Here is a 284,560-nt window from a genome sequence, read left to right as displayed (position 1 = left end):
CTTGGAAGGAAATTTATGACCAACCTAGATAGCATATTCAAAAGCAGAGACATTACTTTGCCAACAAAGGTCCGTCTAGTCAAGGCTATGGTTTTTCCTGTGGTCATGTATGGATGTGAGAGTTGGACTGTGAAGAAGGCTGAGCGCCGAAGAATTGATGCTTTTGAACTGTGGTGTTGGAGAAGACTCTTGAGAGTCCCTTGGACTGCGAGGAGATCCAACCAGTCCATTCTGAAGGAGATCAGCCCTGGGATTTCTTTGGAAGGAATGATGCTAAAGCTGAAACTCCAGTACTTTGGCCACCTCATGCGAAGAGTTGACTCATTGGAAAAGACTCTGATGCTGGGAGGGATTGGGGGCAGGAGGAGAAGGGAATGACAGAGGATGAGATGGCTGGATGGCATCACTGACTCAATGGATGTGAGTCTGAGTGAACTCCGGGAGTTGGTGATGGACAGGGAGGCCTGGTGTGCTGCGATTCATGGGGTCAAAAAGAGTCGGACATGACTGAGCAACTGATCTGATCTGATCTTCCCTTCTTCTCTTGATCATTTCCAGTTTCTCTCTATAGTCAGACTTTTAAAACACCAGCGAAGGACCACTTTGCCCATTTCTGAAATAGTTTTTACTCATCTTTGCTATTAATGATTTCTAGCTTGGATTTCTTACCAGTGTTTCAGGATGGATTTTTGCAAACAGTGTGAACCTGCTGTTGCCCACCTTTATGCCTGTGTTTTGGGTTCTGTCTTCCTCTCCAATTGAGCAGGTTTTCTGAGGTTACCAAAACTAATATCCTTTTAACAGTTTGCACCCCTCTAAAATTTTTTGTTCGTTCACCATCCTTTCCTCCTGTGTTTTTATATTTTATACTGTTTCTCCTCATAGTTCTGACCTACCATTCCATCTTCTCCCCCATCTATTTCCTTATTCTTATCTATTCCCTTTTACCTCCCCTTCCCTTTCCCTCATTTTTTGAAAGTGAAAGTCGCTCAGTCGTGTCCGACTCTTTGCAACCCCATGGACTATACAGTCCATGGAATTCTCCAGGCCAGAATACTGAAGTGGGTAGCCGTTCCCTTCTCCAGGGGATCTTCCCAACCCAGGGATCTAAGCCAGGTCTCCCGCATTGCAGGCAGATTCTTTACAGCTGAGCCACAAGGGAAGCCCTCATAGGCAACCGTTAAATGAATTCAGAATGTATTATTTTGTGTTCTTGAAAGATATATATATATATTTAAATTAAAGTATATTTACCATGTGTTAGTTTCTGGTATACAGCAAAGTGATTCAGTTGTACGTATACATTTACTCATTTTCATATTCTTTTCCATCACAGGTTATTACAAGCTCTTTATTTATTTGTCTTAGTTGTGGCATGAAGGATCTTTTTAGCTGGGGCATGGAAATGTTTAGTTGCAGCATGTAGGATCTTGTTCCCCGACCAGGAATGGAACCCAGGCCCCCTCATTGGAAGCTCAGAATCTCAATCACTGGACCATCAGGAAAGTCCCTACAAGATATTGAATATAGTCACCTGTGCTGTCCCTTAGAACCTTGTTGTCTATTTTATATATAGTAGTTTGCATCTGCCATTCCCAAACTCCTAATTTTCCCTCCCCTACCTTCCTCTTTAGTAACTATAAGTTTGTTTTCTGTAAGACATGTCTTTTTAATGCACATTTGCTTTTTCCATTGCAAACAATGTTTCATTGTGGACATTTTCAAAAAGGCACAAATAGAGAATATTATGAAATCTCCTGGGCCCCTTACTCAGCTTTGACAATTATCAACATTTGCTCATCTGATTTCATGCAGCCCCTTTGCTTTGTGTGTGTGTGTTGGGGGTGGGTGGGCTAGAGTTTTTTTTAAGGCAAATTCCAGTCGTAATGTCATTTCACCTATAAGTTTTTCACTAACTGCCTCTAAAAAATCAGCTCTAATTTTTTACGCTAATATCATCTGATATTTATATTTAAATTTCTTTTTTTTTTAATATATTTAAATTTCTACTGGATTGTCCCAAGTATCTGTTTTTACATCTGGTTTCTCCTGATATGGATCTAAACAAAGTCCACCCTTGTTCATTTGGGTAAATTTTATTTGGGTAAATTAATTTATGCAGTTGCTGCTACTGCTGCTGCTAAGTCACGTCAGTCGTGTCCGACTCTGTGCGACCCCATAGACGGCAGCCCACCAGGCTCCTCTGTCCCTGGGATTCTCCAGGCAAGAACACTGGAGTGGGTTGCCATTGCCTTCTCCAATGCATGAAAGTGAAAAGTGAAAGTGAAGTCACTCAGTCATGTCCGACTCTTAGCGACCCCATGGACTGTAGTCCACCAAGGTCCTCTGTACATGGGATTTTCCAGGCAAGAATACTGGAGCAGGTTACCACTTCCTTCTCCAAGGGGATCTTCCCAACCGAGGGATCAAACCCACATCTCCGTCATTGGCAGGCAGATTGTTTACCACTGAGCCACCAGGGAAGCCCTATATTATTGTGTGGTATCTAACTACTGAGCAATACTCCACAGTGTGCAGCTACCATATTTTATCTGTCTATCTCCCAGCATAGGACACTCACGTTGCCTCTAAATCCTTATTCTTGATATAAATAAGCTTGCAGTTGACATCCTTATGTTAATTATGTGTACCCTAATAGATTGGTGTGAAAATTTGAGGGGAGTTAGGACTGGGATGGAATTTCTGGGTTGCTGAGTCATTGGGTATACATTAAACTGTTACCAACCAGGGTTCTTGGTTTTCTCCGATTAATAGAAATTGATCAGAGGTCAGACAAGAAATTCAGGCAAGACTTTACTGGGGCCCCTGTTGCAGCAGGGGGAAGTGAGAACAAACAGGTCCCCTTGCTGGCTTGCTCCCCAGGGAGGCGCAAGCTTGTTCTTTATATGGGGTGCGGGTAGGAGTGTGTCCAGGGGTTGGGTTGGAGGGATGGCTTAGGTGTTTTGCCCCCTCCTTAGGTGGTGCAATGGCACCCCACTCCAGTACTCTTGCCTGGAAAATCCCATGGATGGAGGAGCCTGCAGTCCATGGGGTCGCTGGGAGTCGGACACGACTGAGCGACTTCACTTTCACTTTTCACTTTCCTGCATTGGAGAAGGAAATGGCAACCCACTCCAGTGTTCTTGAATCCCAGGGACGGCGGAGCCTGGTGGGCTGCCTTCTATGGGGTCACACAGAGTCGGACACAACTGAAGCAACTTAGCAGTAGGTGGTGTTGAGTGCAGGGAGCATGCGCAGTATCCTGCTTTTGCTTTTTGCTTCAGGCACCTCAAAAGTGGCAGTTGGGTTTTTTGGTCTCTTTGTATCTTTTTGGTCCAGAATTTGCCCAAATTGCGGCTGCAGGCAGTTATTTTTCGCGTCATCTGAGGAGAGTTGTGTCCAGGCACAAGCACTGGAGCACTGCAGCAAAAGGCCCCGGACCCCAGGACTGTCTCAGAACTGACTCGAGCAAGTAGTGCCAGCTTGTCCTCTGGAAACCAGTCCACCTCCCACCCGAGGGATCCTGCATCTCAGTGTCTCTGCCAGTGTTGGACATGATCCAGTTTTCTAATTTTTGCCAGGTATAAAATGCTATATCATTGTTGCTTTAATTTGCATTTCTCTCATTACTAATGATCCTAAACATCTCTTGTTTCTCTTAAGTTTGGGAGGTTTACTCTTCTGTAACTTTCCTGTTTATATCTTTTCCCCATGTTTCTTGTCAGGTTACAGTCTCTTTTTTGTTGCTGATTTGCAGGATTTTCTTGTCTATTCTAGATATTACTCTCTCATTGGTTTTGAGGCAGGAGGTAGATGGATTTCTCCGTAGTAAAGTGATAGGGGATTCATTCCCTGTGGACTGAAACTCCAAGACAAGACTAGCAGGACAATTAAGGGAGAAGGCTGGGCCCTGTGCAGAACACATGTTTCTCATTCTCGAAGACAGGAGACCTCTATGACCACACACACACAGAAAGGCTCCTTGGAGGTCAAAGGGGAGTGATGTCAAGGGATGCTCTACCCACAGGCCTTTGCGGTAGAATCCATGGGAGGATCCTGAGATGCACAAAATATGGACTGTGAACCAGGCAAATCAGAATGATTGGCCAAAGGAAATCTGAAGGAAATGTCCCATAAAAGTAATTCAAACTGCCACAAGGATGCGACTCAGCAACATGGTCTCTGAGTCCACCTGTGTGTCCATTGTCAGTCAGTTCAGGCGCTCAGTTGTGTCCGATTCTTTGCGACTCCATGGACTGCAGCACACCAGGCTTCCCTGTCCGTCACCAACTTACTCAAGTTAGGGTTACTGAGTTATGGAGCTTACTCAAACTCATGTCCATTGAGTCGGTGATGCCATCCAACCATCTCACCCTCTGTTGTCCCTCTCCTCCCACCTTCAATCTTTCCCAGCATCAGGGTCTTTTCCAATGAGTCAGTTCTTCACACCAGGTGGCCAAGGTATTGGAGCTTCAGCTTCAGCTTCAGCATCAGTCCTTCCAATGAATATTCAGAACTTATTTCCTTTAGGATGGACTGATTGGATCTCCTTGCAGTCCAAGGGACTCTCAAGAGTCTTCTCCAACACCACAGTTCAAAAGCATCGATTCTTTGGCGCTCAGCTTTCTTTATAGTCCAACTCTCACATCCATACATGACTACTGGACAAACCATAGCTTTGACTAGACAGACCTTTGTTGGCAAAGTAATGTCTCTGCTTTTTAGTATGCTGTCTAGGTTGGTCATAGCTTTTCTTCCAAGGAGCAAGCGTCTTTTAATTTTATGGCTGAAGTCATCATCTGCAGTGGTTTTGGAGCCCAAGAAAATAAAGTCTATCACTTTCCATTGTTTCCTCATCTATTTGCCATGAAGTGATGGGACTGGATACCATGATCTTCGTTATTTGAATATTGAGTTTTAAGCCAACTTTTTCACTCTCCTCTTTCACTTTCATCAAGAGGCTCTTTAGTTCTTCGCTTTCTGCCATGTGTTGTACCCCTTTTCCTCCTAATAGAAACACGTCACCTTTTTCATTACTTACTGTCTTTGTGGGAATTCTTTTCTGCAAAGCTGAAGGGCCAGGGCCCTTGTCACTGACCATTGGTCTAGTGGCTAGGATTTGGTGCTCTCACCGCTGCGATCCAGCCTCAGTCTCTGGCTGGAAACCCAAGCCCCACTCCAAGCTGCTGCAGGCTGAGGTCACCAGAGGTCAGTTTCAAGTATCTTCTCTCATCGTATCTAATTATTAATTTTGTCCATGGAGTCCTTCATTGAACAGAAATCCTTAATTTGTTTATGTGATTGACAATCAATTTTTGCCTTAAAGTGTGTGCTTTTGCAGTTTTGTACAGAATGGCCTTTTCTGTCCCCTTGGGTCATAAGTATATTCTCCTACATTTTCTTCTATTAACATTAATGTTTTTACCTTTCACATTCAGGGCTGTATGTAGTCCATTTAGAGCAGTGCTACCCAAATAGAAATATAATGTGAGAAACATATACAAAATTTTCTAGTAAACACATTTAAGAAACAAAAGGAAACAGTTGAAATTGACTTTAATATTTTTGAGATCCAATATAGCTCAAATATTGCAACGTATCATCAAATACAAATTATTGAGATGTTTTAAATTCTTTTTTCCTTTTCAGTCTTCAAAATCCAGAAAGCATTCTACACTTAGAGCACACCTCAGTCGGACTAGCCAGACTTCACACGCTCAGTGGCTGCACGTGACTCGTGCCTGCCACACTGGTCAGCACAGATCTCGAGTTTGCCCTTGGAAGTGGGGTTAGGTAAGAATGCAAACATTTTCCTCTAAATAATTAATCCATTTTCATCTGTCCCTATTTCCCCATTGATTCATGGAGCCTGCGTTATTGTATTTTTGTGCTCTAATCTGCCTCCTATCCATCACTGCTCCATTCCATTCTCTCATCCTTCCTGGAACTTTCGTCCACTCGTTTCCGAAGGTGTCTCCCTTACGAGACTTAACTTCCTGACTTTATCCTCTTCTACGTCCTGTCCTTAAGGATTCATGGACTCAGGTAGCTTCTTCTACCGTGTGTATGTAAATGCTCAAACCATATTTTTATTACATCTCCACTCACTGTGTCTGACTGCATTCTGCAGGACTGCTTCATTTGGCTGCCCTGTTTATGAGTTAAAACGCTAATTTCTCCACTGTTTTCTCACCCTAATACACATTTTTTTCCTTCTAAAATCTCCAATTATTGCTTTCTCTCCCAATGCCCAGGCTTGCCACCAAGGAATGCATCCACCCAGCCTCCCCGAGCACCCCACAATGTGTGACTTTCTCTTCCTACAATGGAGATCTGTTATACCTGGAGAACAAAAGAAGGTATCCATGTAGTGCTGATGTCTCACGACAGAGTGTTCCAGTTATGTTATCACATGTCTGCTTTTAAGTACTGAGTCTGCTCTTCTTGAGAGAAAGTGGTAATTATTCTGTGAGCTGTCTAATCTACTACAGCTCATGTTTGGGAACTTTCTGGGCCTGCACACACCTGACCCTGTCTTTATCATGGCTGATGGGAGGGTCTGCTCAGCTGGGGCCCTTGGCCTACTATGCTAATGATGGAGCTTGCTTTCCTGGAAAGATCTCTGAGCCCCGAAAATGGTTGTTTGTGTATGGATGGGAAACAATGAAAGAGCAAAGCTTTTCCTATAGGAGGCCACCAAGGCAAATACTATTGCCCTGAAACCTTCAGTGGCCGAGCCAGAGACCACGGGGAAAGTCATCGACTTTAATACCTCACTGGATCTAGAATACACTTTCCTGCGTGTTTGTTTTGTACTTAGGACGTGCCTCATGGCTTCCCAGGGTGATACCATTCTATTGGTCAGTGGACTGAGAACCTGAACTCCCTTGACCCCTTATTGGGGTCCTCTCCATGGAGACAGAAGGCGGGGCCAGTAATCACTGCCTGTATCCACTTTCCACCATCAGGCGGAGCCGTGGCTGATACTAGGTGTGACAGGGCTCTACTGCCTTCCTTTTTTTTTTTTTCAATATTTACTTATTTGGCTGTGCTAGGTCTTAGTTGTGACACATGGGATATTCAATCTTTGTTGCAGCATATGGGATCTAGTTCCCTGACCAGGGATCAAACCCAGGCCCCATGCATCAGGAGCATGGCACCTTCACTACTGACCCACTAGGGGAGTCCGCTGCCTTCCATTTTTGAAAACAGTTGGGAGAATCATGAGTGAAGAAAGTTGTGCACCACGGCAGCGGTCCTTCACTGCCTTCTAACATGAATACTGCTTGCTAACGTCATGGAGAACTTCTCTGGTCTAAAAAGAGGCTTGACACAGGTCAACCCAGCAAAGTGGCGGTCATTACCATGGGGAAATGAGACCATGGTAGGGAGGCTTACAGAATAATATGGTTCTTGGTGGGCTTGGATGCTGGTGGACACCTGACACACAGGAGATCCGGGCCAGAGGGAAGAACTTGGGCACGGCTAGAGAGGTCTGTGGTCAGGAAATCAAAGACACCCAGAGGCAGTAAGAGAAGCTGAGCTGTTTAATCACCTCCTTGGCCAGACTCAAGGCTGTGGTTGGCCCCAAACAACTCACACTTGGAAGCTGTCGAGAGTTGCTGGAGATGGAGGGGCTGCTTGAGTCAGAGGACGAGGGAGGATGGGAAGGGGCAGCTTCCGAGTTTCTGACCCGTCATCTGGCAATCTAGCCCCCAGGTCCTGCTTCCGCTCTGAGAGGTTCCTGGCTGGTCCCCAGGGGCGAGGACTGGATGGCATGCCCTAGCTGTGGTGGGAGAAGGACCCTGGGCAGGGGAGCCATTCCCCACATGGCCTCGTAGAGGGTGTGGCGCTGCCTGCGCCCGTGGTGGGGACAGAGTCGTAAGGCCGGGGAAAGAGGGGAGGGGGAGGAGTGGAATTGGGGGTTGCCTGCGCCCCACCACCAGTCTAGAATTAAATAGCAGAAAAGAAGGGTTGCCTTTGGGAACACTGACTTGTCCCCAGAGACAGTTCCTGGTGATGGGTTGACCTTGGCAACAGACCCTAGCAGCAGGCAGTTGTCCTGACAAGAGGGTGATCCTTGTCCACGGTCCCTGGCAGTTTCCTGGACAGAGGGAGGCAGTTGGCCTGGGAGTCTCGCCCCCAACTACTTGTTCTTCTTGAAGAAGCTGAAGCGCTTTTCTCGCTCTCGTTCTCTGCCATCCTTGCTGCGAAGCACGACAGGTCCCTCAGCCCCGGCCGGTGACACCGGGGGCATGGTCATAGCCCGGGTCATGCCCCGCGTGGCACTGGGCACCGCTGGCTCTTCAGGCTCTCCGGAGGCGGAGGACGCGGTGGCAATGGCTGCATTCACCACCCTCAGCCACGAGCTCATCTCTGCCTGCAAGGGGCGCGGAAAGACACCCGGTCAGCTTAGAGGCTGCGCTACCGGCGGCTGTGGCTCGCACTCAGTGGGGAGGGGAGAGGAGGCAGAGGTGCCTGCCCCATCTCTCTGCGGAAAAAGACCCCTTTAAGGGAGGGAACGTGTTTTGGTGCAGCCTTCACAAACATCCAGTTGGCACAATGTGGGTTGTCCGGCATCAAAGAAGGAAACACTTCAGACAGGCAAAACGAGAGAGAGGTGAGGAAATAAAGAGTACATCTGAAGGGCTCCAAGGCAGCACGGAGGGAAGGGGACAGCTCACCTCATCCTTGGCCTGGAACAGATATTCCTTCCCATCTTGTAAGCTGTTGGGAAAGAGAGAAAACTCAGGGCAGAGCTGAGACTCTGACCGGCCAGCTCAGGGCTGGCAACACAGCCTTATCCTCCAGAGACCAGACGGGAGAACAGCCCCCGATGCTCAGAGCCAACTCGTCTAGACCCTTTCTGCACCTTCTTCCGAGTCTCAGGACCGGGGGTGGGGCCAAAGCAGCTCCTTCCTGATTGGCTGCCGAGGACGAGGGCACGCTCACTTCTGCCCCCGGCGAATGGCAGGCAGGGGCAGGCCCGCGGGGGCCTCAGAGACAGGGCAGTGCCCGCATCCTGCTGACAACTCTCCCCTGCAGGATATTGCTCAGCTTGACAGGCCTGCGCCGTGGTGCTCCCGCTACCCTGCGTGTGAGCACAACCAGAGACCCCGCCTCTCCCTCGTCGATGTTGCTGTTCCCAAACGCCTGGCCCAGTGCCCTCGCGGCTGTATCACTGGGAGCCTCCCTCCTGTCCATTCCTACCCCAGCTTGAAGACATGCTTGCGCTTTCGATAATCAAAGGCCACGCTGCCCTGGGCCCTGGCCAGGCTGACAGGCACTTCTCCATGGTACGGCACTCCCGCACTGGCTGCCTTCGCATCCTTGTAAAAGCCAAGGCTCCCGCGCCGCAGGACACAGTACACGTTCTGCCACGACCTGGGGGTGGGGGGTGGGGAACGTAGTGCAGGTGAGGAGGAAACACAGGTGCCTGGCTGGCCTTTGAGGGGCCAGCCACCCTGGGAACAGCCTGGTGGTCCCAGGACTCCCAGGGCCACTCCTGTCATTGCTAAGTTGCTTCAGTCGTGTCTGACTCTTTGCAACCCTATGGACTGTAGCCCACCAGGCTCCTATGTCCAAGGGGATTCTCCAGGCAAGAATACTGGAGTGGGTTGCCATGCCTTCCTCCAGGGGATCTTCCTGACCCAGGGATCGAACCCACCTCTCTTATGTCTCCTGCATTGGCAGGCAGGTTCTTTAACACCAGTGCCACCTTAGGCCCATCTTGTTTATAGTTTCCCGGCCCTCCCGCCCCCACCGAGGCCCCACATGGCTCCTGAGTCCTACCCCTTCCCCCAATCTAGGAAGAGGTTCTGGGCAAGCCTGTCTAGAACCAGGAGCTGAAAGGGCCTCTGCACGGTGTGGCCAGACCCAGTACCTGTTGGCGGCCTTCTTGCCAAAGGCCTCCATCTCCTGTTTGCGGCACAGCAAGCCCTCCATCTGTTCCTGGGCGGAGAGCTCCGGGCCTCGAGTGGGCAAGGTGGCGACCCGGGCGGACTCGGATGACCTGCTCTGGGGCATTATCGGAGGGGTCGGGCCCTGTGTCCGGGCCTGCTTCTCTCCCCGTGGCCCGTTGGCCTCATCCCCGGCACCGGACCCCTGTGAAAACAGTGGGGCCTGTGTCACAAAAGGTGAGGCGGGGGACATCCGGCCTGAAGGGCGTGAAGCTCCAAGTCCAGGAGCGGGTCTTCCCACCCCCATGTTTCCTGGGAGTCTCTGCCTTCTCCTGACCCCAGTGTCCCCACCGCCCGGCTCACACCCCTTTGTGTCCCTTATCTCCTAGTTATCAACACCCACACCCCCAGGAGTAACTCACAGGCCCTTCTGGGAGGCCGCCCTGCTCAAGTCTCTGCTGTTCCATCAGGGGCTGCAAGGACAAGATGCTGTTAAGCAGATGCAAGAGGGGGAGGGGCTAAGATTCTGACAGGGTGCTCGGATGGGAGGACTCACCTGGGGGCCCTCTGCATCTGTGCAGACGCCGTTCACACTGGCCGGCAGGCGGGGGTGCACTCTAGAACGGCAGGGGCGACAGAGAACGCTAAGTGGTGGGGTGGCTCTGGCTCAGCCTCCTTTTCCTCCCCCAGGTGTCCCAGCTCTCACCCGTCCCGGGCAGTGGCAGGGGCCGTGTGGCTGTCCACCAGGTGCCCTTCGGGAGGACTGGCCGGGGGTTCTGGAGGAGGGGGCAGCTTCCTCCGTTCCTCTTCCTCCCTCTTTCTTTTCCGCTCCTTCTCCTGTTCCTCCAGCTGCCAAGAAATTCTGAGGTCAGAGCATAGAAGGTCTGGGGTGCTGGGGAAAGCTGAAGTGTCTCAGCTCTGGTCTGACGAAACAGGAAGGATGAGAAGAGAAAACCAGAAGAAGGTGGGGATGAGGAGCCATGGGGGAGATGCTGTCTCTTAGCGCCACCCAGGGAAAATGATGGCTCCCAGAGGTGAGGTGACCACAGGGTACCTTTGGCTCACATCTAGGAGAGCCTGGAGCAATGGGAAGAGGAGAAATGTCCTCTTCATGCAGGAGAGTGTGCGGAGCCTGGGGCAGAGGGAGGGGGCCAGTGCTTCTGGGGTCCTGGTTGCCCTCACCGCCGTGAGCTTCTCCAGCGCGCTGAACCGCTCCTCCCAGGCCACTGCGGACTTCTGAAAGGCCTCGTGCCGCTTGATGAGGCTCTCAACTTCATCCACTGTGCAGCCCAGCTCAGCGCTTCGCACCAGCGGTTCCTGACTACACAGCCAAGCCTCCGCCACACCTGCATCTCTCCCGAACACCAGCACCTCCAAAACTGCAGGGGGGGGCAGGTTGCAGAGAGGTGGCAAGTCAGAGTGGGCAACGGCAGGGCACTATGGCCACTTTGGGAACAGGGACACCGAGAAGGACACCGCCCCAGAGCAGGAGCTCAGGGCAGAGCCAGGCAGCCCGGGGCAGAGGTCTTGGGTTCCACACCCAGGATTCCTGGTCTCACCTACTCTGGAAACTACAGGGTACAAGGCCCCCGGTGTACCCCCCAGGGCCCGGAGCCCCTGGTGGTTTTTCTACAGCGGCTCACCAAGCTGCAGCCAGTCCATCTTCTCCTGCCACTTGTCAGCTGTCTCTTGGCGCCGTGCCTGAAGCTGAGACAGCTTCTCTGAGATCTGGGGAGGCAGAGATGCGAATTAGCACTCAGCAGGGCCTTTCCGGGGGGTCTTACTAATGATATCTTTTTTTTTTAACTGTTTATTTTGTATTGGGGTATAGCTGATGAACGGCGTTGTGACAACTTCGGGTGAACAGCGAAGGGACTCAGCCATGCATACTCAGGTATCCATTCTCCCCCAACCCCGCTCCCATCCCGGCCACCACACAACATTGACCAGAATTCCATGTGCCGTATAGTAAGTCCTCACTGGTGGTTTTTTTATTTCAAGAGGCAGACAGAAAAATCAAATGGGGAAATCCCTAAACAACCCTGAGGGGACGGTGAAAGGTTTCAGCACAGAAAGAATGAGAAGAAGCAGGAAGACTCCGAGGGGAACCCAGCATTCAGGCCTCCCCAGTGAGGGTGACCGGCTCTGCCCAGGCCTCACCCACCTCCTCTGCCGCGTAGTGGCTCCTGGCCAGCAGCCCCTGCCCCATGTCGACACAGGAGGAGAAGCGGTCAGCCCTGGCCTCAATCTCGGCCTTGATGCCTTGGTGGTTCTTGATGACCAGGTCTGCGGAAGACACGTCCCTGGGGGCACAGAAACCGCATCACCCGCTGCCCATCACCCTCTCCCAGCCACGAACCCGTAGCCCTTGGAGGCCACCAGACACTGTGGGTCTCACCGGGGCCGCTCCTGGGCGTCCATCTGCAGGTTCACCCCGTCCATCCACAGCATCAGCTCCCGGACGGCCTTGAAGAAGCGGAACTTGTCCGTGGTGTCCAGCAGCAGCTGGCGGCGGGCAGCAGAGCTCCCCTGAAGCTGCGCCCAGGCCTCGGCCACGGCCTGCATATGGCGGCCGATCTCCTCAGCCTTGTCACCGGCGTAGGCCTTCTGGAGCCGGTGGCCGTCGTCCTGCACCTGCTGGACCTGCAGGGGCCCGGGTCAAAGTTAAGGCGAGCCAGGAGACTGCGAGGGGCTGCAGCCTCCCTCAGTCCTGGCCCCTGCTCTTCACCTCCTGCCCAGTTCACCAGCTGGGGAAGCAGGGGGAGAAGTGGGGTGGGGGTGAGGGGGCCACTGGGAAAGATGGGGGCTGGTACTCAGAGTCAGCCCTGTCACACGCTGCCCTGTGGAGCCCTACTGGGGGGCCTGGGCTTAGCCTGGGGGTCAATGCTTTAAAAGGGCCACTAGCTGGCTGAGCTTTCAGAAGCCTGTCCAGCACGTGGAGGACCTCAGAGATTGTTAGAAGGAGATTTTTAGCCTGAAGAAGGGACTAGGGTGGGGGGGCCCTCCTGGGTTAAATGGCTGGAGGAAGGAACTATGCTTATTTTTTGTAGGGCTAATGTCTGAGTGGGAGCAACAGATGGATTTTAGTACAAAGGGAAGAATCTTCTAGCTCCCGGAACCATTTGAAAATGTCATGGGGCCGGACTTCCCTGGTGGTTAAGAATCCACCTGCCAATGCAGGGGACCTGGGTTCCACCCCTGGTCTGGGAAGGTCCCACATGCTGTGCTCTGCAACGAAGAGCAGCCCCCATTTGCCACAACTAGAGAAAGCCCGCACGGAGCAACCAAGACCCAGTGCAGCCCAAAATAAAAATCAATTTAAAAAAAGAAAATGTCACGGGCCCTCAAAGAGCCTTGTCATTCCGGGTGTGGACACAGTGGCTAGATGTCCCCTGGCCAGAGATGGTTCCCTGGAAGCGTTCTAAGCTCATGCTTATGTGGCCCTGCAGGGCATGCCCACCCTCCAGTCCCCCCACTGCATTCCCCACTGAGTGTCCTCAGACACCGTCGCCCCCACCCACGCTTGGGTCAGACCTGGGCGCTGAGGGCCTGGATGTCGTGCTCGAAGGCACAGTGTCGACGCTGCAGGGCCTCGGCGGCGTTGAGGTCCCGGCCGGTCCCGTCGGGAAGCTGCTGCTGCTTGTGCTGCACGCGCGCCAGTGCTTGGCGCGCCCCGTGCAGGAAGCGCTGCAGCTCGTGTGCGGCCGCCAGCACCTGGCCCCGCGTGTCCAGCAGCTCCAGCAGGTCAGCCCAGGCCTCGTTGAGGCTGTCCTTCCACTCGGCCACCGTGGCCCGGGCGGCGTGGCCCCCAGCGATGAGCCCGTTGGCCAGGGCATTGGCACCATCCACGCGCTCCTGGCCGATGGTGCTCGTGTCCCGCGAGAACTCTCGGAATTTGTCCCGGAGCATCTGGTGGAGGAAGCCATTGCCCGGACAGTGCTGTGAGGCTGGAGAGTGTGGTACCTACCTCAGGGGCGGCGGGGGGCAAGTCCTTTCACACTGAGAACCCATTTCTGGCCCTGGGCCACTTCAGCAGGGCCAAGTTGGTGAACAAAAGCAACTGGTTCCCACTGACCCTGCCTTTGACACACCCCAAGCTTCCAGCCCCCAGTAAAGCGGTGCTCGGAACCTTTAGTCTTCTGACAAGGGTACCCTAAGTACGGTCTATATTTCTGCACCAGTGAGGGTCCAAACCCCCACCCCCAAACCACAGAGGGGAACCTCATGCCCCCTATACTGCTGAGTTCTGTTGGAAAAGAGTGACTGGTCACTCTTCTCTTGCCCATGTCTATGTGCAGTCCTGCCTCCTCCTCTCTGCACAATTCTTTCAACAAAACACCTCAAAACTCAACGAACAGCATCTGCAGCCCCTGGTCTTGCGCCCCTTCCCCTTGGGGCTCCACTCAGGATGAGGCGCTAGCCCTCCCCCCAGAAGCCCACGTGTGGCCGCCGTCCTCCCCGCACTCACGGTCACGTGCTCATAGTCCTGGCCCAGCTCGTGCGAGGCGGCCACCACCTCACGCTCCTGGATCCACTGCTCCAGGTCGTCCAGCTCCCGGCGCAGCTGGCACAGCCGGAGGTGCTCTTGCAGACGCTCCCGCCGCTCGCCCGCCAGCTCCTTCAGGCCGGCATACAGCTTGTCCACCTGGGCTTGGCGGATCGACAGCCGGGTGCTGCGGGGAGTGGAGAGGACGCACCGCTCTGACCCCTGGCCTAGGCCGAGGAGTCCTGGCCCTCTTGGCCCCTCAATGACTTGCCCCGTCCCCGCTTCCCCAGCTTTCTAGATGGTTCTGTACACACACAGGTCAGAAGGCTCTGCAGTCTCCTGGCCTTCCTGAACCTGGCTGCCCCCCCCTCCCCCTACTCCCCACCCCTCTCCCCTGCAGCCCCCGGGACTGGCCCCCTTGCTGCCTGCTGGACTCACCTCTCTGGATGCTCGTGGTCAATCATGTCTTGGCTGCTGGCTGCCAGCTGGTGGATGGTCTGGGCATAGTCGGCCAGGGCTTGTTCCAATACCTGATGCTTCTTCACCTCCGCCTGGGCGCTCAGCTCGTCCTGGGGAAGGGGACAGGGGCAGTAGGGGGTAAGGGTCAGGGGGCGGGGGGAAGACGCAGCCTGAGCTCTGCCCTGGCTCTCACCTTGGCCTTCTCCTGGCCCATCATGTGTAACTCCTGCTCGCCCATCCAGGCCTCAGCCTCTGCGGCATCGCGATAGAACTGTTGGGCCCGCAGGGCCTCCTCCAGTCGCTTCCCTCGCAGCTCCAGCTCGTGGCGCAGGCGCTTCCACATGTCCTGGAGCTCCGCCAGCTCGGGGCCTGCTGATGCCACACCCAGAGCGCGCTGCCGCCCCGTCAGGTCCGCAATCCGGGGCTCGTGACCCTGGATCTCCTTCTGCAGCGTCTGTCCGCAGCAACAGGGGAGATGCTGAAAGGCTTGCTGAGGGAACCCCCTCACCCTACACTTACTCCACACAAGCCCCCCTTCACACTTCTGCTTCTCGTCCTCCCTGAGTCCTCTTCACTTCCCCTCTTTTCTGGCCCAAGGCTGTGACGAAGGTGCCCCTTCAATCCTCAGGGTCTACTACTAGGGGAACCCACCCTCCTGAGGCGAGGAAAGGAGACCCACTGAAGTCTCGGATTATGCCCAGCATCAGGGGCAGCCAGGGAAACTCCAGGTCTCAAGAAAACAAACTTTTCGGACTTCCCTGGTGGTCCAGTGGCTAAGCCTCAGTGCTCCTAACGCAGGGCGCCTGGGTTCAATCCCTGGTCAGGGAACTAGATCCCACATACTGCAACTAAGAGTTAAAAGATCCCTCGTGCCGCAACTAAGATCCCAGGGCAGCCAAACAAACAAACATTCAAGTCTGGGGAGGCTCTTGGGACCCCTTCTTTTGCCTTTAGGCTCTGCCTCACCTGGTTCTTCTTCATGAGGAGCTGGACACTGGGCAGGTCCTTGCCATGTTCCATGGAGCTAGCCATGGGTAGCCGCTCTGTCACCCACAACTGGATGAGAAAGAGGAGGAGTCCGGAGGGCAAAGTAAGAGCCAGGGGTTGGCTGGGAAGGGGTTCCCGGTGGAAGGTTTTCCAGGGCTCTGGTTCTGGGGGCAAGGGGCCTAGAGGGTATCCCTGGGTGTTGCCAGAGGGTTGACTTCCAATGCCCAAGGGAAGAGACAACAGAGCCCTGCTGGCATCCACCCCCAGCACCCAGGAAGGAGACAGAAAGCCAAAGGCAGGGGGCCGTTTACCCCGATGCAGACTCTAACCCTGTCCCAGGTCCCGGAGACTCACGATCTCATCCTCCACGTCCCGGTGGAACTGGTGCTGCTCGCGGGAGGCCTGCAGGCGCCGGCAGCGCTCCTCCATGGGCTGGCACAAAGCCCTGAACTTCTCCTCCACTGCCCTCGAGGTCCTCTCCACCTCCCCCGCACCCTGGTCTTCCTGGGCCAGCGCTTTTGCCTGCGCCTGGATCGCCTCCACCTCCTTCTCTCGCACAGCCATCTCCCTTTCCAGCATCTGCCAACCGGAAGAGGAAGCAGATGTTAGCACCGTGCTTCCACCTTCAAAGTCAGCAGAGACACTAGTCTATATCAAGCTGATCATGAATTCTTATCCATACAGCTCAACCCAGGGAGAATATCTCTTCCTCGCCTACATCAATGGATTTCAAACTTCAATATATCTAAGAATCCAGGGGGTGTGCTATCTGTGCCAGTAATCAACTTATGGTCTCTTGGTCTTCTCCAATCCATCTCAGTTTCAAGTACACCTTTGCCCATTTTGAGTCTTGGAACCTAACCCTGTAAAGATTTTTCCTTGGTCCACTGGTGCAATACTAGGACTTGTCCATAGAGGGCGCTGGAGGGACACCACTATGAAAAGGCGAGGCATGGGCTTCTATTTATGGTTCCAGCCTGTTTTTCTTCTAGCTCCTACAGGAGACCTGGTGGCTCTTATCCTACACCAAGTTTTGCTGGCATCCCAGTGCCATGCCGTCCAGCCTTGGCCTGCCAGCTTCAGACCTCTCTGGTTTGTGATACCCCAGCAAATTTCTACGCCATCCAGCAGACCTGTGCCTTCTCCAACAAGGTCTGAAACTCAGCCTTGGGGTAGGGGGAGGGCATCTCAGTCCTTCCTGGGGACCCCCTCCCCAGTCCTAGGGACATAACTCTTCCCTACATTTGCTATTCCTGTATTCATTAGAGCAGGGGTCAGCAAACCCTGTCCCCTGCCTGTTTTTGTCAATAAAGTTTTATTGCCACACACCACACTATTCTTTTTTACACATCACCTGTGGCTGCTTTTACCCTACAAGGACAGAGTTGAACAGTTACGACAGGGACTGTTGCTGTTGTTCAATCACTAAGTCATGTCTGACTCTTTGCAACCCCATGGACTGCAGCACGCCAGGCTTCCCTGTCCTTCACCATCTCCAGGGTTTGCTCAAGTTCATGTCCACTGAGTCGGTGATGCCATCTAACCATCTCATCCGACAGAGACTGTATGACCCTTAAAACTCAAAATACTGGATTTGTTAGGATTTTTCCACATCTTAGAGAAAGCGGGATGAACTTTTTGGCCAACCCAATATCATTTGGCCATTTACAGAAAAGTTTTTTTCTGACCCTTGCTTTGGAGTACTTTTTACCCCATTGGGAGGTAACCGCCTTTTTATTAATTAAGAGTTCTTTCCCCTAAAATTTCCTTGTTCAAGTTAGAATGTGCTGTCCATCTCCCAACTTTACTCTGACTGACACACATTCCTAGAGATTCCAACACTGGTGAGCCATGGAAATTGCTTTGAGAGATGCCAGTTAAGACGTCTGTGAGGCCTGGGCACGGCCTCGTGAATCTCAGAGCTGCTGACTCCCATCTCCTCATTTCCCGCTCACCAGCCCCACCAAAGGCCCGCGGCGTACCTGCTGCTTCTTGAGCAGGATGTTGACGCTGGTGAGGTCCTTGCCGTAGTCGTCCGAGTGCAGCTGGGCCTGCAGGCTCTCCAGCCAGCTCTCCAGGGCAGAGCAGCTCTGGGCAAACAGCTCAGCTCGGTTGGCATCAAAGAGGCTGCGGGCTTTGGCCTGGGTGGTGGTCTCCAGCTCGTCCCAGCGCCGGTGCAGGTCCTCCAGCTTCTCCCACACCAGAGCCTTCAGCTCCGGCTTTTCCAGAGTCAGCTCCCGCCCTTCCTGGGTGTGCGACAAGGAAGGGGTCAGTGTCAGAATTAGATGCCACTGAACTTCACGGGCCAGTAGCAGAACGAGATCCAAAGGACAGCAGACACCTGAAGTGAGGGCAACCACACCAAGTTCTCGGGTGTTCTCCAAGCTTCCTGAACTTCCCTACCCTCGCTGCTGAGTAAACCCTCCGGGCTTCTTCAAGGCCAGAACTTATCTTGGTTCAGAGGCCATTGCACTCTCTCCTAATTGTGAGTTCCGGTGTCTCGTGGTGCTTGTGGTCCCCAGGGGCACACTGCACATGGTCGCGTGTCACTGGCCATCATTTCACGTTTCTCAGCTCATCACCCTTCACCGAGCGAGTCTCGCCTGGTTTCCCCACTCCCATCCTTTCTGCGTGGGGACTTTGGTTTCTGGGAAGGTGAGGCCAGCATGGTGTGGTCTGCATGCCAGGTGGCCTGGATGTGCCAAGGAGTTACTGCCCCCCAAAGCGGCCCTCAACCCGTGACAGGAAATTGGATGAATACCGGGCGTGCTTGCTTTGGCTGGGATAACTATGTCTGTTCCACATGGTCTCCCAGGTGTCCCATGAGGACTGAGCGCCAGGTGCCCCCTGGGGTCACCAGCATGGTAGTGGACCCTTTGCTGACCGCCTTCCCTTCTCCACCTCATCTCCCCACCCCCTACTGGCTTCCCTGGATCACCTCCCATGGAAGTGGCTTGCGCTGGAAGCCTTGCTACTAGGTAAACAGAACCGAGACACTGCCTTCAGGCCGTTTTCCATATGCTGCCAGGATGAAGAGCGCCAGAGCCAAGCTCAGCTGGGTAACTTCACACACCCTCAGCACAATGCTCTTGTGCAGTCCTTATGTGGTGATCTGGGTTTTTCATGTCCCAGCCCACTTTCACCCCCATAGCCCCTTCACACAGCCTGTGCTCCTGCCAAAAGGACTTGCATCTTTGCCCCCATATAGGTGCCCCATGTCCACATCCCTGGTTTCCGGTTTCTCTACCAAGAAACATCTTTCCCCCAACATCTCTGCCTGTACAAATTCTACCCATCCTTCATGAACTTCCCTGCAGGCTCCTGCTTCCAGGATTCCCACATCTCCTCTCTCCTTAGCTTATTGGGCTCTCTCTGATTACATTCCTCATGTTCTGCTTTGGGCTGAATTTAGCAGTTTATGTACATGTCTCAGATCCTGGCTCCAGCGTCATCCCTTGAGGGTGGAGCATGCAGTGGAATCACCTTTGTTCCCCATTCAGCGGCGAACAGCAGGCCTTGCACCAGGCCTAGCACCGAGTAAATATTTGCTGAACAAATGAAGAAACCAGATCCACACTGGTCTCTTCCTCTTCCCAACCGTCACGCCCTTGAGGGAAGGAAAGAGTCTTTTTATGTACCTTGCAGTACTTAGCAGAGCGCTGAGCACACAGGATGTTGTCCAGGAATACTCACTGAGTGGAAATTAAGTTTTACCTGTGCTCAGCTCTTGAAGAAGAGCTGGGTGTGGAGACCAAGTGCCAGGAAAGCAAGACTCTAAAGCACTGTTGACAAACTGTGGCCCAAGGGCCAAATCTGGCCCACCATTTGTCTTTATAAATAAAGTTTTATTGGAACTCAGCCACGCTCATTCATCTATGTATTCTCTTTGGCTGCTTTGTGACACTGGCAGAGTCAAGTAGTTGCAGCAGAAACTGTGTGGCCCATACAACCTAAAATATTTACTGCCTGCCCCTTTTACAGAAGTTTGCTGACCCTGTTGAAGAGTATCATCCTCTTCTGGACCAAGAATAGATATCATGCTGACCCAAACCTGCAGGCTGCGTGTGTGCTAAGTTGCATAGTAGTGTCTGACTCTTTGTGATCCTATGGACCACAGGCCATCCACTGTCCATGGGATTCTCCAGGCAAGACTACTGGAGGGGGTTGCTGTGCCCTCCTCCAGGGGATCTTCCTGACCCAGGGATGGAACCTGTGTCTCTCACGTCTCTTGCACTGGCAGGCGGATTCTTTATTACTAGTGCCACCTGGGAAGCCCGAGCTGCAGGCTGGCTCCCTGCTGATTTGTCCTTTTTCAAAGTTTTGGAGTCACTGGCCCATAGGCCTAAGACATTTGTCCTCTAGACCTTGGAGGTTTGGCTTCTAGGGCTCCACGATCTCTAAGCCCGATCCTGAAGCCAGGACCCTCCCCTGCACAGAGGCTGGGATGCTGACGGGAGGAGGCCCCGGACGCTCCCTTCTTGCTGCTGCCGTCCCCTCGCTCACCTTGTCCACCTTGTCCAGCCAGTCTTTGTTGGCGGCCAGCTCGGCCATGAACGCCTGGTGCTTCTGCCACTTGGTGTGCAGGTTGCGGGCCTCGTCGTAGGACACGTCCTGCGCTGTCAGCATCTTCTCATCAATCCAGAGCTTCAGCTGGACAGGGCAGCGAGCAGGGATGGAGGAGGGCGGAGAGCATTTCAGAGGGAGGGTAGTGTGAGGCTGGAAGGGGCGAGGGTGCATCGGGGGAGCTGGGGGACGTGGGGAGAAGCCAGGCAGGGGTTCACTTGCTCAGCTGACACTGCAGGGGCCTTATTCTAGGCTCAGAGAGCGAGAGTGCTGTGGGAAAGGGGTGGCCAGGCAGTGTCAGAGGTGACGCGGGGGCAGGGAGCTTCACCTCGTGACAGTCTTGTAAGAAGTGCTGCTGCTCTCGGTTGTCCCGAAGACGGCCCAAAAGCTGCTGCACTGCTTCTTGATTCTTCTTGTGTCTGTAATGACAGGCCTTTGTGGAGCCCTTGAACGTGCTCTGAAAGGGTTATGACCCTCTAATTCAGCAGTCCCCAACCTTTTTTGGCACCAGGGATTGTTTTTGTGAAAGACAATTTTTTTTCCATGGACCAGGGTGGGGGCGGGGGATGGTTTGGGAATGATTTAAACACGTTACATTTACTCTGCACTTTATTTCTATTATTAGTGCATTGCTGCACCTCAGATCATCAGGCATTAGATCCTGGAGGTTGGAAACCCCTGTTCTATCTAACCTAGATGCTTTTGGTCCTCCTCCTATGGGGACAATACCTTCCAGGAGAACCACGTGACAACCCAGGAATCCTGAGGTCCGGTATCTAGCTACCTTAGGGGCTTCATTTCACCCCAGTGTCGGGGAGGCAGAACTTCTCCACCCAGAAGCTCTGCAACCACTTGGTTCCTCCTTCTCTAGGTTTGGTCAGCTCCTGACCCCCGTCTGTGGGTCTGAGCGCCGTGTTCATCCTGTTTTCACTGGGTTCCCTTTAGGGCCCCCCACCTGCCCACCGTCCTCATGGTACCTCCTCTCCACCGAGTCTGCCTTCTCCTGGATCTTCTCGGCATGGACGTTGCCTTCCGACACCAGCTGGCGTCCAGCTTCCAGAAGACCACGGATCCGCTCACCGTTGGCCTCCATGGTGCTCATGAAGTCTTCCAGTTTTTTAATGGTGGCATCGGCGGCCTGGAGGGTCCCTGGCATCTCCGTGTGAGACAAGACATATTCCTGTGGGAGGGGAGACACTGAGCTCACTACCCAGCTTCCCAGAAGGAACCTTCGAAGGGCGGCCATCTGAGACACGGACGCCGCCCGGGGTGGGGCAGGAGACTCTGGCTCAGAGACAGAGGGATGGTGCTGATTATGTGGAAATCTCAGGTTAAAAGGGAGCTGGGCTGGAGTGCCTTCAATGCTCCAAATCCTGCCCCATCTTATTTATAGCTGCTGTTTACATTTCCTTAATAGTTATGACAAGCTAGGTTTTCTATTTCTTCTTATGTCAGTTTGGTCAAGTTACATTTACATCTCTCTCTTTTTTTTTTTCATTCCTTTTTTTTGGGGGGGGCCACACCTCATGGCATGTGGAACTTTCCTGACCAAGGATCAAACCTGTGCCCCTTGCAGCAAAAGTGCAGAGTCTTAACCACTGAACTGCCAGGGAAGTCCCTCACCCTTTTGGCCGTGTTCCCCCTGCTCATCCTGTTTGCTCAGCTATTCCACCTGCTGCCATTTCTCTCCCCATCCATCAGTCCTTCACATTCCCCTGACCCACTTCTTCCTGGTTGGGACGTTGCCCCCCGGTCTCTTACCTGACTGCTGAGAACGCCTTCGGCCTGGCGAGCATCCCGCAAGAAGCCCTGGAAACCATGGGCCTGGGCCAGGCGGCCTTGCCGGCTCTCCCACATGCGGCCCAGCTCCTCCCAGCCAGTTCCCAGTGCTTCCAGTCGCTGCCGCAGGAAGAGGCACTGGGGATCAGCCTGGTCCCGGGTCACCTCCTCACCCACAGCCCGCAGCTGGCTGTACTCGCTCCGGGCCCGTTCCACCTCTCCCCGCAGGGCTGCGTGTTGGGCCAGGAGGGCCTCAGCTTCAGGCAGGGTAGCCGGTCCTTCTTCAGAGGCCACGGAGGTCTGCGTGCGGCCAAGCCAGGCCTGGAAGTCATCCAAGCTGCGCAGGAAGTCCTGCAGCCGCCGCGCCTCGCCCAGCGACTCCTCTCGCCGCCGCATGGTGGCCCTGAGGTCCTCCCAGCCGGCCTGCACCTCTCCAAGCCGGGCGTTGATGGCAGGGGCTTGGGCAGGGTGGCCAGCAGCCAGGGCATTTGCCTCTCGGGTCAGTTCGCCCACCCGGGAGGCGATGGCCTCCAGGTCCCGCTCAGTGCCAGCCAGCTTGCGCTGCAGCGCCAGCACGCCAGCCAGGTCGTTACCCAGGCCCTGGGTGGACTCGATGACCTTGGTCTTTTCTCTCATCCAAGCTTGTGTCTCCGTGCACTCTAAGTGGTAGTTCTGGATGCTCAGGGCTGACGTCAGGGCTGCCTTCTTGCCGTCCGCCAGAGACCGAAACTGCTGCCACCTGAGGGCCGAGGGGGTGTCTGGAGTTGCTCAGCTTCCCTGCCCTTTCCAGGTATATTCTGCAGCCTCTTCCTGCTTCTCTCTCCCTTGATTTATGCTACCACCTGCTGTTTGCAAAGGCTGCTCCCCACTCGTCTGCCCTCAACTCCTTGTCTGCCCCCAGCCCAGGCCCAAGCCTCTTCAAACGACCTTTTTTTGGTGTTGCTGTTTAATCGCTGTCATGTCTGGCTCTTTGCGACGCTATGGACTGTAGCCTGCCAGGCTCCCCAGCCCATGGGACTTCCCAGGAAAGAATACCAGAGTGGGTTGCCATTTCCTTCTCCAGGGGATCTTCCTGACCCAGGGATCGAACCTGCATCTCCTGTATTGGCAGGTGAATTCTTTACCACTGAGCTGCCAGGGAAGCCCCAGGCAACCTTTAACCCATTTCCATCTCTTTCATCACCAGCCCCCTTCCCCTGGACTTCCAGATGGCTTTCTCTCCTCGTCTTTAGCCTCCATCTCATCCCTACCGACTCCCTTCCGGCTGCCATCCTGTCTGCTGCGTGTTTTCTCACCCCACCTGTGGTTGAGCTGCTTCTGGGTGTTGACAATGCTGTCCTTCCCTGGCGGGTTGGCCTTCAGCAACTGTTCTGCGATGTCATTCACGGCAGTAATTCGCGCAGCAAGTGCATTCATTTCGGGCTCCAGGGTCTCAAACCTGATGGGTGGAAGAGCTGGAGGTGAGCGGCAGGAGGCAGTGGTGCATTGGGCCACCTCCCTTAGGTGCCCAAGAGAACTCCTTTCTGTCAACATGAGGCTTATTTATAGGGGACTCTGCATCTCTTCCCTACATGGTTCACAGCATCTGTGGATCAGGGGGAGCCCCCACTCCCGCTAATCAACTAGAAAAACTGTCACCTCTAGAGCTGCTCAAAAACGTGGTGAAAATTAAAGGTCAGGAACAGCTGGACAACAAGTCAAACTAATCCCTAGCAGCAGACCTCACCCTTCAGCACAAGCTCCCTTATTCCTCCTGGGACTTACCCCTTAGCTGCCTACCTGGGTCCCACCTTACTAATATGTGTTTAAAGATGAACTGATCATGGCATCCGGTCCCATCACTTCATGGGACATAGATGGGGAAACAGTGGAAACAGTGTCAGACTTTATTTTGGGGGGCTCCAAAATCACTGCAGATGGTGACTGCAGCCATGAAATTAAAAGATGCTTACTCCTTGGAAGGAAAGTTATGACCAACCTAGATAGCATATTCAAAAGCAGAGACATTACTTTTCCAACAAAGGTCCGTCTAATCAAGGCTATGGTTTTTCCAGTGGTCATGTATGGATGTGAGAGTTGGACTGTGAAGAAAGCTGAGCACCTAAGAATTGATGCTTTTGAACTGTGGTGTTGGAGAAGACTCTTGAGAGTCCCTTGGACTGCAAGGAGATCCAACCAGTCCATTCTGAAGGAGATCAGCCCTGGGATTTCTTTGGAAGGAATGATGCTAAAGCTGAAACTCCAGTACTTTGGCCACCTCATGCGAAGAGTTGACTCATTGGAAAATACTCTGATGCTGGGAGGGATTGGGGGCAGGAGGAGAAGCGGACGACAGAGGATGAGATGGCTGGATGGCATCACTAACTCGTTGGGACGTGAGTCTGGGTGAACTCCGGGAGTTGGTGATGGACAGGGAGGCCTGGCGTTCTGCGATTCATGGGGTCGCAAAGAGTTGGACATGACTGAGCGACTGAACCGAACTGAACCGAGGACTAAAAAAAATTTAAGTGATAAATAAGTGAAGCATATCTTTTCCCAGAAACATTTCATATTTTCCTAGAGCAGATTCTGCAAATGGGTCAGACAGTAAATATTTTGGGGCTTTCCTGGTGGCTCAGATGGTAAGGAATCTGCCTGCAATGCGAGAGACCCAGCTTTGATCCCTGGGTCAGGAAGTAAATATTTTAGGTTTGGTGAACCATTTGATCTTTCTCACATGTATTCAGCCAGGCTGTTTTAATGCTAAGGCATCCTTAATGCATCCTTTAATGCTAAAGGATGATATGTAAATGAATGGGTATAGCCATGTTCCGATAAAGCTTTATTTACAAAAACAAGCAGAGGCTCGATTTGACACAGGGGTGGTACTTTCCTGACTCCTGTCATGGGATATCTTGAAAACAACAAGAAAAAAATATCTTTCATTATATTTTAAAAACCACCAGAAAATCTGACTACAGTTTGAGTAGTAGATGACATCAAGGAATTCCTAATTTTGTTTTATCTGATATGGTATTGTGGGTGGTTCTATGAGAAAAACATGCTTTCTAAATTTTAAGATTTCTTATTCTGTAAATAAAGCTACTTTATGAGAGATTAATCCGTGTCTCTGTCTAAAAGGCTTATAACTTCAAAGCCTTAGCTATTTTTAAGTCTCCACAGACAGTGATAAAACAATTTACTCATATCACAAACTTCTACGTTCCTGGAAAGTACAGAGGTGAAACATTCCCATTGGGGATTTGCTTTTGAAAAGGAAAATCAGTCTAACAGAGCATGATGCTGATGATTATTGAATCTGGCTGAGTCTGTTGAATAAGGTTTCTATTTCTGAGTATGTTTAACATTTTTCATTAAAACCAAAAACAGACGCCTGCTAAGACTCAAAGTGGGGTAGCAGGAGCAGGCGGGTTATGGCCGGACGTCACCCCACACGCTGGCTCCCAGTTCACAAGGCCAGTCTGGAGGCGGGGGTGGGGGGCAGGGGGCAGGGGGCAGGGCGCCTACCTCTGCTGCACGACCTCCAGGTCCTCCAGGCGCTCGGGCAGGGCGAGCCCGTTGAGCCACTGCTCCTTCTCCTCCACCCAGAGCCCGCAGGCCCCGGCCTCGCTGAGCATGGTGTAGAGGGCCAGGGCGGCCTCCAGGGCACGGGCACGCTCGCCCGCCCGGGCCCGCAGCTCCTCGTAGTGCCGCTGCAGGGCGGGCACGCGGCCCTGCACCTCGGGCGCGCGGCACAGCGCGAGCGGCAGGGCGACCGCCTGCTCCCTCAGTGCATCCAGCGTGGGCCGGTGGCCCCGGATCTCCTCCTCCAGGGCCCGGTGCTGCCGGGCCAGGGCCTGCGTGGAGAACTCGTCGTGCCCCAGCTCAGGGCTGGACACCAGGCGTAGCGCGTCCACCAGCCAGGCCTCCATGTCGTTGGCGTCCGCCTGGAACTGGTAGAGGCTGGCGGCCTGGGCGAGCCGCTGGGCCCGCTCCTCCGCCAGGGCTTCCAGCCGCTCCCACTGGGCTTGGAGCTCAGCGGTGCGGGCTGCTGCCTGGCCGGCCCCAGGGTGGCCCTCGGCCACTAACTTCTGGCCCTGCTCCAGGGTGAGCTTCAGGGGCCCCAGGCGGCCACTCATCTCGCCCCGCAGGGCGGTGTGCTTGTTGAGCAGGCGGAGGACGCCGGTCAGGTCCCGGCCGGTTTCTGCCGAGGCCAGGAGGTGCTGCTGTTCCCGCACCCAGGCCTCAGCCTCGCCCACCTCCCAGAGGAAGCGCCAGAGCCGCCGGGACTCTTCCAGCCGGGCCCTGCGAGCCGCTGCCAGTTCGCACAGCGACTCATAGCTCTTCTCCAGGGCAGCCACCCGCTCCGACACCAGCTGGGGGTCACAGGGTTTGTACTCTGCAAAGGTCACACCAGAGGGCCAAGAGCTGTGGCCCAGCCCTCCGCCTCCTGTGTGTGCCCCCCCAGTTCCAACCCCCCCACCCCACACTTCTCACTCTGCCACCCACCAACCACCCATCGCCTTTCCTGTCCCCAGGTTCTTCCCATCTTGCTGCTTTGGCTCTTACTGTCCTCCTTCCAGCCCCTCCCTTTCCCAGTCCCTTCCCCCGCTGTCACCTTTCCCGGGGTCGCAGAAGCGCAGTGCAGAGGCACTGACTGCCCGCACCCTCTCCGCCTGCACGGCGATGTCGGCTTCCACCAGCTCGTGCAGCTGCAGCAGGTCCTCCACTCCCGTCAGGTGTTTGCCCAGGTCCTGGGACTGCAGCCGGCCCTGTGGGGCACGCCGGGCATGTCGATGCCCGTCTGAGAGCTGCACAGTTCCCTGTGAGCCGAGGCTCTTGCCCTGCCCCACGCACGCACGCGCACACGCACACACACACACACACACACACACCCCTCGCCCTGTCTTCCAAGGATCAACCACACAACCTGACTCTTTGGGCAGCTCCACTTGATCGCACCCACGTGAGCAAGCCTGCTTCCGTCCGTCCGTCAGCCCTCACTCACACACATAGGGACCCCTGAGCTCTGTCCTGGCACCCTGGCCTCTGCACTCAACTCCCCTCCTGCGGAACGACTTTCTTACTAAATCCTGCTCCAGGAATCTCTGTGCTGACTCATTTTCTCAGCCCCAGAATTATCCCCACCCTCCTATGGTCGCGGCTCCATCCCCGGCCCCCCAGAAATCGTCATTGTCTCTCCTGGCCTATCCGCATCCCCATCTCTCGCCTGGATCACTGCAACAGCCTCGGACTGGTCTCTCAGCTCCCACTCTGGCTGCCCACAGCCCTTCTTCAAATAGCAGCCAAAGTGACATTTTAAAAAAATGTGAAAATGCAGAATCATGTCTCTCCCCCTTTTCAAAACCTTCTAAGCACCTTCAGTGCTCCACATTACTCTGAGTAACATCCAAACTCCTTGACCAGGCCTGTGTGCCTTAAGTGAGCTGGCTACTTCCTCTCTGACCTTATCCCCTGTGCCCCAGACCCCCGGCCCCTGTTCTTACTGTACCCGCGGTCCTCCCTTCTCATTGGAACGTGCCACGCATGAGCAGGCCCAGGGCCTTTCTGTTCCTTTGGCCTGGAACATTCTTTCCTCAGAGCTCCACTCTGCTCTCAGCTTAAAAGGCATTTTTCAGGGAGGCCTTCCTGGACCACTCCATCACATGGCCTGTTGCTGTTTCCTCATAGGTTTCACACCCAGCTGCTATATTGTTTACGGACGGGCCAAGGGTTTTATCATCAGTCTCCTCCCCCTGGAACGTGAGCCCCACGAGGACAGGGAGCAGTCTGCTTATCTGAACCGAGGACAGGGCCCCAAACTGGTGTACACTCTGCAAAGACCTGGCTGAGTAGCTGAGGGAACCTGCTCATCGCCATCCCCCCAGCACGGTCCTGACCATCTCTGCCCGACCGCAGCATCTGCGGGTACCTTCATCTCTTCCATCCAGTCCATGAGGTAGAGCAGGTCCTGGAACACCTTCTGCAGCTCCAAGTTGAGGAGAAGCCGCTCCCGCCGGGCGGCCACCATCTGCCGCAGGAAGTCCCAGAGCCGCGCTACGTTGTGCTGCCGCGCGGCGATGCGCTTGATGTCGTGGTAGCGCTCAGCGGCCAGCTCTGCGGCCACAGCGTCCACTGCCTGCACCCGGCCACTGTAGGCCACGATGTCCGTCTCGATGGCTTCGTGCTTCCGCACCGCTGCCTCCACGGCGGCCAGCTCCAGGCCGAAGTTGTCCTGGGGCAGGGCAGGGAGGGAGGTCTGGGGGCTGGGGGCCACCGCTCTGCTCACCCCTTGCCCGCCCTAGAGCACTTCTGCTGCACGACGCCAGCTCCAGGGGGTGGTTCTAGGCGTCCCATCTGTCCCACCCCATCCTGGCTCATCAGCCCTATTCCCGTTCAAGCCTCCAGTTCCCGGGTTCTTGGTCTGCTCATCTGAGTCATGGAGTTCTTGTTTCATTAGCTCCCCACACGGCAGGGCTCCTTATCCACCTCTGTCTCTCTAACTCCCCGTGTCTCCAGACCTGCCTGGGTGGGCCAGGAGCCCCCTGCGTCCTACCTGGGACACCAAACGCTGGTTCTCACTGAGCCAGGTCTCCCGCATGGCGGCCTTGCGGTCGAAGCGGGCGGCCAGCTGCTCCAGCTTCTCCTGGCGGATGAGCTCTGTGCGCAGGGCCAGCTCGCGCTCATGCTCGGCTTTCTCGAGCCGCTCCCAGGCCTGCGAGGTGGAGACCGTGGAGACCAGGTTAGCGCCCAGGGGCCAGGGCTCAGGAAGTGAGGGTGGGGAGGGCTGAGGGGGGTTGGGGGGGGCGCAGGGTGGGTCCCAGGGCAGCTCGGTCTAGTGGGTCTGTGGAATGCGATCAGATGCCTGTGCAGGGAAGTGTGAGGAGCCGGGCAGGTGGCCGCTGTGCCACAGAACCACGTGAGAAACACGTCTGCTGGGGACAGAGACGGGAGGGGCATGGGGACGAGTGGAAATCGCTGGGCTTGTCTGCGGTGGTGGGACTGGGGGGTGAAGCCTGTTAATCTTATGTTGTTTGTGAAAAAAAAAAAAAAAGAAATAAAAGTAGGGCCAGAGATCTGGGGACATGCTGAGCAAGATAAGGGACTGGGATCTAATTTGCGTAGAGAGACAGACAGAGGCAGAGGGGAGGATGTGCGGGACCGGGAGAGGTCATGGGAGTCCATGACCACGGGAGTTCCATGGGGGGCAGCCAGGCTGAGGGTTCAGGCACGGACAGGAGGGGCTGCGGCTGAGGGTGGGTCAACTGGGACACAGAAGGGAGGCTGTGGACCTTGTTGATGTCGGAGATGAGCCGGCCCTCGCGGGGCGTGTAGACCTTCTGGTTGTTGGCCCGCAGCTTGCTCTGGATGGTGAAGAGCAGCACTTCCAAGTTCCCTTTCTCGGTGAACCTGAGGCAGGAGGCCGAGTCGGGTCAGAGGCAAAGCCCTTGAGGGACCCGGGGTCTCTTTATGGTTCAAAATGAAGTGTCTCATGTTGCTTTTCTTCTCGGAAAAGCTTTGTGGGAAAGCGGGGAAGCCAGAAAATCCTGGCAAAATCCTCGTTTAAAAAGAACCTAATTTTATTTATTATTTTTTAAGGATTTACTTTAATTAATTTATTGGGCCATGCTGGACTCAGTTCTTTAGCTGTGGTGTTCGAACCCTTAGTTGTGGCATCTGGGATCCAGTTCCCTGACCAGGGATAGAACCAGGCCCCCAGCATTGGGACCACGAAGTCCTAGGACCACCAGGGAAGTCCCAAGAACCTAATTTTAAAACAAATGAAAACTACAGAGACGCAAGCACTGTCACCCTTGGGCAGGCAAGTCTGCAGATGGGATCATATGAGAACCATGACTAACATTTGTTGAGGACTCGCTGACCCTGCTTGTTGAGGCCCCGCTTTCAGGGCTTTGCACACATTAACTCTTAGTTCTCACTACATGCTCCCATAACCCTCATTTTCCCAATGAGAAAACCGAGGCACAGGCAGGCTAAATAAGATGCCCAATGCTCACCAGGGCTAGATGGCAGAGCTAAGATTTGAACTCAGGTACTCTGAACTTTGGTCGCTTAACCCTTTGCTCTCTGCTGTCTTCTATTATGTTCCATGGACGTCTTTTCAGGTCAATAAATACGTTTCTTCAATATTGTTTTCAGTGGCTGTCCCATGACTTATTTTTCTTTTACAAAGGTCACCTTCGTGAAAATCCTTGAAGCTACATTTTTGTTTAATGCCCAGAAGAGGACTTTCTGGGTCAAAGGGCACACCTCAAATCATTCCCCAGAAAGCACAGAAAGGGGTGTTTCTGGAATAATACTAGTTTTGGAGCCAAAACACGTTAACTCCGAAAGAGGTCACAAATAAAAAATCGAAGTTTTAGCATGTTCTGTGTAGAACTGCCCAACAGTCAAGCCACACTACAATAGTCAACTGCTAAAATACATAAATGATAAGAAGCTGTGCAGCGCGGAAGTGACAAGCCACACACCTGTGTTGCCAGCAATGACTGCCTGTCAGGTCCAATGCCCCATCCTTAAACTAGGATTGGGTTGTTGCAACACCCAGAGCAGTCTTATCTGAGCGGACTGCACCAGCGCCATGTACTATAGCAATCATTTCCATAGCATGATTTTGTGTAATGGATAATTTTTTTTTTTTTTAATTGCTTTGGTGCTGCTCCTGGCACTCTGAGCTGGGGGAATGAGCATCCACTGAATTTCTGTGCTGCCAAATTTCTGTCCCAAAAGGCCCCCCTAATTTAGGCTTCCTGTGTGTGAGCACAGCTCAGGGCAGGCCAGCCGAGGCTGGGTGAGGCCCAGGGACACCTACTTGGGTGGCTTTTCCACGGTGCGGTAGGAATTGAAGGACTGGAGCTGGTTCTGGACTCCGCTCAGGGAGTTGGCCAGCTGCCGGTCATTGAGGGTCACAATGGTCTGTTCGATCCACTGGAGCAGCTCAGAGGCCAGGGATTCATACTTCTCCACCAGGCGCTCTGCCTCCATGGCGTGGTCCAGCACCTGTGAGACCGTGATGTGGGGTCACCGGCCCAGTCCTCCCCTGCTCCTGCTTCAGGGGAACAGGACCCCAGGTCAGGCCTCCTCTGGACTGTATGCCCATCAACCCCATGCTGGAGTGTACCTTGCCAATTCTTTTGCCTTCCACGGCCAGGGCTTTCATCTTGGAGAAGTAGTGGTAGTAAGTAGCCACATAGGTAATAATTGATTTCTCATCTGGTTGGTCCACATTCACATCTGAGAAAAAGGATCACTCAGGTCAGACAAAGATTAGAATCCTGCCTCCCAGAAGTAGGCCCACAATCTGAATCACTTACTCCAGTCCCAATCCCAATCACTTACTCCCCTCCCAGCCCCACGAGGTTATCTCTCCAGCTCCCTTCAGAGGAAAAATGACAGATTAACCATTTAGACTAAAAGGGCATGAAAAGCTAACTTTTTTCCTCTAAGAAACAAGCAGAGAATAAAACCCAGATGCCCAAAGAGGCTTTTACCCAGTTTTCCCAATGGGGAGACCAAAAGGAGTTGCTTGGAGGAAGAGAGACAAGAAACAGCATTCCTACTTGGGGATGGATTGTGGGCTTGTGGGCTGGAAAAATGTCCAAGAAGTCATCCAGTTTAGGGGCACCAAGACAGAAGGCACGAATGAAGCCTGGGATGTCCAGAGGGATGGACCCAGGGAGCCCTGGGAGCAGGGACAGAGGCCAGTTCTCAGGGCCATCTCAGGACACAGGCATGGCTATTTCTTCTTTTTTAATTAAAAAAAATTATTTTTGGCTGCACCTCACAGCATGCGGAGCTTCCCTGATCAGGGGTCGAACCCTCACCCTCTGCAATAGAAGAAGAACCTTAACCACTGGACCACCAGGAAAGCCCCCAGCATGGCTATTTCTGACCCCACTCTCAAAGGTCAGTTGTGGGCCCAGGACGTGAGTGTCCTTCAAGCCACACTAGCGTCTACCTCGAGGACACCAAGGCTGACTATGACTTGAAATCCCCAGGTTCTCTTAATTAGGCCAGATTGTATCCTACCTCCAGGGAAGACTATGAGACTAGAAGCCCTCCTGACCACCTTGGCCAACCCACAGACAGGTGGGAGCTGTGGAAATCACCTCAGAAAGTTACAGGGCACTAAGTTTTACCTCCACGTTCTTTATCATCACTATGCTTCTCAAATGCTCTCCAAGGAACCTTGTGTTTGGCCTGCTTCGATCATTGTTAAGCTGATATTTGTCATTTTGGACTAAGAGGGCATGGGAAAAGGGGCTACTGGTGGGATGGAAAACAGGGAGAAAACAACCAAGTCCCAAATTTGCCCAGGGAACCTCAGAAGGAGCATTTCCAGCAAGGAAATACTGGAAATTTCCTTGGCCCTTCTGTCCTGCTCTTTTCTGTACCATGACTGTTCTCCGCTCTCCCAGGGAGGCAGCTCAGGAAACAGGCTCTAGAGCTAGGCTGCCTGAATTCAAATCTCAGCTCCTTCAGCAGTGTGACCTTGGGGGAGTCACATAACCTTTACAGAACCCTGTCTTTTCTTCCATAAATGGTGTAATGATGAAACTGATTCCAAAGAGGGGTGTTGTGAGAATTCAGTTAGTTAAAGCATGTCAAGTAGGTTGTACTAGTGGTAAAGAACACGCCTGCAGATGGAGGAGATTTAAGAGAGGTGGGTTTGATCCCTGGGTCAGGAAGATCCCCTGGAGGAGGAAATGGCAACCCACTCCAGTATTCTTGCCTGGAGAATCCCCATGGACAGAAGAGCCTGGTGGGCTACAGTCCATAGGGTCGCAAAGAGTCGGACACGACTGAAGTGGCTTAGCACGCAAGCGCAATGTCAGGTACAGAACAAAGCCCCGTGGCCATTCCCAGTCTCATGGGCATTAGGTCAGAACCATAGGGACCAACCAGCAAGGTCAACTGACCATAATATCAGTGCTTGGTGAGATCTCAAGGTCACAGAGCTTAATTTAGAACCCTAGAATTTTGGGGCCCTTAGAGACCTTGTAGACTAAGATTAATGTTTTGGCCACCCCATGCGGCATTGCAGGATCTTAATTCTTCATGCCCCTTGCGTTGGGAGTGTGGAGTCTTAACTGCTGGACTGCCAGGAAAGTCCTTCTTTTATTTTTTTTTTTTAATATTCTCATTTTAGAGGTGAGGAAACTGAGCCACAGAGAGGCCAAGCAACCAGCTCTGTGTTACAGAGCTGCTTCATGGAGGGCTGGGATAGAACCAAACCCCACACAGGGCTGCCTTTCTTCCTACACTGAAATAGAATTTTTATGCCATAAAATTCACCGTTTTAAAGTATACCATTCTGTGGATTTTTGTATATTCACAAGGTTGTGCAACCATCACCGTGATCTAATTCCAGATCATTTCCATCACCCCCCTCAAAGAAACCAGGTAAACCACCAGCAGGGACTTCCGTTCTCCCCGCCCTCAGCTCTTGGCATCCGTCATCCACCTTCTGTCTCTAGCCCACAGCCGCTCTTTCACATAGCTCTGTCCCACCTTCAGGATCCAGCAGCTTCGTAAGTCCCAGCTCCTTCTCAGCCAGATTGAAGGCATTCTGCAGATTGTAGTGTGCATTACACTTCTTCAGGGACTCGAAATCCAGCAGGTCTGGCCTGGGTGGGGAGGGAATAGAGAAGGAATCAAGGGCACATGAGAGCCTAAAGGGGAAAAGGAAAGCCACCCCATCTTGATCCCTAAGTTCCCAAGCCCCCCACGCCCACTGCACCTCCCCGCCTCGACTTCCCATCGCAAGACCTCTGTGCAGGAAGCGCCCCCACATTCTGGGCTCTTCTCTGAACATTCACGCCTCCTGACTGCCGTGGAGCTCAGCTTGTCTCACTGCTTTGTCTACGTGTGTGTGCGGGCCCCTGGGTCATCAACCCATCCAGCAGCTCAGACAGGATGGCCGACCCCCTTCTTCTCACCGGTGTTTATGCACGATGGCGTTGAAGGCCAGCCCATCTCTCCAGCTGGTGGTGAAGTTGTTCACGTTGACATTGGGGTACCTATAAACAGAGGCCGGGATAGACAGTGAGTAGGCCTCCAGGATGGATCCGCAGCTCATAGTTCCTGGGCCCCCATCCTTCCTTCCTACGGCACAGCCTTGGTGCGTCCAGCCCTCCAAGGCCATGTTCTCTGGCAGCCTCACCCAGCAGTCTTCATCTGGCACCAGAGTAGCAAGGCATCCTTGGCTGACTTCTTCTCCTTGTTGTCTTCTGTTTCCACACTTATGTCTTGGATCTAAGAGGGAAGGAAGAAAGGAAGGCCCTCACTTCCTGAACAGCTTCCTTTCTGATAGCTCCTGGAGTTATCAGAGATGCTCAGTTATCAGAGATGTCCTGGAGTTATCAGAGATGCTCAGAAGCTCCTTAGACTCCTCAATTAGGGGCCTAGGGATACAGCCTAGGGCCTTTCTTCTCGGACTAATGACCACAGAACTCCAGGTCAAAAGGATTTGAGGCAGCAGAAAGGGGTGGGAATTCAGAAGAGAAAGTGCCTTGAAGGCAAAGATGCTGGTTCTTGCTGAGGGGAAAACTACAGGTGGAGAAGTGAACATTTCCTGAGAGCTGGGCTTCAAAGGTGAAGCTGACGGAGCTCTGCTTAGGGCTGGAAGGAGCAGGGAGTTACACTCAGGGTGTAAGCAGGTGATCAGGAGAGCTGTGATGGCATTAGGACCCTGGACTGGCGATGCTCAGAGCATAAGGAGGAGCTGGGTGGCTATTCTTTTGAGGGAGGCGAGCAGAGTTTGAGGTAGAGGAGTGGACTGGTAACCAGACCCTAAATGCAGTTCTAACACTCTCTGTGGTTTTTTGTGCCCCCAAATGTGGTCCTCTAGTGGACCAGGCAATGGCACCCCACTCCAGTCCTCTTGCCTGGGAAATCCCCTGGGCGGACGAGCCTGGTAGGCTGCAGTCCATGGGGTCGCTAAGAGTCGGACACGACTGAGTGACTTCACTTTTACTTTTCACTTCACGCATTGGAGAAGAAAATGGCAACCCACTCCAGTGTTCTTGCCTGGAGAATCCCAGGGACGGGGGAGCCTGGTGGGCTGCCATCTATGGGGTCGCAGAGTCGGACACGACTGAAGCGACTTAGCAGCAGCAGCAGCAGCAGCAGCGGACCAGGCCACAGGGAATTTGCCATAGCAGTTTGAAAACATCCACGCTGGCCTCTGTCCTGTTTAATGATGAGGGTCCCCTGCCCCAGTGTGTGAGGTTCTGGGCCCCCCATGTGTGCAGTGACCATGGGAGATGCTGCACTGGTGTGCAGGGCACACGCCAGTTGACACCATGCGGGTACCTGGAATCGAAGGATGATGGTCCACACCAGCCCAAGGGTCAGGCGGTGGTTCCCGTCCACGATGTCATGTGAGCCCATGTTTTCCAAATGCACTTTTTGCTCCTTCAGGAACTGCAGCGCCTTGTCCACATTCTCCAGGCAGTGGATCCGCATGCGGCCCTTCGTGGGCTTTGGCTATGGAGGGAGGGGACACAAAGCCGTGGGCCTGTGGGCCTCCTCCTCCTCCTTCCCTCCTAGCTTTCCCGGGGCCCTGCTTCCTACGGCTTCCCCATGACCTCCCTCAGGAACACAGCCATTGCCCGGGGAAGCTAAAGCTGGTTGCAGATGAGGCTTGGAGCAGATTAAGATTCCCAAGGGAATTAATTGCACCCAGAGTGAGTGGGGAAAAAAATGTTTTCAATGGGGCCACTGTTCCTGTCTCCATGAAGCAATGTTCCTGGTTTAATCCACACAGCAAAGCCTCTCAAACTGAAACCATCCTCTGAGCAGAAGGCAGCCACTGCTTTCTGCTCCGTGGTGTCACTCTTCTCGCTCAGGGCCACCCCCAGGGCTTGTCCCCCTGGCCACTGTCTCTCAGGCCACCTCCTCCCTGGCGACCCCAGCTCACCAGCGTCTCCCCTGAGAGCACCTCGAGGAGCCTCAGGAGGTTCCGTCCATCCCTGAGGTCGCTGTACAGGTCTCCCACCCGGCACGTCACGCGGGCCAGGTGCGAGTTGACCCACTTGGTGAAGGTTTTCTTCTGCACAGCTTCTCGCTCATCTATGGCGGCAACATGGGGTCATTTCTGCCCTTCAAGAACCGGGTGCCTGCTTCTAAACATCAGTTGGTGGGGTTGGGGAAGTGAAGTCTGGGGAGGAGGAAGGGAAGGAATATGGCCGAGGGGAAAACCCATAACTCGAAAAGTTGGGAAATAAATTGGAATGAGTTCACGAGCAGGGTCAAGAACAAAAATGAGAGACAGAGAGACAGAAAACAGGCTTTGAGAAGGAAGGATGAAAGAAATTACAGCAGGGGACATGCAGGGAAGGTCTGGGATCACTGCTCTGCTATGTATCAGTGGTGAAATCCTGTTGTTTCATCCATTAAGGCCTCACTTTCCTCATCTGTAAAATGGGCACATTACTTTCTCTTTCAACAAGTCATGGTGTTGACTGAGACACTGCGTGTAAGATGCTGCACGAAATGTCTCCTGGATGAGTTACTGTTATTCAGGCATGATCTAACCCGAAGGAAAGAGTAAGAGTTGCTCTGGTCGGTCCAGCAGGAGCTATGGCTGTTCCCATTTGGTAGTGGGCAAAGGAGAGGGTATGGACTTCAATTACAGCAGCAGCTCTTCCAAGTGGTCATTAGAAGGATGTGACACTATAGAGCCTGCGGGTCTCCTGAGTCAGCTTGCCCTCCTTGGATAATTTAAAGAAAAGACAGGCTCCTCTATTTCTGGGCTGGTTCATTCAACTGGTTGCAAGAGGATCCTGTCCCAGGACACCAACATTCCAAAGTCAAGAGTGAATACATCATCGTGGAAGTTGGAAACAGGTAAAAAGTGAACCCGGGAAACACAGGGTGGGGCAGGGGAAAGCCAGGCAGAGTTCAGTGCCAATCTCACAAAAAGTGATGAGATGCCCACTGCCTGTCCACAGGGGGAGCTGCTGCTGAGAGACGGGATGCTGTTACATTTCCCAGAAAAACAAAAACTGAAATTATTATAAATGACATAGAGAATACCACTGACCCTGACACATTGGAGATGTTTACAAAGGTTTGTTGAATTGGACAGGAGCGTTAAGCCTTGGACCTGACATTTTTGTAGTCTGGGTTTCAGTATATGAGGACATTCTACTCTTGCCTCATTATTTATGGTAATATCCATGACTGATAAATTAATTTCTTCCAGTAAAAAAAAAAGAAAAAATACAAATGACAAAGTGAGGGAAGAGGCTCAGTCCATTGGAAGTTGCTCTGGCCACTGGGATTTCCTCATGTTCCCCCTGGAGAGGCCCAGTGCAAGGACCCAACCCAAGTGGCCAGGGCTGAAGAGTCACTTGTCTTTTCTTAGCACCAGCATCTCAGAAACCGAAAAGACTCACCCCTTAATCTTACATTCCTATGCACCTCACCCATAAAACACAGCGACACACCCATGTCTGTTCCTGTCTTTCTTACCTCCAACAGGGGACCTGGGACAACCTCAGGGTCCTACCAAGTGCTCAGAGGGCCTGATGCCCTGTGGGCCTCCTCTTAGGATCCACAGGCCCTGTGGGAGCCAGGGACCACCTGATCACCAGCCATGACTGGATCCAGGGAGTCTGCCCTCATGCCAGACACACGAGGCTGAGGCCATTTTGGCTCACAGGCAGCATAAAAGGGGGAAGATGTGGAAACAGGGGGCAGCTAGGAAAAAAAAAATGTGCAAAGCCGACCACCAGAGACAGAGCGTAACTTTACCAGGTGTTCAAAACATCTGCAGGCACACAGACACCGCGGGCCCCAGGAGAAACACACCGGCCTATGCGTGTTAGAGTGAACACAGCCGCCTCAGATCCATACTTGAGCCCGTCTGCACCAGATCCCTTTGACACACTCCCCGGTTTCTACACACTCAAACACCCATTCAGAAATCCAGGGCAGCAAAACGCCCTGGGCCCCTCCCCCGTTGGTTCAGTCCCCTGCCTCCTTCCCGGACCACCCCGGCAGGCGCGTCCTCCCCAACCCCCGAGAGTCTCAGGGAGACCGGACCGCGCCTCCGCGCTCCGCGCCCCCGAAGACACACGCCCAGCGGGGCACCGCCGCCACGCCAGAGGGTCCAAGCCTCTCCGGCTCTGTCAGCGTCCGCAGATTTCCCGGCCACTTGTAATTATTCCCCCGGCACTTTGTCTCCCAACACAAACCGTCTGAATCACAGAAGATGCTCCCCCCACCCCGGGGGCCTGGCTCCGGCTCCTCTCCCACGCCCCCAGCCGCTCTCTCCGCAGGGGCCCCCTCTCCGGGCGGCTCCAGCCGTGGCCCCCGCCCCCCGAGCCCTCCTCTCGGAGCCCACCACCCCACCCCCGGAGCCCACCTTGAAGCTGCTTGAAGCGTCCCTCCAGCACGCTGGCGTACTGAGCCGGGTTGATGAAGGCAGCGGGCGAGAGCAGGAGCCCCCCGGGGTTCTGAGCCCCCTCCACCGCCTCACAGTAAAACTCGCCGGCCCCGTTCAGGCCGTACCCGGGCGCCCTGCCCACCCCGTGCCCATTCATGGTGCCGCTGCCTCTCGATCGCCCGCGGCCCAGAGTCCATGCTCTGCCCGCGCCGGGGCGGGGCGTCGAGGATCCGCTTCCCCGCGAACCGGGGGTCCCGGCTAGCAGGACGTGTGGCCCGAGGGCGGTGGAAGTTTCGAGGAGTTGGGTGAAAAAGGAGCGGCGGGAGGTCCGAGCCCCCGAGCGCTCCGGCACCCGTCGGCAGAGCGCACCTGGTGCGGCGAGAGGAGACGGAGGCAGCTCCAGACAAACAGGTCGGACAGTGACGGGGGAGGGGCGGGGCGGAGCCGGCCGGCTGGGGCAGGGCCGGGCCCCCGGGCCGGAGGAGGGAACCGCCAGCGCACTGGAGACCTGCCGGTCTGGCCTGGAGTTGCCTCGGAGTGCACCAGACCCGAGAGGGCCGGTCCCCCCCGCATCCCTCGCCTCCCCCGCGCCCCAGGTCAAGTCCTGCTTCCGAAGGTTTGCAGGTGTGTTGAGGATGCCCCCTGGCTGTGACTCTGGGAGGTCCCGCTCAGGACGTGGGCTTTGATCCCCAGCTCCGAGAGCCCCGAGAAAGAGAAATCCTGGGAAGGGCCAAGCCAGCTCAGTACTAGCCAGGCACGGGGCTATACTAGTTGCTCACATTCCTTCATTTGTGAAATAGATGGTGTTATCTTCCTCCCTTGTTTGTCATTCTCACCTCCAGTTCCAGATCCTTCCCTGCCCTGGGGCCCATCAGGCCCCCAGTACACCCACAGCTGGGCACATCTACCTGACTCCCTTCCCACTTAAATATATATATATAGCGACCCCATGGACTGCAGCTTACCAGGCTTCTCTGTCCATGGGATTTTCCAGGCAAGGGTACTGGAGTGGGGTGCCATTGCCTTCTTTCTCTCTCTCTCTCTCTCTCTCTCTCTCTATATATATATATATATATATATATTTGGCTGCTCTGGGTCTTAGTTACTGCAGTGGGATCTTGAGTTGTGGCATGGGGATCTTGTTCCCTGATGAGGGATTGAACCCAGGCCCCCCGACTCTTCCTTGGGAGAGCCAGGTTCTCCCTGGTTCTCCCCCTTGGGAGAGCAGAGTCTTAGCCACTGGACCACCAGGGAAGCCTTCCCGTCCCACCTTTCTATGGGCTTCAGCCCTTATCACTTACAGCGCACTCCTGTCCCCTCCCATCCTCCTTCATTCAGTATTTTCTGGCACCTGCTGGTGCAAGGTGCAGGGCTGGGTAAAGCCCATACAGCAAGGCCTCCTCAGAAGAGCCCAGTTTAGTGGTACAGATAAACGACTACCGTCACCCTGGGTTGGCATGCGTTGAGCACACATCGAAATAGTCCTGGGTATCACACTCATGTGCACACAGCTGTCATGACATTCTAGAGGCTACTCCTACCCAAAATCAGGGTACCAAGGTACCCCAAAGACTTAGTATTCTCTATGACCCACGTCTTCTGCCTTCGCTCAGCGATAGAAACAGTGATATGAGTGTTTCACAAGCCTGAGTGTAGCCCTAACCAGAAGGACAGGGGAGCACAGGAGAAAATGATGAGGGATTCCCAGAAGTAATGGCCACCACGTAGGGGCTCCTCAGACTCATGTTGGGCTGGCTGAAAAGAATTACCCGAAGAGCTTGAAACCCAGATTTCTGGACCATAGGTCCAAAGACTCTAATTCATTGTTTCCAGAAAGAGGTTTGAGAACCTGTATTTGTGAAAATATCCCTGAGTGATCCTGTCAAAAGTGCAGCCAAGGTTGGGAACCTGCCCCCCCCGCAGTGTCTCCCTTCATCCAGGAGGCCACCCCAACCACGCTGGGAGCACTGCCTCTCGGGGAGGAGTAGCTGTGACCTCTTCCACTGCACTGGGCTGGGAGGCCAGCAGGTCAGTGGAAAAGATGAGGGTGGCGTGGAGGAGGGAAACCATACAGGGTGGGTGGCCTTGGGGTGTGTGGGTGACTCAGCCCCACGCCAGCCGCCGCTGGTGTCAGCTGGCAGCTGCACTCTTGTTGCCATGGCAACTCCTCCCCAGAACGCAGGGAGGCCGTCGAACGGGTTTGCTGGTGCTCAGAGGAGCTTGAAGGGGAGAACCCAGGCCATAGGGGAAGGCAGGGGCTGAGGTGGGTGGAGAGCAACCCAGGAGGATGGGCGGTAGAAACCAGCGGTGGGTGGAAGGAACCTGCTTCAGGGAACGGGTAGATGAACTAAGGGGAGGAACAGGCGGCAGGCAGGTGGAAGGAACAGGTGGGGAGGGAGAGGAGCGGCTACTGAACAGGGAGGGGGAACAGGTGTGAGAGATGACAGTGAGAATCAAGGAAGACAGGAGAGGATGAAAGGGAGGGAGAGGTGGGTGGAAATAGAACAGCAAGACTAAGAATGCAAAAGAATTAAGGAACGTGACCCAGGACCAGGGGCCAGGCAGTCAGCTGAGCGCAGAGCGGAGCATGGCTGAGTCTCAGCATCAGCACAGCTTCTTCCTGCTGGGGGGAAGGAAGCTGGGGCACTTTGTGGATTGCATGTGATTTGTTCTTGAGGCTGGCATTGCGGACTAGGGCTTGGTAGAGTGATCTGGATTTCCCACTCTAGTGCAGTAGCTTAGAAAGAGCGTCGGTCTTCCCATGAAGTCGAAGGACTCTTCAAGACAAGCTTCCCTCCCCGGCATCCTCAACATTTCCCCCGGCCCTCCCCTGACCTCACCTGCCAGGGCCTTAATTCGGGACCTCTCAAAGAGGCGGGCCGAGCTGCTGTCATTGTCCCAGTCCGAGTCCGGCAGGTCCCAGCGGTTGTTGATGTCACTGTACTGGCCCTGGATCTCCAAGCTGTCAAAGTCTGTGGGCGACAGGGTGCTGCTCATGGTGGTGGGTGGCCTCCTGCTCCTGCAAGGGGAAATGGGGCCGGTAAGGGGCATCTCGAAGCCACTGAGCCCACAACTCAACATGTCTTCCTCTCCTCCTGCCCTAGATCTGCTCCACTCTACTGATGACCAAAGACTGTGGTTGCTTTCTTTGCCAGTGGAAATCATCCCCCGGTGGGAGAGGAGAAGCCATGGTGGAGAAGCTGAGAGACAGGAACACAACAGACACATATGGAGTGAGGTCGGAAGGCGGCGGTGTCTCAGAGTGACATAGTGGAGACAAAGGGCTCCGGAGCCTCAGGCCAGAGACGGGCAGGAGGCAGGGAGCTGAAGGTGGCGATGGCCATCGGGGTGGCTCTGGACAGCAGTGTGTAAACTCCAGGGCAATGCGAGAAGCAGGCCTGGGACCCCATGGGCAATAGTGAGTACAAGCCAGAGTCCTTTCATTCCTGGTTCCACAAACTGTTCAGAGCCCTGCACCTCCCCTACTGCCTCCCACAAGGTGGCTTCCTGTACCCTGGAACCGATTTAAGATGGAAAGACCCAGATCCTGCTCTCAGGCCAAGATGCGTCTATGACACACCAGGAAGCCTGATGCGCTGCTAGCAAGTATGGATACAGAGCCCAGGAGTTTGACGGAGGACACAGTATGGTTCTCTCGCCCGGTTTCTTTCTTTTGTTTGGGACAGAGAATACTTAATAGGTGCTCGATGAATATCAGTTGTGATATGTGTCCTCGTCACTTACATGCATCACCTCACTGCAACCCTCTGTGGGGCAAGGGAGCACTATCATCCCTATTTCATAGATGAGGAGGTTGCTCCGTAAAAGTTAAACCAGGGTTCAAGGTCACTGGAAGGAGTAGAGTTAGGTTTTGAAGCAGGATTCTTTCTGACACTGGAGGACAAGATTTTTTTTTTTTTGTCTCCCTGGGCAGCATGTGGGATGATCCTAGTTCCCCAACTAGGGATCAAACCTGCGCATCCCAGCATTGGAAGTGCAGAGTCTTAACCGCTGGACCACCAAGGAAGTCCCTGGAGGACAAGCTGTTAATCACAATATTTACATGTTCCTCGAACTTCCTGGAGCCCTCAGAGCTCCCTGAGAGAGATCAACAGCCATCGCTCCCTTCCAGGGCTCAGGCTGGGGAAACTGGGACCATGGATGCTCGCCAGCACAACGCACGGCTCTGTGTTACACAAACAACCCTGTCCTTCTCAAAACTAACAAATGAGCTTCAGATTAGTTTCTAGGGATTTTTTAAAAAAAAAAAACAAAACTCTACAGTTCAAAGTTCTCAAGTAATTCAGCACTCATTCAAGAGCATGGAGGGGGCTGGCTCTGTAACTGAACCCCAAATTCTGCATTTCTCATTTTCCTAGTGCCTCTCAAATACAAAGATATTTTAATCCTTAGTGCCACTTCCGAGGGTTGAGGCTATGACCTTGGCAGTCTCTTGTTCTGGAAAGGAAGTACCTTACCTCCTGTGTGGTTTGGGGGGACAGAAGAAAGAATGGGTGGTGAGATGTGGGTGGGGAGGGAGATGTGTTCCCATGGGCGCACAGGGCAGAACTTGGCTTGTCATTAAGTGGTTCCACGAAGCGGAACCTGAGGCACCTGAAGGCCAGGACTGCCTACCCCTCCCCGTTCTCCCAAAGAGAAAACAGCAAGGGTTTCCCTGGGAGCTCAGGTCTCAGGTTCCTAGATTTGGGCTTTTCATTCCCTGTAATAGGAAAGAGGGGCTTCCCTCATAGCTCAGTCGCTAAAGAATCCGCCTGCAATGCAGGAGACCCCAGTTCAATTCCTGCGTTAGGAAGATCCCCTGGAGAAGGAACTAGCAACCCACTCCAGTATTCTTGCCTGGAGAATCCCATGGACAGAGGAGCCTGGCAGGCTACAGTCCATGGGGTCACAAGAGTCAGACACGACTTAGCAACTAGACCACCACCAGTAGGAAAGAGAGCTTCATTTCCACTAAGCTTACGACTCCTTTCTCATTTAAAATCCATCCTTTCCCCTAATCCCCAGCAGAGTCTTTCAATTTGCTCTGTAAATATTTATATAAAAATAAATTCTAGGGCAGAGTCAGGGCATCCTGAGGAGAGAATGCTGCAGGCAAGGTGCGACCTGAGCTAGAGTCCCCTAACACTCTCAACCACCGGACAGGGAAGCAGTCCAAAGCCCAGGACCAATTCGAATTCCGTTTCTCTGGGCCCCTCAGCTTAGGACTTCCCCACCAGCAGTCATGCAAACACTTAGCTCTGGGATGGACATTCCCAGCACTCCCGCTCTCTCTGCATAGTGTGTGTGGCCATGCTCTTTGAGACCATTGGACTGCAGCCCACCAGACTCCTCTGTCCATGGGATTCTCCAGGCAAGAATACTGGAGTGGGTTGCCATGCTCTCCTCTAGGGGATCTTCCCTTCCCAGGGATCGAACCCTAGTCTCTAATGGCTCCTGCATTGGCAGGCAGGTTCTTTACCACCAGTGCCTCCTGGGAAGCCCCACCGTGCATAGACCTGCCTGAAAAAATCCCTATATACCAGAAGTCCCCAACCTTTTAGGCACCAGGGACCAGTTTTGTGGAAGACAATTTTTCCATGGACTGGGGGTGGAGGGGATAGTTTGGGGATGATTCAAGCATTTATGATACACTTTATTTCTATTATTATTACATCAATTCCACCTCAGATCATCAGGTATAAGATCCTGAAAGTTGGGGACCCCTGCCATATATGATGATGCTCCCCTTCTATTCTGTGACCCTTTTTTTCTTTTATCAGAAATCACAAACCTCCTAAAACCAGTCTCCAGGGGTATGGCCAATGAGCTGTTGTAAAAGAACTAATTTGGGGGAGCTCCCTGGTGGCCTAGCAGTTAGGATTCTGGGCTTTCACTGCCATGACCCAGGTTCAATCCCTGGTGGGGGTAAGTTCATGCAAGCCGTGTGGTGCAACCAAAAAAACACACAAAAAACCCACTTATTTGGGATTCTTCAGGTGGGCCTATGCTTGCCATTTCTCTCCAGACCCCGCCACTCCCTGTTGGCTCCTTCCCAGCCTCATCACACATTTTTATTACCTACTTGGTCCCTGAAGGCCTCTGAGGTTTTCAAACCCTGCTTTGTCTTTGTACTCCACAGAAAGCAGAAACGCAAAGCAGCAGAGTGTGACCCCCGTTTCCAAACTGTGTGTCCCCAGGACCCCTGGAAGCTGCACAAAACCAAACATGTTTTGGCTTCTATTTGCTAATCCAACTTGGTCCCCCTGATGGGACTGAGGCGTGGGATCCAGACCTCTCAGTGAGGTCCAGCTGTTAGAGCCGCTCCTATAACTTGGGGGAGAAAATATGAAGCTGGAGCCTCCCCTTCTCCCAGATAAAATGGCCCTCTGGCCAAATCCAATTTGAGCCATACATGCTTTTCATCCCTGAGTTTCCAGGGATGCCTGCCATTGTGTGGATAAGGAACCAAGATGGCACTGGTGTCCTTAGGTCACAGGTCCCCATAGGGCCACCATGTTGGGATTCCAAGGGGTTTATTCCCATAGTGAGTCATGCTTTCTGGTGTCCTTAAGCACAGCAGTTCTGAGGGCCTCTGAGTTTTGGTTTCCAAGCATTTGGGCTCTGGAGCCCCCTGGCCTTTTGGAAAATATGCTGTGTTCCCTGCTACCATCTTCGGAGTCCTATAGATTTCTGTTTCTTTAGATAGATCCCACCCTGGTTTCTTTTCTCTGATTTATCATTCCTTGCTTGTGATCTGGGTCTCCGTACTATTTCCTTAGCCAGCCTGTACCCCTAGCCTCATGCTCACCTACGTCTCTTTCTTTGCTGGAGAATCATCTACCTGATTGTTCTCCATGGATTCCTGGACTCTGGCAAGAGGACAGTACAGCAGCTAATCCAGATTACAGTTTCACCAACGCCTTATTCTTAGCCACTGACCTGGAGGCCAGACCTGAGTAGCTTACATTGTTCATGCTACGAGAAAGCCAACTCTCGCCAGCTGCAAGCTTGGGGTCCTGCTAGGTTCTCCGCCCAAGCACTGCTGGATGTGGACTCTGCTCAGCCTAGTGCCGATCTTCCAGGGCAGCTGCCCCCGCTCCCCTTTCCTCCGTTTTGCTGGCATGTAAAGCTAGAAATCCAATCCCTCCGGCTAGAGTCTGTCTTGTACCCTAATTCCCTCTCTCGCCACATCCTCCTCCTGATTAATTCTCTACCTCCCTCAGAGACAGTTGATTCATTCCCTCCTCTGTGCTCCCACAGCACTTCAGGATGCTGCTATTATTACGCTTATCACATTGTATTACAGTTAGTTGTTTATGTGTCTCTCTGCCTGCTCCCCTTTTAACCCATTGAGGACAAGGGTTGGGTCTTACTCACCTTTGTATTTTCCTAGTATGATAGCTAGTCAATAAAGAGATATTGAATGAATGGGCTAGCATTCCTCCCCACTCTCATCAAATGCATATCTTTTTTTTTTAGGTCTAGAGAAAAAACACAAGGAAAGAATGAAAATGGCATCAGAGAAGAGCCTCTGCTCCTCATCTCTAAAGTTCAGGATTATTCTCAAACTTGCATGAATAACAGTTACTTGGAGGGCTATTAAAACACAGACCAGTGGGCCCTGTTCCCCAGAGCTTCTGATGCAAGAGATCCGGGGGTGGGGCCTGGGAATCTGCATTTCTAAACTGTTCCCAGGGGACACTAAATCTACTGGTCTAGAGACCACATTTTGAGGACCACTGCTGTCCAAAGATGAGGAGCAGTTAGAATTAGAAAAGCTACAAGAGCAGAGAAGACACAAAGTTTTAGGGGTGAGTGTGACCTGAAGTTAGCTTCTGGGTCTGTTTAGGCTCTATCCCATGCTAAACTCAAATACAACTTCCCCGGAGAAATCCCAAGACGCACAAAGAGCAGGAAGCCTCAGGCAAGGAGAGAGGAAAATGAAGATGGAGTGGGTTTGAGATCTAATGAGACAAATAGAGCTGATGGCCAGACACAGGAGAATCAGAGGCCCGGAAGGAGGGCGATATGGCTGGAGACGGGGCTGGGAGGCGGAGTTGAACCAATGACAGCAGGAGGGATAACAGATGAGAAGGAGTGGGGACTTTGGCAAAGTAAAAATCTTTTGGGACTCAAAGTATGAATGGACGTGCAAAGAGATAAAAGGAGAAAGAAATCACAAACTCAGGGCTGCTAGGATAGCAAAAGGAAGATGCACACAGGGAGACAAGACAAGCAAGAGACAAACCCCCAGCCTATTCCCTCAAGGCTGTGTTCTTGATAAAGCACCGGGAACTCTCCTGCAAGGAACTTAAGAGTTGGGCTGGAGAGTGGGAATGGATTTTTGCTTCATCTTGTCCTTCAGAATCCTCCACTCAGGGCAGAATTATTCAGACTACTTTTCAGTCCCTTGCTACGCCCCTCCCCCAAGTCTGTAACCCATGGGTTACATCAGTTTCTCTAAGGAACAAATGTAAGATCCCTATTAGCTTTTTCCTCCTTACTCCTTTGCTCTTCTGAATATGCCAAGAGGTTGCCCCGCATCTCAAGCTGAGACACAGATTTGGGACTCACTCTGCCCCCTTCACCCTCAAGGAAAACTGGTTTGTAGATACCCTGCCGGTGCCTGAACCGACTAGCGCTGGAATTGTAGCTGCCCTCGGAGGGGAGGAGGGCCGCTGAGAAACAACCCATGGAGACAGCATGTAGCAGGTTAGGACCGGGGCAAGCCTGCAGCTCAGACAAGCATGCAATGCCACGGGGTTAATGGGCTGAAGTCGTTCCGAGCCAGAAGGGATGGCAAAGGCCCGATTGTGGCGCTGGCGCTGGAACACCCCAGAAGGAGGCCTTGCCCGCTAGCTCTGCGCCCACGGACTCCAAGTCGACCGCACACATCTTGGCCACAGGGACACCTTTCGCTGCCTCTTCCCCGCCACCCGCAGGGGTTTCATTCTCCCTTCTTTCTCTGGCAGCGTTCCGCTCACCACGGCCAACCGTGTCCCCTTCTCTCACACACTGTGGGGGAGCATAAAGGAGAGCGTGGAGCTAGCTACCAAAGAGGCGAGGAGAAGCCCACCCGGCTCCCCAGGGAGCCCCCCGGTCGGCTAGCGAGAGGGAGTCGGGCGCTCGCAGCCTCGGGGCAGGGACCGCCGAGCGCGCCCGCAGCGCCTGGACCGGCGCCGGCCGGCCCGCCTCCGCGACGCGAACAGCTGGCGCTGTCACACACGCGCAGAGCCCGGCGACCCGCTCCCCTAACGCGTTTGTCAGCCCCAACTCTTCCAGACTCTTCTCTGGGCTCCGGAAAGGCCCGCGTCCCGCACGCCTCGATCCCCACCGGCCGCACACGGGTACCTGGTTGGCTGGCGCTTGGCTCTCCATCCAGTCCCCGGGACCCAGAGGGTGCGAGCACCCGGGGCCGCATCCTCCCGCCCCGGCTCCCCCGACCCGTCCCGACCCCGACCCCGACCCCGACCCCGCCGCCCGCGCGCGTCTGCACAAAGCGCACCGCCCAGCCGGCCAGGACAAAGCGCGCCCCGGCGCCGGCACCTACCTCGGTGCGGAGCGCTGGCCCGACAGGCGGGAGGGCGGCGGGCGGGGGCGCACCGGGAGTCGCCGCGCCCGCAGCCCGGCCGCGTGGGGCGGTTGCGGGCGGCGGCTGGGCGCACGGCAGGCGGCGGGCGGGCGCTGTCACGGGGCGCGAGCCGCACGGGGGGCGCGCGGGGCCGGCGGCGGTGGGGCGCGTGGAGGTGCGCGGGCGCGAGCGGCGGGACTGCGGCGCCGCGGAAGGAGGACAATAGCCTCCCCCTGCCGCAGGCCGCCGGCTCCCGCGGGAGGCCGGGGACCATCTGGAGCCGGCGGCCCCGCGGGGCTCGAGGCGGGGCACGAGTCACCCCCTCCCCGCCCGGCGCCATGGCAACCACGGCCCCTCTCAGGTCTCTGCTTAGCTCCCCGGTCCGGGGTCGCTGACCTTCCCCGGGGCGAACGCGGCGTCGGCTCCTCCGCCGGCTCCCGACCCCCCACCGCCTACCCCGTGAGTGCCCCCAGAGCCCCGCCTTCCGTTCCTCGCCGGCCCTGGTCACCCTCGGGCCGTCTGGGTACCCCCCACCGCTTGCAGGGCTGTCTCTGCTGTTTGAGTACCCCACCTTTGTCCCTGCTCCGCTTTTCGCGCAAAATCTACATCCCCGGAACATGCGATCTTTGCTTTAACGACACTCACCGCCCAGAAGGTTTCCCAGTATTCAGCCTCTTTTCCGTCCCGATTTTTTCCTCTTTGGGCACCTCCGGTCAGTCCATCTCCCTTTAAGCATTTCTTTCATCCATCCCTTCCTTCTCTGGTCCTCCTTCGGTCAGGGAGGCCGGCTCTCTTTCCCAAAGCATCTCCATGGTACCATGTGGTGGAGATTCGTCTCCTCGCAGATCAGATTCTCAGAACAGTCATCACTGCAGCTCCTCTCAGCTCCTTCTCAGCTCCTCTCATTTATCAACCAGAATTCCGGCCTACTCACTGTCTTAAAAGGGAATGGGGGTGGGGACGGACATGTCTAGGCCTGGCACAGCTGGGTTTCTCCTTGGTTTAGTGGCATCCGAGTGGTCTAATGGCCTGAGGTCATTAACCAAGGTGAACTGCTATCTCCTTAAGAGAGAAAAGAATTATACCCAAATAGTAAAGAGTGCCAGGTAAGTGCTAAAAGTGAATTTTCTCGGGTGATTCCCTCCCCAACTGCCACCCCCTCCCCAGCTCTGAGAGGTAGGTACAATTCTTTCTGACTTGAAATCTAAGCTCAGAGATAAACTAATAACTGTCAGTTGAACTTTGCACAGAGCAGTCTGGATCTAACTATTCAATTTTATTGCCCCTGAACATGTGGCCCTGTCTCTACCTGGGATATGCCTGAAATGGCCAAATAAGGGCAATGTGAAGAATGGGCTTTGTGTGAATTATTGGTTTAAGGCTTTGTTTATTTATGGGTAATGGCATTTTAGGATTTTGCTCCTTTAGGTAAAGGTATACATAGTGAAACAAATGTGTAAGTAATTGAAGTACTTTCCAGATAAGATTTTGGTAAAGTGAAATCGTTTGTGTTAAACCCACTTAAAAACAATTTCAAGGTTTAAAAAAAAAAGTCCTGCTACTAATCCAAACTAGTTGTGTCATCTCACCTGCTTGGCCTCAGTCTTCCTAGACTATCAAATGGGTTGGGAGAGGGCTTGGTGTGTGAGTTGCACTAAAAAAAGAGCTTGAATTTCTCTCCCAGCTCGGATAGTCAGATTCCATCAGTAAACTGGAATCAGTATTCTACCACCAAACTGTAACTTGGCCTTCTGGGGTATACTTCACCATTAGCTGTAATTTCAGGCTTTTATTTTATTTTTTTAATTTGACTGTGTCGGTCTTAGCTGTGGCTAAGTCAAGTTCGACTCTTTGCGACCCCACAGACTGTACAGTCCATGCAATTCTCCAGGCCAGAAGACTGGAGTGGGTAGCCTTCCCTTCTCCAGGGGATCTTCTCAACCCAGGGATCGAACCCAGGTCTCCCACATTGCAGGCAGATTCTTTACGAGCGGAGCCACAAGGGGAAGCCCAAGAATACTGGACTGGGTAGCCTATCCTTTCTCCAGCCAATCTTCCCCACCCAGGAATCGAACCAATAAGCAAGACAATAATATCTTGTATATAGTGATTTGGGTTTCCCAGGTGGTGCTAGTGGTAAAGAACTTGCCTGCTAATGTGGGCGACAGAATGAGATGCAGGCTTGATCCCTGGGTCGGGAAGATCTCCTGGAGAAGGAAATGGCAACCAGTAACTCCAGTATTCTTGCCTGGAGAATCCCATGGACAGAGAAGAGAGTCAGAAATGAATGAAGCGACTTAGCATGCACGCATATAGTGATTTTCCCTTTTCAACATTTCATCATTCTTTTAAAAGCCTCATAAGTGAACATTCTCATTCTCATTTTATTGATGAACAAACTGATGTTTAGACACCTAAGTGAAAGCCAGGCACATAGAGTCAGTTCATGATAGAGGCACCAAGTCTTCTGATTCCGTGTATGTTCTTTCCCTTCTGTTAGAGCAGGAGTCGCACAGAGTCGGACACGACTGAAGCGACTTAGCAGCAGCAGCAGCAGCAGTGAAGGAGTATAGAAGAGTGGTTTAAAAGCATCAGTTTGAGGGGACTTCCCTGGTGGTCCAGTGGTTAAGATTTCACTTTCCAATCCAGAGGGTACTGGTTTGATCCCTGGTCGGGCAGCTAAGATCTCACAGGCTTGGGGCCAAAAAACCAAACCAAAATATGAAACAGAAGCAGTGCTGTAACAAGTTCAATAAAGACTTTTTTTTTAAAGTTTGGGATTAATAGATACAAAATATTATATGTAGAATGGATAAACAACAAGGTCCTACTATATAACACAGAGAACTATATTTAATATCCTGTAATAAACCGTAATGGAAAGGAAAATGAGAAAGAATATATAACTGAATCACTTTTCTGCACCTCAGAACTTAACACAACATTGAAAATCAACTATACGTCAATAAAATATATATGTATCTTTAAAAAGCATCAGTTTTGGAGTCAGACTTCTGGGTTTAAAATCTACTTTGGCCATCTCTGCCTTGGGCAAACTACTTAACCTCCCTGGAATTCAGCTCCCTATCTTAAAATATATCATAATGTGGGGATCAAATGAGTTATTGCAGATGAAGTACTAGAACAGTGCCCCGTGCATAGTAAGCACTCAGTGCCAGCTATTATTTTACTGTATTGTCATTTTTACCATACTGTTTCCCAATTTGGGGAGGAAGCATGTTCAATAAAGAGAACACTGAGATCGCTGGTCTCAGCTCTGTTACTGAGTTGCTTTGGAAACTTGCTATTTTGCTCTGCAGTGCGTCAGTACAGTCAGTGATGAAGAAAATGCCTGCTTCCTTTTTACATGAGTGGTGAAAGTGAATGGAATGATGTCTGCCATATACGCTGAGCTTCTTGGAGAATCCAGATTTGCGACTTAATGTTACCAAGCTTCCTGAAAGGTCTTGGTATGACTTCCTGCCACCAAACATACAAACATGACTGAAGTCTCAGCTTTCGTTCCTGTGCCATTGAAAACGTCCCTCCTCTGAGACTGATTCTTCTGGCACCTGCCCCAAGTCCCATTCCCTCCTGCACGCAGCCCCATGACTCTCATTCCTTCTGGTGAGTTCCCTCTCTTCTGGCTCCTTCCCATCAACATTTAAACATGCTCAAGTATCTGCCAGCTTAAAAAAACAAGTGAGAAATCTGGATCCTCCTCCATGTCTTGCCCTTAATCTTTACAATGACAATCTTCTTGAGTCATCGGAGCTCATTGGCTCCACTTCTCTGCCTCTTTTTCAATCAAACATTCATTCAAAACCAACCTGGTTTATATGCCAGGCACCATGCTGGGATCTGGGGATCTCTAATCACGAGTAGAATGAACACTATCTCTGTCCTCTTGGAGCTTACAGGCTGGTGGCGTTGACAGACATTAATAAAATAACCCTCAGATATATAATCACAAAGAACTGTAGAATGAATGAAAAGTTCAGGATGCTCTGTGAGAATTTAAGAGTCATAGCCTGCTCAGGGAGTTGGGGGTGGGTGGGGGTTCAAGGGAGATGTCCCTCAAATAATTTGAGCTGAAATCTGAAATATGAGAAACGTTAACCAGGTAGAGAATGGGGAATAATATTAACAGTTACCAATGTTAACTGGGGACTATATTTCTATATTCATTTATTTGGCCGTGCCAAAGTGGTTTGCTTGTGGGATCTTAGTTCCCTGACCAGGTATCAAACCTGGGGCTCTGACAGTGAAGGGGTAGAGTCCTAACCACTGGACCGCCAGGGAGTTCCCTGTTTGTATTCTTTATGCATAACATTTCATTTAATTCTGTATCAAATCTGGAGGTATGTATTAACCCCAGTTTACAGAAGTGGAAATGGAAGCGTTGAGAGATGCAGTGCCTTGCCCAAGGTCTTGGCAGACAGCAAGCCTGATGCTGCAGGCTGCATGTGAGAAACAGAAGTCCAGTGGAGGGAAAACAGAGGAAACATGTGGTGCATTGTGACTGGGAGAGAGGCAATGGTTAAACCATACACGGCTTATGAGGTCATTGAAAGAATTTTGGTTTCTACCTTTAGAATCCTGGCAGCTACTGAAGGATTTGAAACAAGGAAGTGAAGTGATCAACTTTGTATTTTTAACAGATTACTCCAGTGGACTTTTCTGGTGATCCAGTGGCCAAGACTCTGCACTCCCAGTGTGGGGGGCCCAGGTTCAATCCCTGGTCAGGGAACTAGATCCCACATGCCACATCAAAGATCAAAGATCCCGGGTGCTCCAACTAAGACACGGCAGCTTTAAATTACTTTTTTTAAAAGATTATTCCAGCTGCTGTGTGGGGAACATGTTGGAGGGGGTATTCAGTTTGATGTGAGAACCAGTTAGAAGCCTACCACCATGGTTCAGTTGAGAGAGAAGATGGTAGCCTGAACTGGGCAATGGAGACAGAGGAACACACAGGGACAAAGGACTGACAAGATGTGGTGATGGGTTAGATCTAGGGGCAGTGGTGAGGAAAAAGGGTTTGCTATGGATGGACTGTGCAACTGGAGGAAGGGAGGGAGGTACCATTTGCTGAGATGAGGTTTGGGTGAAGAGAGTGCTGGTCTTGGAGATATTGAGTCATCAACTGTATCTGGGTGTGGAGCTCAAAGAGAAGGTCTAGACTGAAGACATGCATTTGGAAGAAATTAGTGTAGGGACAGACAGTAAGTGCAGGGGATAGATAAGCATTGGTGCAACTGATTTAATATAAACATAACTTCTGCTCCTCTAAAGCTGCTTTCAACCGGGTTGTCAATAATCCTACTGTTAAATACAGTGTCAACTTCCAATTGCTATCTTATTTCTCTTGGCAGCACTGGACTCTAATTGTACCTGCTTCTTGAAGTGTTCTTCCTTTGGTTTAGGGCTGCCACCCTCTCCTGCTTTTCCTTCAACCCTTGCGGTCCCTCCTTTGTTTCTTTTGTGAGTTCCTTTCTGTTTGTCAGGTAATTTTGTTGTTATTGTTGGTGATGGTGTTCTGTTCTGGGCCCTTCCCTCATTCTTCCTGAGCCATTTTATCTACCATGCTGCAGCTGACATGGTCTTTTTATTTTCTCCCCTTACTTATTTATTTTTGGCTCTGCTGGGTCTTCTTGGCTGCCTGCGTGCTTTTCTCTAGTTGCAGAGAACAGGGGCTACTCTCTGGCTGTGATGTGCAAGCTTCTCATTGCAGTGGCTTCTCTTGCTGCTGAGCATGGGCTCTGGGGCCCAAGGGCTTCAGTAGCTGCAGCTCCCGTGCTCTAGGGTACAGACTTAATAGTTATGGTGTGGCGGTTTTGTTGCTCTGTGGCATGTGGGATCTTCCTGGACCAGGGATAGAACTCATGTCTCCTACATTGGCAGGCAGATTCTTCACCACTGAGGCACCAGAGAAATTCCCTAGAGTGTTTTTTTTTTTTTTTAAACACAACAATCTGACAGATCACTTTGCTGAAAACCGTTCAATGGCTCCCCAACATCTCTGGGATAAAGCCTAAACTTCCTGCTGTTCTTCCTACACAAAGCCTTCCCTGGGTTCCAAATCTGGTGCAGGGACCTTCTGGCATCACTGGACTGTCACTGATATACTGGACTGTCACTGCCCATAGTTTGTGGTGGCATGCGGGATCTTAGTTCCCTGACCAGGGATTGAACCCACACCTTTTGTAGTAGAAGCATGGAGTCTTAACCACTGGAAGTCCAGTTCATAGTTGTATCCCCAGCAGAGCAGACATGTAGATATCTGTGCAATAAATTAGTGAATAACAGAAAAGATCTTGAGGGAGAAGGTGATTCTTTGTTGTAAACAGAAGCAACTAAGATGTTTTCATACCAAACAATGTGTTTTAAATTTCTTTTACCCCTGATCTATCTCCCATCACTTAAGCAACAGCAAGTGCTTTCTGGATACTGTCCTCTGCAGAAGAATGATACAGAAGATGAAAGTCTTGGTTTTTGACTCTTAATTAGATCTTTTCAAATCTGTTGCAGAGAAGATGTTTTTGAAAGCTGCAGTCTTTTAAAAACATTGTGAGAGCCAGATTCTTGACAGGGATTTCTTTTTTCTTTTTTAGTTTTTTTTTCTTTCCCTTAAATCTCAAGAGACAGAACCCAGTGAACCTAGAGTTTGGAGTTTATGCCATCAACTGTCTAATTGGAAAGCATACATGAATTTTCCTTCCACACAGAAGATATAATCCTTTTTGAGCTTGGAGCAAAATTGAAACAGATTGGGAAAGGAGAGCAAGAGAGTTCAGATGCAACTGTGGGACTTCGTTTTCTGTTCCCACCACCAAACAATAGGGGACGGAAGAGGCTCATAATCCACTACATTACTGGAACTCTGAGAAGACACAGCCTTTCAAAGCACCCTGTGCTGGGGCTTCCCTGGTGGCTCAGTGGTCAAGAATCTACCTGCCAATGCAAGAGACATGGGCTTGATCCCTGACTGGGGAAGATCCCACATGCCTTGGGCGACTAAGCCCGATTGCTGCAACTATTGAGCCTGTGCTCTAGAGCCTAGGAGCCGCAACTCAGCCCACATGCTGCAATTTACTGAAGCCCTCGCACTCCAGAGCCCGTGCTCTGCAACAAGAGAAGCCACTGCAATGAGAAGCCCAAGCATCGCAACTAGAGAGTGGCCCCCGCTCGGCGCAACTAGAGAAAAGCCCTTCGCAGCAACCAAGACCTAGCATGGCCCAGAACACATAAAACTGAAGTCCCCTGTGCTAACAAGAGCAACTGGCACAGCAGAAGTGGTACCTGTGTAGGTAAAGTAGGCCTCACATAGACTTCATCTCCTCACCACTCCCAGCCTTCTCATCCCCTAAGTCCAAGTCTTCTTGGCGCCTTGACCTTTGGAGGGACTCGGGAAAGTTCCCTGGTGCCCAGCCCCTGAGACGAGTGTGGGAGCGAGCTGAGAACTGGGTGATTTGGGGGACTGCTGTGGGGTGGGGGGTGGTAAGAACCCCACGGTAGAGGCTGAGGAGTCTGTGACCCAAGTCAGGGACCCACTGGGGGCTCAGTATACCAGGAAGAGCTGAAGTGGGAGCCACTGAGCTTCCTATGAAGCAATCACTGCTGTCGGTTTATACCAAGACCACAGCTTCCACCCACCAGAGAACAGCGACTGCCGTAGCTGCGGTGCCCAATGGCTAAAACCAGGTTGGCAGTTAGGCAAGAGACAGAAGATGACACTCGACCTTGAAGCCCCTGCCCTGGTATCCGAATAATACATAAACCTCAACACAGAACACCGCGAGAAGAAGACTGGGAGGAGAGTCCTAAGAGAGTGAGTTTAAAACTGGAAATGATTGCCTTGTCGTGAATTGGCATGGTTTATTATTTATCTGCCAGTAGTAGAAATGGAGGCCGAAGAACCAGGTTGAGAAATAAAGAAAATAATGTACTTCCTCACCTAAGTCTGTGGCCTGAGGTTGTAAACAAGCCTGCTGTACAAGGAAAGGTCAGAACGGTGGGCTTATGAGGGGAGCTCCAGCACCTTGCAAGGAATGACCTGATTTCTCGAGAGTGAGTTGGAGGCCAACTCAGAGTTGTAACACCAACTCAGACATAATTTGCAAAGATCATGTAGTTGAAAGCAAAGGTCTGCCAATGAGCCAAGATAAAGTCAAATAGGGCATCTGATGGCTGTGGGTAGAGGAGGGGTGTGGAGGAGGGAGGAGCCTTACCTGGAGCTCCCTTCTACAGTGTGGAAGAGTCTGGGGTTCTAGGAGCCTCGCAGGATGTGTTCTGAGCTGAGCAATGCCCTACGTGCGTGCTGACTAAACTGGAGAAACTGGAACTGATTTGAGGACATAGAAGTATTACATCCATTTATCTTTGTCCAGTTTGGATTCAAAACAGTACTTATTTATGGACCATCCGTCCCAAACTATTTTTAACTTGCAAACCTAAGCACCATTAAAAACTGGGCCTAAAAACACATTTGAATGATTCCACCTCACCTAGGAACAGGCTGGGATCAACCATGATTCTCAATATTTTTGATCTTACCCGTCAATATGTATGGTGCGTGAGTGCCCAGTCATGTCTGACTCTTTGCAACCCCACGAACTGTAGCCTGCCAGGCTCCTCTGTCCATGGGATCTTCCAAGCAAGAATACCGGAGCAGGGATTTCTTCCAGGGAATCTTCCTCCTCCAGGGAATCTTTCTGACCCAGGGATTGAACTCCTGTGTTTCCTGCACTGCCAGGCAGATTCTTCATCACCGAGCCACCTGGGAAACACTTACTTGTCAATAATGAACTACCTTTTTCTTCTAAGAAGCTTATGCCACAAACTCCTGGGAATAGGCTGTGAAAAAAATGTCTCATGATGCCCATATACCTGAAATAAAATTTGCAGCATGTGCTTAGAGCTAATAACTGAAGGGATATCTTTGGGGCTCCTTGATCAAATTGCACTGGAAAATGTGAGTTGTGTGGGGAAACCGACAGTGCCAGAATTCAAAAAGGGTAGATTCTGCATCCATCTCTGAAGTTATAGATCTCAGGTCAGTTTTCTCTGTTGGAGCCTGATTTACCTGTGCTGTGACACATGGCTAGGAGCTAGTCATTTCAATTAGTATTGGCAATCTGAGACTTTCTGGTGATCAGGACCCAAGGTCCTGGAGTCTTGTGACCTTGTTGAAATTCTAGGCCATCGCTTTCTAATTGTGTGACCTTGGACAAGTTATTTAATTTCTCTAAGCCTAGATTCCCCTGAAAATAGGGGATACCTTTAAGTGAAGTTGTGATGAGAAATGAAACAATGCATGTCAGGTTTGTGACAGCTGGTGCCGGATAAGGACTTAATAAATGTTAGCTACTGCTGCAATCATTATTTTACTTGTTTTGTATGTAGGCAAATCTTGCCTTAAGTAAAACATAATGTGTGAAAATCTAGATTTGCAAAAAAGGTTAAATGGGGGTTGTTGGCGTTACAAAAGGATTCTTCAGTTAATGAAAGAACTAATAACAGGATTTCTTTCAGGCAGTCCATTTCCCAGTATGTTTATCTTTTTAACTTTTAAAAATAATTTTTATCTATTTTTTATTGGAGTATAATTGCTTTACAATGTTATGTTAGTTTCTGCTGTACAACAAAGTCAATCAGCTATACGTACACACATATCCTTTCCCTCTTGAGCCTCCCTCCCACCCCTCCTCATGCCATTCACTAGGTCATCGCAGAGCACTGAGCTGAGTCCCCTGTGCTATACAGCAGGTACCCACTAACGATCCATTTTACACATGGTGGTGTGTATATGTCAGTCTGACTCTCTCAGTTCCTCCCCCCACCTTGTGCCAGTATGTTTAAAATGATTTGATTCACACAAAACAGGGTTTATACATTTGAGGAACATAGTATATAAGGCAAAGGACATCTGTAATATACAATCACTCAGGACAGGTCTGAACCACTATGTCAAGTTAACAGTAACAGCCGTGGGTATGTCCCTCTACCCCTTATAAAAGGATTAGATGAATTCTCAGTGATTTCAAAGGGCAAAGCTGGGAACAATGGGTCGAAGACACAGCAGGGCAGGTTTCGGTTCAATATATAGGAACAGTACCAAACTACTGCTGTCCAAAACCTGAATGGACTGTCTCTAAGGTGGCATATTTCCAACAATTCATGCAAATTCATCTGTTCAAGTAAATTCAACATTTCAAGTAAAAACTAGATATTAACTTGTCAGGACAGTTGGAATGACTATTTCATGATATTAGGGAGGTGTTTCCTAATCCTAAACACTCAAAATATGCAACTATTAATAGATTGACTCTCTGCCTTGAATACCAGGAATAGGTTGAGGAAGGAGGTAGAGAGAGGCTGTTTGGGAGGAGGGGTGGAGATAAAGGAAATGAGCTGGAAAAAATATTGCTCCTCTGGTTTGGAAGCACTAGATTAAATGACTTGTAAGATTTCTTCTAACTTAAAGATTTTGAAACTCTCAAATTATTTCACCGCTGTTTACTGTTCGGTCACTCAGTCATGTCTGATTCTCTGTGGCCCTATGGACTGTAACCTGCCAGGCTTCTTTGTCCATGGAATTTTCCAGTCAAGAATACTGGAGTAGGTTGCCATTTCCTACTCCAGGGGATCTTCCTGACCCAGGGATTGAACCCAAGTCTCTCACTGGCAGGTGGATTCTGTACCACTGGCGCCACCTGGGAAGCCCCCAAATTGTTTCACAGATGCTATTTTAACCATATTCCTGGGAGAATTTTCCTATTTTAGTCGTGGAAAACTAGAACATAACACCTAAAGTAAGTGGTAAAATGGGAAAAGAATTAAGATATCTCGATCTTTTTGATTTTTGATCTCACAGCTTTTTCTCAGCTATGAGAATGACAGTTGGGTAAACAGAAGATAAAAGTAGTCTTAAAGCTAGAAAGGGTGAAAATCAAGTCAACTTGGAGCACAGTGAAAAATAAGCTCAATCAAGTTTCCATATTACTAGCTTTAAAGGTATAGCACCATTCCTGGAAAAATACTTCAGAGTACTGTAATCAGCCTTCTTAAGTGAACAATGCAAAGAAATAGAGGAAAACAATAGAATGGTAAAGACTAGAGATTTCCTCAAGAAAACTGGGGATACCAAGAGAACATTTGATGCAAAAATATGCACAACAAAGGACAGAAATGGCAAGCACCTAACAGAAGCAGAAGAGATTAAGAAGTGGCAAGAATACACAGAAGAACTGTACAAAAAAGTCTTAATGACCTGGATAAACATGTTGGTGTAATCACTCATCTAGAGCCAGACATCCTGGAGTGTGAAGTCAAGAGGGCCTTAAGCATTGTTGTTGTTCAGTTGCTAAGTCGTGTCCGACTCTTTGTGATCCCCATAGGACTGTAGCCCGCCAGGCTCCTCTGTCCACGGGATTTCCCAGGCAAGAATACCGGAGTGGGTTGCCATTTCCTTCTCCAGGAGATCTTCCTGACCCAGGGGTTGAACCCGTGTCTCTTGCATTGGCAGGTGAATGCTTTACCAACTGAACCACCTGGGAACAAAACTAGTAGAGGTGATGTAATTCCAGCTGAGCTATTTCAAATCCTAAAAAATTATGATGTTAAAGTGCTGCATTCAATAGGTCAACAAATTTGCAAAACTCAGCAGTGGTCACAGGACTAGAAAAGGTCAGTTTTCGTTCCAATACCCAAGAAAGGCAACGCCAAAAAATGTTCAAACTACTGGATAATCGTACTCATTTCACATGCTAGCAAGGTAATGCTCAAAAGCCTTCAAGCTAGGCTTCAGCAGTATGTGAACTGAGTGTGTCCAGATGTACAAGCTGAGCTTGGAAAAGGCAGAGGAACCAGAGATCAAATTGCCAACATCTGTTGGATCATAGAAAAAGAAAGAGAATTTCAGAAAAGCATCTACTTCTGTTTCATTGACTATGCCAAAGCCTTTGACTGTGTGGATCACAACAAACAGTGAAAAATTCTTAAAGAGATGGGAATACCAGGCCATCTTACCTGCCTCTTGAGAAATCTGTATGCAGGTCAAGAAGCAACAGGTAGAACTAGACATGAAACAATGTACGGGTTCAAAATCAGAAAAGGAGTATATCAAGGCTGTATATTGTCACCCTGTTTATTTAACTTATATACAGAGAACATCATGTGGAATGCTGGGCTGAATGAAGCACAAGCTGGAACCAAGGTTGGCAGAAGAAATAGCAATAACCTCAGGTATGCAGATGATACCACCCTTATGGCAGAAAGTGAAGAGGAACTAAAGAGCCTCTTGATGAAGGTGAATGAGGAGAGTGAAAAAGCTGGCTGAAAACTCAACATTCAAAAAACTAAGATCATGGCATCTGGTCCCATCACTTCGTGGCAACATATGGGGAAAAAATGGAAACAGCGACAGACTTTATTTTCTTGGGCTCCAAACTCACTGCAGATGGGGATTGCAGCCATGAAATTAAAAGATGTTTGCTCCTTGGAAGGAAAGCTATGACCAACCTAGACAGCATATTAAAAAGCAGAGATGTCACTTGCTGACAAAGGGCCATATAGTCAAAGCCGTAGTTTCTGCAGCAGTCATGTACAGATGTGCAGTCCATGGGGTCACAGAGTCGAACATGACCGAGCGACTGAACGACGTCTGTAATCATACAACTAAACCAAGACTGAACGTATGGAATCAGTGTCCTCTTTTAATGGAGCGCCTAGAAGAAGAATCTTTGACCTGGTCAACCTACGTGTCTTTCAAATAAAGCTGATCATCTGGCCTTTGAACCAATAAGTTTACTTTGGCCATACGTGACCAGATCACACGGCTGTTTCCATTCCCAAGTCTTCTGTTATACAAAGACTACTTCCCTTGCGGTGGACACCAGCTGGCAGGACAAAGGCAGCCCTGCCTAGAGAGAAAGTAAAAAGCCAGTTATGAGAGGAGAACTACTTTGTGACATAGATTTCATTGGTTACCTAGGAAGTGGAGAAACTGGACACTAACAGGAATGGAATGCTACCTCCTGGGCTGGCCACAGAACCTGCTACTAGTAGATGAGAAATCAGTGCAAAGGGTGATTGTCAGCCAGGAAAAGCAGGAAGCTACCTAGTGTCACAGTCAGTCATTCTAAGAAGGAGAGGAAGAAAACATGGGGGTGGGGGTGAAGAAATACTCTAGTTATACAAACACTGATATTGTCTTGGGGGGAGAATCTTTCCTTTGCTGTAGTCCAAGAATTGGCACAAAAGGCAGCATGCCTATGGCCTCCAGTGCCCTCCATAACCTAACCTGCCTCTGCAAGAACATCCCTGTGTGACCCCTCAGAGGGAAGCAGAGGGAGGTGAGTCGTGAAGCTGCCCCAGATTCTGTGCTCCGGGTGGAGAAGGCCTCAAGAAGGTGAAGGGATGAGCTAATCTGAGCTTTCTGGCCCCATTTCCAAGGAAGTGATTAGTGGAGAGGCACCTGGGACCTGCTCCATTTCAGGAAACCCGGTTATGGGAACTGGTGGGACACAGACTTGACTCAGGACCCGAGAGAAGCAGTTAACCCTTCTCTATTGCCTGCATGAGAAATAGGCTCTCTTAACTGTTTCCCTGGGGGAAAGAAACTGCTCAAGGGGGGTTAGTTTTGCAACAGCCTGAGAAAGAGGATATTTTGCACTTAAGCGCCCAGGGTCATTCCTGCAGGGCCTTTGAATGCTCTAGCGGAGCCTGGGAACAAGGTGGTTGCTGTTCAGTCCATAAGTCATGTCTGATTCTTTGCGACCCCATGGACTTCAGCACTCGAGCCTTCCCCGTCCTTTGCTATCTCCTGGAGTTTGCTCTAACTCATGTCCATTGAGTTGGTGATGCTATTCAAGAGGGTGGGAACAAGTTAGTTCCTAAGTATCCAGGAATGATATACCCAGAGAGGGCACACTCAAAAGGGAAAGGCAGTTCCACAGTTCCTGAAATATCACTGTCCACCTGGTAGCATTTCCTTGGGTGTTCTGGTTCTACTCAAACCCTTGGGTTTGGGTCAGAATCAATCCGGGGCTCTTCAGATAGGGTCTCTTTGGCCAGACTGGGGATTTCTTCTCAGAATAAACAGCATGTGTAAAGTGGGGATGCAGTGCCCAAACAGTGACCCAAATCCTGAGGTAAGTAGATGAATGCAAGCAGTCAATATGCCACTAAGTCTAAGGACTGGTTGTTGCTGGACCATAAAGAAGACTGAGTGCTGAAGAATCAATGCTTTCAAATTGTGGTGCTGACGAAGACTCTTGAGAGTCCCTTGAACTGCAAGGAGATCCAATCAGTCAATCCTAAAGGAAATCAATCCTGAATATTCATTAAAAGGACTGATGCTGAAGCTGAAGCTCCAATACTTTGGTCATCTGATTCAAAGAGCTGACTCACTGGAAAAGACCCTGACACTGGGAAAGATTGAAGGCAAAAGGAGAAGAGGGGTGGGCCGAAGATGAGATGGTTGGATGGCATCACCTACTCAATGGACATGAATTTGAGCAAACTCCAGGAGATAGTGAAGGACAGAGGAGCTTGGTGTGCTGCAGGCCATGGGGTTGCAAAGAGTTGGACACGACGTAGCCACTTAAAGACAACAACAACTAAAGACTGGGGAGAACTGGCCCCCTGAAGACACTGCTCATAAGACTGAACATGTTCGGAGCAGCATCCAAAAGCTCCTTCATTGACCTGGTTGACTAAAATGAACTTAACCTCACATAGATCATTTCATTTCTTTGGGCCTCAATTTTTTCATCTATTGGGTATCACTGATAACCTCTACAATCCTTTTTGTCTCTAACACTCCACTAGTTTGAGGATGGGCTCTGAGTAAATACAGTTTTAATAATGGGGAGTCAGTCCAATAGTATATAAGGTTCTAGACCCCAAACAGAATGGGGGCACACACTGATAGGTGAAATAAGGGTGGGAACTGTGGCTCATTCAAGCCTTAGTTTGTAGGGAGATGAATGTATCTGAGGTCATTGCCCCAGCTTTTGCACGGACGGGTTGGCTTCTCCTGGTCATGTTGATGTCCCTATACTGCAGAATCCTGAGACAAGCAGTTAGGCAGGTCACAACCATGTGAGAGATGCACTGCATAGCTGTATGGAAGTGGAAGGAGTGGTTAAGAGATTTTTATTTCAGGGGCTTCTCCAGTGGTCCAGTGGTTAAAAATCAACACAAAAATAAACTCAAAATGGATTAAAGATCTCAACGTAAGACCAGAAACTATAAAACTCCTAGAGGAGAACATAGGCAAAACACTCTCTGACATACATCACAGCAGGATCCTCTATGACCCACCTCCCAGAATATTGGAAATAAAAGCAAAAATAAACAAATGGGGCCTAATTAACCTTAAAACCTTCTGCACATCAAAGGAAACTATTAGCAAGGTGAAAAGACAGCCTTCAGAATGGCAGAAGATAATAGCAAATGAAGCAACTGACAAACAACTAATCTCAAGAATATACAAGCAACTCCTACAGCTCAACTCCAGAAAAATAAATGACCCAATCAAAAAATGGGCCAAAGAACTAAATAGACATTTCTCCAAAGAAGACATACAGATGGCTAACAAACACATGAAAAGATGCTCAACATCACTCATTATCAGAGAAATGCAAATCAAAACCACTATGAGCTACCATTTCACACCAGTCAGAATGGCTGCGATCCAAAAGTCTACAAGTAATAAATGCTGGAGAGGGTGTGGAGAAAAGGGAACCCTCTTACACTGTTGGTGGGAATGCAAACTAGTACAGCCACTATGGAGAACAGTGTGGAGATTCCTTAAAAAACTGGAAATAGAACTGCCTTATGATCCAGCAATCCCACTGCTGGGCATACACACTGAGGAAACCAGAAGGGAAAGAGACACGTGTACCCCAATGTTCATCGCAGCACTGTTTATAATAGCCAGGACATGGAAGCAACCTAGATGTCCATCAGCAGATGAATGGATAAGAAAGCTGTGGTACATATACACAATGGAGTATTACTCAGCCATTAAAAAGAATACATTTGAATCAGTTCTAATGAGGTGGATGAAACTGGAGCCTTTATACAGAGTGAAGTAAGCCAGAAAGAAAAACACCAATACAGTGTACTAACGCATATATATGGAATTTAGAAAGATGGTAACAATAACCCTGTGTACGAGACAGCAAAAGAGACACTGATGTATAGAACAGACTCTGTGGGAGAGGAAGAGGGTGGGAAGATTTGGGAGAATGGCATTGAAACATGTAAAATATCATATATGAAACAAGTTGCCAGTCCAGGTACGATGCACGATACTGGATGCTTGGGGCTGGTGGTGCACTGGGACCACCCAGAGGGATGGAATGGGGAGGGAGGAGGGAGGAGGGTTCAGGATGGGGAACACATGTATACCTGTGGCAGATTCATTTTGATATTTGGCAAAACTAATACAATTATGTAAAGTTTAAAAATAAAATAAAATTTAAAAAAAAATCTGCTTTGCAATGTAGGGGATGCAGGTGCAACCCCTGGTTGAGGAACTAAGAGTCCACATGCCATGGATGATGCAACTAAGACCTAATGCAGCAAATAAAGAGTTTATTATTTCATATTCTGGCTCTGCCATTTAAAAACTCAGTGTCATACAACCTCCTCTTTGGACCTCAGTTTCATCATTTGTAAAACAACTACAACAATACCTCCCTTATAAGGTTGGGAGGACTACTTAAGATAAATGAAAGGTGAAGGCCAATTAGCACAGCAAGTCCCCATCAAACTCTGCTGACTACAGTGGTTTATATGGCGGCAATCCCGATGGCAGGCCCTCAGGTCACAGGCTCCCTTCCTCACTTGTGCCTGTGTCTGGTCCCTGGCTACCTCTGTTAGGCATTCGTTAACTCTAGGATGATGCTCGATGTTCCAGTGCCTGTTCAGCCCTGAAGTTCACTCCAAGGACAAGGGCTTGAAGACCAGCTCATCTGAAGTACTTCTACACTGGCACTGGTTCTCCACCCTTCCTGAGAATCCCAGTGTCATTCTCAAGGTGGGGCATTTTCTGCTGAGCCAACACTTGCCATAGGGAATATTTTAAGCAGCCATCTTGCCATAGGAAATATTTTAAATAGCCATCTTCAGTATCTTGGTTTCTCACCCATCAAATAGTGAAGATAACAACGATCTCACAAGGTACTTGCGAGAGTAAAATAAAAATTATGTAAAGAGCCAGTGTTATCTGACAACAGGCTGTCAGTCATTCAATCTTAGCTCCCTTCCCCTTGCAATCACCTTCCTGAAGGGGACACTTGAGAGAGAAGAGAGTGAGGGAGAGGAAGGCACCAATGATTTCCCAAATGTCAGCTCTCTTAGCAAGTCCCAGATGGTATTATGATGAACTTACCATAAATATAATAAAAGCCGTTTTTCTCTACTAGGTCTACCTGTGAGCAACAGAGGTGGGGAGGGTGGTCCACAGCACTGAACAAAGAGGAAGAAGGCTATGACCCAGGTCTCAGTAGACATATACTCTGGAGCAGGACCAAAGCTGTGTATGGGACAGGCACTCTGCCAGCTCCCCTGCCTGTTTTGCCCAGTCCTGGCTTCTTGGAGCTGGGGTGGAAGAATTTTCCCTGAAGGAAAGCAGCCAACACCCTGCCCCACCCTCCTCCTTGGGTGGAGGACTCTGCCAGGCAGGACTCTCTCTCACTAGTTTTCTTTTGGATGTCTGAGGAACCAGCTGCCAAACTGTCAGTTTGGGCTCAAGCCCCTCTTACCTGCCCCTCCCTGACCAGCCCTGAGCTCACCGGCCAGAGTCTGGAGGACTACCTTTTTTTCCATCAGCTGGGAATGCTCTCCCGAAGCTTCTCCTGTGAGCTAGAGACTAAGAAACCCTGGTCCTGTCATTGGCATATTTAATGCGCAAACGTGGGGGGCTTGTTCCTTTCCAGATCCTGACTATCGCTGGCTGGCACCCCGGGATTAAGCTGGGGACCTGCTCGGGACAGGTTGCCAGACAAAATACAAGTCTTGAATTTCAAAAGTCCAGTTTTGAATTTCAGACTGTAGCCTGCCAGCCTCCTCCCTCCATGGGATTCTCCAGGCAAGAGTACTGGAGTGGGTTGCCATCTCCTTCTCCAGGGGATCTTCCCGACCCAGGGATCGAACCCAGGTCTCCCGCATTCCAGGCAGACGCTTTAACCTCTGAGCCACCAGGGAAGCCCTTTTTAGTACATATATGTCCCAAATGTTGCATAGGATACAGGTATGATTAAAATATGTTTAAAACCTGAAATTAACACGTAACTCCTTTTTATTTGCCAAAGTCTGGGAACCAGAGGCTGGCTTGGGGCACCTGGAGCAGCCCCACCAGAAGGTGAGACTGTTTGTTCGGAGGTCAGGCACCGGCTTGGGTATTCCGCATCCGGCACTTCAGCCCCTCTCCAGGCGGAGGCAAAGGGCTGAGGGCTGCACCTCGCGGCGGGACCGTGGGAAAGTTCTTTCGGGAGGAAGGAGGAGTCGTGGCCTGGCCTCATTCCTGCTCGCCCACAGCCTCGGCTGCCACCCGCGGGCTCTCCCCATCGCCGCCGCGCGCCCAGCCATCCGCCCACGGACCGCCGCCGCCACTGCGGGGCCCTCCCCGCCGCGCCAGGCAGGTCCCGGCTGCGCTCCGTGTCTGGGGGGAGGGGGGCCGAGTGCGCAGGCGCAGCGGGCCGGTGGGCGGGGCGCGCGCGCTGGGGCGGGGGAAGGGGAAGGGACGGCGTAGGGCGGCCCGACGAGGGCGTGGGCGTGGGCGCAGGCGGAGGTCGTAGCCCCAGCGGGCGCCCGGCCACTGGGCGTGGTTGCTGCTCCCGGTGCGGAATGGAGGGGCCGGCCGTGGCAGTTTGCGAGGTGATGCCGGAAAGGGAGAGAAAGCAGAGGAGGACACTCTGAGGAGACGGGTCTTGTGAGGAGGCCGAGAAGTTTGGGCAGAGGGGTCTGGCGTTGCCTGAGGGAGAAGGAAGGTTCGGGAATGGTAGGATTCGGTTCAAGTCAGCCTGATCCTCGCGGGGTTGTGAGGTGCAGATGAGACGCGAGGCGTGGGAGCGCCTGGGCAGTCAAACCTGGGGGGCGCTCAGAAGTAGTCAGTGTGTGGGGGGAGGGGCATGGCCGTCCGCTGAGCGCGGGTGTCGCCCCCATCTGACGCCTAAGAAAGCTGCTAAGGAAGCTCCAGGGTTTGCCACACCTCAGAGGACGCTAGGGTTCGAGCTCGGGTGGCAGCCCGTGCCGGGAGAGCGCGCGGACAGCAGGGATGGGCGCGCTGGGCGGGGGGAGTCGAGGCCAACTTGTGCTCAAGTAGGGGCGAGGGAAAGCCGGGTCAGGCCCGCGGGTCACCAGAGGTGTGAAGGGGATTCCTGGGCCAGGGCCCAGAGCAGCGGGGTGATGAGAACCTGCGGTTCGGACGCCTCAGTAACCCAGTTCAGGCCACCGTGGACCCGAGGTGCTCTGGAGGGCGGGACTGAACACCTCGCACAGAGTGGCCGCTTTCGTTCATTCGTGACCGAGTTTTCACAGCCTTACCTGATTGAATTCTTAACTACTGACCTCGTAGTTAACTGTAAACCGTAGACGGATTAATTACTAGGCATTCAGTTCGGTCGCTCAGTCGTGTCCGACTCTGCGACCCATGGACTGCAGAACGCCAGGCCTCCCTGTCCACCGCCAAGTCCCGGAGCTTGCTGAAACTCACGTCCATCGAGTCGGTGATGCCATCCAACCATCTCATCCTCTGTCGTCCCCTTCTCCTCCTGCCTTGGCTCTTTCCCAGCATCAGGGTCTTATTCCAATGAGTCAGTTCTTCATAGAAGCAGAACCCATAAGCTGTGGGTTCTATCCTAGATTCTGTCATCTGTAAAATCTAAACCTCCAACTTTCTTTGACAACAAAGAATCCAGGAAGATTGGGAAAACTACTGCTAGCTAGTACTTAATTACTTGTTTGTTGTTTAATCACTGAGTCATGTCGGACTCTCTTGCGACGCTATGGACTGTGGCCGGCCAGGCTCCTCTGTCCATGGAATTTCCCAGGCAAGAATACTGAAGTGGGTTGCCATGTCTTCCTTCAGGGGATCTTCCTGACCCATGGGTGGAACCCAGGTCTCCTGCATTGGCAGGCAGACTCTTTACCACAGAGACAGATCAAATAGAACCATAGGCTACAAGAAGTTGACCTGAAGGCACCTCGAGTTTTCCCAATTTTCCTGCCTTTGTTGTCAAAGAAAGTTGGAGGTTTAGATTTTACAGATGACAGAACCTAGGATAGAACCCAGAGCTTCTGACTCACAGGCTAGTGTTCTTTTCCCTACTGCTCTCTCATTATGGATAAAGAAACTGCAGGAAAATCTGAACAGAGGGAGCACAGTAAGTCGGAGGATGTGTGAGGGAAAGTGTTACTGTAGAAAAGCCTGAAAACCATCCTTACAAACTGGTACAAATTAGGATCTTAGTTCCCATGTTCTCATGCTGAGTTCTTTGTGCCTTTAAAAAAATGGGGGTTAATAATTTTTGCTACAGGTACCTCAGTGTGGAAGTGACAGTCTATTTTCATAAATAATCATGGAAATTAAATACAATATATTTTATTTTAAAATTATCAAGATTGAATGTTTTACCAAGATATCTTGGAGACCTGTTCAACTTACAATATTGTGTGCAGATGACTTTATTAGAAATAATAGCTAATATTTTTTTAAGCATTTACTATCTGCCAGGCACTGTGTTAAACATTTTGAACGTATTGTTTTGCTTACCTTCGGCAGCCATCACATGTGGTAGATTTGCCCTCACTTTTATTAGTGAGGAAGCAGTGCTACAGAGAAGTTAAGCGACTTGCACAGGGTCACGTGCTAGTGTTTGACTCATCAGGGTTTCAAACCCAGGTATCTGCTTCCAAAGTCAGTGCTCTTAACTAGTATTCTGACCCTGGGAAATGTTGATACAATGAAAAGTAAAGATTCACAAGCAGATGCCATGATTATTCATAATCTTCATGTTGACTTATGTTTGGAAAGGAAAAAGAAACAGGAAAAACAAACTCCCACTTAATTTTTCCAACTTATTATTTCCAGATGAATTTATCCTTTGAATAAAGCAATTTGTTGTCTTCATTTCCTGTTTTGGACATTGTTTTGAATTTCACTGTCTCCTTTTTATGTCACTCACCTAGCTATGTCTTCTGTTTAGACACAATGCTTTGTTCTTAACAAATGTAAATCTGACATTTTGCAAGCAAGAATATTATTTTTTGGAAATGAGAATTATTAACTGTCTCATACAAGTTTATTATTACCATGATTTTTAAAGACAATTGTGGTTTCTTTGAATTGTGCCCTTTCCAGATTTTGAAATATTTAATAATTTATCGGAGGTGTGAAACAGCAGGAGTATCAAAGGGAGCATTGCTAGAAGGACAGCTAGTGATTTCCATAGAAGCATTAAATTCTAAGCACCAAGCAAATACTCTTCACTGTGTAACAACTAGTAAGTGGAGGAAGAAAAAATATTAATTTCAATCTGTTTTGTCATGTTTTATGTTATATTTTATTTAAAAGTTTCAATTAGTGTTTTATCATCTTCAGAATTGTTCCATAATTAAACTTAAATTGTTCCATAATTAAACTTAAATGATTATGAAATAAGTATCTGGTGATAGATTTATAAATCTGTCATACAGGAAAGGTGAGTAGAATGACTTATCAGAAGATTATTTATTTTACTGGTTTAAATTCCGATTACTCAGAAACCATCTAACTTTTGCTCTTGGTTTTAACTTCCTTTTTCACAGCTAAATTACATTACTTTGAATTTTATCTCTTTTATACCCAGCCTTTGGTAGTTGGAAAAGAGCCAAAAAATGAAAAGAAATGAAATGATGAATGGTGCATACTTTGATGATTAATTTGAAAATATATGTTTCTTCCATTTGGCTCTTATTATTTTGTCATTTAATTTGCAGTTAATTTGAAAATACATGTTTCTTCCATTTGGCTCTTGTTATTTTGTCATTTTTTGCCTGTATTCTTGGAAAGCTGATGCATTGAGTGGCCCTGATAACTAATTTTCTTGAATTTGTGAAGTGAAAACTTTTTTGTCTTGCTTTTTTGGTGTGTGTGTATAAGTTTATTGAAGGATATTTTGGAGTGAAGTTGTCCTGTTAGCCTTAGAGGACTCTCAACTGAGTCCCAGTTGAGACCGGATAGTAGGTTAGGCTCTACAAGACATTTCACACTTGAACTGAATGACCTGTCTTCTCTTTGTGTACCTAGCAGTAAACATCTTCAAGAGGGTGTGATAGTTTGGTTTGCTGTTAACTCTGTGTGAACTCCCTTCTGACTGGACAGAGTTCCCACCATTCCTGAGAGAGGTAGTTAGCTACACGGCGAGAGTGATGTTTTTCTGCATATGGTTGTATTAGCTTGTGCACTGATCATGATCCAATAAACTGTGGTCAGAGTGGCAGGGTGATTTCACTCCAAGCAAAGGACTTGAGCCACACAGCTTTTGGCAAGAAACTGAATTACGTAGACATTTTGAGCCTAATGGACCGCTTCAGTCCATCTAGTATAAGGAGCATTTCTCTTCTGTTTATTCTCTCTGATCTTTATATTTTTATTCTTTTTGGCAGGAAGAAAGGTGATATGTGCTTGTCATGAAACATTATAACATTTTAGAAACGTATACTATGGATGGGGGCTTCCCTCATAGCTCAGTTGGTAGAGAATCCACCTGCAATGCAGGAGACTCCAGTTCGATTCCTGGGTTGGGAAGATCCACTGGAGAAGGGATAGGCTACCCACGCCAGTACTCTTGGGCTCTCCTTGTGGTTCAGCTGGTAAAGAATCTGCCCGAAGTACGGGAGACCTGGGTTTGATCCCTGGGTTGGGAAGATTCCCTGAAGAACGGAAAGGCTACTCACTCCAGTAGTCTGGCCTGGAGAATTCCATGGAATATATAGTCCATGGGATCGCAAAGAGTCAGACATGACTGAATGACTTTCACTTCACTTCACTTTGTATTATGGAAAGTGAGACTCTTCAGTAATCTTACCGCATGAGATAATGATTAACATGCAGTATGTATTCTTCTAGATTTTTATATGCATATGTTCAGAGTCTCTCACCAAGCGGATAAAAAACCAGATTGCCAGCATTCTGGAATTTGAGAGATCGGGGGTGGGAGGTTGTATCTTAGCATTCAGTGTTTATGTTCACTCAGTCCATTTGTTTTTATTTTTTTTTAATGGAATTTAATTTTATTTTATTTTTAAACTTTACATAACTGTATTAGTTTTGCCAGATATCAAAATGAATCTGCCAAGTCCATTTGTTTTTAATGTACAACTTAAGTTCCCAGCCCAGAGACCCGTGTTTCTATCTTTTCGCAGAATAACTTCTCCCCAACCCCTTACCAAATTTAGGAGGGACCAGTCCTTAGAAGGCTGAGTGGAGAAGGGAATTTAAAGATTTTCCTACTTCTTAAATTCATTTTTTCACCTGACTCCTTATTTTGGATCCCACCTCTACTTCCAGAGTTTCCTGATACTGCCAGTTTTGAGTTTGGGGGGATTTTTTTGTATATTTGGTATTGTTTCTTTACCTTTGCCTTTTTTGGCTTATAAGTCAGTTTTTTGGTTCTTGAGACCTGAATCCTTTCCCACTAGTTCTCTGGCTTTTCTGTTTCTATTTGGTTGGTGCAAATCTAATTGCAGTTTTGGACCATGAATTTTAAATCCTTACAACTAGGCTCAAACACATCTTTATTAATCGAAATCGGAACCATTACAATCAACAGATTTCTGCCAAATGAGAAATAAGTTTGTTTATTCCTATAGTGTAAAAATCTGTGCTTCAGGCTTCGATGAACTCTTGGAAAGCATTTTCTTCCTCCTGCTGGTTGTGGAGGCATTTTCCCTGCAAAAACTTGTCAAGATGCTTGAAGAAGTGGTAGTTGATTGGCAAGAGGTCAGGTGAATATGGCAGCCCACTCCAGTACTCTTGCCTGGAGAATCCCAGGGATGGCGGGGCCTGGTGGGCTGCGGTCTATGGGATCGCACAGAGTTGGACATGATTGGAGCGACTTAGCAGCATCAGGTGAATATGGTGGATGAGGCAAAATGTGGTCCAGTCATTCAGTCATTCACCTTTTGAAGCATTTGTTGTGAGACATACAGTCGGGCATTGTCGTGGAGAAGAATTGGGCCCTTTTTGTTGACCAACTCGGACTGCAGGTGTTGCAGTTTTCCGTGCATCTCATCGATTTGCTGAGCGTACTTCTCAGATGTAATGGTTTTTGCTGTGGTTCAGAAGGGATTGTCCCAACCCAGGGATCAAACCAATGTCTCTTAACATCTCCTTCATTGGCAGGCGGATTCTTTCCCACTAGCACCACCTGGGAAGCCCCAAGAAAGCTGCAGTGGATCAAATCGGCAGCAGACCACCAGTGACCGAGACCTCTTTTTGTTGCAAGTTTAGCTTTGGGAAGTGCTTTGGAGCTTCTCAGTTCAGACACTGAGCTGGTTGTCATATAAAATCCAGTTTTCATTGCACATCACAATCTGATCGAGAAATGATTCATTGTTGCATAGAATAAGAGAAGACGACCCTTCAAAATGACAATTTTTTTGATTTTTGGTCAGCTCATGAAGCATCCACTTATCAAGCTGCTTCTTTGTTCCAGTTTGCTTCAGATGCCAAGCAATCATAGAATGGATGACATTGAGTTCTTTGGCAACTTCTGTAGTTGTAAGAGGATCAGCTTTGATGATGACTCTCAATTGGTTGTTGTCAACTTCTGAAGGCCGGCCACTATAGTCCTTTTCTTCAAGGCTCTTGTCTCCTTTGCAAAACTTCTTGAACCATCACTGCACAGTCCGTTCGTTTGCAGTTCCTGCGCCACATGCATTGTTGATGTCGTGAGTTGTCTTCATTGCTTTACGATCCATTTTGAACTCAAGAAAATTGCTTGAATTTGCTTTTTGTCTAACATCATTTCCATAGTCTCAAATAAATATAAAATAAACAGCAAGTAATGTCATTAGGAAAAAAACCAAACCAAGAAATGAGCATTAAAGCAATGTATAACATAACTTCATTTATTTAAAAATGTATCCCAATATCAGATGGTAAAGAATCTGCCTGCAGTGCAGAAGACTCAGGTTGATTCCTGGGTCCAGAAGATTCCCTGGAGAAGGGAATGGCTACCAATCCAGTATTCTTGCCTGGAAAATTCTATGGACAGAGAAGCCTGGTGGGCTACATCTGTGGGGTCGCAAAGGGTTGTTGGATATGACTGAGCGACTAACATTTTCACTTTTTTTTACTTTCCAATATCGAATGGCAACAATGCAAACCTGCAGTAGCTTTTGCACCAACCTAAAACAATTTTATTAAAGTCCTCTCTCTTATTCTGTATCTTTGTGGGTTTATTACTTCTAAAAATATTCCTTTTCTATTGTTTTATTGAGATTTCAGGAGGGAGTGAAAGTAGATATGTATGTTCAATCTGCCATCTTTATCTGAAAGTGAGTGATGTCATTGGCCTGAAATCTCTGATGATGAAGAATGACATTCATTACCTAGTGTTGCTGTAACAAAGTACCACAAACTGGGTGGTTTCAAGTAAATTTATTCTCTTACAGTTATGAAGGCCAGAAGTCCACAGTCAAGATATCAGTAGGTTTGGTTCCTTCTGGAGGCTCTGAGGGAGAAATCGATTCCTTAGCTCCCTCCTACCTTCTTGTAGTTGCCAGCAAGGCCTTGGTGTTCCTTGACTTGCAGATATATTGCTCCAGCCTCCGTCTCTGTCTTCATATAATGTTCTCCCTTGTGTATATCTGTGTCTTCACATGGCCTTCTTATAAGGACACCAGTTGGATTTAGAGCCACCTTAATCCAGTATGACTTCATCTTAACTTGATAACGTCTATGAAGATCTTCACCCCACTCCAGTACTCTTGCCTGGAGAATCCCATGGGCAGAGGAGCCTGGAAGGCTGCAGTCCACGGGGTCGCTAAGAGTTGGATACGACTGAGCGACTTCACTTTCACTTTTCACTTTCATGCATTGGAGAAGGAAATGGAAACCCACTCCAGTGTTCTTGCCTGGAGAATCCCAGGGACGGGGGAGCCTGGTGGGCTGCCGTCTATGGTGTCGCAGAGAGTCAGACATGACTGAAGTGACTTAGCAGCAGCATGAAGACCCTATTTCCAAATAAGGTCATATTCACAAGTGTTGGGTCTTAGGTCTTCACAGTCTCTTTCAGAGGTACATAATGCAACTCACAACAAATCAGAAAATTTTATTGCTGGAATGATCCATCTGTGAGAAGCTGAGAAATGACTATATATAATTTTTCCTATCATTGTTGAAGGCTGTAACAATTGCAGTGTTTTCCAAAATGTGTGTTACAGGATGTTTATATGAATTTTGAGAAAGGAGTTATGCAGTCATCTAAACTTGGGGGTTGCTGGTTAAAATCAAATGAATTCTGTCATTTTAGATCTCAGAACTTTTAATATGCCAGAATGGACTGTGAATCTTTAAAAATGGGCTCTAGTATATAGCATTTCCCAAACATATGTAACCTTGTAGTTTTTTTTTAATTATCTTTTTTTGTTTGTTTTTATAACCTGACTTTTAAAAAAAGTTTTCTTTATTTAATTTTTGATGTTCTGGGTCTTCATTGCTGCGTGGGCTTTTCTCTAGTTGCAGAAAGCGGAGGTTACTCTCCATTTGCAGTACACAGGCTTCTCATTGCATTGGCTTCTTTTGTTGTGGAGCATGGGCTCTAGGGTGCGCAGGCGTCAGCAATGAGCTCAGTAGTTGCAGCTGCCAGGCTCTAGAGCACAGGCTCAATAGGTGTGGTGCATAGGCTTAGTTGCTCCGAGCCAGGTGGGATCTTCCCAGATCAGGGATTGAACCTGTGTGTTCTGCATTGGCAGGTGGATTCTTTACCACTGAACCACCAGGGAAGCCCGTAAGTCATCTTCTGTTCTATAAAGAGAATTTGGGGCAATGTTGTTACTTAAAAATACCTGTTCTGTCATCTTTGCATTTGAAGGATAGCACTTTATTACTTTAGTACAGAAAGATTGGAAGCATAGCTGAAAATCTGTGAAGCAGGCAGGATGATTGTTTTCCCTGCACGTGTTCACCCCAGGTGATCTATTTCCAACAATTTGTTGATAGGATACTTGTTAAAACTAAGAAAGGATGTTAGAGCAAACTGTGAGATGTGCAGTTGAGAAGCATCATGGACACACTGTGGGACACGCAGGTTGTGGTTTGTTTCTTGTAAACACTCTAGCTCCTCATTGATCTCTAGTGTCAGCCTGCCAGCAGTGTCCCAATCCCTGTCCCAGTGGCAAGTCACCTCCTCCTTTAGGTCAGAACTAGTGTATGCCTGTGAAGAACACTAAGTTTAAAAATGCTTTTTGTTAAATTAAAAAACTGTTAAATTTTTGTTAAAGGAATTTTTCATTTAACTAAATTGCAATAGCCTCATGTATTAATAGCTAGTAGCTACTGTATTGGGCTTCCCAGGTGGCGCTAGTGATAAAAAACTAGCAGGAGACTTAAACTGCTGGATTTGATCCCTGGGTTGAGAAGATCCTTTGGAGGACGGCACAGCAACCCACTCCAGTGTTCTTGCCTGGAGAATTCCATGGACAGAGCCGCCTGGCGGGCTGCAGTCCATACGGTTGCAAAGAGTTGGACATGACTGAGTGACTTAGCATGGCCGCACGCACAGCTACTGTATTGGACAGCACACATTTGGAGAATGATATTGCCTCTTACTCTAGATCTAGATTCTCAGCCTTTTTTCCCTGCCAGAAGAATACATATTTCTTGAGGTATAGACACGTTTCCATTGGTTCTTATGGCAGTGATTCTTAGATTCTTAACTATGGGGTCACATCACTCTGGGGGAAGGCACGTTCTATTTGGGGAAAAAAGCTTCCAGGTGGTTGAGATCTTCCCCACCCTCTTAGGGGCCTGTTTCCTCACTTACCCTCTAACCCTGAAGAATTATTGTTCTAGGTGTTCTAATGTTCTGATTTAGAACTCTGCGTACAGAAGATTCTTACCTGATAGTCTGGTAAGGAATAACTTTACTAAAGACTGAATTGGTTAAAAGAAAGACCAAATATGTTAATTGAATCTTATACTGGAATATGACTTATTGGCATGAGATACTCTGGTTATTAGCCACAGTTTGCAGTCTTCCTGTGATTTTTTTTCTATCAGGAATAGTAATATCCAAGAGGCAGCCCTGGTATTTAATATGGGTAAAGGAGTTGCTGTTTGGTTCTCCTCTCGATGAAGTTATTCTGCCCCTGAACAGTTGGAGCCTCCAGTACTTCTTTGGTGCTTTTTGTTAGTTGTTGTTCAATCACTAAGTCGTGGCCAACTCTTTGTGACCCCATGGACTGCAGCATGCCAGGCTTCCCTGACCTTCACTATCTCCCAAAGTTTGCTCAGATTCATCTATTGAGTCGGGGATGCCATCTAACCATCTTATCCTCGGCTGCCTCCTTCTCCTTTTGCCTTCAATCTTTCCCAGCATCAGGGTCTTTTCCAATGAGTCAGCTCTTCACCTCAGGTGACCAGAGTATTGGAGCTTCACCTTCAGCCTTTCCAATGAATATTCAGGATTGATTTCCTTTCGGATTGACTGGTTTGATTTCCTTGCAATCCTAGGGACCCTCAAGAGTCTTTTCCAGCACCACAATTTGAAAGCATCAGTTCTAAAGCATTCAGTCTTCTTTTGGTCCAACTCTCACATCCATACTTGACTACTGGAAAAACTATAGCTTTGACTATATGAACCTTTGTCGACGAAGTGATATCTTTGCTTTTTAATACACTGTCTAGGTTTGTTACAGCTTTTCTTGCAAGGAGCAAGCGTCTTTTAATTTCACAGCTGCAGTCATTGTCTGCAATGACTTTGGAGCCCAAGAAAATCTGTCACGGTTTCCACTTTTCCCCCTTCTATTTGCCATGAAATGGTGGGACCTGTAGGGAAAGAGCAAATTAGCTAAGAAAGTGATGAATTAGCCAAGAGAGCGATGGTCAAGCTCTCTCGCCCCATGGACTCTCGTGCTCTCACCCCACGTTCTGTAAATACCTGATTATGTAACAGCTCAGATCACTTGTAAGAGCTCTGTGCATGCACATCACAATGTACCGGCTTGGCCACACAGGCCACTTCTGTTCTGTAAACATATATAAGCTCCACCTGAAACACCATTGTGTCCGCATTATGGCTGTGTTGTGGCTGAGTTATGGTGTGTCCACTGGGTCAACCATGAGCGACTACAGCATGTCTGCTGTTGCTATGGCTGCTGTGCCAGTTGGGAGAGAATAAACATGTCTGCAGTTCCTCCGGCTCCTTGAGTTTTCTTGCAGCTTCCCGGCTCATGCCTCAGCGAACAGTGAGATACAGCAAGACAGGACCTGATGCCGGGATCTTAGTTTTTTGAATATTCAGTTTTAACCAGCCTTTTCACTCCTCTTTCAGCCTCATCAAGAGGCTCTTTAGTTTCTCTTCACTTCCTGCCATTAGAGTGGTATCATCTGCATATCTGAGGTTGTTGATATTTCTCCTGGCAATCTTGATTCTAGCTTGTGAGTCATCCAGGCCAGCATTTTGCATGATGTACTCTGCAAAGAAGTTAAATAAGCAGGATGACAATATACAACCTTGACGTACTCCTTTCTCAATTTTGAACCAGTCAGTTGTTCCATGTCCTGTTCTAACTGTTGCTTCTTGGCCCAAATATTAGTTTCTCAGGAGACAGATAAGGTGGTCTAATAGTCCTATGTCTATTAAGAATTTTCCACAGTTGTGATTCACACAGTTAAAGGCTTTAGTGTAGTCAGTGAAGCAGAAGTAGATGTTTTTTGGGAATTCCTTGCTTTCTCTATGATCTCTATGATGCTCATTAATAGTGACCAACTTTAAGATATTCTGTATCTATCAGCAGTGATTTCAGGCTCCCATATAATTCTTTAGATAAAATCCATTTAATTGCTTCATTTGTGATACTTTGTGTTCTGTTTCTTGCAGTTGCTGCTGCAGGAAGCATTGATGGTGGTTTGGTCCTCAAGAAGTTCCTTAAAGGTAAAGAATTATACCCAGCCTCTACAAGATTAAGTCTCTTCCAGTCAATAAATTTGGTATTTTCTGAAACAAACAATATAAACTGAAAGATAGGGTTGTCGGATACAGCAAATAAAACTGACTCCCACTTACATTGGAATTTCAGATAAATAGTAAATACCTTTTTAGTATACATATGTTTTATGCAGTAGTTTATCCTGTAGTTTATCTAGAATCCTACTGAAAGATGATCTATAAAATTGTATAGATACAGGAAAAAAAATTGTCTAGGCTAAGGCAAGATACCTAGGTCACTGTTCTCTGAATACTTTGTGTACACCCTCAAGCAAAGTTTTCCCAGATATGAAATACAATCTTAAGTATTTGTTTCCATCTATCTCAGAGGAATAGTATATAGAAAATACTTTTACTATAAATCATTTTGGCCAGTGTTAACACTGTTTTACACATGTCAAAGTTGGTATGGTTTAGGCATTTTCAGTGACCTTGATTTTAGAAGTTTTTTTTCCTTTGACTTGAGAATAATCTACAACCAAAGGACATGCATTAGTTTAAGGAGACCAGAATGAGTTGAGAACCACTGTGCTTTCCTTTTTAATCTTTTATGGCTGTGTGGTTTGTAACTATTATCCAATGGGCCTGTCTTTTCCTGAGGGCTAAATTTACAACTTTTACAAAATAATTTTTTAAAAGAAACTCTTCCCACTTAAATCTGAAGTAGATTGTAGTGTTTTTTTAAACTTATGTTGTCATTCTTTAAGAAAATATGCCATGTATTAAATGTAGAAACAACCAAAAAGCTACATTAGAAGGGTATAATGTTATAAAATAAATGTTTGTGAAATGTATCACCATTGGGCTTTTTAAAATGGCATGGTTTCTTAATGCTTTTTAAAATACAATCAATTTAAAATTTTAATTTATACGTAGATTTCCAGTAATTCAATTGCTAAAACCAAAGTATCTGCCTTTATCTTGGTCATATCAAAGAAAAAAAATATAAAGACATAAACATATAGGAATCATTCTGCCTTTTGAAATTCTTTTTTGAAGTAATTTTTAGTTTACCATGGGGATTTTAAAGTGCTCGTTTGTTAATTTAAGGGTCATCAGGTGTATTCCCATTTGCCTTTGAAATTTTCTTGGCCCTCTGAATCTATTGATATTTTCCACCTGTCTGTACCCTGGATCTCTAATAGACTTCAGCTTTTTGCTCTGTGGTTTTAACTTGTTTATATTCTGCTTGGTGTGCATACATTTAAAAGCAGTAATTATTAAGGAAATGTAATAAAACAAAAAAATAAATTGAGATTTTTGTTCTTCACTCTATAGGAGATATTCTGTGGGAGCTTGGGTAGATTTTTCTCCCTGTGGTGACAATCAAAATGATGATTTATTGAGTACTTACTGTTTACTTAGCTTTGTGCTTGACATAGAGGGGTTACACTGGTAAACATGATATATTTGGTTTCTCCCCTTAATCCCACATTTAAGATATCTTAATTATTTAATTATACTGCCTTCCAAAGCCAATGCCTGGAAGAAAGGGGATTGGCTTACTGTCCTGGAGAGTTTGCTGCAATTCTAAGACTTTTAGGAAATCTGAAGTCAACTTTAAGAATCATGAATTGACTGCCTCAAAATCATCCAGTCCATTTATCAGTCTTTTAGTTCTCTGCTTTTTTGGATTATGCCATTGAGATGATGCAAAGAGTGGAAAGATCATTCTTAATGCTGCTGCTCCATTTAAGTGTGTGAAAGTGCTTTGAAAGAAATGAAAATTCATAAAAATAAAAGAGAATATGTCATTAACACCAGAGAGGAGAAAGACTATTTCCTGCAACATAAACCTGTATGGCACAACGAGTGGTTAGATCATACATAATGTATGATCTTTGACTAATCTTTGACTAATATTTGTGAAAGTGCTTTGAAAAAAGTGAAGAGCCATCTAAGTACAAGGAAATGGTTTTATGGTAATTGTTAACACTCAGGAGAAGGTATTGAGTATAGTTTATGGAATAACCGTCTATTTATTATGCTAATATAAACTTTAGGCAGTTTGTGTCTTTTTTACTTAATTTGTTATTTTAAAAAATTTTGTGCATATTTATTTAAACTATTTTCATATCCATGTGATAAAGTTGAGGTGGCTAACGTTTGTATAAAGAGGAAGTACTGCACATCAAGTACACAATAAAAGTTGAGTCATTTGCTCACCGTCATCACATTTAGTGGCCAACTGTAGCCTGTCTTCTCTCCAGCTGTTAGGCCTCATAATATTAGCTTCCACTCGATAATGCTATTTATTCTTACTAATTAGTAACAAAAATAACTCAGTGAAGCTCACAAAGGAAATTGTCTAAGATTAAGATTTGAATCCCTTAGCTCTCTGGTTTATGTACCATTAATTATGCCTTTATTACTATTGTTATTTAACATTCCTATAACATTAGCAAACTGCTTTAAATTGGTCCTTTCACAAATCTTTTCACTATTAATTAACTTCATCAGTATGTCTCTGGTGGCTGATGGATTAACCATCAAATTTCCTGGTGATAAAGAATCACATACCTGTACAAAATTAATAGTATGCCTCTGAATTCAATTTGTTAGCTGTTAAATCCTTTTCATTGCTCAGATGATTTCTTTCAGTGTCCAAAAATAAGGTCTCCCCTCTCTCTAGGGGAACTTTTTCTCTGGCTCTTGAATACTTCAGATCAATTCCTATACAAACAGGCTCCTATTTCTGGGTGTTTTCTTTATACTGGATTAATAAACAACAGATGAGATGATTAGATAGCATCACTGACTCAATGGACATGAATTTGAGCAAGCTCCAGGAGATAGTGGAAGACAGAGGAGCCTGATGTGCTGCAATCCATGGGGTTGCAAAGAATTGGACGCAGCTTAGTGACTGAGCAACAGCAACAGCAATAAACTATGACCAAGATAATCTCCCTGGTTTCCTACCTCTCTAATAGTTTATGTTCTTTTAAAATTTTCTTTCTTCTCTGTCCCTAATGATCTGTACTTTGTCCAGTAAACCTTTATTGAATCTCTGCCTTGCCACAAGGACATTATAATAAAATACAGTGTGAAAATAAAATATTGTGTGATAAGTACTATGTAGTGCTTCTTTGGTAACACAGAGGGTATTCCCTAAAGTTCAGTCACCAATATGCCTTTTTTCCCTTTATTATTCTTCATCGTTATTCTACGTTTACTTCAGATATCTTCTACTTTTAAGGCTTTAACTGTCATTTCTGTGTTGACAAGGCTTATTTTTTCTCTCTCTCTAATGTGTTTCCAGCTTTGATTGTCAATTAAATTATTCTGTTTGAGGGTTCCTCTGAAATATCATATGCAGCGTATCTAAAACAGGGTTCATTTTGTTTCACTTGCTGTGTAATCTCCATTGATGTATCTCCAGTGATACTAACATTTTCATGATTCTCCAGGCTTAAAATTTTCAGCTTTTTGTTTTTGAGGGGAGGGGGAGGCTTCTCCTTTTCTTTTGTCCATTATCTAACATAATTGAATTTTTGGTTAGTTCTGCTTTTATAGTGTGGCATTATTTATTAAATTATATATTAATTTAAACATAGCTTTATGTCCCTCCCTTGTGCTGTTCTGTGCCCAATTGCTCAGTCAGTGTCTTGGCAATCCTTTGGACTGTAGCTTGCCAGGCTCCTCTGTCCATGGGATTTTTCAGGAAAGAATACTGGAGTGGGTAGCCATTTCCTCTTCCAGGAGATCTTCCTGACCCAGGGATCAAACCCACATCTCCTGTGTCTTCTGCATTGTAGGCAGATTCTTTACTGCTGAGCCATCAGGGAAGCCCCATGTTCCTCTCTTAATGACTCCCAATTGCTTATTAAAATAAAACACCTCAGACTCTATTTGAGGTTCTCTGTCAATTAGAATAATCTTCTGTACTTTGAAGGATGATGCTCATTAAGATAAATTCTTATGTGTTTAAAAATTCATATTCTTTCATATCAATATATGTACTACTATTCTTCATAGTTATCCATTTATGTAGAAATCATTTACATATTCCTTTATGAGTATACTTATCCATGTATGTAGAATTAATTCTATCATAAATATCTGTTTTGTGAAACATGATAGTTTTAACTTATTCTTGCCCAGATCTAGAAACTACTTCCTAACATGTCCTTAGTGAAGAAAAGAAGGAAAAGAAAGGTAGAAGAAAGTGATGAGATGGAGGAATATGAAAAAAGGCATATAAAAGGTCTTTATTTCACTCTCTTCTAAGCATATTATTTTTACTTGTTTTTTAATCTTATTTTAAATATTTCATCACTCTCATGTTTATTGACATAATTTAGCTCTTTGCTAAAATATAGTTTGGCCAGTTATTTTAAAAAAATGTTCATATATTTTTCCCAAATAAGAAAATTTAAAGCTGGTTTTTTTTTTTTTTCCTTCCCTTTCCCCTTCAGAAGACTAGATAGGAATACCAGCCCTTGAAACCAGGGAAGATGACTTTGCTGTTGATGTATGGTCATATGGTTATGATAGTTGAGCTTTTGCCTCTTTCCTGCATTCCCCCATTTGGGCATCAGGGAGAAGACTTCAGTTTTGTCTTCTTTTGTTAATTTGTTGGGAATGGAGGTGAGGAGTTGTGCTTTTCGTACATTAGAGATCTGATGTGTCCAGGCTTGCTCAGTGTTGAGTGAGAAACTCACACTGGTGAACTCTTAAATGTCTGGCTCAGTGTATATTTTTAAAATCCAAGATTCTCATATTCAAAAATTTAAAGTCTATTATAATTTTATATCTTACAAGGTCAACAGCTCTAAATCTCACTACTTATCTAACACTTTTTCTCCCACATATGTGTTCTGTAGACATGACCTCATTCTCGAGAGACAGGTCAGACATAAGTTGTCACCATTTCTATTTCAGAGATGAGGAAACTGCGACTTACCTCAGTCTCTGATATTAAGTTTAGAAGTCAGGGAAGGGTTTGTGGACTTAGGTCATTGTTTATCCTGTGAGTCCACACTTAATCTGCAAGTTTTTGATACATTCTAAATAGTCTCTTGATGCTAAATTTGCATAACACATGGCAAGATTTTATAAAGAGAAGATTGACGATCAAAAGAAGTTAGAATAAATGAATTTCTCCTGTTTCTTTAATATTTAAATATGCCCTTTAATTGGCTTGAGGAAGTTCTCTTTTAGTCCTAGCTTGCTGAGTTTTTATTAGGAATAGATGTGGGCCTTTATCAAATATTTTTTTGCATTTATTGAGAAGATCATATGATTTTTCTTCTAGAGTGTTAATATGCTGAATTACGTTGATTTTCAAATGTTAAACCAACTTTGCATTTCTGGGATACATCCCAGTTGGCCATGATGCATTATGTATCCTTTTTTTTTTTTTTTTTTTAATTTTATTTTATTTTTAAACTTTACATAATTGTATTAGTTTTGCCAAATATCAAAATGAATCCGCCACAGGTATACATGTGTTCCCCATCCTGAACCCTCCTCCCTCCTCCCTCCCCATACCATCCCTCTGGGTCGTCCCAGTGCACCAGCCCCAAGCATCCAGTATCGTGCATCAAACCATTATGTATCCTTTTTATGTATTGTTGGATTTGATTTGCTGACATTTTAAAAATAATTTTTCCATCTGTGTTCATAAGAGATACTTACAGTCTTCTTGTAATGACTTTGTCTTATTTTGGTATCAGAGTAATAATGACTTCATGGAGTCATTTGAGATTTATTCTCTGGTCTTCAATTGTCTAGAAGAATTTGTGTGGAAAGTATTATTTCTTCTTTAAATACTTGGTGCAATTCATCAAATGAAGCTATCTGAGCTTGATTTTTCATTTGTGGGAAATACTTTAACTACAAATTCAATTTCTTAGATAATTCCAGGTCTAGGGAGGTTATTTATTTATTTTGAGTCAGTGTGGGTAGTGTTTACCTTTCAAGGAATTCGCTCATTTCATCTAAGTTGTTATATTTATTGGCATAAAATTGTTCATGATATACCCTTATTATCCTTCTATCCTTCTAACACTTGTAGAATATCACCTCTCTTACTTCTGGTGTTGGTATTTTATTTTTGTTCTCTCTCTTCCTCGCTTCCTCTTTCCTTACAGCCAGTCTGGCTAGAACCATATTCTTTCTGCTCTATTTCATTGATTTTCACTCTGATCTTTTATTCTTTCCTTTCTTCTGCTTGTTTTGGATTTCTTTTGCTTTTCTGTTGATAGTTTTCTAAAGTGGAAGCTGTAATCACTGATTTGAGACAATTGCTTTTTACACTGAAGTCATGATACTCTTTTAAATAGTTCCAAAGTTTTAAAATTGTATTTTTTGTTATTATTATGATTAATCTGGAGTTTATTTTTATTTCTGATACAAGTTAGGAATCTAATTTAAATCTTTTCCTTTCCCCAATAATTTGTGTTATTTTTCTGTCATAAACCAGGGCTCTGTATATGCTTGGATTTGTTTCTGGGTGTTCTAGTGTTTATGTCTGTCCCTAGGGAGAAATATCAATAACCTCAGATATGCAGATGACACCACCCTTATGGCAGAAAGTGAAGAGGAACTAAAAAGCCTCTTGATGAAAGTGAAAGTGGAGAGTGAAAAAGTTGGCTTAAAGCTCAACATTCAGAAAACGAAGATCATGGCATCCAGTCCCATCACTTCATGGGAAATAGATGGGGAAACAGTGGAAACAGTCTCAGACTTTATTTTTCTGGGCTCCAAAATCACTGCAGATGGTGACTGCAGCCATGAAATTAAAAGACGCTTACTCCTTGGAAGGAAAGTTATGACCAACCTAGATAGCATATTCAAAAGCAGAGATATAACTTTGCCAACAAAGGTCCGTCTAGTCAAGGCTATGGTTTTTCCAGTGGTCATGTATGGATGTGAGTTGGACTGTGAGGAAAGCTGAGCACCGAAGAATTGATGCTTTTTAACTGTGGTGTTGGAGAAGACTCTTGAGAGTCCCTTGGACTGCGAGGAGATCCAACCAGTCCATCCTAAAGGAGACCAGTCCTGGGTGTTCATTGGAAGGACTGATGCTGAAGCTGAAACTCCAGTACTTTGGCCACCTCATGCAAAGAGCTGACTCATTGGAAAAGACCCTGATGCTGGGAGGGATTGGGGGCAGGAAGAGAAGGGGACGACAGAGGATGAGATGGCTGGATGACATGACTGACTCGATGCACAAGAGTTTGGGTGAACTCCGGGAGTTGGTGATGGACAGGGAGGCCTGGTGTGCTGCGATTGATGGGGTTGCAAAGAGTCAGACACGACTGAGCGACTGAACTGAACTGAGGCCAGTATCATAGAATCCTTATTTCCTAAAGCTTTAGGATTGATCTTGTTCTATGGTAGAGCAAATTCTCCCTCCTTGTTCTTTTTTTACTTCTATTCTTTTTTAAAATTTTTAATTGGACGATAATTGCTTTACAGTGTTGTGTTGGTTTCTGCCATACACTACGTGAATCAGCCATAAGTATACATGTCTCCTCCCTCTTGAACCTCCCTGCCACCCCCTCCCCATCTTGTCCCTCTAGGTTGGCACAGAGCACTGTTCTTGTTCTTTTCCAAAATTGTCTTTGTTTTTTAAAACCAGGATCTTGCCTGTGAACTTTAAAATTAATTTTTATGAAAAATCTTATTGTGATCTTGATTGTTGTTATTTTGAATTTTGGGGCTTCCCAGGTGGTGCTAATGGTAAAGAACCCCTCTGCCAATGCAGGAGAATAAGAGATGCAGGTTCAGTGACTGGGTCAGGAAGAGCCCATGGAGGAGGTCATATTAGTACTGGGTAGAAGGGCACAGGTGATATTAGGCATCTGTGTCTTGCCTTTCTTTAATGAGATTACTTAAAATTCTATTATTAAGTATGATTTTATATAGTTTCTTGGTATTTGCTCCTTGTCAGGTTAAGGAATTTGTCTTCTATTTTTAATTTGTCAATAGTGTTTGTTAGAAATGAGCATTGTATTTTTAAAGTGCTTTTTATACATCTTTTGGGATTATGATATGGTATTTTAAATCTTTAATCTACTAATTATGATTATGGTGATAGACTTTCTGATAAAAAAAGTCTTGTGGGTTGTATAACAATTTTATCATATAATTATTACATATCCTAGATTTAGCTTTTATATTTGTATTCCTGGTGAGATTGGTTTATACTGTCTTTGCCTATTTTGGTATCAAGATTATACTAACTTTGTAAAATGAGTTGGATAGATTTATCCATTTCTGTTATCAAACCTTTTGTATCTGTTTTGTGAAAATTTGGTAAAACTACCCTGTAAAAAGGAGATGATGGTGTTTCTAAAAAGGAGATGATGGTGTTTCTATTAGCAAGATAGTAATGGAAGTAATAGCACAAATGAGGAGAAGGCAGTGGGACCCCACTCCAGTACTCTTGCCTGGAGAATCCCATGGACGCAGGAGCCTGGTAGGCTGCAGTCCGTGGGGTTGCTAGGAGTCGGACATGACCGAGCGACTTCACTTTCGCTTCTCACTTTCATGCATTGGAGAAGGAAATGGCAACCCACTCCAGTGTTCTTGCCTGGAGAATTCCAGGGATGGGGGAGCCTGGTGGGCTGCCGTCTATGGGGTTGCACAGAGTTGGACACGACTGAAGCGACTTAGCAGCAGCAGCAGCACAAATGGAGTAGCTATCATGGTCAACAAAAGAGTCCGAAATGCAGTACTTGGATGCAATCTCAAAAACGACAGAATGATCTCTGTTCGTTTCCAAGGAAAACCATTCAATATCACAGTAATCCAAGTCTATGCCCCAACCAGTAATGCTGAAGAAGCTGAAGTTGAATGGTTCTATGAAGACCTACAAGACCTTTTATAACTAACACCCCAAAAAGATGTCCTTTTCATTATAGGGGACTGGAATGCAAAAGTAGGAAGTCAAGAAACACCTGGAGTAACAGGCAAATTTGGCCTTGGAATACAGAATGAAGCAGGACAAAGGCTAATAGGGTTTTGCCAAGAGAACACACTGGTCATAGCAGACACACTCTTCCAACAACATAAGAGAAGACTCTACACATGGACATCACCAGATGGTCAACACCGAAATCAGATTGATTATATTCTTTTCAGCCAAAGATGGAGAAGCTCTATACAGTCAGCAAAAACAAGACCGGGAGCTGACTGTGGCTCAGATCATGAACTCCTTATTGTCAAATTCAGACTTAAAATGGAGAAAGTGGGGAAAACCACTAGGCCATTCAGGTATGACCTAAATCAAATCCCTTATGATTATACAGTGGAAGTGAGAAATAGACTTAAGAGACTAGATCTGATAGATAGAGTGCCTGATGAACTATGGACGGAGGTTTGTAACATTGTACAGGAGACAGGGATCAAGACCATCCCCATGGAAAAGAAATGCAAAAAAGCAAAATGGCTGTCTGAGGAGGCCTTACAGATAGCTATGTAAAGAAGAGAAGCGAAAAGCAAAGGAGAAAGGGAAAGGTATAAGCATCTGAATGCAGAGTTCCAAAGAATAGCAAGGAGAGATAAGAAAACCTTCCTCAGCGATCAATGCAAAGAAATAGAGGAAAACAACAGAATGGGAAAGACTAGAGATCTCTTCAAGAAAATCAGAGATACCAAAGGAACATTTCATGCAAAGATGGGCTCTATAAAGGACAGAAATGGTATGGACCTAACAGAAGCAGAAGATATTAAGAAGAGGTGGCAAGAATACACAGAACTGTACAAAAAAGATCTTCACGACCCAGATAATCACGATGGTGTGATCACTCACCTAGAGCCAGGTATCCTGGAATGTGAAGTCAAGTGTCCTTAGAAAGCATCACTACAAACAAAGCTAGTGGAGGTGATGGAATTCCAGTTGAGCTATTTCAAATCCTGAAAGATCATGCTGTGAAAGTGCTGCACTCAATATGCCAGCAAATTTGGAAAACTCAGCAGTGGCCACAGGACTGGAAAAGGTCAGTTTTCATTCCAATCCCAAAGAAAGGCAAGGCCAAAGAATGCTCAAGCTACCGCACAATTGCACTCATCTCACACACTAGTAAAGTAATGCTCAAAATTCTCCAAGCCAGGCTTCAGCAATACGTGAACTGTGAACTTCCAGATGTTCAAGCTGGTTTTAGAAAAGGCAGAGGAACCAGAGATCAAATTGCCAACATTCGCTGGATCATCGAAAAAGCAAGAGAGTTCCAGAAAAACATCTATTTCTGCTTTATTGACTATGCCAAAGCCTTGGACTGTGTGGACCACAATAAACTGGAAAATTCTGAAAGAGATGGAAATACCAGGCCACCTGACCTGCCTCTTGAGAAACCTATATGCAGGTCAGGAAGCAACAGTTAGAACTGGACATGGAACAACAGACTGGTTCCAAATAGGAAAAGGAGTACGTCAAGGCTATATATTGTCACCCTGCTTATTTAACTTATATGCAGCATATATCATGAGAAACGCTGGGCTGGAAGAAGCACAAGCTGGAATCAAGATTGCCAAGAGAAATATCAATAACCTCAGATATACAGATGACACCACCCTTTTGGCAGAAAGTGAAGAGGAACTCAAAAGCCTCTTGAAAGTGAAAGAGAGTGAAAAAGTTAGCTTAAAGCTCAACATTCAGATAATGAAGATCACGGCACCTGGTCCCATCACTTCATGGGAAATAGATGGGGAAACAGTGGAAACAGTCTCAGACTTTATTTTTCTGGGCTCCAAAATCACTGCAGATGGTGACTGCAGCCATGAAATTAAAAGACGCTTACTCCTTGGAAGGAAAGTTATGACCAACCTAGATAGCATATTCAAAAGCAGAGATATAACTTTGCCAACAAAGGTCCGTCTAGTCAAGGCTATGGTTTTTCCAGTGGTCATGTATGGACGTGAGAGTTGGACTGTGAAGAAGGCTGAGTGCTGAAGAATTGATGCTTTTGAACTGTGGTGTTGGAGAAGACTGTTGAGAGTCCCCTGGACTTCAAGGAGATCCAACCAGTCCATTCTAAAGGAGATCAGCCCTGGGATTTCTTTGGAAGGAATGATGCTAAAGCTGAAACTCCAGTACTTTGGCCACCTCATGCAAAGAGTTGACTCATTGGAAAAGACTCTGATGCTGGGAGGGATTGGGGGCAGGAGGAGAAGGGGACGACAGAGGATGAGATGGCTGGATGGCATCACGGACTCGATGGACATGGGTTTGGGTGAACTCCGGGAGTTGGTGATGGACAGGGGGGCCTGGCATGCTGCGATTCATGGGGTCGCAAAGAGTCGGACACGACTGAGCGATTGAATTGAACTGAACCCTGTAAAAAAAAAAATTTGAACCTGGTATTTTGGGGGTGGGAAGAGGCGAAAAAGGAATTCTTTTTGATAATGAACGTGTTTTCATGTTGCTGCTAAGTTACTTCAGTCGTGTCCAACTCTGTGTGATCCGTAGACGGCAGCCCACCAGGCTGCTCCGTTACTGGGATTCTCTAGGTAACAACACTGGAGTGGGTTACCATTTCCTTCTCCAATGCGTGAAAGTGAAAGTGAAGTCGCTCAGTCATGTCCGACTCGTAGCAATCCCATGGACTGCAGCCCACCAGGCTCCTCTGTCCGTAGGATTTTCCAGGCAAGAGTACTGGAGTGGGTTGCCATTGCCTTCTCCGGTTTTCATGTAAAGTTTTCTATTTCTCCCAGAGTCAATTTTGGGTGTATCCTTGAACAACGTGGAGGTTGTGGTACCAACCCCCCACACAATTGAAAATCTTCATACTATTATCTCTGCTTCAAAAACAGATGAATGGATAAATGACTCATCCAAGGACAGGAAGCTGAAACAGTTTAGATAAAATTAGGACTCAAACCCTAGTTCTTCTGATTTCACATATTGCAATTGCTAATCAGATGTGGACTTTTCCCTACACTTAAGTAAAGACCTGTAAAATGAAAATGCAGATACTATAGTTATTGAAAAAAAATAGGTGTGTAAGTGGGCCCACACAGTTCAAATGCATGTTGTTCAATGATCAACTGTATATATATTTCTTTTTAAAAATGCATGCTTGCACACACATATTATATTTTATTCTTTTCATTCATTATTCATTCATTCATCCAGTACATATTTATTGAGCACCTGCTATATGTTAGGTATTTCATCTTAATTTTCAAATTAATTGATATTAAGTTATTTATAGTATTCCTTTTTTATTTAAAAATATATGTACTCATCTCTTTGGGGTTCTTATCTTGGTTTTTGTGGGGTTTTTGCCTTCTCTTTCTCTTGATGGTGGTAATATAACACTAGTAGCAAATATTTCAAGACCTGTTCAAAGTCACAAATCTAGTAAGTGATCGAGTGGGATATATGAGCCTAGACAGACTGGGTCCAGAGGCTTTGTCTTGGGCACTGCTCCATAGGATTCTGGTCTATTTTACAGTATACTGTTTTGCTAGAAGTTTGACTACTGTATTAGCTTTTCAGATAATCAACTCTGTTTATGCTCAACAGATGATTAGATATTAATTTCTTTTTTCCTTTGACAACTTCTCACTTCATTCTCATACCACTTGAAGAAATCTACAGCTTGGGTCATATTTGGTGGTTGAGTTTTCAAGGTTGTGTGAAGAGGCACGTGTAAGCTTGGAAGAATGATCGTGTTTTCCTCCCATTTTCAGCCTGCATCTTTTTGTCTGGAGTACTGTGAGGCTTAGGTGCATATTCCTTTGTTAGGGACTTTAGTGAGCACATCCTTGTTGACTCGTTTGCTTGCTGATGAGCCAACAGGTTATGCAGTGACAGCTCTTCATCTCTGCTTTTTGAGGGAGTTAATGAAGATTTGACACTGTTTCTGAAAGTTTGCTGATTCTCTGTTAAAATGTCCTGCTTTCTATTTCCTTCTTTAAAGCATGTCTGGAATTGTTTCCCAATGTGGAAATAATTAGCCAATTTAACTAATGACAACAAGCCACAGAGCCAACCAAAGAAATTTTCATCTTTTGGCTTAATTCACCTCATTTCTTTAAAATGCTCGGTATTACTACTTTGTTCACTGGTTAAAGGCAAGAAAACCAAATAGTTAACTTGTCTGCTGTGTCTCTTGGGAAATAACGATGATAAACAACCAAATCTTAACTTTTGCCATCATCAGAGAAATTATTTTTAAGTGGAACTTTTTGTTACAGAGCAACATAGCCCATTTTAGAAAATGAGGGGAAAATAGGGAAAAGGTAAAAACTTCTCATAAACTTCCATCGCATGCATTTTTAATATAGCTGTCATCACAATACATACACAATTTTGTCCTACTACTTTTTTCCACTTAACATGTGAGCATTTTTCATGTTATGACAGTCTCCTAGTAATTATTTTTAATGGATAAGTTGTCCATAAGAAGATAAATCATAAATTAATTAACCATTTTATATTTAAGCTTTTAGGCTTGTTCTTTCTTTTTTACCATTACTATGAATATCTGTATACTGTAGTGATTAAGAACTGATACTGTATGTCCTTGAACAAGTTATTTGATCTTTGAAAGTACCTACCTCATCAAGCTGTTTTGAGGATTACATGAGCTAATACACATAATGCATGTCGCATAGTGATTATTCTGAGTAAATAGTTTTCAATAAGTGATAATTAATGTTAATGTCCCTGGGATAAGCATCTTAATGCATACAGCTTTTTGCTTAATTGAAAAATTTAGGATTAATTTCCCGAAGTAGATTTAACTTGATCAAAGTCTGTATTTTTATGGCTCTTGAAATGGCTTTTAAAAGGGTTGCATCATGTAATAGCGTTTGTAAATGAGATACTGGGCTTCCCCAGTATCTCAGTAGTAAAGAATCTGCCTGTAATGCAGGAGACATGGGTTTGATCTCTGGGTCGGGGAGATTTCCTAGAGAAGGAACTGGCAACCCACTCCAGTATTCTTGCCTGGGAAATTCCATGGACAGAAGAGCTTCGTGGGCTACAATTCCTAGGGTCACAAAAGAGTTCAACATAAGTTAGCAATTAAACAACAGTAATATGAGATATTAACTTCCTGTACTTTGCTAGCATTAGGAATTTCAATGACTTAAAACTATTTTAGCCAGTTTACTAGTTAATGAACAAGTATATAGTTTTTGTGAAATATTTATTTGGCTGTGCCACATCTTAGTTGAGGCATGCAGGATCTTTTAGTTGGGGCATGTGGGATGTAGTTCCCTGACCAGGGATTGAACACAGGCTCCCTGCATTGGGAGTGCAGAGTCTTAGCTATTGGACCATCAGAGAAATCCCTGTAGTTTTAATTTGTATATTTTTTGAAACTTTTTATGTGTTTGCTATCTATTCTTTGTTTTTTTCTGAACTTTTCCTGTATTTTTAGGGAAAAACTTCTAGCTTAAAATAAATTTAGTCATTGTCTGTGTGCTATGGTTTGAATGTGTGTGTCCCCCTAAATTCATTTGTTGAGATCCTAATGGCCAACGTGGTGGTATTAGGAGATGGGACCTATGGGAGTAGCTTAGGTCATGAGAGTGGAGCCCTCACAAATGGGACTAGTGCGCTTAGAAAAAAGACTTGATAGAATTCCCTAGGTTCTTCTGCCATATAAGAATACAATGAGAAGTCTGCAATCCAAAAAAGAGAGCCCAGAACCTGGCCATGCTGGCTGGCACTATGATCTTGGACTTCCAGACTCCAGAACTGGGAGAAATAAATTTTTGTTGTTTATAAGCCATTCAGTCTGTGGTATTTCATTATAGCAGCACAAATGGAATAAGATACTGTGTAAGTTGTATTTTTAGGCTTGACACCATACTGTACAAATGATTCAGATTCACTGTTATAATGCCGTTTTGCACAGTTGGCTATGGAATGATAGAGCTAATGTAATGACGTCCTAAATCTCATTTTCTTCTAATACTTTACTGATACATGAATATCACTGTGGATGTTCTTGAAGAATCGGAATATTATCTAAAAATGTCCTTTAAATCAGTGGTCACCAGCCTTTTTGGCACCAGGGACTGGTTTCATGAAAGACAGTTTTTCCATGGACCAGGGGTGGGGAGATGGTTTCAGGATGATTCACATGCATTGCATTTATTATGTACTTTATTTCTCTTATTATTTTATCAGCACCACCTCAGATCATCAGACATTATTAGATCCTCGAGGTTGGGGACGCCTGCTTTAAACAACAGCTATTTGTTTGATGATGTGCTTTTCCAAATGAAAACTGTCTATACATATATACTGAATGTTTCTCTCTACATATAATATTCATAGAATTTAATTAACTCTAAATAGGCATATATAGTGATTAAAAACAAAAGCTTTAGAGTCAGCCAGCCCTAGTCTTAAATCTCAACTTTTACACACTATTTAAAATAGTTCTGTTTGTAATAGTATCAAAATACATGAAACACATAGGGATAGATTTAACATAAAAAAAATAAAAGATCTCTGCTGAGAACTGTAAAACATTGCCAAGAGAAATTAAACAGTATTTGGAGAGATATATCATGTTCATAGATTGGAAAGTTCAATATTGCTAAGATGTCAGGCAAAGGAGAAAGGGAAAGATATACCCAGTTGAATGCAAAGTTCCAAAGAATAGCAAGGAGAGATAAAACCTTCTGCCTTAAGTGAACAATGCAAAGAAATAGAGGAAAACAATAGAGTGGGACAGTCTAGAGATCTCTTCATGAAAATTAAAGATAGCAAGGGTATCTTTAATACATTTCATGCAAAGATATTCACAATAAAGGACAGAAGCATTAAGGACCTAACAGAAGCAGAGGAGATTAAGAAGAGGTGGCAAGAATACACAAAACTGTACAAAAAAGGTCTTAATGACTTGGTTAACTATGATGGTGTGGTCACTTACCTAGAGCCAGACATTCTGGAGTGTGAAGTCAAGTGGGCCTTACTACAAAAAAAGCTAATGAAGATGATGGAATTCCAGCTGAGCCATTTCAGATCCAAAAAGATGATGCTCTTAAAACTGCTCTCAATATGCTAGTGAATTTGGAAAACTCAGCAGTGGCCACAGGACTGGAAAAGGTCAGTTTTCAGTTTTTATTTCAATCCCAAAGAAGAGCAGTGCCAAAGAATGTTCAGAGTACCATACTGTTGTGCTCATTTCACATGGTAGCAAGATACTGCTCAAAATCCTTCAGACTAGGCTTCAACAGTACTTGAACTGAGAACTTCCAGATGTACAAACTGGATTTAGAAAAGGCAGAGGAACCAGAAATTAAATTGTCAGCATCCGTTGGATCATAGAAAAAGCAAGATAATTCCAGAAAAACATTTGCTTCATTGACTATGCTAAAGCCTTTGACTGTGTGGATCTCAACAAACTGGAAAATTCTTGAAGAGATGGAAGTACCAGTCCACCTTACCTGCCTCCTAAGAAACCTGTATGCGGGTCAAGAAGCAACAGTTAGAACCAGATGTGAAACACTGGACTGGTTCAAAACTGGAAGGAGTATGTCAAGGCTGTATACTGTCACTCTGCTTATTTAACTTATATGCAGAGTACATCATGCAAAATGCCAGACTGGATGAATCACAAGTGGGAATCAAGATTGCCAAGGGAAATATCAAGAACCTCAGATATGCAGATGACACCACCCTTATGGCAAAGCAAAGAGAAATTAAAGAGCTTGATAAAGGTGAAAGAGGAGAATGAAAAAACTGGCTTAAAACTCAACATTAAAAAAATGAAAATCATGGCATCTGGTCCTATCATTTTATGGAAAATGGAAAAAATGGAAATGGTGACTTGGGGAAAAAATGGAAACAGTGACAGATTTTATTTTCTTGGGCTCCAAAATCAGTGCAGACAGTGACTGCAGCCATGAAATTAAAAGATGCTTGCTCCTTGGAAGACAGATTATGACAAACCTAGACAGGGTATTAAAAGCAGAGACATCACTTTGCTGACAAATGTCCGTTCAAAGCTATGGGTTTTCCAGTAGTCATGCACAGATGTGGAGAAGGAAATGGCAACCCACTCCAGTACTCTTGCCTGGAAAATCCCATGGACGGAGGAGCCTGGTAGGCTACAGTCCCTGGGGTTGCGAAGAGTCAGACATGACTGAGCAACGTCACTTTCACTTTTCACTTTCATGCATTGGAGAAGGAAATGGCAACCCACTCCAGTGTTCTTGCCTGGAGAATCCCGGGGACAGAGGAGCTTGGTGGGCTGCTGTCTATGGGGTCGCACAGAGTTGAACACGACTGAAGTGATTTAGCAGCAGCATGCACAGATAAGAGTTGGACCATAAAGAAGGCTGAGCACTGAAGAATTGATGCTTTTGAACTGTGGTGCTGGAGAAGACTTTTGAGAGTCCCTTGCATAGTAAGGAGATCAAACCAGTCACTCCTAAAGGAAATCAACCTTGAATGTGCATTGGAAGGACTGATGTTGAAGCTGAAGCTCCAATACTTTGGCCACCTGATGTAAAGAGCCAACTCATTGGAAAAGACCCTCATGCAGGGCTTCCAGGTGGTTCAGTGGGTAAATAATCTGCCTGCCAATGCAGGACACATAAGACACATGGGTTCAATCCCTGGGTCCCAAAGATCCCCTGGAGAATAAAATGGCAACCCACTCCAGTATTCTTGCCTGGAGAATTCCATGGACAAAGGAGCCTATTGGTCTGCAGTCCACGGGGTCACAAAGAGTCAGATACAGCTGAGCAACCAAACAACAACTGATGCTGGGAAAGATTGAAGGCGAGAGAAGTGGGCAACAGAGTATGAGATGGCTGGATGGCATCATCGACTCAATGGAAATGAGTTTGAGCAAACTCTGGGAGATCTTGAAGGGCAGGGAAGCCTAATGTGCTGCAGTCCATGGGGTCACAAAGAATCGGACACAACTGAGTGAACAACTATAACAACTGGTGGCTCAGATAGTAAAGAATCCACCTGCAGTGTGGAAGACCCAGGTTCGATCCCTGGATCAGGAAGATCCCCTGGATAAGGGAATGGCTACCTACTCCAGTATTCTTGCCTGGAGAAGTCCATGGACACAGGAGCCTGGCAAGCTATATATATATATATAGTCCATGGGGTCGTGAAGAGTCAGACGTGACTGAGTGACTAACACTTAGTGTAAATAGAATTTTTATACGCGGGAAGGCAAAAAATTTATGTGACTCACTTATTGAGATTTTTTTATTGGCGTTTTCTGAAACCAAACTTGCAAAATATCCAAGGTATGCCTGTAATTCATTTCTTTTTATATCTGACTAGCATTCCATTACATGTATACACTCTTCTTATCCATTCTGTTGTTGGACATGTGGATTTTTCCAGTTTTTGTCTATTTTTAATAAAGCTGCTATGAACAGCTGTTGTAAATCTTGTTTTGGACACATACTTTCATTTCTCTTGGGTAAAATGAAATTGATGGGTCATGGCATAGGTATGACCTATGTCATGGGTTTCTTATGACAGTTTCATAAGAAGCTGTCAATTTCCAAAGTGGTTGTACCATTTTACACTCCCACCAGCATTATATCAGAGTTCTGATTGTTCTGTATCTTTGCTAACTAACATCTGGTGTTTTTTAATTTTAACTATTCTGGTGGATTGTGAATTTAATTGACATTCTCTGGTGACTGATGATGTTAAGCACTTCTTCATGTGCTTAATGGCCACTCAGATATCTTCTTTTGTGAAATATCTATTCAAGTCTTTGGCCCACTAAGAAAAAAATAGCTTTATTGAAATCTAATTCATGTTTCATACAATTTATTCATTTATAATACACAATTCAGTGGTTTGGGGGTATATTATTAGTTTTTAAGTTGTGGTAAAATACACATCTGACATAAAATTTGCCACTTTAACTGTCTTAAAGTATACAATTCAGCGTCACTAATTATACTCACAAGGTTGTACAACCAACACCATTATTTCTAAAACATCATCATTCCAAACGGAAACTCTGCAACCATTCTCTGGTAACCTCTAATCCACTTTCTGTTGCTATGAACTTGCCTAGTCTAGATAGTTCATATTTGTAGAATCCTATAATATTTGTCCTTTATATGGCATATTTCACTTAGCATAATGTTTTCAAGGTTGATCCACGTTATAACACATATCAGAACTTCATTCCTTTTCATGGCTGAATAATATTCACATACATATCACAGGCTTCCCTGGTGGCTCATCAGTAAAGAGTCCATGTATTCTTGCCTGGAAAATCCCATGGACGGAGGAGCCTGGTAGGCTGCAGTCCATGGAATTGCAAAGAGTCAGACACGACTTGAGTGACTTCACTTTCACTTTTCACTTTCATGCTTTGGAGAAGGAAATGGCAACCCACTCCAGTGTTCTTGCCTGGAGAATCCCAGGGATGGGGGAGCCTGGTGGGCTACCGTCTATGGGGTCGCACAGAGTTGGACATGACTGAAGTGATTTAGCAGCAGCAGCAGCAGCAGCTGCAATGCAGGAGATGCAAGTTTGATCCCTGGGTCAGAAATATCCCCTGGAGGAGGGCATGGTATCTCACTCTAGTATTGCCGGGAAAACCCCATGGACAGGAGCCTGGTGGGCTGCAGTCAGTCCATGGGATCACAAAGAGTTGGACATGACTGAAGCAGCTGAACAGGCATATCACAGTTTGTGTATTTATTCATAAGTTGATGGACACTGGGTTGCTTCCACCGTTGGATTACTGTGAATAATGCTGCAATGAAAATTGGTGTACAAGTATCTATTTTAAATCTCTGCTTTCAACTCCTTTAGGCATATCCACAGAAGTGAAATTGTTGTATGACAATTCTATGTTTAGCTTTTTGAGGAACTCAAACTTTTTTCCATTATTTTACATTCCCATCAACAATGTTCAAAGGTTCTAGTTTTACCACAGACTTGTCAACCTTTGCTATTTTCATTATTATTTCACTGAAGGATAGTTGACATACAGTTATTAGTTTCAGGCATACAACATAGTGATTTGAATTTATATACATTACAAATTGATCACAATAAGTCTACTAATATTCTGTTACCATAAAAAGTTATTACAGTATTTTAACTATATTTCCTATGCTGTGCATTACATTCCTGTGACTTATCTTATAAGTAAGGCTTGTATTTCTTAATCCCCTTCACTTATTCCACCCACTTCCCATCCTCCTCCCGTCACCATCATCATCATCATCACCATCCTAGTAGCTGTGTAATGTTTGGCCCTCCTTGTCTTTTTTCTAAATCAGGATGATTTTTATTATGAAGATTTAAAGCTGTTTTTATATTAAGGATGAAATCCTGTTGCCTTACATGTTTTACAAGTATTTTCTTACAGCCTGGCTAAGTTACTCATTTCTTAACAGTCTTTTGATGAGCAAAAGTTGTTTGTTTGTTTTTTTAATTTTGATGAAGTTTATAAAATTTTTTCTTTTATAGTTACTTATTTCTGTGCCCTAAGATCTTTCCCTGCTCTTAGGTTAAAGGATATTCTCCTTTGTTTTCTTCAAGAATCTTCTTAGCTTTTATTTTTAGGTCTATCTTCCATCTCTAATTTTTGTGTGGGATGTATCGGAGATGTCAAGATTCATTTTCTTCCTTTATACACATCTGGTCATTCTAGGAACATTTTTTGGAGATTTTCTTTTCCTCATTGGATTGTTTTCTTGCTTCTATTTAAAAAAAAACAAATGACCGTGTTAAGTGTGAACCTATTTCTGACTCCTCATTACCATATATTTTCCTATTTTTTGAAAAATAACCATTATTTTCTAAAGTGGTTTGAGGGGAAAGTTGAGGGGAAGTACAAAGAATTCTCATAAGCCCATATTCCCATTTTTGGACTTAAGTTTTCAATTCATTTGGGTAAATACCAAGAAGCATGATTATTGGACCATATATTTTCATATAAAAATGCAAAACTGTTTTCCATAGTGGTTGCAGCCGTGAGTGAGAGTTCCTGTTGCTCCACATCTTTGTCAGCATTTGTTGTCAATGTCATCAGTGGGTTTTGGCCATTCTGATAGATGTGCAGTGGTACCCTGTTTTAACTTGCATGTGTCTAATGACATAATAATGGGAAGCATTTTTTCATATGCTTATTTGCCCTCTGTATATCTTCTTTGGTGAGGTGCCTGTTCAAGTCTTCTACTCATTTTTTAAAAACTGGGGTGTTTTCTTATTGTTGAGTTTTAAGAGCTCTTTGTATATTTTAGATAAGTGCTTTATCAGATACATCTTTTGCAAATATTTCCACTCTGACCTACCTTGAGATTGTCTTCCATAGAGCAGAACTTTTTAATTTTAATGAGGCCCAGTTTATCAATTATTTCTTTCATGGATCATGCCTTTGATGTTGTAGCTAACATGTTATTCTGTTCCATTGATCTATTTCTCTGTTTTTTTCACCAACACCACACTGTCCTGATTACTGTAGATTTAAAAGTCTTTATGTCAAATAGTGTCGGTCTTCTGACTTTGTTCTTCTCCTTAATATGGAATTGGCTACTTTGGTTCTGCTGCTGCTCCACATAAACTTCAGAGTCAGCTGGTTGATATTCACAAAATAACTTGCTGCAATTTTTATTTGGATTGTGATCACTCACCTAGAACCAGACATCCTGGAATGTGAAGTCAGGCGTCCTTAGAAAGCATCACTACGAGCAAACCTAGTGGAGGTGATGGAATTCCAGTTGAGCTATTTCAAATCCTGAAAGATGATGCTGTGAAAGTACTGCACTCAATATGCCAGCAAATTTGGAAAACTCAGCAGTGGCCACAGGACTGGAAAAGGTCAGTTTTCATTCCAATCCCAAAGAAAGGCAATGCCAAAGAATGCTCAAGCTACCGCACAATTGCACTCATCTCACACGCTAGTAAAGTAATGCTCAAAATTCTTCAAGCCAGGCTTCAGCAATACGTGAACCATGAACTTCCAGATGTTCAAGCTGGTTTTAGAAAAGGCAGAGGAACCAGAGATCAAATTGCCAACATCCACTAGATCATGGAAAAAGCAAGAGAGTTCCAGAAAAACATCTATTTCTGCTTTATTGACTATGCCAAAGCTTTTGACTGTGTGGATCACAATAAACTGTGGAAAATTCTGAAAGAGATGGGAATACCAGATCACCTGACCTGCCTCTTGAGAAATTTGTATGCAGGTCAGGAAGCAACAGTTAGAACTGGACATGGAACAACAGACTGGTTCCAAATAGGAAAAGGAGTATGTCAAGGCTGTATATTGTCACCCTGCTTATTTAACTTACATGCTGAGTACATCATGAGAAACACTGGACTGGAAGAAACACAAGCTGGAATCAAGATTGCAGGGAGAAATATCAACAACCTCAGATATACAGATGACACCACCCTTTTGGCAGAAAGTGAAGAGGAACTCAAAAGCCTCTTGATGAAAGTGAAAGTGGAGAGTGAAAAAGTTGGCTTAAAGCTCAACATTCAGAAAACGAAGATCATAGCATCCAGTCCCATCACTTCATGGGAAATAGATGGGGAAACAGTGGAAACAGTCTCAGACTTTATTTTTCTGGGCTCCAAAATCACTGCAGATGGTGACTGCAGCCATGAAATTAAAAGACGCTTACTCCTTGGAAGGAAAGTTATGACCAACCTAGATAGCATATTCAAAAGCAGAGACATTACTTTGCCAACAAAGGTCCGTCTAGTCAAGGCTATGGTTTTTCCTGTGGTCATGTATGGATGTGAGAGTTGGACTGTGAAGAAGGCTGAGTGCCGAAGAATTGATGCTTTTGAACTGTGGTGTTGGAGAAGACTCTTGAGAGTCCCTTGGACTGCAAGGAGATCCAACCAGTCCATTCTGAAGGAGATCAGCCCTGGGATTTGTTTGGAAGGAATGATGCTAAAGCTGAAACTCCAGTACTTTGGCCACCTCATGCGAAGAGTTGACTCATTGGAAAATACTCTGATGCTGGGAGGGATTGGGGGCAGGAGGAGAAGGGGACGACAGAGGATGAGATGGCTGGATGGCATCACTGACTCGATGGACTTGAGTCTGGGTGAACTCCGGGAGATGGTGATGGACAGGGAGGCCTGGCGTGCTGCGATTCATGGGGTCTCGAAGAGTCAGACACGACTGAGCGACTGAACTGAACTGAACTGTATCTAAAGATCAAGTTGGGAAGGACTGACATCTTGACAACATTTATTTAATCTTCCTATCCATGACATGGAACATCTCTCCATTCAGTTCTACTCTCTTTCATCAGAGCTTTATAGTTTTCCTCATATAGCTCTTACACATAGGTTTTGGGTTGTTTTTTTTTTTTTTTTGCCTTATATCTAAGTATTAATATTTTGGTTTTTAACAGTGCTAATGTAAATGGTAATGTGTTTCTAATTTAAAATTCCACTTGTTCATTGCTTGCATATAGGAAACCAATTGACTTATGTGTATTAACCTTGTGTCCTGCAAGCTTGCTATAACGGCTTATTAGTTCATGTAAATTTTTTAAACCAGTTTGCTAATATCTACAAAAAGTCTCCTGATATTATGATTGTGTTGACTCCGTAAGTCAATTTAGGGAGAATGGTTTTGTTGTTGTCATTCAGTTGCTCAGTCCTGTCTGATTCTTTGTGACCCCACGGACTGCAACACACCAGGCTTTCCTGTCCTTCACTGTCTCCTGGGAGTTGCTCAAACTCATGTCCACTGATTTGGTGATGCATCCAACCATCTCATACTCTCTTGCCCCCTTCTCCTCCTGCCCTTAATCTTTCCCAACTTTTCCAGTGAATTGGCTCTTTGCATCAGGTGGCCAAAGTATTGGAGCTTCAGCTTCAACATCAGTCCTTCCAATGAATATTTAGGGCTTATTTCCTTTATGATTGACTGGTTGATCTCCTTGCTGTGCAAAGGACTGTCAAGAGTCTTCTCTAACACCACAGTTCAAAAGCATCAATTCTTTGGCACTCAACCTTCTTTATGGTCCAGCTCTCACATCCGTACACGACTACTGGAAAAACCATATCTTTGACTATACGGACCTTTGTTGGCAAAGTGATGTCTCTGCTTTTTAATACCCTGTCTGGGTTTGTCATGTATGGATGCGAGAGTTGGACTGTGAAGAAAGCTGAGTGCCGAAGAACTGATGCTTTTGAACTGTGGTGTTGGAGAAGACTCTGAGAGTCCCTTGGACTGCAAGGAGATCCAACCAGTCCATTCTGAAGGAGATCAGCCCTGGGATTTCTTTGGAAGGAATGATGCTAAAGCTGAAACTCCAGTACTTTGGCCACCTCATGTGAAGAGTTGACTCATTGGAAAAGACTCTGATTCTGGGAGGGATTGGGGGCAGGAGGAAAAGGGGATGACAGAGGATGAGATGGCTGGATGGCATCACTGACTGGATGGATGTGAGTTTGAGTGAACTCCGGGAGATGGTGATGGACAGGGAGGCCTGGCATGCTGTGATTCATGGGGTCACAAAGAGTCGGATGTGACTGAGCGACTGAACTGAACTGAACTGAACTGGGTTTGTCATAGCTTTTCTTCCAAGGAGCAAGCATCTTTTAATTTCATGGCTGCAGTCACCATCTGCAGTGATTTTAAAGCCCAAGAAAATAAAGTCTGTCACTATTTCCATCGTTTTCCCGTCTATTTGCCGTGAAGTGATGGGACCAGACACCATGATCTTAGTTTTTTGAGTGTTCAGTTTTAAGCTACCTTTTTCACTCTCCTCTTTCACTTTCATCAAGAGGCTCTTTAGTTCCTCTTCACTTTCTGCCATTAGGGTGGTGTCATCTGCATATTGATATTGTTGATATTTCTCCTGGAAATCTTGATTTCAGCTTGTGATTCATCCAGCCTGGCATTTCACATGATGTACTTTGCATATAAGTTAAATAAGCAGGGTGATAATATACAGCCTTGACATACTCTTTTCCCAATTTGAACCAGCCCGTTGTTCCGTGTCTGGTTCTAACTATTGCTTCTTGACCCAAATACAGGTTTCTCAGGAGACAGGTAAGGTGGTCTGGTATTCTCATCTCTTTAAGAATTTTCCACAGTTTGTTGTGGTCCACACAGTCAAAGGCTTTAGCATAGTCAATGAAGCAGATGTTTTTCTGGAATTCCCTTGCTTTCTCCATGATCTGGCAAATGTTGGCAATTTGATCTCTGGTTCCTCTTCCTTTTCTAAACCCAGCCTGTACATCTGCAGGTTCTCAGTTCACATATTGCTGAAGCCTAGCTTGAAGGATTTTGAGCATAACCTTGCTGACATGTGAAATGAGCACAATTGTATGGTAGTTTGAACGTTCTTTGGCATCGCCCTTCTTTGGGATTGGAATGAAAACTGACCTTTTCCAGTCCTGTGGCCACTGCTGAGTTTTCCAGATTTGCTGGCATATTGAGTGCAGCACTTTCACAGCATCATCTTTTAGGACTTGAAACAGCCCAGCTGGAATTCCATCACCTCCACTAACTTGGTTTGCAGTAATGCTTCCTAAGGCTCACGTCACACTCCAGGATGTCTGGCTGAAGGTAACTGACCATCCCAGTGTGGTCACCTGCGCATGCATAGCCCAGCCCTTGGTCAAGGGCTCATGGAGAACACAGGGAACTTCCACACCAACTTTTGGTACCCAATTCTGTGTAGCTCCTTCCTCTCCCGTGCCCTGCCTTGTAGATTTCAGGTACTCTCACAACCATGAACTCTATTCCCCGTCTCCTCAGCTTAATGAAATCACTGTGCTCTGCCTGAGCTCCAGGTCTGTCCTCCATGAGGAGGAAAATTTCCCCAGGCAGACATCCAGAGGTTCATCTCATGAGTTTCCCTTCTCTCAAGGGTCATAGTCCTGTGCTATTTATTATCTAGTGCCTAGTGTATTTCCTCCAGTTTTATAGTAGTTTTTGGTGGGAGAACTTATTTGATACTGTTATTTCATCATTGGAAGAAGTCCCAATATATGATTTTGATATGTGTTCACAGTGCCACAAGACTGAAAAATTTCTATCTACTTTAATAATTGAACAGTTGTATCAAGAGGTAGTTTGATGTTAATGATTATGTCATTCTTTCCCCCCTGTGTCCTTCCTATCTTAGCAAAGTGGTGCAAATGTAAACTCATTTTTTCAAAGGGCATGCTGGTTTATTTAGTAGTTCTTTAAGCAAAGGTTTATGCAAAGAGTCGGACATGACTGAGCAACTGAACTGAACTGATGGAATAGAAACATTTTAAGTTTCTCATTATTTAATAGTAGTTTGGCTCTCTAAAAGTCCAGATTCAAAATTAATTTCCTTCAGACGTTTGAAAATAGTACTCAGTTATCCTCTGGCATCTGGCATTGTTGATGAGAAGTCTAACTCATGTTTCTTTTGGCTAATTTGATTCTCTTTTGTAGCTTTTAGGGTTTCCTCTTTACCCGTGTTATTCTGGGTTTCATTGTGATATGTGTAGCTGTGTGGTTCAGTCATTATTCTGAAATTTTTTTAATTTTAATTTTTTTAGTGTTTCATTTGAATCAGTTCTAATGAGGTGGATGAAACTGGAGCCTATTATACAGAGTGAAGTAAGCCAGAAAGAAAAACACCAATACAGTATACTAACGCATATATATGGAATTTAGAAAGATGGTAACAATAACCCTGTGTACGAGACAGCAAAAGAGACACTGATGTATAGAACAGTCTTATGGACTCTGTGGGAGAGGGAGAGGGTGGGAAGATTTGGGAGAATGGCATTGAAACATGTAAAATATCATGTATGAAATGAGTTGCCAGTCCAGGTTCGATGCACGATACTAGATGCTTGGGGCTGGTGCACTGGGACGACCCAGAGGGATGGAATGGGGAGGGAGGAGGGAGGAGGGTTCAGGATGGGGAACACATGTATACCTGTGGCGGATTCATTTTGATATTTGGCAAAACTAATACAGTTATGTAAAGTTTAAAAATGAAATAAAAAAAAAAATAAAAATCTATTCTTAATGTCTTTTATCTTTTCCTTCTTTTAATTGATATATAATTCAGATGTCATAAAATATACCATTTTAAATTGTACAGTTCAGAGGTTTTAAGTATATGCACAAAGTTGTACAACTATCATTGCTATTCATAACATTACATTTTCATCATCCCCAAAAGAAATCCTGTACCCATTAGCAGTCATTCCTCTTACCCTTACCCCCTGTCCTTTGGCAAATACTAATCTACTTTCAGTCTTTATGGATTTGCCTATTCTAGATATTTCATATAAACAAAATAATATGATATGCGGCCTTTTGTGTCTGGCTTAATGAAGCATAATGTTTTCAAGATTCATTCATGTTAGTATGTAGCATGTAACAGTACTTCATTTCTTCCTATGGCTGAATAATATTCCATGTTTTGTTAATCTGTTCATCATTTGTTGGACATTTGGGTTGTTTCCACTTTTTCCTATTATGAGTCATGCTTCTATGAACTTTCAACTGCTGCTAAGTCACTTTAGTCGTGTCCGACTCTGTGCGACCCCATAGACGGCAGCCCACCAGGCTCCGCTGTCCCTGGGATTCTCCAGGCAAGAACACTGGAGTGGGTTGCCGTTTCCTTCTCCCTTTTAAATATGCTCTTAGAGTATCTGCCATCCATAGGGCTTTCATTTCAAACACTATCTTTAATTTCCAAGATTTCTAATAGAGTTTTTTTTTTGCCATTGCTTTCTGTTTAATCAATGGCAGTGTATTCTTATTTCATGACTTCTTTTTCTATTTGAGGATATAAAATATAGAGCAGCTATTTTTAAAAATATATATATATTTATTATTTTTGGCATGCTGGGTCTTTGTTGCTGCGCATGGACTTTCTCTGATTGTAGTGAGTGCTACTTTTCTTTTTTATTTTAATTGGAGGCTAATTACTTTACAATATTGTGGTGGTTTTTGCCATACATTCACATGAATCAGCCATGGGTATACATGTGTTCCCCATCCTGAATCCCCCTCCCACCTCTCTCCCCATCCCATCCCTCTGGGTCATCCCAGTGCACCAGCCCTGAGCACCCTACCCTGTCTCATGCATCGAACCTGGACTGGCGATCTATTTCACATACGATAATATACATGTTTCAATGCTATTCTCTCAAATCATCCCACACGAGGGCTATTTTTAACAAAAAGTCGTGGACTCTAGGGCATGAGGACTCAGTTGTTGTGGCTCATGGGCTTACTTGCTCTGCGGCAAGTGGAATCTTCTTGGACAAGGGATCAAACCTATGTCCCCTGCAATGGCAGATGAACTCCTATCCACTATACCATCAGGCAAGTCCTAGAGCACTTATTTTAAAGTTCCTTTCAGGTTGTTTTATTAATTCTGTTTCCTCTGGTATACACTCTGTCGGTTGATATGTGTCATATTTTTCATGTTATTGGTTTTGTTGGTTGGTAATTTTTAGTTAAGAGCTGATTTTCCATGATCCTTTTGTCCTGAACATATCCTACATGGCAGCCTTCCAGTAGGAGGTTCTCTGGATTGCTGAGCCCTTACTGGCAGGGCATATATCTTGGACTAAAACTTTGCTTAAGTGGCAAGATAAAAAAGCTGTTGTATCTTAATAGAATATACTGTTCTGAGTCTCATCTGCATTTACATTCCTTGGCTCTAAGGCCCTTATCCTGCATCACTGATGCTGCTGCTAGCATCACTTGACTTGTAACCAACCCTCAGGTAGACAGGTACCAAATCTTTGGCTTTTGTTCATGTTTTGTTCTCTCTATGGCCTCTGTGGCTCTTGCTTTTAAACCTGTTGTTGCAATATTGGGCCTATGTTTTTTTTTTCCAGTCCATGCCCCAAACATGGGACATCTCTTGTCCTTACTTACCACTGTGGACTCTCTCTTTTTCATTTCTGAAGATCAGGGAAGAATACAAAACGGAGTACAAAATGAAGTAGAAATGTATACCTTGGAATACAAAATGAAGCAGGGCAAAGGCTAACAGAGTTTTACGAAGAGAATACATTGGTCATAGCAAACACCCTCTTCCAGCAACATAAGAGATGACTGTACACATGGACATCACCAGATGGTCAGTACCAAAACCAGATTGATTCTATTCTTTGTAGCCAAAGATGGAGAAGCTCTATACGGTCAGCAAAAACAAGACCGGGAGCTGACTGTGGCTCAGATCATGAACTCCTTATTGCCAAATTCAGACTTAAATTGAAGAAAGTAGGGAAAACCAGTAGACCATTCAGGTATGACCTAAGTCAAATCCCTTATGATTATGCAGTGGAAATGACAAATAGATTCAAGGGATTAGATCTGATAGGCAGAGTGCCTGAAGAACTATGTATGGAGGTTTGTAACATTACACAGGAGGCAATGATCAAACCATCCCAAAGAAAAAGAAATGCAACAAGGCAAAACGGTTGTCTGAGGAGGCCTTACAAATAGCTGAGAAAAGAAGAGAAATTAAAGGCAAAGGAAAAAGGAAAGATATACCCATCTGAATGCAGCATTCCAAACAATAGCAAGGAGAGATAAGAAAGCCTTCCTAAGTGAACAATGCAGAGAAATAGAGGAAAGACAGAGATCTCTTCAAGAAAATTAAAGATACCAAGGGAACATTTCATGCAAAGATGGGCACAATTAAGGACAGAAACGGTATGGACATAATAGAAACAGAAGAGATTAAGAAGAGGTGGCAAGGATACAGAGAAGAACTATACAGAAAAGATGTTAATGACCAGATAACCACAATGATGTGATCACTCACCTAGAGCCAGATATCTTGGAGTGTGAAGTCAAGTGGGCCTTAGGAAGCATTACTACAAACAAAACAGGTGGGGGTGATGGAATTCCAGCTGAGCTATTTCAAATCCTAAAAGATGATGCTCTTAGAGTGCTGCACTCAATATACCAGCAAGTTTGGAAAACTCAGCAGTGGCCACGGGACTGGAAAAGATCAGTTTTCATTCCACTTCCAAAGAAGAACAATGCCAAAGAATGTTCAAACTGCCGTACAATTGTGCTCATTTCACATACTAACAAAGTAATGCTCAAAATTCTCCAAACCAGGCTTCAACCATATGGGAACTGAGAACTTTCAGATGTTCAAGCTGGATTTAGAAAAGGCAGAGGAACCAGAGATCAAATTGCCAACATCCGTTGGATCATAGAAAAATCAAGGGAATTCCAGAAAAACATCTGCTTCATTGACTATGCTAAAGCCTTTGACTGTGTGGACCACAACAAACTGTGGAAAATTCTTAAAGAGATGAGAATACTAGACCACCTTACCTGTCTCCTGAGAAACCTGTATTTGGGTCAAGAAGCAACAGTTAGAACCGGACATGGAACAACGGGCTGGTTCAAATTGGGAAAAGAGTATGTCAAGGCTGTATATTATCACCCTGCTTATTTAACTTATATGCAGAGTACATCATGTGAAATGCCAGGCTGGATGAATCACAAGCTGAAATCAAGATTGCCAGGAGAAATATCAATAACCTCAGATATGCGGATGATACCACCCTAATGGCAGAAAGTGAAGAGGAACTAAAGAGCCTCTTGATGAGGGTGAAAGAGGAAAGTGAAAGGCTGGCTTAAAACTCAGCATTCAAAAAACTAAGATCATGGCATCCAGTCCCATCACTTCATGGCAAATAGACGGGGAAACAATGACAGATTTTATTTTCCTGGGCTCCAAAATCACTGCAGATGGTGACTGCAGCCATGAAAATTCAGGACTGATTTCCTTGAAGATTGACTGGTTTGATTAATTAAAATTGATTTCCCCCCAAATAGCTACTCATTCTTTAAGGAAATTGTTAAGATTTCTAGAGAATTCCAATTTATTGACAAAACTTTTTCTCATGTATCTACATTTGTTTTCCCCGTTCTGTATTGTATTACTACTTTATAGGATTCAGGAAAATTTTTTCTTATTTCACAGAAAGGTAATTGAATCACAGGAAAAAATAAAAGGGGGGCATTGCCCTAGGTCAGAAAGTCAGTCAGTGGTAAAACCGAGGACTGATGCAACTCATCCTAGTTTAGTGCCAACTTCATTAAACTTCAGTGCAGCATAACCTTGCTGCCATGTTATCTTGGGCTTTCTGACTGAATTGTCCTTGAAAAACAAACTAATGGCAAGAAAAATAGTACCCATTAAGATTGGTAGCTAGAACTTGATCTTGGTAAAGTTCATACTTTCTGAGATGGTTAAAACTTTATTAGATACATAGTATGAATGCTTTAGAAAAAAGTTGTGCCATTATTATAGGATATATTTTATTATTAAAATTTTAAAGTTGAATTCTTGTGTAGTATCAACACTGTCAGCCTCATTTATAAGGTAGAACTTGTAGAGACTGATATATCTTTATTCATATTTAATTTTCCATTTAACACTATTGTAGAGGGGGACTAAGGGATAGCATTTTATAAAATGAGAAATTTGGTTTTTTTCCTTTTATAATATTACTGCCAGAGTACAGAAAGTAGGAAAGATAGTGAATACTTGGAGGTTCTGTTTGTTGACTATGATCCAGGACACACTGATACTTTGTGTAAAGAGTTCTAAATTGATGTATATAAATATACCAAGTAGTTAATTGACAAATTAGTGAGAGTTTGCTTTTCTTTGTTAAAGACTACCTCTTAAAGGACAGACCATACAGTATTAGATCAATGCCTGAGAGGGCTATTCTTGAATTTTTCTGCTTTAAGTTCTAAGTTAGCTCACTTCCTGGATTTGTATTATTAAACAGTGAAGTGAGAAATAGATTTAAGGGACTAGATCTGATAGAGTGCCTGATGAACTATGGACAGAGATTCGTGACATTGTACAGGAGACAGGGATCAAGACCATCCCCATGGAAAAGAAATGCAAAACAACATGGCTGTCTGAGGAGGCCTTACAGATAGTTGTGAAAAGAAGAGAAGCGAAAAGCAAAGGAGAAAAGAAAAGATATAAGCATCTGAATGCAGAGTTCCAAAGAATAGCAAGGAGAGATAAGAAAACCTTCTTCAGCGATCAATGCAAAGAAATAGAGGAAAACAACAGAATGGGAAAGACTAGAGATCTCTTCAAGAAAATTAGAGATAAGAAAATTAGGGAACATTTCATGCAAAGATGGGCTCGATAAGGGACAGAAATGGTACGGACCTAAAGGAAGCAGAAGATATTAAGAAGAGGTGGCAAGAATACACAGAAGAACTGTACAAAAAAGATCTTCACGACCCAGATAATCACAATGGTGTGATCACTCACCTAGAGCCAGACATCCTGGCATGTGAAGTCGAGTGGGCCTTAGAAAGCATCACTATGAACAAAGCTAGTGGAGGTGACGGAATTCCACTTGAGCTATTTCAAATCCTGAAAGATGATGCTGTGAAAGTGCTGCACTCAATATGCCAGCAAATTTGGAAAACTCAGCAGTGGCCACAGGACTGGAAAAGGTCAGTTTTCATTCCAATCCCAAAGAAAGGCAATGCCAAAGAATGCTCAAGCTACCGCACAATTGCACTCATCTCACACGCTAGTAAAGTAATGCTCAAAATTCTTCAAGCCAGGCTTCAGCAGTACGTGAACTGTGAACTTCCAGATGTTCAAGCTGGTTTTAGAAAAGGCAGAGAAACCAGAGATCAAATTGCCAACATCTGCTGGATCATCAAAAAAGCGAGAGAGTTCCAGAAAAACATCTATTTCTGCTTTGTTGACTATGCCAAAGCCTTTGACTGTGTGGACCACAATAAACTGTGGAAAATTCTGAAAGAGATGGGAATACCAGACCAACTGATCTGCCTCTTGAGAAACCTATATGCAGTTAAAACTGGACATGGAACAACAGACTGGTTCCAAATAGGAAAGGGAGTACGTCAAGGCTGTATATTGTCACCCTGCTTATTTAACTTACATGCAGCGTATATCATGAGAAACGCTGGGCTGGAAGAAGCACAAGCTGGTATCAAGATTGCCAGGAGAGATATCAATAACCTCAGATATGCAGATGACACCACCCTTTTGGCAGAAAGTGAGGAAGAACTAAAGAGCCTCTTGATGAAAGTGAAAGAGGAGAGTGAAAAAGTTGGCTTAAAGCTCAACATTCAGAAAACTAAGATTATGGCATCTGGTCCCATCACTTCATGGGACATAGATGGGGAAACAGTGGAAACGGTGTCAGACTTTATTTTTTTGGGGCTCCAAAATCATTGCAGATAGTGATTGCACCCATGAAATTAAAAGACACTTACTCCTTGGAAGGAAAGTTATGACCAACCTAGATAGCATATTCAAAAGCAGAGATATTACTTTGCCAACAAAGGTCCAGATGTCTAGTTAAGGCTATGGTTTTTCCTGTGGTCCTGTATGGATGTGAGAGTTGGACTGTGAAGAAAGCTGAGCACCGAAGAATTGATGCTTTTGAACCGTGGTGTTGGAGAAGACTCTTGAGAGTCCCTTGGACTGCAAGGAGATCCAACCAGTCCATCCTAAAGGACATCAGTCCAGGGTATTCATCGGAAGGACTGATGCTGAAGCTAAAACTCCAATACTTTGGCCACCTCATGCAAAGAGTTGATTCATTGTAAAAGACCCTGATGCTGGGAGGGATTGGGGGCAGGAGGAGAAGGGGATGACAGAGGATGAGATGGCTGGATGGCATCACTGACCCGATGGACATGAGTTTGGGTGAACTCCAGGAGTTGGTGATGGACAGGGAGGCCTGGCATGCTGCAATTTATGAGGTCGCAAAGAGTCGGACAACGACTGAGCAACTGAACTGAACTGAACTGATTTATTAAAAAGTATAAGACTATCAGTTAGAACTAGCAGCTCAGATTTCTGGCATTGGACATGACCTTGTGGAAATGAACTGAAAATACAAATTGATTTAGTGAATTTTCAATTTGTGTAAAATTGAAAACATGAGATTAAATGTCTTAACCCCATAAAGTAATTCTAAATGTTCAATCAATTTGCTGATTCATAGCCATTTCCAGTTGTATTTAAAACTCTGCAGATAATCTTTTCATCAGGGAAAAGCCTATTTGGCTCATCAGTTTAACGGACAACTCCAGAAACTCTGGTGCTTATCCAAACTGCTTGTTCTCTATTGTTGCCATTTCTTCTCATACAGATATGCAATCCGTACTGCCTGGATTCTTTGCGAACCTGAACTGGACTTCAGAGGAGGCCAGCCATTCTCAGGACACATCAGGGCTAAGACCCTTCCAGATGACTTTTGAGGCAAGTTTTGCTGTGGTTCTATAAATTAATGATGTTTTGATTCTTATTTTTCTACAAATGTAATAACAGGAAATAAAAGCATAGGTCCTTTATAGAATAAAGTTGAAATAAGGTATTGGTTCCCAGACTTCCCTGAACAGATTTTAAATCACTTGGAAGCTTTGAAAATAGTGATGTTTGTGTTTTACTCTAAGAGGTTGTCATTTAATTGGTCTTGGGTGTTGGATTAGTCTGCTTGGGCTGCCATAAAAAAAAATACCACATGTTGGGTGGATTAAACAACAGAAACTTATTTTCTCATGCTTCTTTATGAAGTTAGAAGTCCACGTTCAAGGTATCTTGTCACCATTTGCTCACATGATCTTTCCTCTGTACATATGTGGAGAGAGAGCTTTCTGGTATCTCTTCCTCTTCTTACATGGACAGTCCTATCAGATTAGAGGTCCACACTTATGACCTCATTTAACCTTATGACATCCCTAAGGCCCTGTCTCCAAATAAGTCAAAATGGTGGCTAAGGCTGCAACAGATGAATTTGGGGGAATACAATCTGGTCCGTAAGAGGTGTGGCCTGGGCTTTGGAATATTTTTAGAATCCCAGATAATTCCTAATGTGCAGGTGAATTTGAGAACCACTGAAATAAACCATTATTTGATTTTGGACCTCCTGAAGAAGAAAGCAAGAATGGATGCCCAGTGCAGATCCTATTTAAATATTTTTATTAGGTTGGTTTAAAGATTTTTATTGATTTGTTTGTAGCCCTGATTTGTGAGAGTGACAATTGAGTCCTCCATTCCCATTATCAATTCTCTGATCTTTCCTTTCTTTGAACTGGTGGAGACAAAGAATACGTTAAACACTCTCCCAAAAAGCACGTGGGAGGCTGTTCTCCATGTTGGAACAATTATATCCTTCTTCTAAAAGGAAATGAACATGGAATCAGGACAATAGATATCCCTGGCTGTGCCATATCTTGTTTAGGGGAATGAAGGGTAAACAATTTGGAGCAGTTAATGGTTAGTCAAACAGAGGCAAAAAGAGAAGGGGGCAGCAGAGAATGAGATGGTTGACTAGCATCACCGACTCAGTGGACATGTTGTTGTCCAGTCCCTCAGTCGTGTCCAACTCTTTGCAATCCCATGGACTGCAGCATTCCAGGCTTCTCTCTCCTTCACTTTCTCCTGGAGTTTGCTCAAACTCATGTCCGCTGAGTCAGTGATGCCATCCAACCATCTCATCCTTTGTCGCCCCCTTCTTCTCCTGCTTTCAGTCTTTCCCAGCATCAGGGTCTTTTTCAGTGAGTCAGTTCTTCCCATCAGGTGGCCAAAGTATTGGAGCTTCAGCATCAGTCCTTCCAATGCATATTCAGGCTTGATTTCCTTTAGGATTGACTGGCTTGATCTTGCTGTCCAAGAGACTCGCAAGAGTCTTCTCCAGCACCACAGTTCAAAAGTATCAGCTCAGCCTTTTTTATGTTCCAACTCTCACATACATACATGACTATTGGAAAAACCATTGCTTTACCTATATGGACCTTTGTTGGCAAAGTGATGTCTCTGCTTTTTAGTACACTGTATAGATTTGTCATAGCTCTTCTTCCAAGGAGCTTTTAATTTCAGGGCTGCAGTCACCATCTGCAGTGATTTTGGAGCCCAAGGAAATAAAGTCTATCACTGTTTCCATTGTTTCCTCATCTATTTGCCATGAAGTGATGGGACTGGATGCCATGATCTTCATTTTTTGAATACTGAGTTTTAAGCCACCTTTTTCACTCTCCTTTTTCACTTTCACCAAGAGGCTCTTTAGTTCCTTTTCACTTTCTGCCATTAGGGTGGTGTTATCTGCATATCTGAGGTTGTTGGTATTTCTCCTGGCAGTCTTGATTCCAGCTTGTGATTCATCCAGCCCCACATTTCATATGATATCCTCTGCATGTAAGTTAAATAAGCAGGATGACAATATACAGTCTTGACATACTCCTTTCCCAATTTGAACCAGTCCAGTGTTCCATGTCTGGTTTGAACTGTTGCTTCTTGACCCAAATACAGGTTTCTCAGGAGACAGGTAAGGTGGTCTGGTATTCCCATCTCTTTAAAAATTTTCCAGTTTGTTGTATTTAGCATAGTCAATGAAGCAGAAGTAGATGTTTTTCTGGAATTCCCTTGATTTTTCTATGATCCAACGGATGTTGGCAATTTGATCTCTGGTTCCTCTGCTTTTTCTAAATCCAGCTTGTACATCTAGAAGTTCTCAGTTCATGTACTGTTGAAGCCTAGCTTGAAGGATTTTGAGCATTACCTTGCTAGCATGTGAAATGAGCACAACTGTATGGTAGTTTAAACATTCTTGAGTTTCCCTTGTAACTCAGCTGGTGAAGAATCCACCTGCAATGAGGGAGACCTGGGTTCGATCCCTGGGTTGGGACGATCCCCTGGAGAAGGTAAAGGCTACTGCTCCAGTATTCCGGCCTGAGAATTCCATGGACTGTATAGTCCATGGGGTCGCAGAGTCAGGGACTTTCACTGTCACTTTCGCTTGAACATTCTTTGGCATTGTCCTCCTTTGGGAGTGGAATGAAAACTGACCTTTTCAGTCCAGTGGCCACTGCTTAGTTTTCCAAACTTGCTAGCATATTGAGTGTAGCACCTTAGCAGTGTCATCTTTTAGGATTTGAAATATCTCAGCTGGAATTCCATCACCTCCACTAGCTTTGTTTATAGTGATGCTTCCTAAGGCCTGCTTGACCTCACACTGCAGGTGAATGACCACACCATCGTAGTCATCCAGGTCATTAAGACCTTTTTTGTACCGTTCTTCTGTGTTTTCTTGCCACCTCTTAATATCTTCTGTTTCTGTTAGGTCCTTTATGTTCCTATCCTTTTTTGTGCCCATATTTGCATGAAATACTCCCTTGGTATCTGTAATTTTCTTGAAGAGATCTCTAGTTTTTCCCATTCTATTGTTTTCCTCTATTTCTTTGGACTCTTCACTTAAGAAGGCTTTTTATCTCTCCTTGCTATTCTTTGGAACTCTGCATTCAGATGAGTATATCTTTCCCTTTCTCCTTTGCATTTCGATTCTCTTCTTTTCTCAGCTGTTTGTAAGGCCTCCTCAGAAAACCACTTTGCCTTATTGCATTTCTTGAATCTGAGCAAATTCTGGGAGATAGTGGAGGACAGAGGAACCTGGCATGATGCAGTCCATGGGGTTGCAAAGAATCGGAGAGGACTTAGCGACTGAAGAAGAACAACAACAGTTACAAAACTATTATTGTCAGGTAGCAAAAAAAAAAAAAAAACAAAGCCACTTGATTCCAGTGAACCAAGGAAAACAGTGCTAGAAAAGGAAATCATGTGTTTTACTCAGTCTGAACAAAAAGTGATAATTCTTATACCTAGCATATGTATTATTTAAGCCTCCTGACAACTTTATGAAGTGGCTAGGACAAGAATTTCAGAGAATTTGACTGTCTTTCCCAAGGTCATTCCATAGTTAAGTGACAGAATCTGAATCAAAGTCTTACTCATATTGATCAGTGCTGTTTCAATATTTATTCATTCCGTTAGATACCTCTGTTTGTTCAGGATAGCTTCACTGTCCTAGAAAGAGTCCCAAGATGTTACTTGATCCCAAGGAACTTGCAATCTAGGAATATCAAGGAAATGACAGATAAGTAAACAAATAATTACAATACAGTGTAATAGAGATTTTTCTGGGTATAAGGAGTTCATGAAAGAATAAAAAATTATCATCAGAGTGATAAAATTTCTTTTTTTTCCCTTATTGCAAAAGCAGTGTTTCTCTCAAGAAAATCTAAGTGTACATTGAGAGCATAGATAATTTGACTTAATCAAGGTGCATGTCTGGGTTCATATCTTTTCACATAAGAGTGGGATGTTTCAGTTTAAGGTTTCCAGAACGGTACACCTCCAGTCTGGCTGTGGAAATTGGTGATTGGAAATAAGTAGAGGTCAAGGTCATTGGAGTTGAGAAGGTCAGAGAATTTTGGGACCAAGTCCTCACTTAGACTGGTCATCTGCTTGGATGTGGAAGTCAACCAAGATGATGACAGGACTTAGAGTATAGAGGACAACTGCGCTTAGTGCCAGTTAATCAGTTGGTGATAGGTGGGGAGAGGTGAGAGTGGTATAACCTCAGAGGAACAAAGATTTCTGAAAGCATTTGTTCTGTTATATCTGATGGTCTTTGATACTTAAATGAAGAGAATGGGGAGAGGAAAAGGGGAGGTTGTGAAAAGATTTCATACGTGTATACTTCAGGTGGGGAGAAGGGTCAGGTAGCAAGGTTTACAGCAAAGGCTAGTGAATGGAGACATCCGTGAAAAGGCAGTAACAAGTGATCCACTGCTTTGGGCATATGGGGAAAGCTAATTCCAGGGAAGACTGAGGGAAAACTTCATTTAAGAGAGATGCTAGTGGGACTTCCCTGGTGGTCCAGTGGTTAAAACGCTGCACTTACAGTGCTCCCACTGCAGGGGGCGTGCATTGAATCCCTGGTCTGGAAACTGAGATCCCATGTGCAGTGCCAGGTGGCCAAAAAAAAGGTTGCTGGGTTTTGTGTTTATGCTCAGTCCTGCACCTTGGAGTCCATTAGGCTGGGTGATATGTCCTTCAAAAAACAATTTGATTTTGCAAGATCTTGACAGATTTATCCATTTTTGTATTCATTTTTGTTATAATAGTAAATGATACAATGACTAGAGATATACATGTAGACATAAAAACATCTATCTCTGTGTTTCTCTTATCATCCATCATCTGGGTATTTACCTATTTAAGCAAAGAAAGAGACGCTGAAATTCTCTTACAAAGTCATATAGAGCCCGTAACGGCATAAGTTTATATTTAAAAATATAAAATCCCTCCCATAATCTATCATATGATTAGACTTGTATTTAAGGATAACGACTGAAACATATGATTCAGTGGTAATTTTTGCTGCCCAGGACTGGCAGCATATTTTTTTCCTGATACCATATAAGTTCACTGTTTCTGAAGGTACGTTAGGCCTGGGTACTGGCTGTAAAAGATTGTGTAGTGTCTCTTCCTCCCTCCCCCAATCTCTCTCTTTCTCTCAATAATTTATCAGTAGGTCTTAAAAGGAGCTATTTGTTTTGTGTTAACTATCCTCTGCTGACCTGACATTATTTCACTTTATATTCTCAGTCTGGATTAGGTGCCAATCATTCCTGTGTATTTTTTTAGCTTCTCTTATATGTTTAAATCATAAAGCTTCTTTACATTAGCATATAAATTATTTATTTCCTCTTTCTCTTCTACTTAAGTGTAACCTCTTCAAATTTAGAGATGGTTTTACTTATCTCTGTAAACCTAGGCACATAATAAACATTAAGTGTTTTATCAATGAATAAATACATATACATATTCAGTAATCATATGTAAGCATTGCCCATAAGGTTCCATAAGAAAGAATGATAGATTACATAATATCTGATTCATATAGCTATATACAGAAAATGAGCTTTCTTGGAGAGGTAGCATTGTATAGTGAAAGGTGGGCTTTGGAGTTCTCAGATCTAGGTTTGAATCCCAATTCTGCAAGCTAATTAGCTATGTGTGACCTTGGACAAATTAATTAGCTTCTTTAGTCTCATTATCCTCACCCATAAAATGGGGATATCTTCTACTTGTATGTAAACTGCTTGGCATGTAGCAGGTGTTCAGTAAATGATAGTTCCCATCATTATTAATTGTAGACCCTCCCTGGTAGCTTTTCAAGGAACTTTCACTTGTTTGGTTGCCTTACTGCTAGATATAATTAAGCCCTTTATATGATACACCCTATAATCACTAAGGTTACAGAAGTTTGAAACTGTTCCAAGAAATTGTTTTTGAAGTGTTAAGTATGGAAAATGCTTTAAAGAGACCATTGCTTTTCTGCATTTGAACATTTTATAATAAACATTTTAAAAATAAGGATATGACTGATATGTATGCTACAGTTAGTGTTTAATTACTACTACTTACACATGTTAATACTCCTAGATTTGCTTCCAAATTTTCTAATAATCCCCATCCATTTTTCTAATATTTTCAAATATTTTTATAATAGTTATTCTAATCATCCCCCCCATTGCACAGTTATTGATCTTTTTTCAGTGAACTTATAAAAAAGTATTATAATAATTTATTCTTCTTTATTAGCTATTTACATGGTTTTTCTTTATTGTGTTGAGATTTTGAGATTTGGGACCTTTTTTCTCCTTTAACATGTACCTAGTACATGAGTTTGTATTCTCTGAGCCACTAATAAAAACTTACTGATTTCTGACTCTATTTCCTCTTCATTAACTTCTCTAGTTTTTAGGAGACACCTTCTAACTATGGTTTTAAGGACATTATATTAAATGTAAAGAGCTTCCCTGATAGCTCAGTTGGTAAAGAATCCGCCTGCAATGCAGGAGACCTCAGTTCAATTCTTGGGTCAGGAAGATCTTCTGGAGAAGAGATAGGATACCCTCTCCAGTGTTCTTGGGCTTCCCTTGTGGCTCAGCTGGTAAAGAATCCACCTGCAATGTGGGAGACCTGAATTTGATCACTGGGTTGTAGTGTAGGAAAGTGGTTAAAGCTAAAGCTTTGGAGCCAGATCAGCAAGACCTTGGCAAGGTTGTTTAATCTCTTTGAACCTTTTTTTTTTTATTATGGAGGGCTTCCCTTGTGGCTCAACTGGTAAAGAATCCATCTTCTATGCGTGGGAGACCTGGGTTCAATCCCAGTTTCATTCACTTTCACAGAACACAGACTTTCTGACTTTTGAGCTTCTGCTTTACAGCTTTTCCTTAAAAATAAATGGATGAACAGATTAAGGTTTAAAAATAGGTTCTTTTTAATGTCTGCTCCTTTGACTCCATTGAGATTCTTTGGTTTTTTAAATTTTATTTATTTATTTTTGGCTGTGCTGAGTCTTCATTGCTGATATGGGCTTTTCTCTATTAGTGGCAAGCAGGGGCTACTCTCTAGTTGTGGTGTGTGGGCTAACTGCAGTGACTTCTGTTGGAGTGGAGCGCAGGCTCTGAAGCACATGAGCTTCAGTAGTGGCAGTGCCTGGGCTCTAGAGCACAGGCTCAACAGTTGTGCTGCACAGGCTTATTTGCTCCAGGGCATGTGGGATATTCCCGGATCAGGGATTGAACCCATGTCTTCTGCATTGGCAGGTGGATTCTTTACCACTGAGCCTCCAGGAAAGCCCCATTGAAATTCTTAATACAGATTGACCCTCATTAGGATAGTAGAGTTAAGCTAGGATTACTCTTCTCAGCTCCAATCTAAATTACTTTTTTCCCCCTGGATGTCTGAAAAGCTTTCTGAGGTGTAGTTATTTTTATAAGAAGAAATATCATAATTTAATTCATTTGTGCCCTTGAGTTTGTGCTTATGTGGTGGATGTTTTTGTTATAGGCTGATGTAAAGCCCAGGACTTTGACGACAGATAGTCTGGTTATAAAGAATTTTTTACGCAAAATCATCACTGTGCTCCCCAAGGTAAGCTGTTCTTTCTGCACAATAATGATTCTCTTGTTTAAGTCATGTGTTTTTAAGAGACCTCTGCTCTGTAGGGCATGGGAACATCTGATTGGTTCTCTTTCTTTTTATGACAGTGATTAAAAGTTTTAATATTGAATTGGTTTGGTTCTTGTGTCTCTAAGGCAGGCTTGGTATTGGCCATGTGACATCTTTGAGAGCCTGTGGATATAGAGAGAACTTTGTTTTAGATTCATATTTTCACTGCCTTACTGTTTTATTGTATCACTTTGAATACCTCGTTTCCCTCCTTTGTGCTTCTTTTTTCTTTTAAACCTGGATAATAAACTGCTGATTATCTCCTTTTTTTCTAAAGTGACTATAAGAGTAAATAAGGAAATTCTGACTTTAAACTCAGGAGAGCTAAAATTTTTATTATTACCTGTAGTTATAAATGTTCATAAAGTCACAGCAATAAAGTATGCTGTATAACTTTCCCGGTTTTTCTTGCAGGTTTCCTACTATTTCTGTCTTAAGCAAGATTCGGTATTTATTGTTAGCCAGTCTCTATTCCAAATGTTCACCACATATTCATTCATTCAGCTCTCCCAGTACCCCTTGTGAAGTAGGTTTTATCATCATCATCATCCCCATTTTACAGCCCAGGAAACTGTGGTGCGGAAGTTAAATAACTTGCAGAGCCACAATTTGAAAGGAGACAGTCTGGCTCTGCTGCTGCTGCTGCTAAATCACTTCAGTTGTGTCCGACTCTGTGCGACCCCATAGACGGCAGCCCACCAGGCCCCGCCATCCCTGGGATTCTCCAGGCAAGAACACTGGAGTGGGTTGCCATTGCCTTCTCCAATGCATGAAAGTGAAAAGTGAAAGTGAGGTCGCTCAGTCGTGTCCGACTCTTAGCGACCCCATGGACTGCAGGCTGCCAGGCTCCTCCGTCCATGCGATTTTCCAGGCAAGAGTAGTGGAGTGGGGTGCCATTGCCTTCTCCCACTGGAGTCTCTTATTACCCATGATATTATGTAGAAAGAAAAAGTATAGGTTGAAGGTAGAAAATAATTACAACAGTAAAGTAAACTGGAGGGAGGACATTAGAGTCCGATGGGGATAGGAGAAGAAAAAAACAAAGAAAAAAAGCTTGGAATTTCCATATATGAAAACAATGGAAGCAATAGAGAGAGAAACGGATAGTTCTTTAAGAAGGGGAGAAGAAATACATTAGGAGAACAGCAGAGAACAAAGGGTAATATTTCCTCATCAGTTGAGTTCAGTTGTTCAATTGTGCAACCCTACGGACTGCAGCACACCAGACTTCCCTGTCTATCACCAGCTCCTGGAGCTTACTCAAACTCATGTCCGTCAAGTTGGTGATGCCATCCAACCATCTCATCCTCTATCATCCCCTTCTCCTCCTGCCTTGAGTCTTTCCCAGCATCAGGGTCTTTTCAAATGAGTCAGCTCTTTGCATCAGTTGGCCAGGTGGCCAAAGTATTGGAGTTTCAGCTTCAGCATCAGTCCCTCCAATGAATATTCAGGACTGATTTCCTTTAGGATGGACTGGTTGGATTTCCTTGCAGTTCAAGGGACTCTAAAGAGTCTTCTCCAACCCCACAGTTTGAAAGCATCAGTTCTTTGGCGCTCAGCTTTCTTTATAGTCCAACTCTCACATCCATACATGACTACTGGATAAACCATAGCTTTGACTAGATGGACCTTTGTTGGCAAAGTGTTGTCTCTGCTTTTTAATACGCTGTCTAGGTTGGTCATAGCTTTTCTTCCAAGGAGCAAGCGTCTTTTAATTTCATGGCTGCAGTCACCATCTGCAGTGATTTTGGAGCCCCCCAAAATAAAGTTTCTCACTGTTGCCATTGTTTCCCCATCTCTTTGCCATAAAGTGATGGGGCTGGATGCCATGATCTTAGTTTTCTGAATGTTGAGTTTTAAGCCAACTTTTTCAGTCTCCTCTTTCACTTTCATCAAGAGGCTCTTTAGTTCTTCCTCACTTTCTGCCTTAAGGGTGGTGTCATCTGCATATCTGAGGTTATTGATATTTCTCCCAGCAGTCTTAATTCCAGCTTGTTCTTCATCCAGCCCAGCATTTTGCATGATGTACATAATCTGTGACTAATTAGAATTCTAAGGTAGAACTCAGTGTATTTAGGATTCAGAATTTGAACACAGACAGGTGTTAACTGTGTTTAGGGAAATTGCAGTGGAGGAGGGGAAGATGATATAAAGAGTATCTTCTTTAGGAATTGAGTATGGAAGCTTTTAATCTTTGTTCTGGTTCATGTTAAATATCACACCCCATTTATTTTGCAGATTAGATTTAATTTCAGTGTAAAGGTAAATGGAATCCTCTCCATGGAGATTTTTGAGTAAGTCCTTAATCCCTGACTTAAGTTTATGTAATGGTTCTACAGTTTTTCTGTTATTATTGTCCTATTTCCAGTGGGTTCACAGTTTGATTTCTTGACTCAAAGTCACTTTGAAACTTATTTTCCAAGACCCCCACATTTTCTTATTTTCTAGATTAGTTTTTTTAATGAATAAGTAGATTAAACCTTTCATGCCTTTCCCTTTCACTGGAATGAGTAAACTTAAAAATAACCATTTCCTCTTGGTTGTGTGTGCTCAGTCACTCAGTAGTGTCCAACTGTTTGTGACCTCATGGACTGTAGCCAGCCAGACTTGTTGTACATGGAATTTCCCAGGCGAGAATACTGGAGTGGGTTGCCATTTCCTATTCCAGGGGATCTTCCTGACCCAGGGATTGAACCTGTATCTCTTGAGTCTCCTGCATTGGCAGACCACTGCGCCATTCCCCTTGGTTAGTGAAGTGAAAGTCACTCAGTTGTGTCCAACTCTTTGCAACCCCATGGACTATGCAGTCCATGGAATTCTCTAGGCCAGAATACTGGAATGAACAGCCTTTCCCTTCTCCAGGGGATCTTCCCAACCCAGGGATTGAACCCAGGTCTCTCGCATTGCAGGCGGATTCTTTACCAGTTGAGCCATAAGGGAAGCCCAAGAATACTGGAGTGGGTAGCCTATCCCTCCTCCAGGGGATCTTCCTGACCCAGGAATCAAACCAGGGTCTCCTGCATTGCAGACAGATTCTTTACCAACTGAGCAATCAGGGAAGCCCCTTCCCCTTGGTTAATTGGTTACCAAATTTCAGTCATCTCTGGAATTGGTACTAATGCACCTAAATTTGTATCAGGCAGAAATTTGTCTTAGAGTCTTTAATATACGGCTTAGCTTTTCTTTACTTTGCAGGGCAGAGAATGAACCTACTTTGAACCTGTCGAATGGAATTGCTCTTGTCGTAAACTGTCAGCATTACCTGAGGTGAAGGGGAAAGCCTTGTTGTCCCACTCCATTTTTTACTATTATTATGAGTATGAATGTGGGAAGAAATTGAAAATGGTCTCAGTTGTCAATTCTTAGTGCCAAGTGTCAGAATCTCTGTAAGAAAAGTGAAAGTAAAAAAATGTAAGCCATCTGTATTGAAAACTATTATTATTCCTGGCTCCTTGAATGTATTCTTATTTACCTGAGGGCATGCATGTTCCTTCTTCTCTCTAAGCCTTAGTTTCTTCTGTGAATGAATCAAAACAAACTCTGCTAATTCCAATTCCATTTAGGCATGAGAAGAGAGAAATGACTTTAAAAGGTTACTTGCAGTCTTGGATAGAGAGATACTATGAATACAAAGGAATTCTTTGTATATTATTGTTTGTGTGTTAGCATTTTACATAGGCTTAGAAATCATCTTTCTTCCACCTCCACCTTTTTAGACTACAAAAAAAAAAAAAAAAAATCCATGGAGGAGGTGGAAAATAAATGGCATAGAACCCTGTGCTTTGCCTTCTTGTGCTATATCCAATTACTGCAGAATCCAAAGTGAACATGAATTATAGCAAGACAAAGCCTAACTTATGTTTAAGTCCAACTAATTTATTCTTTCTTCAGTAGTTTCTGCCTCTGCTTTATGCCCTGAATCAATACTGGTAGCCATAGGATCTTAAGGCTTGAAGAGGCTGCCTGTGGTTTCTCAATCTGTTTTCATACTCTTGCTCAAAATTACCTCTCCAATTAGAATATGTTTATTCCTTAATATTTGCAGGAAATAAAACCCTCATCCCATATCTTTCTTTAGTAATCTTCTAGCATCATACAATCCCTGCAGGTAGACAGCTTGCTATCATAGATTTACTGAAAGAGTTTAAGCCTCTAAGCTAGTGTTTATGGACATATTTCCCTGGGTGACCTGGTTAGAGAAAGGGGGAAAGGTTTATTAATATTTTTTTTCTGTTTATAAAAGAGCTCTCAGAAAGTAAACAAATACCAGATTTCACAAGATTCTTTCTAAGAGTGGAAGATGTTCCAGTTTTTTCTGATCACTCCTATCAAATAGTAACCTAAGACTTCTTCAGGGGAAAGTGCAGCATATGTAAAAGCAGACATCTAAGAATCACGAGGCCAGTTTTAGGCCATTTGTGATTCAGGGACCGCTGACCCATACCCCACCTCCACCATGCTGATCTTTGAATTATCTTGGAAACTTCTGCTCAGAACCACAGAGTAGTTATAGTAGAGGAAATAGACTTTTGAGAATATAAAACTGCCATTAGCGGGAGCAAAAGCAGGAGCCACGTTGCAATTCCTGAAATGCCAATTTGTCTACTTTTTCCATTGCCTGTGATTCACTGAGTGGGACACAAGTTACTTATTCCAGCAAAATTTATGTGGTGGATTATATGGTTATGCATATGCTAGAGGTTATAAAAAGAATCTTGAATTCCCTTTAAAATAATTTCTTAAGAGGGAAAAAGGCGAAATTTGTCTTACCTGCTTTTTTTTTTGACAGTACACCAAAATTTGACACAACTGAATTACCCTGCAGCAGAATCCATCCTGTGCTGGGACATCCAGTAATGCTCTTCATCCCTGATGATGTGGTGGGAATGGGCTTGTTGGGAGAGCTGACGCTGACTCCAGCCGTGGCTCTGTGTCCTTGCCCGAAGGTCTTTTCCAACCAGCTGAACAGTATCTCTTCCGTTTCCATATCCTTTTGATGACAGAGTCCATGAAAATTTTCAAATTCCTTGTCTTTGAAAATGGATTTTTATATTTCAATCCTAGGAAAGCTGCTAGCATATAAACTCTGTATGTATAAGCTGGTATGATTTGTATAAAAACAAAAATCCAATATGAAAGCTAAGCTTGCAAATTTGTTCAAGAAACTGAAAACTATAAAATATGACCCATGTGCCACCCGGTTTTCATATGGTCCAATGTGACCAGAGCAGGAGTGAATGATGCAAGTAGGAGCAGTGAGGCTGGAAAAGTAGTTTGGAGTTGAATATTTTGGATCTTGAGTGCCACACTAAGGAATGTGAATTTTATTGTGTGTATAATGGGAAACCAGTTAATGTTTTAGGAATCGCCAGCAGCCTTATACAGGGTGGGTGGGAGAGAAAAGTCAGTAATCACTAAGTACATAAGTAAGTGAACTGGGTGAGAGATATTAAGTGCATGAACTAAAGGTGTGATGAGCATGGAAAGGAGAGGTATCACTGGAAGGAATCAACAAAACCAGGTAACCAGTTCCCCGATTTGGCTAGGGAGAGATTAGGGGCAAGAAGTAGCTAAAGTTGCTGTCAACAGCCCTATATGTAGAAGATACAGGGTGGATATAGATATATGGAGATATAGATATATGGAAACAGAAAATAGATGGGGAAGGATTCTTTTGGGGGTGATAAAAAATATCCTAAAACTGATGGTGGTGATGGTTGCACAACTTTTTGAATATACTGAAACCAATTTAATTGTACACTTTAAATGGGTGATTTGTATGATATGTAAATTAAATCTCAGTAAAGCTGTTGGAAAAGATTTCCATGGATGGCTGACAGAATAATGATGCTGGCAACAAGATGAAAATTATAAATAGCAGATCTGAGAAGTAAAGAAGATTAGTTTAGCTTTACATATGTTGCATTTATGTTGCCCGCAGAACATGTTTTAAAAATAGCCATATAGAAATTTTGGTCTGGAATTTGGAAGTGGTCAGATTTTTAGAGATATAGAGCCTCAGTGTTTTTTCCATAGGTGAGTGATTATGGTATAGTATATGCTATGGCTAGAATGACACAGGAGTGAACAAGTATATTGTTTGAAGGATTCTCACACTATATGTGTGTGAACTTTAAGTGATATTTACATTTACTATGAATACTGTTATGGTTGAGTTTAAATCTGTCTCCTTACCTGTGTTCTGCTTATTCCTTGTATTTTATTTTCTTTTCCTTGAAGGCAGACTGGATAAGGTGTAGTTGTGTACTATAAAACCTAAAGCTATCCCTAAGTTAATACCACGAAGAGTTATAACTAGTAAGTCAAAAAGGGGGATAAAATGGAATTATTAAAAATACCCAATCCAAAATAGAATCCAAAAATAGAAAAGAAGAAAAAGGAAATAAAATACAAGGAACAAACAGAAAATACATAACAAGATGATAGATTTAAATGCAACCATAACAGAATTCATATTAAATGTAAATAGTTTAAACAATCCAATTAATTAAAAGACATTCACACATCCTGACTCTTCAGATGCACCACTCTTATTCTTAGTTTGCAACACTTCAAAGCTCCCTGGCTCTAAACAGCGAATGTGTTGGCCTCAGCTCGTGCGTTAACGCCTTCGTGAGTTTGTGGGAGAGTTCACTTATAGACACTGCCTCCCTTTGCTCTGTTGTGACTTTCAATAATGTCCCCGTGCCCACTGAATTTTAATCTTCACACTTACTGCCTCCTGTTTACCTTATTAAAAAGAGGATTAAAACAGAAAAATGAAAGAAAATATATATTCTGAGCTTATTAGCTTTGGTCCAGGGGGACAAAAAGAGCTTACGCAGTGGTTCTTAACTGGGTTCTTTTGCCCTCAGAGGACATCTGGCAATGTCTGGAGACATTTTGATCCTTATGACTGGAGGCAGAGGTGATACTGGCATCTAGTGGGAGTGGGTGGAAACCAGGGATGCTGCTTTAGCATCCTGTAGTGCACGGGACAGCCCCACAGTAAAGAAGCATCCGGCCCAGAGTGTCAGTGTGCCAAGGTCGAGAAACACTGGGTCATAGGGAGGGTGTGGGTGGGACTAGAAAGTCAAGGGGAGGAAACCATTTTAGAGGCCTGTCTTTCTTAGTCCTGGTTAGAGAGTAGGTTGGAGAAGGTGAAGCATTTCCTTCTCAATCTGAACATACTCGTACTCACTGGAAAATATTCTTTGGTATATGTTTTTAATTAAGGATGCATCACATGGTATTACAGTTTATTGGTTTTTATGTGTGTCTCCCATACTGTAAATCTGACTTGAAGGTAGGTATTAAATCTGTATATTCATGTTTGTATCCCCAGAATTTAGTATAGTATCGTGTTTAGCCTGTGTTATTAATACCATTCAAACCTATGATTTAAAGAGTAGGATCGATAAATAAACAAATTGTCCCCATACTGTACTGGTAGCTTACACTCGTTAAACGTGGAATAGATTTCTGAAGATTCTAGTGGTTCAATCTTTGGTGACTCACATCTATCCTTAATGTGGAAAGGGCTTAATATGTAATTGCCTAGCTTGCTAGTTTATTTCTGAGTGTGTGAACCAGGTCAGTGTTGCATTTGTTTTTTGCAAATGAATACATAATCAGAAAAAACTAACATTTTGGAGTTTTCTTTAGCCACTATACATATTTCTGTATGGACCTTCAGGTCTGCCTCTGATATTTCCAAATTCAGAGCAGCCAACTACTCCTGTCTTCAAAGACGCCTCTTATTTCATTGACTGGAAGAAATACCACTTGTGTATGGTGCCCAATTTGGATCTCAGTTTAGACAGGGGTAAATCTCTCTCTCTGTCTTTGTTTGCATAGGAATAAAGAACTCTGTAAAATATTAGAGAAATGCAAGAAAACATAAATAGCAAATATATATAAGAATAGGACCTAGTGATCTGATGGCTTAGGTTGAGGGTACAGGTAGGAGTCTGGCTAAGTCTGAGAGTCCACGTGAAGTGAGTCATACAGGTGTCAACAGGCAAAGCCCCACCAGAGCCTAACTGTTTTGGTATTACGTGTTAATGCTGGTTCCCCTCTCATTTCTACTGCCTCCTCTATTCCTGGTCTCCATGAAGTAGGCAATGGGCCTTTACTTTCTAGGGATTTGTTCAGAAGGTTTCTATTGTACCTTAATCTGTCAACTCTGGAGTTTTAAAAAGGTTATTAAAGTTGCAGTCACATCTTTGACCTATTGTGGAAGAGAAACATTTCCCAATGAAATCAGAAAAATCCATATAAAATTACTTAGAAAAAATATACTACTACATAAAGGCAAGGCAGAAGTATCAGCCATATAGTAATAAACCTGGGAAACTGACTGTGCTATTCATATAGAGCCTAACCACATTGGCTTTGGGTGAATCATGCTGAAAATTGGATGCTTAATAATTCGACCAACAAATGAAACTGAGAAATAGGAATATGCAACCATAAGCTGATGTCTAGGAGTTTTATATTCTTGAACTTGACTTTTGTTAGCCAGAATCCTTTGATATTTAAAAGATAGTCTGTTCAACTGGATCCTGAGGAATTTCACCAGTAGGGAGGAGGTATTCAGGGAGGAGTTATTCTAGAGTTATAACTGGTATGAGAAGATTGAGGCCCCCTGATACAGGGATGTATCTCTGAGAGAAAGAATCTTCATCTAGGAAGAAGGCCTCATGGTGAGGCTCTTTTCTCTTGAGTAGGTAGTTTTTCCAGAGGGTGGCATGAAAGGAGGTATCCTTGGACTCCTGTAGGTAAGTGGTTTCGTGAGGAAAGTATGTTTGGTCTTAATAAGGCTGTGGCCACAACTGTGGGCTGGCTCTTGTTTTTTATATTAAGAAAGGCCACAGACACTGAGCTAATAGTGGAGGTGAAGATTAGGTGCCCAGGCGCTGAGGAAGACATTATGTTTAACTGGCCAAGAAATGCCAACGATGGCCTCTGTCACTAGCCACTCAGACCTCTGGCAGCACTTATATAATGCCATCAGTGGGGGTGAAGGGTTTCCTCTGCTGTCTTGGTACCCGAGTCCAAATTCCATTTTCTCTTCCTGGCTTTGACCCTTGTTAGGGGGTCTTAGTAACTTGAATGGTGATTCATGTTCCTCTGAAAGTGAGGCAAGTGAATGAATGACATGTGTTATTGTCTGTTAATGTTTTTGTTTAAACTGAATTGGACCACATGGATTGTACTTTAAAAGATTAAGGTGCTAGAAAGTGACTGTAGGGATCAGATTACATGGGAATACAAATATCAGATAGCATTGTGGTTAAGAGCACAGATTTTGGGATTAGTCTAAACAGTTCCATCACCTACTGTCTCATGTCGGGCAATGTATTTAACCTATCTGTGCCTCTTTTCTTGTCCATAAAAGAACCTAAGACTAGGTCCCATACCATAGTGCGGTGAAATGTAAATGTTGAGATAGTTCACGCCAATTTCATGTGGTACATGGCATGTAGTGCTCTTTTACTAGTGATACCCACATCTTACTAGCCTCTTACTGCTGATACCTACCTTAGAAAGTAACTGGAGGAATGAATTTATTGTATAATGCTTCTCAGTTAATTCTAAGGAATGCTGTTCGGTTTGCATTTTACACACCCAGTTGTTATTTTGATGTTCTTCTTGTGAGTCACTATTATTTTCTTCCATCATGTGGGTAGAGAAACAGATTCAGGAGGAGAAGGGAGTGTTCAAATTTAGATCTATCTCAGGCCCCTCTTTGTTTGAAGCATAGGTTGTTTATTCACTTAGCTTTTTGAGGGCTTTACCTATCTTAGGATATTCTGTAATATCTCATCCTCTAGGTTCGGTGCTTCCAGATGTGAGTTATCAGGTGGAATCCAGTGAGGGAGAAGATCAGTCTCAGAATATGGGCCCCCAGGGACAAACTGTGCTGCTTTTTCTCTTTGTGGATTTCTACAGAGAATTTCCAGGCCAGAAAATGGAACTCTGGGGTAGGTATAGAAGAATGGGGCTGCCAGTTTGGATGTGCTTAAATGTTAAGAGAATAAATAAAAGAGACTTGGGGACTTCCCTGGTGGTCCAGTAGCTAAGACTCGATGCTCCTAAACTCTCCAGTGCAATCCCTGGTTAGGGAACTAGATCCCACATGTGTCAACTAAGAGTTCACATGCTACGACTAAAGATCCCACAACAAAGATCAAACATCCCATGTGCTGCAGCTAAGACCTGGTGCAGCCAAACAAATCAATAAAAATATTTTTAAAAGAAAGGAGACTTTACATGAAGCATAAATCTGAATAGATATGCTTCTGTAGAATAACACATTTCAGTGAAAAACTTAAATAAGTTAAATTATATGCTCTGTGAGAAAGATCTATATCTTGAAGCATCACCTAGATGATGACAGTCCCAGATTTGGTTGACCAGAAATCAGCAGACACTTCCTGTTGGTCCCTACAGAGTATATTACCTTAGACAGGTAGTTCTCAACCTCAGCTGCACAATATATTACCTGAGGAGCTTCTAAAAAATGCCCACGCCTCATCCCTAGAGATTTGGGTTTCCTTGGACTGAAGTGGGCTTCAGGTGTCAGTATGTTTTTAAAGCTTCTCAGGTTGGAGTACTATTCACCATCCTCCTGCTTTCCCAAGTACAATCAAGAAAAGCTATCAGTCTTGGCCTTAACACAACATCTCAAATTCAGCACAAGGAGGTGTGGGAGTGCATTGGTGTGAATGGCTTTGTGGGACTGCCACATCGACCTCTGGAATAGGACAAAGAGTCCTTGTTCAGGCATACAGATGCCTTTGGCATTTATCTAACCGATAGGTAATAACCTGCTATCAGAAGGTTCTCTCTGTTACAGCTGTGATTTACATCCTGTTTTGTGCTCCATGAAACACATGCATCAGAATCACCTGGAGTATTTGAAAATGTGCAGCTTCCTGGGCAAGGATTTACTCAGTTTTGCTAATGTAAATATCTGTATGGCTCAGGAATATGCTTTTTTTAACAAAATTCTCAGGTGATTCCTAAACATGGTACAATTTGAAAACCACTGAATATAAGAGTTGATGCTTTGATGAATTGTGGTGCTGGAGAAGACTCTTGAGAGTCCCTTGGGCTGCAAGAAGATCAAACCAGTCAATCCTAAAGGAAATCAACCCTGAATACTCATTGGAAGGACTGATGCTGAAGCTCCAGTACTTTGGCTGCCTGATGTGAAGAGCTGACTCATTGGAAAAGACCCTGATGCTGGGAAAGATTGAGGGCAGGAGGCGAAGGGGACGACAGAGTGAGATGATTGGATGGCATCAGTAACTCAGTGGACATGAGTTTGAGCAAACTCTGGGAGATAGTGAAGGACAGAGAAACCTGGCGTGCTGTAGTCCATGGGGTTGCAGAGTCGGACATGACTTAGTGACTGAACAAATAAGAGTGGCTTATGCATTTGAATCCAGTAAAGTCTGAGACATAAAGTTAAGTGTTCCTCAGTGCCCTCGGAAACTCTGAAGGAAGTAGCAAGAAGTGGAGCTTCTGAATGTCTGGGGAAATGTTCACAAGCCTCCCTTTCGGGGCTCCTGACATGTTTCTGTGTTATCCTTCCTTTGTGGGCCAGTGTTTTTTCTTAAGACTTTACTCTCTAGGCATTCCAGTGCTGTTTGGTGTGGCCCTGTTCCCACTGAGTCATAAGAAAAATGAGACAGCTTACAACCCCAGATCAAAAGAGCTGACATCGACTGGTGCCAGTTATTTGTTGAACCTGTGGGATTCTTCCTGCTGCCAAGCTTCCATGCCTCTCCTCCTTTTCCCCACCATGTAGATAATCTTTAGGAGAGAAGCACTGCTTTCCTGGGCTCCGGCTTGCAGCTCTTTGAAGAGCTAGTGTTCCCTGGTGCCCCACTGTTCCATTCATTAAGATGCTGGAATGGAAACGTAGAAGAGAGACAGTCTGTGAGGCTTCCAACTAGGAGGTCAAACGTGAAAATGCCTAGGGCTGTTTGTTACCTGCTTCTGCTCGCCTGGACAGAGGCTCTTAAAAGAAGCAGCTAAGTATGGTGGAAAGGACTTCAGGGTACAATCAAGAGACCTGGGGTTAATTTTTAGTTCTGCTATCAAATTCCTTAATGACTTTTGGGAAGCAAGTCACATGAATTATCTGATCCTTCCTTTTCATATATTTAACATGAGATTGTTGGGTGAGGTGCTATCAAAGCCCTTCCAAGTCTAAAGACCCTCTTAAGATGTAAGATCTAGTATTTTTAGGCATTTTTTTTTTTTTAGGTCTGCTATGTTCAGTCTTCCCTAGGATGATATAAAGTCTGGTACCCATCCTGAATCCTATTAAATATACTTCCTCAGAAACCAGGGTTACCTATCGTTCTTCTAGAACTGTACTAGTTTGCACACCTCTGTTTAGCTTGACTCTGAAGGCCTGCAGCATTTCAGGTAGTTGTAAGAAGTATTAGATGAAATTGAAATTCATCACTGCATCAGTAAACAGAGCAGTTATTATCTTAAAATTCCTGGGGCTTCCCTGCTGGTCCAGTGGTTCAGATGCTGTGCTTCCACTGCAGCAGATTGGGGTTCAATCCCTGGTCAGGGAAGTTCTGCATGCCATGAGGTGCAGCAAAAAATAAATTTTTAAAAATAAATAAAATTTCCTTAGACATCTGAGAGTTTAGGACTAGCTTTTGAAGAAGATGCACTGTAAGGGTAGGTAGATATAGACACATGTAGTAATTTTATAGATTATGTAGTGATTTTATTTTCTTTTCCCCCTCTTCTTTTTCATATCCTTGAAAGCTTTCTCCAGAGCTCCTTTTAGGAAACAGATTGTACAGAACTACAGTCTGTTTCCATGTGTCTTAAAAAAAATCACTGAATTGGCCTTCTGCCTACCTTGTCATGGTAACTTTTCTATGATTAACTCGTTATTTTGCCACAGTGTTAAAGGCATCTGGTGGTATAAGCAGTTTTAGGAATGAAACTATAGCTTTTCAATTAAATGACTGCTTTCAAAGGAGGTCAAACTGATTTCTTAAGGCTATTCTTAGGACCAAACTATAGAAAATAGTAATCCAAATGATATTGTCATAGCAATAGTGATATTTTCTGAGTATTGCAATGTACATCCCAAAACACTTCCTATGTATTATCCCAGTTTATCTGCACAGAATACCCATGATAGCAAGTGGTAAAAGCCACTTTCTGCAATAAAATGAGAAGCGTTTGAAGTGACGTGGTCACTATTAGTTGGTAGTAGAATCGACCGTGGAGTCTGTGTTCACTCCAGTTCCAGACCCCTTTTGAGCAGAGCACGTACTACCTTCCCCTCCAGGAAAGCATCACGGTGCCTTGTGGTAGAAAATATTCCTTCTGACTTCCATTTTAAACACAGCCCTGAGAAAAGCATGCCAGCCTTACCTTTGAGCAGACCATCCAGAGTAGAAAAGCACTGAAAAAGAAAGATTAAGAAGCATTTTCTCCAGGTACCCTGAAAAGTAAATTTGTCTTCCTCTATTATATTCTTCCTCTATATCAGGATCATCAATGCTAAAGTATTGTTTAATGATGTATTTTGCCCATCAACCTCACGTGTTAGCTTTTCTGAAGGATGCTGAGCAGTGGTGCCTGTGGTTACTTTATCAGAGATAATCCCCCATTTAAAAAGACTATACCAGAACTTCCCTGGTGGTCCAGTGGTTAAAAATCTGCCTGCCAATGCAGGGGACACAGGTTTGATCCCTGGTTGGGGAAGATCCCACTTGCTGTGGAGCAGCTGAGCCCATGCTCCACGACTACTGAGCCTGTGCCCTGGAGCCTGGGAGCCACAACTACGGAGCCCATGTGCTGCGACCACTGAAGCCTTTGCCTAGAGCTGGTGCACCGCAACGAAGAGTAGCCCCCACTCAGCACAGCTAGAGAAAAGGCAGTGCATCAGTGATGACCCAGCTCAAAACAAACAAAAATAAATAAGTAAGAAGACTACACCGGCAGTTCTCAGAGTCATCTTTGATACCCTGACAGCAACAGCGGTGCTCACCCGCAGTGACACTCCAGATAGTTAGACGTACTCTCCAGGAGGCTTTGCCTTTCCTTTCGGAGTCACTGGTGTCACTGTTTAGAGTATGGTGTATATTTCTGTTTCTGATGTGAATTAAAGAGGATCCTTCATCTGATTCTTCAAACATAATATTCTGCACTTTTAGTGAGCTTTCTGTCCTTTGTAAGTGGAAATTGGGTAGGTTTGTAAGTTTTGGGGTTTGTGTGTGTGTGTGTGTGTGTGTGTCTAAAAAAGCAATTATTTGTGGATGGGTGGAAGTGGCCTCTTCTGTCAAGAGGCCTCTTTGTCATCCTCAGCCGTGACTCAGAGCACATGAACAGCAGTCTTGAAGTGGTCATTCTCACTCAAGGTTACCAACATTCTCCCTCTCCTTAGGAGTCCACACTTTGCTCTCAACTCATCTCAGGGCCATCCTCAGGGAGAGCCACAGTGTGGTGCAAGGTTGCATCCAGGCCGCTGTGGACCAGGCCTTGGAGCAGCATCACCAGGCTGTCAAGGTAATAAGAAATTCACAGCTCCCTTTCTCCTCCTCTCTCTCAGAGAAAGACAGAGTATCTGGCAGACGGGGGCTGAGAGCCCTTCCTCCCTTAATGCTTCTTCCTCTTCTCTTTTGTCACCTGGGCTGATCTTATAAACTGCCTCTAGCCTTGGAACTCAGGCTTTAGTCTAGACGGATCACTGTAACCACTTGCTTAGTCTTACCTCCTTGTAGGTGAGTTTGAGTAAAGAGGGGCAAAATAATAGACGGGGGAAATGGCTGACGATAAACCTTTTTTTTTTTTTGAGAGCAAGTTTTATGTTCTTTTTGGAACATGTGACTGACTTCATTGTGTTTCTTCACAAGCAGAACGGGCTTGGTTCTGCCTGCCCGTCAGTTGGTTTTCAGCACTCCTATATGCCAGGGGACAGGAAAACATTTATAATGGAGGAACACTGCACACTGAACTCAGGACTCTATATTAATTCTAGGTACTTTTACACATTGAACTAACTTGTATATTAACTTATAGTGCCATTAATGTCTTCTCTCTCTCACACACTGAGGTGCTTTATTATTCTAACCATAGTGAAGTGAAAGTCACTCAGTCATGTCCAACTCTTTGTGACTCCAAGGACTGTAGCCTGCCAGGCTCCTCTGTCCATGGAATTCTCCAGGCAAGAATACTGGAGTGGGTTGCCATTTCCTTCTCCAGGGGATCTTCCCAACTCAGGGATTGAATCCAAGTCTCCTGCATTGCAGGCAGATTCTTTACTGTCTGAACTACCAGAGGGGCCCTAGAATATTTATTCTAGGTAGTTCTACACATTGAACTATCATTGTATATTAATTTATAGTGCCATTAATGTCTTCTCTCTTTCACACACCAAGGTGCTTTATTATTCTAACCATAAGTTCTAGACAAATTGATACCATATGCATGCACTTAGCCTGAAATTTAATTGAAGTATAGTTAATTGATAAGGTTGTATTACTGCTGTACAGCAGAATGATTCAGTTATACATACATGTACATGCTTTTTTAAAGAAAAATTCTATTCCATTATGGTTTATCACAGGATATTGAATATCGTTCTCTGGATTATATAGTAGGACCTCGTTATTTATTCTGTACATAAAAGTTTACATCAATGCACCTCTCTCTTATCTATATTTCCCCTGCTCACACATGCTTCTAGAGCTACTGTTTCAGTAAATCTTAAATTCTCCCTCCATTTGCTAATCCTTTATAGCATCACTTTGTCTTCATATCTGGCTTTCTGAATTCCTCCATCTTGTATACTTTTGGTAACACATTTATTACTTAACATGCCCTCCTTTTCAAGCAAAAAACAACCACACTGAGAGTAAAGCTTGAAGCATTTTATTTTTTAATGGTAAGTATATCTGCTTTATTGCCCAGTGTCTTACTGCTTGTCTTTTCTGAATATATCTATGTCAATAAGTCACCTCTGTGAAAGGAGATAACATTTTTAATGTATTTAAATTCCTTAAGTGTCCTTTATATGTCACGATCTTAGTAAGTATTGTTGGTGGAAGGGGAAGCATTATTGAAATCCTGCTCTGACTCAAATATTTGGTCCCTTTAGGATTCTCTGAACCAGCAGTTTCGGATTATTATAAACTATGGTCTCCCTCTTCCTTGTTTCATTCCCTAGGCTCATCAGAAACTACAGTCCTCACTGTCAGTGGCTGTGGATTCCATCATGAGTATTATGACTGGAAGCACAAACAGCACCTTCCGGAAGACCTGCCTCCAGATGCTTCAGGTTGGTAAGGATTAGAGATGCTTAAAGGTGTGGGGTTTTAATGACATTCTGCTGCCTCTCTTAGTAATACGTGCAGTGCTCTTAGAAACATTATTTACTTTGATCCTACTATGATTCTACCTAAGTAAGTGTTTTATGATGTGTTCATTGAATAGAGTGATGTATGTACTATTTTATAAATGAGAAAACAAGTTATTTAGGATTTCTGTTTCCTTTAGGTCATACAGATGATTACAAGCAGAGCTAGGATTAGGTCATGAGTCCCAATTTCTTACTGAAGAGTGTTCTATTACATCATGGTGACAGAATATATTGGAAATAACTGAGCAACAATAAGCATTACATATGTTTGGCAGTTTGGAATAGTGTAACAAGGTTTGGAATCAGAGGCCTGAGTTCAAATCTTGACTCATTTACTTATTAGCTATGTGGACTTAGGCCTGTACTGAGCTTTTCTGTGGTTCATCTACAAATTAGAAAAAATAGTAGTATGTCACAGGGCTATTATGAAGTTGAGGGCTAAATGTGAATATGTGTAACACATGGTAGATTCTTTAATAAATGTTGGTTTCTTTCCTCCCTTCCTCCCTTCCAATGTGTGTTGACCAACTGGTATTATCAGTGGGGTAACATTCATTCCGTGTCAGTTGCTTCATTTTGTGTACTTTTCTCTTGAGAAAATAGTGTAATATAATTAATAAAATTTATCACTTAACTTTTGCATATTTATCTCATATATATTATATAATTATAGCCAAAGTATTCTATATTAATATATAATTTGACCTTTTCCCTTGTTTCAACAGTCTTAAAATACTGGTTAACCACTATTCCACTGTGTTGGTTTAATATAACTTAATAAACCATTCCCCTACTGACAGATATTTAAGCTGTTTACATTCTTTCTGCCAATAAATAGTTCAGTTAATACCTGTATGTGATATCTTGCTTCTTTTGAACCATTTCCTAGAAAAAATTTCTATAAATGGAGTTAATGGGTCAAAGTGTGTAACACCTTTATAATCTAGTGCATCTTCTCACAGCTTCACCTTTCTGGGTCATGTGGGTAGCACAAGGTATTAAGAAGGACACTATACTGGCAATCCTAAAGTTAGCCCTAACTTTCATACTAACTGGCTGTGAGATCTTAGGTAGGTCACCTCTCCTGTTTGAATTTCAGATTTCTCATCTATAACAGTGTGTTGTATTAGGAGACTACTCAGGTCCCCTTTAATATCTTACAATTCTATACTAAAGTTGAGGCTGTTACCCATTCCTTATAGATGCAAACTACATTACTGTTCCTTTCCTCCCTGAAAGATTTATCTGGGGGAAAAAGTTCCTATATCAGCCTTCGTTGTTCAGTAGATACCTTTGTGCTCTTGGAACTTGTTTTAGAGGAAAGCAGTTTATGTAACCTCTTCACAGACAGATGGCTCTCTGGGATATATAATCTCCTACAGAGATAGGAGAACAAAGACCTTGTGTGATTGATCTCACTTAGGTAACAGAATCTGGAAGATATATAGGAGCCACAACTGCCTGTCCCATGTCAAGTATCCCCGACCTTCCTTCTGCTTACTCTGTGTCCATGGGAACTAGGGAAACTTCTAATACAACATGAAGGATGTCATTGGTTTGCCTTTCTATCTGTCTCGTCCTCTCCCCATATAAACTTCCTGTGGGTACTCACCCTTTGGTTGCCAGAACTGGAACTCAGCATGTTCTATCTCTGGCCCTTTTTAGGCAGCTGACACACAGGAATTTGGGACCAAGCTGCATAAATCATTTCATGAAGTCACCCAGCACCGATTTCTTTACCACTGCTCACAGGAGGTGAAGCAGGTAAGTGTAAAGTAATAATCAGTACTTTGGTGAAAATCTCCCATTTGATATATGAGAAACCTGAATACACAGGGATTAGGTGTACTGCTTTAGGCTGCACAATCGGAGGGTAGCCTTTCAGCAGGGAAGCCTGTGGTTTAGAAAAACTTCATAGAACATAGTATTACATAGAGGTTAAGAGCATGATTAGCAATGTCACTTGAATTCCATTTCTGCCACTACCTAGTTTGCATGGTATTATTATAGAAGCTATTTATTCCAACTCTCAGTTTCTATAGCAGTAAAATAAAAATGATGCATACCTAAAATGATTGTTGTAAGGTCTGAATAAGAGAATTATGTGAACTACCAGCACATAGCTACTTTTATGATGATGATGATATGATGGAATTCTTATGTTTAGTTTTGCCAAATAAAAAACATACTTTTATCTGTTCACCTTTTTGGATACCAGAGATATAGAATTATATTAGTTGGCGTCTCTGCCCTCAGGGGGCTCAAATAGTTACCGGCTTCTCTACTGAGTGATATTTCCTGATTCTAGGTGTAGGTAGTAATAGTGTTCAAGCTGAAGCCCACCTTTCTGACTTTCTTGGCAATAATCAGCAGTACTGACTTTTTTGGAATTGAAGTATAAGATGAGTAAATAAAAGAGATTAAGGGGGAAATTATGATGCTGTGGCGTTTGGCCAAGATAGAGTAACAGGGACCAGATTTACCCTCTTGCCTGAAACAACCAAAAATCTGGACAGTAACAAAGAGTACAACATATGAAACAATGGTTCTGAAGACATTGGACCTCAGAAAATGGATGGGATAGTCATTCTTGAGAGACGGAAAGCAAATGAATTGAGCTTTATGATTGCCCTCACACGCCACCTAGAGAAAGCACAGAGGCTGTAGAACAGGGAGAGGGAATCCAGGCAGAGCCCAGTGGTCTCCCTGAATTGAGTAGATGAAGCTGGGGATCCAGGGATGCCAGTGCAGCTCAAGTTTTCAGGGCAGAGTAGCAGAGAAGAGAGAGCTCTCTTTAGTTCCTCTCTTTAGTATTCAGTTGAATACTGGTCAGTTCATTCATGTGAAAAAACTGTCCAGGTAAAGAACCACTCAGAAGGATTAAAGGGAACAATAAGCAAAGCTTACACAGGGCCAGGAATAGTGCTTATTCCCATCAACCAGAGAGGAAAGTCTTATAATTGATAAGCACCAGGTAAGATACTGGGCTTCCCTGGTGGCTCAGTGGTAAAGAACACTGCCTGCAGTGCAGGAGACACAGAAGATGTGGGTTCTCTCACAGGAGATGGCTGGGTTGGGAAAGCCCCCTGGAGAAGGGCGTGGCGACCCACTCCAGTATTCTTGTCTGGGAAATCCGATGGACAGAGGAGCCTGGCAGGCTACAATCCATGGGGTCACAAAGAGTTGGACACAACTGAAGCAACTTAGCACACAGGTAAAATGCCAAGAATAGTCTTGCCTCAGAAATGGAGAGAAATTACATCCACAATAAGCACTCCTTGGTTCTGCTTAACAAAGCTCAAAAGCAGCAGCAAGACCTAAAAGGATAAAGTGGTTTCCAACAAATTCAGTGGCATTTCAGAGAAAAATTCAAAAATATTTATAAGGGGGACTTCCCTGGTGGTCCAGTGGTTAAGAATCTGCCTTGCCATGCAGGGACATGGGTTCAATCCCTGGTCAGGGAACTCAGAACCCTCAAGCCACAGAGCAAATAACGCCCTGCTGCAGCTGTCAAGCCCACGTGTGCTCCAGAGCCTATGCCCCGGCTAGAGAGCACAAGTGCCGCACCTGCTGAGGCCCGTGTGCGCTGGAGCCCACGCACCACAACCGCCGAGAGAGCCCATGTCCCGCGGGAAGATCCCAGGTGCCGCAACGAAGACCCCACGCAGCCAAATGAATGTATTCTTAAAGAATATAAGAATGCAAAAATATCCAGCACCCACCAAGATAATGATCATACCGCCTTGAATTTGATAAAACAATTCACAAGCATGCTATGAAGCTGGAAAATACAGCCCACATGAAGAGAAAACTCAGTGGATTGATCAGTCAGTCAAAACTGATCCAGAACTGACATGCAAGATAAAATTAGTAAAAAAACAGTTATTCTTAAAATTGTATTCCATATGTTCAGGAAGCTAGATAAAAGGTTGAACATATTAGAGATATGAATGGTATAAAAAAGGCCCCAAACAGATTCTAAAGTGAAAGCTGATGTCTCCAAGGTGAAAACTGCAGTGCGTGCAGCGCTGGCCGCAGCGGCGCCTCACCTAGGGACACAGAGCTTAAAGTAGTGATGACAGAGCGCTGAGCCTCTGCGGGCTGTAGGGTGACGCTGCATAGCCTAGCCCATGTAGAGTTAGAGAATCTGAAGAAGCAGCAGAGGCAGAAAACATGTTTGAAGAAATAATGGCGGAAGTGTTTCCAAATTCGATGGAATGTATAAATTATACAGATCAAAGAATCTTAAACCAAGCCCAAGAAACAAGGAAAACTATACCAAGGTACATCATAATTAAATTGGTTAAAACCAGTGGTAAAAAGAAAATCTTAAAAACAGAGACCAGAAAAACCCCAACAAGAACAAAACACCAAAACCCTTCTTTTGTTACAAAGATAAGGGTTACAGCAAGTTTCTCATCATAAACTGTATAAGCTAGAAGAAAATGGAGTTATAATACTGAAAAAAATAACCTGTCAACCTAGGATTCTTTATCCAACAAAAGTGTCCCAAAAATCAAATATGAAAAAAAAAAATAAGTGTCCTTAAAAACAAATAAAAACAATGACATACAGTGAAGCTTCCAACTAGAATAAGAAGAGCAAATTAAATATAAAGAGAAGTATGAAATAATAGAGTTGGAAGTCAGTAAAACAGAAAAACAATAGAGAAAAAAATCAGTGAAACAGGTGATTCATTGAGAAAGATGATTAATAAGAGAGAAGACACAAATTGCCACTAATATCGCAAATTAGAGAAGTGGCATCAAATATTAAAAGAATTATCAGGGAATATTATGAATATTGCACTAAATTTGACAATTTAGATTAAATGGAAATTTCCTTGAAAGACATAAATTACCAAAGTTCACGCAAGAAGAAAAAGCTTCTATACCTGGTAGCTTTATACTATTAAAAAAGTTGAATTTTTAGTTAAAAATCTTACCATCATATTCAGATTATTTTAAAACTCTCAAAGCTCACTAGTAAGAAAATAAACAACCCAATTTGTTTAATTGGCAAAATATTTGAACACACATTTTACAAAAGAAGATATACCACAGCAAATAAACATACAAAAATATGCTCAACATTATTAGTCATTGCTGCTGCTGCTGCTAAGTCACTTCAGTCGTGTCCGACTCTGTGCGACCCCATAGACGGCAGCCAACCAGGCTCCCCCATCCCTGGGATTCTCCAGGCAAGAACACTGGAGTGGGTTGCCATTTCCTCCTCCAATGCATGAAAGTGAAAAGTGAAAGTGAAGTCACTCAGTCGTGTCCGACTCCTAGTGACCCCATGGACTTCAGCCTACCAGGCTCCTCCGTCCATGGGATTTTCCAGGCAAGAGTACTGGAGTGGGGTGCCATTATTAGTCATTAGGGACGTGCAAATCAAATCCACAATTGAGTAACATTTCACATGTACTTAGAATAAGAAGACTAACCATACCAGGTGCTGGCAAGAATGTGCAGGAACAGGAACTGGAACTGTTATACCCTAATTGTAGGAATGAAAAATGATACCACCACTTTGAAGAACAGTTTGGCAGTTTCTTAAAAAGGTATATGTAACTTACCACACAGCCTAGCCATTCTACTGCTAGGTGTTTACCCAAGAGAAATGAAAGCGTATGTCCACACAGAAGTGTCTGCACCAGCATTTATGGCACATCTACCATTTCTGTAATAGCCCCAAACAGGGAACAACCCAGTGTCAACAGGTAAATGAATAAACAAACTGTGGCATATCCGTTCAATGGAATACTACTCAGCAATAAAAGGAATGAACTTTTGATACACAGTAGGTTGGATGAATCTCTAAACAGCCATGCTGAATGAGAAAACCTGAAAATACAAGAGTACATAGTGCTTGACTGAATTTATACACAATTCTATAAAATGCCTGTTACTGTATAGTTACAGACCAGTGGTTGTTTACAGATGGGAGGTGTAGGAGTTGGAAGGAGTGAGGAGTTATGAAGGGCAGAAGAAACTTTTCAGGGTGATGGATATGCTCATTATCTTGATATAGTGATGTTTCACATGTACTAATACCTAGAACCTATCAAGCTGTATTTTATAAAGATGCAATTTATTATTTGTATGCAAGTTATATCTCAGTAGAGTTGCTGTAAAAAAATTACAGACACTGTTTTCTGAGAGAGTAACACCTCTTCTGCTTCTCTCCCTCTCCTGTTTGCCCGATCAGATGGGGAGGTTTAGACACCGAGGCACCCAGAGACCACAGCATCTCATGGGTTTGCCCGCCCTCCTCTGCTTTGTAACAGGGAAGCCCCTCTAAGTGCCGCCTTCACCACACTGGGTTTTCTTGGCTGTACATCCCGGCTCGAAGCACCTTCCTAGGAAAGCATCAGCTGGCTCACTGCAAATACTCTTTCTGGTTTCCCTGCAACTTGGGAAACTGCTGCCCACAACCTGAGCAAATAAAGGCTATTACCCATTCTATCAGTTTCCCATGGATATTGTAACAAATTACCATAAATTTGGGAACTTAAAAACAAAAGGAATTTATTATCTCTCAGTCTGGAGTCCAGAGGTGTGAAACAAGGTGTTGGCAGGACCACGCTCCCTCCACTGGCTCAAGGGGAGAATCCTTCCTTACCCCTTCCAGCCCTGGTGGCCCCAGCTGTTCCTTGACTTGTGGTCACACAACTCCATATGGCTGTTCCCTTTTTGTCTCTCAAATATCCCTCCGCCTTTCTCTGGTAAGGACACCTGTCATTGGACTTGGGGCCCTCTGTAAATCCACAATGATCCTATCTTGAGATCCTTAATTATGTCAAAGACCCTTTTCCCAAATAAGGTCACATTCACAAGTACTGGTGGTCAAGACCTGAACATTGGGGGAGCCACTACTCAATTCACTACAGCCATCCACAGCTTCAAGTTTCTAGGCATAGATCGAGGGTGAGGTGTGTGGCATTATCACGGGACCTAGGAAACGGGCAAGATCTAGAAGTGTTCCAGCCTGGGAAGTCCTTTTGCTTGGGTCTGTCTGATAGCCCAGTGAGATCTGAAGAGGAGATGATCGGACCTCCTTTGCCCCTTTGTGTTTCTATAGTGATGGCTCACAGCCTCAGGGCCCTTTATAGCCCAGTAAGCTTGGCAGATGGCTCGTCTTCCACGGTAGTCATAGGTCATGGAAGGAGGAAACATTGAATCCCTCATCTGTGCCAAGATTTCCACCTTAGTCTCCACAAAAATCCTATGAGGTAGGTTGTAGTTTTCCCATTTTATAGATGAAAAAACTCGTTAGACAACTTCTCTAATTTGCCCAGAATCACACAGTCACTAAGTGGCAAGTCTAGGATTTATAATGAGGGCTCCTAGATCTGAAGCCTAGTAACATTTTTACCATATAGGACTGGATCACAAGCCTGGGAAGATGAACAGTGACCAAAGGCATCAAGTAGAATCCATACTACTTTACTCAAGATCATTACCTGCTCCCTCTGATAATGGCCATTTAGTGATAGCTTGTTACTGGCACACGAGTGGCACCTAGTGGCTATAGCTAAAAACTACAAGAACAATGATGCTAGGTCCAATTCTTTTACCTCTGGACCAGTCCCTCAGTTTCCACTTCTAAGCAGGCGAAATAGAATAGCTGACCTCTTGAGTAATACAGAATAAAACCATCTATGGCTATTGTATAGTTTATGGAGAAATGGAAGAAATGAAAGAATATTTAGAGTTTTATAGAAGATATTTGTGGAAAGGTCACTCCAGGAGTGGAGATTTTAAGCCTTGGTGTTGAAACAGAGGACAGTTGGCCATGAGACAAGACAGTAATCTTGGGCTAACTGTCACATTTGAGTGTGGGGACTAAAAACTTAAATCCAGAATAAGTAGGAGCAGTAGCAAGAAGAACTTTCTAAGGAAAGGTATCATTTCCTGGTGGTAGATCAGAATAATGTCTGATAGAGTGTTAAATTCAAGGAGGTCTATCCTGTGGAGAGGGCTGCCTCACCTGGGGAACTGATGATGAATGGGGGTGTACAAGATCCCCCTGGAACTCAGAGATTTATATCTGAATTTAGATATTTCTTTGGTGTGACCAGTTTCAAGATAAGGTAAAGGTTTGTCTATTACATGAGATTTTCTAGGCTGGAGTGAAGTAGAATAAGCTTTCTTTCAAAGAAGGAAAAAAATGTTTGGAAATTTTCCTAATACTATTTCTTTTTTTCAAACCTTTAAGGCCATCTTTAACTCTTCTATGTTCCTTGGAGTATAATTACTTAAAAATTAAAACTGGCTTTAGTAAACAATATATGATGGAATGCATTGAGCTATAATTCACATACTATAAAATTTACCATTTATACAAATTCAGTAGTTCAGTGGTTTTAAGTATATTCACTGTGTTTTCCAGCCATCACCACTAAATTCCAGAACATCTCCATCATACCAAAAAACAAAAACAAACAAACAAACAAACAAAAAAATATATATATATAAACTGTACCTAATTTGTAGTCAGTCTCAGTTCTCCTATCTCTTGTCCCCTGGGAACCACTAATTTACTTTTCTCTCAATGGATTTGCCTATACTGGGTATTTCATATAAATGGAATTGTACAATGAGTGGATTTTTGCGTCTGGCTTTTTTCACTTGGTGTAATGTTTTCAAGGCTCATCATCCACGGTATAACAGGTAATAGTACTTCATTCCTTTTTACAGTTGAGTAATAGTCCATTACTCATTTTAGTAATAGTCCATACCACATTTTAAAATCCATTTATCAGCTGATGGACATGTTATGTCCACTTTTTGGCTATTATGAATAATGCTGCTGTAACATTTTTTGTGTGTAGACATATGTTTATAATTGTTTAGCAGATAGCTAGTGAAAGGTTGTTGTTGAATCACGCGAATACACCGGGATTCTTGGCCCCCGGAGGAGAAGAATTCAATCCGGGGCCAGAGACAAGGCTTGATCGCTCAGAGCTTTTGTGTAATAAAGTTTTATTAAAGTATAAAGGAGATAGAGAAAGCTTCTGACATAGGCATCAGAAGGGGGCAGAAAGAGTACCCCCCTGCTAGTCTTCAGCTGGATGTTATATAGTCACTAGCAGTCTGTTAATGAAAGAAAGGAATGTCTTAAAATTCTGAATGGCACCAAATGGTTTATCCTGGGCCATAAAATGATTAACTTGAATCTTAAAGAAGGGCAGACCACCATACAAATAGTTTCATTTACATAGATTAGGGGAACAATATCTGAGTGTAACATACTGGTTTGTCGAGTAGGTTCTGGGCCAAGAGGCAGAACCGACTTGGAGGCAGAGTTTGGGGTAAAGGCATAGTACATTAGCATAGCTTAAGACAAACATTTCCATAAGAAAAAGGCATTGGTTATCTCTAGGCTCAAGAATAGCTAACTTCAGGCGAAACCAGGTGTCATTATGGCAACACAGTATTTTAAGAGAAACCTCCCTTTAAATTTGTATAGAGAAGGAAAAAAATATTGCTAGTTTGTTTCCTCCTGCCGCTTAAGAGAGATAAAAATGTCTGACACTTGCAAGCTATTTCTTCCATTTGGAGACCCCTCTCTCCTTGGGGACCCCTAGATTTCCTATCAACCTGCCTAGGAAATGACTCTCACTAGGAGGAGAATTGCCAGGTCATATGATATAACCTGGTGGTTCAGACAATAAAGAATCTACCTGCAGTGCAGGAGACGTTGGGTTTGATACCTGGGTCGGGAAGATCCCCTGGAGAAGGAAATGGCTACCCACTCCAGTATTCTTGCCTGGAGAATTCTATGGACCAAGGAGCCTGGCGGGCCACAGTTCATGCAGTTGCAAAGAGTCAAGACACGACTGAGCGACTAACACTTTTTTCACTTTTTCATAACTCAAAACTGTTTTCCAAACTGGCTGCGTTACTTTACTTTCCCACCAGCACTGTACAATGGTTCCAATTTTTCCACATCCTTATCAATAATTATTATTTATTACAATTACTACCATCACACTGGGTGTGAAGTGGTACCTCATAGTGGCTTTGATCTGCATATTCCTAAAGAACAATAATGCTGAGCATCTTTTCACGTGCTTATTGGCCATTTACCTCTCTTTGGAGAAATGTCTATTCAAATTTTGTCAAACCCATTTTTAAATCAGGTTGTTATTTTACAGTTGAACTAGGAGTTCTTTATTCTGGATACAAGTCCCTTATCAGATATGATCTTCAAATATTTTCTCCCATTCTTGTGTGTTGACTTTTCACTTCCCTTTAAGTGTCCCTTAAAGCACAAAAGTTTTTAATTTTGATGCAGAGGATACCTGTTTTTATATATTTGTATTGAAAAACAAGTAGCTCAGAGGATTGGGTTCTGACCTTTGTTTCTCTGTCCAAATTGAACCAAATAGCAGGGCTCTGAAAGGCTATGGTGGTGGTGGTGGTTTGGTCGCTAAGTCGTGTCCGACTCTTGCGACCCCGTGGACTGTAGCCTGCCAGCCTCCTCTGTCCATGGGGATTCTCTAGTCAAGAATACTGGAGTGGGTTGCCAGTTCCTTCTCCAGGGGATCTTCCCGACCCAGGAATCGAGCCCAGGTCTCCTGCATTTCAGGCTATACAAGACTATAAAATGTGCCCTGTGGTTTCCTGTGTTTGACTTCAGTCAGTCATTCGTTTAGCACTTGGCCTGTGCAAGGCACTATGCTAGCGTTAAGAGATCAGACGTGATGAAAGTGGAGTCGCGCAGTAGTGTCCGACTCTGCGACCCCATGGACTGCAGCCTACCAGGCTCCTCCGTCCATGGGATTTTCCATGCAAGAGTACTGGAGTGGGGTGCCACTTCCTTACTCTTCAAGGAATTTAAGATGTAGAAAATGGACTTAAACACGTAAAATGATGAAAGGGGGCATGCAGTGCCTATCTCAGAGCCCAAGGAGCAGAGCAGATAGTAGATGAGCGACTGGGCCTCAGGGAGGAAGGAACTGCCTGGAGTCAGCTGCAAGAGCTCGGAAGGAAGGAGGGAGCCTTGATGGCGGGAGCTGGGGAGGGGGTTCACGAGTCAGGAGGAAGAGAGGGTCCAGGTGAGGGAGGAAAGCCCCTGGGGTCCACAAAGCCACCAGGCCTCACTGGGGCTTGTTCATGCTTCTGCAGAACTCACCTAGGACTTCTAATTTTTTAAGCAGCTGCTCCCAGAGAGAAATGAGGCAGAGCAGAACACAGACGAGGCACATGAGAACAGCAGCCTGGAGCTCCTTGCAGGTAGGATTCCAGCTTTTCAGGGGAGCCCTGGATCAAAGCTGGTGAGTAAAAAACGTGACTTCAGAATTTCAGACTGTGCCTTACACCACAGCAGTGTCCTTCCAGGACATGGCTGGCTCCCATAAGTAGGGTATTCTGGGGCAGCGGCTATTGTACCGAAAGCTGGTACAACAGGTCTAGAAATTTGTTTGCACAGTTAGAGATAGCTGCACATGATGGGGTGAGGCGCTCAATGCAGTCAGTTCTTTTGTGTCTTTTCTCAGTCATTTGTGTTGACACTGTGGCTCTCCCTGGTTGGGTTACTACTCTGTTTAGGGCTATGGAATCTGCTCCTGAGTGCAGACACCCCCTCAGCCTCCATGAATGTTATGGGGGAGGTAAAAATGTGTGTGATGTAGCAGTGATTCTACTGTCTTTACCCCTCAGGGCCTGCAGCAGCAGGTGTGCGTGTGAAAAGAATCATAGACACTGGTGCCTGAACCTGTATGGTGCAGGAGCCAGGCACTAGTCTGAATTCTGAAAGTATTATATATAGTAATGCTCTTAATTCTCAGAATGATACTATGGTACTATTATTATCCTCGTTTTACAGATGAGGAAGCTGAGGCCCAGAGATGTCAGTAAACCTACCTGAGTTCGCACAGCTTGTAAATGACAGAGCCAGAACTCGAACCCAGACAGCCTAGTCTGGCTAACAGAGCCAGACCAGTGGGGATGTACTGTCAGACAAAACAGTGCCTAGGCTTGAGGGAGCTGGGCGACTGATTTCAGCATCATGCTTTTTTGGTGAAACTTTCCAGGCTAACAGCACATGCCGCATGGTGTCTATGCTAAGGTCTTAAGATGTGTTTCTGAATCATTCTATTGAATTATATTTTAAATGTGGGGGCTATTCCTCCTGAAAAGAACTGTGCAGTGAAGGCTTGTATAAATTTAGATTTGGCAATTTAAAAGAATGGAAGCGTATCACCAAACACAGTTTAGTATTCACCACACGCAATTCAGTATTTGTGCAGTGAAAAGATAAAAGAGTAAGTTTCCTTAGAAGAAAGAGGGCTTCCCTGGTGGCTCAGATGGTAAAGTATCTGCTTGCAATTTGGGAGACCCGGGTTCAATCCCTGGGTCAGGAAGATCCCAGGGAGGAGGAAATGGCAACTCACTCCAGTACTCTTGCCTGGAGAATCCCATGGACAGAGGAGCCTGGCGGGCTACAGTCCATGGGGTCGCAGAGTGGGACATGACTGAGCGACACTTTCACTTTCTTTAGAAGAAAGAAATTAACATTTAATTCAGTACCTTCTGTGCACCCAGGGAGATGCGAAGCTTTTAGTGACCAGTCTTTCACAGTGACGCTTTGCGGTGGGGAACACTGATATACTTAGCAGGAGGAAGATCTGAATTTCAGCCTGCTGCCCTTAAAGCCCATGCTTTCTCTACTGAGTATTTATGATCTGGTGGACCCGCCCAGAAGAGTGTTTGAGCTGCTCTGTCTTACAGAGCTTCAACTCTAGTTGCTGTCAGTCCTGTGTCCCATGTTGGTAGCTATGCTGAAGAAGATCAACAGTGTGTGATGCCTCAGGTCCATTCCCTGAAGAGCCTTCAGTTTGTCAGTTCTTCCCAGTCTTCCTGGCTTACTGCTCAGTGGCTACTCCATTCTTTTAAAAATCTACCCAGTCTCTACCCAACCTCCTCATTTAGCCTCCTACTTCACTTACTAATCTCTTTTTTCCATCAGATGAGATCAGTCGCTCAGTCGTGTCCAACCCTTTGCGACCCCATGAATCGCAGCATGCCAGGCCTCCCTGTCCATCACCAACTCCCGGAGTTCACTCAGACCCACGTCCATCAAGTCAGTGATGCCATCCAGCCATCTCATCCTCTGTCATCCCCTTCTCCTCTTGCCCCCAATCCCTCCCAGCATCAGAGTCTTTTCCAATGAGTCAACTCTTCGCATGAGGTGGCCAAAGTACTGGAGTTTCAGCTTTAGCATCATTCCTTCCAAACAAATCCCAGGGCTGATCTCCTTCAGAATGGACTGGTTGGATCTCCTTGCAGTCCAAGGGACTCTCAAGAGTCTTCTCCAACACCACAGTTCAAAAGCATCAATTCTTCGGCACTCAGCCTTCTTCACAGTCCAACTCTCACATCCATACATGACCACAGGAAAAACCATAACCTTGACTAGACGGACCTTTGTTGGCAAAGTAATGTCTCTGCTTTTGAATATGCTATCTAGGTTGGTCATAACTTTCCTTCCAAGGAGTAAGCATCTTTTAATTTCATGGCTGCAGTCACCATCTGCAGTGATTTTGGAGCCCAGAAAAATAAAGTCTGACACTGTTTCCCCATCTATTTCCCATGAAGTGATGGGACCGGATGCCATGATCTTAGTTTTCTGAATGTTGAGCTTTAAGCCAACTTTTTCACTCTCCACTTTCACTTTCATCAAGAGGCTTTTTAGTTCCTCTTCACTTTCTGCCATAAGGGTGGTGTCATCTGCATATCTGAGGTTATTGCTATTTCTCTCGGCAATCTTGATTCCAGCTTGTGTTTCTTCCAGTCCAGCGTTTCTCATGATGTACTCTGCATAGAAGTTAAATAAACAGGGTGACAATATACAGCCTTGACATACTCCTTTTCCTACTTGGAACCAGTCTGTTGTTCCATGTCCAGTTCTACCTGTTGCTTCGTGACCTGCATACAGATTTCTCAAGAGGCAGATCAGATGGTCTGGTATTCCCATCTCTTTCAGAATTCTCCACAGTTTATTGTGATCCACACAGTCAAAGGCTTTGGCATAGTCAATAAAGCAGAAATAGATATTTTTCTGGAACTCTCTTGCTTTTTCCATGATTCAGTGGATGTTGGCAATTTGATCTCTGGCTCCTCTGCCTTTTCGAAAACGAGCTTGAACATCTGGAAGTTCACGGTTCACGTATTGCTGAAGCCTGGCTTGGAGAATTTTGAGCATTACTTTACTAGTGTGTGAGATGAGTGCAATTGTGCGGTAGCTTGAGCATTCTTTGGCATTGCCTTTCTTTGGGATTGGAATGAAAACTGACCTTTTCCAGTCCTGTGGCCACTGCTGAGTTTTCCAAATTTGCTGGCATATTGAGTGCAGCACTTTCACAGCATCATCTTTCAGGATTTGGAATAGCTCAACTGGAATTCCATCACCACCACTAGCTTTGTTTGTAGTGATGCTTTCTGAGGCCCACTTGACTTCACATTCCAGGATGTCTGGCTCTAGGTCAGTGATCACACCATTGTGATTATCTGTGTCGTGAAGATCTTTTTTGTACAGTTCTTCTGTGTATTCTTGCCATCTCTTCTTAATATCTTCTGCTTCTGTTAGGTCCATACCATTTCTGTCCTTTATCAAGCCCATCTTTGCATGAAACTCACCCAACTTGTACTCCGCCCACTGCCAGACCCTTACCAGCATAGGGCCCACTCCTCCAGGGGGCATTACTCCTATTTTCTCGGTGCCATCAGTTATTCCTTCGGCACCTTCAGCTCCTTTTCTGAGTTCTCTCCGTCAGAAGGTCCATCTTCCGAAGGACATCGCCCTGATCTTGACCTTCTCCCACCATCTCCCTCATGCCGCAATCAGGATTCTCAAAAGAGCAAGCTGCATTCTGTTTCCGTCTCTCTCTTTTGTTCCCTCTCTAATCCAGGGCACTGCTTTTCCTGTGCCTCTGAACTGCACGGCTCTCGTTTGGGAAGGCCTCTTAATTACCAAATTGATTGTGCATTTATCTGTATCATACCTGGACTATTTGCAGCACTTGGCACTGTGAGACTGTGATGCACCAGGTTCTCCTCATTGCTTACCTTTTCTCTTTGACTAGCTTCCTCTGGCCACCCCCAAACAGTGCTCACACCGCACCCCCTCCCTAGCTGCTCTCTTCCATCCCAGGCGCTGACTGCTGCCTCTGGGAACGAGACTCATCAGTTGGTATGACGAGTCCAGGTCTCTCCTGAGCCTTAGATGGAGACCTGTCTGCTCCATATGGTGGACCCATATGGTCAACTTCCTCTCTCCTGGTATGTTGCCCTCTGCACACACACCCAAGATCAGTTCTTCTTTCTTTAGTCTGTGTCAGGATTAGTAGCACCACAGTCGACATATCTAGTTTTTCACATTAGAATCCTGAGATTCATGTGAGATGGCCCTCATTCTAATGATTCACATCCAGTCTACCACCAAGGCCTGTTGATTCAGCCTTATGAATACTTTTGACTCCTCCATCCTCACTGCCTTCACTTCTGGGGTCTTGAGGTCTTCCCTCCTCTAACTTGACTCTAAGCCACATGTTTGACAAATGATGATTCTGAAATACAAAATTAACAATGTACCTCATTTTAAAAGTCTTCACTGCCTTCCAGTTTCCTATAAATAAAAATCCATTTCTTAGCCTGCCCTGATTCCCACTGACCCATTCAGATTCATCTCCTTGAATCCCCATCTTGCATTTTATGTAGGATACTGCTTAATGCATTTGTGTGTTTGCCAAACTCTTTCAGCCAATTCCCTTCCTCGACCTGTCAGTCCAGTGTATTTCTCTTCATCCTTCAAAACCCAGCTCAGACATCTCAAGGAAACCATTCTTCACTTACAGAGATGGTTAACAGCTTCTTTCTGTTTTACCCCCTGGACTTTGTACACACTACTGCACCCTTCCTAGTACCTGTGAGCTGCACCTAGGAACAGCTTGTTGATCTACGTTCCCAGGACCTGCTCAGGAAGAAGCTATAGATCCAAACACCATAGATGTAAACTTAAAGTTTGCACTGCCAACTGAAGCCTGAGCAACAAAGGGGGAGAGAGGTGAGGCCAGGCTTTCCGGCAGGTAGGGAGGAGCTGGATGGTGCAGACTCCACGAGGAACGTGTCAAGTGACCGACTTGGCGCGAGCCCCAAGTAAGGGCTTGGTTCAATCCCAGATGTCTTTCCGGGCCCAGCTCTGTGGGGACAGGGAGACCCCAAAGCCAATGTGCAGCCTCAGCCTGATCCTGTAGACCCGGTGGTGCCGAGTTTTAATGCGGACAGGACCAGTTGAGAGGGTTCTGAGGTGGGAGAGCTAAGAGGGTCTGAATCTAACTCCTCCCTTTCTCCCAGGCTTTCCCCAAGCACAGGACAGGAGAGTGAGATTAGCGGGTTTGTTTTCTCCTAGGGACCGGAGAGCAAACAGAAAACAAGAGGCTTAAGAGAGGCAGCCAAGGCATGGAGCAGACGCGGGCCTTCCGCTCTGCTGGGGCCTTGAACCCTTCAGAGGCCGCCTCGCGCCGCGCCGAGCCCACCGCGGCCCCGCTGACCTTTAGCAGAAGCAGGACGAGCTCCGGGAGCGGCCTGGAGGTAACCGAGCTAAGGTCGAGTCGGGAGGGCGGGGACCCGGCCACGGCCGAGGGGTCCTCACCCGGGTCCCCTTTCCTCCTGCAGGACGCGCTATGGCTGCAGGAAATTTCCAATCTGTCCGAATGGCTGAGTTCTGGGCCTGGGCCCTGAACCTGCCCTCTTCCCCGCGCTTCCACGCCCACCCAGCCGCCACCCGGGTCGCCTGTTCTGTGTTTTTCAATAAACCTGCTCCGCACGTGCAGCTTCTGCTTCAGTGTGGGGGCGGAGTCGGGGGGCGGGGCCGGGGCCGCGCCGTCGGATGACGTCAGCCACGCTTCCGGCAGGCGCGGGATCGCGTCACTGCGGCGCGCCGCGGGTCCAGGCGCGATGGCGGCGCTGGGCGGGGACGGGTTTCGCCTGCTGTCGGTGTCGCGGCCAGAGCGGCAGCCCGAGTCGGCGGCTCTGGGCGGTCCAGGCCCCGGGCTGTGCTGCTGGGTGTCTGTGTTCTCTTGTCTCAGCCTCGCCTGCTCCTACGTGGGCAGCCTCTACGTCTGGAAGAGCGAGCTGCCCAGGTGCGGGGGCTGCGCGCGCTGCCGGAATCCGCGCCTCCGCGGGGCGGGGCTGTGGGCGGGACTTGGCGAACAGAGGGCGGGGCCGCGCCCTCAAGGGTGGCCGTGGGCCCCTTGAACTTACTGCCTCCTTCTTAGGGACCATCCTGCAGTAATAAAGCGGCGCTTCACCAGTGTCCTGGTGGTGTCAAGTCTCTCGCCCCTCTGCGTGCTACTCTGGAGGGAACTTACAGGCATCCAGGTGCGAAGGAGGCGGGGCAGAGGGCGGCGGGCGAGCGATCTCGGGACTCTAGGGGAGGGAGCCAGACTGATGCCCCCTTTCCTGTGGCTCAGCCAGGCACATCCCTGCTCACCCTGATGGGATTCAGGCTGGAGGGCATTTTTCCAGCAGCGCTGCTGCCCCTGCTGCTGACCATGGTGAGTGCTCCTGCTGTATCTTTCCTTCTCTGCTCTTCGTTGTTAGTGAGACCCTCCTTTTTTTCCTAATCCTGATTGTGCCCAGCTGTTGATTGATGAGAGACAAGAATTGTGAGATGGCCCAGGGCCCTCGGGTATGCATAGGTGGGAAATCCTGGCAGAAAACAGGAAGCTTGAAATCTGAGGCTGTGTCTGGACAAGGGCAGTGGATTATGAGCCTTTCCTTTGATCGCTCCTGTTTTTCTGTCCTCAGATCCTTTTCTTGGGCCCACTGATGCAGCTTTCCATGGATTGCCCCTGTGACCTGGCAGATGGCCTGAAGGTTGTCCTAGGTGAGTCCTCAGGGCCAAGGGAAAAAGTAGGCAGTCCAGGATAATGAGGAGAAGGGATCAGTGCGCTATGTTGGGACCTGAGATGTTCTGTTTCTCACCAGTAAAATGGGAACACATATCGGGTGGCCTCTAGGAGTTAGTTCCTAATGTCCAGTGAAGCCTGTAGGAACCCCTAGCAGTATTTGGGATGGACAAGAAAGCTTGTCCGTTGCTTCCCTTGACCTTGGTTTCCTAAAAGAGAGCTGGTCCTGGGCAAATTTTGATGTTTCCAGAATTTACTGTCAGGATACTTTGCCTCAGCTACTATTGCATTTCCCTTTCATTTTCCTTGAGATATTGTTTTATACTAGGTCTGATAAAGTTTGAATTTTAATCTGTTCTCCCAAGTATTTATGGCCAGGGAAGGTTGTGGGAGAGGGGCCCTTGAGGCCTCTGGGTCACTTTGTTCAACAGCTAGTCTCTCATGGCTTGTCCTGAATCCCCTCCCTAGCCCCTCGCTCCTGGGCCCGCTGCCTCACAGACATGCGTTGGCTGCGAAACCAAGTGATTGCCCCCCTGACAGAGGAGCTGGTGTTCCGAGCCTGTATGCTGCCCATGTTAGCACCGTGCACAGGCCTGGGCCCTGCTGTGTTCACCTGCCCACTCTTCTTTGGAGTTGGTGAGTTTGTCGTGCCTGGTCCTGTTGAGATGGTCCTAGCAGGGAACCAAGAATGGGAAATGGGGGCCAGGGGAGGGCATGTCCAGCAGGCTGGGAGGAGTGTGACCTGGTTCTCATCTTCCTCTCAGCCCATTTTCACCACATTTTTGAGCAGCTTCGTTTCCGCCAGAGCAGTGTGGGGAGCATCTTTTTGTCTGCAGGTGAGTCCTAGAGAGCTGGCCTGGGGCAGTCCTGGGTTGGGTGTGTGAGGGTGCCCCTGATAGTCACTCTGGAGGAAGAGTTGGGAACTGAGGGCTCTAGTATTGGAGGGGCTGCTGACCACGGGCTTGGGGCATAGAGAACAGCCTAGGTGTTGGGGCAGGCAGCCAGGGGAAGGGGGTGTCTCTGGCTGATGGGTGTGCAGTGCTGGGGCAGGAAGGGCATGCAGGTGTGGTCACTCGAGGCCTCCCCGTCTCCAGCGTTCCAGTTCTCCTACACAGCTGTCTTCGGTGCCTACACTGCTTTCCTCTTCATCCGCACAGGTTGGTCTCAGTCTCTCACGGGTCCCCTGGGGCTCAAGGGCCCACAAGAGTGGGTGGGAAAATGGGAATCTGTTTGTTCTAGGAGCAACAAGTTTCTTCTCCCACAGTCCTTGAGACAGGCTGAGCCAGGGTCCTCTGCCTGGTGCTGTTTGAGAGGTGGAAGCAGAGGCCGTGTGTGAGGGTGGATGGGTGGCTGTTGATCTCCTGTTTCGGGGGATGAGGGTCTTAGCCCTGGAAGGGCCTGGGGAGGTAGTGGGGCTGCTCCATGAGCTTCTCTGTCTCCCCTCCCCAGGACACCTGATTGGGCCGGTTCTCTGCCACTCCTTCTGCAATTACATGGGCTTTCCTGCCGTGTGTGCAGCCCTGGAGCATCCGCAGAGGCGGCCCCTGCTGGCAGGCTATGCCCTGGGTGTGGGACTCTTCCTGCTTCTGCTCCAGCCCCTCACGGACCCTAAGCTCTACGGCAGCCTTCCCCTTTGTGTGCTTTTGGAGCGGGCAGGGGACTCAGAGGCTCCCCTGTGCTCCTGACCCATGCTCCGTACACACTCCTATGAACTCTCACGGGCTTCCCAGCCCCTCCCAGTCAAGGGGTACTTCAGGGGAGGAGCTGGCGGGAGGCCCCGAGAACTCAGGAATTTTTGTAGGGGATTGAAGCCAGAGCTAGTTGAATCCCAGGGACCAAGAGAAAGGAGCAGACATCCCAGGATGTGGCCTCTCCTGAAAGGGCCGAGGAGCAGCCGGGAGTGAGGGGCCACGGGGCTGGGCCCCGGAGCCGAGCACTGCTGCCTCACCTGGGACTGCCGCTTCCCTGCTGCTCTGTCCCCCCTGCCTCTGAAAAGCTGCTCGGGGGTGGAATTTACAGAAACCCCCCAACTTCCCAGGGTTTTCTCATTGTCTTTTTGCATCAGGACTTTGTATTGGGATATTAAAGAGATTTAACTTGGGTAACATGGCCTTGGACCTTTGGGGATTAGTCTGTGTGGGGTCTTGGGAATATGCCCTGTGCCCCCAGCCTGCCCTGAACACTAACCTCTAGGCAGGTCCACCTGTGCCCAGGTCCCTGGAGCCCTGGACAGGATGGGGGCCTCTGGCTGCCCTCAGTCTGCAGTGTGCTTCCTGAGCCAGGCCCCAGGTCCTCACCAGGCGGGACTAGGTGGCACTTGCAGGCTCAGCTCATCTGGGCCCCTGCCTTCTACCCGGGTCAGAGTTGGGCCCGTGCCCTGCCCCCAGCAATGGAGCCTCCAGCCTCAGAGGGTGGATCATCCACTGTGGGCCTTCCACCAGGACCTCCTGGCGTCTGCCAGCCTCACACCACAGAGGAAGCAAGTCTAACCCGAAGAGGAGTCCGCCCAGGCAGCGGGGAGGGGCGGCCGTTCTGGCGCTCTCCACCTCACTCTGCCACGCGCTGTGCTCCTTTGGCCCCTGGAGGAACCCAGAGCAAAGGCCCAGAGAGCATGCGCAGCCCTGCCCAGCAACACTGTAACTCAGGGCTCTTTCTAGAACCTGGCAGTATTTTATTTGCTCTTCCTCTTGTTTTTAGAACGGTCCTTATGTTCTCATTCCTCTGCCTCTAGGACACCTCTCCCTGCCACACACACTTTCTAAAAACATTCGTCAAAGAGTATTATCCCTTTAGGTCCCATTCTAGACCTGAGGTTGTCATGAGTCCCCTTGCCTGAGGCTGGGGGTTGAAGAAAAGGATTCGGATGTACGTCACTCCCCAGGGTGCCCCCAGGTTGGCTATGACTAGACTGGCTCTGAACGGGCCTTGTGACGGGCATGTACTGACCTCGCTGGTGAATTTTTCTCTCCCCAAGCCTGTGTAACCATTGTCAAGGAAGCCAAGGAATTGTGCACAGGCGGGTTTCAGAGGGCGTGTCTGGGATCTGAGAGTCCAGAAGAGGCAGTCCAGGCCCAGCCCAGAGCCTCGGAGCAGCCCTCAGCACTCTTTGCAGGTGCTGGCAGGGGCCGGGCCCCGAGGTCAGGCTGGGGCTGTCCCTCCACGTCCTTCCACGCCTGCTTAGGAACTGCCCGGGCCCCACCCCACCACGACTCGTGTCCTGACCTCCCTGCAGGGGGTACATCAGCGACCCAGGTGGGCGGGGCTGCTGTCCCCCCACAGGTGAGGGCACTGTGGGACGGGCTTGGGGGGGTCTCCTGAGGCCTAGTTGGGGGGGGTGTGGACAGGGCTAGACCCTGGGGCTCAATCCAGTGCTCCTGAGCTTCCCACACCCAAGGGTCTTGTCTCCAGAAGGCACATCTGCATCTAATTCTGAATCGGATGGGAAGTTAGTCCCTGCTTCCCAGGGGAATAAAGCAGTGTGTAATTGAGAAGCAAGTCTACCAACAGCCTGGGCTTGAACGCTGCCTCTTACCAGCTGTGGGGTCTTGGACAAGTTATTTAACTTGCCTGTGATTCCATTTCTGCATCTATAAAATGGGCAAAAGTTGACTCCTTGAGTTAATAGGTGTTAAGTATGTAGAACAACAACCCCTTGCCCAGCCCAGGCTCTTAGTAACTAGCTAACACCCTATTTGGGGTGTGTATACAACAGACACTTAAGAATCCGCCTGCAGTGCAGGAGACCTGATTTAATCGAGGCCAGGGTTTGATCCCTGGGTGGGGAAGATCCCCTGGAGAAGGGAATGGCAACCCACTCCAGTATTCTTGCCTGGAGAATCCCATGGACAGAGGAGCCTGGTGGGCTACGGTCTGTGGGGTCAGAAGCAGACATGAGTGAGCGGCTGACAGTCGTCACTGGTGTCCTCGGCGCCTTCCTAGGAGGAGGGGACGGCCCCCCACTCCCGTCTGGGGCAGCCCTGCCGCCTGTGCTCAGTGGCACTAAGACCGAGAGTGGAGGGCGGGGAAGCCAGTTTTATTGAGCAAAGTTCTGTGACCTGGGCCTCAGGTCTCCCCTGCAGGAGGTAGCACCCCTAGGTCTGCTCCCACGGGCCCCAGGCCCACCTGCACGCCCACCTGCAGTCTCCAGCAAGGAGGGGACCCTTATTTGGCAGGAGATGAATACGTGAGCGACTGTCGATCACAGGGAAAGGACAGATGGTGGGAGGTGGGAATGGACCGCCACAGGCAGTCTCTCCTGCCGAAGAGCCGCGGACAGGAGCTGCAGGGCCAGGCCTTCCTGGCCGGGCCTGCCCTGGCAGCACAGTGTCCTGAAGGCAGGGGCGGGGATGGTCAGGCTGCCGGTCTCGGGCATGGTCACTCGATCTCCAGGATGAGGTCGTCACCCTCCAGCGTCATGTCCTTAGTCACGTGGACCTTGCGGACGGTGCCCTCCACGGGCGAGGTCACTACAGTCTCCATCTTCATGGCGCTGAGCACACACAGGGGTTGGCCCTTGGTCACCTTGGCCCCTGCCGCCACCTTGATGTCTATCACCTTCCCGGGCATGGGTGCCCCAATCTGGCCCTTGACGTCCTTCAGGGCCTTGGGGTGGAAGTGCATCTCCTGCAGGCAGGGCGGACAGCACGTGAGGCCCCAGCCCTGCCCGTCCCCACCGCCTGCCTGGCCCGGGGCAGCTGTACCTTCATGGCCTGGCTGTCCTTGACCAGGATGGACCGCAGCTGTCCGTTGAGCTCGAAGAAGACCTGCCTCTGGCCCGCCCGGTTGAGGTCACTTATGGCCAAGGCTTTGATGTGCAGCGTCTTGCCTCGCTCCAGCTCCACCTGCAGGGAGGCCGCCGGGAGGCTCAGAGCTGGGGGAGGGGAGGGGCAGGCGGGGAGAGCAGCCCCTGACCCAGTCCCAGGCAGGCCGCCCACCTCCCCGGGTCTCAGCTCCGCACTTGTAAAGACCTAGCTCCCCAGTCTCTTAAGGGTACTGTGTGAACCCCCAGCTCACTAGGCCAGGGGACAGGCACATCAGAGCCCTGGCACCCTGGAAGTGCTGGGGTCCCTAGGGGTGGCCGCTGTGCAGCGCAGGTAGGTGCCAGAGCCACTGACCTCAAACTCCTCTGCAATCTTGGGTCCCTGCAGGAAGAGGCGCGTATTGAGGCTGTCCAGGGGGCCGAAGGTGGCAGTGAAGTCCTTGAAGTGGGCAAAGACGTCGGGGTACATGGCGGCTGAGAGCACGTCCTCCGGGGTCACCTCCTCCCCGTGCCGTTCTGTCAGCTCCTTCTCCAGCGCCTGCAGGTCCAGGGGTGGGAGGGAGGCTCCCGGCCGGCCCTCCACCCTCGGCAGGTCTTTCAGCACCTGGGATGCAGAGTGGATGGTCAGGCCTGGTTCCCAGACGCCCTTCACTGCGCCGCCCCCCACCATGGAGCCGGGCCTTCCTGACCTTGGAGCGAAGGGGCTCTGGGAAGCCCCCGTGGGGGATGCCGATGTAGCCCTGCAGGAACTCCACCACGGAGCGGGGGAAGGACAGCTCCTCTGCCTGCGCTTCGGCCTCGGCTCGGGTCAGCCCGTTCTGCACCATGAACTGGGCCAGGTCCCCCACGATCTTGGAGGAGGGCGTCACCTGAGGAGAGGGGACCCCTGGGTTTAGGGTACCAGGCACCTTACGGAGGCCCCGCGGCAAGGGTGGGTGGGCCTGGCTCACCTTGATGAGGTCGCCCAGCATCTGGTTGGCCTCCACGTAGGCTTTCTTGACCTCCTTGAACTTGGAGCCGAGCCCCATGCTGTGCGCCTGGAAGTGCAGGTTGGTGTACTGGCCCCCTGGGATCTCGTTCTCGTACACGTCCGAGTTGCCAGACTTCATGGTGGCCGTGCAGTCAAAGGCCGCGTACAGCCCCCGGGCCCCCTCCCAGTACTCGCTGTAGTCGAACACACGCTCCAGGGGCACGCCTGCAGGGACACCAGACGGGGAGGCTCGGGTGTGCTGAGTCCCAGAGGCCCCTCCCGGGACCCCAGGCCAATCAGGCCCCATCGCAGACGTGGGTGATGGAAGGCCTGGCCTGGAGAGGCCACCCTGACCTCCAGGACGGGCAGGGCTGTGGCTGTGCCTACCTGTGTCCAGGGGCGTCCCTCGGGTACAGGCCACCAGGGCCCCCATGCTGGGCTGTGATGTCATTCCAGACATGGAGTCAGCCGCCACGTCCACCACGTCAGCCCCCGAGTGGGCACAGGCCAGCATGGCTGCCACGCCCGCCCCTGACGTGTCGTGGGTGTGGATGTGCAGCGGGAGGTCAGGGAAGCGGTCCCGGAGGGAGCTGACCAGCATGGTGCAAGCCGTGGGCTTCAGCAGCCCAGCCATGTCCTGAGGGAAGCGGGGAGGAGAGACAGTGAGGGGCGGGCACACGGTGTGCCCAGCGGGGGTGAGGAGCGTCACGGCGGGGAGGCGGGGCAGGGGGCAGGCTCCCAGGGGTGGGCTGGGCGGGCACCTTGATACACAAGATGTGGGTGCCGGCTCGCACCAGCTCCTCGGCCAAGCCCATGTAGTACTGCAGCGAGTACTTGGTGCGGCTGGGGTCGGACACGTCGCCCGTGTAGGAGATGGCGGCCTCCACCACGCCACCAGCACTGCCTGCAGCCTCCATGCCCAGCAGCAGGTTGGGCAGGTAGTTGAGGGAGTCAAAGACTCGGAAGATGTCCATGCCATTCTCCTTGGCCACCTCGCAGAACCTGAGTGGTAGGAGTGCTCAGGATTAGCGCCAGCCCACCCCCTCAGCATATCCTTTGCAGGCTCCTGGCCCTCTTGCAGGCCCTGGGGAGTGAGATCTAAGGGCCGGGTCTGGCGGGGGCACCAGGGTGTGTCCATGGCGTGCCTAAGCCTCTCTCGGGCAGCCTGGGCCAGGCGGGGTCACCCCAGCGGCATCCGGCAAGCAGCAGGGCCGCCCGGTGCCAGTCACAGGCAGTGCGGCTCCGTCTGCCCGAGTCAGAAGGACTGCTGGGGATTGTTTGCTTTGCCAAGGCATGGCAGGCTGAGGAGATGGAGGCCTGGGTTCCAGCCGCAGCTCCGCACATGTGCGCTGGGGCTCATCTGCCCTCCGGGGGCCTCCCTGGAGCCCTCCCAGTTCTCTCGTTTGCCGCCCTGGCTGGGCACAGCTACTGAGAGGCTTGGTTTCTGGCCCACTGTGGGGCGTACAGGCCTCGCACTGGGGCCCGAATGGCACACCCCGCCCAGGCTCACTTGAAGACCACGTTGTCGGGGTAGTTGGTGTAGCCCACGGCATTGGCCCCCCGCAGCAGCATCTGGAATGGGATGTTGGGGACGAGCTCCCGGAGCTCCTGTAGCCGTCGCCAGGGACACTCGTACAGGAAGCGCATGGCGACGTCAAAGGTGGCTCCTGCACCGGGACCAAGAGGCCCAGGTCAGCCCCTTGCGTCCCGGGGGCCCTGCTACACCCCACAGCCTGGGCCTCCGGTCCTGACAGCACCCTGCTCATCAGGGTCCCTCGCGTCCTGGGGGCCCCGCCACGCCCCGCAGCCTGGGCCTCCGGTCCTGACAGCGCCCTGCTCACCAGGGTCCCTCGCATCCTGGGGGCCCCGCCACACCCCGCAAAACGCCCTGCCCATCAGGGTCCCTCGAATCCTGAGGGCCCCGCCACGCCCCGCAGCCTGGGCCTCCGGTCCTGACAGCGCCCTGCCCATCAGGGTCCCTCGAATCCTGAGGGCCCCGCCACGCCCCGCAGCCTGGGCCTCCGGTCCTGACAGCGCCCTGCCCATCAGGGTCCCTTGAGTCCTGGCCCTGACCCCTGCAGACTTTCCTTTGCTGGCCCCTCGGGACCACTCGGGCTTATGGTGTCCTCTCTGTGCCCCCCTCACAGCCCTTACCCCCCTTCTCTGTGCCACAGCGCGCCAACAGGCTGGCATCTCCTCTCTCACCCTGAGCTGCCAGGGTTTCAGCTCTGCGACCTCAGGTCCGGCACCAGGTCCAGGAGAAGGGACACAGGTCACCATTTGCTAAACCCGCGAACGCCTTGCCTTGTTCAGTTCCCACGGATTCCCCCAGGGTTCCCACCTCCAGCTTGTCCCAGAGAGTGACCCGCCTGCACTGTGGGGCCCACATCCCTCCCTCTTCCAGCCTACCTCCCCAGTTCTCTATGCTGAAGAGTTTGTTGAAGCTGTGGGCAACGTAGGGGGAGATCTTTTTGAGATCGTGGGTGCGCACGCGCGTGGCCAGCAGTGACTGGTGGGCGTCCCTGAAGGTCGTGTCCATCAGCAGCAGCCCCTCATGGTTCCGCACCGCTCGAGCAAAGCCCTCGGGCCCCTCCCGCAGCAGGATGTCTCTGAAACCCGTTGGGGGTGGGCCTAGGGCAGAGCGGGGCATTAGCACCCACCCTGCAAGTGCCACCATGTCACCGCTGTGAGGTGGCAGAAGGGATCTCACCTACCTATGGGCACCACAGGGACGATGGGGTCCGTGGGGTTGGGGCTGGCCTTGACAGGGATCGGAGTAGTTGGGCCATTCACCATGACGTGTCCTGGGGAGAGTGGGCGAGGGTCAGGGCAGGCTGGCCCAAGCCTGAGTCGAGGGCAGAAGTTAGAGTGGCTGGGCCTGGGGCTGGGGGCACTCCTCCAGGACCCCGGGTCTTCCAGCTGGCCCCTGTCCTCTCCAGAGCCAGGGCCTCCTGGGTCAAGGCAGTGGGGACCTAGTGACAGCCACACGGATGGAGAAGCAGCCTCTGAGATCAGGAGCAGGGGCAGGGGGTCGGGGTCGGGGTGTGAAGCAAAGGAGGAGGCGCGTGGCCAGGCTGAGGATGGGGCGGGGCGGCCAGGTGGCTCTCTGGGTGGGGGCGGAAGCAAGGCATCTTGAGGGGAGAGAAGGGAGACTCGGGCGGACCGAGGTAGTGCAGCAGCTTCTGGGCCCGGTTCTGTGCGGGCCGCAGCTGGAACAGCTCTGGGTTCTCGTCGATGAACTGCGTGTCCACGGTGCCTGCCAGGAACTGCTGGTTGTTGAGCACGTTCTGCAGGAAGGGGATGTTGGTCTGCAGGACAGAGGCGGGTGGGAGGGTGTCACCGTGCAGTTTGGCCAGGGACAGGAGGGGCTGGATGTGCCGCCCCGGGGGCAGGGCTCCCCAGGCTGCAGCGCAAGCCTCCCCATGAAGTGGCCGTCCTGCCCCGCCTCACCACCCCACCCAGGTCCTGGCGGAGCCCCCAGGCCATCAGGGGCCTGAACCCACCCCCCTACCCTGCTCGCCTTGGAGCCTGTGCTGAGTCCCACGTCCCCACTCCTCAGGGATCCTTGGATTCGGCCTTTCCTGCAGCACCACCCCTCCCCGCCATGCTTCCTCAAAGGGGCCCCAACCTCCAGGGACCCCACCACCGCACACAGCATGCGTCCCTCCTTCCAGTTAAATCCACCCTCCTCCTGCCAGCCACACCTGCCGGGATGCCCTCTCCCTGGGCTTCCAAGACTTTTCGCTCCCCTCTGCCTCCTCCCTGGTTCCCCCGGGGCTCCTCCCACCCCTGCAAGATGGGGGCTGTCACCTGGCCCCTCCTCCTCACCCAGCGCTCTCTCCTGGGGTGGCCCGTTCTGGCCACCAGCTCCATACCCCACGTGGAAGTGCCTCCTGGGCACCTCTTCCCGAGTGCTCCTCACACAAGCTCTTCCAGTCCCAAGTCGGCCTGTCTCCCCCAGGCCTCCCCTACCTTCCGCTGCGTGCCTCACCACCCACCCGGTTCCCAAAACCTGCGCTCATCACCTTCACCACTCCTGTGCCACTGGACACACCAGACGACTCTATCACAGCCGTCTCTGGACTCCGTGTCCCCTCGGCCTCAGGCCGTGCCTTCTGCCGGGCTTCGCCGTCACGGCCACCTCTGGTCACGCCAGACTTGCCCTGTGCGCTCACACCGCCCCGCCTGCTAGCTGAGCTCCTGCTGGAGGCCTGAACTCAAAGACCTTCCCGGTCCTCATCTCCTGCCCTCACGGCGGAGCCGGACACTCCCTTTCTAGGACTCCACGGGACCAGCTGTGGGAAAGCCTCGCTCAGCCTCGTCATTTGCAATGCTCTCAGACCCGGGAGCGCTTTAGAGGCAGGGGTGCCGTCCAAGGGGCTGGTGCCCACGTGCTCTGCGCACAAGGGCCCTCCATTCTGCTCATTAAACAGCTGGGTGACAGCGTGAAGCCACGGCAGGGCTGAGCCCAACCTAGAGGCCAAGCAGGGGTCGGGTGGGAGTGCCTGGGAGCCCGCGCTGCGGGAGCTGCCCCAGGACACGACTGCGAGGTTAGGGGACGCGACTCCAGGGTGCGTGCGCCTGCGGCTGCACGCCTGCGGCCTGGCTGTCACTTCAGAGAAGGCAACTTTGTGGGTTGCACACGCGCGATCCTCTGGCACCTTCCATAGGAAGCCCAGGCCCAGCAGGCCCCAGGCCCTGAGGCTGCTCTGAGAGATTCTTCCTGTCCCCAGGGCTCTCGTCTCCTCCGCCGCCAGCACCCATGGCAGCCACCGCAGAGTGGGGCTGGCCAACATTGCCTCATGCCTGCCGGGTGTGACCAGCCTGCCTGTCTGTCCCTGAGACTAGTCTGTGCTCCTCCTAAAATGGGGACATTTCAGCTGGGCCAAGGCATGGAATCTGAGACAAGAAAACCAGTTCAACCAGCTAAAGAACCTAGTGCATCCTAGAGGTGGCAAGGATGCTAAGAGGCCTCCACGTCCCGCCCTGCGTTTCCCTTGGGTAGACCCCTCCTCCTCTGTAATTTCTGGAGGATGTCACCCCATCCGTCTTCCATGGGGGAGTAAGCTCCATGCGGGCAGGCAGGCCCCTATGGTTCCGGATCTATCCTAGCTCCCCGCCGAGCTGCACGTGGTGGATGCCAGTAACATGTTGAGAGTGAATGAAAACGTTCTTGATGGGGAGAAGAACAAGGGAGTATCTGATGCCACTGAGCAAGAGGTGACCTGGGCAAGGATCCAGAGCCTTCATTTTACAAATTCAACAGCCGCGGAGGTCTGAGGAGTGGCAACAAAAAGCATGCTTTCCAGCTGCCTGAGCCCCTTACAGGTCACCTCCTCTCTTCCCCTTTCACCCCATGAAGCACCAACAATCAACACTCCTTAACCTGAATAAGAAAACTGTCTCAGAGGTTAAAGAACTTGCCCAAGGTTACCGGGTGTACCAGGCAGGATTAGAAATCCAAGGAAATGGCAACCCACTCCAGTATTCTTGCCTGGGAAATCCCATGGACAGGGAAGCCTGGCAGGGTACAGTCCATGGGGTCGCAAGGGCTGCACACGACTTAGCGACTAAACCACCACTGTTTCCCTGAGTAGCCTGAGAGCTAGGAGATACTTGGGGGAGGTGGTAACTTCCTTGTTTCCCTGCTGGGCCCAGACGAAAGACGAGGGTGCGCGTTCAGCTTCAGAGCTCTCAGCGCTCCCAGCCGAGCCCGGATCTCGGAGGCAAAAAGCGGGGAACTCGACCCCGCCCCGACACACCGCAGGAGCCCCGTCTCGTTCCGGGCCACTCTTCCACGGAAATGGCCCGGTAGGAACAGAAAGGGAAGGAGGGGCCGCCGGCCAGGCCAGGACCCCTGACGCATAGCTTCAAACGGCGTGCCACCGCCGGCCTGCCGGGAAAGCGCGAGCGCAGACCAATCGGGCCGGAGGCGGAGACCGGTTGGCTCCCGAGCTCGCCCGGCGGGGCGGGGAGCCTGGGAGGAGGAGGGAGGGGCCGGCACGGGGGCGGGGCGCGGTGCCAGCCCGAGGCCGAGCCCTCTTCGCCCCACCCCAAGGGAGCCCGGCCGGGGGGCATCGCCCCAGCCCTCCCCTCCCCCCGCAGGGCCCGTGCCTGTTGGGGACCCTCCACGTGACTTGGTGATGCAGAACGGTTATGACCTTCACCGTGTGTCTGTGAACGCGAGGGTCCCAGCAACAGTGCGGGTTTGCACCCGGCCCTGCCGGTGGGTGCGGGGATGTGTGGGAGTGTGGGCATGTGTGGGTGTGTTGGGGAGGGTGCCCAGCGACATGTGACAAAGACTCTCGTCTCTGGGAGATGGTGAAGGGGCCCGCGAGCTGGCGCTTTGTCTGCCTGTCTGCAGAGTGACGGTTCGCGCAGCGGCAGCAGGCGCCCGTGCGGTGCAGGATGCCGGGGCGCCAGGGTGGCCGGGGGCGCGCGCGCCTGTGCCCGGGTGAGTGCGCTGCGGCAGCACCGGGGGGGTGCGCGGCGGGTCCGCGCCGGCCCGGGCCTCGGGCGTGACCAGGAGCCACCCGTGGGCGCTGCAGTGGCCGCGTGTCCGGGTGACCTCGGGAGCCGGCCTGGACCCGGGTGGATCCCCGCGCGCCCCTCCCCGTCCGCTCTCCACGTGCGTGTCCGCGGTGCGCGTGCTCGTTGGCGCGCACCCGCCAGCCTGTCGCTGCTGCCGCCGCCGCTGCCGCCGCCGCGAATCGCTCCGGGAAAAGGTGCCGGGAACCGAGTGAGCCGGGGCCGCGGGCCCGAGCGCCATGGGCCGGAAGGCGCGCGGAGCGCGGCTGGTCAGCCCCGGGCCTCATCCCCGCGGGAGAGCCGCCTGGAGTCGGCAGGGGCCGGCCGGGCCCACGGGGAGGCCGGCCCGCGCCCCCTGAGCTACGGACACCAGGTGAGGGGTCCGTGGGGGGCAGTGTGGGGAGCGGCCGGGGAGGGGCGGGGGCCCCCCGGGAGGGCTTGGGGAGGCACCTTAGCCGGCGGGGGAGGGGATGGCGCCGAAGGGATGCTGGCGAGTCCAGGGGACGCCAGGGGAAGGAAGTTCCGGGACCCTCCCTGCGCTCCCGGCCACCTCCGCTTCCTGCTCACGCCTCACCTTGTCCCCAGAGCCTGGGCTCCCCCTCACGGCTTGGGAAATGTGACCTTTATTCCGGGGGCCTGGCTCTGCAGGCCCCAGCCTGCTCTCAGCTTTGGGGGACCCCTTGGGCCTTTGACCCTGACCCCACCCCCAGGCCAGGCTCTGGAAGCTGCCCCCCACCCAAGATCGGCCCGGGGGCAAGTGGGCAGTGGTGCCAGCCCCACCTGTGCCTGGGCTGTGGCCCTTCCTACAGGGCGCTCACCATGGCCCCGCCGCTCCTGCTGCTGCTGCTGGCCAGTGGAGCGGCTGCCTGCCCACTACCCTGCATCTGCCAGAACCTGTCGGAGTCGCTCAGCACCCTCTGTGCCCACCGAGGCCTGCTGTTTGTGCCGCCCAACGTGGACCGGCGCACGGTGGAGCTGCGGCTGGCTGACAACTTCATCCAGGCCCTGGGACCGCCGGACTTCCGCAACATGACCGGGCTGGTGGACCTGACGCTGTCCCGCAACGCCATCACCCGCATCGGGGCCCGCGCCTTCGGGGACCTGGAGAGCCTGCGCTCCCTGCACCTGGACGGCAACAGACTGGCGGAGCTGGGCGCGGGCAGCCTGCGGGGACCCGCCAACCTGCAGCACCTCATCCTCAGCGGCAACCAGCTGGGCCGCATCGCACCGGGAGCCTTCGACGACTTCCTGGGCAGCTTGGAGGACCTGGACCTGTCCTACAACAACCTGCGGCAGGTGCCCTGGGCCGGCATCGGCGCTATGCCTGCCCTGCACACCCTCAACCTGGATCACAACCTCATCGACGCACTGCCCCCGGGCGCCTTCGCCCAGCTCAGCCAGCTCTCCCGCCTTGACCTCACCTCCAACCGCCTGGCCACGCTGGCACCCGACCCGCTCTTCTCCCGGGGCCGCCACGCTGAGGCCTCGCCCGCGCCGCTGGTGCTGAGCTTCAGCGGGAACCCCCTGCACTGCAACTGCGAGCTGCTTTGGCTGCGACGGCTGGCGCGGCCCGACGACCTGGAGACCTGCGCCTCCCCGCCCGGCCTGGCTGGCCGCTACTTCTGGACGGTGCCCGAGGGCGAGTTCTCCTGTGAGCCGCCCCTCATCGCCCGCCACACGCAGCGCCTCTGGGTGCTGGAGGGCCAGCGGGCCACGCTGCGGTGCCGGGCCCTCGGCGACCCGGCGCCCACCATGCACTGGGTTGGCCCCGATGACCGGCTGGTGGGCAACTCCTCCCGAGCCCGGGCTTTTCCCAACGGGACCCTGGAGATCGGGGTGACGGGCTCCGGGGACGCAGGGGCCTACACCTGCATTGCTACCAACCCGGCCGGCGAGGCCACGGCCCGCGTCGAACTGCGGGTGCTGGCTCTGCCCCACGGGGGGAACGGCAGCACCGAGGGGGGCCGCCCAGGGCCCTCGGACATCGCGGCCTCAGCCCGCACGGCCGCGGAGGGCGAGGGCACGCCCGAGTCAGAGCCGGCCGTGCAGGTGACGGAGGTGACCGCCACCTCGGGGCTGGTGAGCTGGGGGCCGGGGCGGCCAGCGGACCCCGTGTGGATGTTCCAGCTCCAGTACAACAGCAGCGAGGACGAGACCCTCATCTACCGGTGAGGGGGTGCTCTGCAGTCCAGGGCCCCCAGCTTGGGAGCCGCCCTCCTCTGAGCCGGCTCTGCCCGCTCCGGGGAGGGCTGGCCACCTCTCCTGCCTCTGCTCTCTCCTGGGGCTTCCATGCACCCCTTCTCAGCTTCCGAGCTGCCTGGGGGTCGTGGGGGCTGCAGGGGGAGGGGAGGGGGGAAGGGGGGAGGCTGTGCCCCACAAGGTCTCAGGCAAGGCTGGCAGGTGGGGCTCAGGGTGCTGGCGCCTGTGTTTAGGCGCACGGGCTTAGCCACACGGGCACTGCTGTGTGATTTTCCGCAGCCTCTGAGGCCGGCCCGGGGTAGGCCTGGGTGTTAACGGGCACACCTGTCTGCCCTGCACCATCTCCAGGGCCACACGTGCCTGTCTGTTTTCTCTGCCTTCTGAAGTGAACACACAGGCTCCTGTGGGCCTAGGGAAGGGGCTCTTCAGAGCTGGGACCTGGGGGCGTGTGGTGGGGGGAGGGCAGTGGGCTGTGAAAGGAGCTTCAAGGCCTTGTGGCCCTGGGCAGGGGGAGGGGGCGGGGACGGGGGCTTGGACCCCAGGCCTGCTCTCTGATCCCCTGCCGTTGCCTGCAGGATCGTCCCGGCCTCCAGCCATCACTTCCTGCTGAAGCACCTGGTCCCGGGTGCCGACTACGACCTCTGTCTGCTGGCGCTGTCACCCGCCGCTGGGCCCTCTGACCTCACTGCCACCCGGCTGCTGGGCTGTGCCCACTTCTCCACGCTGCCAGCCACACCCCTGTGCCACGCCCTGCAGGCCCACGTGCTGGGCGGGACCCTGACTGTGGCCGTGGGGGGCGTGCTGGTGGCTGCCTTACTGGTCTTCACTGTGGCCTTGCTGGTTCGGGGCCGGGGGGCCGGGAACGGCCGTCTCCCCCTCAAGCTCAGCCATGTGCAGTCGCAGACCAACGGAGGCCCCAGCCCCACACCCAAGGCGCACCCCCCACGCAGCCCACCGCCTCGCCCCCAGCGCAGCTGCTCCCTGGACCTGGGGGACAGCGGCGGGTGCTATGGTTATGCCAGGCGCCTCGGAGGGGCCTGGGCCCGACGGAGCCACTCTGTGCACGGGGGGCTGCTCGGGGCCGGGGGCCGGGGGACGGGGGGCAGCGCCGAGCGGCTGGAGGAGAGCGTGGTCTGAGGGCTGGGAGACCGCCTTGGGGGCCGGAGGGTACAGGCAGGCGGCCTCCTGGCCTGGTGGGTCAGCGTGGCCAGAGAGCCCCCCCTGGCCCTCCCCTCGGTGCCTCAGGCAGGACAGGGGCCCTTGCCCTGGTTCTGGCCTGCAGTCAGGCAAAACGGGACAGGTCCCTGTGACAGGTGCTCACGGCCTCCAAGTGGGGGCTGCAGCCGCCAAGTGGAAGTCTTGTTTGTCTTTATAATAAAATTATTGGGGTCACCTCAGTGCTAGTCTCCGGTCTTGTCCTGCCCGGCTCCCTGAGGGGCCTGTGGAAGCACAGACAAGCGGGGTCAGGCTGGGGCTCCCAGGCCTGTGGAGGCGGCCCCAGCAGCCTGGGTGCCCGTGGGCCCTAGGGTGCCCCGGAGAGCAGGCAGCTCTGTGCCCACATCTATATGCAGAGGACGCCCCTTCCTGGAGCGTGCGGCCAGGACGCTCGCCTGGCGTGGGCATCAGTGCGCGCAGAGCAGCAGCGGGAGCCTGTGGGGGACGGCCCAGCCTTCCGGGCAACGGGACCTGAGCTGGTAACTCAGAAAGTCCCCACTGGCCCCTGCTGGTGACAGCGTCTTTCCCCATTGGCCAAGGTGCCTTCAGGATTTGTAATGTCAAACCAAAGGGGCTGGAATCACACCGCCCTGCTCTCAGTCTGGGACCCCTGGAGGGCTCCTGTCAGGGGTGCAGGCCCCGAGTGGGGTCTTGGCTCTCAGCTGCTCCTGACGCCCCTCTTGCTGGACACCCCGGGGCAAACACCAGGGGGCACCAGGCCCCCATGGCCACAGCTCTGGTCCCCACCTCGAGGAACCAGGCTTGGGGCGGCGTGCCCTGCCCTGTCCCACCCTCTCCGGGCGCACATCCCCACCAGCCCGTGGCCCAGATGGCCTCCTCTGGGAGCAGCCTTCAACCACTGCTCCCAAGCGTCGGCTGGGAGGAAGCTGCAAACACACCCCAGGCACGCGTGGTTCTCCGCTGGTGCCAGGAGCACCCAGGCGCTTTGAGAACATGCAGGTGCCCGGGCCCCGCTGTGGAGGGGGGTGTGGCACCCCAGCCCGCGGGGCTGTACCTGTGCTGAGGGGTGGTGTGCCTTTCTGCCTAAGGCCTGCTGTGCCTCTGATGGGCAGCCTGGTGAGAGCTGGTGTGGTAAGGTGCGCGTGTATGCGTGTGCCGGCTGAGCTCACACACGTATGCATGGTGCTGACACACACGTGTGCCTGCCCGCCCAGCCCCGGAACACATACCTGGATGTGGCCCAAGAGAGAACCTGGTTTAAATAAAGTGAAGCAGGGTTCAGCGAAGAGGAGCAGGAGAGCGTGAGCCGCGCCAGGGCAGTGTGGAGGGCGGCAGGGCCGGTGCCCGGTCTGGGCACGCACCGGGGGGCACTGGGGCCCCAGCTTGCTGCCAGCCTCCCACCTTCCTTGGCCTCTGTGGCCCTGGCTCCCTCCTCCACCTTCTGGCGTGAAGGCAGTGGGAGCTTGGGAGCCCCCTAGCCTGTCGGATGGGTGGACAGTCCTCTGGCCCGGGGTCACCAGCAGGACAAGAGCACAGGGGTGGGCAGGTGAGGGGTGGGGTGGCCGGGCCCCCCGCTCGCCAGTCACCTGGCCCAGAGCAGCCCCAGATGCAGCCTGCTGCCATGCCACATCCTGACCACATGTGCAGAAAACAGCCCCTGACAGGGTGCCCCAAGGCTCTTCACGGAAGCACAGATCCCCCAGCGCCGGGAGACAGCCCTGTCCTGTGAGGGGGGCTGAGAGGGGCCACTGCCCCGTGGGCTCCTCCCTCCCGTCTGCTTTTTGAAAAGGTGAAGGGGATGGAGGAGGGCTGAGCGAGGACAGCGCTGCCCACGTGGCCCAGACCCGGCGCCCAGCCTGGACCCAGCAGGACCCACTGAGAAGGCAGGGGCTGCGGGGTGCCGTGCGCGGTGTGGGGACTCGGGGGGCAGCTCCCCCACCGTGGGCTGGGCAGTGTGGTTCCCTGCCCCCGGCCCTGCAGCAGGTCTAAAGTGGCGTATGCCCAGGGCAGGCCCACGGCTATGCGGAGGCACTGGCCTCGGACACAAGACAGCCTGCGGCAGTGACTTCACCTCCAGCTATGGACGCAGGTGACAAGGATGACCCAGAGGCCAGGGGCATCTTGGGCCTGCAGCCGCTCACCTTCACGCCTCGGACTCGGAACTCGGCAAGGGCTCTGCTCATCTTGGTGGCGGCCGTGGGGTGGTCCTTGCCGTGGGCGATGACCTTGACCAGCAGGGAGTCATAGTGGGGGGAGATGACAGCGCCTTGGAAGGCAGAGGCGTTGTCCAGGCGGATGCCCATGCCCTCCCCGCTCCGGAACACCTGCGGGCAGAGGTGGCCCAGTCAGGCCCAGGTCTGAAGCTGGAGTCGAGATGCGGCACCCCCGTGGCCCCAGGCTGGACCAGCATGGGCCGGCAGGGCGCCAAGAGTCACGCACAGGTGACCCCCAACTCTGGTTTGAGGAGTTCTGCTTCATTTCTGCCAGCAAACCGAGGGGCACCCCACCGGCTCTAAGGGCCACAGTCACGGTTTCCTCCTCCCTGAGAGGAGCTGGCAGGGTGGGGAGCATGGGCCCCGCCAGCCCCAGGCTCGAGGCCCCACTCACAGGGCTGACGCGGAGCCAGCAGGACACGGATGGGCCAGACCTGCCACCCGCCTGCTTGACCAGCCCTCTTGCCTTTCAGATTCATTTGTTCACTCATTCAGTCCACAGCGCGTATGCCCACCTCACGCCAGGCACTGGGGACACAGCAGCTAAAACAGAGGCCCTGCTCGAGCAGCGCTCCCAGCCTGCGGGCCGAGGGGACAGACGAAGGAGGAAATACACAGACGAGTGACCAGGGCGGTGCAGGACGGAGCCAGGCAAGGCAGGCAGGCTGAGGGGGCCCTTAACATCCAGTGATAGGGAAGGCCTCGGGGTCCCCCGCCTCCCCTCCCTGTCAAGTGGGAGACGGAGGAGCAGTGAGCCGATGAGAAACGCTGGGACCAGACGCAAGGAGATGCACGTGAGCCCACAGGCCCAGACAGGGAAGCAGAGGGCAAGGGTCAGAGAGGCGGCTCAGGGGCACATTCGGGGGCTCCCAGGAGTCCCACGGTAGAGACTCAGGGTGGGGGAAGGGGCTTTGGGCGTGAATGCCCGGGGTGGGGGCCTCGTGAGCAGCACCAGCCAGGGAGACGGGGAGCGGGAGGGACAAGCCGGGGGCCTAGGGACACGCACTGCACCGCGTTTCCGCGTCTAAGGGACACAGCCTGTGCTCGATAAAAAGGAACTTAATAAAATATTTAAGCGTGAACACTCAGCTGTGAGCAGGAACTGTCAGCTAAAAATATTCTGTGGTAAACCAGGCTCGGAGGATCCAGGCCTCGGAGGTGGAGCTGGAGCGGGGCTGCCCCTGCCCGCCGAGGGCAGGCTCGATGGGGCGCCCGCTGGACAGCGCTCCGGCCTGGGAGCAGGCCCCAACCTGTGGACCTGGATCCTTCCAGAAACAGCCTTGGCGGCAGCTCTGCCTCAAGCTAAGCAGCTGATGCGACTCTCAGAACCAGATTGTTCCCCACCCCGCCCGGCCGCCCCAGTCTCTCCTCTCGGGCTCAGTGACTGAGAATCACCCTCCTGTCCCCCCGCTGGTCTGCTTCCCCAGAGGCCTGGGCCAGAGCAGGCAGCGGGAGGGCCGCAGAGTGCTGACTTGGGGCCAGAGGTATTCTTAGCCGGGGCGTGAGGCAGGGCCGGGGGCCCAGCCGGCCCGAGGGCTCCTGCCTGCAGCCAGCCCAGAGGCGGGGGCGGGGGGAGCCCCCCCAGGCCCCCTCTCAGCCCCTGGCCCCCCATGCCCCTGCTCAGTCTCTTCCCTGTACCCACCATCTCCCGGACTCCTGCATGCATCCCTGACGGGTCCCCTGGCCCAGGCCAGCCCCTCCGCTGAGACCTCCGGGTCCTCATCCCTCGTGCGCCCGGCTCCTCCACCAGGCTGAAGGCAGGACCGAAGCCAGCGGGACCGCTCAGTGGGCAGCGAAGCTTTGGGTCTTTGTGAGACGAGTCGAGGACCTGGGCTCTGTTTCCGGGGATCCCGCACTTCGCTTCACCCAGCAAACCTCCCTGTCCCAGCCGGTGGCCTTTCCAGCCTCCATGGCAGCCTCTCCCAGGAATGCTCTCCCCTTTAGTGCTGGACGGCACCTGGCTCCCACGTATTCTAAGTCAGCTTCCAGTCAGCTCCAGTGAGGCGCCCCCTTCACTGCTGGGCCCACAGGTTCCCTCGTGCCCCCCGGAGAAGCGCCTTCGCGCAGACCAAGCCAGGCAGCAGGCTCCGGCGGAGGCGGCCTACCTCGATGCGGCCGGTGTCGGGCTGGAAGCTGCGTGCAGGGTCCTCGGTGGTAACCCGGCACTGGATGGCGCAGCCGTTGATGCGGATGTTCTCCTGCCGGAGGCCCAGGTCAGGCAGGCTCCGGCCCTCGGCCACGTGGATCTGGGCGTGGACCAGGTCCACACTGCAGGTGGGGGGAGGGACGGGGAGGGGGGCAGCGTGAGGCCCCCGGCCCTGCCTGCTGGCCCTCACCAGCCTCCTCCTGACCACGCCCGGGCTGAGAGCCCTGCAGGGTCCGCCTGAGGAGGACGGTGGCTGGAGGAGCAGCTGAGATGTTAGCAGCGCCCTGGGCTTGCCCCCCAGCTCCTCCCCCCACTCTGCCCTGCACCCTCCCTGTCCCCCTGCCTCCCCCAGACCCTCCCGAGGTCAGACCCTCCCTCTCAGAGCGGTACTGCTACTCTGTATGTGGTGGGTGGGGTGGGGGTCGGTTTGCCAGAGAACAGGGCTGTAATGAATGAATGGGGCCACAGCTAATGGAGGCTCCACACTTGTGGGCACCGTTGTGGTCAGGTGCCACCCTCCTAGGACCTGCATTGCAGCTAGGCTTGTCCCCAAGACCCCCCACCCTGCCCCAGAGAAGATCTCAGAGTACAACCTCCACACGAGCCTGGTTTTCTAAGCACACCCTCCCTGATTGCCATGCTCCTAAGGACAGCAACAAATTCAAGTGGAACAGCTGTTAAAAAACTCCGGGTTTTAACTTTATTGTCACTGAGGCTGTGGTAAGGACAGCCGGGAAACGCTGCTGGCAGACCCTCCTCAGTGTTTGTACGTCAGCAGCAATGATGACCACTGTGCATCGCCACGCGTCCACACCGTGGACTGTGGCTGCGCCCTTCCCAAGCTTTACCTCCACAGAAATGCTCTGAGAGCCGCCAACATCCCCATCAGAGGACGAGCCTGAGGGTCAGAGAGGCTGCAGCCCAACCAAGCTCTATGCGGCTCGTGACCTGGGAGGAACCTGCGCCTGAGTCTGTGTCTCTCTGACACAGAAGAACCTCTGCTCGGGAGCAAGCAAAGAGCTCGACCCTTAGCAGGACCGGCTCAGGGCAGGCTCAAGATTGATGAAAAATTTCCAGCATCGTGAAGGGGAAAGTCTCACGGGGCCAGAGGGTGAGGCTGGAGCATGTGGTCAACTCAGCCTTGACCTGGAGACAGGGAGGACTCTGGGGGCTCTCACACCTGCCAGGTGAGGGCAGGTGCCCCAGCAGCGTCCTCAGTCTCAGGTTGGGTCAGAGGTTGAAGAAGGAGCAGTCAGGAAAGTTCCATGGTGGGACGGACTGGCCCAAGGCCAGGGCATAACACTTTGACAGCTCAACATATGTATTTTGAAACGAAGAGAATCCATATTGTTTATAAAATGGGCAGGTTTTTTTGGGAAATGTCTCTATGTAATGCTTGTGGGAGGACCAATCGGTACAGGTGATCTAGAAAGCTCTTTAGGTGGTGGTGGTGTTCAGTTGCTAAGTAGTGTCCACTAGCTGGTCACTCTCTGTGACCCCATGAACTGCAGCGTGCCAGGCTTCCCTCTCCTTCACTCTCTCTCTAGGTGAGATGTTGCTTATTTATCGCTCAGGTAATCCTACTAAAGACGCGTGTCCTCAGAACTCTTCAGAGAGGTGGGCAAAGATTTAGGCCCAAAGATGTTAAGTGACACACCCTTAAAAGCCACAAAAGTAAAAAACCACCTGATTGTTTAAAAATAGAGGACCATGGAGATCAGTTGGAAACCTCCCAGAAGGTGGAACAGTGTGCAGCCACTTCCAAGAATTGAAAAAATAATGGGAACCCCTTAGACAAACATGACATTTGAAATGTAGAATAAAAGTCATATACAAAACATCTCAATTGTGTCAAACTACTTATACAGTTAAGTAAATAAAGATGGAAAGAAACCAAACGATTTAGCGTGGGCTTAGGAGATACAGCACAGGGCTTGAGAGGACCAGCTGTGCGACCTCAGGCCACTCTCTTAACCTCTCTGAGCCCCGGTTTTGTCATCTGCAAATTGGGGCTGACTGATGCCTTGGGGATGCGCAGCGCACAGAGCCGCCCGCTGGGAGCCTCCCAGCGTCCTGGTTCCGAGCAGCGGGGCCTGAGACCTGTTCGTTTGCTCCTTTGTACAAACTCTCACAATGGCATGTGATGCTTGTATAATACTTTTCATAAAAAACGAAGTACACGGGTCCCTAACTATTCTCCATCAGTGGACAGTGAGCTCCCCAGGAACCCCCGACGCGGGTTTTACACGAGATGTGGGAGACGTCCTTCCCATCCCCGTCCCCGCCGTGTGCAGCTGCGCCTGGCCCCAGAGGCCGCCCCGCCCTGCCCCGCGCCGCTGGCTGCGCCCGTGCTCACTCGGTGATCTCCTCGGTCACCGTGTGCTCCACCTGCAGGCGCGAGTTGACCTCGATGAAGTAGTGCTTGCCGTGCTTGTCCACCAGGAACTCCACGGTGCCCGCGTTCTCGTAGCCCACCTGCGGGGCGGCTTCGTTAAGCAGGGGTCTGTGGTGAGCGCCCAGTGGGGGCGCAGGTTCATCCACTGGGCTGCTTCCATAGTAAAACAGACTGGCCAACCCCACCCCACCCGACAGCAGGCAGAGGGCCAGCCCTGCCCCCGGGGGGTGAGCGCCCAGCCCCCGCAGCTGGGCCCGGCCTGGACGTCTCCCCAGGCCTCCCGGGAGCCTCTGAAGGCTGCGCCCAGCTTGTCCAGGTGAGACCTGAGCAGAGCTCCCACCGGCCCAGATGCTACCCTCGCCCCTAGCGGTTCCTCAGCTTTGGGACATGGGCCCCACCCGTGTGTACCCTGGCCTCTCCTGGATCCTCCTGACACTTAGAGGGTCTTCAGAAAGCTCCCCTCAGCTTTACTCTGCCATCGCCTCTGGTTACTACCCAAAGAGACGCCATCTGAGAGGGACCTCATCAGAGGTCCTGTACCTCAAAACACACGCCTCATTCTAGCGTCACTTCCGGTCCCACCAAAACCACACCCTAGACTTCACTCCCTCAAATCTGTTCTAGAATGAGACACTTCATAAGCCAATAAATAAGACCAAACTCAAGGCAAGAAAACTCCTATGAAAGAAGCAAAACCTCAACTATAATCAGACCCTAATCAACGCCTCACGTTAGCCATGGCTGGAGCCTCACTGGCTCTCTGTTTGGGGAAGGTCCCAGCAGCGTCTGTAGCCTGGGGCCTGGGCTGCCTGGGAGCCTGAGGGGGCTCAGCCCTGGAGGGGAGAGGCCCAGGGGCCCACTGGGCGGAGGGGACAGTGGACCTGAAAATACGCCCCCTCAGGGCTCTGGGAGGCCGAGGCCGGGGCAGGGTGCCTGGCCTCTGAGTGGGGCTGGGGTCAGGGGCACCAGAAGAAGAGAGAGCGGGGCCCCTGCTCCAGCCTGGCCGGCCCACGGGCGCTCATTCCGCAGCCCCCAGAGTGCAGACAGGAGGCGGCGGCCCTGAGGCGTGAACAGGGTGCAGTAGACGGGATGCCGGCCAGTTAGGCATGAGTGAGAAAGAAACGCCTGAACTGAGGAAGAAACGCCTGAACACCGTTCCTTAATCCTGACGGAAGCCCCTGCTGCCCCCCGGAAGCTTGGTCTGTGCTGAGGAGCGCTGAGGCAAGGCCAGCGGCTCTCTCTCTCCCTCCTCCTCACGGCCCTTCCAGTCTCCAGGCCTGGCCTCTGGGCCCAGTGCCTCCGCGACGGCACAGCGCAGATCCCAAGGGCCTGGCATCGGCCCCCTGCCTCCTGTCCTTCCGGAGTCGGTCACCCTGGGCCTCCCTGTCCTGCAGCAGCTGACCACCCTGGGCCCCCCGTGACCGCCAGGTGTGAGGCTGTGTCCGCGGGAGCTCAAAGCAAGCCGGGAGCAGGCTCCTTGTCTCCACTTGGGGAGGAGGCCACTGCGCCGTGGCTCTCAGCTCTGTCCCCTGCCCCTCACCTGCTTTGCAAGCTTGACAGAGTCGCTAGTGAGCCGGGTGCGCAGCTGGGGGTCCAAGTGGGCAGCCGGGGCGATCTCCACCACTTTCTGGTGCCGCCGCTGGATGGAGCAGTCCCGCTCATAGAGGTGAAGGATGTTTCCGTACTGGTCCCCTGGGATGCGGGTAAGCCGGGCTCAGCCCCCGGGGGATCTGGACACCCCTGAATCCCCAGACGAGCACCATGGCTGTTCAGCACTGCTCCCAGGGGTGGCTCAGCAGCGGCTCCAAACAGCACACCAGGCCTCAGGTCTGACCAGCCTGGCACCCGCAGCCCACCTTCCTGGGGAAGGTTCCACAGAGGAAGAGCTCCTGTAGCTTTCCCAAAGCCCAGGAAGACCAGGGGCCCCCACTGCCTCATGCTGCTGCCCCCGGAACGCCCAACTCACCCAGGATCTGCACCTCGATGTGGCGTGGCTTCTCGATGAACTTCTCCACGAACAGCGCCCCATTCCCGAAGGCGGCCAGAGCCTCCGAGTAGGCTCGGGTGTAGTTCTCCTCCAGCTCCTGGGAGGGCAGGCGGGGGCCCAGGAGACGGTGGGGCCTGAGCTCTGTCTTCCCCCCAGCACCCCTCTCCCTGGTCCCTCTGCAGGTGGCCGCCCAGCCTCAGCTTCCGCTCACCTCGTAGCTGTGCACGACCCTCATGCCGCGGCCCCCGCCCCCGTAGGCGGCCTTGAAGATGATGGGGAAGCCGTAGGTGTTGGAGAACTCGTGGGCCTCGTGCAGGGAAGTGATGGGGGCATCCGTGCCGGGCACCACGGGCACTCCTGTTGGCAGACAGGCAGGTCAGGCCACAGCCCGCCAACCCCACCCAGACGGCCCCTCGCGGGAGCTAGGCAGCCCCCACCCTCACCTGCAGCGATGGCGATGGCCCGGGCCTCCACCTTGTCGCCCATCTTGCGGACCACCTCGGGGCTTGGCCCAATGAACCGGACCCCAGCATCCTGGCAGGCCTGGGCAAAGTCGGCCCGCTCCGACAGGAACCCGTAGCCTGGGTGCACAGCGTCCACGTTGTTTTCCTGGTGGGCGGGCGGGGGTGGTCAGAAGGGATGAGCACCCCTCAAAGCCCTTCACACAGCTCCCCAGCCCTGTGGCCCTCCTACCTGCCTCACCTCACTCGCTCCATTCACTCACTCATTTACCCATTCACTCATTCATTCCTCAGTCACTCATTCATTCAGTCACTCATTTGCTCATTCATTTGCTTAGTCACCCATGCACACAGTCAGTCATTCATTCACTCAGTCACTCATTCAGGTAGTCACTCACTCATTCATTCACTCATTCATTCACCTTTTCACAGGGACTTTCGGCCAGGGAGCATTGGAGATGGGAGGGAGAGCGGGGCAGGCACAGGACCCAGTCCCAGCTCTCAAGAGTTCCCCATCCCCACCTAGCCCCTCACCTTGGCGACCTTAATGATGTCTGGAATGTGCAGATAGGCCTGCACCGGGGCGAGACCCCGGCCGATGAGGTAGGCTTCGTCAGCTTTCTGTCGGTGCATTTGGCCCGTGTCCTGCTCCGAGTAGACAGCCACCGTGCGGATGCCCAGCTCCGTGCAGGCCCGGAACACGCGGATGGCGATCTCGCCTGGGGGGTGGGGACAGGGTAACAGGACAAGAAGTTAGATCCTGGAGTCCCAAGAGACGCAGAAACAGGGGCAGGAAGCTAGGGCAGGCCCCACCGGGCTCACCTCTGTTGGCCACCATGACCTTCTTGATAGGCTTGTACTCCAGGCGCCGGACATTGGGCGAGGCAGCGGTGGCGGTGGAGGTCCGGCGGATAGCCAGGAGCCTCAGGCTCCCTCGGACAGTCCGAAACTTCAGCATCTAGGAAGGGAGGTCACAGCCTGCTTAGAGCAGCCCCACGGCGGCCAGCACCACCGCTGCCTCAGTTCCTGGCCAGGCCCGGCATTCCCTGAAGGCTGACTGGCTATAGCGAAGGGAAGAGAGTCATCCCCAACCGGCATCCCAAACTCACCCTCATACTCTCATACTCTGAATTCTAAAGCACCACATTTCAAACTTTTACAACAATTTCAGAGGCCAGCAAGCGGCCCTGCGTGACCGCGGTGTGTAAGGCCAGTGTCAGTCCAGGCTGCCCCGGGCTTTAGAACCTCCGGCCCCACACTGACCCCTTCGGCCTCCCTCAGGGTTCTGTCTGGCTGGGCAGGGAGGGTGACAATGGAGCTCCCCAGGAGAGAAGCTGCAACAATGTGCCCTCCGGAAGTGCAGCCTCTACTCAGATAAAATGCAGATTTCTTCAAACTGCAGGAACTGTCCTTTCTACAAGGGCTACTCAGTAAATTAGTCATGAAAGCCAGCTGAGGGCCAGTGAAACCTGCCAGTCACAAAAAGACAAATACTGCGTGATTCCACTTAGATGAGGTTCCCAGAGTCACCACATTCACAGAGGCAGACAGCGGGAGGGTGGGGGCCAGGGGCGGGCGGTGGGGGAGTTAAGTGTTTAAAGGGGACAGAGTTTCCGTGCCGCAGGACAGCTAAGCCCAAGCGCCACACCCGCTGAGCCCGCGCTCTGCCGCTCCTGAAGTCCACGCGCTCTAGAGCCCGCGCCGGCAACAAGAGAAGCCACCTCAATGAGAAGCCCGCGCACCGCACGCAGAGCCCCCCTCTCACCTCAACGGGAAAGGGCCCACGCGCAGCGAAGAAGACCTAGCGCAGCCACAGATTAATTCATTCATTCATTAAAAAATAATAAAGGGGACAGAGTTTCCATTCTGTGAGATTTAGAAGTTCTGGAAATGGCCAGAGGTGACGGTTGCACAAAGATGTGAGTGGATGTAACGCCACTGGCCTAACTATACACTTAAAATCAGTTACAAGAGCAAATTACGTCACACACATTTTTTCAGAATGAAAAGAATTTTTAAAAAGCCAACAGGGCAATCTCCCTCCCAGAATGCAAAACATCTTCGGAGATTGACCATCCCCCTCATTTCACAAATGACGAAAACCAAGGCCCGGAAAAGCTTTAAATGATGTGGTCAGAGTCACACAGCTTTTATAGCAGAGCCCAAACTGGCATTTGGTCCTTTTCGCCTGCTCCAGGGCCTCCACCCAGCTAAGCCTGTCATCTATTTCTTCACAAAGTTTAAATGCCTGACTCATCCATTTTAAGTAAGAAACATTATAGGCAACGCTGGTAGCTCAGGTAGTAAAGACTCCACCTGTAATGCAATGCAGGAGACATAAGAGATGTGGGTTTGATGCCTGGGTTGGGAAGACCTCTGGAGAAAGAAATGGCAACCCACTCAGTATTCTTGCCAGGAGAACTCCCGTGGACAGAGGAGTCTGGCGGGCTACAGTCCACAGGGTCACAAAAGAGTCGGACACAACCGAGCGACTAAATCACCACCAAGGAACATAAAAATCTATTCAATAAATCAGATACTGCTAAAACCTCACAGTGTCATATCGTGGCCAACAAGACGGAGAAGGGGAAATAAAGACCAAGTAGAAAGAAAAGAGGAGAAAAGAAATAAGGAGATAAATAGAAGAAAGAGAAAAAGAGGGAAGCCCTTCAACCAAGGGGAGAGAAGGCAGCCCTTCAAGCATCAACCGCGCCACGCACAGCACCAGGCCAGGGCAGGAACGTCTCAGCTCTCACAGGAGGCCGACCCCGGGAAGGAGAAAAGAAAAGGGCAAAACCAGACAGAAATAGGTCCTTTCAGATCATGATTAGTGCCTCATGGGCAAGAAAACAGGTAATTTTTTGGCGAATTACTGGCAGGAACCTGAACGGGGGAAGCAGCAGCCACGTCCAGATCTGAGCTGCAGGGCACGCACCCCAGGAGAGTAACAGCCACGGCCAAGGACTCGAGGGCCGCCTCTTCAACCTGTCTGTGGGTCCGAGGGAAATAAGCCAAGGTCTAGCTGACACCAGTGGAGGAGATCACAGCAGGAGCCCCCAGGACCTGCTCACAGTCAGTGCCAAAGTACCAGCTGGGCCTCGGACATGTGACTTCCACACCTTCCTGAAAACCACTGAGCTTCCAACGGTCTCCTGTCAGCTCCCCCTCACAGGTCTACCAGCAGCACCGGCTGCACCAGCTTCCGGCTTCAGCCACCCACCCAGCTGGAGGGGAGTGCTTTCCCGGCAGAGCAGCCTGGAGCAGGCAGGCCCTGGTGGTCAATGGCGCACACCCCAGGGGGCCAGTGTGGGGATGGATCTTGCCCCCATCCTGGGCACCAGATGCCTGCTCTGCTCAGGGCTGCAGGCGGGAATCTGTGGGACGACGCAGAGTAGAAAGAGCCCAAATGGCCATGAGGGTCAAGTGAAGAAAGGCAAAGTGTTCTCCAGGACAGGTGTGAACAGCAGATACAAGTGGCTAATGAACTGTTGACAGTCCCACCTCACCAGAAATCACCACGTTCAAAGGGGAACAGGGGGTGTTGCTTGTGCCTATGAAACTAGCAACAGAGTTGTGATCAATCAGATTTAGTGCTGCTAAGGCCTCTGGGCCTTATTTTCTTGGGCTTCAAGAAATCACTGTGGACAGTGACTGCAGCCATGAAATTAAAAGATGCCTGCTTCTTGGAAGGAAAGCTATGACAAACCTAGAAAGTGTATTAAAAACAGAGACATTACTTTGCCAACAAAGGTCCGTCTAGTCAAAACTATGGTTTTTCCAATAGTCATGTACGGATGTGAGAGTTGGGCCATAAAGAAGGCTGAGTGCCGAAGAATCGATGCTTTCAAACTGTGGTGTGAAGAAGACTCTTGGAGTCCCTTGGACTGCAAGGAGATCAAACCACTCAATCCTAAAGGAAATCAACCCTGAATATTCATTGGAAGGACTGATGTCAAAGTTGAAGCTTCAATACTTTGGCCACCTGATTCGAAGAGCTGACTCACTGGAAAAGACCCTGATGCTGGGAAAGACTGAAGGCAGGAAGAGAAGGGGATGACAGGATGAGATGGTTAGATAGCATCACTGACTCAATGGACATGAATCTGAGCAAACTCTGGGAGATAGTGGAGGACAGAGGAGTCTGGTGTGCTGCCGTCCACGGGGTAGCAAAGAGTCGGACACAACTTAGCGGCTGAACAACAACAAGCCCACTGGGAAGCAGGCCCACAGGCAAGGTCTAGAGATCAGGGCAGCTCTCTGAAAGCAGTTCACAAAACCTATCAAGAGCCTTTAAAATATTTATGCCCCTTGGTCAGGCCATCACCAATCTAGGAACCCAACCCCAAAATATTCTAAAATGGGAACCAAGATGGATGCAGAAAGATGTTCAGATCAGCATTATTTACAATAGCAAATGACTAGAAGCCACTTAAAGAGCCAATATTAGGGCATCAATACAAACGAACATTATATAACCATGGAAAATGGTGGCAGAGTTTTGATGACATGGGAAATGCTTATAATATGATGCTTTTAAAAAAAGATAAATAATATGATCTCATGAAGTTTTATTTAGAGCAAGAAAAATAACTAGCAAGAACTCAGCATTCACTTACTCCTATGTTCTAGAATTGGCAAGGTGTTTCTTTTCTTCCTTATTCCTTCTCTTTCTCTACATGTTCTATGCAACGGTTTTTCCAGTAGTCATGTAAGGATGCAAGCTGCTGCTGCTAAGTCGCTTCAGTCAAGTCCGACTCTGTGCGACCCCATAGACGGCAGCCCACCAGGCTGCCCCGTCCCTGGGATTCTCCAGGCAAGAACACTGGAGTGGGTTGCCATGTCCTTCTCCAATGCATGAAAGTGAAAAGTGAAAGTGAAGTCGCTAAGTCATGTCTGACTCTTCGCGGCCCCATGGACTGCAGCCTTCCAGGCTCCTCCGTCCATGGGATTTTCCAGGCAAGAGTACTGGAGTGGGGTGCCATTGTCTTCTCCGAAGGATGCAAGAGTTGGACCATAAAGAAGGCTGAGTGCTAAAGAATCAATGCTTTCGAACTGTGGTGTTGGAGAAGACTCTTGAGAGTCCTTTGGACTGTAAGGAGATCAAACCAGTCAGTCCTAAAGGAAATCAGTCCTGAACACTCATTGAAAGGACTGATGCTGAAGCTAAAGCTCAAATACTTTGGTCACCTGATGCGAAGAGCCGACTCACTGGAAAAGACCCTGATACTGGGAAAGACTGAAAGCAGGAGGAGAAGGGGACGGCAGAGGATGAGATGGTTGGATGGAATCACTGATTCAACGGACATGAGTTTGAGCAAGCTCCAGGAGATAGTGGACAGGGAAGCCTGGCGTGCTGTAGTCCATGGGGTCGCAAAGACTTGGACGCGACTTAACAACTGAACCAAACTGATACGTTCTGTATTTTCTCCAGTGGGGATTATTATTTATAATCAGAAAAGAAAATAAAGAAATATATAGAGGAAACAGAAGACCTTTACAGAAAAAAGCCAAGAGGAGTTCCTGAAGCGTCCTTCTCAGTGAGGTGACTGGCCTTGGCTTCCATCCTGTGAAACAACCCCTTCTAGGGGGGCCGGCCTCCCAGAGGGCTCATCCCACCGCCCACTGCATCTTCCTCACCGGTTGGCCAGGGAAGCCCGCTACAGGTCTTCCCCCCCGTCTGCAGGTGGGCAGCCTCACAGCGGGTTCCACTGGCACGGAGACTCTCCACCCCCAGGGACGAGTCATCCTGGGCAGGGAGGCCTGCTCTTTTCTTCCACGAGGATGCGTTTATCCCTTCAGATTCTCAGGCACTTACGCATGTCTTATGAGTAAATAGGTCATATTCTCTCCCCACCCCTACCACACACACTTCCTGATCCCTTTTCCAATGAAAAGAGAGATCCCTGGAGGCTCTGGTCAGAGGGTGGGGGTGCGGAGGGAGGACCAAGAGCCTCCCCAGCTCAGTCAGGAAACAAGAACCATCCAGCCCAAGACTCTCATACTCTTTACATTTGACCCTCACAAGTGCTTTAGACAGCAAGGATTTCCTTGGCATCCTGCTTTACAAATCAAGAACCTGGGTTCTGGGCACTGGAGGTGGGGGACCTCTGAACACCCTGGAGCTCCGTGTCCCGTGCAGAGGGAAGCAAGCACAGGCCTGGACTTGACCTGGGGTTCGGGGGCAGGCAGGCAGATGTTCGCAGAAGGGGAAAGGTCACTATCGTTCGCTGAAGTCAGAGTGGTGGTTGAGAGTGGGCAGGGGGCAGCCACGTCCACCAGCGGCAGCCCAGTGTGAACCCGGAGTCAGCGGGCTGGGCCTGCCCCGCGCCACCTGACCTTGGGAGACCCAGGCACCCCAATTCGTCCTCTGTGAAAGAGGGCGACACCACCCCCAACCTGGGCAGGTCGACCTGGGCTCACTGACAGGGGCTGCCATCACCGTCTCCCCCCGGTCCTTCCTCCCAGACGAGCGTGGGGTGCGTGAAGGAAGGCCCTCTGTTGCCCACCCTGCAGGGTGCTCATTCCCGTCCAGACCAGCAAGGCAGCGCCGGCCCAGGGGGTCTCGCTGGACAAGGGTGCGCACGCGGACAGCAGACGGAAGACCGCCAGCTGACAAGGGGGCCCGGGACACTCACCCCTCACCAGCCAAGACCCGGTGCTGCTTCTGCTCTGCCTGAGGCGGTCACTGGCCCAGAATACAAAGTTCTCCCGCCCAGGCTGCCAGAGGCTGGGGCAGCTGCCAAGGCTGAAACTGGGGGAAGGGGCGCCCGGAGCAGGGGTGTCAGATGCCTGGGAGCACAGGGGAGGCAGGGAGGCTGGGTCACGCAGGTAGCAGGAGCTATGCAGCCTGGGGCCCGGCTCCTCTATCCCCAGGGACCCGGACAGACCAAGGAGGAGGCATCCCGAGGCCAGCAGTGGGGGTCAGTCTGCAGGTGGAGCGGGTCTGGGCGGCTGGCCGGACGGGGCTCTCGTGGACGACAGAGGGCATGGGTCACAGGTCCCTAACAGAGGGCATGGGTCACAGCCCCTCGCAGCCTGGACGCAGCCCCGCAGCTCGGTTCCTGGCTCAGCCACACGTGACCCCACCCCCCATCGGCAAAGCCAGGCCTGGGTCTTGAGGACACAATGGTGACTAAAACCACCTCTGCGTTCCCAGGACATCTCAGAACTTGGTCAACCCAGCACCCAGCCTTCTCCTGAGTCAAATCCCCCTCGCCTCCCAGACCTGAGGCCCAGGAGGTCCGGCTGCCCGGCGCCTCCAAAGGCCTTTCCTGAACCAGCTACAGCTGGGAGAAAACCTCAGGACAGACTGGGCCGCCCCAGAGGCCTCCCTTCCGGGAAGTGGGGCCCTCGTGGGTCGAGTGTGTGATCGTTCACTCGGGGTGTGCTGAGTCTGGGGGTGTGGGTTGGGCTGATGGGAGGAGCCGGGTGGGCAGGGCTCAGGGTGGCAAGGCAGGAAGCCAGGCACCTGCTGAGACTCAACACCTGGCGAGACCCGCGTGGAAACAGAGGGCCTACGGGGGGAACAGTGGAGAAGGCCTCAGGGCACCGACTTCCTTCCCCTAGTTCTAGAGGCAGGAGCTGCCTCTGGTGTTCAGAGGGGCTCTCCCAGCCTGAGATCAGGCTCTGGCACCCTGGAGGGACCTGGTACCAGGCTCTCCTCACAGCGCCACTTTCTCAGCGCTGGCCTCCCCTCGAGCACTGCTCTGAGAGCATCCTCATCACCTCACCGCAGGGTAGGGACCCGGTGGCGGCCCCCGTCACAGGAGGGCAGTGTGGGCAGGGCCAGGCGCTCACCGCAGGGCCACACGGCACCTTGCTTTGGGGTTTTGGTTGCGGGATAGGAACCCAAAAGTCCTCAAGGTCGTTGACAGTTTAGTGGAGAATTGTCCTTAAAAAACTCCGAGTGGGGAGGGAGGTGGGAGGGGGGTTCAGGATTGGGACACGTGTACACCAGTGGCGGATTCATGTTGATGTATGGCAAAACCAATACAATATTGTACAGTAATTAGCCTCCAATTAAAATTAAAAAAAAAAAAACAAACTCCGAGGCCCCCGTTAACCAAACTTGACACCTTGGGAAGCCCTGGTGTTCCATTGCATCAGTGGACCCTCCCCAGGCTGCTGCAGATGGGACTCCCTCACGGGCTGGGTCTCTTAGCAGGGAGAGGACCCTCAGAGGCGGCCAGGGACCCGCCAGCCTCAGGTCACCTGCCTCAGGAACACCATGTGGCCTCAGTTAGCGCTGCGGATACACGTGAGTGAAAAACCTCCCTTTCTGATCTCAGAGGTGGGAGAGTGACAAGCAAGAGAAGGCCACGGCCACGGCCCCAAGATCCCTTACCTGGCTGCCGTTCCAGAGAGCCGACAGGCCCAGAGCGGCCCGTCTGCTATTTTTGCAAATGCCAGCTGACAGATCCCTTTCCTTGGCCCCGGGTTTGTAAGTTAGAGACAGGGAGTGAGGCGGCTTTGACTCTCACTTGGGACGGGTAAACAACGCCTCGCCAGCGAGAGCGAGCGGGGAGCTGGGAACACCTGTCTCTCCCCTGCTGCCTCTCAGCATGACTCCCCAGACAGTCGGCTTCGCTTCCAGCTCAGTCCCTCCCCGGCACTGAGTGGATCAGCTCAGTGTTCTCCTTCCAGAACAGAACAACGGCGACAATCCATCCGACGGTCCGGTCAGGAGCATGCCGACAACAACCTGCGGCTTGAGGCGGGGGAGGTCTCGACCTTGTGGGCCGGCCTGCTGACCTGCCCTGCGCTGACCTGCCCCTGCGGCTTCTACAGCCTCCACGCTGGCCAAGCTCCAGCTCTATCTGTGCCAGGCGCGCGGGGAGCAGCGCAGCTGGAAGGGTCTCTGCTCTTCCCAGGCCCTGGGATCTGCACGTACTCACTCAGGTCGTCCTCACAGCTTTAACAGAAGGAACCAGACATCGTGAGGTCAAGTCACGCTCCAGGTCACCCAGCAAGGCCAGTTCTGACCCCGATCTGTACACCTCCCTCCAGAGCAAGAGTGCTGACTCTTTAGGGCAGGGGTCCCCAACCTCCGGGACCAGATGCCTGATGATCTGAGGTAAAGTGGACTTAATAGAAATAAGGTGCACGATAAATGTCACGCGCTTGAATCATCCTGAAACCAGCCCCCAACACCCCGTCCATGGAAAAACTGTCTTCCGTGAAACCGGTCCCTGGGGCCGAAAACACTGGGGACCGCTGCGTCAGGGCAGAGGGAGTCCTCACCTCACTAAGGGAGGAAGTCGGGGCTTTCATCAGAAGCACAGCCTGCAGGCACTTGAAAACCAAAAGCCAAAAGCCCACTCCTGATGAAAACGTGTCACTGCCTCAACTTGGGCAGGAATCCCAGTGGTCTCAGCACTTCCCACCAGACAGCAGGCTAACGGCGCTGGCAACCGTGTGTCCCCGCTGAGCTACGGCAGCTTCAATTTGTCCAATAAATCATCAAGATGTCTCTAGAAGTCCCACTACGTCGTGACCTAAACTACATCTCCCAGGCTGCCTCTCGCAACCAGGAGCAGTGCAAAATTCCGCTGTTGAGCCATCACCGCCCAAATGGTGGTCCAGACAATACGGCCGCGGGGCTAGGGCAGCCACGCTGGGGTCAGGGTCAGCAGCCACCTGAATGACCGCTGTGGCCAAGCGGCGGGCCCAGGAGTGCTCCTCAGAGGGGTTGTATTACTTCCGCCCTAAATACCCGTTCTTCACACAGCATCTCCTGCAGACGCAGTGGGCAACTGTGGGCGGCAGACAGAGGAAAGGAGAGCCACAGTCCTGCTCCGGGGGTGACTAGCTGGTGTGTCAGCTTTGGAAGCCCACAGCCTGCACTGCCCACCCCCAGGCCACAAGTCCTTCGGCATATCCACCTCAGATGGGGGCTGGAGCCGCCAGACGGGAGGTGGGGAGGGGGCAGAGGGGAGAGTGGGTCAGAAACAGACCCCGGAATCTCCAAATTAACTAAGGAGGCGCCTTCCCATACAGTGACTTCCTACCCACTGCCCCCTACACCGGCACCCCCACCGGGCTCTGTCCCTGGCCCCCAGAGGCCCCCAGTGGCTGGCTGCCAGCAAAAAAGCAGGTCAGAACCGGAAAAAGAGAGTTCTTGGCAGAGGGCTCCACGCTGTGGCAGAAGCGAGCCGCTGACGGACGGGGCCCGCTCTCGGGGAGCCTTCGTTCCAAGCAGCTCCGTGCTGTCCTAACCGTGTCCGATGGAGGCCCCGGGCTGGCGGCCAGCGGGACAGATGCAAGGGGAAGACCGCCTGAGCTGCCAGGCTGCAGCAGCTGACATCAAAGCACCAGCGAGAGGACAGACCGAGGCTGCGATTTCGGAGTAGGGGCAGTTGAAGGGAGGATACGAGACACAGGGAAAGTGACAGAAGAAGAAGAAAGGGGCGTGGGGATACCAAAGGCGGGAGCAGACGCGGAGCGGAAACGCACAGGGCCCGGGGCAGCACGGCCCGGCCCCTACCCCGAGAGGCAGTTCCAAGCTGCCCCGCCACCGTGTCTCTGTATCGCCCTGGTCAATCTTTGAGTCAGGGGGCAGGCAGAGGGGAGAGGGAGGTACAGTGACAACTGAAACCACGGGCCCTGTCTGGGCCAAAGGGACCTGTGGACGGGGAAGCAGGGAGGTTCAGGGAAAGAGGTTGTGAGGATCCTGGCAGGCAGGCGAGGGTGAGGAGAGGGCTTGTGGGCACAGCAGTGGCTGCCCCGTCCCAGCCTCGTATGTGGGCAGGGAGACCAGGTGGTGCTAGTGGTAAAGAACCCGCCTGCCAATGAAGGAGACCTAAGAGACGCGGGTTCAACCCCTGGGTCAGGAAGATCCCTCAGAGGAGGGCATGGCCACCCGCCCCAGTATTCTTGCCTGGAGAATCCCAGGGACAGAGGAGCCTGGTGGGCAACAGTCCATGCGGTCACAAAGTCAGACACAGCTGAAGAGACTTAGCACGCACACGTGCAGACCTGCAGGGAAAACACTGCCCCCTGGTGCAAAAGGAGCACTACTGCCGACCTGCACAGGCGCCTGGACGCCGGCTGGCTCACGGAGGGAAGGCAGTAGCCTGAAATTCTCCACATGCTTCAAGACCACACAGAAAGGCCTTCCTGCACACCCCCACCTCCCCAAACTGCTCAGATACCCTTCTTCAGGGGGCCATTCGTCTTGAGCAAAGCTCTGTCACTCTCCCTGCCACAATCCACTGTCCTCTGGTTTGTGTGCGTTCTCAGCGAGGCTGTGTCTGGGAACTTGATGCTCCAGCAACTCACTGACCGTCTCACCAGATGCTGTGAGGGCTTCCTGGACGGGACTCTCTGTCTGTTTCGCCCCTCACTGTCTCCCTAGCACCATGTCCAGTGCCCGACACCAAAATGAGCTGTCTGGGAAATGAATGAGTGAATGAATGAATGAGTACTCCAGGCCACACGAACTTGCAGAGTAATGTGAGCGCCTAGACGAAGATAAATAAGGCATGGCCCCTCCTGGGAGCAGCACACGCAAGCCACTGGGACTGTCCCTGACACAGAGATAAGAGCCCAAAGTGTTGACAAGGAAGGTCAAAGGGACAAGGTCAGCAAACAAAATAGCTCCCAGACGGACAGTGGAAACCAGGACAGTGTTTCAGGGCCGAGTGGGGTGACAGGCACTAAAGCCTAGATTCTAAACATGGCTGGACAATGCTCTGCAAGGAGACACCTAAGCACATCAGGCGTACAGGTGGTCCGGAAAACTCCCCAACACCTCCATGGCACACTCACCCCAGCTGGAGAGTCACAGAGGATCTTGTCCCCCCTCGCTCACCCAGGTCACCCCAATTTCAAGGTGGAGCAAAGTGGACACCAGCGTTTGGGCTGAATTTTTGTTCCCCCCGAAATATGTGAGAGTGCCAAGCCCAGGGCTTCAGAAGGTGACTCGCTGGAAACGTAATCCGCAACAATGAGGTCGTTAGGGTGGGCCTCACCCAGTCTGCTTGGTGTCCTTATAAAAGAGGAAACGTGAACACCGAGAGACACAGGCGAGGATGTGGAGACTCAGCGAGAAGACAGCCTCATGCCTGGAGAGAACGCCAAGGGCTGCTGGAAACACCGGAAGCTGGAAGAGATAAGGAAAGATCCTCCCCTAGAACTGTCAGAGGGAGCGTGGTGCTGCAGACACCTTGACTTTGGACTTCCGGTCTCCAGACTGAGACCACACATCTCTGCTGGCGGAAGCCATCCCAGGTTTGGTACTTTGCTAAGGCAGCCCAGGGAAACAAACAGACCTGTGTTGCCCACAAAAGACTGGAACCTGTAGAGACCCTAAACTAGGGACTGGGGAGCACGCTGTGTTAAAAATGCCCCCTTGGGCTTCCCAGGAGGTCCAGCGGTGAGGACTCTGGGCTTCCACCGCAGCGGGAATGGGTTCCACCCCTGTCGGGGAATTAAGGTCCCACAAGCTGAGAGGTACACAGCCAAAAAATAAAAAACAACCCTTCTCTCACCTGCTCAGCTTCAAGCAGGTCACAGCAGGGGCCTTCAGAGCGTGGAGCTATTTAGGACTGTGATCAGCACCCCCTCTGGGACAGGGAAGGCCGAGTGGGTGGCAGCAAAAACGAGTCTGTGCTGAACAGTGCCGATGCCAACATACAGCTGCATTGAGAGTGGGCAGACTTGGCAGGAAGACCTCCTGAAGAAAGACACCAAGGGGATAAACCAAAGGATAAGGAAGGAGGCAGGTCAGGCATGGGGACATCAGGAGCAAAGGCAAAGGAGCAAACAGCCTGGCAAGCGTCCACTGAGGCGAGAGGCAGGGAGTGAGCTGCCCGGGAGATGAAGGGCAGACACTCGGACTCCAGGTCACCAGCCTGCACATATAGCAAGGGGCGCAGACTCACCCTCAACTCCAGGGAATACGACCCAGGAGGCCAGGCAGGGGAGGAGGGATTTGCAGTTTAGAGGGGCCGCTCTGGCTGTTCTGAGGAGCCTGAATTTGAGGAGGAAAGACTAGAGGTGGAGGAGGAACAAGGAAGATGTTCTAACACGCATGTTAGTTGCTAAGTCATGTCCGATTCTTTACGAGCCCATGGACGGTAGCCCACCAGGCTCGTCTGCCCATGGAATTTTCCAGGCAAGAATACTGGAGTGGATTGCCATTTCCTTCTCCAGGGGATCTTCTCAACCCAGGGATTGAACCTGGGTCTCCTGCATCACAGGCAGGTTCTGTGCCGTCTGAGCCCCCAGGGAAGCCATTCTAACACAGGCAAGAGAAAATGAGGGCAAGAAACACACTGGGGGTATCACCTCTGGACCTGTCAAACAACAGTGAAGAGGCCGCTGGCGAGGGTGGCTCTCGGTTCCTGTTTAAGGGGAGGGGTGAACAGGGGCGATGCCAAGTTAAGGAACATAGACGCGGAAGTAGGCAGAGGCAAGCAACTTCCATTTTGACCCTGATGAGCTGGAATTAACCGTGAGCTCTTCAGCTGGGGAAGCCAAACAGGCTGCTAGGCGTGAGTCTGCCATGTCCTGAGCAGGAGAAGGTCTGGGGGCCCCTCCTGCTGGGAGAAGAGAGCAGGATGGATGGATAGGGTGGCCAGAAACATCCACTAACCAGGACCAGCCAGGGCCACGGAAGTGTCATGAGAGCTGAGGTTCCAAGGAACGTTCAGTGTCTAAGGCAACAAGAGTCAGTGGGAGGCGGGGTGGTGTCCATTGCAAACTCTCAATGTCTGGACTGTGATTTTGAACTGTGGTGTTGGAGAAGACTCTTGAGAGTCCCTTGGACTGCAAGGAGATCCGACCAGTCCATCCAAAGGAAAATCAGTTCTGAATATTCATTGGAAGGACTGATATTAAAGCTGAAACTCCAATACTTTGGTCACCTGATTCGAAGAACTGACTCACTGGAAAAGTCCCTGATGCTGGGAAAGATTGAAGGTGGGAGGAGAAGGGGACGATAGAGGATGAGATGGTTGGATGCCATCACCAACTCAATGGACATGAGTTTGAGTTAACTCCAGGAGTTGGTGATGGACAGGGAAGCCTTGCATGTTGCAGTCCATGGGGTCGCAAAGAGTGGGACACGACTGAGCAACTGAACTGGACTGAATGTCTGGACAAAGATGTCAGGAAGGTGGAAATAAGAAGAGAGGTGCAGGATGAGCTGGGTACTAGGATCAAGGGACACTTTTTTTCCCTCTTTTTCTTTCTTTTATGAAACATTTGAAAAATACAGACAATATAGCCAGTAATATAAGACCGATAACCCCAGAATAAACTGTTATCAGTACACTGACTTAAAAGCTCTGTGGTAACAGTCAGGTCTGGTGAATGTGTGAATCAAACACAGGGGTTCATTTCTACCCTTCTGCAATCCCACTAAAACATCAGTGAAAGGGAAAGTCGGTCATTCGTGTCCGACTCTTTGCGACCACATGGACTATACAGTCCATGGAATTCTCCAGGCTAGAATACTGGAGTGGGTAGCCTTTCCCTTCACCGGGGGATCTTCCCAACCCAGGGATCGAACCCAGGTCTCCTGCAGTGCAGGCGGGTTCTTTACCAGCTGAGCCATCAGAGAAGCCCATCAGTGAAAGGATCTTTTTTGTTGTTGTTGGCTGCATTGCGCGGCTGGTGGGAAATTAAGTTCCTCGACTAGGGATCAGACCTGGGCCCTCGGCAGTGAAAGTGTGGAGTCCTAACCACTGGACCGCCAGGAAAGTCCCCAAAGGATCTTTCTTTAAACAGTACAAACCCTCAAGGATAAAGAATGGGAAAGCCCAGGGCAGCAGATAAGAGAGGCCGTGAAACTGGACGATGCACAGCATGTGGGCAAGTGACAATGAGCGAAGGGTGGGGAGCATGCAGAGGCAGTCACAGCACGAGCGAATGTGAGCCGCAGCCTCCGGGGAGACTCAGGATTCACTGGGTCGAAGGGCTTCCCTGGTAGCTCAGTTGGTAAAGAATCCACCTGCAATGCAGGAGACCCTGGTTCGATTCCTGGGTCTGGAAGATCTGCTGGAGAAGGGATAGGCTACCCACTCCAGTATCCTTGGGCTTCCCTTGTGGCTCAGCTGGTAAAGAATCCACCTGTAATGCGGGAGACCTGGGTTCATTCCCTGGGTTGGGAAGATGCCCTGGAGAAAGAAAAGGCTGCCCACTCCAGCATTCTGGGCTGGAGAATTCCACAGACTGTATAGTCCATGGGGTCGCAAAGAGTCGGACACGACTGAGCGACTTTCCCTTTCATGCGCAGCTATAATCTACGGGGTTGAGGGGCCCGAACCCCTCCCCCCCATGCCAGCAGAGCCACAGGAACAGCAAACGGCCTCAGCCCTGCGGAGTCTGGGACAGTCACTCCCTGAATCCTCGCAACGACCCCTGCGACTGTCCCCCTGCGTTCCCCGGTCTAGAGTTGTGGACACTGGGACTCAGGCAGGACAGATGGGGTCACATGCCCAGGGCACGCTGCTAGGAAGTTTAGAGCTGGGTGGAGTGGTCACAGGCATCCAGAGCCCCACTCCTGACCCACCAGGCACTGGTGCCTTTCAGAAGAGAGACGGTCCCTGGAAAGGCACCCCCGCGGCATGCGACCCAGAAGGGTACCCCACAGGGCCGAGGATAGCAGGGGAGACCACAGAGTCCTCATTCTACAAAGTGGCTCTCACGTGGATGGCCAGGGAGCACCCTGAGGGCTCCTCTCCAGGAGCCCGCCAGCCCAGGATGGACGTCCCGTGGCTACTGTCATGCACTGGGTGCCTGAAGAAAGGGTGGCCTGCAGCCTTCTCTCAGGATAAGGACCACCGGTCCACAGGCCCCGCCGTGCCCAGACTTTGCAATCAGCTTTAGCATGAAGGGATAGCCCAAGTCATCAGATGTCTGAGGACAGAGCTGAAAAACCCCCGAAAACAAATTGGGAATAAAAACACGGAACTCTGAGGAGAAAGTAATAGAGAGAGCAGATACTTAGTGGGGTGAAAAAAAAAAACAACTATAATTAATCTCAGAGAAGTAAGAGAAGCTATTGCATTAAGAGGCGGCAGCTATTTTAAAAAGGCAACGAGAAAGAGCTCTAGGGAATTAAAAATAGCATCACAGACATTTTTAAACATAATAAATAGAAGAATCAGGAGACAGTCGAGGACATCACCCAGAAAGCATTACAAAAAGACTGACACATGGCAAATCGGAGAAGAGGTGAGAAAATGGGAGACTGAGTCCAGGGAGCCCACTCTCAGGGAGCCCCTGGTGGGGGGTGCAGGGCAGAGTCAGCCGGCAGCGCCTCTTGGAGCCAAGGGACGCACCCTTGGGTGGTGCAGACCCTCTGAGCCCCAGCTGATGCGAAGAGTGCTGCCTCCAAGTGAGATGGGGGCATCCTGTCAGCTTCCTGTATTCATTCTCGGTGGCTTAAAACAACCGAGATGTTCACTTCTGGGGGCCAGAAGTTCTGCATCTGCTCCGCCGGGCCCAGATTGAGGCGCGGGCAGACACACCCCCTCCAGAAGCTGCAGGGCAGTGTCTTTCCTTGCCTCCTCCAGCTTCCGGGGCACCTCTGCTTGTGGCCGCATCACTCCTGTCTCTGCCTCTGTCATCACTTCTAGAACCGCACCTCTCTTTTGAGGACAACTGAGACGGCATTTAGGGTCCCCGGATAAGCCAGGGTCACCTCCCCTGTCAGAATCCTTCACTTCGTCATTTCTGCAAAGACCCTTCTCCTTGATAATGTGCCACAGATGATGACCTGGACATCGCTAGGGGCCGTCATGCAGCGCACTAGACTCCCGAAGACAAGAAGGCGGTCATGGTGGCACTGAGGCACTTCTGAGGGAAACTCTCACCAACTTCAAATTGGCACTTGCCATGGGCATTTGCCATCTACCTCTACAAGGATTAAACCGTGTGCTGCTGCAGCTGGTGACCTTCAACACGTCCTGAAAGGAGTTCAGGGTAGGGAGCAGGAATGAGGCATTCTGTGCTCCGGGAGAAACCGGCAGGACAGGTCTTCAGACGGTTAGATATTTTCAGGAGCTGATTTTATGAGCCCAATTCTTGCATCTCCCCATATCTGGAAAAGGGCTAATATCCTTCATGGTGACGACCATTTCTCCTGACTAGCCAAGCTTCATGAGACAGTAGAAACCTTCTGGAAAGTATGTGCCTCATTGCATGTAATCCCCCCTCACCAAAATCACACTTTCCCCCCAACTCTTCATGGCAGTCTCAGGGCCACCTGAGGTGCTGTCTCCAGGGCTGCAGTCCGCATTTTGCTCCAGAGAAAATTTAACTCACAGTTCTCACATTATGCATCTTTTTAAAGTTGATACACTCTCCAACCTAGAATTCTCTACCCAGTTAGACTGTCAATCAAGTGTGGGGGCAAAACAAAGGTGTGTTCATACAGGACTTGGCCAAGGAAGTCTTCCCACCCGCGTGTGCGTCTGTCCAGGAAGCTCCTGGGGGACGCGTGCTGACGAAACAAGGCAGTAAACAAACCAAGACGAGAGGCCTGGGGGGCACGGAAGGAAACCGGGGTCCTCAGGGGATGGCGCAGGCCCTGGTGGCTGCGGGAACGGCTGCTCCAGACAACAGCACAGGCCAGCAAGCTTCCCGGCGTGCGGCTCCGAGGGGGATGGGGGCTCTACAACAGACCAAAAGGCTGGATTACCTGATATCTCTGAAAGAACACGGAGGAGGTGGCAAGTTACAGCTGGTCTGGGGAAGAAAGAATGAGGTAAAAAGTAACTCAGGGAAACAGAAGTTGTACAGGGAAGTGTTATCATGTATACACTCAGTGGTCTCAATGGTCAAAATTTACTTCATTTTAATAAGGTTAAAACTGGAAGTGTACTTTAAAATGGTTACATGACCATGCGGGAAGGATTGGGGCGGGGAAAGTGGGCTGTGGGGGTGGGAGTAAAAGCAAGCTATACCTTGTGGCACCCCACTCCAGTACTCTTGCCTGGAAAATCCCATGGATGGAGGAGCCTGGTAGGCTGCAGTCCATGGGGTCGCTAAGAGTCGGACACGACTGAGTGACTTCACTTTCACTTTTCACTTTCCTGCATTGGAGAAGGAAATGGCAACCCACTCCAGTGTTCTTGCCTGGAGAATCCCAGGGATGGGGGAGCCTGGTGGCTGCCATCTATGGGGTCACACAGAGTTGGACACGACTGAAGCGACTTAGCAGCAGCAGCATACCTTGCAGAGGAGGAGCTCAGGAAATAGAGCCAATGGTATGGAGACAGGAGGGTGGGCTACGAGGAGTTAAAGGATGGAGCACCCCCAGGAGTTCAGCTCAGGTGAAAGACGGGCCTTGAACTGGATGAACAGTGCCCCCTGCTCTGAGTCCCAGTGTAGAACAACCCAGTGCCGGCCGTGGGCAGCCAGGAGGGTGTGGCTGGTTGGGACCCAGGGGACCATCTGAGGCACTGACCCTGCCAAGGGCTGAAATGACCAGTGGCTTCTGTGTCCCGGCTCTCTAGGCTGAGACATCACATTCTGAGAGGCACAGCCAGGGAAGGAGCAGCCCAGGGACGGTGGACCTGCAGTCAGACCTGAAGTGTGCTCCTTGTTCACACCCGAACTCCTGGTTAGCCACGGCTGCTCCGAGAGGCAGGATGAGACTTTAAGAAAGTCTTTTTAATAAAGACAGGATGAGATAAGCTTTAAGAAAAATAGCTGGCTGGTCAGGTCAGCAAAAGAGACTGATTAGAAAAAGAAATGACATTTCCCACTGAGGAGGTTTAAAACTTTTTTCTGAATGAGTTGATTTAGGTCAAGTGCGTCTTCTGGAATAACAAAACATTAGACTGATTTATGAGATTTCTCGGGCTTCTCAGGTGACACCAGTGGTAAAGAATCTGCCTGCCAATACAGGAAACTTAAGAGATGTCCACAGAGTCGGATGCAACTGAGCACCTGAGCACACACACACCACGAGATCTCTTAAGTTTCTCTTCTGATTTAGCTGTATCTTGGGGTGTTCCTATAACAGGTTGTGTTAATATTCTTTCTTTAAAGAAGAAAAGCAAAAGTTAGATATATTTGGAATTTAGATATTAAGTATATTTTACTTTGGGCTTCCCTGGTGGTGCGGTGGTAAAGAATCTGCCTGCCAATGCAGGAGACACAGGTTCAATCCCTGGGTAGGGAAGATCCCCCTGAAAAGGGAATGGCAACCCACTCCAGTATTCATGCCTGGGAAATCCTATGAACAGCAGAGCTTGGTGGGCTGCGGTTCCTGGGGTCACACAGAGTTGGACACACCTGAAGCACGAATGTATTTCAGTTTAAGATGTGCCATGACAGACTTCCCTCCATGCTTCCCCTTCAGGGGGCATGGGTTGGATCCCTCATTGGGTAACCAGGATCCCGTGTGTATTGCCAAGAAATTAAAAATAATAATAATTTAAATAAAGTGTATGTGAGTCAGAGACTGGTAGTTCTTAGCACAACCTGGGCAGAGAAATGTGAGTGGCAAGACTGATTACTTCAGTCTCCTCCTGGGCACCTGACTCTCTTCTCAACCAAGATAAAGCCACTGAGCTAAGGGCTTCCAGATTCAGCCCACTGAAATGCAAACTGTTCAGTGAGAATTTGAATTTCAACTAAACTGCATTCTTAGAAAAACATACAAGTATATCCCATGCAATGTACGGCACATACTTACAGTGCCGAGTTACGGGTTTATCTGAGATTTGAACTTAATTAGCTAGCCCGTGTTTATCTGGCAACCCCAGCACACCAGCGGTGCTGAGGCCCCGACTGGATCTGAGAAAAACACATGTGAAGAGAATTCCCAGATGTGACCTAACAGGGCAGGGAGCACACAGCGGGAAGGCCTCAGGGGTCCAACAGCCTGGGTTCCGATCGGGGCTCCGCCAAGCCCACCTAGTTCTGGGCAGGCCGCATGACCTCCAGGCCTTGATTTCTTCACCTGTAAAATCAGCATCAATGACAGCCATGTGCAGAGCCTGCGTACAAAGATCAAACGAGTTAATGCGTGTAGCGTGCTCAGAAGAGTGTCTGGCACATAAATTGGCCTTTATTATAAATGTCAGTTTTCAGTATCAGCAGTACAAAGGCTGAAGTGGGGACCGGCCCTGCTTCTGACGGGCAGAGGTAGGCAAGGCTGAGGCCGTGAAGGGGCACCAGAGGCAGCCGGGTGAGGCCGGGCTATGCAAGAAGCACCTTGTTTGTGAAGACGACGCTTTGAAGCACAACCGGACCCCCATAGCCTCCTCAGTCAAAGCAAGCTGGACCACCTAAGAAATGAGGTCATCCCACTCAGGCACATCCTCTGGGTGAGGACCTGTGGGCTGCCCACACAGGTGCCGCTGGCCCTACTGGCTCCCTGGCGCTGCCCTTTCCAACGCTGGGCTCAGTGACAGTGAGCTGGCGACGTGAAACTGACCCCAGTGGGCGTCTGGACACGACAGAAATCGGCAAATGCTACAACTAGAGCCCTTTCCTCACCTCCCTGGGACCCACAGTTCAAAGAACAACCAGACGGGCTGAGCATCCCGCAGTGACCTAAAGAAAGGCATTGAGCGTGGCCTGGGTGAGGGGTACCCTTCTCCACTTTCCCTTTAGGCTACAGAACTCAAATAAAGAGGCTTCTGGGGGAAGTTGATAGTGATACAGTCTTACTTCAGGAAACAAGAAAACTCTCAGATAAGCAGTCTAACTTACACCTAAAGCAATTAGAGAAAGAAGAACAAACAAAACTCAAAGTTAGTAGAAGGAAAGAAATTATAAAGATCAGAGTAAAAATAAATGAAATAGAGACGAAAAATAATAGAAAAGGTTGATGAAACGAAAAGCTAGTTCTGTGAAAAGATAAGCAAAATTGATAAGCCTTTAGCCATAAAAAGGGGGGGAGGGCTCAAATCAATAAAATTAGAAATGAAAAAGAAGTTACAGGTGACAACACAGAATACAGAGGATCATAAGAGAACACTGCAAGCAACTGTATGCCAATAAAATGGACAGCCTAGAAGAAATGGACAAATTCTTAGAAAAGTATAATCTTCCAAGTCTGAACCGAGAAGAAATATAAAATATGAACAGACCAGTCACAACTACTGTAACTGAAACTGTGATTTTTAAACTTCCAGCAAACAGAAGTCCAGGACCAGATGGCTTCACAGGTGAATTCTATCAAATATTTAGAGAAGAGTTGAAATCAACTCTGAATATTCTTTGGAAGGACTGATGCTGAAGCTGAGGCTCCAACGCTTTGGCCACCTGATGCAAAGAGCCTACTCATTGGAAAAGACCCTGATGCTAGCAAAGATTGAAGGCAAAAGGAGAAGACGGCAGCAGTGGATGAGATGGTTAGATAGCATCACTGACTCAATGGACATGAATCTGAGCAAACTCTGGGAGACAATGGAGGACAGAGGAGCCTAGCGAGCTGCAGTCCACAGGGTTGCAAAGTGTCAGACGCGACTTAGCGACTGAACAACCACCACCTATGGTCAATTAATCTACAACAAAGGAGACAAAAGTATACAATGGAGGAAAAAAAGTCTCTTCAATAAGTGGTGCTGGGAAAACTGGACAATTAGCTGTAAAAGAATAAATTAGAACATTCTCCAGTACTGTACACACACAAAAAAATTCAAGATGTATTAAAGACCCAAATATAAGATCAGATACTTAAAACTCTTAGAGGAAAACATGGGCAGAACACTCTTAGACATAAATCACAGCAATATCTTTTCAGATCCACCTCCTAGAATAATGAAAACAACAACAAACAAATGGGATCTAGTTAAACTTAAAAGCTTTTGCACAGCAAAGGAAATCATACAAACTAAAAAGACAGCCCTCAGAATGGGAGAAAATATTTGCAAACGAAGCTACCAATAAAGGATTAATCTCCAAAATACACAAACAGTTCATGCAGCTCAATATAAAAAAATCCCATCATAAAATTGGCTGTGTGCTGTGCTGTGCTTAGTCGCTCAGTCGTGTCTGACTCTGCGACCCCATGGACGGTAGCCCGCCACCCTCCTCTGTCCATGCGGATTCTCCAGTTAAGAATACTGGCGTGGATCACCATGCCCTCCTCCAGGGGATCCCCCAACCCTGGGATCGAACCCTGGTCTCCCACATTGCAGGCAGATTCTTTACCATCTGAGCCACAGGGAAGCCAGAAGATCTAAATATTTCTTCAAATAAGACGTACAGGTGACCAAAAAGCACATGAAAAGATGCTCAACGTCACTAATCATCAGTTCAGTTCAGTCACCCCGTCGTATCCAACTCTTTGAGACCCCATGGACTGCAGCAACACCAGGCTTCCCTGTCCATCATGCTAATTACCAGAGAAATGCAAATCAAAACTACAGTGAGATGCCTCCTAACACTGGTCAAAATGGCCATCATCAGAAAATCTAGAAACCATAGCTGGAGAGGGTATGGAGAAAAGGCCACCCTCCTACCCTGGGGGTGGGAACGTAAACTGGCAGAGCCACGACAGAAAACACTACGGAGGGTCCTTAAAAAACAAAACACGGAGCTGCCAGATGATTCGGCAGTCCCGCTGCTGGGTGTTTATCCGGAGACAACCACAATTCAAAAAGACGCGTGTACCCCAGCATCCACTGCAGCACTGCTTTCAACGGCCAGGACACGGAAACAACCCAAATGCCCATCTGCCAAGGAACGGACGAAAGGGATCGGCGCAGATACACCAGGGAATACTACTCAGCCGTAAAAAGAGTGAAGTAACGCCATCTGCAGCAACATGGCTGGACCTAGAGACTGTCACACTGAGTGAAGTCAGACAGAGACAAATATCATATGATACTGGTTATATGTGGAATCTGAAAAAATGATACAAGTGATCTATGTACAAAACAGAAGCAGACTCGCAGACTTAGAAAACGAACTCACGGTTACCAAGGGGAAAGGCCGCGGGGAGGGACAAATCAGGGATTTGGGACCAACACAGGACACACTATTATATGTAAACTAGGTAATCAACAAGGACCTACTGTACAATACAGGAAACTCTGCTCAACATTCTGTAATGACCTATGAGGGAAAAGAAGCTAGAAAGGAGTAGATGATGTACGTGTATAACTGAATCACCTTCCTGAACACCTGAAACGAACACAGCATCGTAAATCAGCTGTGCTGCTGTTTAGCAGCGGAGATGTGTCCAGCTCTTTGTAACCCCAGGAACTGCAGCCCCCAGGCTCCTCTGGCCAGGAGCCTGGACAAGATTTCCTAGGCAAGAATACTGGAGTGGGTTGTCATTTCCTTCTCCAGGGGATCTTCCCAACCCAGGGACTGAACCTGCATCTCCTGCTTGGCAGGCTGATTCTTTACCACTGAGTCTCCTGGGAAGCCCAAATCAACTATACTCCTATATATATATATATATATATATATATATATATATATATATATATATATATATATATAAAAAGAGCCCTCTGTGTCTTTTGTAAGTCTCTTGTATAGAGTGCTTAATTCGGTCAAAACATGAGGATGAGCTAAGGAAGAAATGAATCAGAAACTCTCCCTACACTCAAGGCAGTTCAGAAACCATTCTGCAACACTAATGAAACTGTGAGAACATCACGATAAAGATTCCTTTGGTAATCTCATTTAACAATGTGAAAATTAGTCCTTGCTTTTTAGAGAACAGATTTCCTTGTTCATATAACCTTGATATCTTTTCTCTCCCCACCCCCACCCCCCCATCTCTCTTTCTTAAGCAACAGAGGCCTTTGCAGGTTGAAATGTGAGGATTTACAACAACAGCTGTTGGATATACATGTCAAATGTCGATTCTATACCAGAACTTACCCTGTCCCTCCCCCATCCCAGATGACACACACTCCCCAAAACCCAATACCTCTTGTCCTCTGTCCCCAGAGAACTAGGGCTTCAGTCTGGGGGTCACTTTTGCCCTTCTCTTTCCTACATCTGGTCAAGAAGGCCCATCAGTTCTTCCTCTGAAGTCACTCACATCCTCCTTCCTTTCATTTCCACTAACCCACCCCTGATGGCACCCTGTTTACTACCTGAACTACTGTAAAAGCCCCCTATCCATGACCATTCATTGCCACTGGCTGGCTTTGGCTAGCAATTCACGCTGTATACCAGGGAGAACACCCCAAATGCAGGATTCCTTTCACTCTCTTTTTAAAAAACCCTGCTACGACCTTTATCACCCACAGGTAAGAATCTTGCCTCCCGTCATTAGTCCCACCTGCCTGTCAAGCCTCACTTCCCACCATCCCTCAGCCTCTGGGGTCCTAACACCAGCCAAACTGCTTCCTTCTCGTTCCCAAGTGGTCCAAGCACGCTCCCGTCTCCCGTCAGAGCACTCCCTCCACCGAGACACTCCCCACCTGGATGCCCTTTTCTCTGCACAAAGCCTGCTCCTGGCTGGGTAATTTTTTTTTTCTCTCCCGCCCAAAATCCCACCAAAACTTTGTTGTTGCTAAGTCGTTTCTGACTCTTTGCAACCCCATGGATTGTAGCCCACCAGGTTTCTCCGTCCTTCACTATCTCCCAGAGTGTGCTCACATTCATGTCCATCTCATCCTCTGCCGCCCTCTTCTCCTCCTGCCCTCAATCTTTCCCAGCATCAGGGTCTTTTCCAATGAGTCTGTTCTTCGCATCAGGTGGCCAAAGTATTGGAGCCTCAGCTTCAGTCCTTCCAATGAATATTTAGGGTTGATTTCCTTTAGGATGGACTGAGTAAAAGAAATTTTTGTTTTTAGATTTTTTTTTTTTAATTGGACCATTTGTTTTTCCAAGTCTTTACTGAATTTGTTACAATATTGCTTCTGTTTTATGTTTTGGTTTATTGGCTCTGAGGTATGTTTTATCTTGGCTCCCCAACAAGGGACTGAACCCACACACCCCCTGCATCAGGAGGCAAAGTCTTAACCAATGGCCAACCAGGGAAGTCCCAACAGGTTTTTGTCTTTTAAGCTGTCAATCCCCAAAGACAGGAAGACCAGGAGGGGAGACCACAGGAACATCATGGCCCTACCTGGCAGTGGGAAGGCTGATCATCTACCAAAGTCCACCACAGAATCCAAGAAAGGGTAGGGAACTGTGAGCCAGGTCCTGGGATGAACAGGCTGATATGTACAGTGGAAGCTGGTGAGAGCTTCTGAGAAGCAGTTAGACCCTAGATCCTCATGCTGCTGGAGACCACCCTCCCCTGCCCTCTCCTGAAGAACAGAGGTCTGCTCTCTGGAGAGGGCGAAGCTCAGGGTCTGCACTGGGAGTGCAACGCACGTCTGAGGGCCGGGGTACTCTGTCAGAAACAGGAGGGGAAGGTTAAGTGAGCCTGTTCATCCCGTCCCCTCGCCCACTCAGCCCCTAGAGCACAAGCAGCCAGCCCTTCCCCTCCTCCAATACCTGACCCAGCCCAAGAGGGAAGACCTCAGGATATTGACACTGAGGTTCCCCAACAAACAGCATGCCTCATCACCACTGTGCAAGCGGGAAGCTGGACTCCCAGGCAGTTTTTAGCCCCTACTACTAATTGTGAGCAGGCAACCAAAGATCCCTGGGCAGCTGAGAACAGATTCCTTCAAAGACAGAGACCAAAGAAAAGCAGCAGAAAAAAAGCAATTTGGAGGAAACAGTTAATGCAAGGAGGAAAAAACTTAAACACAGCACTAATATCCTCAAAGAAGCAAGAGATTACACAGGTGAGACAATAGGATGCTTGCATATATTTTTAAAGACCTAGTCAGAGAGCAAGAAAAGCTCTTGGAAAGAAAAAATATGATGGGAAAGACAAAAGAAAAAAAAAAATCAATAGAAGGGTTGGAAGATTAGGTTAAGGAAATCTCCTAGAGACTGAAACCAAAGGACAAAGAAATGGAAAGTAGGCAAGAAAGGGGAAAAAATGTGAGGCCATTAAGAGATCCAAAAATTAAATAACAGTTTCAGAAAGAGAGGACAGGGAAAACACAGGGGAAGAAATAATTCAACATACCCCCAGGACAGGAGGTCACGTTTCCACATGCAAGTATGCATTGAGCCAACAGGATGGACGCATGCAGACCCACACCACGCAAGGCATGACATGTCAGATGCTGTAAGCTTTCAGAAAGTGGGGGAAAGGGGGCACAAAGAACCCGAAATCAGCAAGGTTCGGGATTTCTCAACAGCAACTTGGGAAGATAGAAAGGTACAAAGCAGTCTTCAAAACTGCAAAGGGAAAATGATTTCCAGCCTGAAACTCTCCATCCAGTGGAACCATCAATTATGTGTGAAGGTGAAATAAAAAGAAAGAACAGGGCTGCTACGACTGACTTCCAGGTGATGCTTCTCAAGGAGCTACTATGGATGAGCCCCCACCCCAAACAAGGGGCAAACAGGCCGGAAGGGAGCAGGAGCTGCAAGAAGAGGAAAGCAGAGGTGCCCGCAACGCAGCACATAGAGGGGGCACCAAGTGAGGCGTGGACTACTCAGAGCTGCTTCCCCGGGCCGCTTCCCTCAGGGGCCCTGAAGGAGAACGGAGCCAGTACGCGCGCTGATGGGATGCGGCCTCTGGGTGAACCTGTGATGAAGGCAGCATGAGGGACACTTGAGGCCCGAGGCCTTGCCCCTAACTGACATGGGAATACTAAAGTATGTGCTCCTCCATGACTGCTTCTCCAATGTTCCCAAGGTTCATCCGTGTTGCTACAGGTAACAGGACTCCATTTAATTGCCAAAGAACATCCCACTGTACAGACACACCACGTTTTGCCAACCCATTCAGCAGACATTTCGGTTGTTCCTGCTTTTTGGCTATTATGAATAACACCGTGGTGAGCACTGGTGTACAAGCTTCAAGCCCACATATGTTTTCCTCTCTTGGGTATATACTGCTGGATGGTATGGTAACTCTATGATTAACCACTTGAGGAACAGGCAGACTGTTCTCCACAGTTGGGGCTCCATTTTCTATTTCACCAGCAACATGTAAGTGCTCCAATTCTACATCCTCGCCAAAACTTGTTATCATCTGTCTTTGTGATCAGCCATTCTAGTGGGTATGAAGTGATATCTCAGTGTGGTTTTGATTTATATTTCCCTGATGACCAATGATGTTGAGCACACTGGCCATGTGGACATCTCCTTTGGCAAAATGTCTACTCTGAGTCCCTGCGTTTGGATTATTTATATCTCTCTTGTTGAGCTGTAAGAGTTTAAAAAAATATATATTCTAGACACGAGTGCCGATCAGATACATGGTTCACAAAAACTTTCTCCCATTCTTTGAACTGCCTTTTCACTTTGATACTGTTCTTTGCTGCACAAACGTTTTTAATATTGATGAAGCCTCATTTATCTATTTTTAAAATTTTATTGTGTGTGTTTTTGCTGTCGTATCTAATAAACCACTGCCTAACCCAATATCACAAAGATTTATGACTGTGTTTTCTTCTGAGAGTTTTATACCTTTAGCTCTTACATTTTTGACTTTGATCCACTTTGAATTTCATGTGCGGTATGAGGTTGGGGTTCAGCTTCATTCTTTTGCATCTGGATGTCCAGCTGTTTCAGCACCATTTGTTGAAAAGACTATTCTTTCCCTATTTTAAATTATCTTGGCATTAATTGGGCTCTTGTTAGAGCTCAGCTGGCTATAAACGTAAGGGTTTATTCCTGAGCTCGCAATTCTAGCCCATGGATCTGTATGTCGGTCCTTATGTGACTGCCACAGTGCCTTGATTACTGTAGCTCTGCCGTAAGCTTTCTGTGAGTTCTCTATGTTCTTTTTCAAGATTCTTTTGGCTGTCTGGTTCCCTTACATTTCCATGTGAATTTTCGGCACATTCTGTCATCTGCAAGTAAAGGCAGCTGGAACTGTGAAAGATATGACATTGAATCTGTAGATCAATTTAAGGACAGTCGCCATCTTAACAATATTAAGCCTTCTCATCATGAACATAGGGAGTCCATTGATTTATTTAGGTTTTCTTTCATTTTTCAACAATGTTTTATATGCTTAGAAGTTTTTCACTTCTGTTAAATTTATTCCTGAATATTTTATTCTTTTTGATGATACTGTAAATGGAATTTTCTTCCTTTCCCATTGACTGCCTCTGTATAGAAATACAATTGACTTCTGTGTATTGACCTTGTGTCCTGCAACCTTGCTGAACTCCTTTATTAGCTTTAAAAGATTTTAGTGACTTCCTTAGATTTTCCTATATAAGATCGTGTCAGCTGTAAAGATACTTTTACTCCTTCCTTGCCAATCTGTATGCCTTTCATTTCATTATCTTTCCTAATTGCCCTTAATGACTAAATCTGAACTGGTGACTAATTTTGATTTGGAGACAGCCTCTGCCCAAAGGGCAGCGGCTGCCATGACCCTTAGGAGGGCCACACTCTGCTTGTCACACCTGTTGATTTGTTTCCACCAGGAACGAGCCTTTGGGAGGTTTCCTGGTTGGTTCCTCTCCTCTCACCTCCCTGCATCCCCCTTCTCTGCTCCAAGCCAGGGAAGCTAAGGCCTGTGGATAGAGGCACCTGGGTCCCCAGACTGGCTGGCGTCCTGCAGGTTCAGCCAATGGGAGGCCTGAAGGAGAAAGGAGCCTGGGAGCAGAGAAACGTGGGTTCTGATCTTCCCCAATCTTTACCCTCGATGCCACAGTCCTGAGTCGGGATGCATCCAGCTGCTCTGGCAGTCCCGGCTGGGCGCTCTTGCCTCCACACTGTCAACCCGCCCTGGAGGCTGGAGGAAACACTCACGATTTCCTCTCCGCCCCTACCAAGCCTAGAGGTTGCAACGACTTCCCACTGTGGCTCATCCCTGGGTGCCTCAACCTCCCTTGTTGGGTTCCTGATTGTCTTGGCTGATTAATTCAGTTTCTCAGAATCAATGCATGACTATCAACCATTCCCGGCAGCCTTTACTGCTATTCTGCTAAACACCCACGCCCCAAACATCCCTACAGAGGGAGGCCCAGAACCTCGCTCAGTGTTAAAACCTGGTTCCCTGGTAAACTGATCACCAACACACAGGCTCCACGAGCTGAGGACATGGTGAGGGAATTCGGTGGCAAAAAGCTTCCATTCCTGGAAGGAGGAAAGTAAACAGCCACCCAGACAGGACATGACCTTGACTATGGCTGCTGCTGCTTTCTCTCCTTTTTCTTGATTCCCTACAAAAGATATTCCTTTGCGGCCCCTTGATCTGACCTTTCACTCTGCTTTGGAATTTGAGCACAAAAACTGTCCAGAGGTTTCCCAGAGACCAAGTCCTAGGCATCCGCTACTGCTGGTTTAATGCTAATGACCACAGTCACCTGGCAAAGCGTCAGGAGCACAGATTGTGCAGACTTTGTGCAAGCCGTTTGTGCAGGCTTGCTGCCGAGTGCCAGCCATGGCATTAAGAGCTTCAGGTTACCTCATTTAACCACTGAGAACCTTGTAGGGTGAGTAGTAGAGCCCCAGCTATGTAAGTAAGGGAACAGAAACTCAAGATTCAATAGGTTGGCCATGGTCTCCAAGCTCAAAGGCGCTCGCCTTCCATTCTTTCCATCATCCTAAGCTGTGTCTCAGTCATGGCCCTGCTCCCCAGGAGTCTGCTGTGGACAGATTTAAGGTCTACCATCCTGGGATTTCCCTGGCGGTCCAGTGGCTAAGGCTCTGCACTCCCAGCGCAGGGGGCCAGGATTCAATCCCTGGTCAGGGAACCAGATCCCACATGCCGCACCTAAAGATCCTGTATGCCTCAACTGAGACTCAGCACAGCCAAATAAAAAATAATGAAAATAAAGTATTTTGTAAAAGGATCTACCATCCTCCCTAGATTATCCGTCACCACCCTCTCTCGCCCCTGCCTGCCACCCCCAAACTATTCCTCCCTGACCATCAAGCTTGCCTCACGTGGGCAGGTAGGGCTGCTTCCCCCACCAGCTGGGCCAGCGTCACACCCACGCCTCGTCCCTCCAGCACAGCTTCTCCCGCAGGCGAACTGTGCCCACTGGTCCTGTGCCCATGGGTGGTGAAAGCCTGACTGAGCACCCAGCTGAGCAGAGCAGGAAACCCCCCCCGGGTTGTTTTGAAGTTTCGCAGCGATGGCCACAGGCTCACCACCACACACCGGCCTTTACCCTGCAGGGCACGCCCGGGGAGGGGAGGGGGCAGGGTGGCCGCCATCCGGTCCGGCACCTACAACTGCAGGCCCTTTCACCTACTGGGCAGGTTCTGAGGAGCCAAGACTCCCTCTCTGCCCTCCAACAGCAGCGGGCGTGATCCCTTGAAGGTAACAGTGTCTCCTTCAACATTGAGAAGTTAGATTGCTGAAAATCCTCCAGGGAGGAAGGAACCTTCCAGCTGAGGACTTTAGACTTCATGGAAAAACAGTTTGGGGACCTAAGGTAGTAAATGAATTACGAAAACCTGGGCGACAGACTGCCTTTCCCACCTTCTCAGTCCCAGCCTAAACGTCCTTCTCCTGGAGGCCCTCTTAGTGCCTCCCACCCCCTCTGAGGGAAGACGTCATGTCTTACGATAATTACAAAAACAATAATAATAATAGCTACAAATGTCTGCTGGGCTTCCCAGGTGGCAAAGGGGTAAGGAACCGACCTGCCAATGGATTAATGCTGGAGACGCAGGAGACACATTTTGACCCCTGAGTCAGGAAGATCCCCTGGAGGAGGAAATGGCAACCCACTCCAGTATTCTTGCCTGAAAAATCCCATGGACAGAGGAGCCGGTGGGCTACAGTCCATGGGGTTGCAAAGAGTTGGACGCGACTAAGCACGCACAAGTGCCAGGTCTGGACGAGGCACCAGCCAGGTCTCCTGACACTTAGGAGGCGGGTATTATCCCATTTGAAACTTTACTGAGTGGCAACTTTGTTGCTGTTGTTCAGCAGCTTGCATACTATAATCATATTTAACAATATTCTTAAAGCTCTCTGCAGTTTATAAAGTGCTTTATCTTTTTTTAAGATTATTTTTTTGATGTGGATGATATTTTAGGCCTTTATTGAGTGTGTTATAATATTGTTTGCTTTATGGTTTGGTTTTTTTGGCTGCGAGGCACATGGGATCTAACCTACACCCCGTTTGGAAGGTGAAGTCTTAACCGCTGGACCACCAGGCAAGTTCCTAAAGTACTTTAATGGACACTCTCATTGGGCTTCCCTGGTGGCCCATCTGGTAAAGAATCTGCCTGCAATGTGGGAAACCTGGGTTCGATCCCTGGGTTGGATAGATCCCCTGGAGAAGGGAAAGGCTACCTACTCCAGTATTCTGGCCTGAAGAATTCCATGGACTGTACAGTCCATGGGATCGCAAAGAGTCGGACATGACTAAGCAACTTTCACTTTCAGACGCTCTCATTTGCTACTAACAGGAACCTTGACTAGCCCAATGGCCAGCAGCATCTTCACAGTTTCATTTTCAAGACAAGGAGAATGGCCTTTCTGGCCCCATCTGCCCCCCGACTCCAGCACCGCCTCCTTACCTCCCTGCCGCCTCAGTGTTCTGTCCTGAAGCCCACTTACCATTTCTGCTCACTGCGCCAGCACCCCGGGAGCTGGAGCTTTGGCAAGATAAAGGGGGAAAACAGCCAGGATCTGGGGGCGAGGGGGAGTGGGTGACAGTTGGGTGAAGTCAGGCAGAAGCCTCCCCGCATTGAGGGCAGAGCCCTGGTGAAGTGAAGGCAGGGGCCACACACCTTCATACACCAGCTGTGGACCCAACACCATGTGATTCCACGCAAAGGGCAAGGTCTGACAGTCAGAAAACTCAGGTTCAATTTCCAGCTTTGCCACCATATAACCTTGAGGCTCAATCTACCTCTCAGCACCTGTGTGATACTGTAATCTATAAGAATCATATAACCTGGGTGGGTTTTTTTTGTTGTTTTTTCCAGGTTCCAGAGGGCAGAGCTCCTAAAGCCCCTGGAATTTCCTGAGTGGCATGGGAGACAGGAGCAACTTTTCTCATTCATAATTAGCCCCTTTCAATCACACCTGGGATTATGCTAATGCGGTGACTCCTGGGAAGCCCCTAGACAGCGTCAGGATGGGGGTTGGTTGCCAGAGGAATCAACCCTGCGATTAGAAGTTTGGAACTTTCAGCCCTACTCCCCTACATGGAGGGGCGGGACTGGCCTACCAGACCCGTGTAAGGGAACCTCCATAAAAACTCCAAGCCATGGACTTCAGAGAACTTCCAGGTTGGTGAATCCACCCGTGTGCCAAGAGGTGGCGCAGCCCCATCCGTGGGGACGGAAGCCCCTGCACCCCGCATCCTTTCAGATCTTGCCCTATGCACGTCCTGTGCACCTCAGACAGACTGTTCACGGCATCCTTTATAGTAAAACTGCTAATAGCAAAGTGCTTTTCTCAATTCTGTGAGCAGTTCTAGCAAATTACGGAACCTGAGGAGGAGTCAGGGGAATCTGATGCACAGCTGGCTGGCTGGACGTCCAGGAGGCCAGCTCTACAATTAGTGTCTGAAGCAGAGGCTGTCATGTGGGACTGAGCCCTTCACCTGTGGCACCTGCACCAACCCTCGGCGTCAGAACTGATTCAGTGTCAGAACTGAATTGAATGGGAGGATACCTAGTTGATGTCTGCAGAGAACTGGAGAATTGGTTAGTGCAGGGGAGAACCCCACATATTCAATGTCAGAAGTGTTATGAGTGAAAAGCAGTTCACACTCATCAGTCCACCTATAAAGCAGGCTTACCTGCCCAACCAAGAGCAGACTCACATAGAAGAGGCCCTGATGCCGGGAAAGATTGAAGGCAGGAGGAGAAGGGGATGACAGAGGATAAGATGGTTGGATGGCATCATTGACTCAATGGACATGAACTTGAGCAAGCTCTGGGAGATGGTGAAGGATGGGAAGCCTGGCATGCTGCAGTCCATGGGGTCGCAAAGAGTCGATCATGACTGAGCGACCGAACAACAACAATCTGCCCAACACAGAAGGCTGATGAGTGAGTGACCTGTTGTATCTGAAACTGCAGACCATGCCTTCGGTTTCATAAAGTGTAAACTGCAAAACGTCCTCAATGATTAGATTTCATACAACCAGAGCCATCAAGTGTTTATCAAGCACTGATTGCCTGTAACACATACTCGATGGACAGAGGATAATATAGAACATGACCTGTGTCTTCAAGAAACTTTCTGTCTGGCAAGGAGACAAGACCAGTACGTCTGAAATATAAGAACTATTTAACACCTGGTGTACGCAAAGGAGGTGGCAGAAGGCAGCTGAGGAGAGCTGGGTACGGTGCCACGGGGGAGGGGATTTGACTCGTGCTCAGAGGAAGGATCCACTCGAGAGGTCCTGGCAGGTTGCAGCACCTGGCACCTGGGGTGTTGGCGGGCGGTGGGCAGTGAGAGGCAGGGGCCTCCTCTTCCTGCAAGCCTGACTAGTTTAGGGTCAGGGTCAGGCGTCATCAAGTAGATGCTGATCAAGTGAAAAGTCTGGCATGGAATCAACAGAAAATGAAGTTGGAGAGGTTCAGTGAAATGAGAAGCAAAGAAAAGGCACTCATTCATTCATTTGCTATTGATTGAGCGTTTGTAACACGCCAGGCACTTGGACAGAGAGAAGAGGTCCCTGCCATCATGAAACTGACATTTCATTCCAGTCAGGAGACCAAATACACAAACAAGATTGTTCAAGATCCATCCAGATTAGTAAGTACTGACGACCTCATCTCTGATTCCTCCTCATGCCAGGCGTCTCTTCGAGTTGCCTGACCAAGAATAAAGTCAGAGGAACCACATCCCTTCATCCCTGGTCCAGGACACTAGGGAGAAAAGGCACATTCCTTATCAACTTCTGCTCCTGGGAAGTTTGGGACAAAACAAAGGGAACTGCATGTCCATCCCCTTCATCTATTCCTTGAACACAAACACACCACACACAGCCAGTCTCTCCCTTCTCCATCAATCTTTATCCTGTGACCTGGAGGAGAGTTTGGCCTGTTTGCAGTTGAAGATAAGAACCAGAAGCCATCTGGGGCCCGTTTCTGTTTTTCCTCCCCGTAAACTGAGGGAAAGGTTTTGTTCTAAGCAAATGGGAGAAGTCCTCCCTGCTTACACCTGAACTGTGAGTCTGCTCAAACGCCAGAAAGCTGGCCTCCCAGGAGGCGGTGCCACCTGCTTTCCATTCACTGCTGTCTAGGATACAATCACAGACTCACGTCCGGAGGAGAGCTGATCTTTCCCAGGCTCCTAAGGGAGAGCCAGGCCTTCCGGCTCGGGGCTCCAGCGCGCTTCATCCAGACCCGAGTGAGCCAAGGACGTGCATCTCAGCACGTGTGCGCTTCAGGTCCCTGGCCTGGTGCTGTGCTCAGAGCAGACACTCCCCCTGACTGCCGCCAGCTGCACCATCTCCGCAAGGGACCCCAGGCAAAGGACCCAGGTGGCCTTTCCCCTAAATGCTGCCACCACACAAAGGCATTCTAGCCCAGAGCTCCAGAACCCACGGCCCATCTTCCTCTGTCCCTAGGTCTTGGGCAGAACCCCTTCTGACCGTCGGTAGGGTTTGTCTTCCTCCGGCTCCTCGGTTTTGCCCACCCCTGACCAGTGTCCCCACTGGCCCGTGAGCAATGGTCCAGCCCAGCCCTCCCGGGTTCCTGCCCCAGAACCCACCTGCCGTCTCCTTTCCCAAGTATGAGAAGGCTGCCAACTTCCAGAGAGGAGAGAAACAGCGGCCACAGTGCATGCACGCCCCCCCAGGAGAGCAACCTGGAGGCGCTGAGGGTGGTCCCCTTACCGCGGCAGCTGGTCCGTAGGGCCCAGGGAGGCCACACTGTCCTCGGTGCCGGAGCGAACACCCAAGTCTGGGCCCTCTGCCCGCTGCCTGTTTATAAGTGACGTTCTGGGTTAAGCCTCTGTCAATGACTTTCCAGAATTGCCCCCTCCCTTACAGCTCAGGGGAGAGAGAGGCTGCTTGTGAGCCAACTTCCAACTCATGACTAGACCTTGAACAGACTGTTTGAGAAAAGGCAAAAAACACAAAATCAGGTCAGGGGTGAGCTGGGAGGAGGCAGTGAAAAGCCGCTGCCCGAGGGTTCTGGCGGAAGGATTAAAGGGCAGTGTGTTTGGGTTTTACAGGGGGCGGAGGAGCAGGCCAGGGATGGAGAGCTGGGCAGGAGAGGGACCTTCTGGCCTAAGAAAAGGAGCAGAGGATCCCCCGGGAGAAGAAAAACTGAGGCATCTAATGTCCTTCTCCTCCTGCTGAGTCCTCGGGATGGCTCAGGCTGTCCCCTGGGAACAGGTGACATCATGTGGCCAGGAGACTGGATTTCTTGCAAGGGCATATGTCAACCTCGTGGCTCTTATGGGCTGTTGACCTGATGTGAGCAAGGGTTTTATTTTTTAAATTTAATTTTTGGCCACACTGTGCAGCTTGCCCCTGACCAGGGATTAAACCTGGGCAACGGCAGTGAAAGCACCGAATCCTAACCACTAGGCCACCAGGGAACTCCCTTAGCAAGGTTTTAAAATGCTTGCCCACACTACTGAGCCCACCCAGACCAGTCCATTTAAGGTACTGTTCTCCCAAAGACCGGGCCAATCAAGAACAGGAACAGAGCGCCCACCCCCTGGGCGCCACCCGCTACCACCAAAACAAAAGACAAACCAGCCTCAGCCCTGACACGTTCTTGGAGGAAGCAGAGTCAATAACTCACTGTCCTAACACTTTGCTTAGTGTCCAGAACCCAAGGTTAATTAGTCAGAGAGGGCTTTCTCTGGCTCCACGTGTCATGGCAAGTGGTGCCCAGCTAACGTGGTGTGCTGAGCCTGCTAAAGAAACGGGGGCACGCTGGCCCCTAAGTCAGGCAGAGGTCCACATCACAGGAGCCTCCGGGAGCCCACAAATTAAGTGAAAGCACAGAGGGGCAGGGAGCTTGCTCAGTCCTCTAGGATCCAGATCCTGACCCACACAGGTACTTCTGTTTCCACCTCGTCTCCATCTTTCTCCAGAGCTGACAACAAGTAGCCTCGTGACTCCCCTCTGGCCCACCAAGGCAGGGTGAGAACCACTCCTAGACCCTGCAAATTATAGGCAGCTGGAGATCCTGGGAGATGAGGCCAGAATGACATTCCAGTGAAAGGCTCTATCTGGGAACAGAAAAATGGTTCGTCATCTGTAAAACGGGGATTAACAACACATACCTTGCACAGTTGTTTGTGGGAGCTCAAAGGATCTGGTTATTATGAATAGCCACGTTCTATTCAACAGCAGCAGGAAAGAGATCCAGAGATAACCCTGGAGGATAAGAAAGAGGCTGACAGGTGGCCTGGCAGGGAAGCAGGAAGAAGTGTTCCGGGAAGAGGGAGCGTTGTGACCGGGAGGCCACCTGGCTTTACGAGTTCACAAGCCACGTGCGGCCTGGTGTGGCAGGGACACCAGTTGCCACAACAAGGCTGGAGAGAAGGCAGGCTCCCCACCCCTCACCTGCATCACAGAGACACGAAATCATCGTTCCTGCTGTTTTCAGTCTAAGTGGAACAGAACTTCCAGCACTGGAAGTTGCAGCAACTAACTTCCTATGCAGTTGTGAAACACCACCAAGGCCACCAATTACTACTTCTTCATGGCTGTTTTCTTTAACTTAGGAAACGGAAGTGGAGGAGAGGAGGAAGGGTCTGCCTCAGGTAAACTGATGGCAAAGTTACTCACTGCTGCTCTGGTTCATAAGGGTTGCTCGGACATGGAAACAACGCTGTTGACCATGGTGTGACAGACAGACTTCCCACCAGGGACTCTACAGAGGAAAGACACTGGTCTGCACTCGGCTCCCTGGATGGGGAAAGGTGGGCAACGAGAGGCAGATCCTGCTTCCATCCCAAGCCTCTTGTCTCGTACCACCAGAGCAGATGGCCCCCTGTATGGCTAATGGCCTTGGTCCCCTGTTCTCTACCAAATCCAGCCACAGAGGCACTGCAAGTCTGTGACGTCTATGGAGCAAAAGCAAGCAGACAGACTGTCTTCCATTTATGCAAAGAGGAGGTCAGGTCATGTACATACTGCTATTTTCAAAATGGGTAACAACAGGGACCTACTGGATAGCGCAGGGAACTCTGCTCACTGTTATGTGGCAGCTTGGATGGAAGGGAAGTTTGGGGGAGAATGGATACATGTGAGTCCCTTTGCTGTTCACCTAAAACTACCACGACATAGTAAACTGGCTATACCCCAACACAAAACAAAAAGTTTAAAGTCTGGAAGAAAAAAAAAGAGAGAGCTAATAAGGAATGCCCACCAGGTAACAGAAACAGTGCTACGTGCTATGGAGAAACCAAGACAGAAGGTGATGACCCCTGCACTTTAAGAATTCACCATGCGGAAGGTAGAGACAAGACCTAGACGTGGCGAACGAGCTTCCACCAGCAGTTAATCACCATGGATTACACCACAGGGCGTAAGGTCCCAGGGGCTGTCTCCAGGCCTCTGTGAGCTCTTCACACCCTCAGAAGGATTCGACAAACCCACCACTTTGAGATGTCAGTTCTAGGCCAATGAGCAAATGTTTCTGGATTGACCTAACCCAACACTAGTGTTAAAGAGCCTCACAATTTCCATGAAACCCGCATTCTCCTCCTCCTCCACTGCGCACACCATCCAGCACCACACCTCCCCTCACCCAGCGCCGCACCCTGAGCTCTGGGAAGTGTGCTGAGCTGCAGCTCCAGCAAGTAATTCCCGCTTTGACTTAAAAGTTGACATGACCCTTCGAACCTTAGTTTCCTCATCTATAAAACGCAGAATGTTCTGAGTCATCTTATAAAGCTGCTCTGAGAGCTTAATGAGGTCATGGGTTTTTGAAATGCCTAGAGAGCCTGGCACATTAGAGATGACCAGAAAAGTGATCCCAAGGGTCAGTCCTTATAATATCAGAGTTAATCCTTCTCTCTTCTCATTACATCCTGGGGCTCAAGATAAAAGAGGCAGTGACACGGAAACAAGCCTGGGAGCCAAGAACAGAGCATCAGTCTCACGCAGGATGATGACTGGAAGGAGCTGTGAGTCAGAACAACCCTGGTCCTCCCTCTGCTACCCTTAACAGTGTTGGGCTGAGAGTCACTTTGCATACCGGGCTTCAGTTTCTTCAACCAATTAGGCCAGGGATAGTAATAACCATGCCTCCTTCACAAAGGCAGTGTGGATTTTACAAAATAATAAACCATAAAACCTTTACTGCAGCGCACTGTGCTACCCAAGTGCCAGGCCCTATGGAGACTCAGCCTAGTTGAGAGGAGAGAGTGGGGATGAGGGGTAAACAAGATGAAGGTAAATCAATACACAGTAAGACAAGTATCAAAAAGAATAAAATTCAGAGGAACAAATTTAATGAAAGAAATGCAGGCTGGTTTGCTGAAAATGAAAAAAGTATCATTGAATGGCTGTAGAGACCTAATCAAAAGGAAAAACTCCTCACGTTCATGGATCAGAGACTTCAGTGTTAAAATGGCAATACTCCCCCAATTGATCTACAGTTTCAATGCCTGCCATCTCTATCCAAAACAACAGCTGACTTTACTGGAAATTGACAAGATGATTAGAAAATCTACATGAGGGGACTTCCCTGGTGGTCCAGTGGTTAAGACTTCGCCTTCCAACACAGGGGGTGCAAGAGTTTGATCCCTGGTTGGGAAGCTAGGATCCCACATGCTGCTTGGCCAAAAAATAAAAAACAAAACCAATATTGTAACAAATTCAAATCAAGTCTTTAAAAAAATTGTCATTGTTCAGTTTCTAAGTCATGTCTGACTCTTCTTTGTGACCCCACAGACTGCAGCATGCCAGGCTTCCCTATCCTTCACTATCTCCCTGAGTTTGCTCAAACTCATGTCCGTTGAATCAGTGATGCCATCCAACCATCTCATCCTCTGTTGCCCCCTTCTCCTGCCCTCAATTTTTCCCAACATCAGGGTATTTTCCAATGAGTCAGCTCTTAAATCAGGTGGCCAAAATACTGGAGCGTCAGCTTCAGCATTAGTCCTTCCAATGAATATTTAGAATTGATTTCCTTTAGGATTGACTGGTTTGTTCTCCTTGCAGTCCAAGGAACTCTCAAGAGTCTTCTCCAACACCACCGTTCAAAAGCATCAATTCTTTGATGTTCAGCCTTTTTTATTGTCCAACTCTCACATCCATACATGACTACTGGAAAAACCAAAGGACCATACAGACCTTTGTCAGCAAAGTAATGTCTCTACTTTTTAATACATTGACTGGGTTTGTCATAGCTTTTCTTCCAAGGAGCAAGTGTGTTAATTTCATGGCTTAAGTCACCACCTGCAGTGATTTTGGAGCCCAAGAAAATAAAATTTGCCAATGTTTCCACTTTCCCCCCATCTTTTTGCAATGAAGTGATGGGACTGGTTGCCATGATCTTAGTTTTTTGAATGTTGAGTTTTAAGCTAGCTTTTTCACTCTCCTTTCACCCTCATCAAGAGTCTCTTTAGCTCCTCCTTTGCTTGATGCCATTAGAGAGGTATCATCGGCATTTCTGAGGTTGTTGATATTTCTCCCAGCAACCTTGATTCCAGCTTGTGATTCATCCAGCCCGGCATTTTGCATGATATATTCTGCATAGAAGTTAACTAAGCAGGGAGACAATATAGAGATTTGATGTAGTCTGTTCCCAATTTGGAACCAGTCCATTGTTCCATGTCTGGTTCTAACTGTTGCTTCTTGACCTGCATACAGGTTTCTCAGGAGACAGATAAGGAGGTCTGGCATCCCCATCTCTTTAAGAATTTTCCACAGTTTGTTGTGATCCACACTGTTGAATGCTTTAGCATAGTCAATGAAATAGAACTAGATGTTTTTCTGTGATTCCCTTCCTTTTTCTATGCTCCAACAGATGTTGGCAATTTGATCTCTGGCTCCTCTGCCCCTTCTAAATTCAGCTTGAACATCTGGTAGTTCTCAGTTCATGTACTGTTGATGCCTAACTTGAAGGATTTTGAGTATTACCTTGCCATCATGTGAAATGAGCACAACTGTATGTAGTTTGAACATTCTTTGGCATTGCCTTTCTTTGCGATGGGGATGAAAATGGACCTTTCCCAGTCCTGTGGCCATCACTGAGTTTTCCAAATTTGCTGGCATATTGCGTGCAGCACTTTCACGGCATCATCTTTTAAGATTTTAAATAGCTCAAATGGTCCACATAAAAAAACTCTTAAAAAAAATTAAATCCACATTTAAATGCAAAGGATCTAGAACAGCAAAAAATAAAATAATAATAATGAAAAAGCACACAATTGAAGGACTCATACTTGCCAATTTCAAAACCCACTACAAGGTTACAGTAATCGAAAACAGTGTGGAACTGGGATATGGACAGAGATCAGTCGAGTGGAAATGAGGGTCCAGAAAACTCTCACATTCACAGTCAACTGATCTTCAACAGGGCATCAAGACAATTCAACAAATGGTGCTGGAAAACACCTAGATATACACATGCAAGAGAATGAAACTGCACCCCTATCTCACATCATCTACAGAAACTCACACAAAATGAATCAAAGACTTAAATTTAAGGTCTAAAACTGTAAAAATCTTAGAAACAAATATAAATCCTTGTGGCTTTGGATTAAGCAATGGTTTCTTAGCTATGACAGCAAAAGCACAAGCAATCAAAAAAAAAAAAAAAGATAAACTGGCTTTGTCAGAACGAAACTTTTGTGCTTTCAAGGACCCCAGCGAGAAAGTGAAAAAGACAAACCACAGAATGGGAGAATAGTTTTATAAATCACATAATCTGATAAGGGTCTAATATCCAGGATATATAAAGAACTCTCATAACTCAAAACAAAAACAACACAACTAAAAATGGGCAACAGATTTGAATATACATTTCTCCAAAGAAGACATACAAATGGGCGGTAAACATGAGAAAAGATGCTTAATATAATTAGTCTTAAGAAAATGCAAATGGGAGTAATTTCCTTTTTTAGGAAGTAATATTTTCATATTCTAGAACATCAAAAAAAGATGTCCTTTTCATAAAAGGGGAACTGGAATGCAGAAGCAGGAAGGCCAGACATACCTGGAGTAACAGGCAAGTTTGGCCTTGGAGTACAAAATGAAGCAGGGCAAAGGCTAACAGAGATTTTGCCAAGACAATACATTAGTCGTAGCAAACACCCTCTTCCAACAACACAAGAGATGACTCTACACATGGATATTACCAGATAGTCAATACAGGTGAAATCAGACTGAAATCATACTGATTATATTCTTTGCAGCTGAAGACGGAGAAACTCTATACAGTCAGCAAAAACAAGACTAGGAGCTGACTGTGGCTCAGATCATGAACTCGTTATTGCAAAATTCAGACTTAAATTGAAGAAAGTAGGGAAAACCACTAACCCATTCAGGTATGACCTAAATCAAATCCCTTACATTATACAGTGACAATAGAAGTGACAAATAGATTCAAGGGATTAGATATGATAGAGTGCCTAAAGAACTATGGACAGAGGTTCATAACACTGTACAGGAGGTGGTGATCAAAACCATTCCCAAGAAAAAGAAATGCAAAAGGGCAAAATGGTTGTCTGAGGAGGCCTTACAAATAGCTGAGAAAAGAAGAGAAGCCAAAGGCAAAGGAGAAAAGGGAAGACATATCCATCTGAATACAGAGTTCCAAAGAATAACAAAGATAGATAAGAAAGCCTTCCTAAGTGAAGAATGCAAAGAAATAGAGGAAAACAATAGAATGGGAAAGACTAGACATCTCTTCATGAAAATTAGAGATACCATGGAACATTTCATGCAAAGACGGACACAATAAAGGACAGAAACGGTATGGACCTAACAGAAGCAGAAGAGATTAAGAAGTGGCAAGAACACACAGAAGAACTACACAAAAAAGATCTTCATGACCCAGATAACCACGATGGTGTGATTACTCACCTAGAGCCAGACATCTTGAAGTACGAAGTCAAGTGGGCTTCAGGGAGCATCACTACAAACAAAGCTACTGGAGATGATGGAATTCCAGCTGAGCTATGTCAAATTGTAAAAGATGACGCTGTGAAGGTGCTACACTCAACAAGCCAGCAAATTTGGAAAACTTATCAGTGGCCACAGGACTCAAAAAGGTCAGTTTTCATTCCAATCCCAAAGAAAAGCAATGCTAAAGAATGTTCAAACTATGGTACAATTGCACTCATTTTGCATACTAGCAAGGTAATGATCAAAATTCTCCAAGCTAGGCTTCAACAGAAAGTGAACTGAGAACTCCCAGGTGTTCAAGCTGGATTTAGAAAAGGCAGAGGAACCAGAGATCAAATTGCCAACATCCGCTGGATCATAGAAAAAGCAAGAGAATTCCAAAAAACATCTACTTCTGCTTCACTGACTACGCTAATGAGCCAACTCATTAGAAATGACCCTGATGCTGGGAATGATTGAAGTCAGGAGAAAGGGATGACAGAGGATGAGATGGTTGGATGGCTTCACCGACTCAATGGACGTGAGTTTGAGCAAGCTCCGGGAGATGATGAAGGACACCTGTCGTGCTGCAGTCCATGGGGTCGCAAAGAGTAGGACATCACTGAGTGACTGAACAACAGCAGCAATATTTTCATAGCTTTTTCAGACAATTGTGGATACCAATGTTTGGTACTATATCAAAACTTGACAAATACTAAATTATAGTGTGAAATATGAAACCCTATGAACTTTACTGTTATGTTAAAATCCACTGGCCTTTCTTAAATTCCAAGTGGGCCTCTTCCCAACATAATTTTGTGAATTCATATCCTGGTCATTTGGAAAATATCAGTTTACTGAATTATGCTGGTCTTCCAGATGTTGAGACACTTTATAATAAAATGCCAAGATGGCATAGGTGTCATATTACCAATCTCATCAGAAAACTTTTAAGTATTGAGAAGCTGTCAAGCTCAAGAGGATGGATATAAGCTTTCCAAAATTCTAATTTTGGCTTGAAAGCTCTAATTTTACCATTGGCAACAAATACTGTTAGTTGTTTTCTTTGAAGCAACAGACTCACTACATTCATTTTCAAGAGAAAGTTTGTCAAGTACCCAAATCTGAATAACCATGGCTACTAGTTATTTGCAAGTGAAAATAGCATCTCCTGGAAAAAGGGGTTTTTGAGTTACAAGCTGAACTAAAGTTACAAGTTTTCAGCTTGTAACTCAAAAACCCCAGAAGTGCTTTCCCTTGAGCCAACCAATACAGTTCATTTACTTCCCATCTCAACACACAGAATGTCAAAGACCTGCATAAAAGCATACAGAGGTAATAAAATGAGTTCATTTTACTACTTCATCAAGACCAGTCTTAACTGAAGCTGGCTTTTTTTTGGCCACGCCACATTGCATGCGGGATCTTAGTTCTCTGACCAGCGATCAAACCCGCGCCTCGGGCATTGAAAATGCAAAGCCTTAACCACTGGATCGCCAGGGAAGTCCCGTAAGCTGGCTCTTTTGAACTCCGTGTGTGTGGAGCTGAAGAGATCCACCCCAATTCCTCTCAAGCCTCCAGCCATTTGCCCACCGTTTCTTATGCACCATTGGTGCAAACGTGAACACAGTGAAAAAGGCAAGTAATTTCGTAGTATTATATGAAAATCTGACTCAGGGGCCCCTCTGAGGACTTGCAGGGACCCGGGGACCCCACTTGAGGAACTAGGTCTAGGAGGCCACTCCCTGTGGACTGAGAGAAGGAAAAACAACTTTAAAATCAAGCAAACAGGATTCTTCACTTTGTGACAGAGGAGGTAGCCGAGGTGAGCGCAGTGCTGTGATTCCCGCACTGGGTCAGGGCAGGTGGGCTGACCTCAGCACCCTATATTTGACAGGCTTAAAGGGCCAAAGCACTGCAGCTGAGTAGATCACTTCCTGTGATTTCAAAGTCTCATAGACAAACTCTCTGCTTGTTTTCTCTCAGCCCCGTGCCACTTTTCCATTCCTTTGCCCTCGACACAAAAGAGGTGCATTCAGTCTCAGGATTGTTCTCCAGCTCAGCACTAGACTGGGTGAAGCAGGATGCATGCGGCTGGGGAAGGATGGCAGGAGGCAAAGAAGAAAGACAAGAGGACAGCAAATGCATCACCATGACTCTGCCCAGCTGCCCTCGGTCCCAGTTCACCTGGCGGGGGGGGCCTTCCTACCAGTTCTCTGCATTCCCTCCCAGCCCCTTCCTGCCAGTCAGAGCTAGCCCAGATTCCTACCAACCAGCCTCTTAGGTCAATGTGAACAGAAGGGTTTTCCCCCTTTTCCTTTCTGCAAACTAAGGTCTCTTGGTAGGAAAGGCCCCCCTCTCAGCACCTTAGCTATCAGCTCCCACCCAGCAGCGACCAACACAAGACTCCATGTTGGCTCAAAGCCTTATCCTCCCAGGATCCCAGTAAAACAATGTGAAGTCAGGGTGGGAACGGATTTCTCATTTGTGACTAAACTGTTAGAACTGCAGCGGCAGAAAAGCTGCTGGCCTGGGAGCTGAAAGAAGAAAACAGAGCCATTCAGGCCCGAGGGACAAACAATAGGCCTTTATTCTATTTTCCAATCCAGGCTGAGAGCAGCTAGACAGAGCTGGAAGCCCTGCGGGGAAGCCCCCAGCTGCCCTAGGATACGTGGAGTCCCAGGCAAATACTTGGGGAGCGGGAGGGCAGGGGAAATTCCCCACACTATATAAAAAAACTTGAGTCACTCAAAAGGAGTATGTCAAAACTATTTTGGCCACGCAACCTAACACAATCCTACATATGAAATACTGTGGTCAGCAGTGGAAGCTGCCCTCCTGGAATGGAGACTGGACTTTGGGCCCAGGGACAACCCCACAGGACACCTGGTTGTCCCTGCACAGGGTAGAGGGTTGAGAGCACCACAAGGGACTGATGTGGATCCCAGTCTAGGTTCAGAATGTTACCTCATGGAGAACAATTCCTCGAGAGGCACTGGGCCAAGTACTAAGGCTTCCATGACAAATATCCCAAAGTCTCTGCTAAAGGACCAGAGAAGACCATCAGGTGGAATGGCCCCTTGCTCCTTGCTGGAGTCACAGCAGGGAACCAGAAAGACACCCTGATCTCCTGTCCTCAGGGAGACAGACAGAAGGCCAGCTGCTGTGTAACTGCAGCCTTGATGTAAGGAGAGTACCTTCACCCGATACCATGGCAATGATACCGTGGGCTGGTCAGAAGCAGTACCACCCGGGGTCCTAGGGTGCGCGGGAAGGTAAAGGGCTCACCTGGAAGACAGATCGGTAATCAGGCCAGACAGAGAGGGGGCGTGGCTCCAGCCAAGGAGGGTGTGGCTGCCATAGCTCTTCCCACCCCCACTGGGGTTCACTGAGAGTTTGAGCCATGAAACCTGCCCACAGCTCCCTGTGTTCTGGGAAGATCCACACCCAGCGGCTGCCTGCTGGGAAGCAGATAACAGCACAGCGGGGGAGGCTTCTCCTGGCCCTCTCAGGTGAAGGTACTCTCCTTACATCCAGGCTGCAGTTACACAGCAGCTGGCCTTCTGTCTCCCTGAGGACAGGAGATCAGGGTCGTCTTTCTGGTTCCCTGCTGTGACTCCAGCAAGCAGCAAGGGGCCAAGGAGAGGGTGAGCACTCGGTAAACCGATGGGTAGCAAGTGCAAGTGTCTCTCAGCTACACCGTGGCCCCTGCAGCTGGGGCTATCTGCTGACAACCCAGGGCCCAGTGCAGGGGTCCTCCCCTCCATGGGGGCTGGTGGGAAAGGGGCAGTAGGCCTCAGCTGGCCTCGTGGGGAACAGTTCTTCGAGAGGCACCGGCCAGGTTCTGAGGCTTTCCGTGACAAATATACTGATGTCTCGTGCTAAAGCAGTAGTGAGTGATATCAGGTGGGATTTCCTGACCTTGAGGGGCGAGCACTGGGGAGGCGGAAGGATGGTTCCGGGCCACCGAGACCCCAGATTCAGCTCACTCCCCTTTCTCGGCCCTCGCCTAGGCACCAGCTATTGCTGCATCTTTCAGCATTTCAAGCTAAGTGCTAACTACCCTTCCTCCCCATAGCAGCTCAGTCTCTCCCAGATGCTCTCATAACAGCAGCCATCCACCTCTGCTCCAGTCGCTCCTGTTCTTCATCCCCTAAACTAACACATCAACCAGCACTGCTTTTAGCCACCAACAGATTCTGCTAGAACTCCCTCTACTGCCGGTGGGACAGGCTAAAAACCAATGAGCTTTCTGAGGGGCCCAGATGGCCTCCTTCGCTCTCCCGTCAGCCCCTAGGCTTTCTGTGCATGGGCCCCGCTTTCCAGGGAAGGCACCCAGATCTCATTCACTGAATCCTTCCTGAGTGCCCCCACCACCCCACCCAGCCCACTGTCTTTCCCTGGCGATGGGCAGCCCAGGTTCATGGCTATGGATGGAGCACTTGTTCTGCTGGTTGCCAAGCACATTTATTCATGCAGTCTGTGCTCCAAAGACGGTTCAGTGAAGCCTGACACCCCAACTGATGTGGCTGGTCAGGGGCAGCGAGTAGCTCCCTACACAGCCAGGCCTGAGACCATGGCTTACTAATCTTGGCATCCCAAGCCCAGCAGGGCAGGAACCCGGGCAGGCACTGGCTAAATGTTTAGAGAACAAATAAACCCTGAAAGAAGAGAACACGGCACTCCGAATGTATGGGAGACATGGTGGCAGAGCACCAGGGTCCCAGGCCCAGTTCTTTGTGACCTTGGGCAAACCATCTGCAAAATGAGCTCCCTGACCCCCTGAGGAATGTCATGGGTCCCCTGCTTATAGTAAAGGCCAACTCAAACCAGTGTAGATTTCCAGAGATGGCCCCTCCCCCTTCCCTACCTGGGATAAAGAGTTCCAGGATGTGGAAAATTGACAAGCCAAGAAAAGAGGTCAGGTCTGAAATTCCAGAAGCTGCAAGGAAAACAGGAACAAGGTCTGCAAGGGCTGATCACATTTTCTAGCGGTTGATGTGTTTGTTGCTTTGTACATTGTTCTCGGGCTTTGTCTGGTATGTCTGTGTTTTGCCTAAGCTAGACCTAAGCTTCAGAGTAATCTAACACCTACATAAATTCACGTCAACTGCTCTGAAATAAGGAAGTTGCTGACAAAGGGAAAGGGTCTGGAAAGCTGTTGGCATTCTGAATAACCAGGGAAAGATGATTTTTTGGCCTGAACTTGGGTGACCTGGGGCACCTCAGCCCCCACCCCCACCCCACCTCCCAGGCAGCAGCAGTACTCACAGCCCAGGGCAGGCAGTGGGGAAGGTCGGTGGAAGGGCTGCCTAGAGCCTGGGACAGTCTGAGCACCTCTTGCTACAGGGAGAGGAGAAACTGGAATCCTGGCAGCTCTCCCCTAAGTTAGCACGTGTTCCTGTCCACCTTTGAGCGCCCAGCCTCCTCTGAAAAATCTTGAGTCAAAATGTCCCAGTCTCTAAAGCCTGTGAGCTCTCTAGGTGGTAAGGAAAACAGCAAGTAAAAATCTTCTTTCCTCCTCCTGAGTACTTCTCCATTAAAGGAAAATTCTCGCAAGGCAATCAGAACTCCTGTCTCCACCTGCAGCTCCTGCAGAAGGGAGGTAAATAAACCACCAGGCCTGAGTCTACGAAAGCCTGCTCTGCTGCTAATACTTCTAGTCTCTTTCAGGGATGGAGAGATGTGATGGGTGAGAAGATGAGAGTCAAAAGAACAAATAAATAAGAGTGTGAATAAAAGCCTTCCCGGCCCCCTAAGCCTCCACATGTTCTGCTCACCCTGGCCTCAGAGCAGAGCCCCCGCCACGTGGAGAGCGCCCAGGACAAGCTCTCTGGTCCAGAAGCGCCTCTAACACAGCAGTTCAGAGAGGAGCGAGGCTGAGCCCCGCAAGCCTCCAGCACCCACATGGGCCTCCAGCACCCACAGAAACCAGAGAGCTTCAGGAGAGTCCCTGGGAAAGACTCAGACAAGGCTGGCATCATGGGTCCAAGTGGACTGTTTCAAGCCACCAGGTAAAAATAAATGAATGGCAGGACTTCCCCGGTGGTCCAGTGGTTAAGACTCTGCGCTCCCAGTGCAGGGGCCTGGGTTCTGTTCCTGGGTGGGACACTAGACCCCACATGCGCAGTGAAGATCCTGTGTGCCCCAGCTAACACGGGGCGCAGCCAAAACAAAAACAAAACCGCTAGCCCTTCAACAGGTAAATACATGCAGACGCTTTTCCTATTTTCAGATTCCCCTTCACTCACACCCTTCAAGAGCATCTTTGCAGAGCCCTGGATGAGTCTTCCTGTGCTCAGTCAGGGACTCTCCAGAGACCTCCAACAGCTGGACAAGGTGGGAAGGAAGGAGGAGCCGTTGCCCGGAGGGAGGAGCGAGGGGCGGGGGGACAAGGTAGCGACAACAGCCCAATGGGCTCCTGGCCAGAGGCAGTGGACTGCCGATCCTGAGGATTACTGCTAGGAAAAGGAGACAGATGAAGGGGAGGGAGGCCCTAACTCCCATCACCAAGAAAACAATGAGACTTGGCAGCAAGGGGCCTGGTCCCTGCTCCCCCTGGAGTTGAGGTCAAAATTGAAATCTAGGCCTCAGCCCTTTGGGGAAGAAGGACTGTGTCACTCACGAGGAAAATGAGTTTATAAAACAGGCATTAGGTCAAAGGCAGATCGGTGATGCAAACTTCCGCATGTGATACTGGATTGACCACATCAGATACAGCCGTGAGGACGTAGGTTACCACAGTGCCTGGCGCTGGTTGAATGAATACTATGTGGGGAATGAATTTGGACTGAGGCTGGTTCTGTCTGGAATAGTCAGAGCAGCAGAGGCAGAAAGAGGGTGTGTATGCAGAATTATCAGGGACAACTAAGCTTATTTTACCATGGAGCCAGGACCCCCCACGCCCCTGGGCCCGCAGCTGGGGCACAGAGTGAAGGGGAGGAGGAGGGGGAAACGCAAGGGAGAGGTGCTCACGGGCTCTACCTGCCAACAAGGTGAATCCCAGCTGGCTCAGGAGACGCCCTGAAGAGAGGTGCCTGGCTGCACACCAGCAGGGCCATCAGCCCCAGCTCTGGGAATATGGGGCTGGGACAAGTACAAGGGACCGGCAGAAATGGCACGGACCTAAAACCGTGTGCATAAAAGTGGCAGTCACCAGAAGGCCTGTCTCCCAGCTTCAGAAAAGGCACAGGGCTGCTCTAAACAACGGCTTCCTGTCAATCCCGGCCTCTCAGAGCCCCTCCTGTCTTCATCCCACCATCCTGTAGGCAGCCTCGCCCAACTGGCTGTCTTCCTTCTACCTGGGTCAGAATTTCGACCTCCTCAGGGAATGGCCTTGGGCTCACATTTGCTTTGCTCAGTGCAGAGAAATGAGATAGAGGAAGTGTGGGCAGGATGCCTCGTACTGAGTCCTTGGCACAACTGCCCCCCACCTGCGTCCATTTATACACCTGTCTCCTCTGCTTCTGAGGAAGACGACCCCCAGGGCATCGAGGACTGTGGCCACCACGAACCTAGCTGGAAACCTCAGCTGCTTGCTAAGAAAATTTCTCCCCTCCATTTCTTCAAGCCCTTGGGCAGGATTATCTTTATCTTTGTTATGGCCTAAAAGAAGCATTCCAGAAAGGAGACAAAAGCAAAAGAGAACAGAGGCCAAGGATGATCTTGTAAAAGAGATGAGAACCAAGATGTTTGAGCAGAGAATCCTGCTTTAGGACCCCAGGCATCACTCAGAGGCTGGGGCGTCGGGGGAGGGAAAATAAAAGGAAGACACAGGCTTTGCGAAGGACTCAAAGCACAGCAAGGATCAAGGGGAACATACCACGCACAGCATGCCGCGGCAGGGAGTGCTGTGTCCTGCTGGCAGTGCCCAGCGCCAGGGCATGGCTTGGGTAACGGGCAGGGAGGCGAGTCTGAACCTGGGCTCTGCCGCTTCATGGCTGGACAACTTTGGGCAAGCAGTTCACCCCTGGAGCCCCAGTTTCCTGAAGGTAACACCTTCTACCTCCAGAAGAGAGCAGAGCAGAGCGGAATGAATGGAGCTGCCATTACTATTTCACTGTTGTATTCTTTTATATAAATTAAGTTCTAAATGAGGAAAAAACAATAAACCCGCAAATACAAATCACCCGAGAATTCTGACCTCATTTTGCCCACACTTAGGAACTCTCCCTGAGAGTTTTAGCCTGACAAGGCTCTACAAAGAGAAAGTTACCCCCCCACCACATCACTCACAAAGGGGGTTGTTCCCTAACCCCCCAACTCAGTTAAATAGGAAAAAAAGAGACCCACCATCTTCCCATCTTCTTAATTATAATTTCTCTGTGCTTGTGAATGAGGTTGGGGGTCCTTTTGTCTGCATAAAGCCCACCCAGCATCTACAATCCCAGAACAGACTTTCTGAAGAAAAAGGACCTCAGACAGTATTAATTTAACTCAGAGGGAGAGGACGGAAATAGGCTTTGGGGCTTGAAATCTAAATAAACCAAATAATGACAAGAAGGACAAAGAGGTGGCTATAGAGAGATGTATTTTCATTCAAAAAACAACTGTTTCATCCTACAATTAAAACGTCCTCTTGCTCACCAGCTCAGGTAGGAAGAACAGTGGCCATCAGCTCTGCTGCCCTTGCATCTACACCTCCAGGGAGAAATGCCTGGTCTTCTCTGCTCCACCCTTTCACCTCCTGTCTCTGGCCCACATTCCCACCTGGCTGCCGGTGACATGGGCATGAATCATTCACTGTCCCCAGGAAGCCGAGAGCCACTGGCCTCTCCATCACTGAGACTTGTTAGTTTCACTCCAGGTCCTGGGCTCTCCCCTCACTCTGAAGAACTGTCCTGCCCAAGTTTGCTGTTATCTACAAAGGGCGTTTCAGACAAGGATGCAGAGAGTATGACAGCATCCTCACTCCTGGAAAATAACTCCCAAGAGAAAAGCAAGGCACAGGTCAATGGCATTAGCTTCAGAGACAAAATGGCCAATCACTGCTACCAGGTCTCAGCTCGAGGCTGCTGGGCTACGGGGCAACGGGGTAAGGGGACCAGCTGCCACCGCGAAGGCAGACGGGTGAGTGTCTCTGCCGTGCACAGAGAGAAAAGGAGGCGTCTTAGAAGCCTACCACTTCCTTTCTGCAAGAGCTGTGTCATAGGTGAAGGTTTTACATGGGTCACAGAAAAGCACACAGTTTTGGAATTCAGAAAATGACGAGGCCAAAAAAAAAGTGAGAGAGAGACAGAAAAAAGTTAGGAATTAAAGGGGTGTTGACTTAGCAGGACAAACGGCTAACACTCTTCTCCCTTCTTATTTGCAAACAAGATAGGCAAGGTATTTGGGCAAGATGCATCCTAGGCTCCTGCCTTGGAGAAGGTGAGTGAGAAGTTTTGGCAGGAAATGATGAAAGCCAAGCCAACTCCAGATGCGGGGAAGAAGATGAAAACGACAGGGCAAAGAGACTTCAAGTCGAAGCTCCTGGGCTTCCCCGGTGGCTCAGTGGTAAAGAATCCTCCTGCCAATGCAGGAGGCCCAGGTTTGATCTCTGGTCCAGAAAGATCCCACATGCTGTGGAGCAACTAAGCCCACGTGCTACAACTACTGAGTCCGTGCTCTAGGGCCTGGGAGCCGCAGCTACTGAGCCGGGTGCTTCAACTACTGAAGCCGGCGCACCTGGAGCCCGTGCTCCACAACAGGAGAAGCCAAGAGAAGCCAAGAGAAGCCCGTGGGCCTCAGCGAGAGAGCAGGCCCGGCTCAGCGCAACCAGAGCAAAGCCCGCACAGCAGTGAAGACCAGCACAGCCATAAAGAAATAAAGAAATAACATTTTTTTAAAAAGCAGCAGCTCCTTTGCAGACAGATGGAATTGTTTGGAGGCCTCTAAAAGCTAAAGGCCACAGTCCAGGCAAGACCATGATATGAATTTCTTATCATTAGATACTACCTTTGTGATCAGAAAAGGCAAGCCAGGAAAAAAGAATATACACAGCTTACAAATGTAACGTGTAGAGCTCTTACTCAAAGGCGCATACTTTAGGGGATATTATATTTTGAAACAATCTGGAACAATAGGTAATTATAGCTAACGTGCAACTGCCCACACTAATAAGGCGGGAATAGCAAGCACAGGTAATTCAACAAATATTTATAGCATACTTCTTAAGTGCCTGGCAAGGTAGGGGAAGAATTTCTTTTAAAAAATTGTATTGAATTGTATTGAATCATGGTAAATTGAAATGGTCAGAGACAGCACATGACCACAGAGAACTGTTTAGCACGTGGGCCTGAAAATGTACATAAAAAGTGAGTACAAGCACGTGCAAAGCGCACAGGTGCACTGCCGAACAGCAGGGATCAGTCCAGTGTGACGGGAGTAGCTTTCAGTTTGCTTCTTTAGAACCGTTCCTTAGTTTCCTGTCCCTATTTTAACCACTTTACAGTATACACCTCAGTGCTTTTTAGTATATTCAAAAGGTTGTGCAACCAGAACATATTCATCACCCACAAAGAAATCTGGTACCATTTACCCCATTCCCCCACTTCCCTGCCTCCTAGCAACCACCAATCTACTTGCTGTCTCTATAAATGTGCCTATTCTGGACATTTCGTGTAAGTCTCATACAGTGTGTAGCCTTTTGTGTCTGACCTCTTTAATGCAGCATAATGTTTTCATGTTCATCATGGCTGTAACAGGTATCATTCCTTTTTCTGGCTGAATACCATTCCATCAGTTCTGGATAGACCACATTTGTTTATCCACTCATCACCTGATACACATCCAGGCTGTTTCCACTTTGGGGCTACTATGAATAATGCTATGAACGTTCATGCATATGTGACATTTTAAAATACATTTTAAAGACATTTTAACCATCCAGGCTGGCCTCCCTAGTTATGCTTTAATTAGTCAAGAACTTGAACCCTATTCACTCCAGAGTTTGGCTCCCAATCACACCACTGTACTCCTTCATTTTCATTCTCTGATGTGGAAGGTAACGGCAATCCAGAAATGGGCTAGCTGGCAGAGGAAAGCCTCGGAAATTTAAAAGCCATTGTCAACGATCTACAAACGTGAAGAATCACAGCATGGATAGAAAACCACTTGATTGAGCTCCTTCCTGTCCCCACGACCCAGCAGAATGGAGTTTACAGATAATCAGTGGTAAACTCCACGGGCTGACCTTTTAGGTCCTCTGATGAAACAATGATGCTGTGATGCGCATTCATGCTGCTAAATGAAACAAGGACTGACAGGTGGGCAAGTGCTTCCTCAACCTCCAGCACACAACAGGCTTTCAGTAAAGGCTCATCTGTTCATAATAAAGTATAGAATTTAGGGTGCTAACTTTGGGTTCTGCTCTGCCCACTTGGTAGAGTTGGATGATGTCAAACCTACTTAAGATGAAAGAGTGGTGAGGAAGGCAGGAAAACCAGAGCATGAAAAAATAGAAATGTTTGTAGAATTAGGACTCAGAAAGAACAGAAAAAAGTTACGTGAAGAAACAGGAAGGGGAAAGCCTAAGAGAATGACAACAAACATGAGGACCTATGTCCACAATGGCCCAGAGAACAGACTGATGGCCTGTGGTGAGCACAGCACGACAGGCAGACATCAGAGGGACCAAAGAGGACCACCTGGAGAGGGACAGAACCACTGAGGAGGCAGGAGAGCTTCCGGGGCCTCTCCCTGCCAGAGGGGAGGGAGCTGGAGAGCTGAGACCCAGTGGGGGAATGAGACCCCCTGCAGGCAGGACAAGGGAGAGGGCAACCGATGACACTGAAAAAGGCAACGCTCCACAGCCCGGAACATGCCAGAAATGTGATGCTACAACTGCGAAACTCGGAAGGCAATTTATAGAACTGAGGCAATAAAAAATGCAAAATTCATGTGAAGAAAGTGGGAGGCTAGGAGCATGAATAAAGGAGAAGATGAAAAAGAAACAGGTATTTCAGAGGAAAGTTGTCTTTTACTTTTTTTATGTAATTATAAACGGAGTTCTACAGAAAGTAATATAAACGTGGGAAATAATACCTGTATACTTATGAACACACCAGTGAGAGATGGGAACCTTCCCAGAATCCTCCTACTTATTTTATTTTGTATACATACAGGGTAAACTGCAGTTAGATTTGGTCAATTGTGGTTAGACTCGATCATACGCATGTGGCATGTGTGCTTAGCTGCTCAGTCATGCCTGACTCTTTGAGACTCCCATGGACTGTAGTCTACCAGGCTCCTCTGTCCATGGATTTTTTCCAGGCAAAAATATTGGAGTGGGTAGCCATTTCCTCCTCCAGGGGATCTTCCTGACCCGGGGGTTGAACCGAATCTCCTGTTGTTGTTTGGCTGCTCATCGTGTCCAGCTCATTGTGACTCCATGGACTGCAGCATGCCAGGCTTCCCTGTCGTTCACTATCTCCCAGGGTTTTCTCAAACTCATGTCCATTGAATTGGTGATTCCATTCAACCATCTCATTCTCTGTTACTCCCTTCTCCTGTCCTCAATTTTTCCCAGCATCAGGGTCTTTTCCAATGAGTTAGCTTTTTGCATCAGGTGGCCAAAGTACTGGAGCTTCAGCTTCAGTATCCAATGAATATTCAAGGTTGATTTCCTTTAGGATTGACTGGTTGGATCTCCTTGCTGTCCAAGGGACTCTCAATAGTCTTCTCCAGCACCACAGTTTGAAGGCATCAATTCTTCGGCACTCAGCCTTTTTTGCTGTCCAGCTCTCACATCTGTATGTGACTACTGAAAAAAACCACAGCTTTGACTATACGGACATTTGTCAGCAAAGTAATGTCTCTGCTTTTTAATATGATGTCTACGTTTGTCACTGCTTTTCTTCTAAGGAACAGCGTCCTTTAATTTCATGGCTGCATCTACTGTCCACAGTGATTTGGAACCTCAAGCAAATAAAAGTCTGTCACTGTTTCCATTTTTACCCCATCTATTTGCCATGAAGTGATGGGACCGGATGCCAAGCCAGCTTTTTCACTCTCCTCTTTCACCTTCATCAAGAGGCTCTTTAGTTCCTCTTCACTTTCTGTCATAAGGGTAGTGTCATCTGCATATCTGAGATTATTGATATTTCTCCCAGCAATCTTGATTTCAGCATATGCTTCATCCAGCCCAGCATTTCACATGATGTACTCTGCATGTAAATTAAATAAGCAGGGTGACAACATAGAGCCTTGAAGTACTCCTTTCCCAATTTGGAACCAGTCCATGTTCCATGTCCAGTTCTAACTGTTGCTTCTTGACCTGCATACAGGTTTTGCAAGAGGCAGGTAAGGTGGTCTGGTATTCCCAACTCCTTAAGAATTTTTCACAGTTTGTTGTGATCCACAAAGACAAAAGCTAAAGCGTAGTCAATGAAGCAGATGTTTTTCTGGAATTCTCTAGCTTTTCTATAATCCAATAGATGTTGGTCTTTGCTGAGCCATCAGATCAGATCAGATCAGATCAGATAAGTCGCTCAGTCGTGTCCGACTCGTGAGCCATCAGGAAAGCCCAATTGTGGTGAATTTCAGCTCCTAGCACAGTAGTATCTACCCACCCCAAAAGCAGGCAACTGTGCCATTGTTCTTGCAGTACCTTGCACAGAGCTTATGGAGTCAGGGTGGGTAGAAAGCACTCTGTCCCCCAAATACTGAGGACAGGACACTTAGGATTGCTGCTTCTTATCACAGAGGTGCAGGCTAAGCAGCAGACAGCCATTGCCGTTGCATCCCACCCCCCCACCCCCCCACTCCCCTCAACCCTGCCCCACTGCTACAAGGCCCTCCTCCTCCAGCTGAAATGACTGCCAGGGAATTTTAAAGAGCCCGCACTATCTTTTCCCCTACTTCATTTTTGGTTCTTTCTTCTTTTGGGAGCCAGACATTCAAGACTAGGAAATTTTTTAAATTGTATTTACAGAAAAAAATAGAAAGTGATTGTGCATGCCCAGGGAAAGGGCTTTTCCAGGGAAAACATCTGGAAAGACTTTTGGTTTACACCTAAGGCTGATGCTTGGCACAGAGACAGCCCACAACAATCAAACAAATAAAAACAGAAAACCCTGGGAAAAGGAGAGAATGATTTCCAGAGTTATCACATTATTAGAATCAACTGTCTGGTGTTCAACAAAAAAATCACATGGCATACAAAGAAAGAAGAAAGTATGACCCATTCAAAGGGGAAAAAACGAATAAAACCTGTCCCTGAAAAAGATGTACATATGTACATACAAACTAGACAAAGACTTTAAAACAAGTGTCTTAAAGATGCTCAAAGAACTAATAGAATATGTGGAGAAAGCCAAAAAATAAATGAAAATACCATATCAAGAAAGACAGAAAACCTTAAAAGAAACAAACAAAAGAAGTCTGGAGCTGAAAAGCACCATAACTGAAATGAAAAACTCACTAGAGGAATCCAAAGTAGATTTCAGCAGAGGACAGAATCTGAAATTGAAGGTAAGGCAAAGGAAATTATCAAGCCTGATGAACAGGAAGAATAAATAAAGGCTGAATAAAGGTGAACAGAGGCTAAGGTTGCTGTGGGACCCCCTCAAGCATACCAATATACACCCTGTAGGCATCTCAGACGGAAAAGAGAGAAAAGGACAGAGAGGACATCTGAAGAAATAATATCTGTAAATGTCCTACACCTGGTGAAAGACATAAACATTCAAGAAGCTCAACAAGCTCCAGATAAGATGAAGAAGTCAGAGACCCATACCAAGACTCACTGTAATCAAACTTTCAAAAAGCAAAGAGAACTCTGAAAGCAGCAAGACAGAAGCAAACTGTCACATCCAAAGCATCATCAATAGGTTAACTGCAGATTTCTCACGCAGAAACTTTGGGCGCCAAAGGCAGTGGTTCAATACATTCAAAGAGCTAAAAAAACAAAACAAACCTATCAACCATAAATTCTATATCCAGAAAAACTGTCCTTAGAAAATGAGGGGGAAACTAAGATATTCCCAGATAAATGAGAGCTGAAAAAGTCTGTGACCACTGGAGCTGCCTTGTAAGAAATGCTCAAGGAAAGCCTACAAGATGAAATAAAAGTATACTAGACAGTAACTCAAAGTCATATGAAGAAATCAAGATCTTAGTCAAGTTAAGAACACTGGCAATTATAAATCTAGTACTATCCTAACAATAGTTTGTGACTACAATTTTCTTTTTCTACATCATTTAAGAGACTACAGTGGACCCTGAACAACATGGGTTTTAACTGTATGGGTCCAGTTGTATAAAAATATTTTTCAATAGTAAAAACTACAATATTACACAGTCCGTGGTTGGTTGAATCATGGATACAAAGGAACCTGAGATACAAAGGGCCAGCTTTAAGTTACACATGGGTTAACCTCTGTACTGTTCAAGGGTCAACTGTAATACATTTTAAGAAAGAAAATTATTAGTGGAAAAAAACTAGTATTACTGTAACTCTGTAACGTCAAATCTTGTTTTCTACATAATTTAGTAGACAAATTCAATTACAAAATTATTAGTTTAAGTTTGGGGGCACACAACATATAAAAATGTAATCTTATGACAAACCAACTAAAAAGTGGTAGGAAGGGAGCTATAAAGGAGCAGTTTTTGTATGGTGTTGAAGTTACACTGGTATAAATTTAAATTAATGTTACAACTTTCGAATTTTAAATGTAATCTCCATGGTAACCATAAAGAAAATAGATACAGAATACACACAAAAGCAAATGAGTTAGGAATTTCAACATTTCACTACCAAAAAGCTACTAAATACTAAGAAAACAGTAACACAGGAAATGAGGGGCAAAAAAGGTATAAGTCATATAGAGAACAGACAGCACAATGATAGAAATTTAAGTCCCTCCTTATGAGTAATTTCTTTAAATGTACATGGATTAAACTCTTCAATCAAAAGACTGGAATTGGCAGAATGGATTAAAAACACATGATCCAACTGTATGCAGCCTATAAGAGAGTCACTTGAGATCTAAAGACACAAACATGTTCAAAGTGACAGGATGGGAACAAGATATTTCATGTATAGTAACCAAAACAGAACGGAAGTAGCTATTCTAATATCAGACAAAACAGACTCTAAATTTTAAAAAAAGTTAAAAGACAAAGAAGGATATTATATGTTAATAAAAAGTTCAATATAGCAAGGAAATATAACAATTGTAAACATTTACACAGCTAATAAGAGACCATCAAAATATGTGAAGCAAAAACTGACAAAACTGAAGAGGTATGTAGACAGTTCTACAATAATAGTTAGAGACTTCAGTACCAGCAAGAGATAAAACAACCAAACAGAGGACATAGAGGACTTACGCAACACAATAAACCAGGCAGATCTAACAGACATAAAAATCACACTACCCAACAACAGCATAATACCCATTTCTCTCAAGTGTACATGGGACATCTTCCAGGACACACCATGTATTACGACACTGATTAAGTCTCAACTGATTTATACTCAGTTAATAACTGAGTATAATTTATACTCAGTTAATAACTCATAGAAAGTTATTTTCTCCTACCATAACAAGATGGAAGTTAAAAATAACAAAAGGGAAACTGGAAAACTCACAAATTTATGGAAATTAAGCCACATACTTTTAAACAATCCATTATTCAAAGAAGAAATCACAAGGGAAATAAAATGCGCAGAGACAAATGAAACCAAAAACATGACATACCAAAACTTATGTGATGCAGTGAAAGCAGTACTGGGGGGAATGTATAGCTACAAATGCTTATGTTAAAAAACAAGAAAGACCAGCTTCCCTGGTAGCTCAGTGGCAGAGAATCCAGCTGCCAACGCAAGAGACCTGGGTTCAATCCCCGATCCAGGAAGATCCCACATGCCACGAAGCAACTAAGCCCGTGTACCATAACAACTGAGGCTGGGAACCTCAACTGTTGAAACCATACACTGAAAGTAACGAAGCCCCAGCCCCTAGAGCCCGCGCTCTACAATAAGAAACACACCGCAGCGAGAGGCCTGTGCACTGCAGCAGAGAGTAGCTCCTGCTTGCTCCAAAGAGAGAAAAGCCCGAGTGCAGCAAGGAAGACCCAGCACACCCAAAAATAAATAAACAAAATTATTTCAAAAAAAACAAAACAGGAAAGACCTCAATCAACAACCTAACTGTATAACTTGCTGCTGCGGCTGCTAAGTCACTTCAGTCGTGTCCGACTCTGTGCGACCCCATAGACGGCAGCCCACCAGGCTCCCCCGTCCCTGAGATTCTCCAGGAAAGAACACTGGAGTGGGTTGCCATTTCCTTCTCCAATGCAGGAAAGTGAAAAGTGAAAGTGAAGTCGCTCAGTCGTGTCCGACTCTTAGTGATCCCATGGACTGCAGCCCACCAGGCTCCTCTGTCCATGGGATTTTCCAGGCAAGAGTACTGGAGTGGGTTGCCATTGCCTTCTCCAACTGTATAACTTATGGAACAAAAAAAAAAAGAGAAGAGCAGCTAAGCCCAAAGCAGCAGAAGGAAGAAAATAATAAAGATTAAGAGCAGAGATAAATGAAATTGATAACAGAAAAACAATAAAGAAAATCAATGAAACCAAAAGTTGCTTCCTAGAAAAAGATCAACAAAATTAACAAACCTTTAGCTAGATGAACTGAGAAAAAGTAAAAAAAAGTCAAATTATTTGAAATCGGAAATGAAAAGGGGGACATTACTACCAGTCCTACAGAAATAAAGAGGATTGTGACAGATAACTATGAACAATAGTACACCAACAAACGGAATCACCTAGATGACATGGATAAATTCCTAGAAACATAAAATCATCAAGATCAAATCACAAAGAAATAGAAAATCTGCATTGACCTATAACTAGTAAGGAGATTGACTCAGTATTCAAAAATCTCCAACAAAAAAAAATCCTGGATCTGATGGCTTCACTGGTGAATTCTACCAAACATTTAAAGAGGGAATACCAATGCTCCTAAAACTTTCCAAAAAATTGAATAGGAGGGGACACTTCCTAACTCATTCTATGAGGCTAGCACAATCCTAAAAACAAAGTCAGAAAAAGACCCTACAAGAAAACTACAGATCAATATCCCTTATGAACACTCATGTAAAAATCCTAGAAAAATATTAACAAACAGAATTTAGAGGCATATTAAAAGGATTATACACCAGAACACAGTAGGATTTACTCCTGGAATGTAAGGCTGGCTCAGCATATATAAAGATATATCAATGTAACATGCCACATTAACAAAAAGGAAGAAAAGCCACACGATCATCTCAGTTGATGCAAAAAAGCATTTACTAAAATTCAGTACCCTTTCAGAATAAAAAACACTCAACAAAATAGTAATAGAAGTAAAATACCACCACATAATAAAATCTATTCATGACAAAACCACAACAAATACCATACACAATGGTGAAGACTTAAAGCTTTTCCTAAAATCAAGAAGGATGCCACTTTCTCGACCCTATTCAACATAGTTACTAGGAGTTCTAGCCACAGCATTTAGGAAAGAAAGAAAATTTAAAGGCCTCCAAATTGGAAAGGAAGAAGATCTGTTTGCAGATATGATCTTACATATAAAAATTCAAAAGGTTCTACCAAAAAACTGTTAGAGCTAATAAATGAATTCAGCTTACAAAGTCAGCACACAAAAGACAGTTGTATTTGTATACATGAACAATTAATAATCTAAAAAGAAAATTACAAAACCAATTCCATTTACAATAGCATCCAGAAGAATAAAACACTTAGGAATTAACCAAGGAGGTGAAAGACTGGTACAATGGAAACTATAAAACATTGCTGAAAGAAATTAAAGAAGACATAAATAAATGGAAACTCATCCCATGTTCATGGATTGAAAGACTTCTGTTGTTGTCGTTCAGTTGCTCAGTTGTGTCCGACTCTGTGACTCCAAGGACAGCAACACACCAGGCTTCCCTGTCCTTTGCCATCTCCTGGAGTTTGCTCAGTTTATGTCTACTGAGTCGGTGATGCCACCCAACCGTCTCATTCTCAAGACTTAATGTTGTTAAAATGTCAATACTACCCAAAGCAATCTACATATTCAAAGCAATCCCTATCAAAGTCCTAATGGCATATTTTTTGGTAAAAATAGAAAAACCCATCCTAATGGTATCTCAAGTGACCACAAATAGACAACACAATCTTGAAAAAGAAGAATAAAACTGGCCTATCACAAAGCTATAGTAACCAATTACAGTGTGTTACTGGAGAAGGAAATGGCAACCCACTCCAGTGTTCTTGCCTGGAGAATCCCAGGGACAGGGAAGCCTGGTGGGCTGCCGTCTATGGGGTCGCACAGAGTCAGACATGACTGAAGTGACTTAGCAGCAGCAGCAGCAGCACTGGCATAAAGAGAGACATATAGACCAATGGAAGGGAATAGAGAGCCCAGAAATAAATTCTCACATGTATGGTCAAATGATTTTTGACAAGGCTGTCCCAAGAGTGTTAATCAGGGAAAGGACAGTATTTTCAACTAATAGTGTGAGGAAAACTGGATATCTACATCCCAAAGGATGAAGTTAGACTCTTACCCATACCATATATGGATCAAGGACCTAAATGTAAAACCCAAAACAACAAAACTCTTAGAAGAAAACAGGACAAAAGCTTCATGACTTTGGACATTGGATTCTGATATGACATCAAACCCACAAATAACAAAAGAAAAAACAAATTCAACTTCATGAAAATTTTAAAATTTTGTGTATCAGAAGACATTATTCACAGAATAAAAAGGCAACCCACAGAAAGGTAGACAATATTTGCAAATTAGATATCTGATAAAGGGTTAATAATCAGGTGGTTGGGTGGTAAAGAATCCGCCTGCCAATGCAGGAGACACAGAAGACGTGGGTTAGATCCCTGGGTCAGGAAGATCCCCTGGAGTAGGAAACGGCAACTCACTCCAGTATTTTTGCCAGGAAAATTCCATGGACCGAGGAGCCTGCAAGCTGCAATCCATGTGGTCTCAAAGAGACACGACTGGGCACACATGCAACCAGAATACAGAAAGAAACTCCTAAAACTCAACGGCAAAAAAACAAGTCAATTCAAAAATGGGTAAAGGACTTGGATAGACATCTACTCAAAGTAGATGCATAAATGGCCAATGAGCACATGAAAAGATGGAAAGTATAATGCCAGTTGTCAGGGCCTGGCAGGGAGGGGAAAATGAAAGTTACTGTTTAATGGAGAGAGTTTCTGTTTTACAAGAGGAAAAGAGTTAATGGGGAGAGATTGTGAGGTCGGTTGCACAACAATGTGAAATGGACTTAATACCACTGAACTTTATACTTAATAATGGGTGGGAGGGGAAAGTTTGTGTGTATTTTACCACAATAAAAAAAAAGGAAAAATAAATAAGTAGCCTTATTCAGACAACATAGTGTGTGTTAGTCCCCCAGTCACGTCTGACTTTGCGACCCCATGGACTGTAGCCTGGCTGTCTGTGGAATTCTCCAGGTAAGAATACTAGAGTGGGTTGCCATTTCCTTCTCCACAGGATCTTCCTGACCCAGAGATCAAACCCAGGTATCCCGCACCGCAAGCAAATTCTTTACCGTCTGAGCCATCAGAGAAACCCCAGGCAACAAAAGGACAATATTAAAAAGTTTTTAAGAAATACAAAAACAAACAAGACTGAGGTCAGCCTGAAACATCAATTTGGCAGTTGCAGAATGACAGCAGGATATTCAGTCTCCCCAGGAATGCAAAAAATGTGTGAACTATGGGCAATTTCAGAAATGGGAAGGCCAAAATAGTTAGAAAAAGATCTATGTGAAGGTAGGAATCTGCAGCCAGAGTCAAAGGGGACCGGGGACTGAAATAGGATAATTTCATTTCGAAAATCACTGAATACATTGTGCCATTAATAACTGTGCTATCCTGCTCTCAAAAGCAGCTCTATCTACATAGTGAATGCTAGAGTGGACCTAGCCCCTGGCAAGACCCACCTGGTACAGATGCTGTTGTTCAGTTGCTCAGTCATATCCGACTCTTTGCAACACCATGGACTGCAGCACGCCAGGGTTCCCTGTCCATCACCAGCTCCCGGAGCTTGCTCAAACTCATGCCCATGGAATCGGTGATGCCATCCAACCATCTCATCCTCTGTCGTCCCATTCTCCTCCTGCTTTCAATCTTTCCCAGCATCAAGGTCTTTTCCAATGAGTAGACTCTTGGCATCAGGTGGCCCAAGTATTGGAGCTTCAGTATCAGTCCTTCCAATGAATATTCAGGGTTGATTTCCTTTTCAGATTGACTGTTTTGATCTCCTTGCAGTCCAAGGGACTCTCAAGAGTCTTCAACATCACAGTTCAAAAGCATCAATTCTTCAGCCCTCAGCCTTCTTTATGGTCCAACTCTCACATCTATACATGACTACTGGGAAAAACCAAAGCTTTGACTAGACAGACCTTTGTTGGCAAAGTAATATCTCTGCTTTTTTAATATGCTATCTAGGTTGGTCATAGCTTTCTTCCAAGGAGTAAGCGTCTTTTAATTTCATAGCTGCAGTCACCTTCTGCAGTGATTTTGCAGCCCAAGAAAATAAAGTCTGTCACTGTTTCCAATATTTCCCCATCTATTTGCCATGAAGTGACGGGACCAGATGCCATGATCTTTGTTTTTTGAATGTTAAGTTTTAAGCCAGCTTTTTCACTCCTCTCTTCCACCTTCTTCGAGGCTCTTTAGTTCCTCTTCACTTTCTGCCATAAGGGTGGTGTCATCTGCATATCTGAGGTTATTGATATTTCTCCCGGCAATCTTGATTTTGACTTACGCTCCATCCAGCCCAGTGTTTCTCATGATGTACTTTGCATATAAGTTAAATAAGCAGGGTAACAATATACAGCCTTAATGTACTCCTTCCCAATTTTGAACCAGTCTGTTGTTCCATGTCCGGTTCTAACTGTTGCTTCTTGACCTGCATCTAGGTTTCTCAGCAGGCAGGTAAGGTGGTCTCGTATTCCCATCTCTTTAGAGAATGAAGAAGAAGAAGAATTTTCTACAGATTGTTGTGATCCACAGTCAAAGGCTTTAATGTAGTCAATGAAGCAGAAGTAGATGTTTTTCTGGATCCTCTTGCTTTTTCTATGATCGAACGGATGTTGCCAATTTGATCTCTGGTTCAAATGTCTACAAAACCAGGAGGGGCAGACCCCAGGGATTCCATCGTCCATTATAAACTCACAAAGTGGCCTCTTGGACAAATCAGTGTCACGTGAGTTTGAAATGAGTGAGTCAGATTACCTGGCCGGACCCCAGCATCAATGTACTACAATTCTGATGAAACAGCCCAAACCACCTCCAAAATATCACTGTGATGCTGGTGGTCTTATTCTCAAATGTGAAACCCGAAGACCCATGAGAATGGAAGCCATATCCCTAGGGACTCCATCTCAGAACCACTACTTTAAACAAGAGATTTTCTACCTGGGCTAGATAACCATTCATCTCTCCTGCTAAAAACAACTAAAAATGCTAGATAAAATACCTTTTATCTAAAGGTATCTAAAATACCTTTATGTATATACATTTAATTTTTATTTCTTAAAAGCATAGACAAGTTAGCAAGAACCTAAGGAACACCACTTGGACCAAAATCTGAACAGAGACAGAAACCCAGACAGGCAAGTAAACATTGATATTTTTGCCCTGAGGGCACTGGCAGAATCAAGGCAAACCTGTGATTCAGCTTTCAAAGTGTCAAAGGGCACATGGGCAGAGCCCAGAGCCCACCCAAGGTGGGAGGTCAAAAAAGACCTTACGCCAGTGAAGCTGGGACTGCCAAGGATGCTCCCTCAGAAAATGAGTCAAGCAGAAATAAATCTGATCTACTCCTCCTCACCCCCAAAAGCTACCTGCATGAAAAATCAAGTGTCTCTCTCTTGGGCACTGAGCAGTTGGAAAAACAAAAAAACTCACCCTAAGAAGTTGCAATCACAAGACAACCATCACAGATTTGTGGTTCAAATTTCCACCACACAGGTGGTCAGAAAACAATGCTCTATACTGTTGGTGGGAAGAAGCATAAATTAGTACAACCACAAATAGAGTTTTGTATAACCAGGAAGAGTTAGACATGGCAGAAATTCCACTTCTAGTTTACAACTTGGAGAAACCACATAAGAATGTGCACAGCAGGGTTACTCCTAAGAGCAAACCCATGGGAGCGGCCGACAGGCTTCCTGGCAGCAGAAAGGATGGGCGCATGTAGTGCATTCACTCAGGAAAGCTGCATGGCCGTGAAAACTAAAGGAGTCACACGTGTTCCTGGACGGGAATCCAAATGCAACGCGAAAACTACAGTACAACTCCAGGTCTATGATGTTCAAAGCCAGGCACAGCTAAATAATACATTATCTAGAAATTGTTCATGAGTGGCAGAACTAGCGAGAAGATCAAAAGAATGATTACTACAAAAGCAGAACAGTCGTGGGGGTCAGGGCACTCAGGGGACTTCTATGGTCATAACCTTTTATTCCTTAACTTGGAGGAAGGGAACATATATGTTCATTGTATTATTTTGTTGTGTGTGTGTGTGTACTTGTTTAACATATGTTTTCTGGGGACTTCCCTGGTGGTCTGGTGCTTAAGACTCTGTGTATTTCCAATGCAAGGGATGTGGGTTCCATCCCTATTTGGGGAACCAAGATCCCACTTGCCCGGTGGTATGGCCAAAAAAAAAAAAAGTCTTCTGTGTGATATATTTTGCAATAAACATACGGCAAAAAGAAAAAAAAAAAAAAAAACTATGGAATGCTACACAGCTGTTAAAGAATGAGGCAGACATCTGTCCTGATATGGGAAGATCTCCAAGACACACTGATTAATGAAAAGCACACAGGCAGAGAGAGAATGTAGGAGGGAAAAAAGAACGGAAATATACTCTATTTTAAATGGCCACATTATCTCTAAAAGGATACGACACTTTAACCAGCTCTAAGGAGCTGAATCAGGTTATAAGGTAGAGAAAGCAAAAGATTATTCTACATTTAGACATTTGTACCAGGCGCAAGTAGTACTGAGCTAAAATATATAACTTTTTAAAGTCAAGTCCTAATCCTTTGGGTTGCTGCTTGGTAACCTGTTAAAAAACTCTACCAGGTCCAAGTGTGGTGCCTCTAAAGCTGTTACCTGGGTCATACCTGAGCTTCCTTAGCCTTATCAGTAACTGTTTCACCAAATCTCAGGTTTCAGAGTGGAAGGTCCTCTGTCATCTCACAAGATTTCATGGCAAGGGTACAACTCCAGCCCATCGAAACCCAGAATCCTACAAAGATCCTGTGATGTTGTGATATAATAAGAAATACATGTTTGGTCTTTGTCCTAGGTTCTTGGCGCAAGAGTTTCTAAAACCCTTGGAATTTCCTGCATGATGAGGTGAGAGGAGCATCTTTTGTTATTCGCAAAACTCCTTTTCAACCACCTGCATTTATGTTAACACACTGACTCTAGGTGAGCCCCTAGATACAGCTTCAGGATGCAGGCAGGTTGCCAGAGGAAGCAACCACGTGATTAGAGGATTGGAATTTTCCGCCCTTCCCGCCAGACTTGTAGGAAAGGGAGAGGAACTGGAGATTGAGTTAAGCACCAATGGCCATGATGCCCACACAGTGGAATCTCCATAGATACCCTAAACAACAGGGTTCTAGGAACTTCCTGGTTGGTGACTGCCAGAAGGGTGAGGCACCCCAGCTCCATGGGGACAGAAAATCCTATTCCTGGATCCTTCCAGACCTCACCTAAAGTACCCCTGTATCTGGCAGTTTATTTGTAACCTTTAAATTAAATCAGTAAATATAAGTAAGGTGCTTTTCTGAGTTCTATGAGCCATTACAGAGGAGAAGGGGACGACAGAGGATGAGATGGTTGAATGGCACTGAAGGAGGAAACAGACAGAGCTGGACTCCATCGTAGGCCAGGCTGCGAACATTAGGCTACACGCATGGTCACCCTCCCAGTGGACTCTGAACTTTGTGCCCGGTGTCTATAGAAATGGCATACCAATGGAAAATCAAAACCCCAGATAAAAGAACCTCAGGACTTGTACTTGGACTCTCCTTTATTCTTGCCTAAAAGAATATGCTAATTATCTCTGTAACAGAACAAAGTCATAAATTCCATTATGTTTATCGGGATGTGACCACAGGCCTATTGATAAATATCCACTGTTTACCTAGTCTTGTGACACATGAATCATGGGTTAACTTTGATCGTATCTCTCTTTTACCTTGTCCAGACTAGTTTCAAGGAATTTGGGGAGATGGGTTTGAGCAAGTACACTTAGGGTATATAAGGTTTTCACAAAAACTGGTCGGGATCCTTGGCTAAGAGGAGACTCTGCCTTGGGCCCGCCGGTGTAATGCAGTGCACTCCACTGCCTGCACTGTCCTGCTGAGTGAGCTTGTTTCCCGGAACGCGTGGCTACAACAGCATCACTGACTCAATAGGCCTGAGTCCGAGCAAGCGCGGGGACTTGGCGGACAGAGAAGCCCGGCATGCTGCAGTCCATGGGGTTGCAGAGAGTCGGACACAACCGAGTGACTGAACTGAATTGATGAGCCATTATAGCAAATTATCAAACCTAGGTGGGAATCCCCTATTTATAACCAGTTGGTCAGAAGTACAGGTAGTAGTTACTATACAGGTGGCTGAAGTAGGGACAGTCTTGTGGGACTGAACCCTTAACCTGTGGTATCTGCACTAACTCCAGGTGGTTAGTATCAGAACCAAACTCAAGTATAGATCACCCAGTTGATGTCAGAGAATTTGTTGGCTTTGGAAAAAACAGCACACATTTGGTGTCTGAAATGTTGTAGGTTAAAACCACCATCAAAGATCCCTGACTGGGATCCCATCAGCCACTTGGGTTTACTCTGCTGGGCTGGCTGATCTGGGACAAAAATTTCAAAAAGGCAGTGACTGAATCATCCCTCTGGGGCCATGGGGCTGCTAGGAACAGCTATATTCCAAATCCAAAACCCTCTGCCCCAGAAATGTCCTTCATCCGCCCACTGGAGAGAAAGCCTCTTTAAGCTGTGTGTGCTCTCCAGCTGGAGAAGTGAGCCATGAAGGGAAAGAAAACTGACTGGGGTTGTAAAAACAACAGAGACAGGCCAACCACAGGACTAGACCCAGACCTTTTCTAACTTGTGACTTCAGGCTCCGTGCCCTTCCCTCTCATCAGCACGCATGCCACACCCCACCCTGGTCTATTCTAGTGTTTTCTCCAGGTAAGTTTTCTCAAGATTAACTACTCTGGTCTCAGGAAAACTCAGTCTGCTCAGGGAATTCTGAGTTCGGCTTAATAGCTCATCTCCAAAGATGGCACCCCATTCCAACTCCCTATTTCTATGCCTTTCCACTTCCCCTGCAGAGGATGAGATGGTTGGAGGGCATCACCGACTCAATGGACATGAGTTTGAGCAAACTCCAGGAGACAGTGAAAGAGAGGGAAGCCTGGTGTGCTGCAATCCATGGGGTAGCAAAGAGTTGAACGTGACTGAGTGACTGAACAAAAGCAACGACCACTCCCCCTGACGTCAGTCCTTTGACTGTATGAATGGGTTGCTTTTCCTGCTCAGCATTTCAGGATGGAGGCAGAGTTGCAAATTAGAGCTCTCCAAGTCCTCTCTCCACGCTGCCCCACGACAACCATTCTTTTGTGTTTGCTTCCTCCTTCCCATGGCCACCCCTTCCCTGGTCCACGCACGCAGCAACAGCAGGTCTGAATTGCAGCAATGCCCTCTCAGAGCTGGTTCCCCCCCGACCTCTTGCCTCTCCCCATGCCAAGTCAACCAGCCCACTGCCGCCAGAGTTTTCTCAAAACCCCATTCACCTTTGGCGGGAGGTGGGTTTGGGGTGGGGGTGGGCAGGGGTCACCAGCTCAAGCATCTCCACGGCTTCTCGCCTAAAATACCAACAGGCAGCTAGACACACACAGAAGCCCCCAGCCCTGATGCTCACTACTCCCCAACAGTATCCGTTCTGTCAACTAAGTGCCAGGGTCCTGCGGGTTCAGCGGAAAACAAAGCAGACACAAATCTCCATCCTCATAGATCATCCATCGCCTGCCTCCTGCCAGTGAGGCTGGGGGCATCACCCCTTCAAAGCCTGGCTTTTCTCAGCACATGACTTTGCTCCCTGTGCCACTGCCTGGGTGCCGTGTCTGCCTCTCCACCAACCCAGATGTGACTCTGGGCCAATTCTCCCAAGACATCCTTCCTGACCAGTCCTCCTCCCACCCAGTCCCTGCAACCCACAGGCCCCTGGCCTCACATGTTCTGCTCTCCACAGTGAATCCTCCTGGAACTGTCCCCCACGGGCCCCATCCCCACAGCCACCGCTAGGACGTGTCCACTAAGTGCCGGTTCACGTTATTTCACTATATCCCTCCAATAAGCCCCCTGAGGAAGGTCTTTTTTTTTTCCTCAAGTTTTAAACTTTTCGTTTTGTTTTGGGAAATAGCTGATTAACAATGCTGCGGTAGTTTCAGGTGAACAGTGAAGGGACTCAGCTGTACATATTCATGTATCCATTCTCCCCAAAATCCCCCTCCCATCCAGGCTGGTAAATAACACTGAGCTGAGTTCTCTGTGCTATACGCTAGGTCCTTGTTGGTTATCCATTTTGAATAAGCAGTGTGTACATGACCTTCCCAAACCTCCTAACTATCCCTTCTCTTGGCAACCATAAGTTTTTTCTAAGTCTATGAGTTTCTTTCTGTTCCATAAGTTTATTTGCATCATTTTTTTTTTAGATTCCACATATAAGGGATGTCATATATTTCTCCTTCTCTTTCTGACTTACTGGACTCAGTATAACACTCTCTAGGTCCATCCGAGTTGCTGCAAATGGCATTATTTCATTCTTTTTAATGGCTAATATTCTTTTGCATATTTACATGTCACATCTTCTTTATCCATTCCTCTGTCAATGACATTTTAGGCTGCTTCCATTTCTCGGCTATCGTAAAACAGTGCTGCAATCAACAGCGGGGTGCACGTATCCTTTCGGATCATGATTTTCTCCAGATGCATATGCCTAGGAGTGGGACTGCAGGGTCATATCGTAGCTCGATATTTAGTTTTCTAAGGAATCTCCATACTGTTTCCCATAGTGGTTGTACCAATTTACATTCCCACCAACAGCCCATGAGGAAGGTCTTACTGCCCCTATTTTACAGATGAGGAAACCAAGGCTCGCAGAGCCTACGGAACTTGCCAGAAGTGACAGGCTAAGTGGTAAAAGGCTAAGCCCGAGCTCCCTGACTCAACCATGGCTATACCACTTCCCTGGTAATTTTCTACACTCATCTTTGCATGGAGCATCTCACTGGCCACAGAAACCGTGCTCAGTAAATGGCAACTGTGACTGTTCTCCTCAACCAGTCACCACGAGAGTGAGCGTGAATTCTGTTCCGGCACACACATCCTCATCTCTTCAGGACAAGCCACCTCGGCCGGGGCCACGTGGTCGGATGCTCTGTGGCCTCACAGCATCCAGCAGCTGTGCCTACCACAGATGCTCAGCAAAGGCTTGAGGAGGGAACAAACGGTTCCTTGGAATAATGCACAGTAGCAACTTTCGCCTTTCTTAAACCATTCAGTCAGCTGCAAAAAGTCAGGATTCGATCACGGGAGATTTATTCTGCCAAATACTGAAACTGCCATTTAAGAATACCAGAAGTAAAAAGGGATGGAAAGATGGTTCGGATCAGCAAAAACAAAAACAGCTGTTTAGCAACCGACTAGAATAAAATAGTAAAAATCCAGAAAGGCTGAGGAAAGCCGTAAGGTCTTAGGCAACATGGCAGGGGGGAGAGCCCTGCCCTGAGTGAAGACTCCCACAAGCCCAAGTGACAACAAACGGCGTTGGGGCCAAAGCAGCCAACACCGATCAGGAGATCAAATAGGAAGTCGGAGAGTTTCAGGTTGGTCTTTTCAGACCTGTGCGCAGGGACACTGAGACATCACGCTCTGATATTCTGTTGGGACAGCAGGAAGAACTCAAGGCCAGGAATCAGAATTGCTGCTTCCCAAACATTACTTTGCCAACAAAGGTCCGTCTAGTCAGAGCTATGGTTTTTCCAGTGGTCACGTATGGATGTGAGAGTTAGACTGTGAAGAAAGCTGAGTGCTGAAGAATGGATGCTTTTGAACTGTGGTGTTGGAGAAGACTCTTCAGAGTCCCTTGGACTGCAAGGAGATCCAACCAGTCCATTCTGAAGGAGATCAGCCCTGGGATTTCTTTGGAAGGAATGATGCTAAGGCTGAAACTCCAGTACTTTGGCCACCTCATGCGAAGAGTTGACTCAGTGGAAAAGACTCTGATGCTGGGACGGACTGAGGGCAGGAGGAGAAGGGGACAACAGAGGATGAGATGGCTGGATGGCATCACTGACTCGATGGACCTGAGTCTGAGTGAACTCCGGGAGTTGGTGATGGACAGGGAGGCCTGGCGTACTGCGATTCATGGGGTTGCAAAGAGTCGGACACGACTGAGCGACTGAACTGAACTGAACTGAAACACGGCTCTGCCTCTTACATAAGTCTCTGGACCCCTCCGAACCTCTGATCCATCATCCCTGACAATGAAATCATGACCTTAACCTGTCCCAGGGAGAAATGTCCAATAAAGAATAAAACTATAAGGAATATTATTAACAACAAAAACAACAGAACATCAGCAGTTGGTTCCATAGCATCCTGGGGTACGCTGAGATTAGACCCCAGTATTTGTTGAAACTTGATGGCCAACGGGTAGAAGCGAGGCTGTTATTAGCAGATGACAGTAGTCGCTCCGTGTTTCTAGAGGTAAAGGTTGATTCACCTTTACGGAAAAAAAAGAAAAAAAACTTTTGTTTTCTTTCCTGTGTTGTAATTCCATTCTGCGATTCCCAAGCATTCAGTAAAACTTTGTGAAATATCTGATAGTATTTTCAAAAGATGTACTTTGAGAAGTTATGTGATAGATCTGTTTGCGTAGATCTGAACGCAAAATATCAATAGTATGAGGAAAGAGGACACAGCTGAGACGGGTAGAACTAGGTTACATGAAGAAGAGTAAATAGACAGCTGGCCGAGAAAATAAGTAATCCAGGTAGATTTCATTCAACAAATATTTTTTGAGCCCCAACTATGTCCAAGTTTGGCGGAACACACAACAAGCACTCCTTGCTGCTACTGCTAAGTGGCTTCAGTCGTGTCCGACTCTGTGCGACCCCACAGATGGCAGCCCACAAGGCTCCCCTGTCCCTGGGATTCTCCAGGCAAGAACACTGGAGTGGGTTGCCATTTCCTTCTCCAATGCAGGAAAGTGAAAAGTGAAAGTGAAGCCGCTCAGTCGTGTCCGACTCTTAGCGACCCCATGGACTGCAGCCCACCAGGCTCCTCCATCCATGGGATTTTCCAGCCAAGAGTGCTGGAGTGGGGTGCCATTGCCTTCTCCGAAGCACTCCTTAGGTATTTCTAAAAGTACTTGCAGAGGGAACTTGGTAAAAGAATTCCTACAGGTTAAGTATGAAAGTAGCTTGAGTAATTGTCATTTAGGGACTATATTGACATGTTCCTTGGTCAGGAAACTAAGGTCCCACATGCTGTGGAATGACGACAAAATGTTTTTTAATTAAAGTGGTTGTATCATTTAAAAAAAAAAAACAACCCTTCTGATGAATTGCTTATCTCTTTCTGCTTTCAAGATTCTTTGATCATGGCATGTCTGTGTGTGAATCTCTTTAATTTTATCCTACTTGGAGTTCACTGAACTTCTTGGGTACCTAAATTATTATTTTTCATCAAATTTGAGAAGTTTGGGGCTATTATTTCTTCAAACTTCGTTCTGCTCCTTTTTCTCTACCCTCTTTCTAGGACTCCCATCATGTGTATGTTGCAGATGTCTGAGGCTCTGTTTGTTTTCCTTCACTCTTTTTCCCTTTTGTTCCTCAGTGTTTAATCTCAATACACCTATCTTCAAGTCTGCTGATCCTGAGAGTTTCCTGGCGGTCCAGTGGTTAGGACTCCACGCTTTCACTGCTAAGGGTGTGGGTTCAGTCCCTGGTCAGGGAACCAAGATCCCACAAGCTGCATGGCAAGGCCTTTAAAAAAGGAAAAAAAAACAAAGGGGGCAAAACAAAGTTTGCCATTTCTTCCACTTGCCCAACTGTGCTGTTGAGCTTCTCTAGTGATTTTTTTCACGTTAGTTACCATAATTTTCAACTCCAGAATTTTATTTCTATCACTTACTGATCATATTTGGTGAGGTACTGTTCTCATACTTTTTTAGTTCTTTAAACATATTTTTCAGCAGATGATTTAAAATCTTCTGCTTAAAGTCCAAGGTCTGAGTTTCCTCAAGGGATGGTTTCTACCGATTGCATCTTTTCCAGTTGTACATGCCATTCTTTCTTGTTTTTACATGCCTCATAATTTTTTCTTGAAAACAAGATTCAGCCATTTTTCTTGAATAAATGTACCTTGGATTGCTGCAAGCCTTTGGTTAATTTACAGAGTTCTGAACAAGCTGATATTGCCAGTTATTGCCAGTTTTCTTTTCTTATACAGAGGACTATCTTTCAGAAGTCCTTATTACACCATTCCCCAGGAATCTAAATCTCGTATGGCATTTAAAAAGAGGTTTTCATACCCATAAACAACTTTTTGAAATATATATGGGTAAAAGAAGGCTGATACTTAAATACTCTATACTTGATCTTAAGCTCCAAATAGTGTTATAAATGCCACATTGCTCTAAATTTTTCAAAACTCTGATTTAAAAGACACAGCAAAAATTTTTTAAACACATAATTTTATAATCCCAGCATCCAGAAAAAAAACCTGGAATAACATTTCCAAATAACAAATGAGGTGTTGACATTCCTAGATAACCAAAAGTAAGGTGTTATACACCTTGTTTTACCTTTCTCCAGTAAAAGCATCATGGCTCCTGTTCTGTGGGAACAGATCAGAGCCACAGTTTGATAAGGTATGTGGGCTATTTCTAAAGCTGCACTGTATGAGGCAATAAAAGATTACATATGTTGCAATCCTTTTCTCATGTACATTTTGGTGGTTTCACTTTTTTTTTTAAAGAGTTACTTACTTATTTACTTTATTTATGGGCTGTGCTGGGTCTTCACTGCTGCACTTGGGCTTTCTCTAGTTGTGGGGAGCAACGGCTACTCTCTAGGCTTCTCATTGGGGTGGGCTCAGTGGTTGTGGCACACAGGCTTAATTGCTCCATAGCGTGTGGAATCTTCCAGAACCAGGGGTTGAACTGGTGTCCCTTGTCACCTGCAGGCAGATTCTTTACCACTGAGCCAGCAGGAAAGCCCTTAAAGAGTCTTTTTTTTTTTTTTTTGGCTGCATGGCATGTTGGATCTTCATTCCCCAACCAGGGTTTGAACCTGCAACCCCTGCACTGGAAGTGCAGCATCTTAACCACTGGACCACCAGGGAAGTACCGGTTTCACATTTCTTTTTGCCATAAAAGTGCTGGTCCGAACAGCCGGGTATGTCTGTGTGCTTATCCCATTATACCTTAGGTGACATTTTTAGAGCTGAAATTGCCATGTCAAATGTTTTTTTTAAGGCTTAGGTTTCAACTATCCTCTGCCACTTAATGCCCTGCCCTGTAGTGGAGCACATTTTCCTCTCCTAAGCTGGAATTTTACTGTTTAAAATCAGTATTAGCAGATGACAAGTAAGCATATGAAAAGATGTTCAACATCATTAGTCACCAGAGAAATTCAAATTGAAACCACCATGAGATACTACTACATACCTTTTAAAATGGCTAAAATGAAAAACACTGACCATCTCCAGAGTTGGTGAGGATGGAGGTACCAGCTCACTCGCTGCAGGTAGGAACGTAAAATGACACGAGCACTTTGGAAAACGGCTCGGCAGTTTAAGTTAAACACACACCTACCACACCATCCGGCCACTCCACTCCTATGCCTGTGCCCAGGAGAAAAGGAAGTATGTGACCATACAAAGACTTGTACACAGAGGGTCAGAGCAGCTTTATTTAAAATCGCCAAAAACTGGAAACAACTAAAATGACCAACAACAGGTGAACAGGCAAATCGTGGGATGTCCACTAACGGAATATTACTCAGCCGTTGAAAGAACTGTTGATACACGCAACATGGGCAAAGCTCAAAATAATTATGCTGAGTGAATGAAGCCAGACAAAAATGGAATACATACCATACGAGTTCACTTACATAATATTCCAGAAAGTGCCAACTAATTTATAACAACAGAAAGCAGTTAGTGATTACTTGGAGATGGCAGAAGCAGAGAGGAGTGAGTGGGAGGGATAACCAAGGGATACTTTTGGACAATCACTATCTTAACTGTGCTCATGATTTCACAAGAGCATGCATATGTTAAAATATAAATCATACACTTCAAGTATGTGCAATTTTTATGTTAAAAATACCTCAATCAAGCTGTGTAAAAAAAATAAGACAAGACAGTATAGGAATGTATAAGAAAATTTAAGAGTCAGTTTATTAGATTTACAGGACTATGGAAGATTTTGTTAATCAGAAAACTGCAGTAACTAAAGGACGCTGAATATAATTCATAAACTCAATTTAAAATCTTCATATGAGTTAAGATTGCAAATGGATCAAGTGTTAACCCAAAGGTCCCTTAAAATGATTGTGAACATTTTCTAGAATCACAAATAGAACAGAAAGATTTGTAGGCTACACTTAAAAGTTAAATGTAAAAGACTGGCCCTTAAAGGAAGAATGAGATTTTTGAGTCTGTGACTTAAACAAACTGAAACTCAATTTTTTCAACCAAAGTTACTTCTGAAAAATCTTTGCATTACACAGAAATCCAGGGTAAGGGGATAAAAAAAATCTCACCCCAACATGCCACTCACCAATCACCCAAAACTAACCAAGTCACTTAGTCTCTCCAAACCTCAGTTTCCTCATTCATGAGAGGAATGTTTTCCAGGATAAAGAATCTACTTATTATGAATGATTTAAGATTAATAAATTTTGTATTGATAAAACAGCACGTTAGAAAAAGCACTCAGAGAAGCATACAGTGATGGGCAAATCGAAAAGATTAGCAACACGGATCTCAGTCTATAGCAACTGCAGCCAGACCCTGGGCTGACCAGTGACAGACATTGCAGGAGGTGACGCTCACATCCTCAGAGACAAAGCATGACTCAGCAATGACTCAGCACGGCCAGACCATGGAATTTTCCCCAGGCGTCAGCCAGGATGTCAATAAGAAGAGGAGCTGCGGCATGGCATCTGGCCCCTGCAACACACAGCTGGTGGAAATGTACTTATAGCAGCCCTGGACATCCCAGCCTGCCCCATCCTGCCCCTGGCCTGCAGGCAAATCAGGATGAGGGGTGAGCAATGGCAGCAATGTGGCATGTTGAGATGACCAGGAGCTTTGCCTTCTGGCATTAAAAAAAAAAGCCACATCCACCTCCCTCCAGATCACCAAGGAGACGGAGAGGAGGAGGACAGGGGAGGGCAGGAACCTTCAATGGCAGAGTCTTAGTTACGGTAACTAAGCAAAGCTCTGGGGACTCAGGAAGGATGCAGGGACTGAGAAGCCAAGCAAGCTTTAACAAATTAGATGATCTGGGAGAAGAAGGCCCTTCCTGGCGACTAACTTTCCTTTCCAACGGATGGATTTGGGGAAGACACACAATAAAAGATGACAGCCCGGTGGGGGGTTGGGAGGGAGAGGAAAGGGGTCGGAATCTTGGATTTTGCTCATTAGCTTCCTCTGGGCCCCAGTTTCTCAGTTCCATAAGGGAGGTGGTTTGGGACCGTCACCCAACTGCCCCTCTTCTCCTCACAGGGATGCCAGTCAGAGTGACAACATTCACTCTGTCAGCCAAGACGGGAGGCCGAGAGCAGAGAGGACAGGCCAGTGGAGTCTGCGGAGGGTAGAGTCTGTCAAAGGTCCAGGGGCATTTCCACTCATGCCATCTGCCTTTACACTCGGCCCAAGCAAATGCCATCTCGGGGTGGAAAACAGCCACTGCTGGCCCAAGACCTAGGATATGTGAGGACATGGAAAAATCTCAGGATGGAGAAGAGCTTATGGGTCTTGAAGGGTCATCTGAGAAAAATCCCCGGGCAAAGGAATCCCCATGCTGAGCACTGGCCTGAGCTCTGGGCAACGCAGTCCCTGAGCCAGGAACCCTGGCTGCGAAACGGGGGCAGCGGCTGGCCGGCCTCTGGGTGGAGCAGGGAGGTATATCAGCGTCTGAAATGCAGGCGGGCCGCTGCACGAAGCCAGGACCATGCCCGGCCAGGGCGCGCTCTCAGACCATCAGGGGCCTCGGAATTCAGGCTGAGAGGCGCCAGGGTCGGTGCAATCAGTGGCGTCTCCTGCAGGAGGGGCAACCTCAAGAGCAGGAGGCTGTCAAGGGCTGCGCTGCCACATGGAGGGCCACCGGGGGAAGAGGGGCAAGTCCACCGCCCCCACCTGCATCGTTTTGGGGACACGCGTCTGGTGCTGCTTCAGCCAGCCAACAGAGCCACCTCCTGTGCTCGGTTGCAGCCTCCCCAGGTCCCTCTGCCCAGCTGCCTGCCCTCCACATGGACTCAAGGGGTCTCATCAGAGGCTGCCTGGCCCTACAGGGGGGCTTCCTGAGGTCCTGAGGAGCCACACCCGTCTCCCCCTGACAGGCCTCCCAAGCCACACCCTTTCAGAAGTTGGGCCTCCTGCTGAGGCGGGCTAGCTGCCAACTGGGGCCAGCAGGGAGCCAGACACTGCGGTCTTGTGAAAACCAAGAAAACCAAGAGCGCTGGGAACAGACAAAGACTGCTTATATTTTCCAAAAATCGGACTGCTTGGCCTTTTTTTATTGATTGAGCTTGATCACTGATGTGCCAGGGCTGCTAACATCTACAGCGGCTGCTCCTGGAGACGACCCACGCACATCCCACTGACCTGGATCCAGGCACAGACTTACCCTCAGTGTTTTGTCGGCTCTTGGGAGGCAGGCACTATCTAAATAAAAGAAGAAGACAGTGTTACCCCGTTTCTCTCCAAGTGCTCCCCAGAGAACCCAGGCGAGACAGGAGCACACACTTAGAACCCAGAGCAGACCTGCTGCTGTGCTTCCGCCCCCCGCCCCAGGCCCGCCCCCTGATCTCAGGGAGGGGTACCTGGGGGTGGGCGGGGTGAGGGGGCACCCGAGCTCTCCCATCCAACTAGGCTCCACTGCTTGGCCACCCACTCCCAGGACCACTCAAGGCTTGTCTCCTCCTCCGTGAAATGGGAGTGACAGCTCCACCCAGGTCGGAGGGTTGCCAAGGAGGCCACATACGCTCCAAGGGCTGGCACCCGCCTGGTACAGAGGACGTGCTCAGACCTTAGCCGATGGGCCCAGTAAGAAGCATTTAAGCAAAGCTCTTTTCTGGCACCCCTTACACAAGAAGAAGAAGTTCCAGAAACTTCTCTTCTTTGATCTGAAGAGCCTGGTCCTCCTGCCCACTCCATCTAGCCCGAGGCCCATCTTCTCTGCAGAGCCTTCTCCAACCCCTAGGCACTGCCTCCTGTCCGGTTCTCTGAGCCTGGTTCCTGTCTTCTCTGCAACCTGACACCCAAACGAAGAAGCCTTAGGGTCTCCTATTTCACTGACTATGTCCTCAGATCCTTTCCTGCAGAGAGCAGCACCCCTCCCCCGCCCACTCCACACACGAAGAGCACACCCTGTGCTCGGGCCCATGGGAGCCCAGACAGTGGCTCCCGACCACTTTCTGCAGTTTACAGACTGACCGTTTGATTTTGAATGACCACACCTGTCCGTCAGCTTTAACTACCGGTCAGAAAAGAGCAAAATGGAGACACAGGCCAACGCACCATCAGATGAACTAAGTCCGTATTCCGAGAAAAACAATTGCCTTGGTAGATTAGGTCAAGACTGAAAATGAATATTTGGGCCATTCAATTCATTAAAATACTTCTTGAGCACATACCCTGCATAGGCACCGTGCCAGAAGGCACAGGCTCTGCTCCCCAAGTGCCAAAAAGCAGGTTGTTGGGGGCGAGCTAAGAGAGGTTAACAACAGGATAACACATGAGAGGGACCCAAGCAGGTACCCTGAGCCTGACAGTGTGCGGCAGACCCCAGCTGCGCCCTCTGCTAGCTGTGTGGCTCTGGGGGTGTTATGCACCCACAGCTCCTCATCTGTAAACAAGGAGCTAACAGTTCTTTTGTTGTAGGGTTGTTGTGATAAATAATACATAAAAGGGGCTTAGCAAGGTCCCTGCCACCTCATAGTAAGAGCTCAACAAAGGCTGGCTTTTACTATGATGAGAAATCATTATTTATCATCATTATGATTAAAAGAGAGAACCCAGGTCCAACTCAATAGATTCAGCAAGGCTTAATGCAGAAAAGTCTGAAGAGTAATTTTGCCAGGACAAGATAAGAGGAAAAGGCCTGCAGAGAACAAGGTCACGAGGAATAAAAGCAGAAGAGGGGGCAACAGCAAGTCATCTCAGATGAGGCTGAGGCAGAAGAGGGTACCTGCAGGGCCAAGTGGAAGAAAAAGCCCAGGAGGTGGGGTCCCACCTTTCCCTTCAGTAAGAGGACATGGTTTCCTCTTTTCGTCATCTTCCCACCCTCCACTATCAGCCCCAACTCCTTTGACAGTTTGGCAAAGTTTCCACAGCTGAGACTAGAGGCAGTTAGGACAGAGGGGAAGACAGGGTCAAGCGGGCCCAGGTGAAGCTTCAAAGAGAGCAGGCAAAACGCCCCACTTCTGTGAAGGATGTCTCCAGGAGAGAAACTAGCCCCCGAACAGGCACACTTTCCAGATGGGGGGAGGAGGCCCCGCTCAGAAGAGTAAGATGCTCCTGGGAGACAGCCAGAGAGAAGGCCCATCTATCCTCAAGGGCAACACCGAGGTGCGTGAGGTGTCCCGCTCACACAGAAGGGTGCTGGAGAGGGATGTGGACGGCCCTGGGATGCCCAGGCCCTCCGCCCAGGTCCTCCGATTTGTGACAATCATCCTTGCAGCGCCAGAAGGGGCTGCAACGTGGAATGAGACCTCAGTCTGCAGTCCCGCAGAGCCCTAGTCCCCACGCCCCGGGGACCAGTGTCAGGACAGACACCGAGCACAGCACCCAGGGCTCCGGAAGTGAGACAGAAGAAAATAAGGCAGTGGACCAGAAAGAAAGAAAAAGGCAAGCCGCCTGTACAGGTGCATCAAAGGCAGGAGGGATCCACTGGGCTCACAACCCCATGGCAAACCCCTCTGAGGGGTGATGCTGGCGGTGAGAGTCGATTGAGCTGGAGCAGGCTTCCGTAGAGAAAGAGAGAGACATAAGGTGCAGAGGGGACTTGGGGTAAGCTGGGGAAAGTCTGAATGGCCGCCTAATTTAAACAACAGATATGAGCAACTACAGTGAGCAAAGCCCTAATTCCTTCAGGACAGGCCGAGCAGCCACTAAAAAACTTCTCACAAGGACGCCTGCTCACAGGTTGCTTATTAGAATACAAACAGCAAACTGTAGCTCAGGCCTGCTGCTTCTGGGCCCTCAGAGCCCAGCCAAACCCCCTGGCGCCTCTGGACCCAACCTCACTTCTGACTTAGCGAGCACCCTCGCCTTGTTCCGTCTCCTGCAGAGGTCTCTGCTCGGGGACCAACCAAACGTCTCACTCTACTGGGAACCTGTTTCCTCCACATTCTCCTTCCACCTTCCTCAGTCTTGCTCTGGTAGGTTCTAGTTACTTAAAACTCACCTCTACTTCATCGTAAAACCCTGGCCGCTCGAATCCATCACTGCTTCTTCACTGCTGGCCCCAGCGGAATCAAAAGGCTCGCAATTCACCTCTTCCATGGAGCCTTCCCCAATCCATGCCCATCCAGCCCCCAGCCAGTCCAGTTCTCCTCTCCCTGGCCTTGGTATCTCTCACCCTGATGTGCCAGCCTCTACAAAACTTCCTCCTCCACGTCCTCCTTGGGCCATACCTCGCCCACACCCGCTCTCCACAAACATCTACAGCATGCTGACTGGCTGCTTACGTTCTGTTTCTTTTCCTCTCCCCCAACCAGTTTGTTGGCAGTTCTGGGGCACCTCATCTCCCAGGTCTTGGTTCATGCAGCACCGAGTCTAGGGCTCTGAACATGACAAGTGTGCAGAGAATGCGAGCAAGGGTTCAAGAGTTTAGATGAAGAGCGGGCAAGCAGAAAAGCCGTAGCTGCAAGCAGAGAGAAATGCTGAGCACATCCATCCCAGCGTAAGTGTTTGCAACACAGGCAGGGGAAGAGTGAGGGGGAAGCCAAGGCTGCGGGTGCAGGGGGTGAGGGAGCAAGCGGAAGGCTGACCTCTTGGTAAAGACTGGGGAGGCTCTGGCTATGATCTGGCAAATATTGGCAGCTCTGTGAGCCTCAGTTTTCTCAGCTAAAGAATGGGGATCCCTGGCCTACTCTTTCTTTCTTAAAAATCAAATTTTTAAGAATTTCAAAGGTGCCAGGGGCCGAGGGACCTGACCTGGCCCCAGCACTTGTGAAATGAGGAAAGGAATCCCCAGAAGTGAAAGAACTCACTCAGAGTACACAATTCAAGACAAGCTGGGAGAAACCTGTATGGCAGGTCCTCCCAGACCGGGCTTCAGCCTGCATGCCCAGGAGGGCATTTCCCCAGGCCCAGCTGCTACTCACTGCACTTCGTAAACTGCTAAAAGCTGTAGAAATAACGGACTGCGCCCAGCCCCAGCTCCTCCTAATCACTGCTCCTGGGCGCCCCAGGCTTCCACCTCTGCAACTAAGTGGAATTATAAGAATGCCCCCCAGGGGTTACTAGGAGGATCCTACGGGAAGCAGAGTGCAGGCACTCGGAACACGGAAAACCCTCTCCTTACACGCCGCGGCTTTCTTCAGAGCTGAGCAACTTCCAGTATGATGGGGGACACTTGGGCTCCGGACTCTGACAGACCTGGGTTCGAACCCTCAGGGACCTCGCGCGAGGCATCTGAGGGCTCCGTGCCCTCAGCTTCTCCATCTGCAAAATGGGCCCGAGAGCAGGAATAAGGCCGCCAGCGGCCCCCCTGGGCGCGGGGCGGACGAGGCCGGGCGGTGCCCGCGCGGGGAAGATGCCCGCCGGCTGGTGAGCCGGGAGGACTGGGGCGAGGGATCCGCGAGGAGAGGTCCCAGGGCTGGGCGGAGGGCTCGCGCAGGCAGTCCCCCGCCGGAGGGGGAGGGGAGGGGCGGCGCACGTCGCGCCGCGTCGCGCGCCGCCCGCCGCCGTCTCCTCCAGCCGTCACTCGTGGAGCCCGCGCCGCCTTGGCGCGCGCGACCCTTACATAAGCGTCCCCCGCGGCAGCGCCGGCGCACGCCCACCCGCTCCGACCCGCTGCGGGAAGCGGGAGATGCACAGCGCCGGCGGCACTCACCTCCTCGCTGCCGCCGCAAGTCGTCGCCACCGCCTCTACGGCCGCTGCCTCCACTGACAGGGAACAGCTGCGGTCTCCGCGCAACCGAACTTGCTGCAGTCCCAGTCCCGCCTTACGGACTTCCTATTGGCTCAGGCAGCCCAACCCCTCCTGCTATTGGACAGCACTCTCCGTCACTCACCGCTCCCTGCCCAGGACTCCTCCCTACGCCCGCCCGCCCGTCACGTTTAAGCCTTGGCGCCCCACGTTAGCCCCGCCCCTCGCGTCCCCGGCGGGCCACTTGATTGGTGATGAGGCTGGGGGAGCCCGCCCCTGGTACAACACCGCCTACTCCCTTGTCTCCAGAGCCCCACGTGGGCCGCAAGGCCCCAGCCGCGTTCCGCAATAGGCGGAAGTGGCCGTGCTTTGACAGGCTGTGATTGGCTGTCGGCGGGGGTGGGGCCATGCGATTCATTCACTCGAGTTGCACGTGTCTCCCAAAGCCGCAAGCATAACAGATAGCAACCCGGCTCTGGGTTCGGGTACACTCAGATATGCGATAGTGGGTGGAGGAGAAGTCGGAGAAAAAGGGTTTGCGAAGGGCAGGAGGAAGGAAATGGCGCTTGTGCCACACGACTTGATGTGATTGTGTCTTTTAGCAGCTGTGGTGGGGGGGTGATGGCGATGGGGAGGAATCTCGGTGTGACCTTGGACAAGTGACTTCCCTTCTCTGAACCTCAGTTTCCTAGTCTGTAAATCGAGGCCACTCAGAACCTAGAGAGTTTAGAAGGCTTGGTTGAACGGAAAGTTTCCAAAACGGGGCTCTGTGCCAACCAGAGGATGCAGAAGTGACCAAAACAAACCAAAATTACTGCCAGTGAGAGAAGATAGATGACTTAAAAAAGAGCGGCCCTGAACAGGTCTCAGCAATAATGCTTTTAAGGGCGCAAACACTGTTATCAGGTAAGAGAATTAACAACTGCAAAGATAGTAAATCAGTTGTAAACTTCCACTTTTGTTTCAATGATAAAGATTAGCCTAAAGCACTTTCCTGAGCTATTTTGCACCTCACTGCTGCCCCACCCCACCACCCCAGGTGCTCAACCAATAGATCAACTGGAAGCTGTCAACCTTTGCCCCAGTTCTATGGTGAATTCCCCTCCATTCAAGCCCCTTCATGAACAGGCATATACGACCCAAGCCAGTTCATGAATATGTAGGTACCCTTAGCTTAAAGCTTTCCCAATTTTGCTGTTCAGGGATACATCACTCTGAGAAAAATCCCCAATGTTCTTGCTGCAAATAATAAATTCTTCCTTCTCCAGATCTTTCGGCTGAACCAAGAGATGGACCCCGTTTTCAGGGAACATGGGCTCAGTGCTGGCTGGTCCCTGTGAAATTCTGAGTCTGGTGGCTTCGCTCAGGTTCAGGTGAATCTCATGTCAATACCACCAGGTGGAGGTCTGAACAAAGAAACTAATTGAGAACTAGATATGGACCGCTGTGAACAAAGTGAAAATGTTAGTTGCTCAGTTGTGTCTGACTGTGCCACCCCATGGACTGTTGCCTGCCAGGTTCCTCTGGAATTCTCCAAGCAAGAATACTGGAGTGGGTTGCCATTCCCTTCTCCAGGGGGATCTTCCCGACCCAGGGATTGAACCCAGTTTCCTGCCTTGTAGGCTAGATTCTTTACCATCTGCTGTTGCTGCTGCTGCTAAGTCGCTTCAGTCGTGTCCGACTCTGTGCGACCCCATAGACGGCAGCCTACCAGGCTCCTCTGTCCCTGGGATTTTCCAGGCAAGAGTACTGGAGTGGGTTGCCATTTCCTTCTCCAATGCATGAAAATGAAAAGTGAAAGTGAAGTCGCTCAGTTGTGTCCGACTCCTAGCGACCCCATGGACTGTGTAGCCCACCAGGCTCCTCCGTCCATGGGATTTTCCAGGCAAGAGTACTGGAGTGGGTTGCCATTGCCTTCTCCTTACCATCTGAGCCCCCAGGAAAGCACCATTTCAGAAAATGGACTGCTGTGAACAAAAGTAGTATGGATTTTGGACAGTTAGCTCAGACATATAAATGAGTTGAAGTCTGATTAGGAAGCAAGACATTCCTCCATCCAGGCTCTCTCCTACCTCCAGGTTGAGTTCCCCTGGAGGCCGAAGTTGGAAGGGGTGTTCTACCCCAGGCAGAGAATACTGCCCAGGCAAAAGCCTGAGTGGGGAGTCCAACGTGGCTAGAAAATGCATTCCTCCGTGCGGGCATCTGTAATACTAGAGACAGAATCTAATTGGGACAAGGTGCTGGTGGGAAACACAGATTGCTGAACCCCCACCTTCCCTCCCACCCCACACTGTTCTTACGCATATTATCCACCAACTCAGAGGTCTTAGAATCACCAGCACAATATTACTGTCAACTGAAAAAAGATGCACAGAGTGAGAGTTGTGTGTGAAGTTTTATTTGGGGCAAAATGAGGACTGCAGCCCAGGAGACAGCACCCCAGATAGCTCTGAGAAACTGCTCCAAAGAATTAGTGGGGGGAGGTCAATATATAAGTGTCAACTACAAATTGCCACTTACCAAGAACACTGCCAATGACTGAACAACAAAGGCATTTGCCATCTGCCTCTACGGAGATTGAATCCCTTGCTGCTACAACTGTTGACCTTCAGTAACCCCCAAGGGAGTTCAGGGTGGAGTCAGGCACTCTGTGCTCCAGGGAATCTGGTGGACAGGTCTTTAGATAGTTGAATGTTTTTAGAAACAGATTTAATGACCTCAATCCTTGCATCTCCTCATATCTAGAGAAGCACTAAATCCCTTCATGGTGACATCAGATCCTCATGACTAACAAAAAACCTTTTGTAAATTGAGTGCTTCGTGGTATCTTCACCAAAACCTTATATTTTGACTTTCCCCCACTGCCGCTTTGGAGCAGTCTCTCAGAGCTATGTGAGATGCTGCCTCCCGGGCTCCAGTCCTCATTTTGCCCCAAATAAAACTTAACTCACTGCTCTCAAGTTATACATCTTTTTTTAAGTCAACATAAGATTTTGGTGAACAGGGAGTTCAATGCAATCAAGCACTTATCTTACAAAAAGTTTTCTGCTTGTCATGAAGAGCTGATGTCATCATGAAGGGATTTAGTGCTTTTCTAGATATGATAAGCTCCCCTAGTGGCTCAGACAGTAAAGAATCTGCCTGCAATGCAGGAGACCTTGGTTTGATCCCTGTTGGGAAGATCCCCTGGAGGGGGGAATGACTACCCATCCCATATTCTTGCCTGGAGAATCCCATGGACAGAAGATTCTGGTGGGCGACAGTCCATGGGGTTGCAAAAAGTCAGACACAGCTGAGTGACCAACACACACAGATATGAGGAGATGCAAGGATTGGGGTCATGAAATCACTTCCTGAAAGTATCTATCTAAAGACCTGTTTATTAGATCTGATAGAGTGCCTGAAGAACTATGGACAGAGGTTTGTGACATTGTACAGGAGGCAGGGATCAAGACCATCCCCAAGAAAAAGAAATGCAAAAAGGCAAAATGGTTGTCTAAGGAGGCCTTACAAATAACTGTGAAAAGAAGAGAATCAAAAGGCAAAGGAGAAAGGAAAGATATGCCCATTTGAATGCAGAGTTCCAAAGAATAGCAAAGAGAGATAAGAAAGCCTTCCTCAGTGATCAATGCAAAGAAATAGAGGAAAATAATAGAATGGGAAAGACTACAGATCTCTTCAAGAAAATTAGAGATACCAAGGGAATATTTCATGCAAAGATGGGCACAATAAAGGACAGAAATGGCATGGACCTAACAGAAAGAAGATATTAAGAAGAGGTGGCAAGAATACACAGAAGAACTATACAAAAAAGATCTTCACGACCCAGATAATCACGATGGTGTGATCAGTCACCTAGAGCCAGACATCCTGGAATGTGAAGTCAAGTGGGCCTTAGGAAGCATCACTACAAACAAAACTAGTTGGAGGTGCTGGAATTCCAGTTGAGCTATCTCAAATCTTAAAAGATGATGCTGTGAAGGTGCTGCACTCAATATGCCAGCAAATTTGAAAAAATCAGCAGTGGCTACAGGACTGGAAAAAGTCAGTTTTCATTCCAATTGCTAAGAAAGGCAATGCCAAAGAATGCTCAAACTACCACACAATTGCACTCATCTCACATGCTAGTAAAGTAATGCTCAAAATTCTCCAAGCCAGGCTGCAACAGTACATGAACCATGAACTTCCAGACATTCAAGCTGGATTTAGAAAAGGCAGAGGAACCAGAGATCAAATTGCCAACATCCGCTTGATCATCGAAAAAGCAAGAGAATACAATAAAAACATCTACTTCTGCTTTATTGACTATGCCAAAGCCTTTGACTGTGTGGACCACAACGAACTGTGGAAAATTCTGAAAGAGATGGGAATACCATACCACCTGACCTGCCTCCTGAGAAATCTGTTTGGAGGTCAAGAAGCAACAGTTAGAACTGGACATGGAACAACAGACTGGTTCCAAATCGGATAGGAGTTCGTCAAGGCTGTATTTTGTCACCCTGCTCATTAAACTTCTATGCAGAGCACATCATGAGAAACGCTGGGCTGGAGGAAGCACAAACTGGAATCAAGGTTGCCAGGAGAAATCAATAACCTCAGATATGCAGATTACACCACTCTTATGGCAGAAAACGAAGAAGAACTAAAGAGTCTCTTGATGAAAGTGAAAGAGGAGAGTGAAAAAGTTGGCGTAAAACTCAACATTCAGAAAACTAAGATCATGGCATCTGGTTCCATCACTTCATGGCAAATAGATGGGGAAACAATGGAAACAGTGTCAGACTGTATTTTGGGGGGCTCCAAAATCACTGCAGATGGTGACTGCAGCCATGAAATTAAGATGCTTGCTCCTTGGAAGAAAAGTTATGACCAACCTAGACAGCATATTAAAAAGCAGAGACATTACTTTGCCAACAAAGGTCCATCTAGTCAAGGCTATGGTTTTTCCAGTAGTCATGTATGGATGTGAGAGTTGGACTGTTAAGAAAGTTGAGTGCTGAAGAAATGATACCTTTGAACTGCGGTGTTAGAGAAAACTCTTGAGAGTCCCTTGGACAGCAAGAAGATCAAAACAGTCCATCCTAAAGGAAATCAATCCTGAATATTCATTGGAAGGACTAATGCTAAAGCTGAAACTCCAGTACTTTGGCCACCTGATTCGAAGAACTGACTCATTTGAAAAAACCCTGGGAAAGATTGAAGGCAGGAGGAGAAGGGGACGACAGAGGATGAGATGGCTGGATGGCATCACGACTCAATGGGCATGAGTTTGAGTAAGCTCCAGGAATTGGTGATGGACAGGGAAGCCTGGCGTGCTGCAGTCCATAGGGTCACAAATTGTCAGACACGACTGAACGACTGAACTGAACTGAACTTAAAGACCTGTTACACCATTTTTCTGGAGCACAAAGTGCCTCCTTCTCCATACTGAACTCCTTTCAGGGCATGTCGATGGTCAACAGCTGCAGCCACACGGGATTCAGTCTCCTCTGAGGCAGATGGCAAATGCCCTTGGCAAGCACCAGTCTGTAGTTGACACCACTTAAGTCCCTCTCTAGGGAATGGAATCCTCTATATTGCATTGCTAGTATTAGAAGCTCTCCAAATGGCTCTAATGTGGGTCAGTGTTAAGACTCGCAGAGAGACCTAGAGAAGTTATTACCCAGACTTCCCTGGTGATAAGAATCCCCTGGGGCTCTTTAAAAATGAAAGGGATTCCTGGACCCCAGGCCTCTCTGGATTCTGAGTCACAGGGTGGGACCCAAGATTCTATTTAGTTTATTTTTTTAAACAAACCACAACCTGTGAAATTGATTCCTGAGGCCCAGGAAGCTTGGGGAACTTGGCTGAGTTCCTGGGAGATGCAGAGGAAGATGATATGGGAGAGACAGGCTGAGACAAGCCTGTGGAGGGCTGGCTGGGAGGCGCACAGGCCTCTGGAGGGAGTGGTCCCAGGGCAACTGCAGAGCAGCTCAAGGCTTCTATTAGTCTGGGAGCATGTCTGCTTTCACGTTCGTTTGTTTTTAATTTAAAAATTATTTTTTTATTAATTTATGGCTGTGCTGGTCTTCACTGCTGCAGGGGCTTTCTCTCGTTGCAGTGCGTGGGTTTCTCATTGCAGTGCTTTCTCTTGTTGCATGGACTCTAGGGGCACAGGCTTAGTTGCTCCCTACATGTGGGATCTTCCTGGATCAAGGATCGAACCCATGTCCCTGGCATTGGTAGGCAGATTCTTAACCAGCGAACCACCAGGAAATTGCTTGCTTTAGTGTTCCTAAGTAACTTACTTTTGGGAAAGTTCTTGGTTTTTATCTTCTGTACTCCGATTCCCTCCTCACACTCGAACATCACTTCTACAAAAGATGAGTTTGGCACACTATAGATGCTTAATATATAGCTTGCAAATGAAGGAATGGAAATCATCAGCCCATATGTAGTGTTTGAAACTACAGAGGGAATGGGACCAAATCCAGAGGCTGAGTAGAGTCCGGTAGAGAGGGGAGTCCAGACAACACCACACTTAAGGGGAAGGGGAAAGTTAGAGAGAGGGAGGCACAGACTGACAGGGAGGAGGGAGGTGTCAACAGGGCCAGGAAGGAAAATGAGGTGACAGGGACAGTGTGATTCCTTCACTCCACAGTCATTTTAGCTGCACCAAGAGACATACAGTGAGAACAAGGTACTTTCCCGTCCCCTGGCTGCTCCCAGACCAGTGAAGGCACACAAAACTCAAAGCACTCCATTTCAAAACAGTCTGGTGCTATGCTAGAGATAACGGTCAGAGTGCTCTGACCGTCCAAAGAACTCCTTACTCCATGAGAGGAGGCTTGGAGGACTTCCTGGGGGAGGCAAAGTTGATAGCTAGACAGATACATACACACATAAACCAAGCTTTTATCAGATGAAGATATTGATAAAAAGGACCCTACACATCGCCCAAGCAAAGGTGAGGGGCAGCATGTTGGGGTCAAGGCATGGAGAGGGTCAGCGAGGACAGCTCGCCATCAAGTGCAACCTGAGAGGGGCTGTGGGGAAGGCCAAGAGAAGGACTGAGAAGGCTTGGCAGAAGCATCCAGGTCAGTGGGGGCTCCCAGATAAAGCCATGAACCCCTCAAACTGTAGCAGTCACTATAAACCCAGAAACAGCACACCCCTCTGTGTTTTCTACTCAGAAAGCCAGATTTGCCCTGAGAGCTCACAAGGACAACCTGGATGTCCCAGATCTCCTGTCCTGAGATGACACAAGAAAATCACTTTTTTTTTTTAATTAAATTCTAGCAGTTCGAGCTGAAACCCAGCCTCACGGCTGGTGAGATCTCAGGATAAACTCTTACTGATGGGAAGACAGGGTGGGGCGCTAGGCTGTGGTGAACGTGCCCCCTCTCTGCCTGAAGAACAGCCCTTCTCTGCAGGCTGGATCGTGTCTTCTTTCTAAGCAGCAGGGAGCCCTCAATGGGCTGGGGATGGTTTAGGAGTAGCTCTTCTGTTCTTCTTTGTAAGTTTCCCTCGCCTCGCCACCCCCACATCCTCAAGGGGCCCAGGCCACTCCACCCACGCTTTTGTGATGAATCCCCCAGACACAAGTCCATCCTATCATAGGGTCTCTACAAGTCAGTCAGACCTTCCACCTGCCAAGGTAGTTCCAGGTCTAGCACCTCTCCAGGTCCATATCAAGGGCTCTGCCCATAGGCTGAGGCAGAGAAGGGTAAGGTCCTCCTCCTAGCTCTGAGCCATAGCTCCCCTGGACCTCCCACCATCCCTGAACAGGTACACTGTACCCATTTTGCAGATGTGGATACTGAGGCTCGGAGAAACAAACCGATGACTCTCTGGATCACAGAGTTATTCAGAGGCAGAGCTGGGACGGAACCTCCAGTTCACTGACCCCCAGATTGTGTTCTTTCTGCTCCACTGGCCACCTCAGTATAAAACAGAAGACAAGAATGTTTAGACTTCAGATTTCAGAGAAAGAACTTTGGTTTGAAATTTGACTCATAAGATCACAGTCCTCAGAGGTGGGAGGGCCTTGAGCAATAATATTTCCAAGACTTCCCAGGAGAAACAGATCTCCTGGAATGTGATTGTACAGACAGCTTTTCAGGCCACTGCCCAGACCTGTCTATGCCAGGGGCTTGTGATGGGGCTCAGCAACTGGTATTTTTTTAACAAGGAAAGTCTGAGGTACCCTAGCTAGACCCGCCCAGCTCCATTTTACAGACCAGGAGACAGGCTCAGACAGGAGAAGGGGCAGACCCACCACTGATAGTCATCAGGTCCTGCATATTTGGAGGAAAAAAATGCAAGAGCACCCATCTGACCAGTGCTGGGACCCTGCAATTATTGATACATGTTTTGTCTAAACTAAGACTAGGGGCTTCCCTGGTGGCTCAGTGGTAAAGAATCCACCTGGCAATGCAGGAGACACAGGTACCATCCTGATCCAGGAAGACCCCCCACTGCAGAGCAACTAAGGCTGTGCTCCACCACTCAGCCTGCGCTCAGTGCTCGGGATCCGCAGCTACTGAACCCACGCATTCCAGAGCCTGTGCTCTGCACCAAGAGAAGCCACCGCCGTGAGCAAATGCCCTGCAGCCAGAGAGTAACACCTGCTCGCCCAACTAGGGCAAAGCTTACCCAGCGATGAAGACCCAGCACAGACAAAATAAATAAATAAAATTGTAAACTGAAATTAATCCTCCCGATTTCTCGGCGTGCGGCCAGGACCACATACACAAAGCCCTAAGCGCCATGCCTGGCTCAGAGCGTGGGAGCTTTTGTAAGCGTCTTTACTGTTGGGTAAGATGGTACGGGGAGAAGGCGATGGCACCCCACTCCAGTACTCTTGCCTGGAAAATCCCATGGATGGAGGAGCCTGGTAGGCTGCAGTCCATGGGGTCACGAAGAGTCGGACATGACTGAGCGACTTCACTTTCACTTTTCACTTTTATGCATTAGAGAAGGAAATGGCAACCCACTCCAGTGTTCTTGCCTGGAGAATCCCAGGGACTGGGGAGCCTGGTGGGCTGCCGTCTAAGGGGTCGCACAGAGTTGGACACGACTGAAGCGACTTAACAGCAGCAGCAAGATGGCACAGAGAATCCCGAATGAACTTTTTGGCCAAGCTAATATTTATCCTTCCCTTTCTCTGATTTCTCCAAGTGCTAAATTGACCAAACTCTCTTGTTGAACCTAACACCCTGGCATTCCAGCTTCCTCTGGAGAAACGAAGACCAAAACAATAGACCATTGTTCTGAAGTAAAAGAACTAGTCCCCCACCCAAATGTACTGTATTACAAGACCTGCTCGGGCAAAGAAATAATTTATATTATCAGTTGAAACACACGCAAACACTTAAAATTAAATATGTATATCTGTGGGCTTCCCAGGTGGCTCAGCGGTAAAGAATTCTCCTGCCAGTGCAGACGTCACAGTTCGGTCCCTGGGTCAAGAAGATGCCCTTGGAGAAGGAAATGTATTCCTTCTAATTCTTCTTGTCTGGGAAATCCCATGGACAGAGGAGCCTGGCAGGCTATAATCCATGGGGTCGCAAAAGAGTCGGACACGGCTTAGCGACTAAAACAACAAGCAAACAACAAATGTATACCTACACAGCCCCCTGCCCTGTTTCTGGTGGGCATCACATTTTCAAGGAAAAGTCTAGTGGCACTAACCATTAGGCTCACGGTTCTGTCTGATCATCCTGAAGGGTGCATGAAGACTGGGGTGAAAAATGGGGGCCGGTGGGGGTGGAACACACATTTGCTGAGGACTCTGTTTGCTGACCTGACTCTGCAGGACTACATTCAGGGCCCATTACTGACTGTGTCTCACTGGGTAAGTTTCTTCACCTCTCTGAGCCTCTGTTATTTCATCTGAAAACGTGATCACAGAGGTAAGGCTCCCGGAGTGGAGGGCCCACTCCATCCCCGTTGTCTTCAGGATCAGTCAGATTTCTTCCTGGCCCTGGAAGGAAGAGCAGCAGCCAGTCTGCCTTTCCAGCCTTTTCCCACCCAAAGGGTAACTCTTTCTTCTGTTCCCAGGCTTTGGTCACCCACAGGAGCCTGCCCCCATCTCTTCTGCAACAGTCCTCCACGCCCTTGAGGCTGGGCTCCAACGCCACCTCCTCCAGGGAGCCTGCCGGGATTCTCCCAAACCAGATAGGGTCTCCCATTCTCTTCTGTGCTCCCTCAGCACTGGGTGTCTGTTTTAAGGTACCTTCCTTGATGTACATGAGAATTCCTCCTTTTCTGGGGGTGGAAGTTCTACCCTGCTCCCCTTGGCCTCCCTTCTAGCCTAGACATCATCAAAACAAGATCTTGCTCACAGTGTGTGGGTTTGGAGCAATTTCACTAGATCAGTAGTAAGAAAGAACTGGGCAGCCTGCCGCAGTTTGCAGCCTTGCGTGTATCTAAACCTCACAGCAACCTCAAATGACACCAGACATTTAAGTCTCGGACCACCTTAGGGAAGACTGTGTTTCATGTTAAGGCATACATTCTGCACCACCCCCCTGCCAGAACACACAGACTTCGACTTCTGAAACGGGGCTACATCTTCAATGAATGGGCAGTGGATATCCTTTCTTACTGATGTATAAAATAATGCTACCTTTTCATCAACACCATCTTAGATTTGATGAGATAAAATAGCATCCCTTTTAATAGCTGAGTAAGTCTAGGCACGTGAGGTTAAGCTGCTCACTCAAAGCACCTAGCAGGACTTCCCTGGTGGTCCAGTGGTTAAGAATCTGCCTTCAAATGCAAGGGACGTGAGTTTGACCCCTAGTTGGGGAACTAAGATCCAACATGCCAAGGGGCAACTCAGCCCCTGTGCCTCAAGGAAGAGTCCATGTATTGCAACTAAGATCTAACACAGCCAAATAAATAGTTTTTTTAAAAAAGCACATAGCTGTCACAGCCACTGTGATGACCCCCAGTGACCCAGCCTCCCCTTGTGTTCATGCCCTTGTGGGTCCCCTCCCTTGGGTAATGACTGGACTTGGGAGCTACCTTGGAGGAGCAGAATACGGCAAAAGTGATGGGAGGTTATTTCCAAGTTTTAAATTCTGCAAAGAATCCGACCTCTGCCCACCTGCCATCTCTAGCCCTCTCACGTGTTGGCTCCCACTGAAGCCAGCTGCTGTGATATGAGTTGTCCTTGGTAACTGCCAACAATCAGCAAGAAACTAAGACCCTCAGTACAACAACTCACAAAGAAGTAGATCCACCCTCAGTCAAACCTGGAGGTGACTGTAGCCTCCTGACTGAAGCCTGCGAGGGACCCTGGGTCAGAGGCCCCCGCTAAGCTGTGCCTGGATCCCAGACCTACAGGAAGTGAGGTTATACCTGAGTGCTGCTTTAAGCCACCAAGTTTGGGGGTAGATAGTTACAGAGCAATAGACGCATAATTATCTCTAATATTGAAGGCCAAGCATTGACTCTATCATGTCTTGGGGACAGAGATAAAAGAGATGTTGTCCTAGCTGTCAAAGGATATCAAGTGTGGCGGGATGTGACTGCTGCTACCATGTGTATTGGGAGGGCCAGAAAGGGGGCTGCCTCCCTAACCCAGCTGAAGGGTCAGGCCCGCTTCCAGGGAGCTGCCAACCAGCAGGTTCTGGAAAGGTGAGAGCTCACCCACCGGGTGACAAAGGCAGGGAGGTAATGGGGAGGGAAGGAAGAGAATATGTTTTCTCCTGGTCCTCCACGGATTTGTGGATTTGGGAAATTGTTGTAAGATTACACACTTGGCAAGAGGGTATCTGGCAGCTATAGGCGTGACGCAAGAGCGAGTGATTCACCCTCACACGTCTCAGAAGCCTGTGAGTCATCAGCAAGCTCTTAACGGGAGGATCTGACCTAACTGCGCGGCAGGGAAGGTGTTGATGATTGTGTACTGGTTCTGTTGCTTTTTAACCAGGGTCAGGGTTGCTCTGTGGCTCAGGTGCTAGGAGTGTGGTTAGGGTTGGAGTGATGGTCACAGTCCACCTCTAAGACAGGCTGGGGCAGAGGGTCAGGGTCCCTTTCATGAATTCCCTTCTTCACATTGGCCCTCCCTTGGCTCCTCTGGCGGTGAGTGGGGGGAAGGTGGGGAGCGAGCCTGGCAGATAGCAAGAGATCCTGAACGCAAGGAAGGCCTAGAAATTCTGAGAGAGGAGAAGGAGCAAGACCAGGGGTATAGGATGCGCCAACAAGAACTCTTGCAGCCAGCACTTCCCTGACCCCAGACAGGGCACCCCGGCATCACCCCAGACACAGAGGACGCAGGACATCTGCCCCTGCTACCAACACCAGGACAGGAGAGCAGAGTGGTTGGAGCACAGGCTCTAAAGCCAGGCTGGCCAGAGCAGGAGGCCCAGCTCTGCCGCTTACTGGGTGTGCTTAATCTGAGCCTCAGTTTGCCAATCTACAAAATGGGGAGCTAGCAAATGAAGATAATGATTCCCATTTTGTAGGACTATCATAAGGTTTAAAGGAAATATAGGGAAGAATTAGCTCCAGAACCAGTAAAAATGCTCAAAAAATAGTGGTAAAAGCACAAAGGAGCATGGACCAGATGTGTGAGGTCCCTCACAACCCTGAAATTCTAGGATGCGAAGGATTGGCTGGCCCAGCCCAAGTACCTTGCTCCTCCCCACCAATCTTAGGAGAAAGAGCTGCTCCTGGTAGTCTTGCCCTTGGAGGGACCTGCATTCACGATTTTATTTACTGTTCACAACAACCCACTTTACAGCTGAGAAGACTGACAAAGAGGGGAAAGGATAGTACTGACTAACACCGGCTCACTTTTATTGAGCACTTGCTGCAGGCCAAGCCCTGGGCTTGGCACAGCGTCATTGCATTTAGTCCTTCTGACAACACATGAGTTATCCATCCCTGTTACAGACAAGGAAACCAGGCGGGGGAAGGCGCCCAGCGTTGCACAGCTGTGGGTGATGGAACCACTGTTTACCTAGAAGCAGCTGGTCCTCAGAGCCTGAGCTCTTAACCCTATTCTATCGTAGAAAATTATGGGCAGAGTTAGACCTGGAAAACACCTCACACTCCGAACTTTCAGCCCCAGGACTAGCCTCTTTTTTTTTCTTTCTTTTTTAAAATTTCTGATTGTAGTAAAAATATACAGAAACATAAAATATACCATCTTAGCGATTTTTACATGTACAATTCGGGAGTGTTATATTCATTCACATTGTTGTACAACCAAACTCCGGAAGTTTCTCACCTTGCAAAACTGAAGCCCCGGAGCCATTAAACAACCTACCACCGCCCCCATTCCCCCAATCCTCCCACCTCCCCACCCCACCAGGCCCTGGCGACCACCATGCTACTTTCTGTTCCTGTGAATTTGACCATTCTAGGTTGGAGCTGTCCTGTTTCTTAAAAGCCCGTGTCTGTTTTGCTGTTGGGCCATCTGTTCTCACTGCCAACAAAATGTTTGGACAGCCAGGGCTACAAAAGTTCAGGAGAGGATAAGATCTTTAGGATGGGTTAGTCAGGAAAGGCTGCCTGGAGGAGGAAGAGGGGGAAGGAGGAGAGGAAGCCCGTACCCACTTCCCTGGGAGGTGGAGAGTGTGCTGCGTGGGTGAGTCAGGGATGCTTGACCCTGGTGGCCTGCCCTTTGGATTACGACAGCCACCTCACCAGCACCAACCTTTGTCCCCAAGGGAGCTCCCGTCAGGTGGGTGGGGGCACCAGGCCATCTCAGAAGGCCAGTGGCTCGCCGAAGGGTGAAGCAGACGCACCTGCAGCCTCCAGAATCATGGGGACAGGGCTACGCAGTCAGTCCTTGCGAGGACCACGGCCCTCCTACGGCAAGCTCCAGGAGCCCTGGGGGAGGCCTGCAGAAGGCCGACTGCGCCGGGCGCTGAGCCTCAGGCAGGGCCGTGAGAAGTCCCGGTCCTCAGATGGAGGCCCAGAACGGCTGGACACCCCCGGTCAGGAGCGGCTGCCCGGGAGCCTGGGGGACACGGAGCAGCTGATCCAAGCGGAGCAAGAAGGCAGCCAGAGGTGGCTGAGGCAGTATCAGCAGGTTTGGCTGAGGGCTGGTGGGTGGAGGGGTGTGACAAGGGAGGGGCAAGATCCCAAGCAGAGGGACCCAGAGGAGCAAAGGCTCAGAGGCAGAAACGGATGGGGCTATAGACCAAGAAGACAGAGAGCTGTCGGGGCAGGAGCTGCAGAGAGAGGTATTCCAGAGGGGCCTGAAGGTATTTGGGATTTATCCCATGGGCACTGGGGAGTCAGGGAAGGTTTTGGAGCTGGTGGGTGATATAGTCAAAGCTGTTCTGAGATGACCAGTCTGTCAGTGCGTTGGACGGTGGATTTTGCTGGAGGCACGAGATGAGTCAGTACAGCTTCCCCAGGGTTACATCTTGTGGTCCCTTCTAACCCCAGAAAAGAGAGGATCAGGACCCCTGGGTGGGCGCTGCCCGCTGGGCTCCTGCCTTCTGGGAGAAAGGGTGCCTAGTGAAGGGGCTTCTGTCTCTGGGGTCTACCACCCCCTCCTGGCTGTAGGTGGAACAGCACCTGAAGCCCACCCCTCAGTGGAGGGACCTGGGCTCTGATCGCAACCCGTCCTCTGTCTTCCAGAAGATCAGGAGAAGGTGGGAGAGCTTTGTCACCAGCTTCCCCAACGTGACCCTGAGCCGGTCAGCCTCCCCACAGCCCCCGCTGGGCACCACCAGCTAAGGAGGCCACGAGCGGTGGGGACCCTCGCTGCACCCAGATGAGATGGCACGCCTGCTGCCCTACCTCTCCATGGCCCTCTGGACTGTGTGAATGGGGTGACCGCCTCTCTGTGGACTGTTCCCGCCTTCCCTAATGGCGCGCCCAGGCCTCCGCCACCAGGACAGAGCTCGGTGAAGCCAGACCCATGGCTGAGCAGCTCTGGCACATCGCCTGGTCACTGGGCCATGCCCGACCCACCCTTCTCAGCAGCTGCCAGCAGTGGGTGGGGCCTGGGCCTCCCTCCCCAACGGTGAGCCCTTCCCCAGGGCAAGGACCATGTCTGGCCTGTGTCTTGTCGCGTGTTGTCGCTCTCCTCACAGTCTCCCGATGAAGGAAGTCCCTCCCTGCTCAACAGGGGAGAACTAAGGCCCGGATGGGGGAAGGGATTGCTGCCAATGGCATCTCCGGCCACACCCGCACCCAATGCCCAACACTGCGTTGAACACAGGAATAAAGGTTGCCGAGCTGAAGTAAATGATTTTCCTGCTGATGAACTGGCCCCCAGTGCTCTCCCAACCCCCTGGGGCAGGTGGTGTCCAGAGCTTCCCAGAGGATGGAGCAGAAGCCCTGGGGGTGGGAGTGGCAGGGGAGGGGTGGGTCTCCAGGAGGCTGGGCCTCACCTGCTACTTGTCTTAACCTGATTCTCCCTGTGCTGACCTCAGGCCAGCTTCAGAGGGCCTAGATCTCGCCAGCTCCCTGTCTTTGCGCTCACCCTCGAGGCAGGGCTCACCTTGAGGATCAGAGAGGGCAAGGGGCCCACTCAGGGCCACACCGAGGGGAGGGTCTGACCCCAAAGGGCCTGAGCTCCTTGAGAGACACTGGTACTTCCTGTGGGGTCCCTGGGGCTCTCCCAGGTCAAATAGACCCAAGGTCCAAGGTGAGGGAGCAGCTGTAAGCAGCCTGGGTGTGTCCTGGGGTGGAGGGGGGACCTGAGGGCCCAAGAGACATAGGGGAGGCTTCCTTGTTCCCCAGAGCCCGGAACCCTGCAGGGCCATTCAGGAACAAGAACAGTCCTGGCAAAATTTTGTCCCAGAGAGTCCCACCTTTCCAGACCAAGCCTCCAAGCTCTCCGTCTTTCCTCATTGGCCGGCCTGGTGCTGAGCGTCCAATGGGACCCCAGCCAAGGCTCGAGGTGGCAGTGGCACGGAAGTAGAGCCCCCTTACCACTCATTTGGACTGTGATATGAACGCAAAATAAACCTTCATTGGGTTAAGCCACTGATTTGGAGGCCACTTGTTACAGTCACGCCTATTAGCATCTCCTGGAAACTCGGAGAAGGCAGGACTAGTCACTCACTGCCAAAAGCTACACCTTATTGTAGGTCTCATGAAGCAGTTGTCGGATTATGAAACGGAGACCTGGAGGATGAGTAGGAGTTAGCCCAGCCAAGAGAGGGCATAAGTGTTTCCATGGAGGAAGGGGGCTGGGCGAAGGCCTCACGGTCAGAGGGTTAGACCATGTGAATGGGCCAGGACACAGCAGGTGCCCCTGGCTTCAGCTCTACACGTATTTACAGCAAATGGTCCCCCTCCATGGCAACCCACTCCAGTATTCTTGCCAGGAAAATTCCACGGATAGAAGAGCCTGGCGGGCTGTGGTCCATGGGGTCGGGCACGACTGAGCAACGAACACCCACCCCCACCTCCCCATCTGCCTGTCTCCCCTGACGTACCAGGCCTTGCCCATCCTGGTCTCATCAGCACAGAAGGCTTCACTATCATGGGCTGGGCAGGCCATTGGCAAGCAGACCCCAGAGGACGTTGCCCACATCATGGTTATTCGTGAAGGGATGTGGCTCCCCAGGGAGCCCTCCCGACATGGGCAGTCAATGTGGCCCAAGCAGAGAGGGGACTCCAGAAGGGCAGAAGCCCCAGGGGCTCCAAGTCTATCCATCCTCAGGCCAGCATCTGCCCAAAGATCACAGAAAGTCATCCTCACCGAGGGACTTTCCTGGTGGTCCAGGGCATTGCAAGGTGATGTGGGTTCAGCCCCTTGTCTGGGAACTAAGACCCCACAAGCCTTGGAGCAGCTAAGCCCATGTGCCATAACAAAAGATCTTGCACAATGTAACAAAGACTGGAAGCAGTCAAATAAAGTTAAAAAAAAATTTTTTTTAATAAAAATTAAAAAAAAATAAATACAATATGGAAATTTTACATGGGGAAAAAAAAAAAAAAAAGACCCTTGCTGAGTCAATTTCATGCTTCTTTGTTCTGTTCCCACTGCCCCCAGAGGGCAGAGCCTCCAGGCCTCTCCCGTGCTCACAGGGGTCTCAGAGCCCAAGCCCGGAACTGAAGGGGCCTGATTTCCTTCACCTCTACGCCCAGCTCCATTCCCTTTCCTGTTCAATATCCCTGCCACATGCAGCCTGTCTGTGCCTGCTCCCAGAACTGGAAGGCTCATTGCTTGTCAAGCTCTGCTCTCTCCACGTGACCTCTGTCCTCAAGAGGCTCGAAGTCCTGCGGCAGAGGGAAACAGACAGACGACTGGCTGCTCTGCTTCGAAGCAGAGCTGAGTAAGTGCTCCCTGGGCGGGGTGGTGAGGCAGATTGAGTAGGAGGCCCTGATTCCTGAACCAGTGTGAAGCGCTCTGGGCTTGGCTGGACGTCTCTCCCTCAGCTTCCTGAGGCCTGCAGCCACACCAGATGGGAGGAGGCTGCAAGCAGGCGGGAAAAATGGGGCGGCCGCTGCACTAATGTGGAAAGCAGGGGACACTGTATCCCCAGGCACCTCTCAGAGCGAGGGCAGCGAATTCAGGCTGGAAAGGCCCTCGGGGGCACAGAGATCCAGGCTGTTTACTTTACAGATGAGGAAACCGACGGCCCCCCACAGCAATCTGGAGGCCAGACTTAGGCTCCCCACTAGAACTCCCAGGTGGGAATTCTGCACCCACCTGCCCTTTGTGCTCCAAACCCCCTTCTTCAGAGTCTCCAAACTCAGTGTGTCCAGCCAGTCAGGGGGCCAGGGAAGGCCCAGGCCTTGGTGTCAAACCTGGGACCCAAGCCCCTATCCAGCAACTAACTTCCTCTGTGACCTTACTCCAGTCCTCCTCTGGCCTTGATTTTCTCCTCTGCAAAATGCAGATGATGATCGCTGTGCCTTTCCTTGGGCTGAATGGCAGGTGAGGTGGCAAGTGTGCAAAATCTTTGCAAACTGGAGTGTGTCGTGTCCTGAGAGGGAATGCCAGTATCACCCTCCTGCTCAGCACCCTCAGCATCAGGCTGAGAGCAAAGCGTGTAAACGCTCTGTGGCTAAATGCCCGAGTTCTGCCACGTGATACTGGTGTGACCTTGGGCAAGTGACTTAACCTCTCTGTGCTTTGGTTTCCTCATCTGTTCCACAGAAATAGTAACGGTCCCCCCTCACCCAAGTTAATGCATGTAAAGCACTTGGGGCAGGTAGCCCTTGGTTCTTAGTAGCAAGTTCCAGGACATTCTTCCAGTGTGACCCTTGGCAGGTCCCTTTTCTGAGCCTCAGCAGTCTCCCCTGGGAAATGAGGATTCTAATAATAGCACCTGGTTCAAGGTGTCTTGGGGAAGAGATGGGTCAAAGCACACACACCCTGAGCCCAGGGCCGTGCCATAGAAGCACCCTCTCCATGAGAGTCCACGGAGCCTGTCGTGTCCTCAGCTCACCTTGGCTGAGATGGACCTTGGCAGGCCCGCCGGCGTCAGGATCCAGGAACGTGGGCCCCACCGCAGACCAGACGGCTGCCCTGGGGCCTCCCAGGAGGTGGGCTCTCCTTTAGCGCCAGAGCTGAGATGGGCGTGGGAGGAGGCCCTGTCTCCTTGCACACTGCACCCCACCCGCTACTGTGGCTGTTGCTGAACTCGTCCTGCCCCCACCCACTGCCAGGCTGTGGCTCTCAGCTCTGAGCACCAGGGACAAGCGATCCATTCAACCAACACTCAGCAAGGCTCACTCGGAGCCCTGTTCCCGCGAGGACTTCAGAAAGGATGACACACGTCGCCCTCCACGCCCCCCCGGGGTGACAGTCGGCAGTGATCCAGCACTCCAGAGCCAGCTAGGGAGCAGAAATGCCCAGAGAAAGGCAAGGTTAGCTGTTGACAGGCGGGCATCAGAGCCGGCTTCGTGAGTAGGGGACAGAAGAGCTGAGTGTGGTTCACCCCTGTGGAGGGTTGGACAGGGCGTGCCAGGAAGAGGGAACAGCACATGTGAGGCATGGAGACCTGGACCAGATGGAGCGTTTGGAGAACTAGGCATGACTCAGTTTTGCTGGGGAGAAAAAGGGGTCGGGGAGGTGAGAACAGACAGACAAGGCAGAGGGCTCAAAGGACCTGGGATGGCACTTCACCTGAGGAGCCCCAGGGAGCCGGGACAGGCTTCTATAACATAGAGACATTCCCTGTGATCCTGGGAGGATGCAGAGGGGAGCAGACCAAATATTCCCATAGTACAGCTTAGAATCTCAGGGGTGTTGGAGGGAGGGAGGTGGCTCAGACTTGGACAGTATTGACATAGTCAACACAATGTAACCAGGACTTACCCAGGAGTCCAGTGGCTACAGCTCGGCACTCGGGGCTCCCAATGCAGGGGGCCTGGGCTTTAGGGAATTAGATTCTACAAGCCATAACTCAGAGTTCGCATGCCAGAACTAAAGATTCTGCAGGCTGCAACGAAGATCGAAGTTTCCACGTGCTGCAACCAAAGACCCTGCAGCACAGCCAAATAAATAAAGAAGTGTTACAAAATAAAAACAATGTAATCAATGCATATCTAACCACAGTTCTCGGTCTAACTCTACTGGGAGGGTGGTTGAGAGGTGATCAAGAAGGGTTTCTCTTCCATTGTAGAAAGCCCAGGGATGATGTCTACACTTGAAAAACCAAGAAATTGCCAGAAAAGCATATTATCTAGAAATCCAGAGGTAAATCCCACAGTAAACACCTACCCAAGCTGAAGCTGTGTGTGTGTGTTGGGGGGGTGGGGTGGGGGGTGGAGTGGGAGAAAGCAAAGGAATGCTCGAGTCCTCATAAGCTTGTTGTTCAGTCACTCAGTCGTGTCCAACTCTTTGTGACCCCAAGGACTGCGGCATGTCAGGCTTCCCTGTGCTTCACCATCTCCCAGAGTTTGCTCAAATTCATGTCCATTGAGTCAGTGATGCTATCTAACCATCACATTCTCTGCCCCCCTCTTCTCCTCCTGCCCTCAATCTTTCCCAGCATCAGGGTCTCTTCCAATGAGTTGACTCTGCATCAGGTGGCCAAACGATTGGAGCTTCAACTTCAGCATCAGTCCTTCCAATGAATATTCAGGGTTGATTTCCCTTAGGATTAAGTGGTTTGATCTCCTCGCTGTCCAAGGGACTCTCAAGAGTCTTCTCCAACACCACAGTTCAAAAGCATCAATTCTTCAGCGCTCAGCCTTCTTTATGGTCCAACTCTCTTCATAAGTGTAGACTTCTATTTTTTGAACTAAGTACATTTATTGATTCAATAATTTTTTAAAAATGAAATTAATGAAAAAATACATTTAATGTAGATTTCTCTTTTGACCACAGATTGAACCTGAGCCCTCAGCAATGAAAGCTCAGGGTCCTAACTACTGGACTGCCAGGGAATTCCCTAAAATCACTTTAAAAAGTAACACAGGACAATTGGCAAATTTGGAGTATGGTCAAGATACTAGATAATAGAATGCCACCTTTGTAACATTCCCTGAATTTGATGGTGTGGCATAAGAATATATATTTGGTCTCTGTCCCTATTTCCTGGCACAGAGCTCCTAAAACCCTAGGAATTTCCTGAGTGATAGAGGTGTTAGGAGCATCTTTTGTTATTTTTCATAAGTCCTTTTCAACCAGATTCTTTGCCACTGAGCCACTTGAGAAGTCCCATATTCACTTTATTTGGATACTAATTCAAACCATACAGAAAGAAAAGATATATGAAGTATCTGGAACTTTGAATATTGACCAAATTTTTAATGACATTAGAGAACAATTCCTTTTTTGGCAGTGAAAATGATACTATAGTTATACTGATAAAAGACTTTCCATCTTTAAGATTACTCTTACCTTTTGTGGATAAAATGATACATTACCTACTTTAAAGGCGAGGGAAGTGGACAGGAATGAAGATGAAGCAAAATCAGCCCTGAGCTGATAATTGTGAATCGGGGTGATGGGGATTGGATGAGGGTGGGCGTTCTGCTTAATTTTGTATATTTCAAGAGTCTTTATAATCAAGTTTTTGAAAAACAGTCCTCTGTGTAAGTGGTGACCACATGGAGATGGTTAACGTACCTGAACAGCTCTGGACCCCAATTTACCCGGCTGGATGCGAGGCTGGGGGCAGGGTGCTGGTGACAGCCTGGTAGATGGCTCTCAAAAGGGCTATGTCTGGTGACAAAGACGCTGTTGTCCAAGATGTTTGGGGAGACTCTGTTCCCAAGTGTTTCATAAATTGTGAACGTTGGAAAATGTATCCAAAGCAGGATGTGACTGTTAGCTACTCTGCTATTGTTGATGACGGTGATGCCCACGGTACAGGCTTGGTACAGGCTTCCCCTCCCCCACACGGTGGAAGACACGTGCTACTTCCCACTAGGACTGAGACCCTGAACCTGACACCAGGAGGAGCAGAAGAGAAGGGCCGGATGTGTGGAGTTCCAGACCGTCCTGGCCAAGGCAGAAGGGACCACTTATCTCTGTATATTTGGAAATCTGTGGGTGGTGTTTATTTGCTGGGAAGTCTGGGTCCCTTCCTCTGGGGGTGCTAGAAGCCACAGTAGCCAAACAACACAAACTGGAGGTGGGTCTAGAGTTGGCAGCGTGGGGTGGGCTGAGGCCAGGGCAGGTCGTGGTGGGTGAGAAACAGTCGCAGACTTGGTGGGGTTGGAAGTGGCTTAGGCAGTGTGGGAGGGCCTGGGCAGCGCCACCGACTTGTTGGGTGGCCTCAGTTAAGCGTCCCCCCTCGGGACCTCAGTTTCTACATCTAAGCAGTTATGTGCAGGGTCAGACAGATCAGGTAGGAATCCTGGTTTTGCCACTTGCTCACTCTGGTGTGGTCTTCCCAGGTGGCACTAGTGGTAAAGAACCCACTCACCAACACAGGAGATGCCTGAGACAAGGCTTCTCGATCCCTGGGTTGGGAAGATCCCCTGGAGGAGGGCGTGGCAATCCAGTGGGGCTCATTGCAGGGATGATTCTGCTTTCTCATCCATGAAATGGAGACAATAAGGGGACCAGCGTGACAGTTTGTCCTCAGAAATCGGGGAGGTGACCTGCAGAAGCTCTTAGGATGGGCTAAGGGCTCCAGGAATGCTTGCTACATAACTATACTACTGCTACTACTAAGTCGCTTCAGTCGTGTCCAACTCTGTGCGACCCCACAGACAGCAGCCCACCAGGCTCCCCCATCCCTGGGATTCTCCAGGCAAGAACACAGGAGTGGGTTGCCATTGCCTTCTCCAATGCATGAAAGTGAAAAGTGAAACTGAAGTCACTCAGTCGTGTCCGACTCTTAGCGACCCCATGGACGGCACCATAAACACCGTTCAGGAACAAGACTGTGCTCAGTCTCAGTCGTGTCCGGCTGTTTGTGACTCCGTGGACTGTAACCCACCAGGGTCCCCTGTCCATGGGATTCTCCAGGTGAAAATACTGGAGTGGGTTGCCATTTTCTGCTTCAGGGGGTCATCCCAGCCCAGGGATCTTACATCTCCTGCATTGGCAGGTGGGTTCTTTACCTCCAGTGCTACAAGAGATGCCACAAGAGATGTGGAAACAAAAAGCAACTCGACAGTGGAGAAGCCTGCCCAATACCACGTCATCCTCTCACCTATCAAACAGATGGTGCCCGGTTTTGATGAGAGTGTAGGGAAATGCGTGATGATGGCTGGAGTATAAATTGGTACAAGCTTTGGTGCAGGCAATTGGGCTGTAACTTTTTATTTATTGATTTGGCTGCACTGGATCTTCATTGCAGAGTGAGGGCTCTTCTCTGCAGTACACATGCTCTCTACTTGCAGCACGCACATTTACTTGAGGCATGTGGGATCTTAGTTTTCTGACCAGGGGTTGAACCTGGGCCCCCTTCGCTAGAAGCACAGTCTTAACCGCTGGACCACCATGGAAGACCCTCGGGCTGTAACTTTTAAAATAAAAATGCTGGTGCCGAGTGGGTTCACTGTAACATTATTCGTAATAACGAAACTTAAGAATAAATTTGACC

At 48.4% G+C, this 284,560-nt stretch overlaps 6 protein-coding genes across 28 annotated transcripts; 4 read left to right on the top strand and 2 right to left on the bottom strand.

Moving 5' to 3' along the window:
* Positions 1-8,048: 8,048 nt before the first annotated feature.
* SPTBN2 (spectrin beta, non-erythrocytic 2) lies at positions 8,049-41,685 on the bottom strand. The gene is made up of 36 exons (XM_055583700.1): positions 41,407-41,685; positions 36,095-36,246; positions 35,488-35,661; positions 34,337-34,428; positions 34,113-34,193; positions 33,685-33,800; positions 31,295-31,407; positions 30,986-31,173; positions 29,445-29,562; positions 28,709-28,867; positions 28,085-28,387; positions 26,771-26,924; positions 25,681-26,551; positions 23,474-23,611; positions 22,156-22,912; positions 21,372-21,574; positions 20,723-20,813; positions 20,335-20,481; positions 17,814-18,077; positions 16,186-16,410; positions 15,811-15,900; positions 15,038-15,298; positions 14,824-14,954; positions 14,368-14,572; positions 13,434-13,808; positions 12,298-12,542; positions 12,064-12,202; positions 11,543-11,627; positions 11,082-11,278; positions 10,606-10,748; positions 10,456-10,516; positions 10,322-10,372; positions 9,884-10,104; positions 9,211-9,384; positions 8,685-8,727; positions 8,049-8,380 (listed from the first exon to the last, which is right to left on the bottom strand). The coding sequence occupies exons 1-36, from the start codon at positions 41,645-41,647 to the stop codon at positions 8,147-8,149; spliced, it is 7,242 nt and encodes a 2,413-aa protein (XP_055439675.1). The 5' UTR covers positions 41,648-41,685; the 3' UTR covers positions 8,049-8,146.
* A 25,229-nt stretch (positions 41,686-66,914) lies between these two features.
* Positions 66,915-153,359, top strand: TOP6BL (TOP6B like initiator of meiotic double strand breaks). Its single transcript, XM_055580711.1, has 15 exons — positions 66,915-67,028; positions 69,514-69,655; positions 78,242-78,295; positions 112,395-112,504; positions 119,945-120,028; positions 122,345-122,400; positions 123,302-123,373; positions 124,896-125,091; positions 127,781-127,931; positions 129,943-130,092; positions 134,544-134,665; positions 136,326-136,436; positions 138,183-138,281; positions 147,685-147,760; positions 152,937-153,359. The coding sequence occupies exons 1-15, from the start codon at positions 66,999-67,001 to the stop codon at positions 153,266-153,268; spliced, it is 1,785 nt and encodes a 594-aa protein (XP_055436686.1). The 5' UTR covers positions 66,915-66,998; the 3' UTR covers positions 153,269-153,359.
* Positions 153,360-153,418: 59 nt separating this feature from the next.
* Positions 153,419-156,542, top strand: RCE1 (Ras converting CAAX endopeptidase 1). Of its 6 annotated transcripts, none has more exons than XM_055580710.1 (8): positions 153,419-153,669; positions 153,805-153,907; positions 154,000-154,083; positions 154,337-154,415; positions 154,906-155,073; positions 155,202-155,273; positions 155,488-155,594; positions 155,887-156,045. In XM_055580710.1, the coding sequence occupies exons 1-8, from the start codon at positions 153,485-153,487 to the stop codon at positions 155,893-155,895; spliced, it is 807 nt and encodes a 268-aa protein (XP_055436685.1). In that variant the 5' UTR covers positions 153,419-153,484; the 3' UTR covers positions 155,896-156,045. The 6 variants fall into 6 exon arrangements, with proteins under 6 accessions (XP_055436685.1, XP_055436684.1, XP_055436682.1 ...); XM_055580707.1 differs by having other exon boundaries at positions 153,422-153,669; positions 155,228-155,273; positions 155,532-155,594; positions 155,887-156,542; XM_055580704.1 differs by having other exon boundaries at positions 153,422-153,669; positions 155,228-155,273; positions 155,887-156,542.
* A 1,907-nt stretch (positions 156,543-158,449) lies between these two features.
* On the bottom strand, positions 158,450-261,789 carry PC (pyruvate carboxylase). Of its 15 annotated transcripts, none has more exons than XM_055580694.1 (25): positions 261,606-261,789; positions 257,172-257,209; positions 196,919-196,965; positions 191,760-191,944; positions 191,241-191,371; positions 180,094-180,229; positions 179,806-179,990; positions 179,254-179,419; positions 179,022-179,167; positions 178,790-178,907; positions 178,364-178,515; positions 176,785-176,903; positions 174,388-174,550; positions 172,211-172,393; positions 163,330-163,474; positions 162,881-162,970; positions 162,576-162,797; positions 161,677-161,833; positions 160,928-161,168; positions 160,554-160,803; positions 160,147-160,391; positions 159,886-160,065; positions 159,552-159,800; positions 159,138-159,278; positions 158,450-159,060 (listed from the first exon to the last, which is right to left on the bottom strand). In XM_055580694.1, exons 6-25 carry the CDS (start codon positions 180,227-180,229, stop codon positions 158,812-158,814), a joined length of 3,537 nt encoding a protein of 1,178 aa, XP_055436669.1. In that variant the 5' UTR covers positions 191,241-191,371; positions 191,760-191,944; positions 196,919-196,965; positions 257,172-257,209; positions 261,606-261,789; the 3' UTR covers positions 158,450-158,811. The 15 variants fall into 15 exon arrangements, with proteins under 15 accessions (XP_055436669.1, XP_055436670.1, XP_055436673.1 ...); XM_055580695.1 differs by lacking the exon at positions 261,606-261,789 and adding an exon at positions 261,075-261,214; XM_055580698.1 differs by lacking the exons at positions 191,241-191,371; positions 191,760-191,944; positions 196,919-196,965 and adding exons at positions 213,999-214,085; positions 215,405-215,498.
* On the top strand, positions 166,236-170,281 carry LRFN4 (leucine rich repeat and fibronectin type III domain containing 4). Its single transcript, XM_055580703.1, has 3 exons — positions 166,236-167,067; positions 167,504-168,862; positions 169,469-170,281. The coding sequence occupies exons 2-3, from the start codon at positions 167,514-167,516 to the stop codon at positions 170,028-170,030; spliced, it is 1,911 nt and encodes a 636-aa protein (XP_055436678.1). The 5' UTR covers positions 166,236-167,067; positions 167,504-167,513; the 3' UTR covers positions 170,031-170,281.
* Positions 261,790-273,453: 11,664 nt separating the features above from the next.
* On the top strand, positions 273,454-276,840 carry C5H11orf86 (chromosome 5 C11orf86 homolog). 4 transcript variants are annotated; one of them, XM_055583316.1, is made up of 2 exons: positions 273,454-275,670; positions 276,231-276,840. In XM_055583316.1, the coding sequence occupies exons 1-2, from the start codon at positions 275,401-275,403 to the stop codon at positions 276,324-276,326; spliced, it is 366 nt and encodes a 121-aa protein (XP_055439291.1). In that variant the 5' UTR covers positions 273,454-275,400; the 3' UTR covers positions 276,327-276,840. The 4 variants fall into 4 exon arrangements, 2 of the variants coding, with proteins under 2 accessions (XP_055439291.1, XP_055439290.1); XM_055583315.1 differs by having other exon boundaries at positions 273,480-275,670; positions 276,228-276,840; XR_008715166.1 differs by lacking the exon at positions 273,454-275,670 and adding an exon at positions 275,695-275,845 and having other exon boundaries at positions 276,228-276,840.
* The last annotated feature ends 7,720 nt before the right edge of the window (positions 276,841-284,560 follow it).

The sequence above is a fragment of the Bubalus kerabau genome, chromosome 5 (genome assembly GCF_029407905.1).
Source record: "Bubalus kerabau isolate K-KA32 ecotype Philippines breed swamp buffalo chromosome 5, PCC_UOA_SB_1v2, whole genome shotgun sequence".
Taxonomy (NCBI): domain Eukaryota; kingdom Metazoa; phylum Chordata; class Mammalia; order Artiodactyla; family Bovidae; genus Bubalus; species Bubalus kerabau.
Note: the sequence above shows the minus strand (reverse complement) of the source record. Positions and strands in the feature narration are given on the sequence as shown.

Excerpts from the sequence above, each read along its gene's own strand:
- LRFN4 (XM_055580703.1), top strand. The coding sequence starts at position 167,514 with ATGGCCCCGCCGCTCCTGCTGCTGCTGCTGGCCAGTGGAGCGGCTGCC. Across the intron at positions 168,863-169,468 it reads GACGAGACCCTCATCTACCG|GATCGTCCCGGCCTCCAGCC; the intron begins GTGAGGGGGTGC and ends CGTTGCCTGCAG.
- TOP6BL (XM_055580711.1), top strand. The coding sequence starts at position 66,999 with ATGGAGGGGCCGGCCGTGGCAGTTTGCGAG. Across the intron at positions 67,029-69,513 it reads CGGCCGTGGCAGTTTGCGAG|ATTTTGAAATATTTAATAAT; the intron begins GTGATGCCGGAA and ends TGCCCTTTCCAG. Across the intron at positions 138,282-147,684 it reads GCTCACAGGAGGTGAAGCAG|CTGCTCCCAGAGAGAAATGA; the intron begins GTAAGTGTAAAG and ends TTTTTTAAGCAG.
- SPTBN2 (XM_055583700.1), bottom strand. The coding sequence starts at position 41,647 with ATGTTGAGTTGTGGGCTCAGTGGCTTCGAGATGCCCCTTACCGGCCCC. Across the intron at positions 31,174-31,294 it reads AAGGCAAAAGAATTGGCAAG|GTGCTGGACCACGCCATGGA; the intron begins GTACACTCCAGC and ends ACGGTCTCACAG. Across the intron at positions 16,411-17,813 it reads TCCTGCTCAAGAAGCAGCAG|ATGCTGGAAAGGGAGATGGC; the intron begins GTACGCCGCGGG and ends TCCGGTTGGCAG.
- PC (XM_055580687.1), bottom strand. The coding sequence starts at position 261,214 with ATGGAGAAGCTGAGGGCACGGAGCCCTCAGATGCCTCGCGCGAGGTCC. Across the intron at positions 179,168-179,253 it reads GGCCATCGCCATCGCTGCAG|GAGTGCCCGTGGTGCCCGGC; the intron begins GTGAGGGTGGGG and ends GTCTGCCAACAG. Across the intron at positions 161,169-161,676 it reads CCCGACAACGTGGTCTTCAA|GTTCTGCGAGGTGGCCAAGG; the intron begins GTGAGCCTGGGC and ends CCTACCACTCAG.
- C5H11orf86 (XM_055583315.1), top strand. The coding sequence starts at position 275,401 with ATGGGGACAGGGCTACGCAGTCAGTCCTTGCGAGGACCACGGCCCTCC. Across the intron at positions 275,671-276,227 it reads GGCTGAGGCAGTATCAGCAG|AAGATCAGGAGAAGGTGGGA; the intron begins GTTTGGCTGAGG and ends TCTGTCTTCCAG.
- RCE1 (XM_055580704.1), top strand. The coding sequence starts at position 153,485 with ATGGCGGCGCTGGGCGGGGACGGGTTTCGCCTGCTGTCGGTGTCGCGG. Across the intron at positions 154,084-154,336 it reads TGCCCCTGCTGCTGACCATG|ATCCTTTTCTTGGGCCCACT; the intron begins GTGAGTGCTCCT and ends TTCTGTCCTCAG. Across the intron at positions 155,595-155,886 it reads TTTCCTCTTCATCCGCACAG|GACACCTGATTGGGCCGGTT; the intron begins GTTGGTCTCAGT and ends TCCCCTCCCCAG.